We start from the raw sequence: 288358 nt of genomic DNA on the forward strand, positions 1-288358 counted from the left end.
AGGAAAGGCGATGCCCCGTTCTCGAAATGCGCAGCCGGTACTGCAGGGGTTCTGTCAAATCGGGCACGCACCGTTTCCCCCATGGCTCTCAACACCAGTAACCTCTGCTTTGAGGCAATCAGCTCTCGATACTTTACAGATTGTGGGCACTTCTGGTGGAAAAGAAAAAAAACCACAAAACTAGGAGACCGACACGTATTGGGGCATTTGCCAAAAACCCACTAAACCTTCTGCCATCGTGAAGTCAGGGCCATTTAATCCGAGATGGTCATAGACCCGCCGGCCCGAAGCAAGCAGTCGGTCAAGTATCGAAGGGACAAGACACACGGAGGTCCATTATCCAGGCTCTCTGTCTCCCCTGGGGATTTCTCCTGGACATTGCTGCAATGATAGCCGCCGGGACAGTTACATCACCTCACATCTTCTTCCCTTTCATGGAGATGACGTGTCCGGGGCTGTCGGTTAAAGCTTCAAGGTGTTTACTTCGATTTGCAAAACCTATTTGATTTGTGCCATTGGTGGAATTGTGCAAACAGAAATCCAAGGAGATCGGTTCACCAAGTCGGAATTTTTCTCACATCATCAGCGAACGCTCGAATCAATTCAAACGGACCATTGGTTTCGCAGCAGAGCACCCTGCGAAGACCTTCCCATCGGAGAAACGGTCACCATTTTCCCTTCGACATCTTACCAACAGCACATCGATTGCATCCTTCATTGCGAAGAACGTACCACAAATAATAAGGGAATAAGCCTTGACTCAGGAAACATCTGAAACGATATCGAGCACAGCAGATGTGGCCGGAGGCCCGGCTATGATATGGTGGTTCATCTCATTGTCCTTTGAAGCGTATTCTTAGAAGTCTCATGCGGAGACACAGCCGGTGGAGATTCACGACACAAGCTGATAAATCGTACGGAATGAGGTCCATTCAATTAATCTTGTTCTTCCCCCCTCTTGGGTCATTTACCCAGAGGTGATGCAGGGAGGCCACAAATGGCTAGTCCAGAAGAGCCCATCGACTTTGAAACTCTTACGGCACCAAATCCCTCATGTTGATGCAACAAAGTAACTCGATGTTGGCCGTGTGACCGAGACCAATGGTCAAAAAACATTCGAATTACAAAAATTTGCCCGAAGTCTCAAAAGCAGCCGATCTTGACGCGAGGTGATGGAAGCCTTTCGAAAGTCCCTTCTGCCTTGAGAAGCGTCCAACTTATGAATGAAAGATTCGCCTGGATCATTCGGAGACGTTGCTGGAAGAAAACGAATTAAGATGCATGAAGCAAGAATCTCAAGACAATCGAAAGAGCACAACCAGTGGAGGTAACAGACCTATGGGTATATGCTTCAACTCCACCACCGAAGCAGCTCTTCTTATGGTGATGTGCTCCACATGATGGAGCTGGGAAACACACAATATTGTCAATCACATGTTTCAAGACCGAAAGACATCCAGTTAAATGGCTTCGACTAAACCAGGCAAGTCTGACACGAGGACGCAGTAGAAAGACTTCAGATAATTTTAAGGGAAAGGGGCGAGCGATGGCAGGGAGGGGTGAAATCAGGGTCATTCTCGTACGTAATACGGAGATCGCGCGTCCAACTGAAATCGTAACCCGGCTATCGAGAAAGGGTCCAGCAGGGAAACACTTCCCACGTACTTGTGAATCTATTTAAAGGAAAATGGTGTTTATGTGAGCATTGTCATGAAACAATTGCGTTTCCAGTTGTTTCTCGCAGCTGCCAAAGTCGGTTACGAAACGTGTCCGCGGGTTACCAATTGCACCGCGGACTCGGTGAAGGAAAGCTCAGCTCGTGGAAATGGCGCGAATAACGTGTTAGTGGGTTTAGGCTACTCTTGCTGCGGAACCCAGCGCTCACAGTGGTGTCTATCTCTGGGGGCGGAAATATCGGCTCTGGGACCCGGCTCGGGGACCCGGCTCTGGGGACGAGCTCTGGGACCCGGCTCTGGGGACGAGCTCTGGGGACCGGCTCTGGGACCCGGCTCGGGGACGAGCTCTGGGGACCGGCTCTGGGACCCGGCTCGGGGACGAGCTCTGGGACCCGGCTCTGGGACCCGGCTCTGGGACGAGCTCTGGGGACGAGCTCTGGGACCCGGCTCGGGGACGAGCTCTAGGGACGAGCTCTGGGACCCGGCTCTGGGGACGAGCTCTGGGGACCGGCTCGAGGACGAGCTCTGGGACCCGGCTCTGGGACCCGGCTCTGGGGACGAGCTCTGGGGACGAGCTCTGGGGACCGGCTCTGGGACCCGGCTCTGGGGACGAGCTCTGGGGACCGGCTCGGGGACGAGCTCTGGGACCCGGCTCGGGGACGAGCTCTGGGGACGAGCTCTGGGACCCGGCTCGGGGACGAGCTCTGGGACCCGGCTCTGGGGACCGGCTCTGGGACCCGGCTCTGGGGACGAGCTCTGGGGACCGGCTCTGGGACCCGGCTCGGGGACGAGCTCTGGGACCCGGCTCTGGGGACCGGCTCTGGGACCCGGCTCTGGGGACGAGCTCTGGGGACCGGCTCTGGGGACCGGCTCTGGGCCATGGCCCAATTATATCGCGAGGGGGACCGAGTTTCCCGCTCGAGATGCGTTCATCTTCAACCCGCTTTTTGTGAAAAGATACGGAACAAAGACTGCAACATCCTTGGGTTTAATGACCAGGTAACAAATACTGCACATACATCATATACAAACAGCCTCGTGGTGTCCCACTGCTCTCCTACCCCTCCGCTCCCCCGGTAAAATTAAAGTTAGACCATCAAGGAACCCGTCCTTAATACGGATGGCTTAATTTCCCCACTTCTATTAAGCCCCTACTTATTCCACAGGAGGGGACTAAGGGTTTGTTTGCTCTCTGTCCATCCAACCCACCTGTGGTTTCACAGACTTTTTCCCCATACCCTATAAAATATCCCATACCCTATAAAATATCCCATACCCTATAAAACATCCCATACCCTATAAAATATCCCATACCCTATAAAATATGCAACTGAAATTTGTTATTTATGACTTGTAAAGGTACATAATCGGATAGATGAATAAGTTAATGTAGCGCTGATTATGTCCCAGGCATGATGAGCACATGCACTCCTCATGCGTCAAAGACAGGTAGAATTGATACATACATATTGAAGAGATGGGTAGACGGAGAGGGGAGGGGGGAGGGGGGAGGTGGGTAAGGAGGGTGGGGGAATGGGGGGGGGGAGGGAAGAGGGGAGGGGGGAAGGAGCAGGGGTGGGGGGAGGGTGTTGGAGGTGGGGGTGGAGGGGGGAGGGAGGAAGCGATTGGTGTAGTGGGAGGAACAGGTGCACTAGGGAGAGAACAGGGAAGTGGGGAAGAGATGGGTGGACAGGGGGAGGGGGTTGGGGGTGGGGGTGGGGTGGGGAAGAGACGGGGGACAGGGAGGTGGGGGTGGGGAAGAGACGGGGGACAGGGAGGTGGGGCTGGGGAAGAGACGGGGGACAGGGAGGTGGGGGTGGGGAAGAGATGGGGGACAGGGAGGTGGGGGTGGGGCAGAGATGGGTGGACCATAGACCAGTAGGTGAGGGTGGGGAAAGGGAGGAGTGGACTGGTACGGTAGATTGAGATAGGGTAAGTTAAACACAGATAAACCGCTAGGAGGTGGTGGTGGGGGTTACAACTGTAAAGTACTGGTTAAGTACCGGCGTACCGTAATCAGACGGCCTGCAATACAATGCGCATCAAGCAAAAATGACCCTCATCTTAGCCACTCCCCACCTCTGACCGAAAACCTCAAGACCCCTCCCCAGACCCCGCATTTGTGGCTCAAGGAGTGAAAGAGCGCCGCTCGGGGTTCCAGCATTGACGAAGTGCGGGACGTACCGAGAATCCAGCCCAGAATGGGCACGAGTGGCGGATCCGTGCCGAGGTGGTGAGAGCGAGCGCCGCGAAGCTCACGGCCACGATGAGCGAACCCAACAGCATCTGCGTGATGCCCAAGAAGAGCATGAGCCGAGCCCGGGCTCGTTGTTCTCGCACGCACCCGATGCTCGCGGAGCCGGGGCGGGCTGCGAGCGGCGGGCACGGCGCGGCCTGGGGCATGCCGCGACCCCCGCTCGCTCTCAGTCCAGGGTCAGTCCACACCACCGACACTCGGCCGAGCGAAGGGTCCGCACATCGTGACGGGCTGTGACGCCCGGGGCGGCATCATGCGCTTCATCACCGGTACAGCCATCAAGCACCTCCCAGCTTCCTACAGGCCCCTCCCTCTAGCTCCCCCTCCGCCGTACAACCTTCCATCCAATCGCCGCGACACGACTCCCGATCTCCCCTCGACACCTCTCCCCTCCTGCACTCGCTGCGTCCGATCTACGCCTCGGAGCGAACAATCTCCACGACTTGAAAGATCGAGGCCAGCCCGACCGACTGCATCTGCGGAGGATTCCTTTAGACTTTGGAGGGTCCCTTTAACCCATCGTTACCATGACGCTTTGTTCGCAGTTGTAGGACTCGTGTGATAAACTTTGTTTGCATCACACTTCATTCGTAATGCAAACCTCCAAAAGTTAAATCCCCAAGCATAAAATAAACTTTTAAACTTCGTTTTTAATGATCCTCCCCTACTCTGGAACTGGAAGAGCTTTGACGGTCCCAGCACGAAACAATCTTACACTTCGCAAAAACTAAAGCATCCAAAAGTTAACTTGAAACGATTTTCCACCGACTTTAATCCAATAAAACGAATCTATAATAACTAGTTCGAATTGTATATATGAACCTTGTCCGCGTGTAACATGGTTACCTTTATCAACCAAAGCCATGTTGGTTCATTTAGCATGCGGAAGGTTTAGCAGAGGTGAAGTCATTTGGAAACAGTAATTGGCTATCACAGCTTATTAAAAATTAATTATTCTGTCCAAAGGTAAATGTGTTGAAATGTTATTTTACAGGATTGATTTTTTTAACAATCAAATACAGTACTGTACAGATAATTATCAGGTGCACCGGGGAGATTATTTATCAGGTGCACCAGGGAGATATCAGGTGCACCAGGGAGATATCAGGTGCACCAGGGAGATATCAGGTGCACCACCAATTATAATTGATCACAAATTCTCCCTTCACCCCATCACTAAACCAGGGTTAATTTGGATAGAGGACACCGAGCTTGTGCGATCGGTTTTTTTTTGTATACAAGATCGAGGCTCGTGTAAGAGCTAACGTTGATCACAAAAAGACAAACTGACACATAAAACATAAGATAAAGGGAGCGGGAGACAAGATGGAGAGCAGGGACATCGGGAGATCTGTGGGAGGGAGAGGGCTTGAAGGGAGGAGGCATGGGAAGGGGGGGGGGGGGGTTGGGAGAGGTTAAAAAACACATATATGAGGCATGGGAAGGGGGGGGGGTGGTGAGGGGGGAGCTTGGGAGGTAAAACAACACATATAGGAGGAGATGGCAGATGGTTATAGGAGATGGCAGGATCACAGGTGTTTAAATGAGCCTGTAGGTTGTCGAGGCTCAGTTTGAATCCGCCCCAGCTGGGAACCACCACCATGGAGATCCGCAGGCAGGATGATCGAGTATCAATATGTGCACCGTCCATCGGATGGACGTTGACCTAAAAGTCTGTTCGCTGGTGCACGTTATAGATGCCACGGCGTCTTTCGTGAAGAGTCGGCAAGTTATCGCCGGCACGCCGAACAAATCAATTCCTGCCCAAATCACCTCTGGTGGAGTATCCTGCGACCCTTCCAGTATTGGTTCTGGCATTGAAAAGATTTCCCAACTCTTCGTGATACACTCCGTAAAAAGTACGGGCCTCCGCGTAACTACCCAGTCAACTATAGAAAACCAAAGGGACCATTCACAGATAGTTGTTATGCAATCCTTTATTGAAATACTTGGTAAATAGCACAATGCTAAAAAAAAGAAAGAAAAAAAAAAGTCAAAAATATTAGCAAGAATTACTCTCATCTCTACCAAGGAAAGGTCATTAAGGAAGCACAAAACTTCTACAGTCGTTAGAGGTGTATAAAAATGTGGAATGGCATTTCAAAAAATTTCCGATTTTACCAAACTATACACTCTGCATCGTCGTACACCCAAAAAATCTCAAAAAATAGACGTGGGAAGTATTGCATAAAACGGCACTGGCAAACTTAATTCTCTTACGGTTACAAAAATTGTCAAGGACTGCAGTCTCCAATTTCCCCCAAAACAACCACAACACATGAGCCAGCACCCCGTTTGAAAAACGCAACAGACGATAACGAGACGGCAAAAAAAGAGAACAACAATGTGGTGTGCAAGGCACCGCGACGCACGACTACTCTCTATTCCCATTTGCTTGTAGGCCACGAGGCGAATCAGTGTTCTGCAGACCCAAATAATCACACGTCTATTGTATGTACACCGGTTCAGATCGAGCTTAAAAGAAAAGAAGAAGAACAGCGATGATCCTTTTATCACTTACAAGTTAAGGATACCGTGTCTCACTCCAACCCTGATCCCCTCCCCCCCCCCCCCCCTCCAAATCCTCTCCTCTGACCCCACCACCCCCTGCATTCACAGCAGTCCTAAATCTTCCACGTTTGAAATTCCTCACAATTAAGAGCGGCGCACCATCGCAGGATGTGCGACGTAAAGGCAGTTGGGTTGTGTGCAGAAAAACGAGTTCGCGTATGGCACCTTTGACACATGCGGAACACGCAACCCTTTTCAGAAACCCACGCGTACCGGTGGCCCCGCTCAAAAATGATCGATAAGCACCGACACGCAGTTCGATCCCTTGTGGTTTGGATCGCCGGCCTTCTGCCAGTTGCTGGGCTCACCTGCAGGAAGTTTCAAGGAACACGTTAAAAGTTTCCTTTGAAGCACAGAGCAATCCAAGACTTCCCAAACATCAACAGCTCCAAAGTTATCTATTTATTCCCATTTAACACGCAACAGAGACGTCACTTCCTCATACCGCTGCCACATCTAAAAAGAAGCAAACAATTGCACAAGTCAAACTCCATTGCTCTAATCTGAAATGCAAGGCCATGCTTTAGAGCGCAGACATCAACCAGGACACTCAAAATGAAGAGTATAGGGGAAGTTGGGGCATAATTGGACTACTCGTATTGTAAATATTCTTGGCAAATGAGAAGTGTCAACACATTGTCACTTGCGACATTACAATGCAAGTGCCGGGCAAGAGCTCTTTCCCCAAATGCACCACGTAACCCACGGCACCAGTTTCCTCGAATCGTATGGCTTGCTTCCACTTCCATGCTCTGATCGGGCTGACTGGGCAGGTTTAAAAGTTCAATCCAATGGAGTACCACGGCAGCCATTAAGCAATTCCTTGGTTATTGATCAGAGAATGCTTTTGCAAATCAACTGCATCAAGTGGCTCAGAGCAAGCCTTGACACAACGGGACAATGTGCTCGACATTCATCAATAACTCGATGTCTTCAACGTTCCTCTTGGAATTCAACTTGATGTGCCATTTACTCAAATGGACCACAAAGGCTCCTATGCAATTTTCACAAAAGCCAGCAAGCATCTTTAGTAAAGCACCATGGAGCAAATACAAGCTACATAAGTGATACAAACAAAACCTTAGCAAAGTCTCGAACCTCATTGCAAGAAAAATGTATAAAACAGGCCAATCGTGGGAGGTTCAACTGAAGAGTTCGTTATATCATTACATCGCGGCAGTAATCATTCTGTATCGTGGTTGGGGGCTTAAGAAGCAGCAATATGACAATATTTTTATTGTCGTATTTTGTGTTATGACAATATTTCCCTTTGGCCTAACAGAGTAGAATCTTGTTACAACGAAAAGATATTTCACGGACTGTTAGTTGTATCGATAATTATTTATACCCAGAAGCCCCCATCCCCTCCAACTCCCACACCACTCCTCCCACCATACAAAGAAAAATGTCACCCCCTACTGTTAAGGGGTGTGTGTAACCCAAAGGAATGAAATACATCTGCGTTCCACTTTGCATGCTTAGACTTTCATGTTTCTTTTCTTACAATTCATCCACTATGGCTCAAGCTCAAGGAAATTTCATAATTCTTACCTCGACATTATACGATGTGACGAACTATGAATAGCCAAAATGGAATTGTCACACAAAAACCTCTATTTGATACAAAGAAATGAGCGTTCCTCGTACAAGGACTCGGCATACTTCGAACGTTAATGCGATGCCGAGGTAACCAACGATATCGGCTACAATGGAACAGTTGGCTTGGGAAACATGTAAGCTTAGGTCCAACAGCGATTGTAAAAAGGTGCAGGAATGTTTTGTTTCACGGATCGAACCCCATCGAACCCCATTTCACGAATGCATACAGAGAAAAACCAACATGTATGAGGTACAGCTAGCAGGGCTTACAGTGTGGTAGACGTAGCTCCACAGGCTTCTGGAACTTCAAACCGTGTGGACCACACATGACCAACGGGCTCAGAAGAGTCTCACCTGCAACAAATGGGTCAGGGAACAAGTGAGTCAGGCCGAGAAATGGAATTTTCATGAAATAAGATTTTTTTTTTTAATCAGCAGACAAATTAGGTGTTTGTAATGCAAAGTGGTGTTAGGATATCTTTACCAGGTGTTGCATTTGGAACTTCAATAGGAACAGAAATAAATAAATAATCAGTTTAAAACTCACTTACTTATTCAAAATTATGAGATTGGATCAATTAATTTTAATGTGAATCATTTCATTCACAAACAGAATAGTAAAGTTGAAAGACTTCAAACTTTCTGCCTTAAAATGGCAATTCGTTCACCTTTTTCCTTGTCAAGCGGAGGCAAGATGCTGTTGTCCTTGCAAACCTTGAAGTATATCTCCTGCTCTGTCCCATCCGCTATGGCTCCTTTTGGAATGATTATGCTCACGCCGGTCTCCACAGAACTGAGGACTCCACCGTGACTATCGAACATACCCCTCGCCGTGGCCAACACCGTGTGGCTCTCATCTTCCAGCACACTTGAGCTGGATAAAAGCAGTATCGCCAATGGGAGAATACACCATCAGTGGTCTCGTCTCGAGAACATGACATTTATAAAGGCCGCACGGCCATTGTCATTCAGACGTGCACAACTTTCTCAAATCACAATCAGTGGCAATTTCACGTCGCGGTGCAGTAAAGCAATTTCGCAACACCAACAGTCGGTCAGCGAGGAGCAATTTGCTGGATCAGTCCAAGATGGGCATAGTACCTCTTACGCTCAATCTGTATGCCGCCTGCAAACACCGACCCAAAAAAGATTACTTTGAGTGCCGCCGATAAGATTTACAAAATGGACGCAAAGGAATATGCATGCAATTCGCATTCAGAAGTGTGTGCGAAAGGATAAATCATAAAACACACATGGAAATCCATGGACAATGAAAGCTTTTGTCCACAGATTTCCCCAGTTGTATTTTTTTTAAAGATGAAGATTATTGTTTTTCGTCAAACAAAATTAGCGTTTTTATCCTTGGATTTCCCATGGGTTTCTCAGATACATTTCATTGGGTGGCCATTTTTCCCCCGTGTATTCCCTATATATGGAGTACTACTGTACTCGGTGATAACGATACTTTGGAGCTTTGGTTGCAGGCCTCCAGGTTACAGGTTTACCACAACAACAGAGTGGACCAAAGACATTTACAGGACAAGAGAGTGGAGTGGACATCACACCTTCCAGTACTTACCCTTCTCTGGCAAAGTGTGTAGGGCCTAAACAGGACAAGAACCTAAACTGCTCAAATATCTTTTAATCTTTCACATGAGAACACAGAGGATATATATTTTAAAATATTGTGGAACCCTGACATTCACGGATTCAATATTCGCAGACACTGCATATTTGAGGATTATAAAGTGTGACCTTCGATGTGAAAGTGCGGGTTTTTTAAAAAAATTAAATTTAACCTCGAAGATCCAAAAGACCCCGAAGACCCTTAAATACCCCAAAAATTTAAGATTCAGAAGACCCACGCGTTTGCAAGGGTGAATATATATATATATATATATACAGGGTGAATCAAAAGTAGCGCCCGCGCCCGATTTCTGTTTTTTCGGCTGTCAGATTTTTTTCTGGGATGTCATGTTGTTAATAATTATTGTCTTGCAGGTTATTAATTTTCTTAATTTATTTATTTTTGTTTTTGTTTTGCAGGTTATTGCTGAGAGTTTGGAAAGTTACTGAAGTTGCACCAAATTGAACCATGAATTACCTTTCAATGAATCAACGCATTGCGGCCGTGAAACATTACTACAAATGTAATGAACAACTAACGATGGCGGCACGCAGTTTGGCACAGGAATTCGATATTAACCCACCCCAGGGAAGAAACATACGATTGATTGTCGAGAAATTTGAAGCAACAGGGTCGGTAGCCACTGCAACGAAGTCCCGTCGTCCGAAAACGGCAACGAATGTAGCTTGTTTTTTTTTTTTTCTTTTGTATACAGTCGAGGCATGTGAAAGAGCTAACATTTATCAAACAAACAAATCAAACAAACAAGCAAACAAAGTATATAAAAAGGGGAGCGGTCGACAAGATGGGGAGAGAAGGGGAGAAAGCACACAAGCACAACATTTGAGAGCAGGGACATCGGGAGATGTGAGGGAGGGAGAGGGCCTGGGGGGAGGCAGGATAGGCATAAAATGCAAGGACACCAAGGACTTCCAGGAAAGAAGTCGGCACCTCAAAAAAGTGGATTTGGGGTGAAATTAGCAGGGGTAGAAGAGATCAAGGTTTTGGATTGGGGAAGATAAGAGATGGTGGTGAACAGCCGTTTTAAAGACCTGGAGGGAGGAGTGGGATTGAAGAGAGTGAGGGAGTTTGTTCCAGAGGTGGGAGAAAAGAGGAATGAAGGAGTGAAGGTGAGCAGAGAGTCTTGATTTTGGCAGTTTAACCATAAGAGGGTTGCAGGCAGATCTTGTGCGACCTGTAGGAATATTTGGGGGACAGAGCCCAGAGAGAGCTGGGGGAGCAAGGCCAGAGAGGAGTCGGTAGAAGATGGAAAGACCACCAACCGGCCTGTGGTGAGTAAGTGAAAGGCCCTCGGAGATAGCGTCATCGCGGGAGATTCCAATGATTCTGAACGCTTTGGTTTCAACAGCGTGAAGACGAGCGAGGTGTGAGGCAGGAGCACCAGCCCAAAGGGGAGAGCAGTACTCCATTGAGCTGCGGATGAAAGCCTTGTATGTGGTGAGGGGCTCAGGTGTGCCAAGGAAGGACTTCTCACGACGGAGGATGCCCAGTCGGTGACTGGCTTTGGAGGCCAGCTTGGAAATGTGGTTTTCCCAGGAAAGATCATGGCAGATAGTGACCCAAAAGCTTGAGTGACAGAACTTCTTGGAGAGGATTATTCAGAAAGTAGATGGGAGGGTTGTCCAGTCGGTCTTTTCGGAGAGACCGTAAGAGTGTGAGATTTGTCAGGATTGAAAGACATGTTCCACTTGTTTGCCCAGTCTGTGATTTTGTTCAGGTCTGGAGAGAGTGAAGAGGCTGCAGACTGCCGATCTGAGGGATGAGGAATGGAGCTGCAGAGAGGGGAGTCATCAGCAAAGAGATAGAGAGGATTTTCAAGAGAGTCAGAGAGATCATTGATGAAGACCAAAAGAAGCACAGGGCCCAGAACACTGCCTTGGGGAAGTCCAGCCTGAACAGGAAGAGGAGATGAGAGAAACCCATTCAGGGCCACACGTTGACTACGACTAGAGAGGAAGTCCGCCAGCCATGCGTGGAGATTTCCATGGATACCAAAGGAGGAGAGTTTGGTGAGCGGAGCGGGGTGCCAGACCGTATCGAAGGCACGTGATGTCGAGGGAGACAGCTCCGATTTCCTGTTTGGCATTGAGGACCTCCATCCATTGTTGAGACAGCAGAAGCAGCATGTCCAGAGTAGAGTGACCTGGTCTGAAACCAAATTGATGATCAGAGATCAAGCCATTGGAGAAGAGGAAAGATTTCATATCCAAAGCAATGATGGATTCCATGACTTTGCTGATAATTGGGAGAAGGCTGATTGGTCTGTAGTTGCCAGGATCTGTTTTTGCACCTTTTTTGTGTAAAGCGGTGATGTTGGCTGATTTCCAAGCAGATGGCAGTTGACCTTGAGCAAAAGAGAGGGGGGAAGAGAACAGAGAGAGGGAGTGAAAGAGCGGAAGAACAGGATTTTAGGACCCGTGGGCTGATGCCGTCAGGACCAGTTGCAGAATCAGAGTCGAGGGTTGATATAAACTTTTCCACCTTGTCAGGAGGAAAGGACACAGAGTCCAGGAGCAGCTGGGTACGACTGGGTACGGTGGGTACAGAGAGGGATGGGTTTGGGACACAAGATTTAGAGGCAAACACAGAGTTGAGGCATTCAGCTTTTTCACGTGCGGAGTCAGCTCTGTAGCCGTTTGAGGTAAGGGAGGGGGCGGAGGGGGAACAAACACCAGAAACAGATTTGACCAGACGCCACCAGGATTTGGAAGAGGGAGACAGATAAGAGAGTTCGGTCTTGAGAACGGAGAGATATTGTTTCCTGGCTCTCCTGCCAATGCTGAAGCTAAGGCTGAAGAAGCCATCAGGAGACTGGAACAAAGTCCGCAAAAGTCAACTCGCCGTTTATCTGCAGAGTTGGAAGTGAGCCAATCAAGTGTTATCCGTATCCTTCACCAGAAAAACTGGAAACCTTACATTCCACGCTTACTGCATGCCCTTCATGATGGAGATGACGACCGGCGTCTTCAATTTTGTGAAGAGTTCTTAGCTAAACTTGACGAAGAGGACACAATGCGAGACAACATCTGGTGGTCAGATGAGGCATGTTTTAAGCTTAACGGCACAATTAACAGACACAATTGTGTCTACTGGGCTGCGGAGAACCCAAGAGTGACAGTAGAGAAGGAGGTAAATTTAGCTGGCATGACAGTTTGGGAAAAAGTACTTACTTTTTCCACATGCGAAATTTGCATTTGTGTTTATTTGAATTATACAATGGATTACAAAATGTAAATGTTTCATGACATTTGTTATATTATGTCACCTTTATCTATCAATATTGTTGAAATGAAGATCAAATAGCTGTATGTTGAAATATGTTGAAAAAGTCAAAACTTTACATGGGGTGTACTTACTTTTTCACGTGACTATATATATATATACATTTTTTTAACACTTCAGGACTGATCTCCCATATCCATCACTGCTGATATTAATTCAGCCTGGGAATTCTTCCACAGAAACCTGCTCTCTCTTATGCACAGATTCATCCCATCTTGTCTTCAATTATCTTACCCATCCTTGGTACTCTGAATCCCATGGTGATGCAGTTGCTTTAAAGCAACTTGCATTCTCCTCCTGGAAGGGATATCCGACCTAAGGCAACCTCAGATAATTCCACAAAGCCTGCACCAAGTGTGTGCCTATTTTCAGGAGAGTCAGAAAACAACATCTGTCCAAACTCAAGAATGAGCTTTCATACTTCTTCTTAAAACCTGGTGACGCCTTGTTAAGGTGGCGTCTTGTCATCACTTGCACTCTCTGTCCTCTCCATGATTTATCCTCCCCAGATATCTGCAGGACGCATGCGGTCCAGCAGCAACCCCCTCCTAGTGAAACTGCCTAAATCCAGAACCACGGCTCACTCCACTCATTTATTCCTCTTTTTTCCCTGCCTACTCTCTTCAATCTCATTCTCCCCACCAGGTCTTCAAGACAGCTGTTCACCACCATCTCAAGTCATCCCCCATCCAAAATCATGATCTTTTCTACACCCGATAATCCACCCACAGCCCTCCAAAAATTTTGCTTATGTATCCATATCGTCCACTTTTTGTGTTCTCCCTTACACAAACAATCCCTTGTTTGTCCGTCTCTATTTACTTTCTCCCTCTACCGTGCTGTTAGCGTTTCCCCTTTCTCCTGCTGTTCCCTTTGTTACGTTGAGTCCTGATTTGCCCTGCCACAGCTCTTCCAAGAGCCTAGAACATGTAAAATAAATAAATAAATAAATAACCCCCTCCCCACCCCCATTTTAAAAATGCCACCAAAATGCGTGGATTCGATATTCGCATGATTTTTTCAGGAACGTATCACCCGCGAATGCTGGGGTCTTACAGTACACACACCACTCAGCCAACCAAAATGTCGCTTGAACAAATCTTGGGGTCATTGAAGGAATGTTACTCTCATGAAAGGTTTGCTCTGTTATGTTGCCTCAACTGGTGAAGCATTCTTCATTAAAGTCATTGCCTGAATGGCAAGTTGAACAAGAAAGAGCAATCAGAGATTGCAGACCCATGCCAGGACGTGTGGTTTTCTCCTTTGGGTCATCGGGGTCTTTTTTTAGTTCTAAAAGTTCTTAGAGTTTGAAAGGGTCTTTGGGGTCTCAAATGGTATTAGCATTGTAAAGGGCCATGGGGTTTTAGGGGTCCTCAGTTTGAAGTGTCTTAGGGTATTTGTGGGTCTTCATGGTGTTACTGATTCGTCACTTCCGTTGTTGTGGCTTTCACCCATTTGACATATTTCTGATATTATGTACTATTATTATCTTCAAAAGGTTTATTGTTCATGAACAGTTATCAAAAGTTAAAAAGGTTAACTTTAAATGATACAGGAAACCGAACCGGAAGACGGCGAGAGAGAGAGAGAGAGAGAGAGAGAGAAGAGGCGTGGCGAGCAAAGTCGGACAAGACGCGTGACGTCGAGCTCCGTAGCGAGCGTTGTCTAACGAAGGTCGCGAGGGAATTTTTGAGTTCCTTGAAAGGACATCCTGTGATGGGTATTATCGCTGGGATTGAGAAATCTGCGGAGTCAGGTTTGGGCTGAGATTCTGATAAATCCTTGCCTGGTCGCATCGACTCAAGTAAGAGCCGTCGGCCATTTTGGAACTTCGCGCTTCGTTCACCGACAAAGGTTTTGCTACGCGTCAGCTCTTCTCAGCATCTTATCGTCTGGCGGGGATGTGTGTGCGCAAACGCTGCGGTTGAAGATTACGCTGCGGTTCGCTGATTGAACTGTGAACGCGCACCTCGAGTTTGCCTTTGGTCGGACCACGTGGCTGGCTACGCTTTTTCTGCGCTACGCCCACGCCTCGTCCGCATCAACCGAGTGCGGGTCTCGATTCGATCTCGCTCCGACACTCGCTGGAGAGGATCACCTTTGAGTTATAGAGACATTGAGGAGTGTCCTTTGTTCACTCACTTGGAGTGCAGTGAGTTATCTGACTTTAACTGATGGTACCATCTTAAGATGTATTGAGTGCACTCTTGATGACTATTGGTTGTACCGTTATTCTTGTGTGTGACTTTTAATGCAACATTTGTTCGTTTATAATAATCATTGGTGTGGTTTCACTATTGATTTCTGACACAGAATAACATATTTTTCTGCCGTGGCTCCTCTCGGGGTTCAGAGGTACACCGGGACCAGGAGGTTGGGGAGGAACACGTAACAGAAATTGGGGGCTCGTCCAATTGACTCGTGGGCTCGAAATTGGGTCTTCGCCCGGGATAAAAAAAATTCCCTAATAACATCCGTTCGGGTTTGACCCAGATTGAAATTGGGGGTTCGTACGGGGGAGAAATTGGGGGCTCGGCTTTGCTGATTAAATTCCCTAAATATCGTACTGTGGATTAAATTCCCTAAATTCCATCCGGGAAAGAATTCCCTAACATTCCCAGAATTCCCAAATTTGGAACTTTTTCCAACATTCCCAAATTTTTCCAAAAACAAAAAAGAATTTTTTTGTTTTTTTGGAAATTTCGTGTGCGAAGGTTAACAGGTGTTAACTGATAGTCACCATGGTGTTTGATGCCGAAAAGTTTGCAGCGTCCCCTAGTGAGACAGTTTCAAGCGTTCAAAAAAATCAGAACTCTTGATATTGGCCAGACATTTTAGCTTGGAGGTCCGAGCTAATATGAAGAAAGCAGAGATGCAGAGATTGGTGATAGAATATCTGGTGGGACAAGGAACATGGAAAGAGGGAGCCTTGGATTGGTTACCCGAGGAACAAGAAAATGTGGAGCTCTGGAAACTGGAGATGCAATTTCAGAGCCAGGAAAGGTTAGAAGAGAAAAAAGCAGAGGAAAGGAGAGTTGAACTAGAACTCCAGGAAAGGTTAGAAGAGAAAAAAGCAGAGGAAAGGAGAGCTGCAAGAGAATTCGAAGAAAGAAGAGAAAAGGAAAGAGCAGAACAGGAACGAGAACTCGAGGAAAGAAGAGCAGCACAGGAAAGAGAACTCGAAGAGAGAAGAGAAAAGGGAAAAAGCAGAGGAGAGAAAAACCGAAAGGGAATTAAGGGAACGGGACTTGGCGCTTCAGCAGGAAATTAAACTCAAGGAGCTGGATTTAATGAAAGAACGGGAAGAGGCACCATCCATGCCGACTGGTTCGACACCGAGTCAGAACACCTGGGATGTTGGTAGACATGTGAGGCTGGTTCCACCCTTCAAGGAAAAGGAGGTAGCCAATTTTTTTTTTTTCACACTTTGAGAAAGTGGCTCAAATGTTAAATGGCCGGAGGAGTCCTGGACCATGTCAGTGCAAAGTGTTCTGGTAGGTAAAGCTCAAGATATTTATTTGGCTTTACCGATTAACCAATGTGCAGATTATGAGATAGTGAAGAAAACCATTCTCAAAGCCTACGAATTGGTCCCTGAAGCTTACCGGCAAAAATTCCGGAATGCCAGGAAGAGAGAGAGCGAGACCCATGTGGAGTTTGCCAGAATGAAAGAAACCATGTTTGATCGGTGGTGTGATTAAAAAGGGGTCGGGAAAGACTTCGAGCTATTGCGACAATTGATCCTGGTGGAGGAATTCCAACAGTGTGTCCACGAGGACATTAAAGTACATCTGGAGGAAATGAAAGTACCAAAGCTGTATGAGGCAGCAACCATGGCAGATGACTATGCCTTAACCCACAGGAAGGGTTTCCACAAACTGACCTTCTTGCCTAGACTTAACCAGGGGAGTTATGGTACATCCGGGGCGGAGAACGAAAATTCATGGGGGCGGCCTCGAGATGACTATGAGGACAACTCTGATACCGCGACTTTTAGGGATCAGAAGACAACAGTTCCAAGGCAGACTTATATTCCGGGGGGCTCGAGGCAGACCGCGAGTTTCTCCTCCGGACCTACTTGCGCCTTTTGCAACAAATGTGGACACGTGAGGTCCCAATGTTATGCCCTGGAAAGGAACAATCAGGAGCGGAGTCAGACTAGTACAACTCCGAATGCCATGGCAAATGTGAGAAATCGCCCTCAAAAGGGTTACCATCCATTTACTTCAGAGGAGTTTGTGTCACTGGATGGAGACTCGACCAACCAGACCTGTTAGGGTATTGAGGGACACAGGAGCACATCAATCTTTAATGCTCGAAGGCATTTTTCCATTGTCAGAGGAGACGGCAACTGGTGATAGTGTTCGTTTACAGGGGATTGGTGGCTGTGTTCGAGCTCCACTTCATGTCATCCATTTGGAGTCTGATTTGGTGTCAGGACCGGTCACCGCAGGTTTACAAGCCACTCTTCCTGTAGAGGGAGTATCTTTTGTTATCGGTAATGATTTGGCCGGTGGTCAAGTTTCTGGTAACCCGATGGTTGTTAAAAAGCCCAGTAGGGAAAATAACACCACACCAGTCAGGGATGGCGGCAAATTTGGCAAGCTATTTGTAGGTGGACTGAACTTCAAAACAAAGGAAGAAGTTATGACCTCTGTCTTCAGGAAATATGGACCGCTTTTGGAAGTGCGGCTGGTAAAAGACAGGGAAACGCAAAAGTCAAGAGGGTTTGGCTATGTCACGTTTGAAAACACAAAGGACGCCAAAGAAGCAGAGAAGGATTGGAATGGTAAGGATTTGGATGGTCGGACCATAGCCGTAGAGAAGGCAGGCCACAGGCGTCGAGGGGGCTACAGAAGAGGAAAACGTGGCGGTAGTTTTGGTGGTGGCCGCAGTCGATATTACTATGGAGGCTCCCCGAGTTACGGCAGCTCCCGAAGGAATGATATCAGGGTCGTGGCCGAGAAGGAGACCGCTATTCACGTGACTACAGTGACAAGCGGTCCAACCGTGATTATTACGAAAGTTAGAAAGAGTTGAAGCACTGAATGCTGCGGAGCAGCCGAGCCAAAATTCCTACACGGATTAACCGTGAACGACACCATTCCTAAAGGCGTCCATGTAGTGAACTTTCCTGCACGGACTAACCGTGAACTCCACGTTCCTAAAGGCGTCCATGTAGTGAATACTTCCAGGCCTCACCACCCAACCACCATGGAACCTGGCTTTCAGCTCGGCCTCCTGGGAAAAGTGCTATAGATTTGCTGGCCTTTGGGTTTTGATCACAACCCCTTGAACCTTCATTCAAAAGAAACAAAAAGTAAAATCAGAGGGTGATGATGGAGTTTAGCTTGGCAGGAGTCCAACTGGGAAATTGAACATGTAAAGGGCAGGGACACTGTCGTTGCTGATGCTCTGTCCAGAGTGAATTAACTTTGGAAATCTCTGGGGGTTGTGTGAAATTTTGTCGCTTTATTTTTGGGAGATTGATATATAATTGTTGCTCATGGGAATTGAGGATTTGGTTGTGAGTTTACTGTTGTTTGTTTAAAGGGTGTGCCTGCAAAGAAAGTTTTCGCTGTGTTCAAACTTTCTTTCTTGAGGGGGGGGGGGGGGGGAAGTGTTACGGATTCGTCACTTCTGTTGTTGTTGTTGTTGACATATTTCTGATATTATGTACGATTATTATCTTCCAAAGGTTTATTGTTCGTGAACAGTTATCAAAAGTTAAAAAGGTTAAGTTTAAATGATACAGGAAACCGAACCGGAAGACGATGAGAGAGAGGGAGAAGAAGCGTGGCGAGCAAAGTCGGACAATACGCGCGATGTCGAGCTCCGTGGCGAGCATTGTCTAACGAAGGTCATGAGGGAATTTTTGAGTTCCTTGAAAGGACATCCTGCAATAGGTATTATCGCTGGGATTGAGAAATCTGCGTAGTCAGGTTTGGGCTGAGAACCCGACGTATCCTTGCCTGGTCGCATCGACTCAAGTAAGGGCTGTCGGCCATTTTGGAACTTCGCGCTTCGTTCACCAACAAAGGTTTTGCTACGCGTCAGCTCTTCTCAGCATCCTATCATCTGGCGGGGATGTGTGTGCGCAAACGCTGCGGTTGAAGATTACGCTGCGGTTCGCTGATTGAACTGTGAACGCGCACCTCGAGTTTGCCTTTGGTCGGACCACGTGGCTGGCTACGCTTTTTCTCCGCTATGCCCACGCCTCGTCCGCATCAACCGAGTGCGGGTCTCGATTCGATCTCGCTCTGACACTCGCTGGAGAGGATCACCTTTGAGTTATAGAGACATTGAGGAGTGTCCTTTGTTCACTCACTTGGAGTGCAGTGAGTTATCTGACTTTAACTGATGGTACCATCTTAAGATGTATTGAGTGCACCCTTGATGACTATTGGTTGTACCGTTATTCTTGTGTGTGAATTTTAATACAACATTTGTTCGTTTATAATCATTGGTGTGGTTTCACTATTGATTTCTGACACAGAATAACATATTTTTCTGCCGTGGCTCCTCTCGGGGTTCGGAGGTATACCGGGACCAGGAGGTTGGGGAGGAACACGTAACAATGGTCCTTAGGGTATTTGTGGTCTTAATGGGCCTCCGGGTTGTAAAGGTTCGAAAGGGATTAGTGGTCATAAAGGGTCTTTGGGTTTCTAAAGGGTCTAACAGTGGTTCTTAACCTTTTTAAAGGCGCCGAAAACCTAACGAAACCAACCGAACACTCGCGGAACCCCTCAAATTTGACAAAAAAAATTAAGAAGAATTGCATCTTAATGCGTTTTCTGTTCTTCTTTTCGGGAGGCGATCTGGGAAATGCGTGGTTTTGTATTGGCAAGGGCCACCCTCAAATCATTTTCGCATGCAAGCCTGCTCCTTTTCTTTGTTTTAATGTCCACCAGTTTCGAAAACGCATGCTCGCAGAGATACGTTGTAACGAACGGCGTGAGGATCTCAAGGGCAATTTTAGCGATGTGAGGATACCCTTCCATTTGGCGGCACCAAAACGTTGAGAGCGTTGTTGTGCCGAAGAGTTGTTGTTGAGTCTGGCTCTGCTGAAGTTCGATGAGGTCGTCGAGGTATTGGTCATTGACATCTGCAGTTGCAACGTCGAAAGTAAACGGCTGCCTCACCGATGCTGGGTGTTTGCTCTTGGTCGGGGAAGTAGCCGTCGAATGACTTTCCCAGCTCATCAAAGTGCAGGGTAATCGCTTGCTTCAGCTCCCCCGGTACAGCAGTGCCTCCAACTTCAGACTCATCTTTGATTCCGCTCACGCACTCGTCCAGTAGCGAAAAGTTGGCGAAGTTGTCGTTCTCTGTTCGCTGCCTCCACAACGGTAACTTCTTTTGGAAAGCGCTCAGCTTTTCTTCAGATTCGATGACATTCACTCCACCGCCCTGCATCTGGCAAGTGAGATGATTGAGTCTGTCGAAGATGTCAGCCAAGTATGCCAAGGCAAGGATGAACTCTGACTCTTGGAAGTGCGTTGCATGGCAATGCTGGTGTTCTCGCAAAAACAGGGCTAATTCTACACGCTAGGCAAAAACACGGCTCACTACCTTCCCTCGTGACAACTATCGAACGTTAGAGTGGTAGAGAAGGACTTCGAATTCAGAGCCGATTTCATTGCACAGCTCTTTGAAGATGTGATGATTCAGAGCACGGCTTCGCACATAATTCCCAGTTTCAACGACGATTTTCAGAACATTGGCCAGTTTTGGAGGCAGGGTTTTTGATGCCAGCGCGTGTCTGTGCAGGACGCAGTGCGTGACGATGATGTGTGGTGCATCGGCCTTCACCAGCACTCCAAAACCAGAGTTACATCCCAGCATGGCTGGAGCTCGGTCAGAGCAAACTGCAGACACCATGTTCCACGAGAGGCCGTTGCTTCTGAAGAAGTCGTCCACAAGCTTCTTCACGTCAGCTGCCTTCGTCGTTGTTGTGAGAGGCTTGCAGAACAGAAAGTCTTCCTCGATCTCATCTCCTTTGACATAACGCACAAATAAGATGAGCTGGCTCAAATTCGAAACGTCAGTGGTCTCGTCGAGTTGAAGGCTGAATTTCATCAGGCTCGCGACTAAATCTGCAACTACCTGGGCGAGGATGTCGTCGCTCATGTCGTCGATTCGGCATCTGATGGTGTCATTTGAGAGTGGAACGAGAGACAACTTGTTTTCAGCAGCTTTTCCCAGCATGATGTTGGCCATCTTCAACGCGGCCAGTTTGATGAGTGTCTCGCCAACGGTGTGCGGTTTGCCCTGCTTTGTGATCAGGTACGCAACTTCATACGACGCGGTGAGGATCGGTTTGTCAATTGGAACGAAGCCGAGTTTGGGAAAGGTAGCACTTGCGTCAAATCGGACTCTCTTCAATTTGAATTCATCCAGCATTGTGTCTTTGTACTGCCCCTCGCCGTGCAGTTTTTTTGAAGTGTTCCCGTAGTTTTGCTGGTGCTAGCCTGGAGTTGCTCAACTTGACATTGCAAAGCATGCATTGAGGACGCTGACTTCCGTCCCGTTCCGTCAAACACGTGAACCCGTACCGCACGGAATCCTCCGACCACTTCCTTTTTTTTGCTCGACAGACTGCAAAAAAAAAAAAAAAAGGAACAAACTGATCTTAATTGAGTTCGGGCAAATAATTATATGACAAAAATTAAAAAAGGAACATGCTTAAATATAATCAGTACCCCTCTGAAAACAGAAATTTTAACGAAGAAAACATAACTTATAGTTACGATGACGGGATTTATTATCTACTCAACTCTACGTCACCTCAAATCCCATTATAATATTACATAGAAAACTGCGAATTGTTAGTTTTGAATTGCGACCAAAGGAGTTATATCACCTCCACCTAATTTTCTGAGTAATTCAATCATATTTTATAATCATCATCCACTTTTGACTTTAATATAACTCTGAACCCGCCCTGCATATCCACAAACATTTCCAACTTACTTTTCAATTAATCAGTAACTCCAAAGTAAGGCGCGACAAATGACGCATGGCACACGGCAAGCTAATCGAGGCTATTCACTGGAATTTCCGAAAACCTGCAAAGTCCAAAATCCAGTAAGTAAGTAAGCAAGTAAGCACCATCAACAGAATAATTAGCAAGTGTTACGGATTCGTCACTTCCGTTGTTGTGGTTTTCATCCACTGTAAACCTTTTTGATTCCATGTACTATTATTGTTGTCGTTTAAGGGAGTTAGAGGTTACTATTTTCAAAAGGTAAAAAGTCAATGTTTTAATTGAAACCGGAACCGGACGACGACGAAGAGGAAGAAGAGGAGGAGAAGGCGGAGCGAGTGAGTCGGGGAAGAAGCCTAGCTGCTTCGAGGTCTGGAGCAAACGTTGACGAACGGAGGTCACTAGCGAACTTCGGGTTTCCCGGGAAAGGGATTCTTGCGACAGAGTTGTTATCGCTGTGACAGATCAACCTGCATGTCAGGTTTTGGCGGTTGATTCCGAGGAGAATCATCGTCGTGCCGTTACGCCTCGAGAACGGGCCGTCGGCCATTTTGACTCGTGCGCTTTGCGCACCACGCAAGGTTTTTCGCTTCGCTTCAACCATTTTCACCGCATCCAGACGTTTATCTGGTGTGTGTGTGTGTGTGTAACGTGGATTTTGAAGGTAAATCTGCGGTTCGCCGGTTTGGAGCCGTGAAACGTCCATACCCGAGGGTGTGATTTCCCAGTCGCCTGGAGGGCGCCTTTCGATTTCCCTGTCGCCTTGAGGGCACCTTTGCGCAGCTTTGGCCACGTGACTGTGACTGTCATCTGAACGGGATTCTGGTCTCGATTGGACATCGTTCTGACGATCGCTGGAGCGGATCGACTTGGGCTTGATGCCGAAATAGAGACATTGGGGAATGTTCTTCTTTTCGCTCACTTGGAGCACAGTGAGTTATATTGTACGAACCTGATGGTACCATCATAGGAAATATATATTGGTTGTACAATTGATTACTATTGTTGTTGTACTGTTATTCTTGTGTGATCTTAATACAATATTTGTTTGTTGGTAACAATTGGTGTGGCTTCACCATTGATCTTTGACATACAGCATAACACATTTTTCTGCCGCGACTCCTCTCAGGGCTCGGAGGTACACCGTGACCAGGGGGTTTGGGGAGGAGCACGTAACACAAGTTGCTCATTGATTCAATGATTCAACTTACGACAGTCAGTGTGAAACAACTTATCTTAAACACAGACCAGAGAAACCATGAATGGCATGGGAATGCAATTACAAATAACATTTCCATTCGTTCGTAACATACATAGCAAAATAATAACAATATTAATAATAAGCGAAGCGTAATTACACATAGATTCAAAATTGAAACAAAACTAAAAACTAAAAAAAAACAAATTGCAATGCGTTTCGGAAGACCTCCGCCAAACCACCGAGACTGGCTCACTGAACCCCTGGGGTTCGGTCGAACCCAGGTGAAGAACCACGGGTCTAATGTAATTAATACACATACTCACGTTTGGTGTGGACAAACAAACAAAAGGTCTGCTTTGCACAAAAAAGGTGCAAAAACAGATCCTAGCAACTACAGACCAATCAGCCTTCTCCCAATTATCAGCAAAGTCATGGAATCCATCATTGCTTCGGATATGAAATCTTTCCTCTTCTCCAATGGCTTGATCTCTGATCACCAATTTGGTTTCAGACCTGGTCACTCTACTCTGGACATGCTGCTTCTGCTTTCTCAACAATGGATGGAGGTCCTCAATGCCAAACAGGAAATTAGAGCCGTCTCCCTTGACGTGCCTTCGATACGGTCTGGCACCCCGCTCTGCTCACCAAACTCTCCTCCTTCGGTATCCATGGAAATCTCCCCGCATGGCTGGTGGACTTCCTCTTTAGTCGTAGTCAATGTGTGGCCCTGAATGGGTTTCTCTCATCTCCTCTTCCTGTTCCTGTTCAGGCTGGAGTTCCCCAAGGCAGTGTTGTGGGCCCTGTGCTTTTTCTGGTCTTCATCAATTATCTCTCTGACTCTCTTGAAAATCCTCTCTATCTCTTTGCTGATGACTCTACTCTCTGTCGCTCCATTCCTCATCCCTCAGATCGGCAGTCTGCAGCCTCCTCACTCTCTGCAGACCTGGACAAAATCACAGACTGGGCAAACAAGTGGAACATGTCTTTCAATCCTGACAAATCTCACACTCTTACGATGTCTCTCCAAAAGACCGACTGGACAACCCTCCCATCCACTTTCTGAATAAACCTCTCCAAGAAGTTCTGTCACTCAAGCTTTTGGGTCTCACTATCTGCCATGACCTTTCCTGGGAAAACCACATTTCAAATCTGGCCTCCAAAGCCAGTTGCCGACTGGGCATCCTCCGTCGTACGAAGTCCTTCCTTGGCACACCTGAGCTCCTCACCACATACAAGGCTTTCATCCGCAGCTCAATGGAATACTGCTCTCCCCTCTGGGCTGGTGCTCCTGCCTCACACCTAGCTCGTCTTCACGCTGTTGAAACCAAAGTGTTCAGAATCATTGGAATCTCCCGCATTGAAGCTAATTCCAAGGGCCTTTCACTCACTCACCCGCAGGCAGGTTGGTGGTCTTTCCGTCTTCTACCGACTCCTCTCCGGCCTTGCCCCCCCCCCCCCCAGCTCTCTCTGGGCTCTGTCCCCCTAAATATTCCTACAGGTTGCACAAGATCTGCCTGCAACCCTCTTATGGTTAAACTGCCAAAATACAGACTCTCTGCTCACCTTCACTCCTTCATTCCTCTTTTCTCCCACCTCTGGAACAAACTCCCTCACTCTCTTCAATCCCACTCTCTCCAGGTCTTTAAAACAGCTGTTCACCACCATCTCTTATCTTCCCCCAACCAAAACCTTGATCTTTTCTACCCCCGCTAATTTCACCCCAAATCCACTTTTTTGAAATACCGACTTCTGTCCTGGAAGTCCTTGGTGGCCTTGTGTTTTATACTTCTCCCCACCCCCCCCCCTTCCCACGCCTCCTCCCCCCAAGCCCTCTCCCTCCCACACATCTCCCGATGTCCCTGCTCTCAAATGTGTGTTTGTGTGCTTCCCCTTCTCTCCCCATCTTGTCTACCGCTCCCTCTTTTTATATATTTTGTTTGTCTGTTTGATTTGTTTGTGAAATAAATGTTTGCTCTTTCACGAGCCTCGGTTCTGTATGCAAAAAAAACAAAAAAAAAACCAAACAAAAAACAAAAAAAACCAAACAGGCAAACAAATGACAAATCAGTCAGAGACCGAGGACTTGCTGGAATGTACTTCTGTATATCGGCCATTTTGGATCAAAATAATAATACATAAGGACATGGTTGAATCCCTGCTTGAGAGAATGCCAACCCACTCCCCGCCATCACGGTCGTCTCTCCAACTCACAATCCCACGACATATGCGGAAGGGACGACCCAAAACCAATCATCTTCTTTTTGATTCGTATATAAACATCATTAAAAGTAAATAATGACCTCTGCCAAAGTTCAAACGACGTGGGTTTCATCTCTACATGAGAGAATTCCACATAGCTATTTGGGCGGTGTATAAGCTAACAGTTCACTGTCTCCATCGATCTTGCCAAGGCCGTAACACCTATCTGCTCAAAATCCTTTTAACTGTTGACTTGGTAGTTTTTACAATGAAGGAAACACGTATCGGGAGTACATACGACATAGCGATTGTGAATGTGACAGCTCTGAGGCGTCTTTCGCTTCGCAGTGACGGCAAGCACCAACATGGCGGCTGGAGGAATAAAATCTGGCTTCAAGCCCCCTCACCACCCAAAATCTATTCCGGCGAATTTATTCCGGCAAGTAACAAACCAACCAACCTACATACTTGCCGGAATCTATTCCGGCAAGTAACCAACCAACCAATATACTTGCAGGAATCTATTCCGGCAAGTAACCAACCAACCAACATACTTGCCAGAATCTATTCCGGCAAGTAACAAACGGACAAACAGACAGGGGTAAAAACATAACCTCCATCCACCTTTGGTGGCGGAGGTAATGAAATCAGGATGAAGGTCCCAATGAAAATACGCCTCATTGCACAAACGCCTCATTTAAACCGTCGAATCCTTCCGCTGTATCACTCCTCCTTGCCCCGGCTTTACGCTGCTGTCACGATTTTCACGTTTTGGGTGACCTTGAGCTTGACCTTGGGCCGAGAGTTAAACATTGGGCACAGTCTATTCCAGGGCAAGGCAAATATGTGTGTAAAGTATGGCGATGCTATGTGCAATGATGTAGACGTAGTACTGTGCACAAACAGACAAACAAACGAACCAACATACTTGCCGGAATCTATTCCGGCAAGTAACAAACGGACCCAAATGCAATACCCTCTCATCTGGCGAGGGTAATAACAGTGTTTGAAATAATTATGGAACTCGAGGGTGGGGAGAGGTGAGGGGGGTGGGGGGGAAAGACAAATACTAAATTAATGCCACTTCTATCATATGGACTATGCTGAATCATAATCACCTGTTGATAGCTTGCATCATGATAACTCATCCACCCAATCAGAAAGTGACACTAGCAGTGACACACTGACACGAGCAGTGACACACTGACACACTAAAAGGCTTTGAGTAGTACAGTAAGTCATGGCATGAAACTCGTTTTGGCTCCAAAAGAAACGATGGATGTCGAAACGTGGAAACTTTCCAACTGTGATGTCGAGTATCTCAGGGTGTGCCGCTTTGGTAAAACATTGGTGTAAATACTCATACAGGTGCAAATGGTCTCAGAAAGACCAAGACATGTGCAAGTAAAAAGTGGCCTCTATGGATGTGGAGTTTTTAAATCACTGCAGGGAAAAGGTAATGAAACAAAAAACGTTGACATGAGCATCGGAACACAAACTGTGGGTTCAACGAAGGTGGGGAGAAGTTTTTTTTATAGATTAATCCGTGTTTGAATTGTCCAGCAACAACAGTTTGTTTGAAGGCCTCAGAAAAGAACAGTGTCACATGGATGGAGCACATGTGTGAATCGGTACATGTTTGGGGCTGTACATCAGCCAAAGGTGTCAGTGATGTCCACAAATGTGATGGCATCCTGACTGCAAACAAGTAAAGACATATTTTCATCCATCAAACGATTCCCTCAATAACATGATCTACTGGGCAGACATTCATCTTCTAGATCGAACGATATTGATCCCAAGGTAACAGCAAATGGGTGCAATGGCACCTTGATGGTGGAGGCCAATGGACCATTTTAAATGCACAACAATGGCTTTGCTTGCACGAAGCTCAGATATGAACATTACTGAGGGATCACAAGGAACCGAGAGGGTAAAACCTCCTCAGTTTCTTTAAAAGCCCACACTGGGCTGACCTGAGTGGAGTTCCTCCTCTGAGCCTCCTAGACCATTTTTTTTTTTTTTGTATACAAGATCGAGGCTCGTGTAAGAGCGAACATTAATCACAAAAAAAACAAAAAAAAACAGACACACAAAACATTCAATAAAAGGAGCGGGAGACAAGATGGGGAGAGAGAGGGAACCACACAAGTACAACAGCAGAGAACAAGGACATCGGGAGATCTGTCGGAGGGAGGGGTTTGGGCAGGGGAATGGGAAGGGGGAGGGGGTGGGAGAGGTATAAAACACCTGGACACTGCTATGACTTCCAGGAAAGAGGTCGGAATTTCAAAAAGGTGGATCTGGGGTGAATTAACGGGAGTAGAAAAGATCAAGGTTTTGGATGGGGGAAGATAAGAGATGGTGGTGAACAGTTGTTTTAAAGACCTGGAGGGAGGAGTAGGATTGAAGAGAGTAAGGGAGTTTGTTCCAGAGGCGGGATTGAAGAGGAATAAAAGAGTGAAGGTGAGCAGAGAGTCTTGATTTTGGCAATTTCACCTGAAGAGGGTTGCTGGCAGATCTTGTGCGACCTGGAGGAATATTTGGGGGACATAGCACAGATAGAGCTGGGAGAGCTTGGGCGGATAGGAGTCGGAAGAAGACAGAAAAACCACCTACCTGCCTGCGGTGAGTGCGTGAAAGGCCCTCACAATTAGCTTCATTGCGGGAGATTCCAGTGATTCTGAAAGCTTTGGTTTCAACAGCGTGAAGCCGAGCTTGGTATGAGGAAGGAGCACCAGCCCAGAGGGAAGAACAGTATTCCATTGAGCTGCGGATGAAAGCCTTGTATGTGGTGAGGAGATCAGAGGTGCCAAGGAAGGACTTCGCATGACGGAGGGTGCCCAGTCAGCGACTGGATTTGGAGGCCAGCTTGGAAATGTGATTTTCCCAGGAAAGATCATGGCAGATAGTGAGATCCAAACCAACACCAAAAGGAACAAACACCAGAAAGTGAGATCCAAAAGCTTGATTGCTGGGATTCTCAATATTGCATCGATTCATTTATAGTTTTCTGATATCCTTGTAATTAAAGAAAAAGTACATCGATATGTCCTTGTTCCACATCTGATAGATGTACAAGCTCATCTGTGAGTCTTCAATTACTTGGTCATCTCGGGATATCACATCTGTGAAACTGTGATCAGGTAACTTGGTCATCTCGGGATATGCTCCGCAGGTTGGTCGAAGCGATGAAGAGAAGGACAAGTTCTGGTGTGCGATAGAGAAGCTGATGGAAAACGTGAAAGATGAGGAAATTGTTGTGGTAGGAGGAGACCTAAATGGACATGTGGGAAGGAGTATGGATGGTTTTGACGGAGTTCATGGGGGTTACGGATATGGTGTGAGAAATGGAGAAGGTGAAAGGATTTTGGAGTTTGCTGATGGAGCTGATTTGTTGATTTGCAATACTCGGTTCCAGAAAGAGGATAATAAGCTCGTTACATACACGTCAGGTGGGTCGACGACAACCGTTGACGACCTGATGGTGCGTAGGCGAGATAGGGGGCACCTCCGGGACACAAAGGTGATCCCAGGGGAGGAGGCTGTTTCACAGCACCACTTGGTTGTCTGTGACGTAAGGGTGAAAGGTGCGAGGAGAGCTCGGCGGGTGAAGTACCAACCGAGAATGAAGGTGTGGAGGTTGAAAGAGGTGACAGTAAGGGAGGCATTAAAAGAGAGGGTGAGTAGGGTCGAGGATGATGTGGTTGAGCTTGAAAGTGGTTGGATGTCAATGAAAGCTAGTCTGTTGGGAGCCGTTGGTGAGGTATGTGGATGGACAAAAGGACCACCGAGGCACTCGGAAACATGGTGGTGGGATGATGAAGTTGGAAAGAGGATTGACGAGAAGAGGAAGAAGTTCAAGGAGTGGCAGAAGGCGAAGGGTACGGGAGCAGAAACAGCAGAGCATGAAAGTTATAAGGCAGCCAGGAAGGCTGCAAAGAAAGAGGTAGCAAAGGCGCAGGAGGCATGGAGGAAAATGTTCGGAGAACGCTTGGATTCGGAAGAGGGTCAGAAAGCAGTATTCAGGATTGCAAAGCAGATAGCGAAAGAGGTGTGATGTGATGGGGGTGAGTTGCTTGATGGATGAAGTGGGACAAATCGTTGTCGACCCAGATGGAATTAAAGGAAGATGGAAAAGATATATGGAAATGCTGTTGAATACAGAGAATGAATGGGATGGCAACATAGAGAGTAACCCAGTTTTAGGACCGGCAGAGAAGATAACTGAGAAGGAAGTTGAGGAAGCGATAAAAGCAATGAAGGGTAGAAAAGCGGGAGGGCCGACGGGAGTTGTGGGAGATATGTTGAAGGCAGCAGGAAGTAGGGGTGTGAAGAGAATGACAGAGATCTGTAATCTGGTGGTGAGAGAAGGCCACATTCCAGTGGATTGGGAACTGAGTACCCTCGTCCCTCTATACAAGGGGAAAGGTGACCCTCTGGAGTGTGGCTCGTACCGAGCGATAAAGTTATTGGAGCATGGAATGAAGGTATTGGAAAGGGTGTTGGAGAGGAGGATAAGGAAGAAAGTGAAGATCGACGAAATGCAGTTTGGCTTCATGCCAGGAAGAGGAACGACAGACGCGCTTTTTATTGTGAGGCAGTTGCAGGAGAAGTACATGGAGAAGAGGAAGAAGTTGTTTCTTGGGTTTGTTGATCTGGAGAAAGCATTCGATCGGGTTCCACGCAAAGTATTGACATGGGCATTGAGGAAGTTAGGAGTGGAGGAATGGTTGATCAGAGTAGTGATGGCAATGTACAAAAGAGCGCGCACAGCTGTAAGGACGAAGGACGGGAACAGTGGTGAGTTTGAGGTGAAGGTGGGAGTGCATCAGGGGTCGGTACTAAGTCCACTACTATTTGTAGCTGTGATGGAGGTGCTGGCTCAGAACGGAAAGGAGGGTTTACCATGGGAGTTGTTGTATGCAGATGATCTGGTGTTGATTGCGGAAAGTATGGATGGACTGAAGGAAAAGATGAACACATGGAAGGAATGTATGGAGACAAAAGGTCTGAAGGTGAATATCGGAAAGACGAAGGTGATGGCAAGTGGTAAAGCATGTGGTGAGGTGGAAAGAACTGGGAAGTGGCCCTGTGCTGTGTGTAGGAAGGGTGTCGGAGTGAACTCCATTCAGTGTACAATGTGCGCTGAGTGGGTTCATCAAAAATGTAGTGGTCTGAGAGGGTCATTAACCAGTGTGGCAGCTACATTCAAATGTAAGGTGTGCACAGAGGGAGCTGCAGATGGAGGAAATGTTGAGTTGGATCTTGGAGACGGCGTGAAGCTGGAAGGTGTGAAAACATTTTGCTACATCGGAGACATGCTGAATGGAGAAGGTGGATCAGACTCGGCAACGGTTGCTCGAGTGAGATGTGCATGGAATAAGTTTCGGGAATTGAGTGGCGTGCTGATGATGAGGGGAGTGTCGTTGAAGCTGAAGGGAAAGGTGTATGCTGCATGTGTGAGAAGTGTTATGATTTATGGGAGCGAGACATGGGTAATGAACGTAGAGCAGCAACAAAGGTTGGAAAGGGTGGAAATGCGAATGGTTCGACGGATGTGCGGAGTATCGTTGAGAGAGAGGAAGACAAATGATGAATTGCGAAAGATGATGGGAATAGAGCCTGTGATTGATGCTGTGAAGAGGGAGATGGTTTGGTCATGTGTTGAGGAAGGATGAAAGTGACTGGTTGAGAAGAGTGATGGAAATGAATGTAGAAGGAAGTAGAAGACGGGGAAGACGGGGAAGACCGAGAAAGACTTGGCTAAAGATGGTGGAAGAAGAAATGCGGGCAAGGGGGTTAACAAGGAGAGATGCAGAAAATAGGGCAAAATGGAGAAGATTGTCATGGGGACCGCAAGGCTAACCCCCGCTCTGGCAGGGAAAATGGCTTTTAAAATGCATGTTGTTGTGTTGTTGTTGATCAAGTAACTTGGTCGAATTGGAAGAAACAGTAGATTTTGGAAGATTATTATACAAGTGGACATTAATCTGCCATGTACAAAATATTCCTGCATCATGCAATTCATATACTGTACTGTACAAATAATGCCTTTGGTCATGAGTATTTATATGTTTCGTATCACATTTTCGTATATGTTTCGTATCCCCATCACATCACACCTCTCTTTCGCTGTGCTTTGCAATCCTGAATACTGCTTTCTGACCCTCTTCCGAATCCAAGCGTTCTCCAAACATTTTCCTGCATGCCTCCTGCGCCTTTGCTACCCCTTTCTTTGCAGCCTTCCTGGCTGCCTTATAACTTTCATGCTCTGCTGTTTCTGCTCCCGTACCCTTCGCCTTCTGCCACTCCTTGAACTTCTTCCTCTTCTCGTAAATCCTCTTTCCAACTTCATCATCCCACTACCATGTTTCCGAGTGCCTCGGTGGTCCTTTTGTCCATCCACATACCTCACCAATGGCTCCCAAAAGACGAGCTTTCATTGACATGCAACCACTTTCAAGCTCAACCACATCATCCTCTACCCTACTCAGCCTCTCTTTTAATGCCTCCCTTACTGTCACCTCTTTCAACCTCCACACCTTCATTCTTGGTTGGTACTTCACCCGCCGAGCTCTCCTCGCACCTTTCACCCTTATGTCGCAGACAACCAAGTGGTGCTGTGAAACAGCCTCCTCCCCCGGGATCACCTTTGTGTCCCGGAGGTGCCCCCTATCTCGCCTACGCACCATCAGGTAGTCAACGGTTGTCTTCGACCCACCTGACGTGTATGTAAACAAGCTTATTATCCTCTTTCTGGAACTGAGTATTACAAATCAACAAATCAGCTCCATCAGCAAACTCCAAAATCCTTTCACCTTCTCCATTTCTCACACCATATCCGTAACCCCCATGAACTCCCTCAAAACCATCCATACTCCTTCCCACATGTCCATTCAGGTCTCCTCCCACCACAACAACTTCCTCATCTTTCACGTTTTCCATCAGCTTCTCTATCGCACACCAGAACTTGTCCTTCTCTTCATTGCTTCGACCAACCTGCGGAGCATATCCCGAGATGACGTTCACCAAGAGGTTTCCAATCATCATTTTCACCATCATCAACCTATCACTCACTCTAGTCACACTCACCACACTGTCTACAAACTCCTCAGAAAACAGGACACCAACACCATTCACGCCCTCCGGGCACCCTTGCCACACAAACTTGTATTTCTGTCCCTGCCTACCCTTCACCATTCTCACACCACTTCCCTTCCATCTCGTCTCTTGCACACAACATATGTCCACTCTTCTTCTGACCAATACTTCCACCACTTCTCCTGATCTCCCTGTCATTGTCCCTACATTCCATGTCCCAAACCTCAGAAACCGATCTCCACTTCGGGCTGCACCCTGCCCATATGTAGTTGTAATTGTCATTGTTCTCTTTTTGAGGCAATGTTTTTATGGCCGGATGCCCTTCCTGACGCCAACCCTCTGTCGTCTCTTACGACACGCAGGGATACGGTGTACCTATTCTGACCAGGGTACACACTGGGAAACGTTTAAAACATGGAAATTCGGGGGGGGGAGGGGGGGGGCGGCGTCAGCATCACGGCTGCGGTTTAAACATATTCCAACAATATCCAAACAGAACCATGAAAACCATGAAAAACAATCTGGGAAAAGTCTCCAAGCGAGAACGTGGATTTGAGAAAGAAGGAGCAGAGGCGGAAGAAAAACGAGATACAGGGGGCGGGGCACAAGTCGAGATGAGGAGGAGAGCGAACAAACGTGTCCGGGAGGAGAGAAAGAATCAATATAGAATTATTTGTCTATGGAGGTGAGGTGAGGGAGAAAATAAAATAAAAGAAACAAGCAATACAGTGAAGGAAAGAACCCAAATCGACAAAACACCGACCGGGGGAGGGAAGCCCCAAGTTACCAGGCCGCGCACGAGGTACGACCCAGAAAACGATTAACTACACACAAGTTTGTACGAATTACAAACCAATACCAACCAGAAACACACAATAACACGTACACAGCAAAATAACCAGTGGAAATTTGACAAAGACAAGAATGGGAAAACACTTAAGCTTCGATGCCGTGGAGAGCTCGAAGTACGCTTCACTCGCCCGAGGAACCGGAAGTCCCAACCTGGGTCATGAATATCAATGAGCTGTTTTATGCATATTATTTGAATTACTTTGTGGGACGACCTTTCAGATAAATTAGGAATGAAAATACTTTTTCAACACGTTTGTTATCATATCGAGGTACAGTATTTAAAACAAGCTACAGAATCATCGCCAGGACTGGCTCACCGCACTTTACATTTTGGCGCAGTTCATCACTCTTTACTAAATGAACATCAGACACAATGTAATGCAAGCACTTGATGTTTGTCCACTTAGCTTTGCAGCCACAATCAGCCTTCTTGGTTTTCTTGGTAGTCCATAACATATCCTTCGCTTTATGCCAGTTCCCACAGCACATTTCTTGCTGACACCTGATTTCCTGTGCGCAGCTATATTCCTGCCATTTCCTCAGCTATCTTAACAACTTCCAATGTAAAAACTGCAGTGTTTGAATTTCGTGACTTTACGGGAGGCATTTTGAGACAACGTAGCAAGGATGGATGCATAGGATTATGATTGAAAGGGATTGTTGAGTGGGTTCTCGTTATTAATTGGATAATATCATATGCATCAATGAGCGGGTTAACGTTTAGTGGCTCACCCAATTGGCAAACGTTCCAGACAATGATTTCTGTACAGTAGTGTACAACATTTTAAAGGACTCTTTTCTTCTCGACACAAAATTCGTCTTTGTACAAATATTCGTATCCTCAGTGCTCTGATTGCACAAATCCCTCAGTACCTTGGTAATGACTTCTCTGCTCCGGATTCGCCACACGGTCCGTTCAATTGGAGATTTTTCAATTCCAAATTCTGTGCGTAACTCACATGAAAGTCTGATCGGGATTAGCCCCCTTTTTCCACCTCAGCCCACAAATTATATTGGAGCAGTCCATCCGAGACACAAAAGCTTGTCTCGCCATCTCTCTGTAGTGCATCCACTCCACTCCCACACCTCTCCCGTCCCGGAAACCAATATCGGCCCTACATTTTAGTGACTACACCTGTAACTGTTCATTTAATTTGCCATTTGCAGGTTCCATTTGTGTTCTTTATTGAATTATTTAATGTTTGTCATCATTATGTAGTTTGGTGAGGTTAAAGTTGTATTAGAGTGATCAAAATGTGCCCTGGGAAGCCATCCCTCCCTCAATCCCTCATTATAACACGTCCATGGGAATACCTCATCTGCTTAATTTAATTTTGCATAATGTCACACTAAGAATGCATCCACAACATTGTGGAAACGTGTTGTAGTGCGTTTTAAATGAGTAATTACACAATATATTTTAGAAAGCATGAAAAAAAAATCATTTATGCAATGTAAATGTCTTAAACCATGGGTATGCCGATTGTGAGGACAAGTTTAGGTCTGGACTTTTGGGATAAAAAGCATCGACCTATATGCCAAAAAATACGGTAGTGACATTTACTTGTAAGAGACAGACACCTGTGACTATCTCTTGTGCACTTCTGTAATTTTTTCCCAATACTGAACACCTATTTAAAAAAAAAACAATCAAAATTCACTGCAAATATCTCGAGGTGCTTTGAGCATCAGGACCATCAAAGACTAACCTGACAGGAATGGCTTTCGGTGCGACCGTTAGATTGTCAGTTTGATAACTAGACCGGGTGAGCTCTTGTTGCCGTGGATGAGTCATGTTGCCTGTGGATGAGTCATTTACAGGATCCAGGGAAAAGGTGTGGATGGTACTCGGCTCCTTGCCATTTCCATCTTCCGGAAGGTTGTGGTTGAACTTGGGACTGTCGAATTTCTTCTGGAAAGGCTTTGCACCCGTTGTTAATCTGCAGGAAACAGGTATTTAATGGATGATCCTTTTCAGGAGCATAAGGCTGCCAAGGCAATTCCATTGGCTAGAGGGCACGACCATGGACGGGTCGCCACTCTGACACAGGATTACTTAACTGGCACACTTTTTCAAGCAAACTGGTCCTCATTTTGCCAACATGAGTCAAACCACCCGGTGTTATTCTGGCGTGGCTGGGCTTGAACTCAGGACCTTAATATCCGAAGCCAACCACCATAACCGTTAAGCCACCACCAAGCACAATTAACAGGAATTACAAACAACATTTATTAAAACCTCTTGAACAAAGAGGTTAATAACTGATGGACGGACGGGCACACACACACACACACACACACACACACACACACACACACACACACACACACACACACACACACACACACACACACACACACACACACACACACACACACACACACACACACACACACACACACACACACACACACACACACACATTCAAAGACATTGTAACTACATCAAACAGAGTAAAAACCACATTAAGCTACTACTTTGGATCCAAATTACCACATCATATAAACAACCCTCATTGTACCCAATAATGAGCCAGGGTAAATCGAGGTAGTTATCGTCCAAATAGCAATTTCTTTTTCTCCTGCAACAACACCGTGGATGACAAAGGGTATGGCCGGAGAAAATAAATTTCCTAAAGACTGGTAAACAAAACCTTTCTTCAACAACAGAAAATATCTCCACCAATTACTGTAGAGGATTTCCATCCCTATTCATTAAAATTTAAAAAATGACAATGGCACAGGAACATAATCCAAATGATCCAATTTGGTGAAACAGGTCATGTTGAAGAGTCACAATAAATGTAAAACTAAGAAGGTACAAGCCTTTAAAACAATTGACAAACCTGCTGCCAAAAGGTGTGGGGTTAGGCTTGTAGGCCAAAGGACCTGCTCCGTTGATGGGTGGTTGAGCGGGCCTGGTGATATCGTCCCTAACCCCACTCCGTAGTGAAGAAGGCTTATTTGCCGCTACATGGAGCTCTGGTTTAGGCTGTAAGGGTGGTGGTGGTGCTGGGAAAGAAGGATAAACAACTACATTGGGAACAAAACTTTACCCACCCACAAAGCTAATAAATAAAGTATCTCTAAACACTAATGATTAATTATGTGCAGTTATCACTACACTTCAGTGAAAAAATTAATTTAATGTGAATTCATAAGGATGTGGGCCACCTTAATTCATAAGGGGAAGTGGTAGGAAGAGGGAAAGAAAAACCCAGAGGCAGTTCTGCATAATTGTAAACCATAATTCACTTCAGAAATCATGGAAACAATAATTATTTAATGCTTAAAATAGCAAAAGCACAACCACATGACGTTGATGTTAATTAAATGAGACTTGGCAAAAAAATAGGTACACATGGAAAGAAAAATAAGAAATGGCACTCCTAACACAGAATATTAAATGTAATGTTTGATAGTGACAGTCGACTTAACGACAACCGGCACTGCTTCTTTGCCACAAGCATGCCAGGCGGTGTCATGTGTTTCAGGTACCCGAGAGGGCTGGCTTTTGCAAGATGGCCGGTTTCGGGTAAGTGGGAGGCCCATAGCGGTTATGAGGGACAGTCAAAGGCTCGGTTTGCTTTTCGGGCAGCCGTGACGATCTTGCATCAAGGTCATCTTCCTCTGCACTTCTCGGCCTAGACAAGTATTACAAGGTAAATTACAAATTGGCATACGAGTTACACAAACCAACAACAGATGGGCATCACATTCAAGAGGAAAACACATGCAAAGGGGCAGAAAAGTTCCACGAGTGGGACTTTGAGTTTCAGGGCAAGAAAGATTGAAGTTTTAGTTTATCTCTCATCTCGGAATTAGAAATTTTCTCCTGGCAATCCTAACTTCCAAAAGTAATGGCAAACTCGGTTTTCATAAAATGTTTATAGGGAATGCAACTTGCAGGCCTAGTATTTCATTGGGTAACATATTGACCAATCATCTAAACAAGATGTTTAGAGTTCCTTCGTTCACTTAGGAAGATTGGAAATATTGCCCGAACGTCAAGAAAACGAGTGAATGAGCATGTGTGCAAACCTTGGTAACATCACTACACGCAAATTAAAATGGCCAGCTTGAACTATTCAACTCAGAGACATGAGATAGTGCGGATGAAAACTGCCCGCAGCCCATGCAATTTGGGACTCGGATACATTTTGCAAACAGCATGTCTTCAGCATCCCAATGACACGCATTCACAAAACACTATGCCATTTCTTATACTTGCACCAATATAGCTCCCAAAAATAAGAAAGCTTTCCCAGCAAACAAAATCCATGGCAGGTAGCAGGATAAAAAGGAACATTGTTTTTGGAACTTTCGAACTTTTATTTTTTAAATCCCATAAAAACCAGAAGGTACTGTTACGGATTCGTCACTTCCGCTTTTGTTGTTATTTATATACTTGTAGGATTTTTAGTTTCAGGTAATATTGTTGTTAAGATTGTGTGAAATTGAGATGACTTTTGTAAAAGGTAAAACGAAATGTTTGTGGAGGAAAAAGGAAAACGCGGAAAAGAACCGGAAAGAGGAGGAGGAGGAGGAGAACGGCCATGATAGAGACAGCCGTGAATCGCGTCAAGGCTGTGAGCGGACTTGTTTCTTTTTTATATTGGTCGCGAATGAGGTTAGGCCTCCCGGGAAAGGGATTGTCTGCGACATCGTCATATATTGCGAGTACAATTAAACCTGCGTCTCAGGTTTTATCACCACGTGTGAGTTATCGTTGGAGAGAAATCAAGCACCATTACAGGCCGAGACGCCATTTTGTCCTCGAAGAAGAAGAGGCTGTCCGCTTGGTGCATCTTGTTTTGCCGTTGGAATTTCCATATCGACCTCATCGTGTTGATTGCCGTTGGTTTATCTATCGGCTCAATTCCCATATCGACCTCTCACCTCATAACTCATCCACAGCCGCGCCAATACCTGCCTAATGATTTGCCATTCTGCACGACCTCGACCTTCACCCTGCGTGGAGATCCATGCATGGATTTTGGGGAATGTTACATCCCACTCACGTTTGGCGTATCGTGAGTTTATTGCTTTGAGACATTGGGGATTGATGGTACCATCATATGTATTATTCATTTGATGCAAGTGACATTTTCATTGTACGTTCTTTAAAAGTGTTATTATTGTGTATGTGAGTGCATTGGTGTGAATACAATTACTTGTTTTGTTATACAAGTGCATTTGTGTTGTTTTACCATGGTTTATTAGAACACTCCAAAATACAAATCTTTCTGCCGTGTTCCCGCTCCAGACTCTGAGGTGCTCCGTAACCGGGGTTTGGGGAGGTAATACGTAACAGTACACACACAATATATTCCCTTTGCGATACAATGTGCAAATGCATTGAAATGGCAAAAAACTATAGGTACAAAAATAGAGATAAAAAAGGAAGTACAAACTCAAGTTAACATTACTTAACATTAACAGATGTCAAACATACTCATAACCACACGGTGCTTACCAATAAAATGTTCTCCTTGGAAAAGCACTTGCAGCATAAGAACCCAGGCATGGCATGCAAGGACAGTGAAAGTAGAGAGATTAAAACAGACTTCAAAGTGAGCACGAGATGCACGAAACACGACGTGAAGTGAAGTCCAACAGTGCAACAAGCCCAGAAGACCGGAATGCAGGAATTATGAGCATGTTATAACTGCAAGTTTAGCAATCGCCCATACTCGCATTACACAACAGAGTGGGGCTGCAAGGACAGCATTCAAAATTAGCTGTCGTGATGGCCGATTTTAACTGCTGTGCATTTTTGAGGAAAGATGGCAAAAAGCTACAAGTTGCAAAATCTCACTCACGCATCATATTGGCACCCCCTCTCCCCCCTTCAAAAAGTCCAAATTTCACACCAATTTAAAAGAAAGATTGAGGACAGAGTTACGGAATCTGAGCACACAAGTTGGTAGTAATAGCGAGTGTGTTTACGCCGATTTGATGAAATGCACCATGGGGTGGCCAAACCTGAAGTTAGCCGAATACTTTAGCTCTTTCACGAGCCTCGATTCAGTATAAAAAATACAGAGCAAATGGCTGGAACATTGTCATCCAATTTCCTTTTATTGGTGTAAAGAACGAATGAATCGTCTATCAATGATCACGAGAACCTGACAAATACGGGAATGGAAGACCAACAAAGCTGTCCAACAAGGATGAGTTTGTTGATCCGAGGACCTAAAAGTAAATACCAAGTAGTACACTTTGTATGGCTGAGTGACTGAGTGACACACATCGACAACATTGAAATAGACAACAAGGCAGTAATGCTCACATATGACCTAATGATCCCATCAAGCGTGAAGATAGAAAATGAAGCACTGCGACCGGATATAGTACTGGGGTACAAAAGAGAAAAGAAGGCATTGCTAATTGAGGTGTCAGTCCCCAACGAGTTTGGCCTAAGCAAAACAGAAATCAAGAAAATGACCAAATACTAAGCCCTCAAAAATGAAGTGAAGAGATCCTTGAAGCTGAAGAGCACCAAAATTGTACCAGTGATTATTGGAGCAATGGGAATGATATAAAAGCACCTCACAGAGATCTTTAAAACCATCCCTGTGAATATTAGGACAAACGAACTGCAGTTGGAAGCTGTCCGAGGCTCAGTGATGATTCTCAAAAGAGCCTTCGGAACCAAATTTCACAAACTGAAACCTGCATTTGGAGATAACAACCAACGACACACACACACACACACACACACACACACACACACACACACACACACACACACACACACACACACACACACACACACACACACACACACACACACACACACACACACACACACACACACACACACACACACACGAAAAAGTAAGTACACCCCATGTAAGGTTTTGACTTTTTCAACATACAGCTATTTGATCTTCATTTCAACAATATTGATAGACAAAGGTGATATAATACAACAAATATCATGAAACATTTACATGTTGTAGTCCATTGTATAATTTAAATAACATAAATGCAAATTTCGCATGTGGAAAAAGTAAGTACACCCTTGGCTCTAATAGGTGGTATTGCCCCCTTTGGCAGAAACAACCTCAAGTAGGCGTTTCTTATAACTGTCTACCAGTCTCTGACATCGACTGGGAGAAATGTTTGCCCACTCCTCCATGCAGAATTCTTTCAGCTGTGCGATGATTGAGGGGTTTCTTGCATGCGCAGCTCGTTTCAAATCCCCCCCACAACATCTCGATGGGATTTAAATCCGGGCTTTGAATTGGCCATTCCAGAACCCTCCATTTCTTTCTTTTCAGCCATTCCTTGGTGGATTTACTGGTATGTTTAGGGTCATTGTCATGTTGCAAGGTCCACCTTCGGTTGAGTTTCAACTTTCCGACAGATGGCCTCACTCACATTAGCCTCAAGCACCCTCTGGTACAATGAAGAATTCATAGTGGATTCTATGATGGTGAGCTGCCCAGGCCGTGATGAAGCAAAGCTGCCCCAAACCATAATATTTCCACCACCATGCTTTACAGTTGGTATCAGGTTCTTGTGGTCAAATGCTGTCTTTGGTTTTTGCCAAACATGTCTTCTGGTACTGTGGCCAAATAGCTCTACCTTTGACTCATCTGTCCAAAGCACATTGTTCCAGAAGTGCTCGTCTTTGCCTCGGTGTTCATTGGCAAACTTTAGTCTTGCCCTGATGTTCTTTCTGGACAGCAAAGGTTTCCTCCTGGCACACCTCCCATGTAGATCAAATTTGTGCAGCCTCCTTCTCATGGTAGACTCGTGCACTTTGACATCAACAGTGACAAGAGCTACCTGTAGGTCCCGTGATGACATACTGGGGTTCTTAGAGACTTCTTTCAGAATCTTGTGGTCTGCTCTCGGGCTGAACTTGCTGGGGTGGCCCGGCCTGAACAAGTTGGCAGTTTTTTGGAATCTTCTCCACTTGTAGATGATCTTCCGGACAGTCGAATGATTGATTTCAAATTGTTTGGAGATCTTTTTAAATCCCTTCCCAGACTCGTAGGCATCCATAACCTTCTTTCTGAAGGCCTCAGAGAGCTCTTTTGATCTAGGCATGGTGACGCCGCACACTTCAACAACAAAGAGCAAACCAAACTAAATGTCTGAGGTTTAAATAAGACAGGTTCCTCCAAGATCCTCTCTAACGATGTTCTAATCATTTGCACCTGAGCTGGTGCACCTGATTCTAATTTTAGGTATTTGAAGTAGTGATAAATGTAGGGGTGTACTTACTTTTTCCACATGCGAAATTTGCATTTATGTTTATTTAAATTATACAATGGACTACAAAATGTAAATGTTTCATGATATTCGTTATATTATATCACCTTTATCTATCAATATTGTTGAAATGAAGATCAAATAGCTGTATGTTGAAATATGTTGAAAAAGTCAAAACTTTACATGGGGTGCACTTACTTTTTCATGTGACTGTACACACACACACACACACACACACACACACACACACACACACACACACACACACACACACACACACACACACACACACACACACACACACACACACACACACACACACACACACACAGAATCAATTCATCCTTGTCACACACCCAACCTGCCCACCAAGTCTTGTCCGAATCCATCCATGACTTTTTGAGATATCCTGCTCACAGGGAAACAAACAAACAGAGAAACAAACTAGAAATCAGTCCAATACCAAGGACGTGCCGGAATATACTTTTTTAATTGGCCATTTTGGATCAAATTTTTCGGTTTTTCCAAGATGGCGGGCGAACCACGTGACCAATAACGGCATCATTATTTGTTTTCTGAACTAATTTATTCCTAGATTATGCTCAAGAAATTTCATCTTGATCGGATGATGTTTTGTACTTGTCGAATTATGACGTCATAATGGAGGCACCTATGACATCATCATTAACATATTTTATTCCCCATGGAGAGTTCTTTACAATGAGCCATGTCTCAATTCTTTCTATTCAGCACTTTCGGAGATATAGAGGTGCAAAGTTTTTCGGTTTTTCCAAGATGGCGGCCGAACCACATGACCGATGAAGTCATCAATTGGGCACAGTCTATTCCAGGGCAAGACAAATATGTGTGTTAAGGTTGGCGATTCTACGTGCAATGGTGTAGACGTAGTGCTGCGCACAAACAGACAAACAGACAGACAGACAGACAGACCAACCATCAACATACTTGCCGGAATTTTTTCCGGCAAGTAATAAACAGACAGGCAAACATACAAACAGTGGTGAAGACAATCTCCATTCACTTTCGCTGGCAGAGGTAATAAAGAATCTCCCTCACCAACGGTGTGCTTGTAATGTGAGGCTTGATTACAATCAGCAAAAGGAAACAACCAAAACACGATTTAGGATGGCACTTTCAATCCCGGCAAGTATTCCGCAAAGAGGGCTCTGGGATTGCAGGTCCAAATCCCATGTGGTGGTGATCTGTCCCATTGTTTGCCTATATCTATCTATAATTCCAGTAATCTCTGTGTGTTTGTTTGTACGTTTGTACGTTTGTACGTTTGTTTGTTTGTCTGTGACCGCTGTTTCTCGACAACCACGGGTCCGATATACTTTAAACTTGCCAGGTATATTGCTGGGGACCCGAGGATGTGCCTTTTCAAGGTTTCATATTAATCGGACAATTACTTACCGAGCTATGTCCAAAAAACGATTCAACCAATCAGAGAGCAGCGAGCTATCGCGTGTGCCGAACGTGGCGGACACACTCTGCCTCGGATGGCACATTTGAGAGCGTATTCATTTATTTCACGTTTGCAAACTATGTTGGCGCTATGTTGGCGTTAAACTATGTTTTAAAACTAATTAAAACCCCGGGGGGATTGTCACTGTACTCGCAAGCCGTTCGCCGTTCGCTTTGGCGTTGCGAATGAACCAAAACATTTCATGCACCAAACCATTTCATGTAAAGCGTTCGCCGTTCGCTTTGGCGTTGCGAATGGACCAAAACATTTCATGAACCAAACCATTTCATGTAAATAGAGGGGGGGATATAATTTTAGATATAGATATAGTACGGGCATGCCCTAGTACTTACAATTGATGTAAAAGTACTACGCTCGTGTCTTGGAAAGTTCTCCTCCTCGGTGTGAAGTGTGTGAGCGAACCTTTTTGCAGGCACTTTATCATAAGCGTTTAAAACAAATAAATATCCACGCAGGTGGAAGCATCAAAAAGGTGACAACAATCGGGCCCATATTCAACTAGATGGTATTTATAGAACTAGGGTATAAACTAGTATAAACTAGTATAAATTAGGTATAAACTAGGGTATAAACTAGGGTATAAACTATAATATAACTAGGTTATAGAATAAAGTGCTACGCACGGGTGGGAGGGCCAGAAGCAAACAGTGGTGAAGGCAATCTCCATTCACTTTCGCTGGCAGAGTTAATAAAGAATCTCCCTCACCATGTCGTCATTCACTTGAACTCGATATCTCTTTTTTCATTCCAAACAACATAACTCCAATTAATCACAAAATAAACTTTTAACAACATTGTTAATGTTTCCTTCATTGCAAAAACTACCAAATCAACAGTTAAAAGGATTTTGAGCCGATAGCTGTTACGGCCTTGGCAAGATCGATGGAGACAGCGATCTGTTAGCGTATTCACCGCCCAAATAGCAATGTGGAATTCTCTCATGTAGAGATTAAATGTCGTTTGAACTTTGGCCGAGGTCATTATTTAATTTTAATGATGTTTATATAGGAATGTTTAATGATGTTTATATTGGTTTTGGGTCGTCCTTTCCGCATGTGTCATGGGATTGTAAGTTGGAGAGACGGCCGTGATGGCGGGGAGCGAGGGGGTTGGAATTCTCTCAAGCAGGGATTCAACCCGTGTCCATATAAAAGGTCTATATATATAAAGGGCCTTATAAAAGGCCTCATCCGAGGTCACCCAGTTCAATCGGTGCAGCCGTGCAGCGATCGGTGCAGGCGTTTGTGCGGCACCCTGGAAAACAACATAGTCACAATGAAAACATCGTCACAATGAACGTTATGCGAATGCGAATGTTATGCGGGAGTCCAAACCTGAGAATGCTTGAGACCAAAGCTGAAATTGGGAAAACTAAATAGCCTATTTTACTCCTGGAGATCCCAGGATTACCCACCCAAAATATCGTTGCGATCGGTTCAGCAGTTTTTACGGTACCTTCGAACAGACAGAGACGGACGGACATTTGGTGAATTATAGAAAGATACTTCCCCTGCACAGTCAACTAGGTGCGAGCCAACTCTTCTGTTTTTGAAGGGTTTTTTTTCTTTCATCCAATATGGCTGCCAGACCACATGAGCTCTGATATAATCGTTGCATAGATCATGCTCAGGAAATTTCAAACTGATCAGACCAAGCGTTGTGTCCCTGTCGAATTGTGACGTCATAATTAAGGCACCAATGACGTTGTCGTTAACACTTATGTGGAGCCACCAAAGGTGGATGGAGGTTATGTTTTCACCCCTGTCTGTCTGTTTGTTTGTCTGTCTGTGAACAAAATATCTCAAGAAGTTGTAGACGGATTCGGACAAAATTTGGCAGAGTTGTAGCGTATGCGACAAGGATGAAATGATTGGGTTTTGGTGAAGATCGGGATTCGGATCCGGCTACTAGAATTTTAAAAGCGATTCTTCACCATTGGAAGATCGGGCCAAAAACGATATATAGCAGGATATCTCAAAAAGTTGTTGACTGATTTGGACGAAACTTGGTGGAGAGGTTGGATGTCTGACAAGGACGATTCCATTTGATTTTGGTGAAGATCTGAATATGGATTCGGATATGAGAATATTTTTTTTAAAGTGATTTTTCACCATTGGGAGAAAGAGCCAAAAACGATACATAGCAGGATATCTCAAAAATTTATGGATGGATTTGGACAAAACTTGGACAGGTTTTGTGTGCGACAAGGAAGAATCAATTCAATTTTGGTGAAGATCCGGATCCGGATCCAGCTAGTACAATTTTTTAAGTGATTCTTCACCATTGAGTAATATGGCCAACCAGGTGGAAGTATGCTCTCTACTGAGTGCCGTTCTAGTTTCCGAAGCGGAGTTCTTTAGAATGACCATTTCCATTTTTTTAAATTCTTTTTTCCCATCGAGCGGTTTCGGAGATGCAACGTTTTTCAATTTTTTCAATGGTGCCTATGCCAAGTGACCTATGACATCATAATCATTAAAATATTCCACAGGAGTTGGTGCTCCTATGGTGAAAAGTGTCCATCAGACCAACAGTTGCAGAGAAGAAAAATTCATACTGAATGGATGAAGCATTGTAGTTGTCTAATTAGGACGTCATAATGAAGGTATCGATGACATCATTAACATATCTTATTTCCCATTGGGAGTACTTGACAATGCACCACGTTTCAATTTTTATCCATGGAGCAGTTTCAAAGATAGAGGTGCAGCGTTTTTGGATTTTTCAAAGATGGCGCCTGTACCACGTGACATATGACGTCATAATTATCATAAAAAATTTATACAGGAAGAGGTGCTCCTACAGTCAATTTTTTGTGTCCATCAGACTAACAGCTGCAGATAATTTTTTTTTTTCATACTCATCAAATCAAGCATTGGACTTGTCGAATATGACGTCATAATGAAGGGGCACCGATGACATCGTTAACATATCTTATTCCCCAGGTGGACGACTTGACAATGAGCCTTGTTTCAATTTTTTCCCATTGAGCGGTTTTGGAGCTCTGGAGGTGTAACGTTTTTCCAAGATGGTGTCCGTACCATGTGACCTATTGCATCATAATTGTGAATAAAAAATTCTACAGGCAGCTGCTATGGTAAAATTTTGTGTCAATTGGACCAATGGTTGCTGAGAAAATGAATTTTAAAAATGCAGACACGCTCGCCACATGTACGCACGTACGCAACCGAATGCCTAACACGAGCCTCGATTCTGTATACAAAAAAAAACAACCCTGCTTTTCGCTTCACGAGTGCAGGGTAATAAACAGGGCACTATGGCATAAACCCATGAGCCACGAATCCCATAAAAGTTTAGTTCCCTCATGATCTCTTACGAGGCCATGTTTGTACAAATTTACAATTTACACCACAAATGACTGCTTGGCAAACAGAGAACAGAATAATTTTACTCACAGCGGTTCCCGCTTTCACTTTTAGATGGTCTGACAGACAAATTCCCATAGCAGTACAGTATCAGCAGAGTATGAGCAGCAACAGTGAAAAAAAGTTTATTTTACAAAATCTTTTTTCCCATTCACTCAGATATTCACTCCTTTAATTGATAAGTCAACAATGAACCAACCATAAACCTCTTCAATCCAGCATCTTTGCAGTCATGACAAAGGGATTTCAGTGTTACGATTATACTTACTATATTATTATTAACGTTATTATTATTACTAGGGCATGCCCGTACTATATCTATATCTAAAATTATATTCCCCCCCTCTATTTACATGAAATGGTTTGGTCCAAAGCGAACGGCTTGCGAGTACGGTGACAATCCCCCCCCTCTATTTACATGAAATGGTTTGGTCCAAAGCGAACGGCTTCCGGAGTTTGGTAAAGAAATCGCCATAGCGTGCACCAACGCGCAGGAAAGCGAAAGAATCGCAAATTAGTTTTAATTAGTTTTAAAACATAGTTTAACGCCAACATAGCGGCAACACAGTTTGCCAACGTGAAATAAATGAATACGCTCTCAAATGTGCCGTCCGAGGCAGAGTGTGTTCGCCACGTTCGGCACACGCGATAGCTCGCTGCTCTCTGATTGGTTGAATCGTTTTTTGGACATAGCTCGGTAAGTACTTGTCCGATTAATATGAAACCTTGAAAAGGCACATCCTTGGGTCCCCAGCAATATACCTGGCAAGTTTAAAGTATATCGGACCGGTAGTTGTCGAGAAACAGCGGTCGCATACACACACACAGAGATTACTGGCATTATAGATAGATTATTATTACAAAAACGATGTTACTGTTTTAAGAAACTGAGGCCAATTCCTTACTCCCACGATAATTAGTACACCACTTCCCATATACTTTCTCAACAATCCTCTCGAAGAAGTTCTGTCACTCAAGCTTTTGGGTCTCACTATCTGCCATGATCTTTCCTGGAAAAAACACATTTCCAAGCTGGCCTCCAAGGCCAGTGGCCGTCTGGGCATCCTCCTTCGTGTGAAGTTCTTCGTTGGCACATCTGTGCTCCTTACAACATACAGACTTGGCATTTAATATGGAATATATATTTTTTCTTGACTTGGGTTTACTTTCTTAACTCAGTATATCAATCTGGTGAGTTTTTCACACTTTGGTGATTTATTTGTTAAAAGAACCATGTCACTGATTGTCTGTCGCAGCAAGAAGTCAACAACAGGATTATATCACAGGTGGCATGGCAAAATGTACGGACAGGTGCATTTGATGATTGGCTTCACAGTCGGGTATATAAGGGTTGTTGCGTTCTGTATTAGTGGAAAACAACGTCTCCAAATGTTATTACCGCTTCCTCTGGAGATGGTCCGTCAACTCGACAATGCTGTTTGTCATGGAGTGGTGGCTTTACGAAATTACGGCATGAAACAGCGTGCTATTGCACGGCAGTATGGCATCACTCATGGTCAGGTGTCAAAGATCCTGAAACGAAATGCTCAGAGGGGTGTCCCTACTCCAATACTGAGGCCAGGACGTCCCCGCAGAACCACAAGGAGGGATGATCGCCAGCTGCACCGGTTAGTCCGCAATGGCCGTACCAAGTCAGCTAATCGGCTTAGGGCTGAGTGGCAGCAACTGACAAATGTGCCTGTATCCAGAAGGCTAGTCAACCAACGACTGGTTCAAGCAGGCTATCGTGCCAGGCATCCCCTGAGAAAGCCATGCCTGATCAGACAACACCACCAGCGCCGATTGCAGTGGGCCAGAGAGCACCGTCAATGGCAGCCAGGACACTGGAATCACGTGATCTTCAGTGACGAGTCTAGATTTCTGGTCTATCGTCAAGATGGCCATGTCCGAGTGTGCAGAGAAGTGCATGAAGCCTACAACAAAGATTGTATAGTGCCAAGAGTCCAAGCTGGAGGTGGTGGGGTGACCATTTGGGCTGCTTTTCATGCAGGGGGAAAAACTGACCTGGTTGTTCTGAATGGAAACCTGAACCAGTTCAAGTACAGGGTCATTCTGGAAGAAACATTGCTTCCATTTGCTCATGCAGCCTTTCGAGGAAACTTTGTCTTCCAAGATGACAATGCACGGCCTCATCGTGCTCGCATGATCCAACACTTTCTTGCTGACCGTGGTGTAGAGCATATGGAGTGGCCTGCCATGTCCCCGGATATGAATCCGATAGAGAACTTGTGGGCAGAATTAACGCGTCAAATCGACCACTTGGACCAGCAGCCGACCTCTGTGCGTGAATTGCAGCAGGCTATTGTCACTGCATGGCAAGCGATTCCTGTCCAAACCTTGGCAAATCTCGTGAACAGCATACCTCAACGTGTACGTGCTCTCCTGAATGCTCGTGGGGGTTACACGAAGTACTGAACTGTAATTTTACTGTCCGTAATCCCAGTCGTAATTTAACTTTTGTTTTTGTGAAAAAAAATTTGGGCTAATGTGCAAAATAAAGAGATACTTCTGGAAAACGTACAGAAGTTTAACACAGTACTGTCCATGAATTGAGTTCGATATCAGTTTACATCACTTTCAAGGATCAATTTATTTGTTTCGAAATGTCAAATGTGGTTTTTATTTCTTTTAAAGGTCACATTAACAAAATCTAGAATAATTTCAACATAATTCCAATGAACTTTTGGTTCTAAGACATCTTGAAAAGTAAGTTCACCCCCACAAAAAAAATATTCCATATTAAATGCCAAGTCTGTACAAAGCTTTCATCCGCAGCTTGATGGAATACTGTTCTTTCCTTTGGGCTGGTGCACCTGCTTCATACCTAGCTCGGCTTCACGCTGTAGAAACCAAAGCTTTTAGAATCATTGGAATCTCCTGTGATGAAGCTGATTCTGAGGCCCTTTTTCTCTCTCGGTTGGTGGTCTTTCTGTCTTCTACCAACTCCTCTCCGGCCTAGCTCCCCCAGCTCTGTCTGTGCTCTGCACCCCCCCAAATATTCCTGCAGGACACACAAGATCTGCCAGCAACCCTCTTCTGGTAAAACTGCCAAAATCAAGACTCTGTTCACCTTCACTCTTTCATTCCTCTTTTTTCCTGCCTATGGAACAAACTCCCACACTCTCTTCAATCCAACTCCTCCCTCCAAGTTTTTAAAACAGCTGTTCACCAACACCTCTTACCGCGTCCCCCATTCAAAACCTGGATCTTTTCTATCCCCGTTAATACACCCCAAATCCACCTCTTTCAATCCCCAACTTCATTTGTTTTATACCATGTACCCCACCCCCCACCCCCACACCGTCTCCCTTCCACAGATATACTAATGTCCCTGTTCTCTACTGTTGTTGTACTTGTATGCTTTCCTCCCCCTCCCCCTCTTGTCTCCCGCTCCCTGTATTGTATGCGTTATGTGTCCATGCAAGTTTTCATGTTTAATGTGTTACCTCTTACAGGAGCCTCGACGCTGTATACAAAAAATTTAAAAAATAGAGCAACTTTGCAGTCACGACAAAATGATTGCAGAGTTACGCTCATATTTACTATATTATTATTATAATCAACGTTATTAACATTATTATAATGAAGACGATGCTACTGTATTAATACACCGAGGCTAATTCCTTACTCCCGCGATTAGTACAGCGCTTCTCATCGAGTCATCAATGAAACATACACCGCTTCAATCCAGTCACTTTGCAGTCACAACAAAGTGATTGCAGTGTTACCATTATATTTACTGTGTCATTATTATTAATATTATCACTATGATGAAAACGATACTACTGTATTAAGATACCTGGGCTAATTTGCCCGAAGCGGCCTGGGGGCATGAAGCCTAAGGCCTATACGTACTGTGTCGTTGGAAGACCCGTAGTGCCTATGCTTTCAATATTTGATGGTCAATTTAACAATCTGTTTGTTTGTGTTTCACACTGAATGAAAAACGTAAAGGTAGAGCATGCAGATTGTGATATATGACAGGTTCAACAATATGTTCAGCCTGAACAGCATATAAATCAAAATGGTGGCGTGTGGAGTCAGCCGTCGTACACTGTAATGACATCACAGACATAATCACATCACATCACATCACATCATGCCTGACCTGTGACCAGATACTCAGCTCTGATTTGTGTACGTTTGTGAAGGACATACATACATACATACATACATACATACATACATACATACATACGGATAGACAAACACTGTTCTGGATGGCTTTTCCCCACGAGCTACGCAGTAAAAAATTGTTGTCCAGAATTTGAAAAAGTCTGCCATCAACTTTAGCTGTGGTTTATTATTCTACTTTGACCGATAAATACTCCATTCCCCATCAGTGCTTCTCAGAATAATCATGGATTAAATACCTGCGGACCGTCAAACCATTAATGATGCAATGAGGGATTTGGTCACACAGTCCAAGCCCGTCTCTCTCATGGACGTACGAGACAAGAAAGAAGCCTCCAATCATAATTCTGCCAGTATGCACCCTTAAGGTTGCAATTTGTGGCAGAAATGCTGCACCAGCAGCAAACTATCTCACCAAATATGCAAGATTGCTCAAAACGTCCCACCTTTGTTTATTTCATCCAATGTTTTTAGTTGTCAACCCCCTCCCCACCCCCTCCCCCCAAAATTAGAACTTACATGATAGACATGCAGTGCATCCTCATCAGGAACAAAATAAGCATCAAACACAAAGCCAAGCACTAAAGATAACCTTCCTCACCCAAACCCCTCCATCCTTTTATATGCAACCAGAAAAGTAGACCACAACTCACCTGCTATAAAGTTGGTTTGACGTCAAGCCATGAGCCGAGTCAGCTAACTGATCCAGGCGACCTGAGGGAGGCCCAGTTGATGGCATCACTCCTCGATCCTGCTCAGATCGAGGGTAGTATGACTGCTGCTGCCGGTAAGGCTCAGGCCTGGGTTCCTCCTCTTGCTCATAACGGTTAGCAGGCCGTAACGCCTCCAATGTCCTGCAGTGTGCACACAGCATGGTTGACCTCGGGACTTTTAAAACAAACTATGTAAATATTTCAAAACAACAAGAAGAAAAATCTTGATACTTTTTGGCAAAAAAGAGGAAAAGCAATGAAAAATCAGTGCCCTTTCTCCCCTTGGTGTTCCAATAATATCACAATCGCTGGGTATTTCAAATTCTCCTCATGACTTTTGTCTCAGCAATTGCATACATTTTGATACCACTTACTTCCAAATCGGACTTACCGTTCAGGTGTCACATGACCATTAGGAGTCACATGTCCTAAAAAAACTGCATAATAAGTAGTCTGGTGGCAAGAGTGGTCAACCAGACACTGTCTGCTATTAAAGGTTGTTTTATATGGTTGGATTCCTTAGACCCCCAGCAACAACTTCCAGGTGGACAACCTTTCCAACAGGCTACTGTAACTGCGCAATTCAAGATGGCGTCCAAGATGGTCACCATATTTTTAAATCTCCATATTGTCAATTGTTATCTTATTTTCATGTGTAATTGTTTGTTTCTCTGGTTTTCAAGGTCAGGGAATCTATACACAAAGAATTAAGTTAAGCACCCCCCCCGTTTTTTTACAACCTCACACATTACAAGTTTGTTGTCGTCAAAACAGTGTAATATACCCATGATATTGCTATATTTTCTGGAGAAGTGATATTATGGTCACATAAAAACATAACAATCATGCCGTTTTCAATATTTTATTCTGAATAATTTAAGGTGAAATTTTTTGGGAATTTTAGGCATATTTTCACCTCAATTTAAGTATGGAGCTATAGGTCCATCACGGACAGTGTGGATGACGTTTATGTTTTCTAACGTACAGTCATTGTTCTGAGAAGACCTCTAGCGATCTTTGCGTCAATAACGTGTGTAGGACCCACGTGATCGGATCACTGACTCAACCCTACGTCTCATAGACCCTGTAAGCCGTCGTATGCGTTGCTGTGGCAGGTTGTTCCATTCCCGATGTAATGCACGTTCCAATTCATCCAGATTGGCTATTAGAGGGACCATCTTCGCAATTTGTCATCCCAACATGTCCCAAACGTGCTCGAGGGGGTTCAGGTTCAGGACAGGATTAGGGGGTGCTTAACTTAATTCTTTGTGTAGGGGTGCTTAACTTAATTCTTTGTGTATATTTATGATGGTTTCAGAGTGATATGATGTGTTTTATGCCATTTGTCTCATAAAAATCATGTGGGCAGAAATGTCCAAAACTGTGTGATCTGTAGTGGTGTGGCCATTGTGTAGTGTGCCACTATCCCAAATCCCTAGACCACTATCCCACAGCTATATTCTGGTCCAATTTCCTGGATATGGTTGACATTCTGCACCGATTCATCTACCATCAACGAGAAGGCAACTGGATGGGCCACCTGTGTGAGTCAGCAAGGATGCTCCCCTATCTCACTGCAGCAGGCCACTTCAAGTATGGTCAACAGTCTCTGCCTCTGTATTTGTCAGAGATGAAGAAGCTGCCCATCACTGCTCCTGAAGTTCACACGGCACTGATGCAAGGAGCATTTGTTGGAAGGAGAACTACTGGCATCCACAATGCTGTATCTCCTGACATGCTCCTCGAGCAGACCTACAATGCAGATGCCAAGGAACAGAGTGGGCTGGATGGAATAACACTCAATGAGGCTGCCCGGACCAAATGGGTCCACACCAAACCTGTCACGGCTGCGATCTCTGCTGAACTGAAGTCAATGCTGCATCTCACAACTTCAAACCCACATCATGAGTCTGGTCCAACCCGAGTGGCAAGGGATGCAGATATGGTCCAAAAAGTGATAGCAGCCATTGGGACCAATCCTTTCTCAGCAACAATGACAGCTCTGGTGAACATATCAACAGGGCAGCATGCAGATGCTGCAGTGCAGGAACATCTCACAGGTGTGAAGGAACTTGGTCTGAAAGCACTGTCCAGTTCCACATCTGGTTATCAGAAGAAAACAACCATTGTGAAACTGAAAACATTCCACACCCAAAATGCAAAGCCAAAAAAGTCGACAGGGAAGAGTGCAACAGGCAAGAGTGATGAAGTCACTGCCCTTCTTCGCATAACACAGATCAATGCCAGTGGTGGAGACGTCGATGTCGTCAACTTTATTGGCAAACACGAGTGCAGTAAAGTACCCCCATCTTTATTCAATGAAGATGGAACCATGAGGGCGGCAGGTACAAAGGCTAGTCTAGTGAAAACACTGAAGGAGGAGACTCAAGTGACCAGTGCTGATATTCTGCCACAAGGAGACTGGAAGACGACAGTAGTGGTTGATGCAATGCATGCCATACGCCATTGGTCCTTCAAGAAAAATGAGACATTTGGAAACATTGCTAATCGCTACAAGGAGCAGCTGCTGAAAGATGTGCCTGCTGGCACAGAGATCATACATTTCTGCTGCGACCGATACAGTGAACAAAGCCTCAAATCAGCTGAACAGCAACACAGGTATGGCCAATCCAGGCAAGCAAAGGTGTTTGAGGTCAGTGAGCAGTACAAAGCCCCTGACCCACAGGAATTCTTCTCTGTGTCAGCTAACAAAGCAGCCCTTCTGAGTTTCTTGTGTGAGACATGGAGCAAGAGTGAACAGCTAAATCCAGCACTGGGCTCAACTCGCCTTTACGTAGGTGAAGGCTTCAATGAAGAAACCAAGAGCATGCTGGTCACTGAGGGGTCAGCCACCGACATCACTGCCTTGGAGTCTACACAGCAGGAGGCTGATACCAGAGTAATGCTTCATGCTATTAATAGTGTCCAGAATGAAGGTGTTGATAGGGTGGTCATTCATGGCAATGACACAGATATAATCATCATTTGTATCTACTATGCTGCCAGCATTCTGGAATATCTTCCTGAACTGTGGGTAAGAACTGCTGCAGAGACATATCTGCCCATACACCAAATGGCTAGGTCACTAGGACGTTCGAAATGTCGTGCACTTCCCTTCATCCACAGCCTGAGTGGAAGGGATACGACCAGCTACCCATTCTTCACTGGCAAAAAGACCTGGTTGAACCGTAGCTATACCACAGACATAACTGAGCTCGAACACTTTGGTGAGCAACGTCAGAACCGCAACCAGATCACATCAGACCTCATCAACCAGGCACGCAAACTTGTCATTGCTGTGTACACTAACAGATCTGATGACTTTGAGGACTGCGATCTTGGAAAGCTTAGAGCCTATAAATTCCTGATCAACAGGTCAACCATGCTGAAACTACTCCCACCAACAGAACATACATTCCTTCTACATCTACAGCGTGCAGCTCTTGCAACTATTATAGATAAGACTGCACATGTGGCCAAGCCTCAGCTTCCCCCATTTGTGGATTATGGTTGGGCTCTGGAGGATGGGAAACTAGTTCCAGTCCCGTCAACTCAATCAGCCTGGCCACAGACAATTACCAAAGGCTGTTGCATGTGGATGCACCAAAGGCTGCAACAGGAACTGTTCCTGTGCCAGGAAGAACGTGGCCTGTTACATTGTATGTCGTTGCCAGGGATCAGCCACCAAGTGCAGCCGAGTGAAATACATTGCAGCATTTGACAGCAGTGACAGCAGTGACAGCAGTGACAGCAGTGACAGTAGTGACAGCAGTGACTCAAACAGTGACAATTCACTGTATACCATCAGCTGTTCACATGGACACTTGTATTGCAGCATTATATTGAGTGGTAGACCTGTTCATAGGATGCAACATTGTGGCGTGTATCACTGACATGAATTTTACAAATATTTGCCTCAGCCATTTGGCTTGCATTCCAAACTGTGAAGCACATGCAGTAGTTCATTTCTCATGTAATCTGTTCTTGGTAACTAGTACCTTTCTGTACCATTATTGTTCTTACAACAACAGTAAACTACTGTGTATTGTTCTTGTAGATTTTCTGTCATGGTCGCCTTAAAATAATATATTAACATGTAATAAATATTAGGCTTAGTACATGGTATAAAACACATCATATCACTCTGAAACCATCATAAATAGATTCCCTGACCTTCAAAACCAGAGAAACAAAGTATTACACATGAAAATAAGATAACAATTGACAATATGGAGATTTAAAAATATGGCGACCATCTTGGACGCCATCTTGAATTGCACAGTTACAGTAGCCTGTTGGAAAGGTTGTCCACCTGGAAGTTGTTGCTGGGGGTCTAAGGAATCCAACCATATTCAAGAACCTTTTATAGCAGACTGTGTCTGTTTTCACCAAAAATGGGGGGTTTGCCCCCTGGGTAAAGGGTTACATAGTTTGGGACACTGGTGGTGTAAATTAATTGGCCTGTAATTTCTGCTGAGTGTTTCAGCATGTTGTCTCAGATATACTGAATAATTATAGAACAATAGAATTAGGCACTAATTAGACAGATCAACATGTTTTACCATCATGTTCATTGCGTGATGATCGATGCATGTGCAAATTTTAAATTTCATCCAACCAGATCAGTCAGGGAAAGCTCAAAATCACCCAGTTCAGTTAGGGTTAGGGATGAAAATCCTCACCAACCACCCACATGAGCAATAAACTCATCGCCAATGGCGATTGCAAAACTCAGTGATCAGAAAAAAAGGCAGAACTAAAAAAAACCAAAAAAAAAACAACAACATCCAGATAAAACAAAACGAACCACTACATGTTCGGATCATCACCCCACATCTAAAATAAAAATAATATAAAATAGGAGTTCCCTCACAAGGAACGTTGACACAGGAGACGACCATTAGGCCCATCCAAAAACAGGGTAAACATAAACCTGAACAATGGTTGCCAACCTATGGTTGTTTGCCCATGCTCCATCATTTTAAAATGCTGAGCATCAAGCAAGGAAGCTGCTCATACCATTTTTAGTCTTTGGTAGGACTCGACCCGGGTTCGTACCCCCGACCTCCCAGACTCAGAGTGGATGATCTAACCCATTACACCACACATATTGTTTAATGCTGTGGGAAAGCGAGGTGAGGTTGACGTTTCAAGTTTTAGTTTAGCTCTTTATAACGACACTGAATCTGGTTTACTGCAGAAATACATCCTCACAATAACAGCACTTCAGGTAATGTGTTTATCAATACACATTGCATGGAATCTGAAAAGGAACAAAGTCTGAAACGCCAAATAAAAAGCTTGTTATACATAGTTCAACAAATGAAAAACATAAAATCTCAAAGTCACCCTTAAAAGTAATATAGAAAGATCATCAACTTGGTGCCACACCTGGAGGCCTGCACTTGCGGTTCTTTAACAGATGCTGGTTGCAAGTCGATGACACCAACTTGACTGATGGGAACCTCACCCTGATTTTGAAAACGACAATAAGAAAAAAGGCAAAGAAAGCTATCTGTTGGAAATAAATTACATCAACAAAACAGTCTATGGGAGCAGAAACTGTACAAACACAAGTAAATGGCAACATGCTCACACCACCACGCACTTCAAGAACAACCAATTCAACGAATCAGCTAACAGCCCACATAAAGAAGAAGAAATAACTCACCTTGGGCCGCTGTGCCTCAAACATCTTCACCCTGCCAATTACTGATTTGGGGATGACGTGTTCGCTGTCGGAATCATCACCAGATGCGCTGCTTGTGTGCTGTTTTAATGGCCATTGTGACACCTGAGCTTTGGGAATGTGACACTGTGGCTCGGTCATGCGTACACCAGTTGAGACATTTGCAGGAGGTTGTATGGGTCCAGGTGGTATTTTAACATCGACCTCACAGCTTCGCAATGGTGCATTGTATGAACTGTGGGGTGGAACTTCAGGACTAGGCCTCCGTTGATAGTTGTAAGAGCCATCCAAGCGTTGCAATCCTGAAGGCTGCTCAGCCTGATAATGGTCGTACTGCCTGGGCTTCCAGGACTCGTGTTCACCATCTGAAAACTTTCGGTCATTCCTCTCTGGTATAAACTGGTCATCATATACTTGAGGCAGTGAGGCTGCATTTTTAAGTGCCCGTTCGCTGTAGTTCTGTGAACGATCAGAGTATGCCTGACGAGGCCTCTCCACATAATTTTGTGGTAGATGGTCACCATACTGTGGAGGCCGATCTCTAGAGCTATTGGGGGAAGTTTCACCATAAACACGGACGTTTCGTTCCTCATACGTTGGCAGACCTCGGTCATTATACATTTGGCTTTGTGCCTCCGGGTAGGCTCGAGCTGAAATCTCCCTGTAGCTCTCACCAGGTTTGTCATTGTATCCAAGTCTGTAATCTGGCCCAGTTCTTTCAGACGGTTGGCCTTGAAGTGCATATTCACGGGTCAGGTTCGATGGGCGCCGGGGGTCCTCCTGGTTTTCATAAGCATTACGTGGTGACGCATCTGTGGTGACCCTGCTGGAATGAGTAGCAAACGACATTTCTCGAGAGTACCCATGATCCGGGGAATGCTGACTGGCATGGCGATCCTGTGAGAATTTAGTGGCAATGGATGAGGTAAAAATCAGAATCAAGGTAAGAAAATTTGTAGACCTGACATGCTACAAAACTACCAATCAAATACACACACAGGTTCACACGCTTGCATAAAGAACTAGAAAAGCACTCGGTAGAGCGCATACCTCTGCCAAACTGCACAGTATAAATTTTGTATCCTACTGATAAGCTCGATCTGGATCCGGATCTGAACCAAAATCGAATTGGCTTTTTGTTGTCACCTACCCAATTCATCCACCAAGTTTTGTCATAACTCACCCACAAAGTTTTGAAATATCAGGTTAAATATCATTTTTGGCCCCATCTCTCAATGGTGAAGAATCACTTAAATTCTCAGATCTGGATTCAGATCTTCACCAAAATCTAAACAATTCGTACGTGTCATACACCCAATCTCTCGACCAAATTTCGTCTGAGTCCGTCCACAACTCTTCGAGATATCCTGTTCACAGACAGACAGACAAACAGTCAGACACAGAAGGGTGAAAACATAACCTCCGTCCACCTTCGGTGGTGTAGGTAAAGGCCAAGCAGCAAAACAGAAGCGTTGTTGATTCCCACGATTAAATAATGCACATGTATGAGGTTTCTGCTAACTCAATGAGTAGTATATATAGTAACGGATCACCAGGACCTTTATTCCAGTCATAAAAGGAACAAAATCAAAAGTCTAACAGCGGCGTAGCCGGGCTTGTTTTATACTTTAGTTGAAGATAGACGTAATGACATAGGACGACACAAAACTGCCGCTACTTTAATATAAAGAAGATATATTTTAACCTCTAGTAACTTTGCAGTCACTATGAAGGGATTAGTGTTACGATTACATTTATTATAATATTAACGTTACGTTATCATTACTACGAAAATGATATTACTATTTTAAAAACCGAGGCTAATTCCTTACTTCTGCGGTTACACCGCTTATCATAGATTCATGAACCATACACCGCTTCAATCCATAAACTTTCTATTATTATTATTATTATTATTACGAAAACGATACGGCTGAAACAATACACTACTGTATTAAGAAACTTGGGCCTAATTTGTCCGAAGCGGTCCAAAGGTGAGGCATGAAGCCTAAGGCCTATACGTACCGTATTGTTGAAACACCCGTAACGCCAATGCTTTCGATATTTGATGGTCATTTTAACAATCGGTTTGTTTGCGTTTCACACTGAATGAAAAACATAAAGGTAGAGCATGGCGATTGTTATATATGACAGGTTCGACGATATGTTCAGCCTGAACGAAATTGGAATTAAAATGGTGGTGTGCGGAGTCAGCCGCCGTAATCACATCAGACGTAATCACATCACCCTGTCATGTGACCAGATCCTCAGCTCTGATTGGTATACGTTTGAGGGGACATACGGATGGACAAACACTGTTCTAGACGGCTTTGCCTTATGGGCTACGCCATTAAAAAAAAAAGGGCTTTCCACTTTCAAACTGTTTCCAGCTGCAATTGTTGGATACAGTGCAGTTTGCCAAGGTAGACGAGGCTTTGCGAAAATCTCAGATTTAGAAATCCTAATCAACATGAACAGCTTTTTCTAAACACGAATTTTAAAATCCTAATCCAACAAACGAACATCTATGATCCATTCCTCAATATTTATTCCCCACCTTACTTTTTGTCTTTCAATTAAAATTATATAAAGACGTGAGACTAGGAGCAGGAAGGCCAACTTGATACATCAGCATCTTTAGCAGCAGAAAGATGGGGGCATTCAATACGAAAGATGGGGGCACTGCCTACTCCAAAAAAAAAAAAAAAACGCTTGGGCAGCAATAATTGCTGTGACATTACCAAACCATCTTCGTTAGCTAAACCACCTCTCCAATATATTCTGGAATGTCCCAGTTCATTTTCTGGTCTATATAGACATGTATGCTCATGGAGGGGTTAAACAACACAGGCCTGAAGGCTTCACAGATTGACAGGGGATCAAAGGAGAACAGGGAGACAAAGACATCAGACATGAGTGGATGGATGAGTGACAGAGGAAAGGGACAGGAGAGGGTAAGTGAGAGTGCAAAAGAGCAGGAGTGGCAATGAGAGAAATCATGAGGTGACGATGGGCAGCACTCTTGAAAGACTGGAGGGAGGAGAACAAGTCAACAGATGTAGGGAGTCAGATACACGAATGAGATGATAAAAGGGATGAAGGGATGGAGGAACAAATTCAGAATATACTTTGGGTGGGTAACGAGGTGTGGGGGTCTTGAAAAGAAAACATGTGCGACTTGAGGGGGGTGGGAGAAGGTAGAAGAAAGGTGGTGGGAGGAATTGGGTGATGGGAAAGGAAGTCCACCTCCTGCCTGCGGTGGGCAAGAAGCAGACCTCTTGAGACTCGGCGTCCTAGCGAGAGATGGTGGTAACACAGAGACAGAGCCTTGGACTTGATTGCCTCCAGGCAGGCAAGATGGGAAGCAGCTACACCAGCCCGGACGGAGTGGGACACATACTTTAGGGCACTTCCAACGAAAGCCATGTACACTATAATTAGCTCTACGGCTCGAATTGACTTGGCTTTGTGGAGAATACCAAGGTATCGGCCATCCTTAGAGGTGAGTTTGGAGATGTAGATCACCGAAGACAGGTTGTGGCAGATTGTGAGGCCTAGGAGCTCCAGGAACTGTACCTCCTCCAGGGAGAACAGAGTAAACTCGTCTTCAAAAACCGATCCTCAAGAACAGAGAGAGTAAAAGCGAGTTTCCTTCATTGAAAGGCATGTTTGAGGTAGCTGAAAAATGTTATTTTTCCAGCATATCTTCAAAGATGGACGCTGCAGCAGCCTCCCTCTCAGAGGTGTGGGGCACTGTTGTGCACAATGTGGTAATCAACAAAACCACCATTTTCAAAAGCATTGTAGTCGATTGCTTTTCTAACCTTCTGATCCGTTTTGGTCGTTTTGCTGACAGTGCCCGACTGGAAGAGCCGCTGGGAAACCTCCCTCACAGAATGCTGGCAAATCACAAAACGCTTTACTAAGCTGCAATGTGCTCATCACATGATGTGTGAATGCTGTGTGACCGACCTAACCATGCATAGTTACATAGTCTCATGCATAGTACACAGTCTCATAAGACCCTGTTATTATGAACCGATTCAACATAAGCTTCTCATTAGTTGAAAAAGCACAACGTACTGCCTTCTATATCTACTGTAGCAAGACGTCAGGAAGGACAGGTGGCATCGAGCTACCATTGTCACACCGATGGACAATTACACGCGTGCTTCAAAATGATGCAATAATGCCAAAAGTTGACCATCGTGCCTATAGTCTCGACCCAGCTTTAATCTGCAAAATATGGGAAGAGTGCACTTCACCTTCATTACTCTCTCTCCTAAAACACCTTCGAGCCCATTTCTCAGCAATACACACCACACTCAATGAAACATTTCATGGAAAACAGCAAGTTGGGGAAAGCTACAATTTTCAAATTATATTTGTATGATAATAAACCCTAGCCACAAAAGTTAATGCTGACAAACTTGTGATAAATGAGAAAGTGTGCAAACACAAAAGGTCACTCCAGGTGGAAATCCATAGGTGAGACGAGAACAACTGGGAATGGAATGTGCAAACAGAAGACTTCCATTTTGAAACAAGATGATGCTATATCGGATTTCTAAGAAGAAAACCTGCATTCCCATTAATTTTCCAGTTGTTCATTCATGCACTCACTTCATTCATTCAAACACAACCCTTGCTGCTCCCAATATTGAACCACGAAGTAATACTTGCAACTCAAAACGCAAGAACCTGAGCAATTAAAATTTCAGGAGAATGGTATTAGAAAAAATAATTTAGAAAAGGATTATAATGTTAGATACCTTTTTTATTAATATATATATATATTTATTTACGTATTTTCTTTTTCGAGCAAAGTCAATTCCATCTGAAGCAGGATATGCAGTAACTTCCAAAAATATTCACACCCCATTGACTGTTTTCAGATTTTGTTGTGTTACAGCCTAAATTTTAAATGGATATATTTGAGATTTTTTTTTGTCACCGATCTACACATGACCTGTTCCAACAGGATAATGACCCCAAGCATACAGCCAACAATGGAATGCATCATGTCAAAGTAGAATTATTTTTATATTTTTTTACAATGTTTTACAAACTGATTAAAAATGAAAAGCTGAAATGTCTCGAGTCAATAGGTATTCATCCCCTTTGCTACGACGCTCCAAAGTGAGCTCCGGTGTATCCAATTTCCTTCAATCATCCTTGAGATGTCTCTACATCTTGAATGGAGTAGCCAATTCAATTTTTTGGACATGATTTAGAAAGAAACACTTTTCTATATAAGGTCCCACAGTTGATGGTGCATGTCAAAACAGAAACTCTACCATGAAGTCCAAGGAATGCCGAGATAGAATTGTGAGGAGGAATAGATCTGGGGAAGGGAATAAAACAATTTCTAGAGTGTTGAAAGTCCCCGAGAGCACAGTGAGTGAGCTCCATCATTACGAAATGGAAAGAATATGGAACTACCCAGACTCTTCCTAGAGCTGGTCGTCCGACCAAATTGAGCAACCGGACAAGAAGGACCTTGGTCACTGGTCAGGGAGGTGATCAAGAACTCAATGAGCACTTTGACAGAACTACCAAATTCCTTGGCTGAAATGGGAGAGCCTGCTGAAAGGACAACAGTCTCTGCAGCACTTCACAAATCTAGGCTTTATGGGAGAGCAGCCAGACATAAGTCACTCTTGAGAAAAAGGCACATGACAGCACGCCTGGAGTTTGCAAAAACGCAAGTGAAAGACTCAGAGCACGCAGCAAATGATTCTGTGGTCTGACGAGACGAAAAATGAACTCTTTAACCTGAATGCAAAGCGCTACATCTAGTGGAAAACGAGCACAGCTCATCAACCATCTAACACCCTCCCTATCATTAAGGATAGAAGTGGCATCATCCACTGAAAAGCAACCTCATGCTCTGGGGATGCTTTTCAGCAGCAGGGACTGGGAGACTTGCAAGGATAGAGGGAACAATGAATGGGGCCAAATACAGGCAAATCCTTGAGGAGAACCTGCTTCAGAGTGCAAAAGACCTTAGACTGTGGTGAAGATTTATGTTCCAACAGGACAATTACCACAAGCATACAGCCAAAGCAACACTGGAATGGCTTCAGAACAAGAACGTGAAAGTCCTCTAGTGGCCCAGCCAAAGCCCAGACTTGAATCCCATTGAGAATCTGTGGGAAAACTTGAAGAATGCTGTTCACTAATACTCTCAATCCAACTTGAGAGCTTGAGCAAATCTGCAAGAAAGAATGGGAGAAACCTCCCAAATCTAGATGTGCAAAGCTGATACCACCATACCCAAGAAGATTTGAAGCTGTAATCACTGCCAAAGACACTTCTACAAAGTATTGACTTAGGGGGCTGAATACTTCGGTAAATAATTCTGCATTTCATTTTTAATAAATTTGTAAAAATTTCAAAAAACACGTTTTCAATGTCATTGTAGTGTCATGTACGGCCGAGTGAAGACACTGTGGGCAAGGCAGAGTGAGGCCTGTGTTGCCACTGCCTGGAATAAAGATGGTGCTTGATCCTCTCTGCGTGTCCGCCGCACCTTTGTAACAAAGACATTACAATTGGCGACGAGGATTTTTTTCGGACCATGGCTACGTCGCATGGAGAGGTATGCTGGGGACAACTTTGAACTTTTTGCACAGCAGCTCAGCTTTTCTTTCATCGCTAACGACATTGTCGAGGTGGGGAAGCAGAAAGCGATTCTTCTATCGTACATCTAGGCAGAGGTTTTCCATTTGCTGTGTGATTGGATTTCCAAGGTGAGGACATCGGATGATGCTGTTACCTACGAGTCCATAGTGAAGATGTTGCACGCCGACAATAAACCAGGTAAGTCACCACAGTTATCGCGGTATGAGTTTCACAACCTGGTTCGGTTTCTCGATGAGAGGGTAGCTGATTTCGTGGCCAGGCTCAAGCATCTGGCGGGGGGTTGTCGTTTTGGTGACTATGAATGATCACAAAGATTGAAGGATCGTTTTATCGCGGGGTTGAGAAGATGGGCGCGTCAATTTTACGAATAACATTTGAAGAGATTACATTTGCTAAAGCGGTTGAAACTGCGGCTGTTGTGGAACAGGCTAGAAATGACGTTCGCGCTATTGTTGGGGAGGACTCTGCGGTTAATGCCATAGCTGCTGGAGGGTCATGTGCTTGCAATTCTCCAACTGGGTCGGCAGATCATGGTTCTTCTTCTCCTTCTATTTCTTCCCGGGTCTATGCAAGCAGTGCGTTACAGGGACAACTACCACAGCAGCCTTGTCAGGGATGTGGTGGTTCACATTCTTGTGGGAGCTGTCCATTTCGGAAAGCGGTACGTTACCGGTGTGGTAAGACGGGCCATGTGTGGAGGGGGTCTGTCGGGGCCGGGCACCGTCATCAGTTGATGTGGTCAGGGCTGGCAGTGAGTTTGATCAACAGGGGGTTTTTCTGATGACGTCAGCTGCGAATCACCCCTTTGTGGTGGCTGTCAGTGTGAATGGCAGGCCAGTCAACTTCACAGTGGATACTGGGGCATCAGTCAATCCTGTGAGTAAACGGATCCGGCATCAGTTTGGTTGTCCGGGGTTGGCTTGGACACACACTACCCTTCGTACTTACACAGGGGGCGGGGAGGAGGAGGTGATAAAGCCATTAGGCTTGATGGATGTGTTGGTTCATTATCGGAACAAGCAAGCGGTGTTGCCCCTGCATGTGGTTGATGGATCTGGACCATTTCTACTTGGTAGTGATTGGTTGCACACCATTCGTCTGGATTGGGCAAACATTTACAGTGTGCATACGTCATTTCCGTCTCCTTCGTGCTTGGAGGGGATCTTGGAAAAACACCAGGTTTTATTCGGGCCTGAACTTGGGAAGCTCAAAGGTGCTCAAGATCACCTGCACCTGAAGGAGGGTGTCAGTCCGCGATTCTGTAAGCCTCGACCGGTGCCATATGCCCTTCGTGATCGGGTCAAAGTGGAGCTCGATCGATTGGAAAAGATTGGAGTCATTGAACCGGTGGAACACTCGGAGTGGGCGACGCCTGTGCTCACAGTGCTTAAGCGGCTTTGGAGGTATTCACCTGCGTGGTGATTTTAAAGCGACTGTTAACCCCAACCTCTGTGTGGAGCAGTATCCACTGCCACCCATTTACGAGATATATTCAAAGTCGTCAGGGAGTCGGTACTTCAAGAAGTACCTTCATCTCGAGATCGCGACGGAGGACTGTCACATTACCGTCAATACGTGTCAGGGTATGTACCAGTATACCAGTCTTTGTTTAGGGATCGCTTCAGATCTGGTAATGTGGCAGAAGGTGATGGATCATCTTTGCACCGACTTACCTGCACAATGCTACTTTGACGACATCTTCATTGTGGGCGCCACGGCCGAACAACATCTTGAGAATATTGACAAGGCGATGTCTAAATTAGCTGCTCATGGCCTTCGCTTGACCAAGGACAAATGCTTATTCTTTCAGAAGTGAGTGGAGTACCTGGAGCATGTCATCACCCCAGAGGGGCTGTCAAAACCCTTCAGAAAGTTGATGCGACAGCCGACATACCCAGCCCAAGGGATAAAGTTCAGCTTCATTCCTTCATTGAGCTTGCTCAGTATTACCAGAGGTATGTCAGCAACCTAAACACTGAGCTTGCTCTGCTGACTCGCATGCTGCGTCGAGATGTTCGTTGGAGGTGGAGTTCGACGGAACAAGCAGCATTCTCGAACAAGTCAAAGCTCGCCTTACTGCAAACACGGTACTCGCACATTACAAACCTTCACGTCCTCTCATTCTGGCGTGTGACAGGTCGTCGTACGGCATCGGTCCCATCTGGTCTCAGGTAATGAGTGATGGTGCTGAGCGTCCGGTGTGTTTTGCGTCACGTGCTCTGACAGGCGCAGAGCGGAACTATGCTCAGATTGAGCGTGGAGCGCTGAGTTTGGTATGGGGCGTTGAAATTTTGTCAGTACTTGATAGGTCGGCATTTTCCCCTACAAACTGATCATCAGCTGCTTCAGTTCTTGTTTAATCCTCAGAAAGGCATTCCAGTCACTGCCGCTGCTCGGATACAGAGATGGTGTCTTGTCCTCAGTGCGTACAACTATGAAATCAAATGTCGTGCTTCCGAACGGCACGCTAACTGGGACCGCCCGTCTCGATTGCCGTCTACAAAGGTCGGTGCCAAACCTGCAGATGAGACCGAGGTGTTCTTGTTGGAACAGATTGAATCTGGTTGTTTTGTCAGATTCTTGGCACGAGTTTCCCTCGACGTCAGAATATGCTCCATATGTGTCAAGTGCAGTCAAGCTGTCTTTAGCTCAAGGTTGTGTCATGTGGGGCATGAGGGGTGGTCATTCCTGCTGCTTTATGTCAGCGCTGTCTCAATGAGTTGCGTGAGGGTCATTTGGGTATGGTCAAAACAAAGTTTAGCCTGGAGTTTGTTGTGGTGGCCCGGGCTTGATGCAGACATCGTGCGGACAGTAAAAACATTTGATACGTGTGAAACTGATGCTGATAATCCCTCACGTGTGTGGTTGTTATGTCCACCTGCTGATAGAACGTGGCAGCGCGTTCATGTAAATGTTGCAGGGCCAGTCATGTGCCGCATGTTTCTGGTGGTGATCGGCGCTTACTCAAAGTAGCCAGAAGGAGCTATAATGCAGTCCACCTCGGCAGAAAACACGGTGGAGCATCTGGGAGTATTTTTGTGAACAAGGGGGTTCCGGAGATTTTAGTTTCAGATAATGGTTCCCAGTTTGTATCTGAGGTGTTTGCTGTGGTCATGCGTGCTAATGGTATCAAACACCTGATGCCGGCACCTTACCACCCTGCTGCAAATGGCCAGGCTGAGTCATTTTACAAAGCGTTGAAACATGCATTGCGTAGAGGCCAAGCGGTTCGATCTGTGCAGAGTAGGGTTGATGTGATTTTGCATGCCTATCGTAATGCAGTGCATTCTACTACACAGGAAATGCCTGCATTCCGCATATATGGCCGACAGTTGCGGTTGCGCCTGGATTTGCTTGGACCTGGTGCACCTGAAGTTGTTATGGCGACCAATGTTCGTTCATTCACGGTGGACCAGCCAGTTTTGGCACGGGACTATGTACACCGACAGAATTGGGTGCCGGTTGTTGTGGTCCAAGTTTTCTGTCCGGCTAACTACCTTGTTCGTACTTTGGCTGGGCTTATCTGGAAACGTCATGTGAATCAATTGTTGGCTAGCAGTTCCGGTCTTTCACACACAACCAATTCTGTTCTGCTGTGCGATGCGTCCTCATCCATTGAGGTGCCCGTGACCGAATTTCGGCCAGCTGCCCATACATCTGTGGAGTCGGAGGATGTTCATAGTGTGGATGTTCCTCTGGTTTAGGTTGAGCCTAATTTGGTGTCTGGTGGGGAGCCGTCATCTGTTTCCAATGCCTCACAGTCGCCGGTCGAGGTCGTGTCCACGGCTCAATACCCGCGTGTTTCTTCTAGACGCATTGTGCAACCAGCATATTTGAAAGACTATGTGACCTAAGGGGGGCGGGGGGGGAGTGTAGTGCCGTGTACGGACGAGTGAGGCCGCTGTGGGTGGGGCCGAGTGAGGGCTGTGTTGCCGCTGCCTGGAATAAATATGGTGCTTGATCCTCTGTGTGTCCGCACCTTTGTAACAAAGACATTACAGTAATTGTCGTGTATTTTGTGTAGATTAGTGACATTTTTTTTTTAATTTAATCGATTTTTAATTCACGCTGTAACACAACAAAATGTGAGAAAGTCAAGGGGTGTGAATACTTTCTGAGGGAATCGTATGATGTTATCTGAATATTTTAACATTGTTGACCAGATTGCAGTTTTAAATGACGTCAAGTATTTAAAATACAATGTTCTCAAAGTGGATTTAACTGTGAGCAAAATAATAAGTACAATGGATGAAATCAACAAAACATTGATTGAGGTATGCTAACCTCCATGGGAAGCAAGGAAAGCTGACATTTCAGGTGTTTTTTTTTTTTTCAGGACGCCTATGCCCCATAGGAGTACAAGAGGTAAATTGGGGTGTTCCAAAGCTCCTTTTTTGCTCCAAGGAAGAGTTAATGTCCGAAACTTCAGTTTCTCCAAGGTTTAGTATACCTCAATCAAAATGTTGTTTATTTCATTAATTGTGCTACCTGTCTGCCAACAAAGATCAACACTGGACTTCACCAGCGAGACTAGTTTGTCATTATACAAAAAAGCAAGTAGTTTGGAGTAGTAAAATACCTGGGCAGGTAGTCTAGGTACCTCAGACTGCTTGACTGACGGTGGGAGCTCTGCGAGCATCTCACGGCTATTGCTGCGTGGAAGGCGTGGCTTTGGGGCAGCCATTTCTGGACTCCATTGGCGAGGTGGTAAACCCTGTGGGTCAGGGCTGGTCCTGTGCTCTTCAAAAGAGTCCATTTGAACGCGAGGGAGTGGCACGGGTTCACCCTGTCCCCAGCGCGGGTCGGTCATTACACCAGCTGGCACTCGCACACCCATCTGTGAGGAGCACAAGGAAGAAAGTACAATAAATTATGTGAAGAAGAAAAAGGAAATTCACACGATGTTATTATAATCGAGCAAACGTGTAATAGTATATGGTTATGTCATTATGTCATTATATCGGTATGTAGGTTTGCATGTATGTTTATATGCGACCAAAAAGTCTTCTTCTCCTTCAAAGAAAATGAACACCCTCTTAATTAGGTTTAGACTGCTGAGACCCCTCAGACCTTTGACGACCACCAAGACCTGTGAAGACCCAAAGCACCCCGAAGACCCAAAACACCCCGAAGACCCAAAAAACCCCGAAACACCCCGAAAACCCAAAACACCCCGAAGACCCAAAACACCCCGAAGACGCAAAACACCCCGAAGACGCAAAACACCCCGAAGACCCAAAACACCCCGAAGACCCAAAACACCCCGAAGACCCAAAACACCCCAAAACACCCCGAAGACCCAAAACACCCCGAAGACCCAAAACACCCCGAAGACCCAAAACACCCCGAAGACGCAAAACACCCCGAAGACGCAAAACACCCCGAAGACCCAAAACACCCCGAAGACCCAAAACACCCCGAAGACCCAAAACACCCCGAAGACGCAAAACACCCCGAAGACGCAAAACACCCCGAAGACCCAAAACACCCCGAAGACCCAAAACACCCCGAAGACCCAAAACACCCCGAAGACCCAAAACACCCCGAAGACCCAAAACACCCCGAAGACCCAAAACACCCCGAAGACGCAAAACACCCCGAAGACGCAAAACACCCCGAAGACCCAAAACACCCCGAAGACCCAAAACACCCCGAAGACCCAAAACACCCCGAAGACCCAAAACACCCCGAAGACCCAAAACACCCCGAAGACCCAAAACACCCCGAAGACCCAAAGCACCCCGAAGACCCAAAACACCCCGAAGACCCAAAACACCCCGAAACACCCCGAAAACCCAAAACACCCCGAAGACCCAAAACACCCCGAAGACGCAAAACACCCCGAAGACGCAAAACACCCCGAAGACCCAAAACACCCCGAAGACCCAAAACACCCCGAAACACCCCGAAAACCCAAAACACCCCGAAGACCCAAAACACCCCGAAGACGCAAAACACCCCGAAGACGCAAAACACCCCGAAGACCCAAAACACCCCGAAGACCCAAAACACCCCGAAGACCCAAAACACCCCAAAACACCCCGAAGACCCAAAACACCCCGAAGACCCAAAACACCCCGAAGACCCAAAACACCCCGAAGACGCAAAACACCCCGAAGACCCAAAACACCCCGAAGACCCAAAACACCCCGAAGACCCAAAACACCCCGAAGACGCAAAACACCCCGAAGACGCAAAACACCCCGAAGACCCAAAACACCCCGAAGACCCAAAACACCCCGAAGACCCAAAACACCCCGAAGACCCAAAACACCCCGAAGACCCAAAACACCCCGAAGACCCAAAACACCCCGAAGACCCAAAACACCCCGAAGACGCAAAACACCCCGAAGACGCAAAACACCCCGAAGACCCAAAACACCCCGAAGACCCAAAACACCCCGAAGACCCAAAACACCCCGAAGACCCAAAACACCCCGAAGACCCAAAACACCCCGAAGACCCAAAACACCCCGAAGACCCAAAACACCCCGAAGACGCAAAACACCCCGAAGACGCAAAACACCCCGAAGACCCAAAACACCCCGAAGACCCAAAACACCCCGAAGACCCAAAACACCCCGAAGACCCAAAACACCCCGAAGACGCAAAACACCCCGAAGACGCAAAACACCCCGAAGACGCAAAACACCCCGAAGACGCAAAACACCCCGAAGACCCAAAACACCCCGAAGACCCAAAACACCCCGAAGACCCAAAACACCCCGAAGACCCAAAACACCCCGAAGACCCAAAACACCCCGAAGACGCAAAACACCCCGAAGACGCAAAACACCCCGAAGACGCAAAACACCCCGAAGACCCAAAACACCCCGAAGACGCAAAACACCCCGAAGACCCAAAACACCCCGAAGACCCAAAACACCCCGAAGACCCAAAACACCCCGAAGACCCAAAACACCCCGAAGACCCAAAACACCCCGAAGACGCAAAACACCCCGAAGACGCAAAACACCCCGAAGACCCAAAACACCCCGAAGACCCAAAACACCCCGAAGACCCAAAACACCCCGAAGACCCAAAACACCCCGAAGACCCAAAACACCCCGAAGACCCAAAACACCCCGAAGACCCAAAACACCCCGAAGACCCAAAACACCCCGAAGACCCAAAACAAACACCCCGAAGACCCAAAACACCCCGAAGACCCAAAACACCCCGAAGACCCAAAACACCCCGAAGACCCAAAACACCCCGAAGACCCAAAACACCCCGAAGACCCAAAACACCCCGAAGACCCAAAACACCCCGAAGACCCAAAACACCCCGAAGACGCAAAACACCCCGAAGACCCAAAACACCCCGAAGACCCAAAACACCCCGAAGACCCAAAACACCCCGAAGACCCAAAACACCCCGAAGACCCAAAACACCCCGAAGACGCAAAACACCCCGAAGACGCAAAACACCCCGAAGACGCAAAACACCCCGAAGACCCAAAACACCCCGAAGACGCAAAACACCCCGAAGACCCAAAACACCCCGAAGACCCAAAACACCCCGAAGACCCAAAACACCCCGAAGACCCAAAACACCCCGAAGACCCAAAACACCCCGAAGACGCAAAACACCCCGAAGACGCAAAACACCCCGAAGACCCAAAACACCCCGAAGACCCAAAACACCCCGAAGACCCAAAACACCCCGAAGACCCAAAACACCCCGAAGACCCAAAACACCCCGAAGACCCAAAAGACCCCGAAGACCCAAAACACCCCGAAGACCCAAAACGCCCCGAAGACCCAAAACGCCCCGAAGACCCAAAACGCCCCGAAGACCCAAAACGCCCCGAAGACCCAAAACGCCCCGAAGACCCAAAACGCCCCGAAGACCCAAAACGCCCCGAAGACCCAAAACGCCCCGAAGACCCAAAACGCCCCGAAGACCCAAAACGCCCCGAAGACCCAAAACGCCCCGAAGACGCAAAACGCCCCGAAGACCCAAAACGCCCCGAAGACGCAAAACGCCCCGAAGACGCAAAACGCCCCGAAGACCCAAAACGCCCCGAAGACCCAAAACGCCCCGAAGACCCAAAACGCCCCGAAGACCCAAAACGCCCCGAAGACCCAAAACGCCCCGAAGACCCAAAACGCCCCGAAGACCCAAAACGCCCCGAAGACCCAAAACGCCCCGAAGACCCAAAACGCCCCGAAGACCCAAAACGCCCCGAAGACCCAAAACGCCCCGAAGACCCAAAACACCCCGAAGACCCAAAACACCCCGAAGACCCAAAACACCCCGAAGACCCAAAACACCCCGAAGACCCAAAACACCCCGAAGACCCAAAACACCCCGAAGACCCAAAACACCCCGAAGACCCAAAACACCCCGAAGACCCAAAACACCCCGAAGACCCAAAACACCCCGAAGACCCAAAACACCCCGAAGACCCAAAACGCCCCGAAGACCCAAAACGCCCCGAAGACCCAAAACGCCCCGAAGACCCAAAACGCCCCGAAGACCCAAAACGCCCCGAAGACCCAAAACGCCCCGAAGACCCAAAACGCCCCGAAGACCCAAAACGCCCCGAAGACCCAAAACGCCCCGAAGACCCAAAACACCCCGAAGACCCAAAACACCCCGAAGACCCAAAACACCCCGAAGACCCAAAACACCCCGAAGACCCAAAACACCCCGAAGACCCAAAACACCCCGAAGACCCAAAACACCCCGAAGACCCAAAACACCCCGAAGACCCAAAACACCCCGAAGACCCAAAACACCCCGAAGACCCAAAACACCCCGAAGACCCAAAACACCCCGAAGACCCAAAACACCCCGAAGACCCAAAACACCCCGAAGACCCAAAACACCCCGAAGACCCAAAACACCCCGAAGACCCAAAACACCCCGAAGACCCAAAACACCCCGAAGACCCAAAACACCCCGAAGACCCAAAACACCCCGAAGACCCAAAACACCCCGAAGACCCAAAACACCCCGAAGACCCAAAACACCCCGAAGACCCAAAACACCCCGAAGACCCAAAACACCCCGAAGACCCAAAACACCCCGAAGACCCAAAACACCCCGAAGACCCAAAACACCCCGAAGACCCAAAACACCCCGAAGACCCAAAACACCCCGAAGACCCAAAACACCCCGAAGACCCAAAACACCCCGAAGACCCAAAACACCCCGAAGACCCAAAACACCCCGAAGACCCAAAACACCCCGAAGACCCAAAACACCCCGAAGACCCAAAACACCCCGAAGACCCAAAACACCCCGAAGACCCAAAACACCCCGAAGACCCAAAACACCCCGAAGACCCAAAACACCCCGAAGACCCAAAACACCCCGAAGACCCAAAACACCCCGAAGACCCAAAACACCCCGAAGACCCAAAACACCCCGAAGACCCAAAACACCCCGAAGACCCAAAACACCCCGAAGACCCAAAACACCCCGAAGACCCAAAACACCCCGAAGACCCAAAACACCCCGAAGACCCAAAACACCCCGAAGACCCAAAACACCCCGAAGACCCAAAACACCCCGAAGACCCAAAACACCCCGAAGACCCAAAACACCCCGAAGACCCAAAACACCCCGAAGACCCAAAACACCCCGAAGACGCAAAACACCCCGAAGACGCAAAACACCCCGAAGACCCAAAACACCCCGAAGACCCAAAACACCCCGAAGACGCAAAACACCCCGAAGACCCAAAACACCCCGAAGACCCAAAACACCCCGAAGACCCAAAACACGCCGAAGACCCAAAACACCCCGAAGACCCAAAACACCCCGAAGACCCAAAACACCCCGAAGACCCAAAACACCCCGAAGACCCAAAACACCCCGAAGACCCAAAACACCCCGAAGACCCAAAACACCCGAAGACCCAAAACACCCCGAAGACCCAAAACACCCCGAAGACCCAAACACCCCGAAGACCCAAAACACCCCGAAGACCCAAAACACCCCGAAGACCCAAAACACCCCGAAGACCCAAAACACCCCGAAGACCCAAAACACCCCGAAGACCCAAAACACCCCGAAGACCCAAAACACCCCGAAGACCCAAAACACCCCGAAGACCCAAAACACCCCGAAGACCCAAAACACCCCGAAGACCCAAAACACCCCGAAGACCCAAAACACCCCGAAGACCCAAAACACCCCGAAGACCCAAAACACCCCGAAGACCCAAAACACCCCGAAGACCCAAAACACCCCGAAGACCCAAAACACCCCGAAGACCCAAAACACCCCGAAGACCCAAAACACCCCGAAGACCCAAAACACCCGAAGACCCAAAACACCCCGAAGACCCAAAACACCCCGAAGACCCAAAACACCCCGAAGACCCAAAACACCCCGAAGACCCAAAACACCCCGAAGACCCAAAACACCCCGAAGACCCAAAACACCCCGAAGACCCAAAACACCCCGAAGACCCAAAACACCCCGAAGACCCAAAACACCCCGAAGACCCAAAACACCCCGAAGACCCAAAACACCCCGAAGACCCAAAACACCCCGAAGACCCAAAACACCCCGAAGACCCAAAACACCCCGAAGACCCAAAACACCCCGAAGACCCAAAACACCCCGAAGACCCAAAACACCCCGAAGACCCAAAACACCCCGAAGACCCAAAACACCCCGAAGACCCAAAACACCCCGAAGACCCAAAACACCCCGAAGACCCAAAACACCCCGAAGACCCAAAACACCCCGAAGACCCAAAACACCCCGAAGACCCAAAACACCCCGAAGACCCAAAACACCCCGAAGACCCAAAACACCCCGAAGACCCAAAACACCCCGAAGACCCAAAACACCCCGAAGACCCAAAACACCCGAAGACCCAAAACACCCCGAAGACCCAAAACACCCCGAAGACCCAAAACACCCCGAAGACCCAAAACACCCCGAAGACCCAAAACACCCCGAAGACCCAAAACACCCCGAAGACCCAAAACACCCCGAAGACCCAAAACACCCCGAAGACCCAAAACACCCCGAAGACCCAAAACACCCCGAAGACCCAAAACACCCCGAAGACCCAAAACACCCCGAAGACCCAAAACACCCCGAAGACCCAAAACACCCCGAAGACCCAAAACACCCCGAAGACCAAAACACCCCGAACACCCAAAACACCCCGAAGACCCAAAACACCCCGAACACCCAAAACACCCCGAACACCCAAAACACCCCGAACACCCAAAACACCCCGAACACCCAAAACACCCCGAACACCCAAAACACCCCGAACACCCAAAACACCCCGAAGACCCAAAACACCCCGAACACCCAAAACACCCCGAAGACCCAAAACACCCCGAAGACCCAAAACACCCTGAAGACCCCACAAAGACCCTTAAAGACCAGAGGAACCAAACAACCCTTAAGACCCAAAAGCCCCTGAAGACACTGAAGACTCTGAAGACCCAAAAGACACCTAATGGTCAAATTTGCCTGTCCCTCTGAAACGGTATAGTGAGGCGCGCAGAGCGTGCCGAGTCACGCTAGTTATTTCAACGATAAAGTTTTTTTTTTGAATCTCAGTAGGGTATTTATGTTCAATACACCAGTTGGTTTCTGACTACACTCATTCAAAACATTTAAATGAAGTTCAGTTAGTTGTAATCACAACTCTAGAAACACTGATGAATCTGAACATTTCTCAACCAAAGATTCTTTCAGGGTCAGGAACAGACGGTCCGTCCAAAGCAGCATTTCCCAACCTGGGGGAAACTTATTCCAAGGGAAATACAATATTAGCATTCGTGTAATATTGTGCTTTAGTGAATAAATCTCAAATCATTAAATTATTTTGTTCTTCGACTTTTTACTTAACATAAACATTTATAACATCGTCAGTAAATAAAAAATGTATATACAATAAAAAAAAAATTGTAAAATTTACATGTGTGTGTGTATGTGTTTGTGTGTGTGTATGTTTGTATGTATGTGTAGGAGTGTGTGGGTGTGTGTGTGTGTGTTGCTATATTTTTATGTTATTTATTATGTTATTTATGTTATTAAGCGAATAAATGTTGTGTTTTGGCTACTTTTTTCCTTGTTCATATAAGATCCACCACGCGGTAACCCGGGTTGCCCCGTGATTTAAAAAAAAAATCATTTTACATAATTAATTAATCTATTTTAGGGGGAGTGTAATCCAGGTTCGTGTGATAGGAAAATTCTTTGTGTCAGAAAAATCTTTGTGGATCATATATATATATATATTATATATATATATATATATATATATATATATATATATATATATAAGGGAGGGGGGGGGAGAGGTAGGGGAGGTGGGGTGGGGGGGAAATCCGGACGATTGAACTGGTTGAAGGGGGAAACGACAGAAAAACGGTTGGGAACCACTGGTCCAAAGGTTAACCGTTTCATATTTGTGAACTGTGAGTTCCCAGTATCACCCTGTTTATACACTACAAGAAATATATTGTAGCGGTTACCGCTGGATGCACACAATCGCCTTGCACCGGCCAGAACACGGCCAGACGCGCCTCTCCCGGGCATGCCCGGACTCACTGTTCCCGGGCACGCCCGAACCTCCCGGGCACGCCCGGTCTCGTCTTTCCCGGGCATGCCCGATCTCGCCTTTCCAGGGCTCGCCCAGAGCGTCCGGGCATGCCGCTATCGCCTTTTCAGGGCTCGCCCAGAGCGTCCGGGCATGCCCGCTATCGCCTTTCCAGGGCTCGCCCAGAGCGTCCGGGCATGCCCGCTATCGCCTTTCCAGGGCTCGCCCAGGGCGCTCGGGCACGCCCAGCCTCGACTTGCCAGGCCGCAGCCAAACACGCCCGGGCAGGTCCAGACTCGCCTTTCCAAGGTTCGCCCTTGACACCCGGGCATGCCCGGTATAGCTTTTGCCGGGCAAACTTCCCAACATAAATGTGTATATATATATTGCTTCCCGATAAACGGGCTTGTGAGAATACCTGAGCTGTTTTGTTTCAATAAAGCAACTCGGACGAATTCCGTCTTTGGTCGCGTCAATTCTTTCGACTCGCGTTGGAGCACAGTTCCTTCATTGGTGACCTACCGACATGGATACGGCAGTGACGCTTAAACTGCCTACCTTCTGGGAGGCTCACGCGGCTGTTTGGTTCGCCCAGGCGGACTCCCAGTTCGCCCTGCGAGGCATCACCGCGGACGACACCCGCTTCCACCATGTTGTGGCGGCGCTCGGTTCCGCCACCGCGGCCCGCGCCTTGAGCCTCCTCCAGCACCCGCCGGCTGCTGACAAATACGACGTGCTGAAGACGCTCCTCATCGGTGCTTTCGCCCTCTCACCGGCAGCACGCGCACGGCGCCTGCTTGACCTGCCCGAGCTCGGCGACACGCGCCCGTCCGAGCGCATGGACTATATGCTCTCGTTGCTCGGCGAGCACTCTCCGGCATTCCTGTTCCGGGAGCTGTTCCTCCGTCAGCTGCCTAACCCGGTATGCCTCGCCCTGGCTGGCACGTTGATCACGGATTCCCGCGCCCTCGCCAGGGAAGCCGATAAGATCTCCTCGGCGGGCCAGCACATCGGCGCGGTTACCTGGAGCCCGCCGCCGTCCGAGACAACGCCCACGACGCCCGAGCGCCCTGCGCGGTTGGAGGCCGAACTGCCGGTGCAACTGGCGGCCGCCACGCCGCACCGCCCGCTTCCGACACGACGGCCGGGGCCTCCACCTGACCGGGCGTGGTGTTATTACCACGCCAGGTTCGGACACAAGGCTCGGACGTGCCGGCCCCCGTGCACTTTCGGCAGGTCGGGAAACGGCCGGGCCGGCATTCATTCCCAGCCATGAGCGCCGGCCACTCGGGCAACTTGCTGTTTATTCGGGACAAAGCATCTGGGCGGCGTTTCCTGTGCGACACCGGCGCCCAACTGAGCGTCATACCCGCCTCCAAGCAGGACAGGCTCGACGCAGTTTGCGGCCCCTCTTTGGTCGCTGCTAATGGCTCGGCCATACGCACTTTCGGCCCACGCGTCGTCACCCTCTGCTTCGGCAGCCAGCGTTTTCAATGGACTTTTGTGACCGCCTGCGTCCCCATGGCTTTGCTGGGCGCCGACTTCCTCTGCGCGCACGGGCTGCTGGTCGACGTCAAACGTCGTCGCCTTGTCAACGCCGAGACCTTCAGCTCCCTGGCGTGCACGATGAGCAGCTCCGCGCCGACCGAACTGGCGTGCGCCCTCCCGGCAGCGAACGAGTTCGCTCGTCTGCTCGCGGAATTCACGGCCCTCACGCGGCCGACGTTTTCGGCCGTCGCGGTGCGGCACGGGATCGAGCACCACATACCCACTACGGGCCCGCCGGTCTACGCCAGGGCCCGCCGCCTCGACCCGGCCAAGCTCGCCGTGGCGAAGGCCGAGTTCGACGCGTTGGAGCACCTCGGCATCGTGCGGCGCTCCGATAGCGCGTGGGCCTCGCCACTGCACATCGTGCCAAAGCCGGGGGGTGGATGGCGCCCGTGTGGCGACTACCGCCGTCTCAACGACGCTACCACCCCCGACAGGTACCCGATCCCGCATATTCAGGACTTTTCCGCCCGTTTGGCGGGACGGGTCATCTTTTCGAAAATTGACCTGATACGGGGCTACCACCAGGTACCTGTCCGGGCGGCCGACGTCCCGAAGACGGCCGTCATCACGCCGTTCGGCCTGTTCGAATTTTTGCGGATGCCGTTTGGCCTCAAGAACGCGGCCCAGGCGTTCCAGCGCTTGATGGACGGCGTGCTGCGCGACCTGCCGTTTCTTTTCGTCTATCTGGACGATATCGTCGCCAGCACGTCCCGCGCCGAGCACCTCCTCCACCTCCGAACACTGTTCGGTCGCCTCAGCGAGCACGGCTTAATTGTCAACCCGGTCAAATGCCACTTCGGCGGGACGACCGTTGACTTTTTGGGCCACCGCATCACCAAGACCGGGGCCGTGCCGCTGCCGACCAAGGTCGAGGCCATCACCACGTTCCCGCGTCCCCGTTCCATCAAGGCCCTCCAAGAGTTCCTCGGCATGGTGAATTTTTATCACCGATTCGTGCCCCGCGCTGCTCAGCTCATGCGGCCCCTTTACGAGGCCCTCCGGGGCAAGCCGGCCAAGCATGACATTGTTTGGTCCGCGGCCATGGACGCGGCCTTCGCCAGCGCCAAACGGGCCCTCGCCGACGCAACGCTGCTGGCTCACCCGGTGCTCAACGTGCCCATTGCCATCACTACGGACGCCTCCAACTACGCGGTGGGCGCCGTCCATGAGCAATGGGTGGACGGGGTTTGGCAGCCACTTGCTTTTTTCAGCCGGCAACTCCGGCCGAACGAGTTAAACTACAGCACGTTCGACCGCGAGCTGCTCGGGCTATTCCTGGCCGTTCGCCATTTCCGACACCTCCTGGAGGGCCGCCCGTTCACGGCTTTCGTCGACCACAAGCCGTTGGTCTACGCAATGGCTAAGGTCACGGAGCCGTGGTCGGCCCGCCAGCAGCGCCACCTCTCCGACGTGTCGGAGTTCACCACGGACATCCAGCACGTCGCCGGCAAAGACAACGCCGTGGCCGACTGTCTTTCTCGGGCCAGCGCGAACGCGGTCCACCTCGGCGTGGACTTCGCGCTCATGGCGGCCGAGCAGACCACCGACGCCTCGGTGCAGGCACTCCGTGCGGCGGACACGGGCCTCCGCCTGGCCGACATTCCCTTCGCGGGCACCGTCCTGCTCTGCGACGTCTCCCAGGGCCAGCCTCGCCCCATCGTGCCCGTTTCCTGGCAGCGCCGCATCTTCGCCTCCATCCACGGCCTTTCTCACCTGGGCCGGAAAGCTTCTCAGAAGCTGGTGTCGGCGCGTTTCGTCTGGCACGGCCTTCGACGAAACATCCGCGACTGGGCCAACGCCTGCACGGCCTGCCAGCGGGTCAAGGTCCACCGCCACACCCAGGCACCGCTGGCACCTTTCGCTGTGCCTCAACGGCGTTTCGACCACGTCCACGTGGACCTGGTGGGTCCCCTGCCCCCCTCGCGGGGGTTCACCCACCTGCTCACCATGGTGGACAGGACCACCAGGTGGCCGGAGGCTGTGCCCCTCGCCTCCACCACCACCGCCGACGTGGCGCAGGCGTTCATCGCCACCTGGGTCGCGCGCTTCGGTGCACCAGCGGACATCTCGTCCGACCGCGGCCCACAGTTCACGTCTGAGCTTTGGGGCGCGGTCGCCCTTTCGTTGGGGGTCACGCTGCACCGCACCACGGCCTACCACCCCCAAGCCAACGGGTTGTGCGAGCGGTTTCACCGCTCCATGAAGGCCGCACTCATGGCCGGCCTTCAGGACGGTTGGGCCGACCGGCTGCCATGGGTCCTTTTGGGCCTTCGCACGGCCCCCAAGGAAGACCTCCAGGCGTCCGCCGCCGAGCTCGTCTACGGCCAGCCGCTACGCGTCCCGGGCGAATTCGTGCCCGACGCTACCAGTCCCTGGTCCGCCGCTCGCCAGCGCTCGGACCTCCAGGAGGCCGCCCGACGATTTGCCCCCGTGCCGACGTCCCGCCACGGTGGCCCCCAGTCCTACGTCCCCCCGGCGCTTCGCACAGCGGAGTACGTCTTTGTGGGTCATGACGCGCACCGGGGCCACTCCGGCCGCCGTACGACGGGCCCTTCCGGGTCCTGCGACGGGGCGACAAGTCTTTCATCGTCGACTTCGGCGGCCGGCCGGACCGGATTTCTGTGGACCGCCTCAAACCGGCGCACATGGACGTCGACCGACCACCACGGTTGGTCCTTCCTCCGCGGCGAGGCCGCCCCCCGTCCACAGTTCCCCCCGCTCAACCACCCACCACCACGTCGGACCCCTCCCCACGACCCTCCAGGGGTCGCTTCGGCCGGGTCATCCGGACCCCCCTTAAATTGACCCTGCCGGTGCAGGTCGATTCTGGAGGGGCGTGTGTAGCGGTTACCGCTGGATGCACACAATCGCCTTGCACCGGCCAGAACACGGCCAGACGCGCCTCTCACGGGCATGCCCGGACTCACTGTTCCCGGGCACGCGCGAACCTCCCGGGCACGCCCGGTCTCGTCTTTCCCGGGCATGCCCGATCTCGCCTTTCCAGGGCTCGCCCAGAGCGTCCGGGCATGCCCGCTATCGCCTTTTCAGGGCTCGCCCAGAGCGTCCGGGCATGCCCGCTATCGCCTTTCCAGGGCTCGCCCAGAGCGCTCGGGCACGCCCAGCCTCGACTTGCCAGGCCCCAGCCAAACACGCCCGGGCAGGTCCAGACTCGCCTTTCCAAGGTTCGCCCTTGACACCCGGGCATGCCCGGTATAGCTTTTGCCGGGCAAACTTCCCGACATAAATGTGTATATATATTGCTTCCCGATAAACGGGCTTGTGAGAATACCTGAGCTGTTTTGTTTCAATAAAGCAACTCGGACGAATTCCGTCTTTGGTCGCGTCAATTCTTTCGACTCGCGTTGGAGCGCAGTTCCTTCAATATAATGTATAAGCAGGGTGACACTTTTGGGCTGGAAAGACATCTTAGGGGTATGCGCACTTGCCTTTGAGCTATCTAGCATGGGTTCGACATAAAAACTGTTCACAAAGACGGACATAAAAAGGTGGAGGAAATGATTCAAGCTGTTAAAGAAGAAGGGTGCCACCAATCAATACCCAGCTTCAGTTCATCACATCATTAAAGCAACTTACCAGTTTGACAAAAAACAACAATGCACACCAACTATATTCTTGTGAGGCATGTAGGTAATTAAAATTGTTGAACTCGATAAGCATCACAGAGCAATGTGACAGTGGAGTGACCTGATAAATTAATCAGCAAGACGAGCTGGGCGATCTTCACCAACCCTGCCTAGGATGCTTTTATTTCTCCATGAACATTGTGACACTTGCTCTTACCAATACCTTTATGACAGAGTACAGAAAAATGATAGCTGCAGAAAAGCAAGCCAGCAAGTTTAAAGATGACGGAGGGTGAATAAAAACACATTTGCCCGTGGTGCAAGAGAAAGGTGCCTTTTTGACGCTGCCGCTCTTCTATATTTAACTCGTCGTGACGGTTCACTTCCTAAAGTCAAAAGTTACAACGTTTTGAGAGGGTTGCATTGTTGCAATTTTGAATTGCTGGTAAACATTTACTTGTGGGGGTGGAGGTGGGGGGAAGGGGAAGGTAAAAAATGCAAACCTTTCACAATGCAGCCTCAAGCACATTTTGAAAAAATAAAAATGAATAACCAACAAAAACAACAATAAAACAGCAGAAATTTCAATACAAGTGGTTTGTTTTTCTTCAATTGCATTCTACAAGCGAGTTGGCAATGTTCGGATGATAACGGCTGAAACATCGGAAACGTCGCCCAACTTGCTCCAGCCATGCTCATGAGCAATTCCACCCAATAATCTTCTTTGCAATACCCGCTGTATCCCACCGCTGTTTGTACTACGTTTACAAAATAAATATTCCGTCAATCTCTTACGAGTAATTATTTTGTTTGAATGGATAATTCTATGATCTGTTGATATATTTTTTTAAACCTCAGGAGTTTAAATGATCCTCACAACAGAAAACAACTTCTGTGTAGTAGACGCTTGCGTCATTGTCATTATAATAACGCCACTAACAACGTCCCTAATGCTGCCTTCATGAAGGAAAGGAATATAGGAGACCAGTCCTGCAATGTCGGTCTGTGAGATAATTTTCACTGTTAAAAGGAATATCAATATGTGATTTAACTCCGAAATTCACTTTTTAAAGGATAAAGAATAATCAGGACTTCAGGCAACCGCCACCATTTTACATCATCCCCCTGTCCCGATCCATGTTTTTTTTTCTACCCCCTGGTGTTGGCTTAGCGGTTAGGGTGCCGGCTTGGGATCCTGGGTTCGAATCCCGGTCGATCGCTGAATTAACGCCCGGGGGGGGGTTGACTCAGCCTGCCATCCTTCCGAGAGGTCGGCAAATTGAGTACCAGCTCACTGGTAATTCCCTGTGTGTCGCAAGAGGCGACCAACAAGGTTGGTGGCAGGAAGGGCATCCGGCCAAAAAACATTGCTTCAGAAAGGGGACCACGGTGCCCGAAAAAGGCCAACCCCTGCTCTGTGGGGAAAAATGGCCTCTAAAAGGTGGGTTTTCTTTTTTTTCCCCCCCCACCTAACCCTACCCACTTACTTACTTGCAGGTTGCTGTGCTACCTCCCATCCTCCATCTCTCCTCTCACTGTTCGTTCCTTGTCCTTGCTTATCTCGCTCTTCCAAGAGCCTCGATCTTGCATAGAGAACGATACAAAGATAAACTATGCAAGAGTTGATTGGTAAATTTATCAACAAATTTGGTGGGCATTAACTCCCTATGCTGCAAATTTAGAGTTTCGGACATTTATACATTTGTAAATTTAAACAAAGCCAGTTTCCTTCATCATTTGAACTTTTTAGGGATGCATTAAAATTGATTAAATGCTCCAAGCACAGGCTCACAACGGCCCTTTTCAACTGTTGCACCAACTATCAAAACGTTTGTGCAGGGATTGCATTCCCCATCGGTTATATGTTACAGGTTGCACATCACGGCCATGTCTGGAGGTTTTGCTTTTCATTTTTATCACAATTTCAATCAGCTTATCAGGGCAAACAAAAGCTTTTGGATCCCAATTCAATCGCTCCGCCATGCATACCACATTGTGACTGCATACCACATACGTATCGAGCAGACCAGATGGAGCAGGTAGATTATCACATCCCTGAGGTCATTAGCAAGCCTAATGAGTTTTTAATCAATTCAAGAGCAACATGGCATTTCTCTTCTTTTTTTTGAGATTGTCTCATGTTCCAGAAGCTTACAATTGAAATCCTTTATACTGCAACCTTTAATCCTTTGTTTTCACTGACGTCACAGTTACCCATCTCGCATTGCGCGGCGGCCATTTTGATACCCAAGCTAATCTGTCCGTATGCGCTGATATTGATTTGTTGCGTTGGTTTATGGTGAATGCGGATCGCAAAAAGTCTGTTTTATAAAGTAATTTTGTTTGTTTTGTCACGTTCATGTGGAGTGTGGTGCCATCTAGTTTATATTACGTATTGTTGCCCAACAAACACAGAACATTCGGTTTAAGTTTGCCGTGGACCAGTGAACTGGTGAACACCTGGGCAGTGGGTCAACCTGCAACCAACTACCTGTAGAACAGACTTGGAGTGTACGTAAGGATACGGTAGATCCAGGCTTGAGTATGGCTAGCAGTGCGAGTGCCAACCTTGGCTACCAAGAGACGCTCCCCCCGGACGTTCTTGTTCGTTACAAAGAGAAGATTTCTGTCATTGGGTGTGACCCTTATGGTCTATCAAATGATCAATTTGAGAAGAATGTGAGCAAGTGGCCTCAGGTGACCCACATCGACGTGATCAACTACCTGTTGTTCAGCAAATCGGCCTATACCAAAGATGAGTTGAAGAAGTATAAATCCCTCGAGGCATACAGGTTGTACCAAGATGGATGGGTGCGACAAATCCTACACAAAGAACTGAATGACGTCCACTTGATTCGATCCAAGGTATTAATATATTAAACAAACATGTATTTTTTAAAGCTGCTTGTGTTAATGTTATGGACCTGATTGATTAAGTGCCCTCCATTTGTTCAAAAACCACTGCAGTTTTAAGCTGTGCATGCATGTGTGCATACTTTGTAGACATGTGACGCACAGTGCGAAGTGAGTGCCGCCATGTGTGCTTTGTGCGTATGGCCATGGCATAAGTCATCACCTATATTTATCATGTAAGCAACGAATACATAGCACGTTCTTCACATGATAAAATCGAGATTCATTTTGACCGAGTTGATAAGAGTACATAACTTTAGAAAGTTTATTGGACAGTTTTAAATTCAATACTTTTATGTTCCAGGTTTCGCATTCCATGAAACATGTTCTTACTTACTGTTAACAAAATGCTCGGAGCAGACAGGTGTGCGATCCCACTGTGATTCTGTTTGGATGTCACTGCGATTGATGGCAGCCTTCCACAAACGCCGCCTCTCTTCACTTAAATTTCTTGTTTCCTCACCCTGATTCAGTAGAAGTTTGGGCGTTTTGTAAAACTTAACTCCTGGCCTAACGCCTGGCCTGTTTGAACAACGAAATACGCCGCAAATTGGCATGACTGGTCGTGAACAAAAACTATTTAATGTGAATCCGCTGACGACGTTGTTCGAGAGGGTATCAAAATGGCCGAGGTGTCCCAGGGTGCCCTGCGCGCGTGCTCCGATGACGTCACAAGAAAACAAGCAATTCAATTTAAATGCACGACCTCAGGGATGCTTGCGCAGTGTCCTCATCATGCTGCCATGGTATCCACATGTCAGTCTTGTGACATCGCAAATACATCCCAACACTGTCAGTTTTGGATACCCAAACACAAAACACCAGGATAGGTAAATTGCATTTGCAATTTAACAATTCAAACAAAAGTATCTCAGAGACATGACCTCAGAAGAAAGGGAGCTATCAGTAATGCCCAACCTACCTATATTCCAACATCTCATGCCAGTTCGGATGTGGGAAAATAAATTCCCATTGTCGATTGTCATCGGCACTGGCTCAAAGGAATTGATACAAAATCCGTTTACCTCCTGTGGAGAGGAACTGTGTCGCAGGACAGGTGATTCCCTCTTGGCCTCCACTCGCTGGTTCAGAAATTGGTGCGTGTTGTATGCTGGGACTTGCTGGGAATGAGCACCGACTGGTGCAACAGGCTGTAATGAGAGTTTTAAAATTGCAATGTGTCCATACAATTAAAATGCAAGAATGGAATGTTGTTTTTTTCAAAAATTATTTTTCCAACTATACAACTGAATTTGCTTTGGGGAAAAAAGACTTTCATGCAAAAGGTGAAAGTACAATTCACATGATTACATGGGTGGGGGAAGGGCTTGGAAATAGGCTAGGCTTTGTTTTTTTTCGTTTTTTTGTATACAAAGTCTCGGCTTGTAGGTAAGCGAGATCATATGATGGATCAGGACGCAACAGAGCAAAAGGAACAGTAGAAATAGAGGAGGTAAGGGGAGACACAGCAACATCAGGGTTGAGGAACAAAAGAGAGGGAGACTTGGACACACAAGGGACGTGGGGACGAATAAGGGGAAAAGGAGGATGCATGGGGTGGACAAACTCTCAGGAAGGAAAAACTGGAAACTTGGAAAGAGATGGGCTTGGGGAAGGTCAACAGGATTAAAAAGATCATGGTTTTGGATGAGGGATGATCTGAGATGGTGGTGAACAGCTGTCTTGAAAACCTGGATGAAAGAACAAGATTGAAGAGAATGTGGAAGTTTATTACACACGTAGAAAAAAAGGAACGGAAGAGTGGAGATGAGCAGTGAACCTGGATTTTGAGAGTTTCACCAGAAGGAGGTTGCAGGTGGACCGCCTGTGCCTCACAGAAACCTGTGGGGCATGGTGGGAGTGGGGAAAAGGCACGGAAAGAGCAGAGGTTGCAAGATCAGAAAGGAGATGGTAGAAGACAGAGATCACAGACTTGGCTGTGTTGTGAATGACAGGCCAAAAGACTTGGCTTCATCGTCGGATATTCTAAAAGGAGGTTGGGAGGCCTTGGTTTTCACGGCATCAAGCTGAACAAGATGTAAAGCAGCAATGCCAGCCTAGAGGGGAGAGCAGTACTCCATGAAGCTGCTGATGAATGTCTTGTAGATGGATAAGAGTTCAGGTGTGCCAAGGAAGGACTTTGCATGATGGAGGATTCCTAGTCGGCGACTGGCTTTGGAGCCCAACCTAGAAATGTGGTTTGCCCAAGAAAGATCATGGCTGACCCAAAGGTTTGAGGGACTGATCTTCAAGAGAATTGTTAAGAAAGTAGATGGGAGGGATTGCCCAATGGTCCTTTCGGAAAGATGGTGAGTGTGAGATTTGTCAGGAATGAAAGAAGTATTCCAAGTGTTTGTTCAGCTTGTGATTCTATCAAGGTCTAAAGAGAAGGAAGAGGCTGCAGCCTGACTGTCCGAAGGGTGAGGGATGGCAGAAGGTAGAGTCATCAGCAAATAGCAAAAGAGGATTTTCCAGAGTGAGAGATCATTGATGAAGAACAGAAATAGGAGTGGGCCCAGAACACTACCTTGTTGGCTACAAGAGTAGAGGAAGTCAGTAAACCATGTGTGGAGTTGTCCTTGGATGTCATTTGCAGAAAGTTTTGGGAGCAAAGCAGGGTTCCAGACTATTGAAAGCTTGAGATATGTCCTGAGAGAAGGCCCTGATCTCATCTGACATCAAGGGTCTCGATCAATCCATGAGTGGAGGCAGCTTGTCCAAGGTAGAGTGACCTGGTCCAAATCCAATTTGAGCATTTGAGATTAGGCCGTTAGAGAAAAGGAAGGATTTCTTACCAACTGTGATGATGGATTCCATGACCTTGCTGATGATTTGTTGTAAGCTGATAGGTCTGTAGTTAAGGTGATCGGTTATTACCCTCTCTGGAGGAGAGGCTATTGCATTTGGGTGCACACAGCGCAAGTATGTCTATTAATTACATACTATTGAAATGATAAAATAATAATAATACTGATATTAATAATGAAAATGTTGATAATGATATTAATGTAAATATGACAATAATGATAACGATGATAATAATGATAATAATAATGATGATAATAATAGTACGTGGAAATAGTACTTGAGTACGTCCATCAATAACGTATTATTGGACCGTGATTGTCTATCAAGAACGCTCATTAATTACGTACAAATAGAACCTTTTAGACCTTTTAGACCTTTTAGACCAAGGGGTTCACAAGGACACAACATTTGGAAGCAAATACAAAATTGAAGCATTGATTGGCCTTCTCACGAGCAGAGTCGGCTGTGGTGCTATTTGAAGAGAGAGAAGGGATGGAGGGAAAGCATACTCCAGAGACCGACTTGACAAGGTGCCATCAGGATTTAAAGGAGGGAGTGAGTTTGAAGGTTCAATCCTGCGGCTGAAAAAATGTCATTTCCAGCTCTCATGAGAGTGGACACACACTTGTTGTGGGCTTTGTGGAACGACTTGAGATTGTCTTCGGTCGGGTTTGCCTCACAGCCAGAGAAGGCAAGTTGTTTCAAAGCAACTTCCTCCTTACCACAGGATTCAGTGTACCATGGGCAGGAAGAAGGGTAGGATAACTGAAGATGACACGGGATGGATCTGTGCATAAGAGAGAGCAGGTTGATGTGGAAGCATTTCCAGGCTGAGTTAATATTAGGGGCGGTAGATATATGAGACCAGTCCTGAAGTGTGATGGCTGCTTGCAGTCCCTGCCAGTTTACAGTCCGAGAAGTACCAACACCTTGCCAATTTACATGGTGAGAATTGAAATCACCACACGTGAGGAAGAGCGAGCTGGGATAAGTGGTTAAAAGTTGGTCCATGTTGTCTGCGAGAGAGATGTATATGGAGTCGTCACTGTTTGGAGGAGAGCACAACATACAGACAAATAAAGAGGTGGAAGCATAGGGAAAGTCACGGCCAAGGATACTCCAGGCCACCTGGGTGTTTGAAGGTGCAAGATCAATACAAGGACAGTAAAACTGGAAGTGTGTGATGTGGGAGAGAGTTGGGAGTGTGTAATGTGGGAGAGAGCTGGGAGTGTGTGATGTGGGAGAGAGCTGGGAGTGTGTGATGTGGGAGGGAGCTGGGAGTGTGTGATGTGGGAGGGAGCTGGGAGTGCGTGATGTGGGAGGGAGCTGGAAGTGTGTGATGTGGGAGGGAGCTGGAAGTGTGTGATGTGGGAGGGAGCTGGGAGTGTGTGATGTGGGAGGGAGCTGGGAGTGTGTGATGTGGGAGGGAGCTGGGAGTGTGTGATGTGGGAGGGAGCTGGGAGTGTGTGATGTGGGAGGGAGCTGGGAGTGTGTGATGTGGGAGGGAGCTGGGAGTGTGTGATGTGGTAGGGAGCTGGGAGTGTGTGATGTGGGAGGGAGCTGGGAGTGTGTGATATGGGGGGAGGGGTTGGGGGAAGCTGGGAGGGTGTGGGACAAGGGAACATGAGAGAGGTGGGGTGAGTGGGAAGATGAGAGGGGTGGGGTGAGGGGAGATGAGAGAGGTGGGGTGAGGGGAGATGGGAGAGGTGGGGTGAGTGGGAAGATGAGAGGGGTGGGGTGAGGAGAGATGAGAGAGGTGGGGTGAGGGGAGATGAGAGAGGTGGGGTGAGGGGAGATGAGAGAGGTGGGGTGAGTGGGAAGATGAGAGGGGTGGGGTGAGTGGGAAGATGAGAGGGGTGAGGTGAGGGGAGATGAGAGAGATGGGGTGAGTGGGAAGATGAGAGGGGTGGGGTGAGTGGGAAGATGAGAGGGGTGGGTGAGGGGAGATGAGAGAGGTGGGGTGAGTGGGAAGATGAGAGGGGTGGGGTGAGGGGGAAGCTTTGAGGGTCAGGGTGAAAGGGAAAAGCTTCGAATGGGTGGGTTGAAAGGGGATGCAGAATACGGGTCATAAAGTGGGGGGATGCTGAAGAAGAGGATACATAGAAGGGGTTAGGTGGAAGGATGCGGGCATGTAGATGTAGGGAGAGTACTGAAACGGAGGGGTGTGACACCGTTAAAGGATGTGAAGAGGAATCGATTGTCATGTGCAGACAACCTTTGCAAAGTGGACTTCTCATGACTAGCAATCTGGCTATATGGAGACAGACATCATGGGAGGGTGGAAAGAATGATTGTTGAAGGTACGGAGTAAAGTGGTGCGGCGGAGGGTAGGTACAGGAGGGCTGACATACCAACCATTTAGAGGAGCGAGACAAGTTTGGAAAATAATCCTTGTTAAAAAGAATACGAAGGAAAATATCATGATGAATGAGAATACCACGTCGAGTGATCCTGATGGAGATATGAGAAAAGTGAAGCATTTTAAAATGTATTTAAAAGCTTTCACGGAAGAAGCGTTTCATCCAATGATGATTCAAAAGGTTTTTACCTCATTTAAAGTGCTGTAATCCGAAGATCATCAGGGACTCTTTCAGGAAAATGGTTTCTCTTTTTTTCCATACATTTTATAATCGACCACTATGTCAAGCAACATTAAAAAGCTGAGATGTCAACCTACCAGACGAGAATGAAGAGAAACTCCACGGGTTATGTCCAGACTTTCAGGAGGTGCTACCCACTAAGGAAAGAAGGTCTTACAGGTTTACAATGGAGTCTGTCAATATTTGTTCACGATAATGACGGTGTCACCATCTGAATAAGAATATGAAGTCCCATTATCAGTGACAAACGTGTAGAGAGTGTGAGAATATCAATTTGAGCAGTTCAGACAACGTAAAGCTGGCAAATTACCCCAGACACCAAGGCAATTTATTGCATTGGATAGGGATTATGAATAGCAAGGATGATTGTGGGGCTGGGAGGATGGGAGGGGGTTTGGAGGATAATAGTGGCGTAATGGTTAGAGAGTCCGCTGTGAGTCTGGGAGGTCGGCAGTTTGAACCCAACCCCAGACAGGTCATACCAAAGACTTTCAGAAATGGACCTAATTGCCTCTTGCGTTGTCGTTAATTAACATGAGTTCTCTTGTAAGGATTATTAGCATTCTTAATATTAATGAGGAGCAGCAATGAAGGGCAAAAAAAGACCAGGAACAAAGAAATAGATAAATTTAAAAAGCATAACAAAATGAGTCAGGTTCACAAAGGATAACCACCATGTGTGGAAAAACTATCATGTCAGACAACAACGTTACTTGGACAACAACACAAATGTAGAGTCAGCCATGAATGAACATACCAGCCAATTAATCTACAGGACTCGAGACAGGAAATGTAGAAAAATAAAAATAAAAATGGGGATAATTCCATCTTTGGACAAAACCTCTGGGACGACGTGGAGAGGTTCCGCAAACACCGGGGAGCCACGCGCGTGTTGTAATGGGAGGTTATGAAAAGTTCATATACATTGGAAGGACTCTGCTGGGTTTGAGTTTGTTGCCAAATTTAAATGGTTACAATTACATGCATGAGTGGGGGAGGGAGGGAGGAGGTGGAGGGGAGTGGTGTTCTACATGCGAAACACATTCCTAATAAATTCCAAGGTGGTTAATGACTGCGCACAGAATATCATGTCCTACACGAGTCGGCAAGTTTACTGTCGTACGAAAAGGCCAAGAATTGCTCACACAAGAACAAAGCCAAGTCTTATCTGCATGCCTGAGACATACAGGATGTTGCTAAATTATCTTTCGTAAATCGATTGTAAATAATAAAACTAGAACGGCACTCAGTGGAGAGCATACCTCCGCCTGGTTGGCCATATCACTCTATGCTGAAGAATCACTTAAAAAATCATACTAGCTGGATCTGGATCTTCACCAAAATTGAATTGATTCTTCCTTGTCACACATCCAACAAGTTTCATCCAAATCCATTCATAACTTTTTGAGATATCCTGCTATGTATCGTTTTTGGCCCTATCTCCCAATTGTGAAGAATCACTTACATAATTAAATATTTATCATATCTGAATCCACAGTCAGCTATTCACCAAAATCGAAACGAATCGCCCTTGTCAGACACTCAACCGGTCCACCAAGTTTCGTGCAAAACTGTCCACAACTTTTTGAGATATCCTGCTATGTATCGTTTTTGGCCCCATCTCTCAATGGTGAAGAATCACTGAAAAAATTATAGTAGCCGAATCCGAATCAGGATCAGGATCTTCACCAAAATCTAATCATTTCGTCCTTGTCACATATGATACAGCTCTACCAAATTTCGTCCGAATCCTTCCACACCCTTTTGAGATATCTTGTTCACAAACGGACAGACAGACAGACAAATGGGCAGACAGACAGGGGTAAAAACATATCCTCCATCCACCTTTGGTGGCGGAGGTAAATATATAATGAACATACAAGTAAATAATATAATGAACATACATGTCTTTCAATCCTGACAAATCTCACACTCTTACTATGTCTCTCCGAAAATATCAACTGGACAACCCTCCCATATACTTTCTCAACAATCCTCTCCAAGAAGTTCTGTCGCTCAGGCTTTTGGGTCTATCTGCCATGATCTTTCTTGGGAAAACCACATTTCCAAGCTGGCCTCCAAAGCCAGTCGCCGACTGGGCATCCTCCGTCGTGCGAAGTCCTTCCTCGGCACACCTGAGATCCTCACCACATACAAGGCTTTCATCCGCAGCTCAAGGGAATACTGTTCTCCCCTATGGGCCGGTGCTCCTGCCTCACACCTAGCTCGCCTTCGCGCTGTTGAAACCAAAGCTTTCAGAATCATTGGAATCTCCCGTGATGAAGCTATCTCCGAGGGCCTTTCACTCACTCACCGCAGGCAGGAAGGTAGGTGGTCTTTCTGTCTCCTACCGACTCCTCTCCGGCCTTGCTCCCCCAGCTCTCTCTGTGCTTTGTCCCCCAAATATTCCTACAGGTCGCACAAGATCTGCCAGCAACCCTCTGATGGTTAAACTGCCGAAATCTCGGCTCTCTGCTCACCTTCACTCTTTCATTCCTCTTTTCTCCCGCCTCTGGAACAAACTTCCACACTCCCTTCAATCCCACTCCTCCCTCCAGGTCTTTAAAACAGCTGTTCACCACCATCTCTTATCTTCCCCCATCCAAAACCTTGATCTTTTCTACCCCCACTAATTCACCCCAGATCCACCTTGTTTGAAATTCCAACTTCTTTCCTGGAAGTCCTGGCAGTGTCCATATGTTTTATACCTCTCCCACCCCCCCTTCCCATGCCTCCCCCCACCCCCCAAAGCCCTCTCCCTCCCACAGATCTCTCGATGTCCCTGCTCTCAGATGTTGTGTTTATGTTCCTCCCCCTCTTGCCCCATCTTGTCTACCGCTCCCCATGCTATATGTTTTATGTGTCGGTTTGTCTTTCTGTGTGATTAATGTTAGCTCTTTCACGAGCCTCGATCTTGTATACAAAAAAAAAAAAAAAAAGTATGCAGTTTGCACCATCTTGTAGCCCAACTCTGAAAAACCCGAAATAACGGGTAAGATAGTTTCGATTAACCCTGAAAAATGTTGCGACTTGTGCAAAATGTCCAAAAGACATGTGGACGTTGCGGCGAACGTGGATCAAAATAGAATATCGGACATTTTGAGAGCAACTTATGGTGCACATGTGGAAGTCCATTGACGTGTCAAGAAAAAATCAAAATAGGAAAGAATTTAGGAACACCCTGATCCTGAAATGACTATTAACACAATCATCGAGTATAATCGCCATTTCAAGTTCATCAGTACAAGATATGTCGAAAGACCACTCCAAACTTCAGCTTGGAATTAAAACAACTGTACTTGGTTGGTGACTCGGTGATGCAAAAACAACCTAAACGAAACTAATCCTATTTACGCATAAATACAAACGATAATGGGTAACTTGAAATGTGTAGAGACGGATTAGTATAGAAACTGCTCAGGTTCATTCTCGCAGGACACGTTCCACCACGAGCCAATTACTATTAGAGAATGCTGATCAGAAAGCTAAAACTCCATACCCACCTAAGAGCTGACATATACGCGTGCATATAGTGTGTGAGTGTGTGAGACCCGGTGTAGTCCTTTGGAAATGATGGACCCTTTTGTATATTCATTTCCATTCTGCGCACAGAAAATAAATATTTAAATGCAATCGGTTGTTTTCCCGACAGAGCATCCAAATATCTTTTGAAATGACTGAATTGATCTTGGAATTACTTTTAAAAATTTGACATGATGTTGAAGGTGACAAACTTGAGCACAGCATATAATCAAACTTGGGCAAAATATCCCATTGTGAATGTAAGGAAGATATTTGCATCACTGCCTCTTACTTGGAAGAAATATAGCATGCATAGGTGGAGGAAATGTGAGCTTTGTAGATCACCATGGACGTGTACAAAGCTCGTCATATGAGGGTGAATATACAACAAGAGAGCAGAGGCAGCTCTTTCACAGCATGAAAACAACAATTAAAATAAGTCAACTGGTGGCACTCATGTGCCTGAAGGGAGAGCAGTCATGAAGTATTGACAGAACTAAACATATTTGAAGGAGGATATTGAGGGGCATATGAACGGAGTCTGAACTCACATGTTCAGGTCGATAACCATAAGGCAGCTCTTCATCCACAGGCTCCGAAGAGCGGCTCACCGCCGAGCGAACCGGCAGAACCTCAGTTTCCCGCTCGTTCACGCTTTCGTCCAGCTCCTGGTCCGTGTACGTCCCGCCTTCAGTGTCTGTGTCCTCGAAGTCGCTCGTGTGCCGGCTGTCACTGTACAGCGAGAGCTCGCTCAATGGTGCTGAAAGGTGCGATATGCGATCATCTTGAAGGTCCAAGTCCTCTGCGTCAATGTCCGCCTGTGGGTGCAAACATTTGTTAGGATATCTGTAAAGGTCATTGTTCAAAAATTAAGATTCATCTACCCAGAGTTTAATATAAAGCAAGCCTGGTGTTGGCTTAGCGGTTAGGGTGCCGGCTTGGGATCTTAGGGTCCTGGGTTCGAATCCCAGTCGATCGCTGAATTAACGCCAGGGGGGTTGACTCAGCCTGTCATCCTTCCGAGGTCGGCAAATTGAGTACCAGCTTGCTGGGATGAATGATCACGGTGAGTACCCGGATTTAGAATAGGTACACCGTATCCCTGCGCATCGTAAGAGGCGACTAAGGGTTGGCGTCAGGAAGGGCATCCGGCCATAAAAACATTGCCTCAAACAGGGAACCATGATTGTCATGGGGCCCGCAAGGCTAACCCCCGCTCTAGCGGGGAAAATGGCCTTAAAACGATCATTCATTCATATATATTCATTCAAACTGTCACGAGCTCCTCAATAATTAAATAAAAATACTTTTAAAGTAACCAGTCGTGAAGTTCCAGCGCCCCCCAGCGTTTGGGCCACATCATCCAAAATATTCCAATGCACTCGGTTGACATGATATTACTGGTGGTTTTATTTCTTCCTCAAGTGCAGACGTCACCTTCCCATAAGGAAAACCAGTCAGGCGGAATTGTACTTTCCTCAGGCGACCCATGCAATTTGGACATTTTGCTCGCAATTAATTTCCTTCACACCGACATTAATCTCGTTCGCCAAACTAACAATTAGAAGCCGACGACGTGCGCACTGATAACAATGTGCTGCCCTTGGAGGCAAAGCAAATACAGCTGTTTAAAAGGCCGTGCAGGATATGCATAATTACAGCTGTGCCACACGCAGGGCCTGGCAGTCAACAATCAATCTGAATGCAGTTTGCGTGGCCTAATGAGTGGCCTCTTCCAAAGAGAATGCACCATTTGCGTTGAAACAACCGGATTTTGGTTTTGCGTGCTGAACTGTATTTCAAACAACATCCCGACTGATGCTCATCCAATTACAGAGACAGGTAGAAAAAAATCGCTTCAGGTCGACCTTGAGAATGAGGGGTCGAGGAAGGCTCTCCAATCTCAAACACAAGAATAAAATGATTAGAGCTATCCACTGTAAAGAATAGGAATGGAGCCAGGGGTTGCTATAGAGTGGGTGCCGCCACCTATGACCTCACCGTTGACGTGCTACAGGTGGGCAATATAACTATTGGGCAGGTGTGAGCATCACGATTCACGTCTTGGTTGAAGGAAAAAAGAGGCTCATGACGCTCACACCTCGGCCCAACAGATATTCCTCACCTGTAGGATGTCAATGGTGAGGTCATTGTTGACGTCACCTACCCTATATCAATTCCTGCCCATTACTCTCTATCTCGAAGACCCAAAACGTCAGCACCTTGTGAACCTTTGCAGCAGATAACTAACCACGTTTTTTTTAAATCTTGTGCCACCAATACCAACTGCTAGTTATGTGCTGGAATTAGCAGCTACATTTTTAACATCGATCTTAAAGCAAGCTAAAAATGATGACTTCCTTCATTCTTCATGATTGTTTTGCTGTAGTCTTTCAGGAAGATCTATTCAAATGTAAAATGATATCAGCAAATACTTTCAAAAAAACGTTTCAAAAAAAAAAAAAGAAGCAAATACTTTTAAGAACATACAAAGATCCAAACATCGCAGCAACAACAACAAATAGAACGGCACTGGGGAGAGTGCGTACACCACCAGGATGAACAGTTTACCTTCTGTATCCCACGGGTAGGCCACATCTGGATTCAGACCCGAACCAAAATCGAATCTGCTTGTTCTCGTCATCTAACCAACTCATTCACCAAGTTTTGTTGTAACTCGTCCACAACTTTTTGAAAAGTCATGCTATGCATAGCTTTTGGGCCTATCTCTTAATGGTGAAGAATCACTTTAAAACAATTTTAAAAAACTCTCGTATCCAGATTTGGACTTCACCAAAATCGAATCAATTTGTGCTCGTCACACACCCAACCTGTCGACCAGGTTTTGTCCAAATCCGTCCATAAATTTTTAGCTTTGAGATATCATGTCATATATTGTTTTTAGCCCCATCACTCAATGGTGAAGAATCACATTTAAAAAATTATAGTATCCAAATCCGAATCCGTCGCCAACTTTTTGATATATCTTGCTCACAGACAAACAGACAGACAGGCGGAGGTGGAAACATAATCTCCCTCCACCTTTGGCGGTGGACGTATCAAGTAGAAAAAACAGTACTTGTAAAAGGAAGTGATGGTTAGGAAAAAAAGGCAAAGGTATAGATTGGTGAAAGTACTCACCCGGCCTTCAGACACCCACACCAGCTGGTTTTGTTGTTCTGTTACCACGTCCTTCAAGGCTCCGTACCAACCCTCATTCATAGAGTTAAGATTCACGACAGCTGTGCGACAGGTGATTGGTTTAAAACACAATGTAGGCCTCAGCCATACAGAACAGCGCGTGCGACAGATCGATCGATTTATCAAAATATTATTCTTTCGAGCTCATTATTTGCAATGCCGCAGCAATCTTTCAAAAGGATGCTATTTGTCCAAGTCATTCAAATCAGGAATTCAACGAATAAAGACAACCCAAATTGTAGCTGAGATCTCAGGATTCAGGAAACTTGTGATTCAGTTTAACAAAATAAAAGTTGACAAAGTGAAGATATTCACTTACTGGCAGCAGCCTTGGGATTTATGAAAGTACATGTTGTCCGCACGTTAACCAAATATCTTTGCGGGTGGAGCAGATTTTTTTCGGCGAAGGGGGCTTAACTTCCAACTAAACAATTTCAAGGCAACCTGCCACTCAATCCAAGATGGCAACCATTTTTTTATTTGGACTAACAAATTATCACTTGTAAAATTTCTTATCATTGTCACCATCACCTTCTTGCACCAACACTTCCAAAATGAAGGGATTGGTGCTCCAGCTTTCAGCATGATCAAATCCAGGTCGCGGAGGTGCACAGTCATCAAGGTATCACATTGCATGTGTTTTCTGGGTATTCACACACAAAATCATTCAGTATCTCTGGAGTGGATACACCTTGGATAATCTCTTTGGATTGTTTCCTGTTCTCAAAGGAGCCTCTCAAAGGAGACCAAAATGATTGGGGTCTAATGGATTCTGGAAGGAAGGATGAATCCACTTCCAACCAACAAGCTGGTGGATCATGCTGTACAGGTACAGACAAAAAATTATCTTTTGTCAGGAGATTATTTCAAATAATCTGCCAATTTACAATTTTGGTCATCTTGCATTTGAGAGCATTTATAGAATCAAGTTTGTATACTGGATGCAACTAACCGACAAGACTTATACACATAGATTTGCCCTCATTAGGCATTTGCCCTTATACACATAGATTTGCCCTCATCATATATGATCAGCCTGTCGAGTCAGAAGTCAAAAGGCAGTAGCTTAATTCTCTACGGCCATAAAAATGAACTTACTCAAGTCACGTCGTCCAGTCAGGTCGTATATAGAAAGGATCACTGCCAGCTGACTGGGGATAAGAAGCTGTGTTGTTAGGAATGCATCGCTTCAGTGAAGCATGCTTCCCTTTGTGGCCTGTTCCAAAGCTGATTTTCCTTGCAAGAATGGCAGCACAAGGATGATGGAGTAGAACCAACACATCTGTGTCTGGACTCTTAATAGCCAAAGACTGTGCACTGTTCTTTGCAGCGAACGTGGCATGTGACACGATTTTGGTGTGAGCCTCTTCGTGGTTTGATCTGGGTTCTGAACATTTCCATTCCTCCACTTCGTCCTCAGGTTGATTTATTGAAGAGTACACCATGACCCACATTTCCGTGGCCTCCACCGAGATATATACACTCACCTCGTCCAGGTTTGCCTCCTGCCTTCAAGATGAGATACTCCAAGTAACACTGTGCAAGTGTCGTTTTGTTTTTGCCTCGCCGAAGGAACAGCATACAATCCTTTTGTACCGCAGCATCAGTTAACACACACTAGAATCGTGTTACATGCTATATTTGCTGAAAATAATAGTGCACAGTCTATGGTTATTCAAATTTCAGACAGAGGGGTTAGTTCTACTCTATCACTGTGCTGTCATTCATGACAGAGAGACATCTCCTTTGCAACAGGACAAACAAGTATGGTTCACTGAAGTGATACATTCCAACCCACACAGCTTCTTCCCACAGTCTGCTGGCAGTGATGCGATCAATATTCTGCCTCAATGGGGCTGGCAGGATGGCCTAGACATGGCAGGATACGCACACTCGCTTCTAAGCTTGGTGTAGGTATAACGGTTAAGGTGGTTGGCTTGAGATCTTAGGGTCCTGAATTTGAACCACCGTCAGCCGTTTAATTAACACCAGGTGGGTTGACTCAGCCTGTCATCCTTCCGAGGTCGGCATAATTGGTTGCATAATTTTCTGGAAGCAAGGCTAATGATGGAGTACCGTTGATGCAGTGGCCCGGTTACCAGTAAGCTAGTACTCATTTTTCCGACCTCGGAAGGATGACAAGCTGAGTCAACCAACCTGGTGTTTTTACAATGGTATGACCGAGGCTCAAACTCAAGACCCTAAGAACTTAAGCCAGCCACCTTAACCGTTAAGCCAACACCAGGCTTCCTCAGCCAATGATGCTACCCCACAGCCTTGTGCTGCATAAGAAGAAGAACAAAACTACTTCATTAAATGTCCCTGTCAGTTCATTTTATGGGAAAGCCATCACTAATTGCGACTTGATAAAGCAGGCTGATCGGATTCGAGCTATGGAGGACATGGGCACAATACCTGGTGTCCAATTGGGAGAAATCTGTGTATATGAGGTTGTCGGCACAACGTAGAATCCATGAGAATGTCAACACATCAGTGCAATCGCTTTAATATTCTCAGAAACAAGATGGCCGAAGTAAAAACCGGTGCGTTGTAGGAAAGAAGCTGTTTGATACAATATCACAACGTTTATCTACACAGTAAAACAATGGATTATTTGGAAGCAGGCATATCCTGCATTCCATTCCAGAATCTACTCAGTTTGCTTACAAGAAACTCACAGAATATGTGACAACCCAAAATGATGATCCAAGGTGTGATGACCCTAGCACTACGGATTTTGTGTGAATGCACAGAAAATGCATGTACAGCAAATGTGACATCTCAATGTGCAGTCATGTCAACGATAAGTGAATGCCAAAAACTCGATCTGTTTTGTCAGGAACGCATTTGATGTTTTTGGCTCCCTTTAATACATCAAGTCAATGGGATGTTGCAACAGTGTGGTGAGGCGCGTTGCTCTCCTCCCCTTCCTCACTCCCACCCATCACCCCTCCTCACCCCCATCCTCTCTCTCCCCTCCCCCCCCCCCCCCCCCCAATCTCTCTCTCCCTTTCTCCCTCTCCCATCCCCTATCTCACCCCCTTCTCTCTCCCCCCCTTTTCCCCCCCTCTCCTCTCTTAGTATTCCCATTAGCGAAGCTACGGATGGTATTTGCTATTCTAAAATATTGATAACAACAACCATGACAACAACAAGAACAACAACAAGAACAACAACAAGAACAACCACAAGAAGTAAGGACAAGACCAGCAGTTGTATCGACCCAAGTCAATGTATAATCCCAACACAGCCAATGGTCCATAGAAGGCTCAGGTTTTCCTCCTCACAGGAACGAGCTGTTATGACCAGCATATGTTTCAAGGGAAACACCTAAAGATTTTGAAGTAGGACATTAAAACGAAAAGAAAAAAAGGCCTGCAAACATCACACGCTGCCTTCATAAGGTCACCACTGGCGGATACATCAAAGGCGAGCTTTAAAACCGCAGGGAAACCGAAGAACGTTTAAGTTTCCATACCAATAACTCAGGTTCGGTTCCCCATGTTTTACGCCATTGAACACACACTCGGCTTTACATGCTCACCCCCACAATGGCACACGATCAGATTACACGACATCAGTCATTGGGCTGAAAATGCCATTTCCAGAAGAGTGCAAGAAACGGTGGCTGGATGATGCTCAACTCGAAATAGAGTAAAGTTTTGACACACGTTCGAATGCTGTCTGCAAGATCGGCTTCAACCATATGATGTTATGGAAAAGGCAAACTAATGATCCACTTCGTTTGATTTGGAAGGCTAACCTGACTGGAGCAATTAAACGATAGAGTGTTGCCAAGTTGAGGCTCTGCATAAATGGAGCATCATCTCTTGGTGAGGATGTTTAGCCGGCGTTTCCACCTGCACATATTATACAATAACGCACGCGATACCTTGTTGAGAGTACTAATGCACCACCAATCTCTGAGTACACAAAACAAAAGTTGTGCCCACAGAAGGACGACACCGACACACACACACACCGACACACACACACCGACACACACACACCGACACACACACACACACATCTATATGTTATTCAAGACCAAGGCAAACCAGCTCAAAGTAATGGCCATGTTTTGGGAATCTCAAAATTCCAGTTTCATTTCAGTTGCCAATACAACACCAACAATTTGCCTGGTTTAAAGTAAATGACGAAGTTGCTACACAGTTGCAGAATAAAAAAAATAAAAAAACCACCTTTAGAGGCCATTTTTCCCCGCAAAGCGGGGGTTGGCCTTTTTCGGGGACCGTGGTTGTTGTTGTTTTTCGGTCCCCTTTTTGAAGCAATGTTTTACGGCCGGATGCCCTTCCTGCCGCCAACCCTTTTTGTCGCCTTTTTACGACAAACAGGGAATTACCAGTGAACTGGTACTCAATTTGCCGACCTCAGAAGGATGACAGGCTGAGTCAACCCCCCTGGCGTTAATTCAACTTGCAGAATGATGACCATAAATGCTATGATCACGTAATGATGACTGCATTAAAAAAACAAAGCATTTCCACACGCTGACTTGTAACTATGGGCAAGTCATGTGACATAGGCCAAATTGGAAAAACCTGCATTCCTTTTAAAGCTCCATACTAACATACAGCAATGAAAAATGGTATTTCCCAGCACAGGTGATCCTACCCACTATACTTCCATGCCTCTCACCCGTGAACAAGTGCCAGTTGTTCTTGCGCAGTTTGACTGCACGTTCGTGGAGTTTGCGCGCACTCTTGTGTGACTCAGGTGTGAGGCGCTGCCGCATAGTCTTTACACCAGACTTGTTATCCGGGTTCAGGAACACCACTATCGGATACCACTGTGCATAGTTGAGACGGTCCACGGCTCCAGGAGTGATGTCCAGCAGGGCATGTTTGTCCTACGTAGTGGAGAAAGGAGCCAGCCTTAAAGTAGAAGGAACGTGCATTTCCAACCAACGGAGCACCATTCATAAGGTTTTTCTTTCTTAATACGAATAACTAAAATCAGTCTGTTTAAAGAACAATGACTTGCATTACTCACAATTATAACCAACCTTATCAATTATCTCTTTGATTGTGTGCAACCGAATAACGCCTGCGCTTTTTTGATCCATTCCCGCATCCCTGGGTTCACAACCTGCAAATAAAAACAGTTTACAACATGGACACTCCAAACTCGAATAAAAGTTAAGTCCCTCCAAATAAGTCCTTCAAAGCAGTGATAACAGTTTCAGGCACTGAGATGCACATGGACGGTCATGCAGGTAAGATTACGTGCAATCTCGTAGAGATCAGGCTGCTCCCTGGAAAGCTTCTCTCTGGCAACGTCAGCAATTGGGCCCAAGACGACGACGGGTCTCAAGAAACCGGCTGCGTAAAAATGTGAGAAACATGGGCTTGCGGTTATTTTCCCAAAACCAGTCTACAGTGGCCTTTCTGAGTGCTATAGGAAAAAGCGCCCACCTTCACGAAGAACGACGCGTTCATATGCTGGAAACTTGGTAGGCACAGGCTGCACCGAGAGATCTTCACGGCTCTTGCGTAGGTTTTTTTTGCCAGCACGTAGTCCACGAATGCGCCAGAAGTCTGCTCGGTCACTCGTGCTCATTTTGGATGTGTTCTGCACTGTGGCCAGCTGCTCAGCCCTGAATTGTATGAGGCATTAGAAGGAGCACAGTTAAATTCAACAGGACTACATCTGCACTCCAAAGACTTTCTATTGTAATGAAAACCACGATAGGTATAAAAGGTAGCAAAACAGATCTGTCATATGGACGGGGTGGGTGGGTTGTGAGTTACTATACCTTTTGAAACATAGTGCATACACCCGTACAGATCAAGCATAGCTGTCCAATCTATATTCCTATGTCACCTTTTTTTTGTTTGTTTCCAAAGAGTAGACCAGGTATAAGAGAAAAAGGGCAAGTAGCCATCTTAAATTACCAATTGTGGCCAATGTGAAACAGTCAAGCAAACAGTGAATTCCTATCAACATTGAGCAAGTCAGGATCAAAGGGCTTATTTTCTGAAACGTAACTGCAAGATGCTCTTATACATTGATACGATAGCTTTGGTGCCACAAATCCATCTAAAAACGAAAATGCTGTGCGGTTACATCACATGACCCGAAGAAAAAGCTTTATATAAAAAGTGCTGATGTGTTCATATCACAAGAAAAGCAAAAACTTAATCACTAAATAACATACGATGTCAAAAAGGTTACCAAAACCGCAAAAATAAATTCAAAATAACCCAGCAAGGCGGGTGTGCAAAAGTCAGCACTTAGTGTATTCAGAAAGTATTCAGACCCCATCACTTTTTTCACATTTTGTTATGTTGCAGCTTTATGCTGAAATCGTTTTAATTCATTTTTTCCCCTCATTGTATGAAAGAATGTTTCTCGCAGTCTGAGAGTCCTTTAGGTGCTTTTTTGCAAACTCCAAGCGGGCTTTCATGTGTCTTTCACTGAAGAGAGGGCTTCCGTCTGGCCACTCTGCAATAAAGCCCAGATCAGTGGAGTGTTGCAGTGATGGTTGTCCTTCTGGACGTTTCTCCCATCTCCACACATGATCTCTGGAGCTCAACCAGAGCGACCATCGGGTCCTTGGTCACCTCTCTTACCAAGGCCCTTCTCCCCCGATTGCTCAGTTTGGCCAGGCGGCCAGCTCTAAGAAGAGTCCTGGTTGTTCCAAACTTCTTCCATTTAATAATTAGGGAGGCCACTGTGCTCTTGGGAACCTTCAATGCAGCAGAGATTTTTTTGTAGGCTTCTCCAAATCTGTGCCTCGACACCATCCTGTCTCTGAGCTCTGCAGGCAGATCCTTCGACCTCATGGCTTGGTGTTTGCTCTGATATGCATTGCCAGCTGTGAAACCTTATATAGACAGGTGTGTGCCTTTCCAAATCATATCCAATCAATTGAATTTACCACAGGTGGACTCCAATCAAGGTGTAGAAACACCTCAAAGATGATCAAGAGAAATGGGAGGCACCTGAGCTAAATTTCAAGTGTCATAGCAAAGGGTCTGAATACTTATGTCAATGTGATATTTCAGTTTTTTCTTTTTAATAAATTTGCAAAACTTTCTAAAATCCTGTTTTCTCTTTTATTTGTCATTATGGGGTATGGAGTGTAGATTGATGAGGGAAAAAAATGAATTTAAACGATTTCAACATAAGGCTGCAACATAACAAAATGTGAAAAAAGTGAAGGGGTCTGAATACTTTCTGAATGCACTGTATAAACATGTTCTTGACTACACCAAGAACCTCAACATTCTTCCACAATTAATCCATTCACAGCACTCTACTGTGATTCGTGACCAATCTGTAAAAGGCTCCAGAGACTAATGATCTTTCTTTTTACAATGATCGAAAGCTCATTGAGGAGTTTTCACTCATTTAGAGGACAAAGGCATCTGTAAACGAGAACGGCACTCACTAGAGAACATACTTCCACCTGGTTGGCCATATCACTCAATGGTGAAGAATCACAAAAAATTGTACTAGCTGGATCCAGATCCAGATCTTCACCAAAATTGAATCATTTCTTCATTGTCACGCTCATACAACCTGTCCACCAAGTTTACTCCAAATCCATCAATAACATTTTGAGATATCCTGCTATGTATCATTTTTGGCCCTATCTCCCAATGGTGAAGAATCACTTAATAATTTCTAGTAGGCAGATCTTCACCAAAATCTAATCATTTCGTCGTTGTCACATACATTACATCTCTGCCAAATTTCGTTCCAAATCCTTTCACAACTATTTGAGATATTTTGTTCACAAATGGACAGACAAACGGACAGACAGGGTTGAAAACAACCTCCATCCACCTTTGGTGGCGGAGGTAACAAGAAAGAGCAGAGATTGCAGACCCTCACCAGGACGTGTTTTTAGTGATTTTTAAGGCTTTTGTGTTAAAATTAACATGGCGGCTGAACCACGTGACCGATGACGTCATCTTTTTTGTTTGCTCCACCAATCTATCCCCTGAGCCTGGTGTTGGCTTAGCGGTTAGGGTGCCGGCTTGGGATCCTAGGATCCTGGGTTCGAATCCCGGTCGATCGCTAAATTAACACCAGGGGGGTTGACTCAGCCTGTCATCCTTCCGAGGTCGGCAAATTGAGTACCAGCTTGCTGGGATGAATGATCCTGGTGTGTACCCCGGTTTAGAATAGGTACACCGTATCCCTGCGCATCGTAAGAGGCGACTAAGGGTTGGCGTCAGGAAGGGCATCCGGCCGTAAAAACATTGCCTCAAACAGGGAACCATGATTGTCATGGGGCCCGCAAGGCTAACCCCCGCTCTAGCGGGGAAAATGGCCTTAAAACGATCATTCAATCTATCCCTAGATGACGCTCAAGAAATTTCATCTTGCTCGGATGAAGGTTTGTACTTGTCGAATTCTGGCGTCATAATGGAGGCATCCATGACATCATTAACATTGTTACGGATCCTTCACTTCCGCCTTTGTTGTTATTATATACTTGTAGAATATTTTTAGTTTCAGGTAATAGTTAAAATTTTTGTGTGAAATGGAGATGACTTCAGTATAAGGTAAAAATAAATGTTTGTGAAGGAAAAACGAAAAATGCGGCAGAGAAACTGGAAGGGAGAAGAGGATAGAGGAGGAAACAGCCGTGAGAGGGAGACAGCTGTGAGTCGCATAGAGGCTGCGAGCGGACTTTTTTGATATTGGTCGCGAATGAGTTGAGGCTTCTCAGGAAAGGGATTGCCCAAGACATCGTCACATATTGTGATTGCAATTAAACCTGCGTCTCAGGTTTTATCACCAAGTGTGAGCTATTGTTGGAGGGAAAACAAGAGCCTCCATTACAGGCCGATCTGCCATTTTGTCCTCAAAGAGGCTGTCCGCCTGGTGCATCATGTTTGTCAATGGGATTTCCATATCGACCTCCGTGTTGATTGCCGTTGGTTTCCATAGCGGCTCAATTCCCATATCAACCTCTCACCTCACAACTTCTCATCCACAGCCGCGCCAATACCGGCCTATTGTTTTGCCGTTCTGCACGACTTCCACCTTCACCCCGCATGGGGATTTGTGCACAGACTTTGGGGAGTGTTACATTCCACTCACGTTTGGCGTATCGTGAGTTTATTGCTTTGAGAGCATTGGGGAATGATGTTACCATCATATGTATTGTTCCTTTGATGCAAGTGATATTTTCATTGTACTTTCTTCAAGAGTGTTATTATTGTGTATGTGAGCTCTTAATACAATTACTTGTTTTGTTCTTCACAATTGCATTGGTGTTGTTTTACCATGGTTTATTAGAACACTCAAAATAACAAATCTTTCTGCCGCGTTCCCCCTCGAGACTCTGAAGTGCAACGTAATCGGGGTTTGGGGAGGTAACACGTAATATATTTATATATGTTATTCCCCATGGAGAGTTCTTTACAATGAGCCATGTCTCAAATTTTTTTTTCCATGCAGTGCTTTTGGAGATAAAAAAAAAAAGTGCAAAATTTTTCAGTTTTTCTGAAACTGAAACCTATGGTGCGCACCTTTGGTGAAAATTTCCTGTCAATTCGACCAACGGTTGAAGAGAAAATCATATTTATTCTGTGTGGACAGATAGACAAACAAACAGACAGACAGACTCAAATGCAACACCCTCTCCTCTGGCAAGGGTAACAAGCTCATAAACATCAGTGTACTTCAAAAGGTATGGCAAGGAATGAATGAATATGAATGAATGAATGAATGAATGAACAAGTGCATATGGTTTGCGGATGTCAACCTGAGCCGTCACCTCAGGGGAATATTAAACAGGTAAACCCGATCTGGCTCACCATCAAGAATGTCAAAAAAAAAACTAGGTTAATCCAAACAATGAAATTATCCATCTAATAATCTATCTATAATTCCAGCAATCTCTGTGTGTCTGTGTGTCTGTGTGTCTGTGTGTCTGTGTGTCTGTGTGTCTGTGACCGCTGTTTCTCGACAACCACGGGTCCGATATACTTGAAACTTGCCAGGTATATTGCTGGGGACCCGAGGATGTGCCTTTTCAAGGTTTGTAATTAATCGGACAAGTACTTACCGAGCTATGTCCAAAAAACGCTTCAACCAATCAGAGAGCAGCGAGCTATCACGTGTGCCGAACGTGGCGATCAGACTCTGCCTCGGACGGCACATTTGACAGCGTATTCATTTATTTCACGTTGGAAAACTATGTTGCCGTTAAACTATGTTTTAAAACGAATTCAAACTGCGATTAAATTAAAACGATTCATCGGAACTGCGATTTGCGAACTTCCGGACTGACGACTTCACTTCCGGCAGCCAATCACAGAACGCTTTGTTGCGTAGGCGTGGCCGATGTGAGACGAGCGGAGCTGAGCGCGTTACGAGCTGACCGCCATTACGGTTCGTAATTCGTTTTCTTATGCGCATTATTTTTCCCAATTCAGTCAGAGCGAAGGGCGGAAGCGAAGAGCGTTGTTTTTTTTGTTTACGGGCGTACGGGCGGGGTAGAGCGTACGGGTAGCGTTTTTTTTTTTTTTTGGCAAGGAACGGGCACCCACGTACGGGCAATGCCCTAGTGATAATAATAATAATAAAAATGGTAATAATAAAAAAAACTTCTCAAATTATTAAATAGTCAGAGGTACAATGTACAATGCAGATCTTTGGGTTGGCACAAGATTTTCGGTCAAACCTCAAAGGTGAATGCTGAGGAATGATAGCGAGCCGGCACAAGACAAATGCTCTCTGTAGAATGCAAGCAACTCCTCTCCGCCAAAGCTTTTCCAACTAGTACAATCAAACACTGGCGCCCAATGTGCCGACAGCCCACCAGTGTGCAAATAAATAAATACAATTTGGCTTGCTGCGGCTCTGCGACACTAAATCAAAAACACATGCTTGATTCAAAAAAGGCAATGCATTATGAATGCCACCTGGGCAGAGGAGCCAAAATAGACTGTATTGGCAAGCGTTTCACATAAATAGACCATGCGAGGCACTCAATATCAGCTAGATCAAGCAGTCCGTTCAAATGTCTCCAAATAATGGGTATTCCTACTTAGAGGGTTGTCCCTTAAATAGGTTCCCATTTTTTATTCATCGAATAAAGTTTTGCTCAGTACTCAACTACCCACCTTCAATGCACGTCTGGAGATGTTGAACGAAATTGTCCATAACGTTTGCACAAATGGCACGGGATATGCCCCGAATAGCATTAGTGAATGTGATCTCATAGCTACTTCAAGGACCGTGTGCACATGGCATAAACTATGTCCTTGATGAAACCACAAAAAAAAAAAAATCACAAGGAGTCAAGTCTGCCAATCTTGGCAAGAGGGGGTGGGGGGGTGGGGGAGGTAGTGGGGCAAGCAATGGGCCCTACCACAACCAATCCGTTTGTTGGGAAATGTTGAATCAAGTAATTCATGAGCAGCTCATTCATTAAAAAAGAAAAAGAAAATGAACATGAATCGAAAGAGAAGGTGGACATGTTGAGTACTAAAAACTTCAAACATTCCTTTAACTGTTCCATATACAGCTTTCAACTGGAAAGTTGTGTATACTTGTTGTATATAATAAATAAAACATGGATAACTATTCAAAGGACACAATGTATATTACTCGGTCAAATTACCCAAGTTGTGGTTAGTCCAAGAAGGTCAGGAGAAAGTGTTCCTTTATGATTCTATACAACGACCAGGCAACTCGAGCACAAAGTTAAGTCAATACACTGATCGATGAGATTAACATGACGTTGATAGAGCACATGCATGCATGATAGGCCAAATAGCCTCCTCTGTCCAAGTACATTCTTGCATATTCTTGTACCATAAGAGGGTGAATTTTACACAGTGGGATTTTTCTGCAGTAATCTCAGAATATAGCTCGTTATCATGAGCAGATACAAATCCTGCAAATTTAACAAGCAAAGCACATTCATCCGTTATCTGGACATGCACAATAAGCAATTAACACTTAAGGTGCAAAACATCCTCTCCAAAATCGGACCAGAATTAGCATTCCACAATTCTTTTTCAATTGTGGAAATATGAACTTAATACCTTTGGCAGGTAATTTGCAATTGGTACTGCTTTGGGGCAAAGGTGAATGAACACAACTGCAGGAAATTGTATTGTTATTAAAAGAACTAGCAGTATTAAAAGACCTACTCAATTAGGAGGCCCAAATGAAAAGGCAAAATATCAGAAATTGAAGGCTTTTTTTTATTTTAAACGATTCATATAAACATCCGTTGAATCATATCACATGCAAATCATCAAAATCTAAACAGTACATGGCGCCCATTTTGAAAAAAGATTGAATTCTGCAAAACGGAAGCGACCGCTACACGTCTTTCTCAGTCGCACGTTTATGTGTGAAGAGTGTGCGCCGAATCTGTAACACGGAAGCGGCCGCTACACCTGTTTCTCAGTCGCTTTGCATACGCTGCCATGTTACTTCGGAGCCGCACGTTTATATAGGAAGAGTTCGTCAGGAATCTATCTACTCTGTCCTGGTACGTAGAATAAACAGTATTTGTAGAATTTCAACAAAAGCCACATCACTGTTCATAATCGGTAAATATTATTCCATCATGTTTGGAAAAAGTGAAAAATTGGAAAACTTGGAAAAATAATATAGCCTATTTTACTCCCAGGGGTCCCAGGAATACCCACCCAAAATATCGTTGCGATCAGTTGAGCCGTTTTTGTGGTACCTTCGAATGGATAGACAGACATTTGGTGAATTATAGTAAGATGATAAGACTTGGCAGATACAAACTGAACAGAGAAAGAGACTTGTCAAAGTTTTGTGCACACCATCATTACACTTCAATGTGAGCTCAGTTTGTCGCGCGCAGGACATCAAGGCGGTACCACGAGTTATTGCCACGTTTGGCTCAGCATGTTTGTGTCTACCAGTACGAATGCAGCTGTGATCCGAGAATGAAGATCCTGCAGGTTTGCCACCTTGGTGTTGTAGACATCTTTGACAAACTCCCACAAAAAAATATAAAGTGGGGTTATGTCTGCTAATTGTGGGGGCCAGGTGGTTGGTCTGTCTCGGCCAATCCAGCGACCTGGAAATTTTTCATGCACGACGGCTCAAACTAAAGCCCAATGAGGGCGGCACTTGAGGCGGTGCCATTCTGTTGAAAAATTCTATTGGGATGGAGGTCTTCAATCTGTGGGAAGGCGAATCCTTACAACATATTCTTGTAAATTGTTGAGGTCACAATCATCCGCAAAGAAAAACGGACCTACAGAGAAGGCCACACCACACATTGACCTTTGGATTGTCGCGGATGTGTCCTTTGGACTATTGACATTTGGACTGTCTCAATGACCACGTGGGGGTTTTCAGAGCCCCAGATCCTCACGTTGTGCTGGTTGTTGGCCTTCCCCGATAGATGAAAGCAAGCTTCGTCTGTGGGCATGAACTTTTTCAGGTAATCTTCGTCATCCTCTATGCAACTGAGCATGTCCAAGGCAAACACCTTGCGTTTGGGTCCATCATTTGGTTTGAGTTCCTGCAGCATCTGCACCTTATTGGCATAAAGTTTGTCTTTTATGTAAAATCCTGCGTACATTACATTGGTGGTTGGTAGTCCCAGTTCTCTGGATGCGTGTCTGATTTTCTGGGAAATTGTTGAAATGATTAATGAACTCGTTCAACATCTGCTGCACCTGTGGCTTGGTCGACCAGTATTTTTCTGTTTCTGACAACTTCCGGTCTCCTTAAACCTCCAGTACCACTTTTTAATACTAGTCCGCAATGGCGGATTCCTTCCATACATTGTACGGAAATTACATTGAACTTGTGTCTCGTATCTCGTTTCGATTAACTATTCAACGCACTGAGCTCTCCTGTCGAGTCGCCATTTTCTTTTACATTAAACCACCAGACCTAAAAATAAAGAAAACTGAGCTTCTGTATCATATAAAAGAAAGGGTATCGTTGCACCATTTGTGGTACTAAATATATTAACAACCAAAGTTGTCCAGGTCTTTTTGGAACACCCTGTATTCATATTTATGTCCGTCTCAAAAGATCTTTGGCCTTCCATATCTTCTGAAGTCTGCCAAATGCCAAAGTGGCCAAACCAATTCTTCTTTCTATAAATTCTACATGATTCTCCTAAACCACAAACCTTTTCATCATGTAACCATTTCTAAATTAGTGCAACACTTTCATTTTACACACTCACCTTCATAGAGATCAAAACAAGACCCAAGTTACCCTAGATAGGGACCAGGAAACACTCGTAAAAGGTTTCTAGAATTGCTATATGAAATTGTTACCATTTCTGTTAAACAGCTTTCAACCGACAAAGTTAGCTATCTGACTCGAACAGAAAATGAAACCAGATGATAAAAAACTCCAAGACAAATACAACCCTTCGTTTGACCATTCAAGACATTTCCTCATGGGGTGAGGTTTGTGGAACTCGCTCAAGACCAGGACCTTTTTGTGGGCCCCAGAGGAAAGTTACATCACGCTTGCGAAGAGGATCTGGGGGCCCCGGGCAGGTTCCTAAATAAGCTTACTCTCCAAAAAAAACATGGACTCCCATTGCATGAGAAGCAATGACTGGTTTCTGCGACAAGGATTCATCAATGGATAGCATTTGACCTGACGTCAGGTTGTTAAAGTTATACCTCCCATCCAAGGTCAAATACCATCCTTCCAACTATACAAAAGGAAGGAACACACAACAGAGACACGTATCCTCCCCACAATAAAGTACCTGTTCTTGTTGGGAATGATGCCACGCTCCACCTCCTGGTTGTTCTTGCCAATACGAATGGCAAGCCATGACCCCAGCTTCCCATTGTACAACGTGTCCACCACACGGAATACCTCACCGCGTGAAAACGTCAGGCCGTATGGAGACTCCTTCTCATAGTCAAAGTGTGTGCGAATGTAGAAGGAATCGCCCACGTCGGATTCTACAATACGCTGATACACTGCAAAACAAACAAACAAAGGACATCAAGGCCAAAGCAGCACGTCACATTGGGATCATGACCATCGACGTCGGAGTGCACCAAGTCGTTTTACACAATAGTAATGGCATCACAGGCCCTCAACTCACAGTCACACAATATACTTCATAAAACCATACAGCATTGGCCAGTGCATTGCCTTTGGTGGACAAAATCCGTTGCCATACGACGAGCGCAAGTTGAGAAACCAATATGGAAAACTATAATTGACATATTGTGGCGGACACGAAAGCCCACTGGCATGGTGACATCATTCTGCGCACCAAGCGGGCGGCGGCCACGCCCTAGGGGTAGGCGTGGCCTCAGGATATACACCAGGCGCGCAGCCCGGAGCGCGCCAGTGCTACAGTGACCTCTTTGGAATAAAGAACTATAAACTGAGCTTCTGTATCATATAAAAGAAAGGGCCACATCGAGGGGTAGGCGTGGCCTCAGGATATACACCAGGCGCGCAGCCCGGAGTGCGCCAGGGCTACAGTGACCTCTTTGGAATAAAGAACTATAAACTTAACGCGTTGTCCGCTTCCTCCTTGGTAGCAAGTCACGCGCATAGCACCGCGTGCTAAATTGGTGACTCCGACATTCGAGTCAGCCGTCGCTGACTCCCCGAAACCGCCGCAACAATGGCTACAAACGCGGTCTCCATCAAGCTCCCTGACTTCTGGGAGTCACAAGCCGAAGTTTGGTTCCTGCAGGCAGAAGCCCAGTTCCGACTTCGAGGCATCATGGTGGACGACACCATGTACTGCCACGTGGTCTCCGCCCTCGGGCCCGGCACGGCCACCCGCGTCGTATCGGTCCTAAGGGATCCACCTGCCGACGGCAAGTATGAGGCGGTCAAGCGTCTCCTCACCACGTTCGGCCTTACGGTGGACGCACGGGCCGATCGCCTCTTGGACCTCCCCGAGATCGGGGACACGCGACCGTCGGTCCGTATGGACCATATGCTGGCGCTCATGGGCGACGAAACCCCGAACGCTCTATTCCGCATGTTGTTTCGACGCCAGCTGCCAGCACGAGTCCGCATCGCTTTTGCTGGTTCCGCGTTAACGGAACCCCGTGCGCTCGCTGCTGAGGCCGACAAATACTACGCGGCTTTGGACACGCAGGCGAGTCTTGGCGCGGTTGCCGCTCCTGAGGCTCCCGAAGCTTTCCCCGATGCACCGCACCTCGTGTCCGCCATCACGCCCCACCCACCACCACCACCACCACCACCGCCGCGAAGAAAACCACGGCCTCCGATGCCGCAACTGTCCGCCTGGTGTTTCTTCCACGCCAGGTTCGGCCACGAGGCTCGGCAGTGTCGCCCGCCATGCTCATTCAGCAGGTCGGGAAACGGGCGAGCCGGCGCTCGGTGGCAACGGTGAGCGTCGGCAATTCCAACAGCCTGCTGTACATAACGGACACCTTGTCCGGGCGCCGTTACCTGTGCGATACGGGAGCACAGGTGAGTGTCGTTCCTGCCGGTACGTCCAACAAGCACACCGCGGGCCGAGGTCCCGCGCTGCTTGCGGCCAATGGTACGTCTATACGCACGTATGGAAAACGCTGTCTCTCCCTGCGGTTCGGAGGTCAGGTTTTCCGTTAGTCGTTCATTTTGGCCGACGTGCCCATGGCACTGCTCGGCGCGGACTTCTTATGTGCTAATGGATTACTGGTGGATGTAAAGCGCAGAAGGCTTGTCCAGGCTGAGACGTTCAGCTCGCTCGCGTGTGCGCTGCCCGGCTCGTTGAGCAGCTCACAGAGCGGCTCATCGAGCGGCTCGCTGAGCGGTTCCGTTCCGGCCAGGTTCATCTGTACGCTTCCGACAGCGGACGAATTCGCCCGCCTCCTCGCGGGTTTTCCGGCCCTCACACGGCCGACCTTCTCGGCGGGGACCGTCAAGCACGGGGTGGAACACCACATCCCCACCGCCTGGCCACCGGTCTACGCCCGGGCACGCCGCCTCGAGCCGACGAAGCTCGCCGTAGCTAAAGCGGAGTTCGCTACGCTGAAGCGGCTCGGCATCGTGCGGCGCTCCCAGAGCGCGTGGGCGTCCCCGCTCCACATCGTGCCCAAGCCCGGCGGGGGATGGCGACCGTGCGGGGACTACCGACGCCTCAACGACGCCACCACCCCCGACCGCTACCCCATCCCCCACATTCAGGACTTTTCCGCCCGCTTGGCGAATATGTCCTCATTTTCAAAGGTGGACCTCATACGCGGCTACCATCAGGTCCCTGTCAGGCCGGAGGACATCCCGAAGACGGCTGTCATCACGCCATTCGGGCTTTTCGAATTTCTTCGGATGCCCTTCGGTTTGAAAAATGCGGCTCAGGCGTTCCAGCGCCTCATGGACAGCGTCTTGCGCGGCTTGGATTTTTTGTACGTCTACCTGGACGACATCCTCGTCACCAGCGCGTCCCGCGAAGAGCACTTTCACCATCTCCGCACGCTCTTCGAACGTCTGGGCCAGCATGGCCTGATCGTGAACCCTGCCAAGTGCCGGTTCGGTGTCGCTGAAATCGACTTTTTGGGGCACCGCGTCACCAGGCACGGGGCCGTCCCCCTACCGGCCAAGGTGGAGGTGGTGAAGGGGTTTCCACGCCCCCGCACAAAGGGCTCCAGGAGTTCCTGGGCATGGTAAACTTTTACCATCGGTTCCTGCCCCGCATCGCCCAGCTCCTGCGCCCCTTACACGAGGCCCTTCGAGGGAAGCCGGGCAAAGGTGACGTTACCTGGACCGAGCAGATGGACGCGGCGTTCTCGGGCGCGAAGCTCACCTTGGCCAACGCCACCATGCTCGCGCACCCGGCGCTCGATGCACCGATCGCCCTCACCTCCGACTACGCGGTGGGCGCAGTGTACGAGCAATGGGTGCATGGAGCTTGGCAACCGCTGGCGTTCTTCAGCCGGCAGCTTCGCCCGCCCGAACGCCGTTACAGCACCTTCGACCGCGAGTTGCTTGGGCTTCACCTGGCGGTCAGGCACTTCCGCCATCTGCTCGAGGGCCGTGCGTTCACGGCCTTCGTCGACCACAAGCCGCTGGTTTTCGCGATGGGCAAGGTTGCGGAGCTGTGGTCGGCCCGGCAACAGCGTCACCTCACGGCCGTGTCCGAGGACACGACGGACATCCGGCACGTCGCGGGAAAGGACAACCCGGTGGCCGATTGCCTTTCCCGGGCCGTCGCCCACGCAGTCCACCTTGGCATCGACTATGCCCGGATGGCAGCGGACCAGGCTGCCGAACCTGGGGTCCAGGCCCTGCGGACCGCCGTCACGGGCCTCTGCGTCACCAAGGTGCCCTTCGACGGCGCGGGCACAGCCCTCGTTTGCGACGTCTCCCTCGGGCGGCCTCGCCCCATCGTGCCAGCAGGCTGGCAGCGCCAGGTTTTTGACGCCATCCACGGCCTGTCCAACCCGGGCACGAGGGCCTCCCAGCGGTTGGTCGCCGACAAGTTTGTCTGGCATGGCCTCCGGAAGGCCGTCCGTGGCTGGACCAGGACGTGCCTCGCGTGCCAGCGCGCAAAGGTGCACCGACACACCCAGGCCCCCTTGGCACCGTTTACGGTGCCGGAACGTCGGTTCGACCACGTTCACATGGACCTGGTGGGACCTCTGCCCCCCTCGCGGGGTTTCACCCATGTCCTCACCATGGTGGACCGCACCACCCGGTGGCCGGAGGCCGTGCCTTTGGCGGCGACGATGGCGGCAGACGTCGCGCAGGCGTTCATCGCCACCTGGGTCGCCCGGTTCGGCGCCCCCTCGGACATCTCGTCCGACCGCGGCCCCCAGTTCACCTCGGAGCTCTGGGCCGCGGTCGCGCGGGGGCTCGGGGTCCAGCTGCACCGAACCACGCCCTACCACCCCCAGGCCAACGGCCTGTGTGAGCGATTCCACCGCTCGTTGAAGGCCGCGCTCCGGGCCACCCTCCGCGACGGCGGCTGGGTCGACAGGCTCCCCTGGGTCCTGCTGGGCCTCCGGACGGCGCCCAAGGAGGACCTGCGCGCATCCGCGGCGGAGTTGGTCTTTGGACAACCGCTGTGGGTGCCGGGCGAGTTCCTCCCCGACCCCAAGGAACCTTGGTCCGCGGCGCAGGAGCGTTCTGCGCTGCAGGAGACCGCCCGGAGGTTCACCCCGGTGCCGACGGCGCACCACGGGCACCACGGGCACCCTCCGACACACGTAGCCCCGGAGCTTCGCACCACGGAGTACGTCTTCGTCCGGCACGACGCCCACCGGACACCACTGCGGCCCCCGTACGACGGGCCTTTCCGCGTGCTGGAGACCGGGGTGAAACATTTCACCCTGGACATCGGCGGCACTCCTGACCGGGTCTCCATAGACCGCCTCAAGCCGGCGCACCTCGACGTGGACCACCCACCGCCGGTGGCTCGGCCCCCTCGTCGGGGCCGCCCCCCTGCGGGCGGACCCCCGGCACCGCCCAGCACCGCAGGCATGCCCGCCCCCCGGTCCGGCACCCATCCCGGGTACAGCCGGGGGCATCCCACCTGGCATCCCTGCACCCCGGACGCCGCCGGTCGCCAGAGGGCGCTTCGGCCGGGTCATCCGTTTGCCCCGCAAACTGGCCCTCCAGGTGCGCGGGAATTCTGGGGGGGGGGCGCGTGTGGCGGACACGAAAGCCCACTGGCGTGGTGACATCATTCCGCGCACCAAGTGGGCGGCGGCCACGCCCGAGGGGTAGGCGTGGCCTCAGGATATACACCGGGCGCGCATCCCGGAGCGCGCCAGTGCTACAGTGACCTCTTTGGAATAAAGAACTATAAACTTACCGAGTTGTCCGCTTCCTCCTTGGTAGCAAGTCACGCGCGTAGCACCGCGTGCTAAAATATTATACAAGTATCCCACTGTACTTGACCAAAGGCAGACGGGTCTTTTAAACAGATACTCTTCTTCTTCTTCTTATTTCGTATGCAGCACATGGCTTTGGGTAGCATCATTTCCTGGGGGTGCGGCAGTGCTGCTGATGCAGTTCCCCCTGTTAATACCAGAAATTTGTAATTTGTTCAGAAAACCAGCGATAACTCGCCTACTCTTAATGAAGGACACCGTGGAATGTTTATGCCACCAACTAATGCTATGAGAATATGAGTGCTAAGAAATAGGAAGTGATCAAATAACAGATTAATCGAAGCTGATCGAAATTGTAAACCCAATGCTTTTTATACAATCGATGAAAACACTTTTGTGTAATACAACTCTTTTGAACAAATCGAATGATGTATTTTAATGCAGTAGTTTTATTTGCCAGAAAAAGGTCGCACGTCAACGTTTTACGGGAGCATGACAGGAAATAGTGGAAACCGAAGCTTGTTGAAAGCATAACTGAAAGCTTTTTCTTCCCCTAATAAGGCCTCTTCCCAACCCCCAACCACCCCCCCCCCCCCCATCCCAAAATTAAGCGAGGTTTCTTTGTGTCAAACAGGAAGAGGGACAGACTACTGTGCTGTGCTACTGTGCGCTGAAAGATGGGAGAACCTGCAATTGTTAACACTCACAGATCAACACAATGCAATGTGTCCCAAACTGGCAAAAATGGAGGCATTTCACACAGACAGACAGAGAGCACTCACTATATGCAAACAGATTTAAAAAAATAAATCAATGTTTAAATTATGTAATCCTACTATTTTAAATGATGTTCTGATTATACCATCATCAGCATGTTTTATTCTTTCGAGTGACGAACAATGAAAATAGAGTACATTAAATCTGAATATCAGGATAAGCATCAATTCAAAGGAAATGTTTTCGTTCTAAGATCCTTGTTTGTAGTCTGACTACAACAACAAAACAACAACATGCATTTTAAGGCCATTTTCCCTGCTAGAGCGGGGGTTAGCCTTGCGGTCCCCATGACAATCTTCTCCATCTTGCCCTATTTTCTGCATCTCTCCTTGTTAACCCCCTTGCCCGCATTTCTTCTTCCACCATCTTTAGCCAAGTCTTTCTCGGTCTTCCCCGTCCTCTACTTCCTTCTACATTCATTTCCATCACTCTTCTCAACCAGTCACTTTCATCCTTCCTCAACACATGACCAAACCATCTCAACCTGTTCCTCTTCACAGCATCAATCACAGGCTCTATTCCCATCATTTTTCGCAATTCATCATTTGTCTTCCTCTCTCTCAACGATACTCCGCACATCCATCGAACCATTCGCATTTCCACCCTTTCCAACCTTCGTTGCTGCTCTACGTTCATTACCCATGTCTTGCTCCCATAAATCACAACACTTCTCACACATGCAGCATACACCTTTCCCTTCAGCTTCAAAGACACTCCCCTCCTCATCAGCACGCCACTCAGTTCCCGAAACGTCTTCCATGCACATCTCACTCTAGCAACCGTTGCCGAGTCTGATCCACCTTCTCCATTCAGCATGTCTCTGAGGTAGCAAAATGTTTTCACACCTTCCAACTTCACGCCGTCTCCAAGATCCAACTCAACATTCCCTCCATGTGCAGCTTCCTCTGTGCACAGCTTACATTTGAATGTAGCTGCCACACTGGTTAATGACCCTCTCAGACCACTACATTTTTGATGAACCCACTCAGCGCACATTGTACATTGAATGGAGTTCACTCCTGCCTGCACACAGCACAGGGCCACTTCCCAGTTCTTTCCACCTCACCACATGCTTTACCATTTGCCATCACCTTCGTCTTTCCGATATTCACCTTCAGACCTTTTGTCTCCATACATTCCTTCCACGTGTTCATCTTTTCCTTCAGTCCATCCATACTTTCCGCAATCAACACCAGATCATCTGCATACAACAACTCCCACAGTAAACCCTCCTTTACGTTCTGAGCCAGCACCTCCATCACAGCTACAAATAGTAGTGGACTTAGTACCGACCCCTGATGCACTCCCACCTTCACCTCAAACTCACCACTGTTCCCGTCCTTAGTCCTTACAGCTGTGCGCGCTCTTTTGTACATTGCCATCACTACTCTGATCAACCATTCCTCCACTCCTAACTTCCTCATTGCCCATGTCAATACTTTGCGTGGAACCCTATCGAATGCTTTCTCCAGATCAACAAACCCAAGAAACAACTTCTTCCTGTTCTCCATGTACTTCTCCTGCAACTGCCTCACAATAAAAAGCGTGTCTGTCGTTCCTCTTCCTGGCATAAATCCAAACTGCATTTCGTCGATCTTCACTTTCTTCCTTATCCTTCTCTCCAACACCCTTTCCAATACCTTCATTCCATGCTCCAATAACTTTATCGCTCGGTACGAGCCACACTCCAGAGTGTCACCTTTCCCCTTGTATAGAGGGACGAGGGTACTCAGTTCCCAATCCACTGGAATGCGGCCTTCTTTCACCACTAGATTACAGATCTCTGTCATTCTCTTCACACCCCAACTTCCTGCTGCCTTCAACATATCTCCCACAACTCCCGTTGGTCCTCCCGCTTTTCTACTCTTCATTGCTTTTATCGCTTCCTCAACTTCCTTCTCAGTTATCTTCTCTGCCGGTCCTAAAACTGGGTTACTCTCTATGTTGCCATCTCATTCATTCTCTGTATTCAACAGCATTTCCATATATCTTTTCCATCTTCCTTTAATTCCATCTGGGTCCACAACGATTTGTCCCACTTCATCCTTCAAGCAACTCACCCCCAGAGGTGTGATGTGATGGGGGTGAGTTGCTTGAAGTCTGACTATTATAATAATTTTCATTCAATCCTTGAAAAAAATAAAAAAGACCCACAATAAACACATTTTGTTACCATGCTGCACGAGCTATCCCAGAACACACTAAGCATTGATGTGAAGGAAATACGGTGATAGTGTTCCTCCTTCGCCAAACACTCCTAATACATCAATTCAATCCTACTTTTGAGCACATTAGAGAAAGAGTATCTATAGGCGTGCATACTGACCATCCCTCTTGCGCTGTGCATGCACTGTAACCTCCTCTCCCTTGGGCAGATCCAGCAGAAACAGCACAGCCTCCTCACGGACTATGTTCCTGAAGTCCACATTATTAACCTGTTACATGCAATGGAGATATCAGCACCATGCCAAAGCTCACAGAGAGTACTTCCTGGTCGAAGGGAATCATTTTAAATAAAATAAGGCATAATTTCCACTGCAACCTAATATTTTCATGACAAATACGCCTACCCCTCTCCCCCACGTCCCCTCCACCTTTGACCCAACTCTCCCTATTTTATTCCATTTCCAAAAGAGGAGATAATTCAACTCCCTCACCTCCCCCAACCCATTTTCCTTTCCACAGTGGAAGCAAACTCACCCCAAGGATTTGATCACCCTCTTGTAGACCCTGTTCGGCAGCTGGGCTACCCATGGTCACCCCAGCCACAAAGATGCCCACATCATTGCCACCTGCAAGGCGCAAGCCAACACTGTCCCCCTTACAGAACCGGACGAGCTTAACTGTGGGGCTGATGGGAGAGTGAGGCACAATAGCATTAGCAAAACTCGAATTATAAAAGAACAGATTTGTACATCATTTCACTTGGAGAACCTATAGTTAGTATGTGTATACATTACTCGTAACACACTGTGTGACAAATGGAATCACACCTTCGCGACAAGGTAGATTCTTCAAGCTGCCTCCCCCACTTCTCTGACTAGGCAAAAGTTGCTCACCTGAACATCTGTTCATCGTCTTGGGGCTGGTACCCTTCAGTAGGGCTCACTGGAAGGTCCACGTCTGGCTGTCCACTCTGGGCAAACACTGGCTTTGGGTCTGAAAAAAAGCACAGTAGAGAAAACTATATGGCAGACAAATGGCCATATCAATCAGTAATGCACATGGCAGCATCGAGGAGCAAGACTGGGATGCATTTCAGCCTGAAAACATCGTAGATTTTCAGAGGTTTGTTGTACAATCACCTTCAAATATGTACACGAATAATTAATTATCTAAAATTCAACACTCAAGTATTTTCATTTTTAGCCACAGATGACATCAAAATCTTCAGAGCAATAATTATCCTTGATCAAGCACATCAGCTTAAGTTAGGACCACTTGATCGAAATGAGGAAATGCATTACAAACCAAAGATTTGTGCCACAATAGCCTTTTTAAAGTGCTTTGTTTTTAAATTTTGTTAAATCATTCTCCAATTCCCCCAATGCCAATTGTTATGTACTATAATGTTAATGCCTCCCTGAAGAGCCTTCAAAGCAGAAACATAATCGAAATAACTATGCTAACACACAAACACTCAACCACAATCTCCCCCCCCCCCCCCCCCACCCCGTCCCCCTAGTAAGCGGCACCAAAGCAACCCTGACACAGACCAGGAGGTGGAGTGGCTTTATCTTCCACACGTGTAGCTCTGGACTCTTCTACAACCTTGGCATTGGGTACCCAATCCTGCTCAGTGACAAAGGGTGTGGGAATGGCACCGATCTTCAGCATTTTGTGCCCAGCATTGTTTTTTCGCCTATATGCACGCAAAAAAACAATCACAGAAAATTGTCATTTCCAAGGCAGTTTTAATCGTTATATTGCATTCAAGATGAGGTCGAAATGAAAGTTCAAGACTGAAGCTTTGTTTAACATTTGGGAGATCATTGTAGTTTTAATCATCAGAGAACGTGCAACTTTCGGTGACAAAATGGCCAACTTTGAGTCTGTACAATAACCAATCATGGCATAAACCACAATTAACGTGCTCTGTTCAACCAATAAGGGACCCACAAAACTAAGACGTGACTGCTACCACAGAAACTACAGGTAAATTCACACAAGTTACATTTACTGCTTACCTGTGCCATCCCACCCTTCAACAAATACGACACATAATAATCATCAGTTTTTGAAGTTCAGGTTTATTTCCTATTTAGCTGATATTTAGGCCTAAACTCTTGCATACACAGTGGATCTTATTACCAACTACAAATAAACTCACTTTAAGCTTCTTTATTCGAATAATTACACTTCGTCCCTAACTCTCTCCGGCAATGTTAAGTTAAGTTAAGTTAAGTTAATGTTAAGTTAAGTTCTGTCGCTCAAGCTTTTGGGTCTCACTATCTGCCATGATCTTTCTTGGGAAAACCACATTTCCAAGCTGGCCTCCAAAGCCAGTCGCCGACTGGGCATCCTCCGTCGTGCGAAGTCCTTCCTTGGCACACCTGAGCTCCTCACCACATACAAGGCTTTCATCCGCAGCTCAATGGAATACTGTTCCCCCCTCTGGGCTGGTGCTCCTGCCTCACACCTTGCTCGGCTTCACGCTGTTGAGGCCAAAGCTTTCAGAATCATTGGAATCTCCTGCGATGTAGTCAACTCCGAGGGCCTTTCACTCACTCACCGCAGGCAGGTTGGTGGTCTTTCTGTCTTCTACCGACTCCTCTCTGGCCTTGCTCCCCCAGCTCTCTCTGTGCTCTGTCCCCCAAATATTCCTTCAGGTCGCACAAGATCTGCCTGCAACCCTCTTATGGTTAAACTGCCAAAGTCTAGGCTCTCTGCTCACCTTCACTCTTTCATTCCCCTTTTCTCCCGCCTCTGGAACAAACTCCCCCACTCCATTCAATCCCACTCCTCCCTCCAGGTCTTTAAAACAGCTGTTCACCACCATCTCTTATCTTCCCCCATCGAAAACCTTGATCTTTTCTACCCCCGGTAATTCACCCCAGAGTCCTTGCAGCGTTCATATGTTTTATTCCTCTCCCACTTCCCCCCAAGTCCTCCCGATGTCCCTGCTCTCAAATGTTGTGTTTGTGTCCTTCCCCCTCTCTCCCCATCTTGTCTGCCGCTCCCCTTGTTTTTTTGTGTTTTGTGTGTCGGTTTGTCTTTTTTGTGATTATTGTTAGCTCTTTCACGAGCCTCGATCTTGTATACAAAAAAAAAAAAAAAAAAAAAAAAAAAAAAAAAATGACTTTCCCATTATCAACTGTCTATTAGATGTTTAACACAAATTTTCACTCCATGTTGTGTACCAGAGTAACTTGTTGCTGGCTCCTCTTGTGATATGAAAGTGAAAATTAATCTGAGTAAAGCCAGCAAATGTGCTTCTACCCTCTCCCCAGTAACCCTCCTCCTCGCCCTCCAATCCCTCATATCCCTCCAAACAGAATCACGTCTTTGCTTGCCAACCCATCAATACAAACGCACACCCCTTGCATATGTGCTACCCCGTCCTGCCTGCCTGGCTTCTATCCACCCATCAAACTTTCTCTAGATGAAATGCACTGAACCTGAGAAATCACATTTTCAGCAAACGTTCATTAATCAACGAATCACAGATAAAACTCAACTGGGCCTTCATATTGCTCAAGATCATATGACATGGCTAAATTTTGCAATCACATGACACGTACTTGTGAAAGGAAAGGGGCAGATTATTCACAAAAGTATTGTACAATAACCAATCAGGGTGGCAAAACACAAGAGCCACACCACACACCACATTGAAAACTGAAAACTCTGGAAATTGAGGCCTATGTAACCAGAATTTTTTTGGAGAGGGTGTGGGGTTCCACATGACCTCATTTTCATAAATAACCACCTATACTGAAGCTGGAAAGCAAAAAGCCACAAGACTCAATTGTCTTCGACAGACATGTTGACAACAAACATGTTGTGAACAAGTAAGATGTCAAAACCAGAGAGTTCATGGAACGCCTTACCCCACGCAGTGTTCAAGTTTATAATTCAACTGAAATAAAACGATGACTTTAAGGGTTGTATAAAAAAGAGGATTAGCACTGTTGTTGCAGTGTCTTATACACCACCTTATTGAATATGTCCAAGTTCTGCAAAATTGGAGGTTTTTGGAAGTAATAAGAAGTCGATTTGTGTTTGAGAGTGTTCAAGTATAAAATGAAATTTAAATAAAATAAAGATTTTAAAGGTTGTGTAAAAATATTATTTCTGGAAGTTCACCACTGTTGACACAGTGGCTATAACACCACATTATTTACCACGACGTTACATTAGTTATTAATGCCTGTTGAAAGTGTCCTTTACAACTCAGTTAAAACAGAAAGTTTCCTGTTTGGAATGATTTTCAATCCTCTGACTTCCAGACAGGCAGAGTAAGAAAATTATTTCGCTCCTCTCTGCGCATGTGCGATTGGGATGAATTATAGTCCACCAATGTACTACTGGTGTTGGGTGTTTGATGGTGTTTCAGGGTGTCGATCCCTGGTGTTGGGCTAGCGGCTAGGGTGCCGGCTTAGGATCCTAGGATCCTGGGTTCGAATCTCGGTCGATCGCCGAATTAATGCCAGGGGGGTTGACTCAGCCTGTCATCCTTCCGAGGTCGGCTAATTGAGTACCAGTTCACTGGTAATTCCGTTTGTCGTTGAAGGCAGCAAAAAGGGTTGGCGTCAGGAAGGGCATCCGGCCGTAAAACATTGCTTCAAAAAGGGGACCAAAAAACAACAACTACCACGGTCCCCGAAAAGGCCAACCCCCGCTTTGCGGGGAAAAATGGCCTCTAAACGGTGTTTTTTTTTTTAATGTACTACTAAACTGCAGGTTCGTTTTCCGATCAATGTTCAAAATACAATATTCAATTGAAATTAAGTTGTTACTCAATCATAAACTGATGTTTGTGGATAGACGGACAGACGGACAGACAGTGAACCAATTGCTCAACTGCACTTTTTGCTTCACATGTGCAGGGTAATTAAATTTGAAGCCAAGGTAAAAACCAGCAAAGTTTGAGAACGTCCATTCCTAACAGTCACGTCAAGACCATTTGATATCGGCTGCATCTGAAAACGCACATCATGCTTCCTGAGAAATAATCATTGCTGGCAATAGCCACAGGAAACCCTGGCAACTATTTAATTATTTTGCCATTGTTTGGCAAACCTCCTTTCTCCCTACCAATGCACTCACAAAAAAATCCTTCTTGAAGAGAAAAACATTGCAAATCAAAACAAAACCAACTGGACCACGTCCGCTCGCATACCAAAAAGAATAATACAAAAAAACTCCCTCATCAAGTGCCTGGCATTCTTCACATGCACAAGCCTGTTCAGATCCACAGTCAAACTACAGAGAAGCCAACACGGTATACACAAACATGTTATGTGAACAACTCGGGCTGGGCAATTAACTAAGGCTCTGTTTACATGCCACAGCATATCAAAACATCCCATGCAGTGAACATGGCATCAAAAATACCATAATAAAATCTCAAAAACTGTCACATGCAGGTAAGGAATATACATTCCCTTAGCCACTTTATTTTGTCAAAATATACCTCTAAAGGATGATTGGTAGAGGAAAAAATACCACTAGATTTGTTAACAAACTGGCATGGTCATATAATGCACAAGCCAGGAGCATTCACAAGCCAGGTGTCTTGCCTATGATGTTCATACGCACAGTGTGTGTATGATTATTTGCCTATGATGTTCAATGTACATGATACATGTACATTAAAAAAGTAACTGACCTCCGCCCCCAACAATCTCAATCCCATCCTCACCCAAACAGAAAAAAGAAAAAAGAAAAAAGATACTCACGTGTCATCTGGCTGATCACCTGCCTTGTCCGAGAGGCCAGACCCATGGCCAGCACTGTGCGGAGACCGAGAATGATTATTTCCCAGTGGCTGCTCCTGGTTTGAATGGTCCGAGTGCAGAGAGTGGATGTCGGAAATGTCTACACAAGGAGGCACATACCATCTCATATGTTGTAAGTGTAGCCAAGCGGCACAGTTTTGAAGCCCAAACAAATACGACCGAAGGGCACCAATGGTATGCGAATAAAAGTTCATGGCACATGGCTCCACAATACTGTGCACAGGTGCAAATACAAACCTCCTTCACAGATTCAAAACAAGTAATTTTTCAAACTTCTCATTTAATGGGTAAAGATAACTACAACTACGACAACAACAACTATAATTGTGCCAATAACAAGAAGACCAATTGTACATCACTATCCCTTTATAGTCCAGGACTTTATGCAAAAATATAGGGTCAACCTCAAAGAAACTGCAACAGAATGTTTCTCAGCTGTTTTATACTCAGTTAAGTTCCCTCTGACATATTAAAAGTTTAAGTTGTTGTTGTTGTTGTTGTTGTAGTAGTATAGCCCTGGACAGTTCTCTTGAACAAGCTTGCAGCATGGAGACAGCCGCTCAATCTCCCAGGAACGACCCAGAGATCCCCACATCCAAGATGGTGTACCCTACCTTCGCGAAGTCAGGGCCACGACAGAGTTATAGAAAGAGAGCAAGAGAGAGGGAGAGAGAGAGGGGGGAGAGGGAGAGGGAGAGGAAGAGGGAGAGGGAGAGGAAGAGGGAGGGAGAGAGGGAGAAGGAGGGGGAGAGAGAGAGAGAGAGAGAGGAAGAGAGAGAGAGGAATAGAGAGACAGAAACAAGAGGGAAAAGGCCGGCCCATGGGGAGCGATCGGCACTATGGCGGCAGCAGCAGAAAAGAATGGGGAAGATTTGACCCTCGGCTTATGGTCATGATACCTTCCATGGTATGGGGATGATTGGTGCCATAACCCTTATAACCAAAACCAGCAACCCGATTCTCAGGGTAAAGGTCACACCCAGTGACTTATCTATGGTGGGATGAGTTAAGATTCAGTATCACAGAGAAGTTACGGGATGACTTTTGTCACAATATATTAAAAGGTGTCCAGATGTGAAGGCCTATGACCCTGTAATGCATCTCCGTATTCTCTGGATGCCTTGCATCATGTTAGGATCACCAAGGCCAGCATGGTTTGGATTGATGCAATTTGTGCATCACTGACGACCGTGGTAAATCATCTGTGACGTTTCTATGTTTCTTCTGATGATCAACATGCATTCCAGTGATGCAACATGCATTAACTCAACACTGAAGTTTATCTGTGCATGACCGAAGGTGGTGTCTTTGAGAATCTGATGGGTGACTCAATGTCTACAGATCAAGTTTGGCGGGCGAATGTGTTGGCCAGAATCAATGACTTACTTGAGAGCAAAACCGAATCCTTGAAGTCTTCGAGGACTGCTAGACTCTGGTTGCAATACATAGCTATGGTGGATATGGTGGTACAAGGAAAGGAGCTTCCCTAAAAAAAGTCAGAGCAACTGTGAGCAAGTCAAGGTGTTTGATTTAGTCAGCTTCCACCCAAGGTGTTTTTCAATACTCCCCCCTTTGTCAGATTACTTAAGACTTTAAATATGATTACTTAAGAGGACACTTTCCTGATTATGAAACAGTTGAGAGAGTTCCTGTTGCAATTAGTTTGAGGTCAATCTGTATAATGCTTGGACTATTAGCAATGTCCACAATATCCAAGAAAGAAAAAAAAACGACACCAAAGACAATGTTTTTGATTTTTCATCAACTTGGAAGTGGGAGTGAGCACACCACCACAGAGGAGTCACTGAAGAACGACTTAACAACTGAGTGAACAAATATTAAAGCATGTGAGCTCGAGCCATTTTAATTAATCTCATATCGCCTGAACTTGGAAGCCAAACACAAGAGGAAAAAAGAATTTAAACAAATTAACAAAAAGGGGGGAAATAATAAAATAAGTGCAAATGGTTCAAAGTGCACGTGTAAACTAGTGTTTATGTAACATGAGATTGTGTCAAGATTAGCGAACACAACAAGCACTGTAATGAACCAAACTTTTCATCACCATTTTGACTGTGCAACATAAGGAGCTCAAGAAGAAGACGAAGAAAAAAAACCAAAAAAAAAAAACCAATAATATATATATATATATATATATATACACATACACAGTGCATTCAGAATATTCAGACCCTTTCACTTTTTTCACATTTTGTTATGATGCAACCTTATGCTGAAATCGTTTAAATTCCTTTTTTCCCTCATCAATCTACACTCAATACCCCATAATGACAAAGAGAAAACAGGATTTCAAAATTTTTTGCAAATTTATTTAAAAAAAACAACTGAAATATCACATTTACACAAGTATTCAGACCCTTTGCTATGACACTTGAAATTTAACTCAGGTGCCTCAGATTTCTCTTGATCATCTTTGAGATGTTTCTACACCTTGATTGGAGTCCACCTGTGGTAAATTCAATTGATTGGACATGATTTGGAAAGGCACACACCTGTCTATATAAGGTCTCACAGCTGACAATGCATATCAGAGCAAAAACCAAGCCATGAGGTCGAAGGAACTGCCTACAGAGCTCAAACAGGATTGTGTCGAGGCACAGATTTGGGGAAACCAACAAAAAAAATTCTGCTGCATTGAAGGTTCCCAAGAGCACAGTGGCCTCCATCTATCTATCTATAATTCCAGTAATCTCTGTGTGTGTGTGTGTGTGTGTGTGTGTGTGTGTGTGTGTGTGTGTGTGTGTGTGTGTGTGTGTGTGTGTGTGTGTGTGTGTTTGTCTGTGACCGCTGTTTCTCGACGACCACGGGTCCGATATACTTGAAACTTGCCAGGTATATTGCTGGGGACCCGAGGATGTGCCTTTTCAACGTTTCATATTAATCGGACAAGTAGTTATCGAGCTATGTCCAAAAAACGATTCAACCAATCAGAGAGCAGCGAGTTATCACGTGTGCCGAACGTGGCGAACAGACTCTGCCTCGGACGGCACATTTGAGAGCGTATTCATTTATTTCACGTTGGCAAACTATGTTGCCGCTATGTTGGCGTTAAACTATGTTTTAAAACTAATCTATCTATAATTCCAGTAATGTGTGTGTGTGTGTGTGTGTGTGTGTGTGTGTGTGTGTGTGTGTGTGTGTATGTGTGTATGTCTGTGTGTCTGTGTGTCTGTGTGTCTGTGTGTTTGTCTGTGAACGCTGTTTCTCGACGACCACGGGTCCGATATACTTGAAACTTGCCAGGTATATTGCTGGGGACCCGAGGATGTGCCTTTTCAACGTTTCATATTAATCGGACAAGTAGTTACCGAGCTATGTCCAAAAAACGATTCAACCAATCAGAGAGCAGCGAGTTATCACGTGTGCCGAACGTGGCGAACAGACTCTGCCTCGGACGGCACATTTGAGAGCGTATTCATTTATTTCACGTTGGCAAACTATGTTGCCGCTATGTTGGCGTTAAACTATACACAAAGAATTAAGTTAAGCACCCCCCCCCCCCCCCCCCCGTTTTTTTACAACCTCGCACATTACAAGTTTGTTGTCGTCAAAACAGTGTAATATACCCATGATATTGCTATATTTTCTGGAGAAGTGATATTATGGTCACATAAAAACATAACAATCATGCCGTTTTCAATATTTTATTCTGAATAATTTAAGGTGAAATTTTTTGGGAATTTTAGGCATATTTTCACCTCAATTTAAGTATGGAGCTATAGGTCCATCACGGACAGTGTGGATGACGTTTATGTTTTCTAACGTACAGTCATTGTTCTGAGAGGACCTCTAGCGATCTTTGCGTCAATAACGTGTGTAGGACCCACGTGATCGGATCACTGACTCAACCCTACGTCTCATAGACCCTGTAAGCCGTCGTATGCGTTGCTGTGGCAGGTTGTTCCATTCCCAATCATTATTTGATCTCACATACCTTAGAATATATGCCAATGTATACATATACACAAAGAATATATATTAGGGGGTGCTTACCTTAATTCGTTGTGTAGGGGTGCTTAACTTAATTCTTTGTGTATATGTTTTAAAACTAATTAAAACTAATTTGCGATTCTTTCGCTTTCCTGCGCGTTTGTGCACGCTATGGCGATTTCTTTACCAAACTCCGCAAGCCGTTCGCTTTGGACCAAACCATTTCATGTAAATAGAGGGGGGGGGGGGATTGTCACCGTACTCGCAAGCCGTTCGCTTTGGACCAAACCATTTCATGTAAATAGAGGGGGGGGATATAATTTTAGATATAGATATAGTACGGGCATGCCCTAGTAATTCTTAAATGGAAGAAGTTTGGAACAACCAGGACTCTTCCCAGAGCTGGCCGCCCGGCCAAACTGAGCAATCGGGGGAGAAGGGCCTTGGTAATAGAGGTGACCAAGAACCCGATGGTCACTCTGGCTGAGCTCCAGAGATCCTGTGTGCAGATGGGAGAAACTTCCAGAAGGACAACCATCACTGCAACACTCCACCGATCTGGGCTTTATGGCAGAGTGGCCAGACGGAAGCCTCTCCTCAGTGAAAGACACATGAAAGCCCGCTTGGAGTTTGCAAAAAAGCACCTAAAGGACTCTCAGACTGTGAGAAACAAGATTCTGTGGGTCGGTTAAGTAACGTTTTACATCGGTAGGTTAAGCAGTTTCTGAGATATAATTATTTAATATTTTCCTTCAATCCAATTGGCTGCCACACCTTATGACCAATGACATTTTCGTAATCAACTTTTAATCGCCATGCCTAGTCGAGGATACACGTAAAGTTTCGAGTCGATAGCTTTGGTGATTTGTGAGAAGATGTTTTTTTCAGGTTTTAGGTTAAATCCAATATGGCTGCCAAACCATGTGACCTACGATGTCATAACTTTCATATTTCAAGACAAATGGGTCATGATCATGTGCATGCAATTTCTGATTTTTAGGTTAAGGCATTCAATTAAAACATTTATGGCTGGTATACCACTTCACCGATGGTCATTATCATGCTTTTGTTCCCCTTTGGGAGTACTTGATAATTTTTTTTGTTCGTTTTGTTTTTTTTGTATACTAATCGAGGCTCGTGAAAGAGCTAACATTTACTTCACAAACAAATCAACCAGACAAACAAAATATATAAAAAGAGGGAGCGGAAAAACAAGATGGGGAGAGAAGGGGAAGCACACAAACACAACATTTGAGAGCAGGGAGATGTGTGGAAGGGAGAGGGCTTGGGGGGCGGAGGCATGGGAAGGGAGGGGGGGGGAGGGAAAAGTATAAAACACAAGGACACCAAGAACTTCCAGGACAGAAGTTGGTATTTCAAAAAAGTGGAATTGGGGTGAAATTAGCGGGGGTAGAAAAGATCAAGGTTTTGGATGGGGGAAGATAAGAGATGGTGGTGAACAGCTGTTTTAAAGACCTGGAGGGTGGAGTGGGATTGAAGAGAGTGAGGGAGTTTGTTCCAGAGGCGGGAGAAAAGAGGCATGAAGGAGTGAAGGTGAGCAGAGAGTCTTGATTTTGGCAGTTTGACCATAAGAGGGTTGCAGGCAGATCTTGTGCGACCTTTTGGAATATTTGCGGGACAGAGCCCAGAGAGAGCTGGGGGGGCAAGGCCAGAGAGGAGTCGGTAGAAGACGTAAAGACCACCAACCTGCCTGCGGTGAGTGAGTGAGAGGCCCTCGGAGGTAGCTTCATCGCGGGAGATTCCAATGATTCTGAACGGTTTGGTTTCAACAGCGTGAAGACGAGCTAGGTGAGGCAGGAGCACCAGCCCAGAGGGGAGAGCAGTATTCCATTGAGCTGCGGATGAAAGCCTTGTATGTGGTGAGGAGCTCAGGTGTGCCAAGGAAGGACTTCGCACGACGGAGGATGCCCAGTCGGCGACTGGCTTTGGAGGCCAGATTTGAAATGTGGTTTTCCCAGGAAAGATCATGGCAGATAGTGAGCCCCAAAAGCTTGAGTGACAGAACTTCTTGGAGAGGATTATTCAGAAAGTGGATGGGAGGGTTGTCCAGTCGGTCTTTTCGGAGAGACATCGTAAGAGTGTGAGATTTGTCAGGATTGAAAGACATGTTCCACTTGTTTGCCCAGTCTGTGATTTTGTCCAGGTCTGCAGAGAGTGAGGAGGCTGCAGACTGCCGATCTGAGGGATGAAGAATGGAGCGACAGAGAGTAAAGTCATCAGCAAAGAGATACAGAGGATTTTCAAGAGAGTCAGAGAGATCATTGATGAAGACCAGAAAAAGCACAGGGCCCAGAACACTGCCTTGTGGAACTCCAGCCTGAACAGGAAGAGGAGATGAGAGAAACCCATTCAGGGCCACACGTTGACTACGACTAGAGAGGAAGTCCGCCAGCCATGCGTGGAGATTTCCATGGATACCAAAAGAGGAGAGTTTGGTGAGCAGAGCGGGGTGCCAGACCGTATCGAAGGCACGTGATATGTCAAGGGAGACTGCTCTAATTTCCTGTTTGGCATTGAGGACCTCCATCCATTGTTGAGAAAGCAGAAGTAGCATGTCCAGAGTAGAGTTTCCTGGTCTGAAACCAAATTGATGATCAGAGATCAAGCCATTGGAGAAGAGGAAAGATTTCATATCTGAAGCAATGATGGATTCCATGACTTTGCTGATAATTGGGAGAAGGCTGATTGGTCTGTAGTTGCTGGGATCTGTTTTTGCACCTTTTTTGTGCAAAGCGGTGATGTTGGCAGATTTCCAAGCAGATGGAAGATGACCTTGAGCAAAAGAGAGGGTGAAGAGAACAGAGAGAGGGAGTGAAAGAGCGGAAGAACAGGATTTTAGGACCCGTGGGCTGATGCCGTCAGGTCCAGTTGCAGAATCCGAGTCGAGGGTTGACAGAAACTTTTCCACCTTGTCAGGAGGAAAGGACACAGAGTCCAGGAGCAGCTGGGTACGACTGGGTACGGTGGGTACAGAGAGGGATGGGTTTGGGACACAAGATTTAGAGGCAAACACAGAGTTGAGGCATTCAGCTTTTTCACGTGCGGAGTCAGCCGTGTGGCCATTTGAGGTGAGGGAGGGGATGGAGGGGGAACAAACACCAGAAACAGATTTGACCAGACGCCACCAGGATTTGGAAGAGGGAGACAGATAAGAGAGTTCGGTCCTGAGAACGGAGAGATATTGTTTCCTGGCTCTCCTGAGGGTGGACACACACTTGTTTCGGGCTTTGTGAAAGGAAATGAGATTTCCTTCCGTTGGATTTGCTTTCCAGGAGACTAAAGCAAGTTGTTTCTGGGCAATAGCCTCACCACAAGATTCCGTGTACCATGGACGGGAGGAAGGGTATGACAACAGAAGATGAGATGGGATAAATCTGTGCATGAGAGAGAGAGCAGTTTGCTTTGGAAGAATTCCCAGGAAGAATTTATGTCAGAGGCAGTAGAGATGGGAGACCAGTCCAGATGATTGATGGCTGCTTGAAAACCGTGCCAGTTGGCCTGAGTGAAATGCCAGACTCGTCGACGCTGAGGAGGCTCTCTGAGACTGGTCAGAGAGATTAGCTAAGTTTAAAAAATTTCCATTCAGCAGTTTCCAAGAAATATTTTTTAAATTATTTGCATTTAATCCAAGATGGCTGCCATACCACATGACCTACGACATCACATTTATCATAAAACTTGGGTGTCACTCCTACCCTGAACGTTTTGTCTCAATCAGACATATGGTTGCTGAGAAAAACGGTGTTTAGCCCGTACAGATGGACGTACGTATGGACAACCAGAAAACATAATGCCTCCACCCCCGAAGGTGCTGCCATAAAAATGAAGATGTTTGTACCCCTCCCTCCTCCTTCCCTTCCCCCAAACCACTCAAAATACTGAAAGGAAATGAGAAATGATGACGATGATGATGATGATGCTTTATGACAAAAATCGATGCGAAGTGAAAAGCACAGTCTTCTTACCATCACGATCAGAGTCCTCCGACGAAGGAAGGCTGTCATCAAGCTCTGGCATATTGGTGAGGGTCTTTCGCTCATCCCTCTGCACCACCAAGCGCAGCTTCCCCTTGGACTTCTCAATGAGTTTGCGTGCATCTGCCAGTGACATATTTTCAGTCACCGTACCATTGATCTGCAAAATACACCAGTGCATGTAACGGAAGGAATGAGTTAGAGCTTAAAATAAGGCATCCAACAGTGTTGGTAAGGAAAATAGACAGATAAAGAGACTACCTTGAACGGTTCGCCCAAAGGAGATTCAAAATAAGGGTCTTCTACATGAAAGCATGAGTAGATGGGAATAGGAAGTAGGGTTTCACAATCAAACATGTAGTATATGCCCAGGAGCCAGAATTAAACTCGTGCCTGTTGTTGTGCGAGGGTACATCAAAGCAAGACTGTCTATTTTTTTTTATCATTGATTCCTGTCATTACTACTGCCTAGAAAAATCAAATCCTCTGACAGTGCAAAATTGTAGGGTATCTGCGCACGCAGGCACACACGCGCGCACACACACACACACACACACACACACACACACACACACACACACACACACACACACACACACACACACACACACACACACACACACACACACACACACACACACACACACACACACACGAAAAAGTAAGTACACCCCATGTAAAGTTTTGACTTTTTCAACATATTTCAACATACAGCTATTTGATCTTCATTTCAACAATATTGATAGATAAAGGTGATATAATATAACAAATATCATGAAACATTTACATTTTGTAGTCCACTGTATAATTTAAACATAAAAGCAAATTTCTCAAGTGGAAAAAGTAAGTACACCCCTACATTTATCACTACTTCAAATACCTAAAATTAGAATCAGGTGCACCAGCTCAGGTGCAAATGATTAGAACATCGTTAGAGAGGATCTTGGAGGAACTTGTCTTATTTAAACCTCAGACATTTCGTTTTGTTTGCTCTTTGTTGTTGAAGTGTGTGGTGTCACCATGCCTAGAACAAAAGAGCTCTGAGGCCTTCAGAAAGAAGGTTATAGATGCCTATGAGTCTGGGAAGGGATTTAAAAAGATCTCCAAACAATTTGAAATCAATCATTCGACTGTCCGGAAGATAATCTACAAGTGGAGAAGATTCCAAACAACTGCCCACATGTTCAGGCCAGGCCACCCCAGCAAGTTCAGCCCGAGAGCAGACCGCAAGATGCTGAAAGAAGTCTCTAAGAACCCCAGAATGTCATCACGGGACCTACAGGTAGCTCTTGCCACTGTTGATGTCAAAGTGCACGAGTCTACCATTAGAAAGAGGGTGCACAAATTTGATCTACATGGGAGGTGTGCCAGGAGGAAACCATTGCTGTCCAGAAAGAACATCAGGGCAAGACTAAAGTTTGCCAATGAACACCGAGGCAAAGACCAGCACTTCTGGAACAATGTGCTCTGGACAGACGAGTCAAAGGTAGAGCTATTTGGCCACAGTACCAGAAGACATGTTTGGAGAAAACCAAAGACAGCATTTCCCCACAAGAACCTGATACCAACTGTAAAGCATGGTGGTGGAAATATTATGGTTTGGGGCAGCTGTGCTGCATCAGGGCCTGGGCAGCTCACCATCATATAATCCACGATGAATTCTTCATTGTACCAGAGTGTGTTTGAGGATAATGTGAGGCCATCTGTCGGAAAGTTGAAGCTCAACTGAAGGTGGACCTTGCAACATGACAATGACCCTAAACATACAAGTAAATCCACCAAGGAATGGCTGAAAAGAAAGAAATGGAGGGTTCTGGAATGGCCAAGTCAAAGCCCGGATCTAAATCCCATCGAGATGTTGTGGGGGGATTTGAAACGAGCTGTGCATGCAAGAAACCCCTCAAACATCGCACAGCTCAAATAATTCTGCATGGAGGAGTGGGCAAAAATTTCTCCCAGTCGATGTCAGAGACTGGTAGACAGTTATAAGAAACGCCTACTTGAGGTTGTTTCTGCCAAAGGGGGCAATACCACCTATTTGAGCCAAGGGTGTACTTACTTTTTCCACATGCGAAATTTGCATTTATGTTTATTTAAATTATACAATGGACTACAAAATGTAAATGTTTCATGATATTTGTTATATTATATCACCTTTATCTATCAATATTGTTGAAATGAAGATCAAATAGCTGTATGTTGAAATATGTTGAAAAAGTCAAAACTTTACATGGGGTGTACTTACTTTTTCACGTGACTGTAAATGTGCCAATAGACAGCTGTCCTGGTTTTTGATAGAGAGAGACAGAGAGAAAGACAGAGAGAGAGAGAGACAGAGAGAGACAGACACAAAGACAGAGAGACAGAGAGAGAGACAGAGAGCAATCAGCAAAGCCAGAATAAATTACACATTTATGGGTGTTGTATTTCAAGAAGCACCTTTAAAACGATGTCACCCTCCTGGATGCTGCCATCTCGGGCAGCAAGCCCATCGCTGCCGATGTCCTTAACATAAATGTGACTGCCGAGACGCAATCCGTAGCCTGATTGTGAGTGAAAACACAGAAGGTTCAGACTCTGGATATCACTTTCACACGAGTGGGTCACACATTCAACTGCAAACACATAAAAATGCCTGCCACACTGACGGCCTGTGAAATATGACACGAGGATGGTGTAGGGCAGTGATGTTCCTTGCCTTCTGTTGGCTTGCTTTTCACCAGCATGACCTTGAGAGGCCTGGGAGGGCGATATGGCGAGACAGAGCGGAGAGAGCCAAGTGACGCACTGCGCCCACGACTTCGGCTACGACTTGGGGACCCTCTACTCCTCTCTCTCCTCCGTCCCATACCACCCTCACGTCGCTCACCGCCTCCATCATCCCTTCGTCTCGGTCTTCGGCCATCTCGACCAGAACGTCTGCAAAGCATTACAAGTGCGACAGAAGGTCCCAAAAATATGTATAACACTCAATGTATCCAATCAGACATACATGATTGGGAGTGAATATGTTCATCTGACAGAAATTACTTTCAGTGGCAAAAATGTGCGACACTGGCTGGAGAGCATATAAAAAAGGGAACTGTCATATCAAGTTTCACTTATTGGTCATACGGGAAAAAATCTCAATCCCGCTTTTAATTGCGGTACTTAATTGTGCAGAATAGGCTTCCAAGACAATAATTTGAAAATGTCATTTAACAATGCAACTGCAAAGTACTGGAAAAAAGAATCATGAACAGAGGAAGATGTCATTTTTTCCAGCACATACACGTCACAAAAATATTTCGATTTATGGAGTCAGATATTCCAAGGACAGCTGTCCCCAACCCACCACGTCACCTTTTTATTCAGTGTAAATTATGCATCATGAACAGAGCACCCAGGCTATGCAGAAAGGCTAGGTTCACTGTCATAGTAACAAAAGCATGTTCCTAGGCAACCACAAAGTAGCAGGCACTACAATGACATTTGTTATGTGTGGAGATAAAAGCAATTCATAGACGAGGTATTCAGTAGAGCACGCACCCAGCACTACGATCGCTGTAATTACTGCGCCTATCAAAGTCTTCGTCTTCACCGTATCCCATGCTGTACTCTTCATCTTCCATCCCACGGCGTCTCAGTGGTGGGGACTGTTGTCTCCCCAGGGGCAATTGAACCAATCGTTTGCGTCGCACTGTCTGCACAACACACATGCAATTCATGATTGACAAACAAGCATATGCATAATAGCAGAACCAGATTGGTAATCCAAACCAAAGTAAAAGCTACCAATGCTGCTCTGATTAGGATTCATACGCAGCAAGCACTGTGACCATTCAAAATGCAGATTTTGTGATGTGGTCCACAACACAAATGCAATCTTCCTTAAGCACTTGCACAATTTTGGCAAAGGTGATATAAAAGATCATGGTTTTGGATGGGGGAAGATAAGAGATGGTGGTGAACAGCTGTTTTAAAGACCTGGAGGAAGGAGTGGGATTGAAGAGTGAGGGAGGTTTTTTTTTTTTTTTTGTGATACAGAATCGAGGCTCGTGAAAGAGCTAACATTTATCAAACAAACAAATCAAACAAACAAGCAAACAAAGTATATAAAAAGGGGAGCGGTAGACAAGATGGGAAGAGAAGGGGAGGAAGCACACAAACACCACATTTGAGAGCAGGGACATCGGGAGATGTGTGGGAGGGAGAGGGCTAGGGGGGAGGCAGGATAGGTATAAAACGCAAGGACACCAAGGACTTCCAGGAAAGAAGTTGGTATTTCAAAAAAGTGGATTTGGGGTGAAATTAGCGGGGGTAGAAAAGATCTAGGTTTTGGATTGGGGAAGATAAGATGGTGGTGAACAGCTGTTTTAAAGACCTGGAGGGAGGAGTGGGATTGAAGAGAGTGAGGGAGTTTGTTCCAGAGGCGGGAGAAAAGAGGAATGAAGGAGGGAAGGTGAGCAGAGTCTTGATTTTGGCAGTTTAACCATAAGAGGGTTGCAGGCAGATCTTGTGTGACCTGTAGGAATATTTGGGGGACAGAGCCCAGAGAAAGCTGGGGGAGAAAGGCCGGAGAGGAGTCGGTAGAAGACGGAAAGACCACCAACCTGCCTGCGGTGAGTAAGTGAAAGGCCCTCGGAGATAGCGTCATCGCGGGAGATTCCAATGATTCTGAACGCTTTGGTTTCAACAGCGTGAAGACGAGCTAGGTGTGAGGCAGGAGGACCAGCCCAGAGGGGAGAGCAGTACTCCATTGAGCTGCGGATGATAGCCTTGTATGTGATGAGGAGCTCAGGTGTGCCAAGGAAGGACTTCGCACGACGGAGGATGCCCAGTCGGCGACTGGCTTTGGAGGCCAGCTTGGAAATGTGGTTTTCCCAGGAAAAATCATGGCAGATAGTGAGACCCAAAAGCTTGAGTGACAGAACTTCTTGGAGAGGATTATTCAGAAAGTAGATGGGAGGGTTGTCCAGTCGGTCTTTTCAGAGAGACATCGTAAGAGTGGGATTTGTCAGGATTGAATGACATGTTCCACTCGTTTGCCCAGTCTGTGATTTTGTCCAGGTCTGCAGAGAGTGAGGAGGCTGCAGACTGCCGATCTGAGGGATGAGGAATGGAGCGGCAGAGAGTCGAGTCATCAGCAAAGAGATAGAGAGGATTTTCAAGAGAGTCAGAGAGATCATTGATGAAGACCAGAAAAAGCACAGGGCCCAGAACACTGCCTTCGGGAACTCCAGCCTGAACAGGAAGAGGAGATGAGAGAAACCCATTCAGGGCCACACGTTGACTACGACTAGAGATAAAGTCCGCCAGCCATGCGTGGAGATTTCCATTGATACCAAAGGAGGAGAGTTTGGTGAGCAGAGTGGGGTGCCAGACAGTATCGAAGGCACGTGATATGTCGAGGGAGACAGCTCTAAATTCCTGTTTGGCATTGAGGACCTCCATCCATTGTTGAGACAGCAGAAGCAGCATGTCCAGAGTTTGTTCCAGATGCAGGAAAAAAGAAGAGCAATGAAGGAGTGAAGGTGAGCAGAGACTCTTGATTTTGGCAATTTCAACAGAAGAGGGTTACTGGCAGATCTTGTGCGACCAGTAGGAATATTTGGGGGACAGAGCACAGATAAAGCTGGGGGAGATAGGCCAGATAGGAGGTGGTAGAAGACAAAGACCACACCTACCTGTCTGCGGTGAGTGAGTGAAAGGCCCTCGGAGTTAGCTTCATCGCGGGAGATTGCAATGATTCTGAAAGCTTTGGTTTCAACAGCGTGAAGACGAGCTAGGTGTGAGGCAAGAGCACCAGACCAGAGGGGAGAACAGTATTCCATTGAGCTGCGGATGAAAGCCTTGCATGTGGTGTCTGTGGTGAGGAGTTCAGGTGTGCCAAGGAAGGACCTCGCACGACGGAGAATGCCCAGTCGGCGACTGGCTTTTGAGGCCAGCTTGGAAATGTGGTTTTCCCAAGAAAGATCACGGCAGATTGTGAGTCCCAAAAGATTGAGTGACAGAACTTCTTGGAGAGGATTGTTGAGAAAGTAGATGGGAGGGTTGTCTTGTTGGTCTTTTCGGAGAGACCTAGTAAGAGGATTGAAAGACATGTTCCACTTGCTTGACCAGTCTGTGATTTTGTCCAGGTCTGCAGAGAGTGAGGAGGCTGCAGCCTGCCGATCTGAGGGATGAGCAATGGAGCGGCAGAGAGTGGAGTCATCAGCAAAAAGATAGAGGATTTTCAAGAGAGTCAGAGAGATCATTCATGAAGACCAGAAAAAGCACAGGGCCCAGAACACTGCCTTGAGGAACTCCAGCCTGAACAGGAAGGGGAGATGAGAGAAACCCAGTCAGGGCCACACGTTGACTACGACCAGAGGAATTCCGCAAGCCATGCGTGGAGATTTCCATGGATACCATAGGAGGAGAGTTTGGTGAGCAGAGCGGGATGCCAGAACGTATTGAAGGCACGTGATATGTCAAAGGAGACAGCTCTAATTTCCTGTTTGGCATTGAGGACCTCCATCCATTGTTGAGATAGCAGAAGCAACATGTGCAGAGTCGAGGGATCGGGTCTGAATCCAAATTGATGATCAAAGATCAAGCCATTTGAGAAGAGGAAAGATTTGATATCCGAAGCAATGATGGATTCCATGACTTTGCTGATAATTGGGAGAAGGCTGATTGGTCTGTAGTTGCAAGGATCTGTTTTTGCACCTTTTTTGTGTAAAGCGGTAATGTTGGCTGATTTCCAAGCTGATGGCAGATGACCTTGAGCAAAAGAGAGGGTGAAGAGAACAGAGAGAGGGTGAGATAGTGCGGCAGAGCAGGATTTTAGTACCCGTGGGCTGATGCCGTCTGGTCCAGTTGCAGAATCATAGTCGAGGATTGAGAGAAACTTCTCCACCTTGTCATAAGAGGAGGACACAGAGTCTAGGAACAGCTGGGTATGACTGGGTACGGATGGTACAGAAAGGGACGGGTTTGGGACACAGGATTTTGAGGCAAACACAGAGTTGAGGCATTCAGCTTTTTCACGTGCGGAGTCAGCTGTGTAGCCGTTTGAGGTAAGGGAGGGGATGGAAGGGGAACAAACACCAGAAACAGATTTGACAGACGCCACCAAGATTTGGAGGAGGGAGACAGGTTTGAGAGTTTAGTCTTCAGTGTGGAGAGACTGTTTCCTGGCTCTCCTGAGGGTAGACACACACTTGTTCCGAGCTTTGTAAAAGGAACTGAGATTTCCCTCAGTTGGATTTGCCTTCCATGAGGTGAAGGCAAGTTGCAGCAGACATTTGCAGGGAAGTTAGTCATAACCAAGTCGAGAAGAGAAGATACTCCATTGACTGAGATCCGGGTCGGGAAATTGACAGATTGTGTCAGTCCCAGTGAGTCGCAGAAGTCCTTTGCTGAGGTGCCATGGCTGGTGTGAGAGGAACCCACACCCAGCCAGCTGGCATGATGACAGTTGAAGTCACCACATATGAGGAAGAGAGAGTTGGGATGAGTGGATAGAAGTTGGTCCATGTTGTCAGAAAGGGAGATGTAAATGGAGTCATCACTCTTTGGAGGACGGTACAGAACACATATGAACAAAAGGTGGGAGCGGAGAGGAAGCCGTAGCCAGAGGTACTCCTGGCTGTGGGGTGGAGAGAGGGCAGTGCAAGGAGAGTGAGGAAGAGAGTTTTTGATAAAGATAGCAACCCCACCACCAGGACGAGGCTCAGGTCTATCATACCGGAGGGGGGAGTAACCAGGAAGACATAAAGAATCAGAGATGTCTTGAAGGAGGAATGTTTCTGTTAAGCAGATTACGTCTGGTTTGTCAGAAGCAACCTGTATGGAGAGATCAGTCAGGTTTGAGTGAAGGCCCCGGATGTTTGACGGCCATACCGTTAAGGAAGAGGGAGGGGGAGCATCGGGTACATGACAGGGGAGTGGAGGGGAGGGGTAGGGTAAGATGAGGGGTGAGAGGATGAGGTAGGGAGAGCTGTTGATAGTGTGTCGGACATTACAGAAGAGTTCGGAGAAAAGGAAGGATGAGGAGGACAAAAGGTTTGATGGTGATTGGAAGAGGCACAGTGAGGTGTTGTTTGAGAGGGGGCAGAGCATAGTCAAAGGTGGAAGTATGTGATGGAAGGGAGAGGAAGTGGGGAGGAAGCAGGCTTGAGGAGGACGTGGTAGGGGGGAGATTTGGAGAGAGATTGTAGGGGGGGAGATTAGAAGAGGAGAGGTAAGGGGGGAGTTTTGAAGGGGAGGGGTGAAGGGTGAGTTTTGAAGGGGAGGTGGTGGGGGTGGGGGGTGGAGCTGGTAGGGGGGAGATTTGGAGAGAGATTGTAGGAGGTGAGATTAGAAGAGGAGGGGTGAGGGGAGAGATTAGGAGAGAGGTGAGAGGGGGAGGGGGGGTTAGAAAGAGGACGATTTATGAAAAACGGACATTTATTGCCACTTGGGTTCATTGTGATTTTCAAATCAGAGATCTGTTTGAGAACGATAGAGGAGAGGTGGAATGAAGGTGAGTTTAGAGAATGTAGGGAGGAATGACTAAGAGATTGAATTTTTTTTGTGAAGTGGAATGATTTGAAGAGGAAATTGAAAAAAGCTTTTTAAATAGGAAGAAAAACAGCATGTTGTAATAAACCATTCAATAAAATACTGCAGGGGAAAGTATAAACATATTTAAACAAAACTGTGAAAAACGATCTGGGAAAAGTCCCTGAAGTGAGGGCGTGGATCAGAGGAAGGAGAAAGGGTTAAATAAGATGAAGGAAACTAGGAATTGGAAGGGTGAGTTACGGCTGGAGATGGAAGGAAGAGGTGGAAGAGGAGATAAAGGGGGCAGGGTGAGGAGAGAAGGAAATATTATTTTTCTGTTTGTTGTTGTTTTTTTGTTGTTTTTTTTGTATATGGAACGTTAAACAAAGGATAGATGTTCGGGGAAGTTAGGGGGAGAAAAGGAAATCTAAGAAATAAGCAATACAGCGAAAGAAAGAACTTAAATATACAGAACACCGCCTGGGTGAGAGGGTCCTAAATTTACCAGGCCGCACACGCGGTGCGAGCCGAAAACTATTTAACTGTACACAAGTTTGTGAATTGCAAACCAAGATTAACTCGAAAACACACAGAACACATACAACAATGAAATAACGAGCGGAAATTTGACAAAGACACAAATTGGAAAAATACTTAAAACTTTGAAGCCGTGCAGACGTCGAAGTCGCTTCCTTGCTCGAGGGACCGGAAACGGAAGCTGCTAGAGGCCGACTAACATCGGCCTCTAGCAGCTCACATGAAATTTAAAATGTGATAACAAAACATGCAAATCATGCTTTTAAATATGAACATCATGTTCAGGTCATGAAAATCAAATGCAATTACACAGAATTAGTCTACTATGTGGCACAAAATGTCCTACTGGGTAAAGTGCTGCAAAGTCTGCAGATGTCTGTTAAACTTTTATGCAAATAACAATTAAAGTGGATAAAGGAAGTGCTGAACAAGACAGATAAACAACAATCAAAAACATTAAATTCCACAATAAATATAATGTTGAATTCCATGGTTGGGCAGGCCATATTCAAAATGCAAAATGGCAAATTCCAAGGTACCGCACTGTAATATTATAAACAATGATTTTGTAACAATCTAGAAATATATAGAATAATACAAAAAATGATGAAAATAAAGCAAATTGCTGATTCGATGAGACAACTGACAATAAAAAGCAATGTTGAGGACAAAGGAAAAGCTTGCTCAGAGTTTACAAAAAGAAGCATCAACAACAGAATACGTAAATAAATCACAGTCTGATGAGAAATCAATTTTAAACATTATCAAGGGCATAACAGTACAAGTATAGCAATCAAGGCCACTTGCTGCAAATAAGCAAGGTTTTGGGAGATCGGCCTCTAGCAGACACGTACAGGCTAGAATGGCGCTTACACGGACTCTGCTTCCCACCACACAATCCCAGGAAATCCCACAGCCGGCCGGCCAGACTCCATGCGGAACACAACAACAATTTCTCATAATCGTCACTCCTCAGTCGACACTCACCAGCTGTACTGATTTGCCGCTTTTCCTCAGCTGCTGTACGGCAAATGCGTGTTCCACGTTGTCCATGGCCACACCGTTAACCATCATGACTCGGTCGTTTTCTCTGGCAGGGAGGGAGAGGCGTTAATTCGGCACACAAACACAGCTGTTATAATGTTATCATTGCCAACTATATGATGAATGATGTTTCTCAATACGTATGGAAGAAAGGGGTTGATGTGCTGTTTTTATTGATAAAACACGTCTTCAGAAATCTAGTCAATTATCCACTTTCAGATCCTTATACAGATTAATTTATGTGAAAATTTTCAGGAAAGGGTTTTTAATCAAGCTGATTTGAGGCTCATGTAGGAATCTGTCCAAGAGGCTGGGTTGATTTGTCCATCGTCTGTCAATACCCTTATCCTACGAATCACGTGCAAGACAAAGGCATTAGCGGACAGTGGGCAAATCCACAGCGTCTGGGATTTGAACCTGAGATGCCTGAAACGTGGGCCGTGTCCTGAACAGAGAACAAAACAGGCAGTCTTTGAATGACAGCAATTCCAAACTTAAAGCCAGAAGTGTGTTCATATCAATACTAACATGCACAAATTACCATGTTAAATACTAACCAACATGCAGACATACTTGAACATCTTCAACACAAAATTACATATCAAATGTAAGTCACATTGTTCCACCCATTATGAATAAATGATAAAAAGGTGATATGCCTTATTAAATGTGGTGCAAATCAAATGCAAAGTGATAAATTTGAAAACAATTTTGGATCAATTAAGTGGAGTGAGAGTTTTATTATGGTAATAAACAATGCTGTTAAAAATCGCAATAAACTTGCCTGTTGCCAATAAAAAGGACTTTGGAGAAAATGTATTTCCAGAGATACAACAAATCCAACAACATTCTTATCTTCACATTTGAAGCATCAAAAACATTAAATTTTAAACATAAAGCAACAGTGGTATTAAAACAGCAAAAAACAATTTAATTACATTTGAAATCAGTAATTTCAAGGCACCAGCATGGGTGCTACATTTTTAAAACATATGGCTCATGGGGAAGGATGCACATATACACAAAGAATTAAGTTAAGCACCCCCCCGTTTTTTTACAACCTCGCACATTACAAGTTTGTTGTCGTCAAAACAGTGTAATATACCCATGATATTGCTATATTTTCTGGAGAAGTGATATTATGGTCACATAAAAACATAACAATCATGCCGTTTTCAATATTTTATTCTGAATAATTTAAGGTGAAATTTTTTGGGAATTTTAGGCATATTTTCACCTCAATTTAAGTATGGAGCTATAGGTCCATCACGGACAGTGTGGATGACGTTTATGTTTTCTAACGTACAGTCATTGTTCTGAGAAGACCTCTAGCGATCTTTGCGTCAATAACGTGTGTAGGACCCACGTGATCGGATGGAGCAAGGTGCTGTGACAACCATCCCCTGGCCTGCGTACAGTCCTGACCTGAACCCCCTCGAGCACGTTTGGGACATGTTGGGACGACAAATTGCGAAGATGGTCCCTCCAATAGCCAATCTGGATGAATTGGAACGTGCATTACATCGGGAATGGAACAACCTGCCACAGCAACGCATACGACGGCTTACAGGGTCTATGAGACGTAGGGTTGAGTCAGTGATCCGATCACGTGGGTCCTACACACGTTATTGACGCAAAGATCGCTAGAGGTCTTCTCAGAACAATGACTGTACGTTACAAAACATAAACGTCATCCACACTGTCCGTGATGGACCTATAGCTCCATACTTAAATTGAGGTGAAAATATGCCTAAAATTCCCAAAAAATTTCACCTTAAATTATTCAGAATAAAATATTGAAAACGGCATGATTGTTATGTTTTTATGTGACCATAATATCACTTCTCCAGAAAATATAGCAATATCATGGGTATATTACACTGTTTTGACGACAACAAACTTGTAATGTGCGAGGTTGTAAAAAAACGGGGGGGTGCTTAACTTAATTCTTTGTGTATACATTAAGAGCAGGACAAGGACATTGAGAAACATCAGTCTAAAGGAACATTTGAGACAGTTAATAGATCAACAGTCGGATATTAATATGGGACCTCCCCAACATCGTTTGCAAAGAGTTCAGAAGGGAAAGTCAATCGGGCCAATCCTTTCTGGTAGAGCGTTCACCGACAATGGCAAAGCACTTTTAAACACGTGTATGACACATATGACATCAACATCGAGAATGGGACACATGCTCAAAGCAGTTCCACCAGGGTGCGGACCTGGGCAGGGCCAGGTCCCAATCCCTATCAGCAAGTAAGGTACGGCCTGAGCCGTAGGCTGAGCTAACGCAGCAAGCCATTCATAACTCGACAACCTTTAATCATGGACCGTGTAATGATGTTCGCGCCAAGAACCGCGACGGCTTTGCTGAACAGCGGGAAGGCCGTGCCGCCGTGGAGGTGACACGTGTCGCAATTTTGAAAAGGCAAACGCAACACTTACCGACTCTGTTGTAGTTGTGAACACAATTTTAATGATGGTGGTTCTAACAGAAAAATTGTTATTCTCTCATTGAATAAGCAGATGACAAAGACATGACTGAAAAGTCAGAGGACAGTACAATTTAGAATTTGAGGTATTAGGAGAATTTCAACAGGATGAGGCAGGGAAATGGTGCACAACCACAGATGCATTAGGTGGTTGAAGGAAGTAATGGTGGTTGAGGGAGTCGGGCAAGGGAGGGGTGGGGTGACTCACTCAAGTAGGCCATCTGCCGGGCTCCCCTGCAGAACGTCTGAGATAACGATGGATGTCTCACCACTCTGAAAGTGAGGGTTGTCTCTGCCACCTGATACAGCAACACCAAATCCAATATTGGGAGCCTGTAGAAAGATGAACCCTTGGTATGACGGGGAATGTTTTGGAGACAGCATAGTACCTCTTCATCACATGGGGTAATAACCCCATTATTGCCACAACCTGTTTGGCAACTTTAAACAAGAGCAGAAGAACATAGCACTCAAACAGATGTCATGATAAACATCTCACAATTCCAACAAACGACTTCCTGGAGAATGATAACAGATGCCATGTGCATGCCGCTTCGGAGCCCGGCTTCGAGCAATTTTGCGTCGGACAGGCTGCTCCTTGCTTTCCTGAGTCCCAACAACGAATTGACCGATAAGTATTCACCCATTGTGCAGCGCATTTGCAATGTCAGAAGCACAACTTGTTTGCAACAACTCCAGGCCAAAAAGTTACTTGCAAGCAGCTCTAATGCATTACTAACTTTCCATCCAAATTGGGCTTGGACAAAAACTAACTCGGCATTCACTTTTTGAAGAAATAATTTCTTTCATTTAATCAACTGCAGAAGAGAAACTTCATCTAAACATTTGCAAAGTTAAGCGAGAAAAGCGCTGCAGCAAGCCTGCTCGCAATATAGGAAGCACATTTGAACATCTATTAACAGTTTACATTATATCATGAAAATGCAGTTTGGTGATAATTTGAAATTCAAAACTCCAAACAAAGAACATACATACCCGATGCAAGTTCACCGTGTGCTGTTCCCAAATCACCGTTTCCTCCATTGTTGAGGACTGCACAACAGTGAAGAAACGAGGAGTTATTAAATATCACTCAAACGGAAGGAAATCAGGACTGTCATGCAAATAATCGAACAGTAACCTGTATTACATACAGGAAGTTAGGAAATCACGACGATCCTTCCTCGAATTTGTCAGCAGAAAGAAAAGTGACCTTCAATTTGGACGACTGATCATGTACAACAAGAACAAATTCAAGGTTTATCTTCGTCTTCTTGGCTGTCTAAATCGAGCGTTCGCATCACTAAAGGCTACACTACGAGCAGCAAAGGCACACGTCAAAAAAAACAAAAACCAATGCGCAAGAAAAAATAAAGTCGCCATTTTTCTTAACATTGCACGGCAACAGAGATGATGGATTAATTCATCGCATTCTCAGGAAACTCAAAACCACCAATGACGGCCAAACAAACCAAGCAATGAAGCTGCACTTCAAACCAAAAGGTCCTGGCACTCTTTCAAGGTGGTTGCGGATCCTGTGGAGCATTCACAGATCATGCACAGCATTCATTCCAAAATAAAGGATCAATGGTTTGAAAACTTTCTACTTAAATGAAACTTTATAGCTGTAAAGCATGTAATGAGACACCGCGAGTATAATGGTCATCATTCCATCAAAATACCAAGACTCTATTGAACAATGTTCTAACTGTTACAAATGTACCAGGCCCCATGACACAGAGGGCACCAACACACCGAGGAGAAACCATGGGGAACCTCTTCGCAATGAATTGTGGGTAATTTCATCTACACAGGAGTTACGAAGAAAGAGCATCACTTCAGAAGAGGGCCTATCAAGAATGGGATACATGTGGCAAAGGGTATTTTTTACCTAGAAAAGACTAGTGGTATCCTGGTAAAGTGAAGAGCAAGGGGAGGGGAGGGGCCGTGAGTTCTAGTTGCAACAGGCCCACGACACCTTATCTGGATCTGGAAATACCCATTATTCTTTGAAGTTCACAAAGCACCATGTTAGGTTAACCCTGCCCTTGGCTCCATAGGCACCGATCCAACTAATTCCGAAGGGACTGGACTCCAACTCAAAACACTGTCATACAGGTGAGCACTGCAGAGCACACAAGCCTGTTTCACATGTTGACCCCACTAACCTTGTTGTTATTGCATTTTATTTCCCGTTTATTTTTAACATCCGGATGTGCAATCTCACTCCATAGGCAGTGGGCTGTTAATAAAACCTAACCTTAGGAAGAACCTTTGGTACGACAGGATAAGAATTGCTAACTTTGGATTGACGGCAAACTAAGTAAACCCACAACTGCTCAACTCGAAAGGCAGGACAATCACACAAAATTTTATCATACTATAAACAGGTCTTAAAACCAGAATACAACGACGAGGACGACCACCACAACTACCACCAACAATCATACATAAACAGAATGGCTGAAATGGCAGCAAAATATTGGACGCAAGGTCTCGTTCTTCATAAATTATATAATCTGTTGGTTCAAAGCCAGCCTCATTGTGGACAGCACTTCGATAGGTCAGCAGTTTCCTGTGTTGGGTTTTAGTTATCACTAGTGTGTGGCACATAACAGCAAGTGACTATAAAAAAGAGAAACAGTGTGAGGATGTAACCTTGGAGTACACCTGCCAGAATCTGGAATGCCTCCTTTCAGCAGCTCACAACTACTGAGGACTTTTCACAAATGATTTTGAATTGCAGTAATTATGGGCAGACCCTAAAATCCATGAGCATGTCAAACAAGCACTCATAATTGATTGAATCAGAGGCCTTGGGGATGTATATCAAGACCATTGCCAGAATAAAATAAAATAAATTTTTCATCATTTCATACACTCAAGGATTATTCTTCATTTTGCAAAAACCAGGGAAGTTGGTCAGATCTTCTTCCTGGATCCATTTTTGGTTCCACTGAAGGAAGGGAAGTGACGTGTGCATGGATCCTGTTCAGCAGACTCCTTCAGTAAAGTTATGCAGTAATGCTGGTAGGACTGATGTAAAGGCAGTTGGGAAAGATCATGAGATCTTTACATTCGTTGGCAGTAGAATCATACCACTGACACACAACTGTTTGGCCTTCTCTTCATTCGAAAGAACATTATTTTAAGTCCAGTAGACAAGATCAAAAATACTGTGACTTCGATAACTCAAAGGGAATCTTGCGAGAGGGTCAAATGGTGCAATGTAATTTTACAGAGAATAGAGAGACCTCAGATGGGCAGTGTCCCTTTGAAGACAGGGGTGATGGTAAAGACTCTCGGAGATTAAAGACAACTTGTTCAGAAGGTTCGTGGAAATGTTGTGGCTCCTTGCTCTTCATTTCCTCTCGTGTTCCTGAGAGCTTTGAAGACTTGGATTATTTCCAGTCACTATTGTCACTGATGACGAATCCCATCATCTGTGCTTGTTAAAGAAGGAAACTTGCTGGATCTGCTCAAACCTTTTCTACAATAAGTTTTTCTTCAGTGATGTGGGGTTCTTTCAATTAGTGTCATTCGGGTCATCGGGATGTGTTGCTTCCCTCTTCTGACAAAGTCGAGCTATTTCCTAGCTTATTGCAATCTGGAAGATTGCGAAATGTCCTTCCAGGTCCTCAATTTATTTGTGAGGTCGATTTTCACCGCTTCAAGACTAAGGAGTCTGGATAATATTGCTTCTGTGTTGGAAGGGATTTGGAACATTTCAGATGGTGGTCAAATAATTGAACAGCTGGGAGTCAAGGCAGCCACCGTTTTTATGGAAATCACCCCAAACAGGGTATACAGCCACTCTAGGTAAGAGGCTAAGGGAAGGTTAGATAAAGATAAGGATAAAGAAAAACAAAAAAAAAGAAAGAAAGAAAAAATAATAAAAGAAAGAAAACATCCAAGACACAGGAAGTATCAGAAGTCAGGTAAAATGCAATGAAACCTCAGATGTTGGAAGTAGGAATTGACATTCCTCTTTCAGCTAAGTAGATCATAGGATAATGGGAAGCATGTTACAGGTAGTGAATGCCAGAGACAGCACGAGGGATAAAACTATCTGCATCGCCTTTCGTTCTGCACTTTGGATCAGCTATAGTGTATGGGTGTGCAGAGATGGCAAACCGAGTATTGGGTCCAAACACTCGTACGGGAGAAACCAAGTTAGAAATTCCAGCAGAACATTCGCCATGAAAATATCTGAAGAACAAACCAAGAGTGGCAATTGACCTACGGTGAGAGAGTGGTTGAAGAGTTGAACACATCTTCACCCCAACCAGGTTGACTGTGCGTTTCTCGAGCGTATCAAGTAAAGATAAGTGGCAGGCTGGTGCTCCATCCCAAATGTGGCAATAGTACTCAATGAGGGGACGTATAGTTGACTTGTACAGGTACAAAACAACCTCAGGAGGTAAATACCTCTGCAATAGATAAAGACAACCAACTCGCTAGGAAGCACTCTTATCAATACCAGAAATGTACTTATCCCAAGGGAGGTAAGAGGAGATTTCCAGACCAAGAAGTTGAAGCTAAGATGATTCTGTTAAGGTTGAAGATCCCACGTGCACAGAAGGGAAAGACCCGTTTCTAGAGTGAGTTTTCAATTTGGAGAACAATTTCGTTTTCTTTGCATTGAAGGTTACCAGCCAGTCATGTCTCCCACTTCATCACATTCTCTAAATCATTGTCCAGTGAAACCCCAACCTCATTAAGGTGTAGCATTGAGTGAATCAGCAGATGTACAGTAGAGTGAGGAATCATCAGCATACATGGCTAGCTGAGACAGAACATTATCAGGAAGATCATTGATATAAACAAGGAACAGAGTGGGACCAAGGACAGAGCCCTGTGGGACACCAGAATTGATGGAGAAAGTCAGAGAAGATTGACTCTCAAGTACCACCTTCATCTTACGATTTGTAAGGAAATCGAAATGATTGAATGCGCCACTCCAGATACACCATATGACTGAAGCTTGTGGAGCAGACCCTTGTGCCACACTTTAGAGGTTTTTGAGATATCCAAAACAACTAATCGAGCTTCATCCTAGTGTCAATGCTCTGTTGAGATGATCCGTAATCAAGGATAGCAGATCACCAGTAGAGTGAGAATAGCGAAAGCCAAACTGGTAGTCGGTGAGGTTCATTGTCCGCCAGAAGGCAGAAAAGTTGTTCATTGATGAAGCATTCAAATACTTTACTTATTACAGGAAGCAGGCTGATGGGGCGATAGTTACTTGGTTCAGAATGCTCACCGGCACCCTTGAAAACAGGGACAACAGAAGCCATTTTCCACGACGAAGGGAACACCGAGGAAGACGAGCACATGTTGAATAGCTTGGCAAGAATCGGTGACAATTGGGGAAAACACATCTTCAATACAATCACAGGGATTCCATCGGGAATCCTCAATTCCAATCATTCCTCAATCACTTTTGAGGCATCTAGGGTACACATAATTCTGGCAACCTTCTTAAGCATGATAAATGGAACAGGAATATCAAAGTCTGTACAAGATGGAAAATCAGGAAGAGGATGTCCATGATCAGAGGGTAGAATTAAAAACAAACCAATTTGAAAAGAGGTTAGCCTGATCCAGAGGTGAAGTGACAACTTTAGGTCCATGAAAGAGAGGACACCTAAAGCTCAAGTTTTCAAACAAGGGTTCGCACCTCAGTTGGAGTCTTTACGATACCAGATGAGGAAAAATCCATAAAACCCGGGAAAACCCCCCCCCCCCCCCCCCGAGATATCTTGTAAAAGAAAACGCTTGAAGCTACCAGTTCAAATTCTGTTGATGGGATTGATGTGGAAAGAATCATCATGTATCATTGGTCAAATTGTGCTCAGAAAATTGCCTTGGCAAACAGGAACCACATTGTGGGTTGTGACATCTCAGAGTATTCCAATAGATCTATTTTAAAACAAAATGAAATTCTTTTCGTATTTATGAAACAACCATTTACTTTGTGCTGGGGTGAAGAGGTCTGTTTGAGATGACACAGACACTAAATTGATGAAATTGCTCTTCGGTACTGAATTCAATTAAATGGTACTCCATAAATCCAAATACAACTGGAATGGCGCTCGGCAGAGCGCACATCTCCGCCAGGCTGAATAGTTTACATTTTGTATCCCACCGATAGGCCGGATATCAATCCAGGCCTGAACCAAAATCAAATCGGATCGTTCTTGTCACCTACCCAACTCAACCACCTACTTTTGTTAAAACTCGTCCACAACTTTGAGATATCGTGCTATGTATCGTTTTTGGCCCTATCTCTCAATGGTGAAGAATCACTTTAAATATTAAATAATTCTCATATCCAAATCCATATTCAGATCTTCACCAAAATTGAATCAATTCTTTCTCGTCACACATCCAACGGGTCCACCAAGTTTCGCCCAAATTCGTGCACAACTTTTTGAGATATCATGCTCTATATCATTTTTGGCCACATCTCTCAATGGTGAAGAATCACTCAAATAAAAAATGAAAACATTCTCGTATCCGGATTCGGATCTTCACCAAAATAAAATCCAACCTGTCTACCAAGTTGCTTCCGAATCCATCTATAACTTTGAGATATCGTGCTATATTTCATTTTTGGCACTACTTCTCAATGGTGATGAGCTTAAATCACTAAAAATTATAGTATCCGGATCTTCACCAAAATCGAATCAATTCGTCCTCATCACACAACCAACCTGTCAACCAAATTTCGTCCATATCTGTCCACAATTTTGAGATATCCTGTCCACAGACAAACAGAAAGACAGTGGTGAAAAGATGACCACCGGGCACCTTAGTGGTGGCAGAAGTAAAAATGAGAAATTTGTCCCGAAATACAAAGCTATTTCTTTTTTAACACCACAGGTGCACCGATATCACATATCATATAACATATCATATAACATATCATATGTTATATATCATATAACACCACACCGATATCACAACTTAGCCTCAAAATAAATTCCCTAAAGTGCTTTTCCTTGTATTCGAACTTCAATCCAACAAATCAAACAGTTTATCTAAACGTTCCTCCAATTAGAAATGCTTAAAATAAATTGAAATGAGTACATTCGTTTAACTACCGATTAAGTACTCAGCTTACCCAATTTTTTTTGATTACACAAGTTAATTGCTTTGAGCCGCAACGCACCCTGTACTCTCAGCTCTCAACTTGCTCTCCCCCTTGCTCAGCAAAACAAGTACATTTCAGAACCATGTCCTCATAAATTAATAGCACACGCCTTAGCAATTAGTCAGTCAAAATATTTTTATACTGAGCACATTAGGGACAATGTATTAATTATATGTGAAAATACAACACACTGTATGTAAGGTGCATACCTCCACCAGGCTAAACAGTATGTTTAATATCCCAATGATTGGCAGGATCCGGAACTGACCAGACCTGAACCAAAATGTAATCGGCTTGTTTGTGTCATTTACCCAACTCGTCCACCAAGTTTTGTCATAATGGATCCACAACTTTTTGAGGCATCCTGCTATGTATCGTTTTGGCCCCATCTCTCAATGTTGAAGAATTGCTTAAAAAATTCTCATACCTGGATCTAGATTCGTATCTTCAAAAAAAATCTAATAGATTCATCCTCGTCACACACCAAACCTATCCACCAAGTTTCATCTGAATCAGTCCACAACCTTTTGAGATATCCTGTTCACAGAGACAGACAAACAAACAGAGTGGTGAAAACATAACCTCCGTCCACCTTTGGTGACAGGGGTAGGGTCATTTCTAACAAATTCCCACACCCAATCGCACCCACCCCCTCCTACCTTCATAACAACCTCTCCATCCCCTCATGCATGCTTCATTGATGGTCCTTCCCTTCTCATAATCGTATGTCCTCCTTAACTCGACCCAATCCTTCAACACTCTTCTACCCCCTTTCCCCACCCTGTTAGCGTTAGTTGATGGACTTTAAAGATTCTACAATGTCCTTTGCAAAGAGTAGGCAAGCTATCGCCGGCACTCCAAAAAAATTGCAAAATCCTGCAGGAAGCACTGTGTCAGCGGTACAGTTGCACCCCCAGCAAGTAATGCTACCCGTAGCCATGTACTGCATAAGAAAAAGAAGAAGACCGACACCCAACCCCAAAACTTATTCAGGGAATAAACATACATAATAAATATAGTCCCTTTGGTTATAGATAGAGAACACATGATCAGTAGAACTTGTACCCCTTGTTTCAGGCCATTTTCCCTGCTAGGGCAGGTGTTAGCCTTGCGGGCACCATGACAATCATCATGGTTCCCTTTTTGAGGCAATGTTTTAATGGCCGGATGCCCTTCCTGATGTTGCGATCGTATTCAGTGACCCGACGCCATGATCCTGCCAAATCTCACTGACGCTTTATTGAATCTCACGAGAGTAGGAAAAGAGTACAACAACAATTACAACAACAGGAAGCTGGCCCCAGGATCATGACATATGATCCGGTATCAACACACCTGACACCAACCCTTTAGTCGCCTCTTATGACACGCAGGGATACGGTGTACCTATTCTAAACCGAGGCACACACCAGCAAGTAGAACTTTTATGGCTGCATAATTTTGAATCAATATGTTGTACTGTACTTTGTACAAGTGCATAAGTACTCGTCTCACAATCTAAATCACTGCTTGAACATGGAATGATGTGACCAGGGCTGGATTTACCCAAGGGCAACCAGGGCACAAGCCCTGGCCCTCCACCACCCAACACGTGACCAAGGGCCTCCAACCAATGTTGTGTCCCTTAAAGTTCTGCATACTTTTGTGGAGTCCAAGCGCGACAGTTTCTAGGATTGAAAAGCTGGCGGTGTAAAATGCGGCAATTCAGTGTGCTGAGGTTCAGAAACGTGTATGCCGACGCAACGCTATTCTGAATGACCGAGGAACTACTACACAGCCGGTCGTTGGACAACCTGATCAGAGCTCTGCTGTTAGACGTTTAAAAACACCTCATTTTTGCCAGTTATTGATAGCATATCGACCGTTACAACAGCGAATAGTAAGCAAATGACGAGACCTTCAGATCGTTTGGTTTCTTCAGAAAGCTGCGCTCGCTGAGCTCCATGGAAATTCTAAACTCGGAGGAAATTATGCATTTTATCCAATAATTTAACTCGTGGAGCCTGCAATGCTTTAAGGCAACTATACAAATAGACAATTGAACAAGAAGACGTCATGCAGAGCACGATACTTGCAAAATCCACCCCACCCCCCCACCCCCCACCCCCCAAAAGGTTGCCATTGATCCATTTCATCAAGATTAAAATTGACGATCATGATCAAAGCTCGGGTTAATAGGATGAAAAGTGATGCTTTTTCAGATGAAAATTTATGATTTTGGAAGTTTGACCTTGAGTTGACCTTTGACCTAAAAATAGTGGGTTTTCCAATTTAGTGACAATATACAAATGCTGTTCAATTTCCAAGTCAATCGGATTAAAAAAGGCGATTTTAGAAATGTGACCTCCAGATGACCTTTGACCTCAAAATCAATAGGCTTCTCAATTGGGACGACCTCTACAACTTGGTGAAGTTTCGTGACGATCAGTTTAGAATTGTGACCTGTAGGCCAGTGACAAACAAAACCACAAACGCAACCGACCAATATACTTGAAAAATATTCGATTTTGCAGGTAATAAGGGTGCCACAGAATAAGAGTTTCGGGTGCCATCAGTGGAAAAGGTTGAAAACCACCGCTTTACTTAATCGTTGGTGGCAGAAAGGACCACAACTACCATGTGTGCCCCGGGGCCTCCACCACCATGAATATGGTGCTGGAGGTGATAAAAATGCAACTTGTAGAACAAGGATCATTTTCTTGCCAAGGCCTCAACTTGCTACATAGTTCTCATTTACTTCAGAAAAGATGTTTCCAAAATCAACTCGTTTTTCCATAAGCACAGTAGCTACAAGCTTACAATAGCACACTTGATCAAAAGTGACCAAGTCATTCAAGCTTGGAATTTTGATCATAATCACCCACGAATCATTCCATTCCATGCTATTTATTTCACCTATCACCATATTATACACAAGGATAAACAAGGAACGTTGGTGCAGTAGGAGGCCATTCGGCCCATCGATATCCCCATACACCTGTCTCCAATGTATCCAAGGACCTATTTTATTCCCATTTAAAACTAAACCCCCTCTCCACTGCCACTATCCTTCCCTGCATTAACTCCGACTGAAACACCTCTCCCCCTCCCTATCCCTCCCATTTTAAACCGTACTCATTCTCATCTTCTTTGCCCTCAAGCTATGACCCTTGGCCCTAACACTTGTTCAATGTTCATTCTGCAGAAACAACTGCACTACACCCATCGTGTCCATGCCTTTCATTACATGAAACATCTCATTCAGATCTCACATGTAATCACCTCCTTTCCAATGTATAAAGTCTTGTCTCCTTCAACCATACTTCATAGCTTGATCGAGGTAACCCTGGAATCAATCGAGTAGCTCGATGCTTTACCCTCTCAATGGCAACTACATCCTTCATCAGATGGGGTGACCAAAACTGTACACAGTATTACCTCCAATCTTTGTGTCATCTGCAAATTTAGAAAGGTGAGCATTAACTATCAACATAACTTCAAAATAAAAAACATTATATATATATATATATATATATATATATATATATATTATATTATACATATATATATATATATACAGTCGTGACCAAAAATATTGGCACCCTTGCACATTTTTCAAATAACTATTTTCTCGAAAAATAAGTTGAAATTGAGTATGTGGTCTCCACAGTTCTTTATTTCACTGTTGCTATTACAGAACCTTTGTTTTTGATTCAGAACTTAATATATAACCTTTTAAATCAGAAAATAAAAAGAAATGGCATTGACAAAATTATCCACACCCTCGATTTAATATTTGGTAGCACATCTTTTGGATAAAATAACTGCAGTCAGGCATTTCCTATAGCCATGAATGAGCTTCCTAAACCTCTCGACTAGCAGTTTGGCCCACTCTTGTGCAAACTGCTTCAGTTCTCCCAGATTTAGAATGTGCAATGGTCCACAAAGTGGTTTTTTTTATTTTAACTCGGTATGCATCGATATCCTCACAAATTTAAAGCTGCCACTTCCTGATTCTTTAAAGATGCCAATATATTGTCGTACGACTCCGGTTAACACCAGAGACCGCGGTGCAAACTGCTTCAGTTCTCCCAGATTTAGAATGTGCAATGGTCCACAAAGTGGTTTTTTTATTTTAACTCGGTATGCATCGATATCCTCACAAATTTAAAGCTGCCACTTCCTGATTCTTTAAAGATGCCAATATATTGTCGTACGACTCCGGTTAACACCAGAGACCGTGGATAGTCCTAAACGGTTTTAATGGAGGCGACGACCAAACACGGATTGTGCTATAATAAGTGTGGGAGGAAGAAGGAAAATGGAAGGCTGCGCAAGCACTAACCTTCAACGAACCCACGGCAGCTTCAATCCTGCAGGGAAATTAATTCAACCGGGCACAGGTTTAACAGGGGATGGAAAATAATACAAGGGTTTATTACAAACAAAAGCAAGGACAGTAAAATATGTGCCGGTAATAAAATGTCATAAATCGGGATCCCGCACACCAGACTCAACAACAGACACAGGAATGAATGGATTGAAGACTCTGTCCCTAGTCTTCAATCTCCGGCGTGGAGGAATCCTCCGCCCGCCTCGCATGCATCACGAGGCCCGTTCACAGCACCGAGCCTCGCTCCCGCACAAGCACCGCTCCAAGCACCACAAGGTCGATCTTTACACATGATCGACAAGCCAACTCTCAAGCCAACTCAACCAGGGCCAAGACTGCGAGCCAACGTAACCAGGGACAGGACTCTCTCCACTCGAGATCGCACTGGGACTGCCAGGGCCAGGAATCTCTCCACTCGGGTCTGGAATCTGCGTGGAGTTCCGCGCGCTCTTTTTATAACCTCTGGCGGTGACGTCAGCCTCTGCGCGGCACCCAACCAGAGCCTCGTAACTTCCCGCCCTCCGCATCCATTCGCGCCAACCGATCACAGCCCTCCTGGGCGTGGTATAGCACGTAGCGTGTAGCATGATCATAGCTCGTAGGTGCAGTTGGCCGCGGTCCATGCGGCGGCGCCCAGAGCTGCCCCCCCCCCCCCCCCCTTGCCTGTCCGTCTTCCAAAGTCATGTCAGGGAAGGGATTTATTTAATGTTGCGCTAGGGACCTAACTACGTGTCTACAGGTGTGCATTGCCATAAGGGACAAAGGTTTGGCTACCAGGTGTGGACACACAGGGGCGCTACTCTTTAATCCCTACTCTACTTATCACTCGAACATCCTGGTATGTCCACAGGTATACATCTTAACCGACAAATCGCCTAAACACAGAAATTACAGGTCAGATTCCTTATAGCGACAGACGAATACCTACCTACACAGATCTATCTGGCTCTACATATTGCTACACCACCGACATATTTTTTATATATATATATATATATATATATATATATATATATATATATATATATATATATATATATATATATGTATATATATTGTTACGGAACCCAACGTCCGCCTCTGTTCCCCTTATCGAGGGGGGATTAATCCCCTCGTTTATGACTGACCGACGTGGTCCCTGACGCTGCCCAGCTACCTCCGGAAAGGCAGGTGCACAGCCCCGTTCGTACCGCGGACAGATGTTAATTGCCGAGCGGTTTTAGCAACCGCGGCATGAACTATTAACAAGGACTAGACCCAATCCTTGAACGTTGGCCAAATCGTGCCACAGGTTTTCAATGGGGAAAAGACAGACGAACGGATGTGAAGAAGAGGAAGACAGCAGTAGGAAATACGAATATGATTTATTTGCTATTATTATGTACACCCAAAAAAAACCGAGGAGGAAAGATAAGAAAATAAAGACAGAAAGAATGGAAGGAGACAGTGCAAATATTAACTTAGCTAAACAGGCTTACTTAACCCCAAGGACAAGACAAAGACAGACTACGAGCACACTTACACAGGGGATGATGGCAGGAACGAATGCTGGAGGTGGCTAGCTGGAGGGAGAGGAAGGTCCACGGGAACTGGGTCACGGTCGGGCCGGGAGCGGCAGCTCCGTTCCTCCGCGGCCACGGTCGGCACCGCCGTCAACGCCCAAGCTGCGGTCGTGCGAGCTGCCGCGGTACGAGCTCCGCCGGTTCAAGCTGTTGCTGTTGTTCGAGCTCCGCTGGTGGAGTCAAAGCTGCTTGGTGGAGTCAAAGCTGCGTGGTACTGCTCGTGGTACTGCCTCTGGCCTCATCTGCCGCGTCTCTCTCTCTCTCTCACTCTCTCTCTCTCTCTCTCTACCGCAGCACTTGACCGCCTGGATACTCTCTCTCCGACTCTGAGGCTTCCGCACGCGCTTTTATAGCGCGCCTCGAGATCAATCCGCGGGCTCCCAGGGCACGCCTACCGGGTCGCTCACTGCAGTGCCGGTTGGCTGGCACGGGCTCTTTCGCTCCACCTTTGATGACGATCAGCGGCCAACGCCCTGGATTCGGCCGCTCCTCCCCCTTCTTCTCCGATCTGACCGCGTGTTCAATGGTGGTGTTTTGCGGCGAAAACCACAAAGCAGCAGCGGCGAATGCAGAAAACCGCACGCGGAAAACCGCCCAATGCAGTTGGCAATTGATGCCAAAAGGGGAATGCGTTTGGAAGTGGAGGCTTTGGGGAATTTGAAAAGGGATTCTACCTTGTTCCAATTTGGTGCAATGCAGTGTTAACTAGTGGGAAGACAGAACCTTAACCTAATACACATAATAAGGAGATAACTACTGAACAAAGGAAATCTATGATTGGCTACGTGATTGTATATGGAATAACTACGGGAACGACCTTTGACCTTTATACACAACAAATGGAGGAAGGAGGGTGATATTTACAACAATTTCATTACACAATTCTCATATCCACAACAATATATATATGTATATATATATATAAAGTTTTAACTAAAATGTAGCGAGTTGCAGGTTGTGTGCCAGGTATTGGTGATATCGTTATCACTGTACAAGGTTCACAACTTCGTGTACACAGCAAGTCATGCCAAAGTATCGCACATATGGCAGTGCAAACAAAAACACACCATTGTGTAATCTGTCATTGTGTTGACAGATTGTCAACAACATCACGACATCAACCTTGAGATTGGTTCCTTCTGCCAGTGGGGGACTAGGATCCAGAAATGATCAGCATCTCAATAAATGATATACATGGCTTTAGTTGGCCTGGGTGGTTCTCACAGCAAGAGAAACTGTGTTGATTTCATTGTTCACATAGTATTTTTCAAAGTAGGGGCAAGAAAGCTGTTCGGCAAGGGAAGATGAAAATTTGAATTGGTTCTCAAAAATACAAGCATATAAAGTATTACTGTATTTGCATTACAATATTACATCATTATTATTGGAGAAGTAAAATTTTCTATTTACTATTTTCTGTTTAAGTGTAAAACCAGAAGAAAGAGCAATGGGCAACCTCAAATTATTACAACAAACCGAAGGGAAGAACGAAATTATATCTGCCAAACACAGCTACTCAAAAACGTCATCACAATTCCAGCACCCTCACACTCTCTATGCCAAGCAAAACAAAGAACATGGAAAACACCACAGAAACCGGTCTCACCATATCCTCCACATTCATAAGCCAGGCAATGATCAAAATCTCAAAAAGTCGTGCAACAACCGCAAAAATCACAAAGAATGGCAAGTATCAGATTTCCAAATGATGCTGCGAGCAGCACCATGAATGCAAGAGCTCAAAAGGGAGGAATCTGATTGAGGTCATGCTGGGTGTTTGCAAGATAAAGCCCTTCCTCTATTTTACATAAATATGCACACCTAAAGTGGATAAAAAGAAAAGCAAACCGTACTACACTCAAGCAAAGCATCTCCATTTCTCAAGACGAGCATCCAGAACGCAGCGTCCTCACAAATTGTGCCTTATTACTCTGAGCCATAATGTCACAAACAGGGATGATGAACGTCAGGTCCGCAAATAAGTTTCATTTTCCAAGGAGTTTGATATTCCCCCAACCGAGTACTGCCCAAAAAATGCATCCGAACAGACGACCTTTCTGAACATTCGAGTTGCATTTATCCAATTGTGGAATGAACAGTCAAACCGGTTTTTGGAATTTGAGAACAGCTCTTCGATGCATGGAAAATAATACGTATTCACAACTAGGGTTGCATAAAACTGTTTCTACTGCTAGTATCAAAGAAAAAAAAAAGAATTTTTTAATGCATCTTGAAGTATTTTGTTTAGCCATGTGAAAATGGTTTCAAAATTGCACAAAAATGGGGAAATTTCTAACATTCACAGAGAACCGTGAAACACCGAAACTCTGTTCCACCCACATTGTGCAGATGGCTCTGCAGAACACAGATTGTCACCTTACCTAGGCAACCAGGAACAGCTCGTCTGGATAGCCGCCATGACAAAAAATTATGTTTGTTCGAGCAGAGGAGTTTAAAGGCAACGTTAAGCGTTCCGGTTGTATTACCTAAACATGGTCAAACAACCATCAAAAAAAATCTCAATACTCAAGGTGTCCTTTAAAGAAAAGCAAATCGATACATCTTTGGAAAAGTAAAATCACTCAGTACTGGTCTCACTGTGCAAGTCACAGCTTGACCATGGAATGATGCGATTATAAAAATGCAAATTGTAGAACAAGGACAATTTTTGTCAAAATACAGTGCCTTCAGAAAGTATTCACACCTGTTGCCTTCTTTCATATGTTACAGCCTGAATTAAAAATTGATTAAATTGAGAATTTTGTCATTGATCAACACATAATACCCCATTAATGTCAAAGTGGAATTATTTATTTTAGAAATGTTTAAAAAATAATTAAAAATAAAATACAGAAATATTGAATTTACAGCATTCAAATACAGAAATTCAAAGGATTCAACCCCTCGAGTCAATACTTCGTAGAAGCGCCTTTGGCAGCAATTACAGCTTCGAGTCTTCTTGAGTATCTCTATCAGCTTTGCACATCTGGATTTGGGGAGTTTCTCCCATTCTTCCTTGGAGATTTGCTCAAGCTCTTGTCACGTAGGATGGGTAGCATAGGTGAACAACAATCTTAATATCTTTCCACAGATTCTCAATGGGATTCAAGTCTGGGCTTTGGCTGGGCCACTCAAGGACTTTCACGTTCTTGATCCAAAGCAATTTCAGTGTTACTTTGGATGTATGGGGTCATTGGCCTGTTTGAACATAAATCGTAGCCGCAGCCTAAGGTCTTTTGCACTCTGAAGCAGGTTATACTCATAGATTTGCCTGTATTTGGCTCCACTCATTGTTCCCTCTATCCTTACATGTTTTCCAGTCCCATAGTATGATGCTGCCACCACCATGCTTCACAGTAGGGATGGTGTTAAAGGGTGATGAGCTGTTCTCAGTTTCTGCCAGACGTAACACTTTGCGCATTTAGGTCAAATAGTTCAATTTCCATCTAAGACCACAGAATCTTTTGCCTCATGCTCTCAGTCTTTCATGTGCCTTTTTGCAAACTCCAGGCGTGCTCTCATGTGCATTTTTCCCCAGGAGTGGCTTCCGTCTGGACACTCTCCCATAAAGACCAGATTTGTGAAGTGGTGTAGAGACCGATATCCTTCTGGCAGGTTCTCCCATCTCAGCCAAGGCACTCTAGTTCTGCCAGAGTAGTCATTGGGTTCTTGGCCTGGTTGTTCAGTTTAGTCGGACGGCCAGCTACAGGAAGAGTCTGGGTCGTTCCATATTCTTTCTATTTCCTAAATTATGGAGCTCACTGTGCTCTTGGGAACTTTCAACGCTATAAATTGTTTTATACCCTTCCCCAGATCTATGACTCCTCACAATTGTCTCAGAATTCTACTGACAGTTGCTTGGACTTCATGGTAGAGTTTCTGATCTGACTTGCACTGTCAACTGTGGGACCATATATAGAGAGGTGTGTTTTTTTGTACATTATGTCCATTCAATTTAATTGGCCACAGGTGGACTTCAATCAAGTTGTAGAGACATCTCATGGATGATCAAAGGAAATTGGATGCACCTGACCTCAATTTGGAGTGTCATAGTAAAGGGGTTGAATAGTTAATGATGACATTTCAGTTTTTGATGAGACAATGATGACATTTCAAGAAAGGAGCCCAGTAAATTTTTTAAACATTTTTTGCCATAACTATTTTACCACGCATTTAAAAAACCACCAAAACACCAGAACATGCAGAAATAACTGTACAAATCACTGTGGAATAGCTTGTCTCTTACTTTCTTTAAATAATCCAGTCTGTTGGTCAAACTCTCACAAAGCTTCTTGCACTGAGAAATGTCAATATTGTTCCATTCATGTTTGACAGCTTCCCTTTCTTTGACCTATCTTTGCACTACATATGCACTAAAGTCTAAAGTCAAAAATCATGACAACAGCCTAAAATGCATTGCAGATCCTTTAAAAGCATACTTCAAACAGTAAAAAGAAAATTGACAGAACATCTCAAACCAATCTTAGCTTCCTTTTTTATGTGTAAAAGTTTGATCCATTTTGTTTTACCTGGGATATTTGCCTCTAAATATGAAGCAAAAATACAGAAATATTGTAATTTGGTTTTTTTGAGAACAAAAAACCTCTTAAAACACAAATTTTTTCATACAAATTGCTGTAAACCACGCAGAGGGCTTTTAGCTATTGTAACATGAGTAATCATTTTTAAACTGGAATATGTACTGCGCGTCTATGGTACCAAATTTGAAAAAAAAAAACAGCTTGGTTCTTTTTTGCCCCAGAGTGTGTATACAAGGTCTGCAAATTTTCTATCAAAGGTAATCATGAAATGGAGGGAGCCACCAAATGAAATGTCTCACTGTGCAAGCTGAGCTGACATCTTAACTCGGAAGAATACACTTTTAATATCAAACTAGCCGAAACCCGTGGAACATCCACGGAAGGGAGGATGTGGTGTATGGATAGAGTGTACCATTATGGATGGCATAGGGGATTTGCTTGTCCGAGTAAGAGTTAGGAAGAAAGATGAGAATGAAGAATGCGTATATGAACAACGATCGCCGACACCGGCACAAATACATGCTCTGGATTGTCCACTCAGTGGACGGCTTGCTTTCGCCTTCGCCTGTCCAATCAGCGGACAGCTTGCTTCGCCTTCGCCCAGCAGACGCCAATACGATGGCGTCGTAAGATGGCGTCGTATCGGCAGTTAATCGGATGATTTTGGGCCCCAACGTCGGCTAATTCAGATTTTTCGAGTATGTCTGTACGTGATAAACAAAGAGCGCGGTTCGTAGATCGTAAATCCATTAGTGCCGTGGGCATCGGGTCACTGGGTGCGGCGTAAAAGGGATAACAAAGTCGAGTCCTTACGCTATTATTATATAGATTCCTAGAAAACCAGAGCCTAGCCAGGATATTTGGCTAGTAGTCCAAGCCATTTAGCATTTGACGGGGAAAAAACTGCAACACTACCGATCTCATTAGTATTGATTACCCTCAAGGTACCTTTATAACATACTAAAAGTATAAAGGTCTAAAAATATGGGGTGACTCTCAAATAATGCAATCAAGTTTTCTCCATTTAGCCCCATGTTAAAAGACGTACATATGCCGCATGCTATGATTATTGTCGCTCTCTGAACTTCTATTGCTTATTTTATACACTGGACCTAATCACTAGCACGATATAATAAATAAAGGATATCATACTGTACAATATTGTATATATAAGTGAAGTTTTTACTGTTTTAGTGTCTTATTTAACCACACCCCGTTTTACAAAGACTGCTCACTCCACAGCAAGCGACGGTACATCATTATTTGTTTGTGAACCATATATATCTTAGTTTTTAATCCCATCAATGACATGTATTTAGTATGTTTAGGTCTATTGGCAATAACATACAGTAATAGTATATTCAACTTTTCTATATTTGCAGGTAATCCAACCCTGAAGAATGGCGGCCAATTCGTGTGTGTTCTGCAATGAATCCACCAACAACGATAATCCAGTAGTGACACTTCATGAAAAGGGAAGTCGGACTATTAATGTTGTTAGTGACCAGCGCAGTGACCCAATACAGACTGTTCCAGGTCAAGTTGTTCATCAAGAATGCCGACGTGTATACTGCAATCCAATAAAGGTAGCACAGAGTATCAGAGATACACACAGACCAGGCCCAAGTGTATCGCTCCGATCAGCAGAGGAAGCCTTCAACTTCAAAGCAGATTGCCTCTTCTGTGGTACAAAGGTGAACTTTGATAACAGGAAACAACAAGGAAATGTCCACTCTATCACATTTACAGAATGTAAAGATAGTCTTCTGCAAAAGTGCTCAACAAGGAACGATGCATGGGCCGATACTGTTCGGGCTCGACTGCTCATTGTGTGTGACCTTCCAGCGGCAGATGCCGTGTATCACCAGGTATGCAGTTCAAATTTCTGGACAGGGAAACTGATCCTTCTGAATTTTGTACATAATGAAACAGTACAGAAGAAACAGAAATTGGGTAGACGATACAAATCACCACACGAAGGCGGTCGTCCTGCTCTGGATGACAGATGTCAGGCATTTATAAAGGTGACTGAATTCCTTGAGGAAAATGACGACGAACAAAACACAATCTCTGATCTGGTGGACAAAATGGCCGAGTATCTTGCTGACTCAAATGCCGAGTCCTATTCTCAAAGATATATGAAAGACAGACTGATTGAACACTTTGGCAACAGAGTCATTGTCACAACAGTTAATGGCAAATCGAATGTTGCAACGATGAGGCAAACAGCTGACAGTGTACTTTTGGAGTTTCATGCAAACCAGTCTAAGGATCCTATGATTCAGAAGAAAATAATCCTGGAAGCTGCCGCTAAATTCATACTGGATGACAAAGCAAGTGGAAACAGGGAATGAAACATACCCAACATCGGAAGACTTTGAGTTCAAAGACGCCAGCCTCAACTTTCTTCCTGATACTCTGAAGATTTTTCTTGGAAAGATCTTGAAGGCAAAAGATGTAGAGCTGAAGATAGCTTCAATTGGTCAGGCTATAATGCAAGCTGCACGACCACGTGTCCTGATTGCTCCACTGCAAATTGCACTAGGGGTGCAGCTGCAGCACCATTTCGCCTCTCGTTTCCTTATTGATTCACTGCATGCACATGGGTACTGCAGCTCATACAAGGAAGTCACACGTTTCAACCAAAATGCAGCTGTATACCAGGGTACGGACATACCCAACCACAAGGGAGAATTTGTTCATTATGCAGCTGACAACGTCGACCACAACATTAGAACCTTAGACGGACACAACACCTTCCATGGCATGGGGATAATAGCCATGATTACCCCTGGAACAACACAAGGACATCCGATTCCTAGAGCTCAGGTCACTGCCAGCGACATAGAAACAACTGGAAGAATCCAGATACAGTACCATAGAGCTGACGACCAGGCACTTGCAACCTTGACTTATGGGAGCGTGCCTATCATGAGAGCCCATGCTTGTGGTCAGTGCCGTGGATCTGGCTGCACCAACTCCGTCCTGGACAGTTTCAGCGACGACGATGACGAGGAAAATGATGATTAGGTAGTGGACTGTTGTTATAGACTGTTACATGCAGCTGAATTAGTTAATTGTGGACATTTTTTTTACTTTTAAGCGAATCCTTGACTTCCGACAGTATTTTATGAGTCAGTATTATTAGTTTCTCTATATGTGATTTTATTATGAGTTTGTGATTTTAATCAACAAAATGTGCCATAATTCTGAAACAGTCATGACAAGTGATTCATGTATTTGCATATCAGTGATCAGTATTTAGCTATTGGGAATTTTGTTTACGTGCTTATTTTTTTGTTCCGTACGGGCCGTACTGGGGCTGTAACATGCTGTAATTCCTGATATTAAAAGTATAATTATATACCATGTGCTCGGAATGTATCGCAAAATGTGAACAAATCGTACCGCAAAAGGATGAAAAGGGGGGTCCATGTACCAGTGATTTTGACAGACACCCCATATTTTTAGAGCTTTAGACTTTTGATATGTTATCTGGTATATATTACTGCATACAATTTCGCACTGATATGTAGTGTTGCAGTTTTTTCCTATCTGGCCCCATATTTGGGCTAAATGGCTTGGACTATAGGTGACCTATTTCATACACCAGGTGTACTACATTAAAGTCGATACACACACACATAGACAAACGGACATAGTAGCTTCTCTTATCCCTTCAGGACTGTGAGAGACTAATAATAGGGACCATCTACCATCTACATGATGTTGGCTGCTCTCATGGCCACTCTAATGATGTGTACCAATGCCTTCGCTCTGTAGTTCCTCCCTCGATTTCCAGCCAGGGTTTTCACTTGGTTTATCGACTACAATTTTGGTCCACCCCCCGCCCCCTCCTTCTCCCACCTTGCTCCTTCCCCAAACTCCCAATATCTACTTACATTGCAGAATTTTACTCCACCTGGACAATTAAATGCACTTAAAACCACACACAAACTTCCACATTTACACCACAGTTTGCACAACCTCGATGGGTTTTGTGTTACTTCCATGACACAGCAGAGAGGAATCAACACATGCTTACTGTGAAGTTAGTTTACACACAAATCTAAAAAACTAAACCCTGTCTCTCCTAATCTCAGCAGATACGTCAAAATAATCAGAGTTCAACTGATGGGAATTTAAAATCTCACCCACCATTAATTGCTACAGGAAGAGCGACTTGCTTCAACTACCGGTTGTGAACTTCAGTCCATGGATGTAAATAGTTTTAAAAAACAAACATTTGCAAAAGACAATAGCCACTGCATTCCCAGGATGTCAACATCTCATTTGGGATGACATCGGAGAAGGGTTTCCACCTATTCCATATATGTCTTCATGGTGTAAAATAAAGTTTTAATCAGCCAACTCCCATTATTGCTTGTACATCTCTCGGAAAATTGAGTCAAACTTGTGCAAAAACAAATTATTCTTTGGATCAGAACCGTTCAGTTCTTTGTGATAAATGTCTATTTTGCTATTGCTATTTCAGTTTCTCCCTGCATTCAACCACCAATTTATTTATTCCTAGCAAGTTCCATTCTTGTGACATCCTGAAAGACAAATTTTGTCGGCTTGATCATAAGTTAAGTTCCAAGGACTCGACAGACAAACAACTATGATTTGAAAAAACAAAAAACAAGGCCGATACAGACGATGACTCCAGAAATCTCCTTGGCCTAATATCTTCCTGGGATCGAGGCAAATGTGATGTCGAGTGCCTTCACACTTACCCCCTTAAGTCTTACGGAGCCACCACTTAGCCTCAGCCTTGCAAATGGATCATAGTTCTCCTCAGGTTGGCCACTTGTGAGGGCTTAAACCCCATGTAAATACCATTGAGTAGCCTACCAGTCAGGAACAATTCACCTTATGAAAACAGCATAAACATGCCTCGAATGGGGACAGGGAGAAACAGCGGAGCGAGCCAATGGGACAGCGGAGCGAGCCAATGGGACAGCGGAGCGAGCCAATGGGACAGCGGAGCGAGCCAATGGGACAGCGGAGCGAGCCAATGGGACAGCAGAGCGAGCCAATGGGACAGCGGAGCAAGCCAATGGGACAGCGGAGCAAGCCAATGGGACAGCGGAGCAAGCCAATGGGACAGCGGAGCAAGCCAATGGGACAGCGGAGCAAGCCAATGGGACAGCGGAGCAAGCCAATGGGACAGCGGAGCAAGCCAATGGGACAGCGGAGCAAGCCAATGGGACAGCGGAGCAAGCCAATGGGACAGCGGAGCAAGCCAATGGGACAGCGGAGCAAGCCAATGGGACAGCGGAGCAAGCCAATGGGACAGCGGATCAAGCCAATGGGACAGCGGATCAAGCCAATGGGACAGCGGATCAAGCCAATGGGACAGCGGATCAAGCCAATGGGACAGCGGAACAAGCCAATGGGACAGCGGAGCAAGCCAATGGGACAGCGGAGCAAGCCAATGCAAGCCAATGGGACAGCGGAGCAAGCCAATGGGACAGCGGAGTAAGCCAATGGGACAGTGGACAGCTAAAGAGGCTCAGCATGGTGTGGGGTTTACTCTGTATTCATACAGAGCTCAATCTTATGGCTCAAGTCACAAAGAGACAAACAATGTGATTTAACAAGCAGAAAACAAATACTTCAATAATTTTAAACAAACACTTCAATAATTTTAAACAAACTTCATAAAGTACAAGAAAATGAATGCAAAGCTTTGAAGCAATTGGCAACAGAACCCAGGGCAGCGGATTTCCCATTTAACATGATGATAATATTTCACGTGTAAGGTAAAGGAAATCCACTTTTAAAACGAGAACTCGAGGGTAAATTAAACAGATAAACTCATTCAGCATCTCGGTCCCAGGTGCTCGAGGAGTTTTTGCAGCTGTCACACCTGTTGATTCACAGAAAATAGAATAATAACGCCATTACCCCTTGCCTTCTTGTTCATAAATGAAAGAAAAATGGATTGGCAGAAAAAATAAATAAGTGAAAAAATGGAAATAGAAAAGGTCATAACATTACTTAGAACATGTCCTTCATCCTGGCCTTTCCTTCCTCAAATCCCCCTCCCTCCTCCTCCAACCCTCCCAAAAACACACCTTTCTGGTGGCTCAGTTGTATGCCAGATTACTGTCCCGATCTGCTTGTTTATCATTCTCACAAAGAAAGGTTTTCATGATCACTTCAACACAAGATAAACCAGAAAGCTCGTTCGTGAGATGAAACATTGGCCTGTTCTCATTCCGATATGAACCGACAGATAGCTCATCATGCCCGGTTAAAATTCCATAGCACAGTGATGGTTTGTCTGCAGTCTAATATCCATGTCTATGCAATACAGGTATAGGCCAGGTGTTGGCTTAATGGTTAGGGCGGCTGGCTTGGGATCCGAGGGTCCCGAGTTTGAATCCCGGTTGGCTGTTGAAGTAACACCAAGTGGGGTTGACTAAGCCTGTCATCCTTCTGAGGTCAGAGAGATGAGTACCAGTGTACTGTTAATAGAGGGCAGCAATAATAAATAATAAAGGGCATCAGCATCATGCATGTTAATAATCATGCATCAGCATCAGCATCAGCATGTTAATAGAGGGCATCAGCAGTACATCCACACCCCCAGAAAAGGATTGCAAACCAGCAACCAAAATGGCCACACAGTGCACATGATAGCTAGCTAGCTATACAATACAGGTGATTATACATACTTTGTGCTAGCTCCACCATCAACCTAAGATCACTGAAGGAACACTGAAAAAAGTAGTATGTCCATTGTAAGGAAGTCCCAATTTTCAGCATTTATGCACATCCAGGCCTAGAGGTAACGCACACTAACCTCCAAGCTGTCCAGCCTGGGTTTGAATCTCGACCCAGCTATAAACTGTCATCTCGTCATTTCACAGGCAGGGTAAGCCTGGTGTTGGCCTAACATCTTTGGGTCTCGAGTTTGAGTCCCTGCGTGCCATTGAAATAACACCAGGTGGGTTGATTCAACCTGTCACCCTTCCAAGGTTGGCAAAATGCGTATCGGCTTACTGGTAAACAGGGGCACTGCATCACTTGTACAGCTTCCAGAAATAATGCAACCAGCAACAAACAGGCTGCATACAAAACAACAACAACAACAGGGAGGGTAATTCATAAATGTGTGCCGCCCCTCGGATGGACGCCAAACTGGGCCTCTCATCTGCTGGCATTATTTGGTGGATGCTAAAGATTCCACTGGACCCTTCATGAAGAGTAGACGAGCTATCGCCGGGCACCATGGCCAAATTCCAAAACCCTGCCCCAACCTAAGTCAAACTTCAGGCCTGGTCAGCCAGTTTGTGAAAGATATGGACGAAGCTTCTCTCAGCCAACCCCACAAGAACATGGGAAAATTGGACGTTGACAAATAATAATAATAATAAGAATATACACATTCAGATGGGTAAAAAAAATTATCAAGTAAGAGGGCATAAAATAAAACTTAACTCAACATGCTCATTTAATTCAGATCATTAAACTCACAAAAGCAGATAATGTGTGTGGCATGAAATCATTGAAGCATCAATGCAAACATCTGCAGAAATAAAAATAAATAATATAAATCCACGGCACTCTGTTTGACAAGCTCGGTCCTGGTGCAGAGAGGCCCATATCTCTGTGATAGGGTCGCCATGGAGAGGCCTCCACATGTGCATTCCTGGCATTCCTGGCATTCCATCCATTGGCAAGCAATTTGCAGGAGCTTGTAGGATTAACGTACAAAGGAATGACTCCGTTACAGCTCATTTCTTATTCATTACTTGCTTACCCACAACTCAAACACAAACTTAGTACGTACCGTACCACCTCTTAAGGTCAGGTGAAGAATATAGCACATTATTGATATTTAAAAAGTTGCAAATTACTCCAATGCAGACGCAAGAGTAGGCCAGTTCATTTATGTTTAAGATCTGTTGGTTATCGATTCCAAAATGTGCACCTGTTTCATTCGACGCCGAGGAAAACGAGTTCAGGTAAATCGCAGCAGTTATCTCCAAAGGTGTCTTCATAATCTGTTCCCAAACCCCCCCAAAAAATTGCATTTCTAACAAGAATGAGAATTTATCAATGCAGAGCATCACCCAAGTACATACGTAGATTGCAGTAGATCTGAGACTGAAAGATAGTGGGCCACCTACTGTAGGGTATATCAAAGTAGACCGTCGTGTGAACATGTGCATTGTGCACACACATTACAATATCCTCTCCCGTCCCTTCGAGGACATATTCGGTCTCGTGATAAAATGCACAAATCTCAAAGGTTCAACACATCGTGACGTTTCCAGTTGAGGCATGAACCTTATGTGTGGTGGACGATGCCCTGTAGAGAACCCTCCCTTGTCAATTAACATAAAACAATCACAGACACCATGAAACATAACATCACATAAAACATAAAACAATCACAGTTGCGCTTCACTCCTGCTGCAGAGTTGTCCTCAGACCCTCAGCCTTACTAATGAGGGTTTAAAGTCCAGTCCCAAAAAAAGAAAATAAAGAATGCAGGCTGGATAATCAAGATTGCAGCCTTCGCAGGGAGCAAAGCCGAATTACAAGCAGCCTGCACAAAACCCGATTAGCAAGATCATTGAAACAAAACATTCATTGTACCAGCAAGTAGTACACCTCTCCTCACTGAGGCCCAACATGGAGTCCGACATAGTTTGACTCACAGGTAGAACATGTCATGGCCTACTGACTGGAAACCATCTTTAATGTGGTGAAAAGTCCAATGTAGCTCAAAGCCCGTTTTACAAAATATCATTGGACCAAAGATGTAAAGTGGTCCTCCATCACTTGCAAGTTTTAGCTTGAGCGCACACAGTGCCATTGCCTAGAGAGGAAAATGGTGGCCAAGGTTCAGGATGTTATCAAGGAGATGTTCATTTTTGTTTTCATTTCAATCACGTGCAACACCTGGCTGCTGCTCAACATTTCTGTGAGTGTGGGTGTGCCACGGATGCAACGCTCCCTGTACGTTAGAGCAGGAATTTGGAATTTGTTCAGTGCTGGAAACAATCGCCTCCTTATTCATGTGTCAAAAGACAACATGGGATCCTTTGAGGTCCCCAGTTAGGCAATGCTGATAGATGGGTCCCCAGCTCAACATCCCATCCGACAACAAACGAAGCAACCAGCAGCTTGTGAAACACCAGGGTGACAGTTTATAGTCAGGCCAGGAGACACGTGCTACCCTGTGAGCAATCCCATTAACGACGTCTCATGAGCAGCTCAAGTACTGCCGTCTTAGGTAGTACAGCTATCAGGATCTATGGACACCAGGGTGGTCCTTAAAAATGAAAGTTGGAAAAGTCATGCTCCTAACACTTAAATGTTTTTGTATGTATGAAAAAACCCTTGTGGTGAAATTTTAAGCCATTTGGACTAAATTTAGGGGTTGCACACGGAGTTTGTAATTTCACATATTTGGCTCGCATAAATGTTTGGAGTTGATTATTTATTCTCCACTGTTATACTTATGATTTTGACCATTACAGTTGACCTATGACCTTGCTATGTACTGCACATTTTGAAGTTGTTTTTAAGTTAATTGAATACAGTACAGTTGCACTCTGGTGTACGCAGTTGCTCTCATTGAAGAGTACAATCGTCTCCTGACAAGGGATGAACAGGAAACCCAGTATCTGCTTCAAGTTGTGACAGAACATCGCAAGAGGTTTCCCGATTGCAGGAATTCAACGCTTATCGGGCACAAACATTGAGTGTCTGGCGACCATGAGTCACTGTGCAAACCCTAAAACTTGATGTATTCAAAAAATATTTCAGAAGCAGAAGTTCTGGCTCAATACCAAAAAGATTAAAGGCTCGGAGTAAAACAATTCAATTTTTTTTTTTTTTTGCCTTTTGACCACCCGAATGGACACGAACACCAATGATGCAATGTGACCTCATTTAAGAAACAGCAGAGGTGATTTGGACCAGACACACCCCATCTGTACAAGCGTTCATTGGCAAACCCGGCATGACGAACAATTAATGTACAGAGGTCACATAGAGGCCATCATGGACTACGATTCAATACAGGTAGAGGGAATCATAGACACAGATAGATCTTTGGGATTAATCACACAATGCAATTCAACAACCGGTGTGCTTACGACAGGTGAATATGATTAAAAATCCAACTGCGCAAAATACTCAATAATGAATTTACAACTCATTGAAAGGTCAAAACATTTACATTTGCAAATTCTTGTTTTATTGTTTTCTTAAGATGATGTAAAAGTAACGGGTAAATCATCAAAGCATCTGTTATAATGAACATACCTCTGAGAGGCTGTCGTTGCTCACAAATGCCTCCGGGGGTGGAGGAGAGAAAAACTGCCATAACTTTGTGACAAATTTCTTCGGAACGAAGCTCCGCAGCGAGCAAACCACACACATCTCTCCTTCACTCGAGCACCTTGCTCGTGCAAGGTAGGGCAGTCCCAAGGAGCGCCCGACGCAGGAGTGACAGGGCCTGCGCCTGCAGGAGCGCTACGGCCTAGCTCCAAAGATGCTATTGGCCGCTCCAAACATGCGACAACATTTTCAATATCGAGGATCCATTATTCATGATCTCCCTTAACCAGACTCTGCGCAGGCCGAGCAGGGAGCGAGGACGCATGGGAGGCTTGGGGCCTGCTTGACCGTGCCGCAATGATACGCTGACAGCACCCGCACAGTACAGGTTAATATATATATATATATATATATATATATATATATATATATATATATATATATATATATATATATATATATATATATATATATATATATTATGCCAACTACATGTTGCAATCATCAGCACAGCATTACAGAATTGTACATCGATTCACACTGCCAAGACATTCACATCTTTTCAAAATACAATCATGCATTATATTATTAAACCACAGGAAACACTGTACTTTGGTCAACACCAGTTGCCTTAATAATCGCACATACAGCAAAATGCTGTTGATCCTCGACCTTTGCGATCCTTGTCCCACATGTAGCGAGTCAACTATATATATATATATATATATATATATATATATATATATATATATATATATATATATATATATATATATATATATATATATAATGTATTGTAATGTGAGCAACCGTGGAATTGCCCAACATCATGTACTTAGACCCTAAAACAAACAACCATCGCAAAAAGCACCCCCTCTTCGCAACCCCCCCACCCCCACCCCCACACAGACACATCAGCAATTCACTCCACCCCTCCTCCCCCCCAAACATCAGCAATCCACTCCACCCCTCCCCCCCCCCACCCCAACCATCGGCAACCCACCCCACGCCCCCTCCCAACCATCGCCAATCCACCCCACGCCCCCTCCCAACCATCGGCAATCCACCCCACGCCCCCTCCCAACCATCGGCAATCCACCCCACGCCCCCTCCCAAACATCGGCAATCCACCCCACGCCCCCTCCAAACCATCGGCAATCCACCCCACGCCCCTCCCAAGCATCGGCAATCCACCCCACGCCCCCTCCCAACCATCGGCAATCCACCCCATGCCCCCTCCCAACCATCGGCAATCCACCCCACGCCCCCTCCCAACCATCGGCAATCCACACCTCCCCCCCCCCCCCCCAAGCCATCGGCAATCCACCCCACGCCCCCTCCCAACAATCAGCAATCCATCCCTCCCCCCCCCCCCCCCCCCAACCATCAGCAATCAACCCCACGCCCCCTCCCAATCAGCAATCCACTCCACCCTCCCCCCAACCAACGGAAACCGCTCCCTCCCTAACCACAAGCAAACACCCACAACAGAGGCAGGCGCAGCACTACCCAAGGCGCTTGAAATGTTTTGGGGAAAGTGCATCAGGTCAGACACTTCAAAAACAGTTGTGCAATTTGTAACCTGGCTCAGGTTCTGCCGTACCACTCCGTAAATTTGGCTAAGGGCAGAATATGAATGATAATCATAATAATGATAATAATAATAATAATAATAATAATAATAATAATAGTAGTAATAGTGCAGTTTTGAAAACAATACCAATCATGAAGGAATTGTCCAGATAGTCCCAAAATTACAGTAGAGTTCAGAAATTACACTCAACCAGAGTGGTTCCACCACACAAATATTATTGACATGCAGCAAACTCCATAGACAGCAGACATTCAACCACTGTACCAATTGTAGGTGAGAGATGTCGTTATGGTCTTGCAGACATCAATGCAACTGAACTGCGAAACAGTTTAGCCGTCAATGGTTGGGATTTCCAGGGTGCAACTACATAGAAGCTGAACACGTCATGAAATTTCATAAGACTGGAATGCTTGTCGCAAGATATTCCAAGATAACGTGCTGCCGATGTGTGCAAAAGAACTCACGTGGGCAATTGGCATCGTTTGCACAAGCGCTGCAGGTGGCAAAAGTGGCACGGAGGAAATGCCAGCAATGTCAGGAGCGTCGGAATGGCACAAAAAGAGATACAAAAATCTACCTTTAAGTAAAGGGTACAAAATCAGCAGCGAGGTCCAAAGACCGTTCTATCCTCACGACCAATTCCCTTGGTTTGCCTCCAATGCCTCCTGCCTGGACTTTGTAGGTCTTCTTGGATATACCTGGTAGCAAGTGTTCTGGTCTTCTTGGATATACCTGGTAGCAAGTGTTCTGGTCTTCTTGGATATACCTGGTAGCAAGTGTTCTGGTCTTCTTGGATATACCTGGTAGCAAGTGCTCTGGTCTTCTTGGATACACCTGGTAGCAAGTGCTCTGGTCTTCTTGGATATACCTGGTAGCAAGTGCTCTGGTCTTCTTGGATATACCTTCACACCAGGTTACGTCACTCGAGTCCACCAATCCAGCTAACAGGGAAACCAACATGAAACTAACACTTAATCACGGTTGAAATAAAACACAACACCGTTTTCATCAGTGGGATTCAAAAGGGAGCAGGGCGAGGGGTTGGGGGGGGGGGGGGGGACTTTGGAAAATAAACTACAAAACAAGAAAAGTGAAGCCACTTTTCACAGAATTAAATAATTCGGATGGTTTTTATTGCACTACAAAGCAGACTATATTCTCACAGGTGCCTCCTATTAATGAAAAGCTTACCTGGAGATAATAACCTGAGGTCACAATTTGTAATTTAAATTCAACGAAAAGTAATTGATGGGTGGTGTGCAGCTCACGAGCTTCACTTAGAGGGTCTTACACCATCTTTTGTCCCTTTTCAGCCACGTGAGACGACATAGGCACATGGCTGAGCTACACCGTAACCACAAAAACACCACTTGAGTAATGAGATCACAAAGGCACCGAGTACGACATGCGAGGAATGAGGTGGATGGTGTAAGTGGGAAGCAAAGAAGAATCTCGCCGATGTAATTATGTGCTGCAGGAGAAGCATGAATATCTGTCAAATATGACATGGATGGGACCACCAATGGACTATCTGTCAAATATGACATGGATGGGACCACCAATGGACTATCTGTCAAATATGACATGGATGGGACCACCAATGGACCATCTGTCAAATATGACATGGATGGGACCACCAATGGACCATCTGTCAAATATGACATGGATGGGACCACCAATGGACCATCTGTCAAATATGACATGGATGGGACCACTAATGGACCATCCGTCAAATATGACATGGATGGGACCACCAATGGACCAACGCCATTGTGATACAGAGAGCTGCTTTACAGTTGGGTTTCAGAATGGGCCTATTCATGTTCCCATCTGAACTTTTGGTGTAGGGTGGGAACCCAGGTTCAAATTCCATATTGGGCTGGCATGATAGCCTGGAGGTATGCGTCCGTATTCACCTTCTCGGTACCCATCCTGGGTTCATATCTCCAGTCAGGTATAAAGTTTCATCCAGGTGTTACACATGCAGAACGAAGCATCAATAGGTGTGCCGTCCATGGGAAGGACGTTAAGCCGTGCTCAGATCAGACCCGTGTGCTCAGATTAGTTGGTGGGAGGTAAGTACCCCCACAATGTCCTTTGTGACGAGTAGGCGAGTTATCGCCGGTACCTTCAATATATTTTATGCCTCCGCCGACAAAGTCGCCGGAGGCATTATGTTTTCGGGTTGTCCGTCCTTCAGTCCGTCCGTATGGGATAAACCTCGTTTTTCTCAGCAACCACATATCCGATTGAAACGAAACTTTCAGGGAAGGAGTGACACCTACGCAGAATGTTTTTATGATAATTGTGACGGCTGCCATACCATGTGACCTATGACTTCTTGGATTGAAAGCAAATAATTAAAAAACTATTTCTCGGAAACTGCTGAATGGAAAAATTTGAAAATCACATTGTCAAGTACTCCCAATGGGGAACAAAAGCATGATAATGATGACATCATAGGTGAAGTGGTATACCAGCCAAAAATGTTAATTGAATTCCTTATCCTAAAAATCTGAAATCGCATGCACATGATCTATGACCCATTTGTATTGAAATATTACATTTATGACATCATAGGTCACATGGTTTGGCAGCCATATTGGCTTGAAGGAAAATATTAAATAATTCTATCTCTGAAACCACCCACCCTATCGATGCGAAATTTTACAAATATCATCTAACAGCACTGTCGCATATAGTTTGAAAATGATGTCATAGGTCACGTGGTTTGGCAGCCATCTTGGATAGAAAAAACGAACCTTACCCGATCAACACGAAACTTCACAAACGTGATCCCCTACCCATACATATGCAGAGTGATGGCATCTACCCGTTGTGGGACTATGCGGAGGCATATTGGCGACAGTCGCATTGTTCCAGTTTTTATTTTTATTTTTTTACAAATGCCTGGCCTAACCCACAGGAGGTACTGCATCGGCGGCATATCGATGCTCCCAGCAATAATGCAAACCAGCAGCCTGAAGATGATAATGATTATGATGATGATGATGATGATGATGATGATATAGGTGTTTGCCAATTGCCTACTATTGTCCTTGCGATTAAAACAAAGATAAATTAATTCCACTGGTGTGTTTGCCCTGCCCTCGATTCGAGTACAAGCTCCTCCTCATTTACATCAATGTATCAAATAAAAACTTGACAGGAATGTGTGTTATCTCCACTTCTTCAAACAGTGAAGAAATGAAACAAACTGTTCCAATACAAGGTTACAAGTGATAAATAAATAGACAAAGTGAATTATCAAAGCTGAAAAACCGAGCACAATTGAAGACCTGAGTGGAAGAAGTACGCAAGTCATAATTGTGGGCAAAGCGAGCGAGAACCAGAAACTCCAACTCCAGTAGTATGACAACAATCCATGTCTAATGAGTTTGCATAGTGTCATTTTGTGACTTGAGCACTTGTCTGTGTGGAATAAAAACCATCAGACAATTCACCGAATTACTGTGTGTGTGTGTGTGTGTGTGTGTGTGTGTGTGTGTGTGTGTGTGTGTGTGTGTGTGTGTGTGTGTGTGTGTGTCATCCTGAGACAGAAGCAATCTCAGGAAATATTTTTGTGCCATAGCCTCAAAAGCCCGAAGACGAAGGTTCAAAGGGAAGAATTCATGGGGAGTGAGGGGGGGCACCAGGGAAGGAGTCAGCATTTTCAAATGGTGCAAAGGAGGGGGGGGGGGGGGGGGGGTGAGGGTGGTCATCCGAGATATCAAGGTAGGTTAACCGGGCAGACACAATATTACTCCAACAAGGTAAACAGAAGATAAATCACCGAATTTTTGCATTTTGACAATTAATTTCCTGCCATGCGACAGAGTTGGAGGAGGAGGAGGAGGAGGAGGGGGGAGGGGTCTGAACACCCATCATCCTTTCACCCCCCCCGCCACCCTATGCTATGCTCAGGTATATGTCTGGAACCCACCACAACTATGAACATGGTTAAGCTGAGAACACTAGATCTGGGTATGCCAGGAGCACCCCACGGCTACACCTAGTGGTATGCCAGGAGCACCCGAAGGCTACACCTAGTGGTATGCCAGGAGCACCCCACGGCTACACCTAGTGGTATGCCAGGAGCACCCGAAGGCTACACCTAGTGGTATGCCAGGAGCACCCCACGGCTACACCTAGTGGTATGCCAGGAGCACCCCACGGCTACACCTAGTGGTATGCCAGGAGCACCCCACGGCTACACCTAGTGGTATGCCAGGAGCACCCCACGGCTACACCTAGTGGTATGCCAGGAGCACCCGAAGACTACACCTAGTGGTATGCCAGGAGCACCCGAAGGCTACACCTAGTGGTATGCCAGGAGCACCCGAAGGCTACACCTAGTGGTATGCCAGGAGCACCCGAAGGCTACACCTAGTGGTATGCCAGGAGCACCCGAAGGCTACACCTAGTGGTATGCCAGGAGCACCCGAAGGCTACACCTAGTGGTATGCCAGGAGCACCCGAAGGCTACACCTAGTGGTATGCCAGGAGCACCCGAAGGCTACGCCCAGGGTTATGCCAGGAGCACCCCAAGGCTACACCTAGTGGTATGCCAGGAGCACCCCAAGGCTACGCCCAGGGATATGCCAGGAGCACCCCACTCAAGGTAAGCTGTACTGGGAGCACACCATGACCATGTTGACACATACGGGCTTTATGGTTGGGGTGGAGGGGTGAGGGTTGGGAGGGTGTCCAATACTAGACGCTCGGCAAGACTGTGTCCACTCTACAGGTGGTGTCCAGTAACAACTTTCTCTATCCCCGTACACACAATCACCCTGCTCCCACCTCCCCCGCCATCCCTCACGTATCCGTCCATACCTTTTTAAAGGCAACTCCTCCGTAAGACATGGTGCACGGCCCTCCAATGTGCCGCACACCGCGAATAGCGGCTCTCGTTGTGTCAGATCTTGCTTTCTCACTCTTACGCACAACCTGCCCCCTCCCTCTTCCATTCTATAGTCCTCTCCGCCAGTCAAAGGTCTTCCCCGCCCAGAAGCTGCCCAATGGGCCAGCCAGCAGAGCGTGCCATTCCAGGGCACCATGACAACGGACCATACCATCGTCTTCATCAATTCGAAAGGGGTGGGTGGGAGAGGCAAAACCCTTTGGAATAGATTCACCATGAGTCGAACCAGACTCACGTCGTCGCTTACTCACGAACTTGTACAAATAACTTATGTAATGCGTACGTGTATTTTTTTTTTACCATTCCAGTACAAAAGAACATCAGTTTTACGAGCTATGCGTCATATTTAACCCTCGAATTCCTGGATTCTCCATAAAGAAACAAATGACGCACAACAGAGTCCTTTAGTGATATAACAGGAACTGATCATTTGAAATAGAACTACCAAAATTGCAATACACCTCGTTTATGACAAAGATAATGAACACAAGTTAATCGGAAAGTAGATAAAATAAAGTCATAGAATTAAAAAAAAAAACTTAAGTTTCATTTCCCTCCGTTTAACACCATTTCCAGCACCGATATCAATGATATTGATAACTGACGGTTGCCACACAATGATAAATTCTTCAAAAGCCTCGTCATGGCTGTAAAGATTTTTGTTATAATTAACAAATTGGGCAACCCAATCAAGTTTGGGTTATTTCGATTTTAGACTTTAGCAAAACCTCAAGATTGATGTTTAAAGCTGGAGCAAAAAACTAACCCTGAAGGAGTGCAACAAGGGCATCCAAATCAAATGGCCAAATGACCTCATTTCCATGTCCGAGGTCGTACATGATGGTGCGATGACCACTTGCACTTTGTTTAGTCCCGGGATGACTGTGGACCCTCTCGGCATATATCAATTCATCTTCACCATACAAAATATGTTATGTGCTTAAACGTAAGAACAGAATTCAGTACCCATGATGCAGTGCTCGGGCACCATATTAATTAGTTGGTAGGCTCAATAAACGAGTTTAGTTTTACATTAATAAAGTTCGTGTGTGTGTGTGTGTGTGTGTGTGTGTGTGTGTGTGTGTGTGTGTGTGTGTGTGTGTGTGTGTGTGTGTGTGTGTGTGTGTGTGTGTGTGTGTGTGTGTGTGTGTGTGTGTGTGTGTGTGTGTGTGTGTATATATATATTTCTGTGGGAATAATCTTTAGGGGTTAATAAAACCGTTTAGTAGAACGATAGTTATTTCTTAGCATTTGTTTAGAGAAGCCTGACTTACCATTTTGGCAACAGATATGAGTACATATTGTTATGAATTTTGGGGTAGTGATATATAGATTCAGGTAGATCTGCATAGGTAGGTGCTCCGATGATCGTGGGTAGAAAGAACCACTTCGATGTACATACAGTGCATTCAGAAAGTATTCAGACCCCCTTCACTTTTTTCACATTTTGTTATGTTGCAGCCTTATGCTGAAATCGTTTAAATTCATTTTTCCCTCATCAATCTACACTCAATACCCCATAATGACAGAGAAAACAGGATTTTAGAAAGTTTTGCAAATTTATTAAAAAGAAAAAACTGAAATATCACATTGACATAAGTATTCATACCCTTTGCTATGACACTTGAAATTTAACTCAGGTGCCTCAGATTTCTCTTGATCATCTGAGATGTTTCTACACCTTGGAGTCCACCTGTGGTAAATTCAATTGATTGGACATGATTTGGAAAGGCACACACCTGTCTATATAAGGTCTCGAAGCTGACAATGCATATCAGAGCAAAAACCAAGCCATGAGGTCGAAGGAACTGCCTGCAGAGGTCAGAGACAGGATTGTGTCGAGGCACAGATCTGGGGAAGCCTACAAAAAAAATTCTGCTGCATTGAAGGTTCCCAAGAGCACAGCGGCCTCCATAATTCTTAAATGGAAGAAGTTTGGAACAACCAGGACTCTTCCTTGAGCTGGCGGCCCGGCCAAACTGAGCAATCGGGGGAGAAGGGCCTTGGTAAGAGGTGACCAAGAACCCGATGGTCACTGGCTGAGCTCCAGAGATCCTGTGTGGAGATGGGAGAAACTTCCAGAAGGACAACTATCACTGCAACACTCCACCGATCTGGGCTTTATGGCAGAATGGCCAGACGGAAGCCTCTCCTCAGTGAAAGACACATGAAAGCCCGCTTGGAGTTTGCAAAAAAGCACCTAAAGGACTCTCAGACTGTGAGAAACAAGATTCGGTGGTCTAATGAAACCAAGATTGAACTGTTTGGCTTCCATGTGGCCACTCTGATTACTTGACAGACGCTGTCATGTTTTTCTGTGTACAGCTGTTCCGACATGAGTTTTTAACATCCCGGAAGGAGGTGACTGGTACTTTGTTTCTACTCCACAAAACCGGCATTTGTCCGATTGGCTCAATCCTGCCATTTTGTTAAAGCCATGAGTATAGTCCCTGGTCTTGGGGATTTATGACGACTCGTTCTTCATCCCAATTAATTTGACCTCCTTAGCCATTCCAATGAGCCTTCCTTGTAGATCCCTGTTCTTGTCAAGCTCTTCTTTTTTTTCTTTTCTTTTTTTATATCTTCCTGCTCTTTTGTCATTCTCCCATTTGTCATCGTATATCTGCTGTTATTTATTTTTGTAGTTTTCCTTTTTCTTCTTTGTCATCATTGGGGCTGTATATGTTTCTGTTGTATATGTAGTTGTACATTGGGGCTGTATATATAGTATCCTGCACTTGCACCTGTTTTTGTAAGTTTATTGCTAAATGGATTGAGGATACCTTTTCTGATTTGTTGTTTTCTTGCTCATGCACAAATCTCATTTGATAGTCTGTTGAGCTTTTCACATGCTCTGCTAGTCCTACACACACTGTTCTGTGCACTTTCTTCAGCTCCATCGGACCGCCTTCTCACCTTGGACCACCTTCTTGCCTCGGCAAGTAAAATATCGGAATGCATTCGTTTTGTGGAATAAAGTATGAATAGTTACAAGTTTCCTTGTTTTGGTGTCTAAGTTGTTTATCTCCAATTGTGGCCAGTTTATAATTGCACAGCTATACTAGAATACTGGTACTGCATGTTGGTTTATAGCTTTGATTTTGTTCATTGGTGAGAGGACTGATTTCAGATTAGTCTTATTCTGCGTAGGTACTCTTTGCTGATTATTTCACACATTTTTTGTGTTGTATTCCAAGGTATTTGTAGGATGCTTCATTTTCTAGTTCCTGTATTGTTACCTTCGCAAAAGCGGAAGGTTATGTTTTGATCGCTGTGTATTTATTTGTATGTCTGTGTGTGTGTGTGTGTGTGTGTGTGTATGTTATTCGCATAACTCAAAAAGTATTCAACCGAATTGCATGAAATTTGGTGGGATGATTGGTTATTATACGGGACACATTTGATTAGATTTTGGGAGCAATCGGGTCAAAGGTCAAGGTCACAAAAAGGTCAAAATCGTATTTTTGTTGTTCTGTTCCCTACACTCCCATGCCAAGTACAGAACAGTAGCTGCGGCGAAGGTATGCGCTCTACCGAGTGCCCGTTCTAGTTGTACTTTCATCGATCGAGATATTGTGTTATTTTTGTTTTACCAGATAGAAATGTGCATTTGGCACATTTGTCAAGGCCAAATTCCATTTGAATGTCCTCAGAGTAGCGCTTTACTAGTTTGAGTTGATTTGCCAATTTATCATTCGGAGCATACAGTTTAAGATCATCCACGTACAGTAGATTTGTCACCTTTCTAGGATATTTGGCCATTTTCTGTTGCAAGTTAGATTGTATCCATGTCCTTGTTCATTGATGAGGTTACTCAGTGGGTCCAGAGCCAGACAAAACAGGCCTGGGGAAAGGCTGTCACCTTGTAAGATACCATGTCATATCTTTACCCCTGGGATTTCAATTTTTCCTTCCAAGTGAGGTAGAATCAGTGTTGTATTCCAGAGCATCATTGCTTTCTCTATCAGTGTAACTATTTGGGGGTTAACTTTGTAAACTTGCATGCATTTTATAATCCATGAATGTGGGACACTAGCAAAGGTTTTTTGTAATCTATCCAGGCTGTGGATAAGTTGGTTTGGCGAAGCTTGCAATTTTCGAGTATGGTCTTGTTTAATAACAAATGGTCTATCGTTCCATTACACCATCTCTTACATCCTTTCTGTTCTGTCTCTAAAGCTCCTTGTTGAGTGAGGTGTTTGTAAATTTCATCAGTAATTAATCCTGTTAAAAGTTCGTATGTTGTTGGTAAACATGTTATTGGTCTATACTTGTGGGGTAGATGGGTTTCATTAGATTTTGGGATGAGAAGTGTTGCCTTCTGTGAACCATTGATCCATTGGCTGTTCCCCTTTGACGATTTCATTAAATGCTCGAGCGTAGTGAGGGTGGAGCATACCGTTGCTTTAACCAAAAGTTTGGTATCCCATCTAGGTCGGGGCTTTTGAAGTTTGCAATCTTTGCAAGTTGTCTTATCTTATCTGCATAAATTTACTGGGGAAATTTCCTCAAGATGTTTCTTCTCTTCCGTGTGTATTGTGCAGTTGATTCCCTGTACTGTATTCTGAAATAACTTCACCTGTTAATGATGGTTAAGCAATCTGCATCACATGAATTTGGGGGAATACCATTTGTTGTTTATTGTGTGTTTTATAGTGACGATTTCATGTTGTCTTTATCTTAACTAGGGCATGCCCGTACGTGGGTGCAATGCCCGTACGTGGGTACGTGGGTACGTGGGTACGTGGGTACGTGGGTGCGAGTACGGTGACAATCCCCCCCCCCCCCTCTATTTACATGAAATGGTTTGGTCCATGAAATGTTTTGGTCCATTCGCAACGACCACAGAACCCCCCCCTCTATTTACATGAAATGGTTTGGTCCATTCACAATGCCAAAGCGAACGGCGAACGGCTAAATCGCCATAGCTCGGTAACTACTTGTCCGATTAATTTCAAACCTTGAAAAGGCACATCCTCGGGTCCCCAGCAATATACCTGGCAAGTTTCAAGTATATCGGACCCGTGGTTGTCGAGAAACAGCGGTCACAGACAAACATACACACATACAGAGATTAGTGGAATTATAGATAGATAACAATCCATGAACTGTTACTCCTGCGTGGCCTCCATTCTTGCGATACAAGCGGTTGAGTTTTCACGATCAGTGACCTTAAGGTGCATAATTTGGTAAAAGCGATCAGTGCTTAAAGAAACATTACGTAACGTACAGTACATCAGAACCAGTCGCCATGTTATACATTTGACTGCCGCACCGTGCGAGCATGTAACCATCGGTTGGCTGTGTGCCCTTTGACGAGGTATCGGGATTTAAGGTCTGGAATCCAGCTGGTGGCTGCGATTCGGTCACTCCCAGACCAGTGGCTATAACAACTGTTTTCTCTACATTTTCCAAGACTAATGGAATATCTGTCACACACAAACACAAATCACACACTGACATTCAGGTAGAGACAGCAGACAAGACAGGACTTGACATCAGAAGAGTGGTTGAGTTTCAGACGACAAACAAAGACATTGACCCTGGGCGAGGTTACATACCAGAACACATTCGGTGCCAGCAGCATCACAGTGTGGCGGTACTTTTCTCTCCGCATTTAAAGGGTTACTTTTCAGGAGAAATCTCCCTCCCCACAACATGGCAACCCACAGAATTTGTACATGATCCATCCTCTAAATGCTGAGTGTACTGCGACGAAACAATATGCAGCATTTTTGAAATCTTTGATACGACTTGACCAGGGTAGGAATTGAACTGTCAACCTCCCAGAATCTGAGTAGATGCCCTAACCACGACACTACTGAATCTAGTGCAATAATCAAGAGATACAGTCTCTGGACTGCTTGTTATAATTAAATATTCTGCATAAATATGACAACACAACTCCAACAAAATACATAATATAAATAGCAATGATTTTTAAAAGGTCCCACGTCCTCCTTTCCCCGGGTTCAAGGTGTGCAAGCACAACAAAAGAAAATACCCAAAGAAAACAATAACGACATTACTTCACCTTTACACAGTATCATCTGCATGTCCCACTTAGCTATAAAAGTGCTCAACACACTGGCCAAAGAGTTTTACTAAGTGGATAATACTGTATACATATACACACAAAATGAAAATCTACATCTATGTTTATAGAGCAGAAATTTAAAACACAGGATTATCCACCAAAAGCACCAACATCCCTGGTAACAGGAAGGCCTACCATAGTTAAAATAAAATAAGAAATACATTAATCGTGACATGACATTGTGCTTTGACATGACATCGTTGGACAATTACCAATATTATTCAACCAATTAGCATTGATAAAGGATGGCTTGTTGGCCTGGAAAAAAAAGGCTACAATGGCCAAAGGAAAAGTGAGCAAAATTAAACAAACATGAACAGGATATGTGGCTGGAAATTGAGGAGGGGGAGTATATCTGCTTTGGAAGGACAAAAGATGAAAGTCCACATGAAGAAGAATGACAAAGTAACTATTTAACCATGTATTTTGGGAAATGAGTCAAAATGAATAAGCTAATCCTTCCCATTCAATGCAAAAACATTGCGTGCAACAAATGCAATGGCAGCATTAGGGATAATTAAACTGCTGAAAAATAGTGTCTAGAAAGTCTACACCCCCTTTCAAATTTTTCACCTTTTGTTGCTCTTACAGCCTGGAATTAAAATGCATTAAATCAGACTTTTCCACCTTTTTTTATACATCGTAACCAACAACCTCCAAGTGAAAAACAAATTCTACAAATTTCAGAAACTTAATATAAAATACAAAACTATAATATCTTTGTTGGATAAGTGCATCTTACTTGATACACGTATACACGATAAGTGTATTCCCCCTTCCCCCCCTCCCCCCAACCTAATACTTGGTGGAAGCACCTTTGACAGCAATTACAGGTGTAAGTCTGTTGGGATAGGTATCCACCAATTTTACACACCTTGATTGAGCAATATTTCCCCATTCCTCTGTACAGAACTGTTCAAGCTCAGTCAAGTTTTGTGGGGAGCGTTGATGGACAGCAATGTTCAAGTCATGCCACAAATTTTCGATTGGATTTAGGTCGGGGCTCTGAATGGGCAATTCAAGGACATATTTTATCTTTTTATTCCTTAGCCACTCCAGTGTAGCTTTGGCCATGTACTTCGGGTCGTTGTCATGCTGAAAGGTGAATTCCGTCCCAATTTCAGCTTTTTTGCAGAGAGCAGCAGGTTTTCCTCTAGAATTTCTTTATTTTGCTTCATCAATTTTCCCTTCTATCCTGACAAGTGACCCAGTCCCTGCTGATGAGAAACATCCACATAACATGATGCTGCCACCACCACACTTCACAATATGGATGGTGCTCTAAGGGTAATGTGCTGTTTTTGGCCAAAAAATTCCATCTTGATTTTGTCAAACCACAAAACTTTGTCAGATAGCTTCAGAATCTGTGCTTTTTTGCATACATCAAACGGGACTCAAGATGGGCTTTTTGAGTAATGGCTTGCCCTTCTTGCCACCCTATCATACAGGTCAGACTTTTGGAGTACTTGGCATATTGTTGTCACTTGCACACAGTGACCAGTCATTGCCATAAAGGCCTGTAGCTCTTTCAAAGTTGCCAATGGCCTCTTGGTGGCCTCTCTGATCAGTCTTCTCCTTGCTTGGTTATTCAGTTTGGAGGGACGGCCTGATCTAGGCATGGTCATGGTGGTAGCATACGCCTTCCACTTCTTAATGATTGTCTTGACTGTGCTCCAAGGAATAGTCAAGTGCTTTGAAATATTTATTATACCCATCCCCTGATCTGTGCCTTTCCACAACTTCTAAAAGAGGTCTTTTGAAAGCCCCTTGGTGCTCATGGTTGAGTCTTTGTTGTGAAATGCACTACCCAGAAGAGGAAACTTATAGGTACAGCTTATTTTGTTCTGAAATAATCAGAATCACTACAACTTAACACAGGTGGATGCCAATTAACTTGGTGTATGATTTTGAAGGTGATTGGTTACACTTGAGTTCGCCTACAATTGCTATTATTAGGGGGGAGGGGGGTTGACAATTGTCTAACCAAGATATTCTAGTTTGTATTTTTAACTGATTTTCTAAAATTTGTAGAATTTGTTTTTCACTTGGAGGTTGTGGGTTACGATGTGTAAATAAAGGTGGAAAAGTGTTTTAATGCATTTTTATTTCAGGCTACAAGGCAACAAAAGGTGAAAAATTTGAAAGAGAGTGTAGACTTTCTATCGGCACTGTATGTGGTCCATGTGAACGCAATAATCACCAACAAAAGGTAACGTGTATCAAGTAACACAAAGGGGAATCCACTATAAAAACCTCCTTTACATTCCTCACGAGAATCTCATCATATTGCCATGAACAATTTCTATTTTTATGAGGGTTGGCAGGCAACCAAATCGATTTGAAGGTCCATCTGTTCGTTCCCCACAATCTCTGTCGATGTGCTAACAGGTGACATAGAATTTCATGTCTTTTATGTGGACTCTACATTCTAAGCTATGTTTGACAATGTTCCACATTCTTATCAGAGTTAAAACAATTTGAGTACAATGAAACTGGTCTCAAACTAGGCGGATCCAGTGACCACGCAAGGATTCCTTTACATTACGGAGATGGTCGTTTGTCCATGTCATCAGGACAGTGGTGCAGAAATGTTTTGTTAGAGGGAAAAAATAAACTAAATTATCGTTGCTATGCATGCGTTAGATATAACATTTCAATGTCAATAATAGTCTACCCATAAAGCAACCTTAAAATCAAACATGAGTACAAAGAGCATCAATGTAATAAGTCATTAGGCCAATAAAGCCCACGCAATAGTTGCCAAGATATGTTTCTTTGTTCATAATGATGAGTGGCAAACAAGGAAGTAGCACGTACCATTTTAAAGTCTATGTTATGACTCGGCCCGTATTCAAACCGCTGACCTCTCGGACTCACAGAAGATGCTCTGACAAGTACACCTCCAAGCCTCGATCTCCTTAATTGAGAATAATATTATATTGTTCAAGAATGACATACCAGCATCATTAGGATTTTAAGATGTCCTCGACATAAGAATGTAAGACAGTCAATTAAGTAGAGAGCCCCTTCAGATATAAAAAGGAAGCCGAATATAAATTATGCTGTTCAGATATTCAAGACAGTGTAAAAGAGAGCTCATAATAATAATAATAATGCATTTATTTTATATAGCGCTTTTCAGGAAGCCCAAAGACGCTTTGACAGAGTGCAAAACATAACGCATAGCAAAACATAAAGACAATTGCAAAAAAAAGAAGAATCAATAGGGAAATATTCAAAGCACAAAGGAGGGAGAAGGAGAGGAGATAGTCAGGGGTTAGATGCTGTGGGTTAAATGTTGAATGCAGTGTTGAACAGGTGGGTCTTGAGTGATGTTTTGAATGTGGTGAGTGAGGAGGAGTCTCTGATGGTGTGAGGTAGCGAGTTCCAGAGGGTGGGAGCAGCGATGGAGAAGGCCCTGTCCCCCCAGGATCTAAATTTGGTCCGGATGGGGGGGGTCAGGAGGTTGGTACCAGCAGAGCGGAGGTTGCGGGTGGGAGTGTGTCTGGAGAGGAGGTCAGCCAGGTAGGATGGGGCCAGGTTATGGAGGGCTTTGTAGGTCAAGAGGAGGATTTTGTACTGGATTCTCTGGGAGATGGGGAGCCAGTGAAGCTTGTAAAGGACGGGGGTGATGTGGTCACGGGTCCGGGAATGGGTGAGTAGACGGGCAGCGGAGTTCTGAATGTATTGGAGTTTATTGGTGATTGTTGAGGGTGAACCATAAAGGAGGCTATTGCAGTAGTCCAGACGGGAAGTGATGAAGGCGTGGATGAGGGTTTCTGCAGCCACAGAGGAGAGGGATGGACGGAGACGGGCGATGTTTTTCAGGTGGAAGAAGGCTGTCTTTGTGATCTGTTTAGTGTATTTGTCGAAGGAGAGGGTTTGGTCAAAGATGATGCCAAGATTCCGGATGTGAGGGGAGGTGGACACTGGGAAACCGTCGATGTTGAGGGCAAAGTTATGGGTGGACTTGGTGAGCGTTTTTGGGCCAATGATGATTATTTCAGATTTATCACAGTTAAGTTTGAGGAAGTTGATTTGAAGCCAGGATTTTATTTCAGTGATGCAGTTTGTCAGGATAGAGTGGGTGGCGGTGGAGATGGACTTGGTGGAGATGAAAAGCTGGATGTCATCGGCGAAGCAGTGGAATTGGAGACCATGACGGCGGATTAAGTGACCGAGGGGGGACAGGTAAAGGATAAAGAGGAGGGGGCCAAGAACTGAACCTTGGGGGACACCTTGGGGGAGGGGAGCAGTGGGGGATTTGCAGTTATTGATGGAGATGAACTGACGTCTGTCAGAGAGGTATGATTTAATCCAAGAGAGGGCAGTGCCGGTAATGTTAAAGGTGGTTTCAAGTCGGGTGAGGAGGATGGTGTGATCGATGGTGTCAAAGGCAGCGCTGAGGTCGAGGAGGATGAGAATGTTGAGGTTGCCAGCATCAGAGGAGAGGAGAAGGTCGTTGGTGATTTTGAGGAGAGCAGTTTCAGTACTGTGGTTGGACCGGAATCCGGATTGGAATGTTTCATACAGGTTATTGGCAGAGAGGTGATGCTTGAGTTGAGTGGCTACAGCGCGTTCCAAAACCTTTGACAGAAAGGGTAGGTTGGAGATGGGTCTGAAGTTATTTAGGGTGTCAGGGTTTAGTCCAGGTTTTTTCAGAATGGGGGTAACAGCAGCAATTTTGAGGGATGGTGGGACGATGCCTGTAGACAGGGAGGAGTTTATTGTTGCAATGATAAGTGGAGAAAGAGCAGGAAGGGAGGCCTTGACAAAGCTGGAGGGGATGGGGTCAAGAGTGCAGGTGGCAGTTTTCATTCCGATGAGGAGTTCAGAGAGGTCAGTAGGGGAGACTGGGGAGAATTGAGACAGGGGATGGCAGGATAAGGGGGGGCAGGTGGTTTGAGGGGGAGCGGGTGCGGCGGTGGTCAAGCTGTTGTAGATGTTTTCAATTTTGCGTTGGAAGAATGAAAGGAAGGAGATGCAGTTGTCTATTGTGAATGACTGGGTGGTGGTGTTCAGGGGGCTGAGGAGTTTGTTTATTGTAGAGAAGAGTGCTTTTGGGTTTCCGGAGCCAGAGTGGATAATTTGAGAGTAGTAGGCGGAGCGGGCGCGGGAGAGGGCATCTTTATAGTGTTGTATGTGGTCCTTGTAGGCCTGGGAGTGAACTGTGAGACCTGTTTTATTGCGGAGTCTTTCAAGTTGGCGAGCACGAGTTTTCATTAGGCGGAGCTCAGGGGTAAACCAGGGAGCAGAATGGGTGAAAGAAACTGTTTTGGTTTTTATAGGCGCAATTTGGTCAAGGCAGGAAGAGAGAGTGTGGTTGTAGTAGTCAGTGAGGTCAGAAGGGGTGTGGAGGTCAACGAAGGGAGAAGTGGACATTTTTTCAGAGAGGGTCGATGAGAATGAGGCAGGTGAAAAAGCGTTTAGCTTACGGAAGTTGATAGTGCGATAATGCCTTGGTGCTGGGGTGGGGATGTTGATGGTCAGAGTGATGGCTAGGTGGTCAGAGAGAGTGAGGTCGGAGCCAGAGAGATGGTGCAAAATTAGTCCAGTAGAGCAGACAAGGTCCAAAATGTGACCACGGTTATGGGTAGGAAAGTTGACATGTTGAGTGAGGTTAAAGCAGGTGAGTAAATCAGTGAAGTCAGTGGTTAGCGTGGAGTCAGTGGAGTCCATGTGGATATTGAAATCACCAAGGAGGAGGATTGAGGGGGAGAGGGAACATAGCTGGGTCAGAAAGTAGGAGAAGTCAGACAGGAATGATGGGTGTGGTTTGGGAGGGCGGTAGACAACAGCCATGACTGACTGTGTGTGACCAGAGAGTTTAAAAGCCAGGTGTTCAAATGATGGAGCAGATGAGATGGAGATGAGGTTGGTCTTGATGTCTTGTCGGTGAATAACGGCAATTCCACCACCTCGGCCCTCCGAGCGTGGTTTATTGATGTAAGAATATCCATTGGGTGTGGTGAGGTTGAGCGTGTAGTAGTCCAGTGGTTGTTGCCAGGTCTCAGTGAGACAGAGAAAGTCCAGTTTATTTTCCAGGATGTAGTCGTTCAGGATGAGGCATTTGTTGTTGAGGGACCGGGTATTGAACAGGGTGAGCTTGATGTTGTTTTGTACGGCGGGTATGAATCCAGGTGATTTGGCCAGGGTTCGCAGACAGGAGGTGCGATTTTGTGCGTTGTTGTGACCAGGTGTGTTGGGACGATGAGTGGGAGTGCGCTGAGCCGACCAGAGGATGGGGATGGAGTGACCTGATTGTAAATAAACAAACTTACGACCGGAGCCACGGTGAATGTACCTGGGTCGACGCAGGAGTCCATTCGATCTGATTGCAGAGATGCATGATGGGGTGGAGCGTGTTTTAAGCAGGAGAAGCCTTGCGGCAGAGTACCGCAGAGCCATGCCAGCAGGAGCGAAGGCAAAGCGAGCACGCGGCCAAGGGTGAGGAGGCGAAACAATCGACACAACCAACGGGAGTGGGCCCGAGGAAACAGCGATGGAGCCGAGCAGGTGAAGCCCGGAGCAGCAGAGCAGAGCCGGGACCGCGCAGAGGAAGACTCAATGGCCATAAATCCGCCACGACCACCAGGAAAGCAAGACACGGACAATGGTCCAGTCAGAGAAGCGGCGAGCAAACGACGCCAGCGTCCTCTCACGACCGGACCGGAAAACGGAAGTGATATATCATTGTACAACATTTCTCATTAATAACTTGATAACTCCTTAACCCGGGTACGAGTACGGACGGACACGTTACCTCTCCTGCTGATGAAGTTTCAAACCGCGTAAGCACTTCCGCGAACTGCCACAGTACCCTATGCTCATAGGTCTACATTTGGTCTTTTCGGCAATTTAAAGTGCGAGCAACATCTACAAGTTTGAGTAGCATTTGTCATGAACATGCATCTCGAAAAATTGGGCTATTTCCATGATGTAGAAAGCAAACATGGACAAAATTCCATCAATATCCCAAAAGTGCAGGGGAATACGCAAGCACACACAAGGAATCAGACACCTTGTAATCGCCTCCTTTCCAATGTATAAATTCCTGTCTCCCTCAACTGTTCCACATAGCTTAGTCCAGCTAGCCTTGGAATCAATCTAGTAGCTCGCCACAGTACCCTATGCTATATCCTTCCTTTGATATAGCTGCTTCTAGATGATGTGCCTATTCTAGATGTACATTGCACACAAAATTATAGACGATGCCTCCGATTAAAGCAACCTTAAAGCATTTGGGTCTTTGTTATTATAGAGGCCGGTGTGTGTGTGTATGTGTATGTGTATGTGTATGTGTATGTGTATGTGTATGTGTATGTGTATGTGTATGTGTGTGTGTGTGTGTGTGTGTGTGTGTGTGTGTGTGTGTGTGTGTGTGTGCCCCGGTTTAGAATAGGTACACCGTATCCCTGCGTTTCGTAAGAGGCGACTAAAGGGTTGGTGTCAGGAAGGGCATCCGGCCATAAAAACCTTGCCTCACAAAGGGAACCATGATGATCGTCATGGGGCCCGCAAGGCTAACCCCCGCTCTAGCAGGGAAAAATGGCCTTAAAAAGGGCTGTTCAAGAAGGTTTCTCAGGCTCTCATTAGATCCACCCCACCCCCAAAAACCCTCTCCAAAGTTCCTCAGGCCCCGATTGATGGAGTTTGTCACCCTGCCCCCAAACTCTCCAAGGGACTTTTACCTGGTGCATAACCCAATGGTCTTTGGTGCATTTGAAAAGTTCCTTGTCCACAAAATGTTGTTGCTGGCATCCACCCTTGAGGCCTTTGGCCTGTCTCCTGTCCTTCAAGACTTTGAATCAATATCTGTGGATGCAATCTTTGTGCATCTGCCTGGCTTCCCCTTATGATTGGAGGGCCGCGCTTCCCATCTCCAATGCATAACGACATACTAACCCATATAAAAGGAAGGGACTAAGATAATGTTCTGCAATGAAATAACTATTCTAAGGGACCTGGTTGCCATTTCTCCGAAGCGGTATCCCAAACCCGCAATAGTATCTATGCTTTGATTTATCTTAAAACTATGTATTTAATGTATGTATACTACTCTCTTTCCCCAGGAGTACCATGATACAGTTACGGATTCGTCACTTCCGTTGTTGTGGTTTTCATCCACTGTAAACATTTTTGATTCCATGTATTATTATTATTATTATTGTTTAATTAATATTGTCAAAAGGTAAAAAGGTTAATGTTTTAAATGAAACAGGAACCGGACGGCGACGAAGAGGAAGAGGAGAAAAAGAAGGCGGAGCGAGTGGAGTTGGACAAGAAGCATAGTTGCTTTGCGGTCTGGAGCGAACATTGGTGAACGACAGTCACGAGTGAACGTTGGGTTTCCCAGGAAAGGGATTCCTGCGACAGAGTTGTTATCGCTGTGACAGATCAACCTGCGTGTCAGGTTTTGCGATCGATTCCGAAGAGAATCATCGAAGGGCCGTTACGTCTCGAGAACGGGCCGTCGGCCATTTTGACTCGCGCGCTTTGCGCGTCGAGCAAGGTTTCTTTGCTTTGTCAGCCGTTTTCACCGGATTCAGACGTATCTTCGTAGGAACGTTCGTAGGTAGGTTCGTAGGAACGGTGTGTGTGTGTGCAACGCGGATTTTGAAGGTAAATCTGAGGTTCACCGACTGTGAGCCATGACACGTCCATACCCGAGGGTGTGATTTCCCAGTCGCCTGGAGGGCGCCTTTGGATTTCCCAGTCGCCTTGAGGGCGCCTTGGTGCAGCTTTGGCCACGTGACTGTGACTGTCATCCAAACGGGATTTTGGTCTCGATTAGACATCGTTCTGACAATCGCTGGAGCAGATCAACTTTGGCTTGAAGCCGGAATCAACAACTTTGGGTTTGAAGCCGGGAAAGAGACATTGGGAATGTTCTTGGTTCACTCACTTGGAGCACAGTGAATTATATGTTACGAAACTGATGGTACCATCATAGGATATATTGATTGTACTTTTGATTACTATTATTGTTGTACTGTTGTTCTTGTGTGATGTTAATACAATATTTGTTTGTTGGTAACAATTGGTGGCTTCACCATTGATCTTTGACATACAGAATAACACATTTCCTGCCGTGACTCCTCTCGGGGCTCGGAGGTATACCGTGACAAGGGGGTCGGGGAGGAGCACGTAACAATATTGATAAGGCCTATGCAATGCCTATATTGCATTCTTTAAATACACACAAACAAATGGTATGCTAGGTGCACCACAAACGTGCTTTGGCAAAAAAAGAACGGCAAGCACGGACATCAAAGCATGTTCAAATTGGTGAGGACAGGGTGTAAAATAGAAGAAAGGAACATACATTTCTCTATTTATCCCAATTAGAGTGTAAACTGATAGCATGAGAGTCCTGGGTTCAAGAGACCTGTATCATAGCAACGCAGCCTAGACACAGGCATAGTTTCACCTGTACGAAAAATAGGCATGTTCGGAATGATTGTTTTGAACATCTATGGAAGACGCCACATGTACACAAATTGCATCTTTACAACCTGTTATTCAGGGTGGGGATAATAATACTGCCAATGTATAAAGTACTATTTCCTTCAACCACCAATCCTCAGCTTAGTCTAGCTAACCCTGGCATCAACCAAATCAAAGAAAAAAAAAAAAAGGTTTCGTGGGATGTTATAATGGACACAAACAACAAGCACGAATAACTAATGTAACAGGTTAAATAAGGTGGTGTCAAAGACGCTGCATCAACGGTTGTACACTTCAGGAAATAATTTGTTGTGTTTTTTATCCAACAGCCTTTAAAACCTTTATTTTATTTTATTTCAATTGAATTATATACTTGAACACTGTTGTACACAAAAAAACCTCCCTTTTAGCAGTTCTTGGACAAAATATTCATGTTGCCTCATGCCCTGAAGGCAGAATAACTGAAATGCAGCATTCAGACAAATGTGGCGACGCCTAGCTGTTTGTTTAGCGCAAAACACACAGGAAAAACTGAAAAGACACTTCCCATGTACTTTTTTATACATGTAGCGTGGAGGTGTGGTATCCATGCTTGCATGTATACACTATGCAAAAGTGAACAAAACACAAAGGTGGGTAAACGTCAAATTGCTTAATTGACGATCTTCAAACCGTTTTGAGCAGCGTATGCATGGCGGCTACTACAACAACCACTACGACGACTACTACATCCCCAATCAACCCCACCTCTTGGGGCATGAACTCAAAAGGAAGGGTTTGACCCGAGTCTTTCACAAAGAGGTTGATCAGGCCTGATGTTCGACTGAAGGTGACTTGGGCAGGAATTCGCAATTAGCTCACAGTGCCGGCGATAGCTCGCCTTCACAAAGCACTCCATACGTCCACCTATTAAGGCTAGGAGACAAGACACACTTCGTGATGCAACATCAAGCCTGCGAAGTACCAATCCGACTGTTTATAGTCGGGTCGGGAATCGAACCTGCTCGAAAGGTAAATCTGTTACCTCCATACAGTACCTTGCTGTCAGAACTGGTGCAAAGCCCTTTGCAATCCAACAAGTCACCTGCCTTCCACCTTGGCTCGTGTGAGGTGCAGGCAGAATAACTGCGAATGATAAATGCACAGCTCAGCTCGTAAGTCATCCCTTTTTATGAATACCAAGCAGGTGTGAAAAATCCAAGGATAAGCACCATTAGGTCTGTTAGCTCAAGAGTCTCTGTGCAAATTGCCTTTAAAGAGGCTTCTTGTGTACATTTGGGGAAGTTCCGATGGGAACACCCTAAACATAGCCGGAGTTAGACTGCTTAGTCGGATCATTAATGCTCACGGGCCTTTGTTGAGACGGAACGACAAATGCTCAAAATAGAATGACGCAACTGCTGTTAAACAAAGCATTTAGTGGAGGTAACACAAGGTAGATACAAAAAGGTGAGTCACTACACATATATTGAGAATTCAAAGAGCACGCACAATCTGAAACCACAATGTTCCTTGCTCACGTTTACCTCTTCATCAGACGAAGGTCGTCAGCTGAACTTTAGCCAAGGATTACTTCGGAGGATGGTATCCAAAGCAGAAAGAAAATGAGAACCATCCCAGGTGAGCAAGAGGATTTCCGACGTTGGTTCAACGTTGGTGCAATGGACACAAAATTCCATTAACCCAACATTAGTGTGTTAGCTCGGATGCAGTCTCGGTCCAAATAAATGACCATTTGTATCAAGATGCCCATGTGCAATGCGCATGCGTTATTACCCACGCCACCAAAGGTGGATGGAGGTTATGTTTTCACCTCTGTCCGTTTGTGAGCAAAACATCTCAAAAAGTTGCGATCGTTGACCGAAAAAAAAGTTGAAGTTGAAGTTGTGAAAAAAAAGTTGGATTCGGACGAAATTTGGCAGAGATGTAGCGTATGTGACGAGGACGAAACGATTCCATTTTGGTGAAGATCCGGATCCGGCTATGAGAACTTCTAGAGCACGATATCTCAAAAGGTTATGGACGGATTTGGACGAAACTTGGTTGTGTGTGACAAAGAAGAATCGATGCAATTTTCGTGAAGATCCGGATCCAGGTACAGTAATTTTTTATACATGATTCTTCACAATTGAGAGATGGGACAAAACACTACATATAGCAGGATATCTCACAGTTGAGGACTGGTTCGGACGAAACTTGCTGGACGAGTTGGCTGGACGACAAGAACAAGCCGATTACATTCTTACATTCAATCGGCCAAATCCAGATCCGACCTATCAGTGGATACAAAATAAGCCGTTCAGCCTGGTTGATGTATGAGCTCTGAGTGCTGTTCTAGTTCTACTGTAGATGGATTTTGTATCACTTTACAAATGACGGTCGACTTGGCGGAGTTAGTCAGTGAAGTTAATAGCTCAAGCCTTTCGTTATCCAGGCACTTTACAAAAAACCAAGACCGAAAGTCTAACGTAGCCGGGCTTGTAAAATATTATAAACCACAAACACACATTATTAGCTTTTTAAACAGTCGCTAATGCCATTTATAACACTAGGGCATGCCCGTACTATATATAAGGTAGGACGTGCCCGTACGTGGGTGCCCGTTCCTTGCCAAAAAAAAAAAAAAAAAAAAAATAAATTTGTGTAGGGGTGTGTGTGTGTAAACATCCTAGGGCGTGCCCGTACGTGGGTGCAAAAAAACATGCGTGCAAACAACAACAACAAAAAAAAAAACTTTGAAACCACGTGGCAGTAACGACCACAGAACCCCCCCCCCCCTCTATTTACATGAATGGTTTGGTCCATTCGCAACGACCACAGAACCCCCCCCCTCTATTTACATGCAATGGTTTGGTCCAAAGCGAACGGCTTGCGGTGTTTGGTAAAGAAATCGCCATAGCTCGGTAAGTAATTGTCCGATTAATATGAAACCTTGAAAAGGCACATCCTCGGGTCCCCAGCAATATACCTGGCAAGTTTAAAGTATATCGGACCCGTGGTTGTCGAGAAACAGCGGTCACAGACAAACAAACGTACAAACGTACAAACAAACACACAGAGATTACTGGAATTATAGATAGATTAAACAAATTTGGAGGAATCCCGACATCCGTGAGGTAAGTTTTACATCCAGAACTGAGTGAAGATCTACTGTAATCTAGATTATACCCCAGAAGGGTTGGGTACGTACCGTTTAGTTGGAAGAGACGTAACGCCGATGCTTTCGATATTTCATGGTCATTTTAACAATCGGTTTGCTTGTGTTTCACACTGAATGAAAAACGTAAAGGTGGAGCATGGCGATTGTGATATACGACAGGTACGACGATATGTTCAGCATGAACGGCATGTGAATCAAAATGGCGGAGTGTGGACAGTCAGTCACGTACCGCCGTAATGACATCAGACGTAATCGCATCACCGTCATGTGACCAGATCCTCAGCTCTGATTGGTATACGTTTGAAGGGACATACAGACGGACAAACTGTTCTAGACGGCTTTGCCGTAAAAAAAAAAAAAAAAGAAGAAGAAGAAAAAGACCATTTTAAAATTCTACTTCATCAAAAGCTTACATGGAAAGCAGTCATTTATTCGGTAGAAACTTCAGCAGGCAGGAGGTTTACAAAATGATCCCTCGATCTCTAAGATCAATCATATTTTAAGTTTTTGTTGTTTCCAGGGGAGGGTGGTGCAGGGGGGGGGGGGGGGGGGGAAGTTTACAAAATGATCCCTCGATGTCTAAGATCAATCATATTTTAAGTTTTTGTTGTTTCCAGGGGAGGGTGGTGGAGGGGGGGGGGGGGGGGGAAGTTTACAAAATGATCCCTCGATCTCTAAGACCAATCATATTTTAAGTTTTTGTTGTTTCCAGGGGAGGGTGGTGGAGGGGGGGGGGGGGGGGGGAAGTTTACAAAATGATCCCCTCGATGTCTAAGATCAATCATATTTTAAGTTTTTGTTGTTTCCAGGGGAGGGTGGTGGAGGGGGGGGGGGGGGAAGTTTACAAAATGATCCCTCGATCTCTAAGACCAATCATATTTTAAGTTTTTGTTGTTTCCAGGGGAGGGTGGTGCAGGGGGGGGGGGGGGGGGGGAGAAGTTTACCAAATGATCCCTCGATCTCTAAGATCAATCATATTTTAAGTTTTTGTTGTTTCCAGGGGAGGGTGGTGGGGGGGGGGGGGGGGAGAAGTTTACAAAATGATCCCTCGATCTCTAAGATCAATCATATTTTAAGTTTTTGTTGTTTCCAGGGGAGGGTGGTGCAGGGGGGGGGGGGGGGGGGAAGTTTACAAAATGATCCCTCGATCTCTAAGACCAATCATATTTTAAGTTTTTGTTGTTTCCAGGGGAGGGTGGTGGGGGGGGGGGGAGAGAAGTTTACAAAATGATCCCTCGATCTCTAAGACCAATCATATTTTAAGTTTTTGTTGTTTCCAGGGGAGGGTGGTGCAGGGGGGGGGGGGGGGGGGAGAAGTTTACAAAATGATCCCTCGATCTCTAAGATCAATCATATTTTAAGTTTTTGTTGTTTCCAGGGGAGGGTGGTGCAGGGGGGGGGGGGGGGGGGGGGAGAAGTTTACAAAATGATCCCTCGATCTCTAAGATCAATCATATTTTAAGTTTTTGTTGTTTCCAGGGGAGGGTGGTGCAGGGGGGGGGGGGGGGGAGAAGTTTACAAAATGATCCCTCGATCTCTAAGATCAATCATATTTTAAGTTTTTGTTGTTTCCAGAGGAGGGTGGTGGAGGGGGGGGGGGGGGGGGGAGAGAAGTTTACAAAATGATCCTCGATCTCTAAGACTTAAGTCAATGTATTTTAAGTTTTTGTTGTTTCCCAGGGGAGGGTGGTGCAGGGGGGGGGGGGGGGGAGAAGTTTGTTACAAAATGATCCCTCGATCTCTAAGACCAATCATATTTTAAGTTTTTGTTGTTTCCAGGGGAGGGTGGTGCAGGGGGGGGGGGGGGGAGAGAAGTTTACAAAATGATCCCTCGATCTCTAAGACCAATCATATTTTAAGTTTTTGTTGTTTCCAGAGGAGGGTGTGGTGGAGGGGGGGGGGGGAGAGAAGTTTACAAAATGATCCCTCGATCTCTAAGATCAATCATATTTTAAGTTTTTGTTGTTTCCAGGGGAGGGTGGTGCAGGGGGGGGGGGGGAGAAGTTACAAAATGATCCCTCGATCTCTAAGACCAATCATATTTTAGTTTTTGTTGTTTCCAGGGGAGGGTGGTGCAGGGGGGGGGGGGGGGAGAAGTTTACAAATTGATCCTCGATCTCTAAGATCAATCATATTTAAGTTTTTGTTGTTTCCAGGGGAGGGGTGGAGGGGAGGGGATGGGGGGGGGGGGGGAGAAGTAGTTTTAATATGATAAATTTTGACACTTTTTGGGGGAAAAAAGGTTGAAGATGGTGTGGTTGTTGGGTAGTACTTTATGTTTCTTCAAATTGGTATACTGCTACTGCTACGTGCCCGAGTCCAAAGCACCCGTTTCATAATTTTCAATGAAAACCTAACCGAGTTGATATATTAGTCATCCAACTGCAAAGGGGATTTCAATACAGAAAGGTAGGAATATAGTTGCTCAGTGGTTATAGAGTGTGCGTGGGAGTGAAGATAAAAACTATATTGATATTGATCGTGACTTTCAGTGCGTTTGGGTAGCTTAAAAGTTCATAAACAGGACAACTTTGACAAGACGATAAGAATGCTTACATTGTGTACTACAACAGAGAAGAGACGAGCCATTACCACCCGTCCTTTAAAGGCCTCGATTATTCCCCGCTTGTGGGGTAGGCCCGGGAAGGTTTATGCACCAAGTCTTTCATGAACCAGCTGGCCAGGCCTACCATTCAAACAGAGCAGGAAGCTGCAAGTTGTTCAGGGTGCCGATGTTAACTCGCCTACTCTTGGCACATTCTGCATCGACCAACTAATGATGGCAGACGGGACGCGTCCGGCTTAACGTCTGTCTTTACGGGTCTGGAATCAAACTCAGTCAGATGTGATACAACTGGACGATCTTGTCAGTCTCGGAGATACCACCAGTCATCTTGGTGCAAACTATTGCAAGAGACCAAAGCAGTTTCCCTAAGGCTCAATACTGGATCTGAACTTAATACAATCAAATGGAAAAGCAAATACTGCATCGGAGTCATCAGAAGGAACCCGAATAAGTAAAGAGCAAAGATGGAGTCATCAGGTGGAGCCTGGATAGGATTCGGGTTTCAGCCGCTACTCCACAACCCTCAAACCCATTCAAATGCAGCCAAGTGAACCTTACATAAAAAATCTCTGCAAAAATTCACTTATCCCTAGACAAATAAAGAAAGAGAAATAGAGTAAAACAAGAATTAGAATGAATAAAGAGAAATGTGAAAAAGTAGAAAAGTGTAAAAGGAACAAAGTACAAAGATGTTGAGAAGAACCCACAGAGATAGATTTCAGCAGTTACTCCCCAGGCTCAAACACAGCAACAGGTACAATCCACGAGAGGTCTGTCAGCACGAGCAGCACGAGCAGCACGAGAGGTCCGTCGCGTCAGCACGAGAGGTCCGTCAGCACGAGAGGTCCGTCAGCACGAGAGGTCCGTCAGCACGAGAGGTCCGTCAGCACGAGAGGTCCGTCAGCACGAGGAGGTCCGTCAGCACGAGAGGTCCGCAGCACGAGAGGTCCGCCAGCACGAGGTCCGCCAGCACGAGAGGTCCGCCAGCACGAGAGGTCCGCCAGCACGAGAGGTCCGCCACCACGAGAGGTCCGCCAGCACGAGAGGTCCGCCAGCACGAGAGGTCCGCCAGCACGAGAGGTCCGTCCGTCAGTGGGGCTTCTTTCAGAATATAAAGTTACATCACATACAAATGCCATGTTTAAGTACTGGTAATAGAAAAAGATGACTGCCAATCTCCGGATGTGAACACTTTTCTACGATTGCTGAAATTCTTTCAAACGAGTTTTTTTAGGAAACAAGTTTGTTTGTTTTTGTTCGTAGTTGAAGGCATTGACAATAACACAATAAAACATCGCTCGCTGATGGGATGTAGCATCACAGGGGCAAAGTTAGCCATTTAGGTAACAAACGCACACACATACCAAAGTAGTGACAACCACCAGAATCAAGTTGTACAATCTCTGAATGGATGAAAAAGCAGAAGGACATCTAGTTTATCATGTACTTGGCTCGAAGCTGCAGTTTGTGCAAATGAATGTCGAGCAAATTGCTTAATTAGGCAGTTGTGAAGGTCTTGCCTTTCTCATGTGCGTTTTTGCCTCCATATGCACAAACTGTTTGTGTTCTGAAAAGCATTTAATCAGTACTTGCACAAAGCAGAACTGATAGGGTGTCGATTCCAATATTTGATGCACTCGATAGCTGCTACGTTTTTGAACGATTACATCACTTGGAAATATCCACCATCACGTGATGCAATAATTCTGATAACAGGTCATCTATGGGTTGGAATAGGGCTGGAGAGAGGAGTGAGAGTTGTGGTCATTCTTTTAACAGTAAAAAAAATAAATAATTATAAATAACATGCGACTCCACCAGACCTAGGGTTCCGAAAAACTGTACGAGGAGCAACGACAACTTGCAATTAGCAGCCATTTTGTATCCATAAAGACTGTGTGGTGCAACCTTCGGCCATTTACTAGGCATTATGTACCATGACCTCGAACAAATTGCAACAAAAGCTCTCGACATGTATCATATCACTATGGAAGGCGTCCTCTATGATATATATCTCTATTAAGGAAATCCTGAGTAGGTGGCATGTACCACGCATGACGTATTGGAAAAGTTCCAGCAAGAGTGATTATAATATAGATGTACCAATGGCCAGCACCCTGAACAAATTCAAAATTCCTGCTCTAACCTACAGGGGACACTGCATCAGCAGCACAGCCACACCCTCAGCCAATGATGCCACTGTGCCTCGGAGTCCTGTCCTCCATACCAAAGAAGAAGACCACATTGGTGTTCAAATCAACAGCAAATAAAGAAAGCAATGTACTCTGGAAAAACTGGTTGTTGTTGTCCTGAAGGTCCATGTGAACAGTCCCTTCCATGAAGACCACCTGAGGGTTGAAACGTCAGACCTGAGCCAAGCCGACTGGGTAGCGCTCCATTCATTGCTGGGGCACTTTTCAATGCCATGTCCTCTGTATCGCAAAGTACAGAGGACCTCTCGTGCTGACATCCTCCCGCCCCACCCCACCCCCAACATCCTCCCACCCCACCCCACCCCACCCCCAGTAAGTGTAAAGTAGATTTCCCAAGTCAACGATTATGATGGATTCGTTCAAACAAAGTCCGAAATAACTTGGTAAGATCATTGCCAACGATAAATATTTTTACTTTTACTCATAAATCACTTATGACAGAAAAGGTGTGGGATACTGTAGTTTATTGTAGTAAAATAATAACATTTTTCAGAATTTCTCTTCTGCAAAGCAGACAAATCACCCAATTAATGCAAACATGATACTAGTGTAAATACAAGTACAGTGAGTGAGTTTGTGTTACACTCATTGGGGAATCTAACTAAAGGAATCATCGAATTGATGTGTAAACAAATATGGAGGAATTCGAAACCCGCCTCCATCCACCCATCCTCTGACCCCTCCCACCCATCCAAGATCTCAACCTTCTCCCACCCCCTCCTCCCCAACCCAACACCAACACACACTCCCCCTACCCACCCCACCATCAACACCCTCCCACATCCTCCCCCCCATGCCCACCTATAACACCCTCCCACCCCCAAAAAAACCCCACCTCCCCTCTACTCCCTCCAATGCCCACCCCAAACCAACACCCTCCCACCCCACCTACCCTCTACTCTACTCTACTCCCCCCAATGCCCACCCCCCCCCCCAACACCCTCCCACCCCACTACTCCCCCCAACACCCTCCCTGCTACTCCCCCCAATGCCCACCCCTCCCACCCATCCAACACCCTCCCACCCATCCAACCCCACATCCCCTCTACTCCCCCCAAAGCCCACCCCCCCCCCCAACACCCTCCCACCCCACCTCCCCACTACTCCCCCCAATGCCCACCCCTCCAACACCCTCCCACCCCACCTCCCCTCTACTCCCCCCAATGCCCACCCCTCCCACCCATCAAACACCCTCCCACCCCACCTCCCCTCAATGCCCACCCCTCCCAACCATCCAACACCCTCGCGCCCCACCCCACCCCCAACATCCTCCCGCCCCACCCCACCCCCAACATCCTCCCACCCCCAACATCCTCCCACCTCACCCCACCCCCAACATCCTCCCACCTCACCCCACCCCCAACATCCTCCCACCTCACCCCACCCCAACATCCTCCCACCTCACCCCACCCCCAACATCCTCCCACCTCACCCCACCCCCAACATCCTCCCACCTCACCCCACCCCCAACATCCTCCCACCTCACCCCACCCCCAACATCCTCCCACCCCAACATCCTCCCACCCTACCCCCACGATCCTCCCACCCTACTCCACCCCCAACATCCTCCCACCCTACCCCACCCCCAACATCCTCCCCCCCCCCACCCCACCCACATCCTCCCGCCCTACCCCACCCCCAACATCCTCCCGCCCTACCCCACCCCCAACATCCTCCCGCCCTACCCCACCCCCAACATCCTCCCGCCCTACCCCACCCCCAACATCCTCCCGCCCCACCCCACCCCCAACATCCTCCCGCCCCACCCCACCCCCAACATACTCCCACCCCACCCCACCCCACCCCCAACACCCTCCCGCCCCACCCCCAACACCCTCTCCCCGACAACCACCCAACTCGTTTTATCCTCCCTCTTTTATAAATTTAGATCCACCCCTTGCGAGTATATAACAACTAGATACTCCCAACGGCATTTTGCTCAGATTATACAGAAAGAGAGAACGCAAAGACATTGGCAAGTCAGACGAACTCTACACCTGGCGGACACCTGCACACACCTCGATACCCCCCTTGCCCCACCCACAGTAGTTCTCGTCCATTTCAGACACACACAGTGGTGTTGCAAACATGTCACTCACACCTGCCTGTTAAAGTAGCCATGTTCTACCGCCTCTCGTTTCCTAATTACATGCAACATGAGTCACGGGAAAATTAATGCGATGTACAAGTTACTCGTTTGTTAAACACTCCATGCAATGTCGCAGACAAGACCTTCTGTACCGTATAAACTCAGACAGCAACATCCATTCGGCCCTGTAAGCTTGAGCCACGTCTTAGCAGACAAATAGATGGACGATGTTTGAATCATAGGGGGATAGCGTCTATCTATTATGTACGCACGGATGGGGAAGGGTCAGACATAATAAACAATTGCGTACCCGGTACGTATTAAATAGATAGCCGTGAACGGTAAACAGGCTCAGAAGTCAACTTCGACAAGGAGGCCCGAAAATGAAAAACAATTAAGCACAACTTACCTACAAACGAATCCTTTTCGATTGTCCAATCAAAGCGATCAATCCCAAAGGTAAGCTCAGATTAAGCAGGTTTTCCTCACGCAACTTCAATCCAAAGAATGGATGATCGAAAACTGTAATGTAATAACGTGAAACGATCCCAATTAGAGCAACCTCGGCACGAGCCTGGAACGTGCAGGTATGAGGAAGTCACCCCAGAAGGTTCCTGCACGCCTAGGTGAACGTGAGCCAATCACTGCGACGCTACCTGTACGGGGTTTTCCACGCCCTTCACTTCATTTGACCAGCCGATTTAGTCCACCACAGGACGAGACCTCCCTCAACATTGTCCATTATGGTCTATTCGATACCATTGCACTCCATTAAAATTGTCAATTTAATCTCCATCTGATTTTTGGTCTACCTGTGCTGCTTCCAATAAACCTTCTCCCGGTTGCCAGTTTGTAATTGCTGTTCACCAGCACTACTACCACTACCATGACTGCTGATTATTTCCACGCTCACATGGGGGAGAACCAATCACGGAGACGCCACCTGCAGGTCGTTTCCACGCCCATCTGGAGGAAAACCAATCACGATGACGCCACCTGCAGGTCGTTTCCACGCCCATCTGGAGGGAAACCAATCACGGAGACGCCACCTGCAGGTCGTTTCCACGCCCATCTGGAGGAAAACCAATCACGGAGGCGCCACCTGCAGGTCATTTCCACGCCCATCTGGAGGAAAACCAATCACGATGACGCCATCTGCAGGTCGCTCGAGAGCGGACAGACGAAAGATTCACATCTACCTTGAGGAATTCAACCTTGGAAAATCATTGATTCGGTTTTTTTATTTATTTAAGTTAATAAAGATTTGTACCTTGGCTTAAATTCATGGCACCCACTCTTCCATGCAGGATGCTCACTCAGGTCTTCTCGGTTTCTTTCCTTTTATTGAATCTTGACCGGTAAAACATGTATCGCTGTAATCGGCGTCAGAGAGCTTCCATTCATTCAACCAATCACGTGACCGGATTCTGTGCAGTTTTTTTGTCGATATTTTATGACGTCATGGACGGTTGCTCCTGATACAGATGAGCTTCAGGACCCGTGGTCCTCTTTGTGTTAATGACTCCACATTATGTAGAACAGTAACTGTACTGTACCCCCCATCCCACTGATAGTAGGTAACAGATACGTTGATATGGAATCGACTCGATGTAGGAATATGTCTGATAAATACAACGCGTCCTTCTATCCCGGAAAATGACAGTCCTACAAGCACGACAAGGAATAATATTTATTTGTCATAACATTAATACTAGTACCCGACTGCAAAGCTGCAATGAGCCGGCGAAGCCAAAGCCGCAATGAGCCGGCGAAGCCAAAGCCGCAATGAGCCGGCGAAGCCAAAGCCGCAATGAGCCGGCGAAGCCAAAGCCGCAATGAGCCGGCGAAGCCAAAGCCGCAATGAGCCGGCGAAGCCAAAGCCGCAATGAGCCGGCGAAGCCAAAGCCGCAATGAGCCGGCGAAGCCAAAGCCGCAATGAGCCGGCGAAGCCAAAGCCGCAATGAGCCGGCGAAGCCAAAGCCGCAATGAGCCGGCGAAGCCAAAGCCGCAATGAGCCGGCGAAGCCAAAGCCGCAATGAGTCGGCGAAGCCAAAGCCGCAATGAGCCGGCGAAGCCAAAGCCGCAATGAGCCGGCGAAGCCAAAGCCGCAATGAGCCGGCGAAGCCAAAGCCGCAACGAGCCGGTGAAGCCAAAGCCGCAATGGGCCGGTGAAGCCAAAGCCGCAATGGGCCGGTGAAGCCAAAGCCGCAATGGGCCGGTGAAGCCAAAGCCGCAATGAGCCGGTGAAGCCAAAGCCGCAATGAGCCGGTGAAGCCAAAGCCTCTCGCCACTATTTTACCCATCACGATGGCATCAGTAGGTTAGGAAGTTGGTAGTAGGTAGGTGTAGTAGGTACCGTACCTAGTTCAAAATGACACCATTTGCATTCTGGATGAGATTAAAATTTATTAAATTTTCATTTTCATTAATTCGGTGAATTCCGTCTCAATTTCGGATATTTCCGGCTGTGAAAAACTATCCCCTACGGCCGCGAGATTTCTAAAAAAATAATTCTTCGTCAATTTTAGAATATTTGACGCCGTGTTCACCCTCGGAAACGCGTAATAAGCTTTTTTGAAATATTTTTTCAAATGCTCGAATCTCATTGGTTCCAGTGTTTGGTGACGATTTTCGTTGAAGATAACCAGGGCCCATGCGGGCCCGGGGAACGAGGTTGGTCTTAAAGTATTTTAATTATAAATTATAGGTGCATTAGATTGTGAATCAAACAAAGACGGGTGAAACAAACTCCGATTGAACTTTTTTCAATTTGTTATGCATACTTCCGCATCCGCAAGATGGCGGCCTCCATTGGGCGATTTGTTGCGTCAAAGCTTCGAAATTCTCAAGGGATCCAGCAAAATCTGGCTTTTCAACATAATACGTACGCGTTCATTGACAACACCGGCTTCGCCGGCTATTATGCTACTAGTACCCTACTGCAAAGCCGCAACGAGCCGGCGAAGCCAAAGCCTCTTGCCACTATTTTACCCATCACTATGGCATAAGTAGGTTAGGTAGTTGTTTCAGACGCTCGTATAAAAGGACACGGAGCCGTTAGTAGTTAGTAAAAGGACACATCCCTTGAGAATTTCGAAGCTTTGACGCACCAAATCGCCCAATGGAGGCCGCCATCTTGCGGATGTGGAAGTATGCATAACAAATTGAAAAAAGTTCAATAGGAGTTTGTTTCACCCGTCTTTTTTTGATTCACAATCTTATGCACCTCTAATTTGTAATTAAAATACTTTAAGACCGACCTCGGCCCGCACGGGCCTGGTTATCTTCAACGAAAATCGTCACCAAACACCGGAACCAATGAGATTCGAGCATTTGAAAAAATATTTCAAAAACCAAATCACTCAATGGAGGCCGCCATCTTCCGGATGCGGAAATAAGCATTAAAAAATTGCGAAAAAGTTCAATAGGAGTTTGTTTCACCCGTCTTTGTTTGATTCACAATCTTATGCACCTCTAATTTGTAATTAAAATACTTTAAGACCAACCTCGTTCCCCGGGCCCTGGTTGTCTTCAACGAAAATCGTCACCAAACACCGGAACCAATGAGATTCGAGCATTTGAAAAAATATTTCAAAAAAGTTTATTACCGCGTTTCGGAGGCTGAAAACGGCGTCAAATATTCTAAAATTGACGAAGAATTATTTTTTAGAAATGTCGCGGCCGTAGGGGATAGTTTTTCACAGCCGGAAATATCCGAAATTGAGACGGAATTCACCGAATTAATGAAGATGAAAATTTAATAAATTTTAATCTCATCCAGAATGCAAATGGTGTCATTTTGAACTAGGTACGGTACCTACTACCAACTACCTAACCTACTGATGCCAGAGTGATGGGTAAAATAGTGGCAAGAGGCTTTGGCTTCGCCGGCTCATTGCAGCTTTGCAGTCGGGTACTAGTAGGGGGGTTTGAGCATAGCGATGGAACTTCCCCCGCCGTAGGGACGGCCTTGATACCCGAGCAGCCATGGGATCGATTAATTAGGAAGACTGAGGGAATGGAGGAGAAAATGAATAACAACATGAGGGAAATAAATAGCAAAATGGATGCTCAGAGTGAGCGATTAAATAGCAAAATGGATGCTCAGAGTGAGCAATTGAATAGCAAAATGGATGCTCAGAGTGAGCAATTGAATAGCAAAATGGATTCTCAGAGTGAGCGATTAGAAAAAATGGACTCCCGAAGGAATGAATTAAGGGGGATAATAAGGGGATGTGGTGAAAGATTGGATTGGATGCGCAGATTAAGGAAACGGAAACCCCATGTGAGCAAACGAATGAGATAAAGAAAGAACAAAAGAATGATTCACAAGGGGCTCAGGAGCCGGGAATGGCAATTGAAATAGTTGGAGAAGTTAGGGAAGGAAATTTGGAAGGGAATGGGGAAGGTAGAAATTTAATTAGAAAATGTTTGTTACATGCTGGCCTGGAGGTTTATCGGGCCGGGTGGATGTCAACATCCCAACCGGGGGATGAATTCGGAATGGTGCAGCACCAGGGCGGTGGTTCAGAGCAAGAGGGGATAACAATAGTGGGGTCCGAGTAATGGAGCTGGACCATGTATTTATTGGGGAAGAAGGCCTGATGGGGCCAGAAATGATTGATAATGATGGGGATGTAAATGATGTGAAACAGCGGCTGGGGACCTGGCACAGTCCCATGGAGGTAGAGTTTGTTCAGGCCCAAAGGAGTCTGGGTGATGAGGTGAGCCGGTCCGAGGAGGTGGTTGAAGTGACCGAGGGGACCCTCACCATACACTGCAATTTGGCAACGGAGGCTCCGAAATTGAATACCCAGTTGGGGGAGTGTGTTGGCTCCAGGCTGGATTCGGACAGAGAGGGATCAGGAGATCGAGCCTCAGGAAATTTGGTCCCCGTAGGGAATTTGTAACAGTTGCAGGGAGGAGCAGAACAACCTGAGGGGGTTGTTACCTGCAGCTGCGGTTTGGCACAAATGGGGATAAAAAATTTTAAAAGGAAAAATAAATTTAGATTTAAATGGGAGTTGGATTTGGAACAGCCATGGTCATTTGGTTCTTGGTTACGTCCCTGACGAAGGTCCTTCTTGCCCAGTTGCTCAGTTCAGTTGGATCACCAGCTCAAGCAAGAGTCTGGGTAGTTCCATATTCTAGCAGTTCAGTATGCACACTGCACCCTTCCTCATCGGGCTCAGTCAGCTGCAAAGACAGGATCCAACCTTTCATGGTATCCTTTTGTTTGCTTTTCTCTAAATCCTGTCATAGATTGTCCTGTGGAGCACTTGGCAAAACCATGCTTTAAGCTGGAGTGCAACAGGACTTATTTGTTGTGCCTTCAAAATTCTGCCACATTATGCTGCAAGCTCTGATGAGAAGAGAAGAGAAGAGAAGAGAAGAGACGATGAGAGAAGAGCAGAGAAGAGAACTTTCCTGACTTTTTGTCCCCGAGTGATGACATATTGTGAAAGACAATATTGTCTGTTTCTAAAAAAACCCAATATTTGTTTCTGAAAATGGAGCACAGAAAAATAACATTCCTTTTGTTTTATGATATCATTGAGGTGTTTATTGTTCCCCGTCGCACCGCGGAGCGAAAGGGGGACTATGGTTTTGCAGGCATGCGTACACCCGTGCATGCGTACATGCGTAAGCGAAGGACCGCATTCGAATTTGGTGTGTGGGTGCAACCCACGTCAAAATCCAAGATGGCCGCCGCCATGTATGTCTGATGCCATGTATGTCTGAACCTTGTGAGTGGAATATCTTGAAAAATAAGCGAAGTACCAACTTCTAATCTGGTGTGTGGGTGTATCTTGGCATAAGGAAGAACGCTATTGAAAATTGGGTCGCCACGTCAAAATCCAAGATGGCTGCCACCATATATATATCTGAACCTTGTGAGAGAAATATCTTGAAAAATAAACGAACTACTAACTTCTAATCTGGTGTGTGGGTGTATCTACGCATAAGGAAGACCGATATTGAAAATTGGGTCGCCACGTCAAAATCCAAGATGGCCGCCTCCATGTATGTCTGAACTTTGTGAGCGAAATATCATATCATAGCATGTTTTCTGCGTCTTCCACTTTGTCAACTCACATCACTTCCCCGACGGGGGACCTAGGCGTAACGCTTGTTTTAATTGGAATTGATTGATGTCTGTCATATTTAGCTGTCATGTCATGCCCCTCTGGATTGCATAACAGCCTTCAGGATATATATATATATATTTATATTTATATATATATCTATATATATATATATATCTATATATATATATATATATATATATATATATACATATATATATATATATATATATATATATATATATATATATATATATATGTATATATATATGTATTTATATATATATATATATTGTTACAGATCGCGGTTTAGATGTTACGATGGGCCGAGCGGATGGTCCAACCGTGACCTAACAGGATCCCCAATTGGCCCGACTCCCCCAACGTTGACCAGATCGCCCCACAGATATTCAATCGGGAAACCTCTAAAGCGACCGAAAGAGAAGGAAAAGAGAAGAAGACAGAGTACGGAGGAAGAACAGATTTATTATACACACACAAGCAAAAAGAAAGAGCGACCAAAATTATTTACAGCAATGGATGGAAGAAGCAGTCACACAGTGCATCGTTAGCTTAAACTATTCAATTTACTTAACCCCAGGACAACGATTAGGACAGACGACGTTCACACTTACACGGGGGATATTGCAGGCAGGTATGGATTGAGGTGGATTGCTGGAGAGGGAGGCAGGGTCGGAGGCAGCAGCTCTCAATTCCTTGCGTTTTTGGCGGGAAAACCCTCCGTCGCGTATCCGCTGCCGATGCTGTAGACGTCACGCGCCGGCTCGGGCACACCTGCTCCTCTCCTTCTGGTGGAGCCGTCTCCCTCCTTTCAGCGCGTCTCTCCAAAGCTGGTTTCCTCTCCGAGTACCTCTCCTCTTTGGCTTGGAGCGTCTCGCATCTCACTGCTTACCGCTCCTCTCGTATGTCACTTCTTCGCTCATCTGCTGAAGCAGTCCCTTCCAGTCGCTTTTATCACTCGGGGCGGAATCAAGCCGCCGGCTGCGAGGGCACGCCTACCGGGTCGCTCACCGCGGTGCTGATTGGCTGTTAGGGCTGTCCGATTTCCCCCTTCGATCATGACGACGTGCCACGCCTGTGAGTTGGCGGCTCCTACCCCCCCCCCCCTCTTCTCCGAGATGAGCACATGGGCAATGGCGGCTTGCGGGATTGAACACCACTCGCACCGCTTTTGAAAGGAACTTTGGGAGAGCGGAGATGACTGGGGAAATTGAAAGGGCCTACGCTTATTTCGTTTGATACAATGCAGAGTCAATCTAGTGGGAAACACATATTTAACCTACATAGAATAAGGAAATAAACTATTTAAAAAGATATATCGTGGCCTGTGTGTAAGTTTCATGGAATTAACTAGGAGGACGGCTGCGACCATTATTTACATTACGAGGGTGTTACACATAACAAAACCATACTTTTCACATTCGTTACACTTCCTCCAAAATTGTTACACTTCTCAAAAATCGTTACACTTCTCAAATTCGTTACACTTCTCAAAACCGTTACAATATATATATATATATATATACTGTATATATATATATATATATATATATATATATATATAATGTTACAGACGCGGGTTTTAGATGTTATATTGACCGAGCGGTGGTGTATTTAACCGCGTCCGAACAGTTACTCCCCGATTAAAACCCGATTTCACCCGACGTTGACCAGATCACCCCACAGATATTCAATCGGGAAATCTCTAAAGCGACCGAAAGAGAAAGAAAAGAAGAAGAAGAAGAATACGGAGGAAGAACAGATTTTATTATACACACACAAGCAATGGATGGAAGAAGCAGTAACACAGCGAATCGTTAACTTACACTATTCATTTTTACTTAGCCCCAAGACAACGAGCAGGACAGGACGTTCACACTTACACAGGGGATAATGCAGGCAGGTAAGGCTTGAGGTGGATTGCTTGAGAGGGAGGCAAAGTCGGGAGGCCGCAGTTCGCAATTCCTCGCGGTTTTGGCGGGAAACCCTCCGTCGTGTATCCACTGCGGTAGACGTCACGCGCTGGTTCGGCACACCTGCTCCTCTTCTTGGGGTGGAGCCGTCTCCCTCCTTTCAGCGCGTCTCTCCAAAGCTGGTTTCCTTGCCGAGTACCTCTCCTCTTTGGCTTGGAGCGTTTCGCATCTCACCTCTTGGTGCAGCCTCTTTGCTCATCTCCCAAGGCCTCTCCAAGTCATCTCTCAAAGCAGTCCCTTACAGTCGCTTTTATCACCTCGGGCGAAATCAAGCCGCCGGCTCCGAGGGCACGCCTACCGGGTCGCTCACCGCGGTGTTGATTGGCTGTTAGGGCTGGTTCACTCCTTCCCTCTTATGACGAGGTGGAGACACGCCTTTCTTCCCCAAACCTACCTCGTGGCCAATGGTGGTTTGAAGAAAACCGCCCAAAATGCGGAAGGCAATTGGAAGGGAGGTTTTGGGGAAATTGGAAGGGCCTACGCTTATTTTGTTTGATACAATGCAAAGTCAATCTAGTGGGAAAACACATATTTAGCCTACATGGAATAAGGAAATACACTATTTAAAAGATATATCGTGACCTGCGTGTAAGTTTCATGGAATTAACTAGGACGCCGACTGCGACCATTATTTACATTAACAGGGTGTTACCGTACTTTTGTAACGTTCACATTGTAACGTTTCCACATTCGTTACAGGGCACCCTCCTTTCTTCAGGCCCGTGCTCGGGCCTATTAAACTTTAACTTAGTGTGACACGTAGGTGTAATTCCCTCTACAATTAACCTGACCCTGAGTGTGACAATCTTAAAACACAAATAAGTATGTCCCCCTATTGCATTGCATCCTGTCTAACAGACTCAAGCCCACAGCTAACCGAATTACGGAATTATTCTCAAACTATACATTTACGGTGGGGAGCATTATTTACAACTAGGACGTGCCCGTACGTGGGTGCCCGTACGTGCGTGCAAAAAAGCATGCGTGCAAACAACAACAACAAAAAAAAACTTTGAAACCACGTGGCAGTAACGACCACAGAACCCCCCCCCCTCTATTTACATGAAATGGTTTGGTCCATTCGCAACGACCACAGAACCCCCCCCCCTCTATTTACATGAAATGGTTTGGTTCATTCGCAAAGCCAAAGCGAACGGCGAACGGCTAAATCGCCATAGCTCGGTAACTACTTCTCCGATTAATATGAAACCTTGAAAAGGCACATCCTCGGGTCCCCAGCAATATACCTGGCAAGTTTAAAGTATATCGGACCCGTGGTTGTCGAGAAACAGCGGTCACAGACAAACGACAAACACACAGACATACACACAGACATACAGAGATTACTGGAATTATAGATAGACTAGGGCATGCCCGTACGTGGGTGCCCGTTCCTTGCCAAAAAAAAAAAAAAACGCTACCCGTACGCTCTACCCCGCCCGTACGCCCGTACGCCCGTAAACAAAAAAAACAACGCTCTTCGCTTCCGCCCTTCGCTCTGACTGAATTGGGAGAAATAATGCGCATAAGAAATCGAGAAATTATTATTTTCTCCGGAAGAAATCGAATTACGAACCGTAATGGCGCACGCGCTCGGCTCGGCTCGCTCTCACATCGGCCACGCCTACGCAACAAAGCGTTCTGTGATTGGCTGCCGGAAGTGAAGTCTTCACTGTCCGGAAGGTCGCAAATCGCAGTTGCGATGAATCGCAAATTAGTTTTAATTAGTTTTAAAACATAGTTTAACGGCAACATAGTTTTCCAACGTGAAATAAATGAATACGCTCTCAAATGTGCCGTCCGAGGCAGAGTCTGTTCGCCACGTTCGGCACACGTGATAGCTCGCTGCTCTCTGATTGGTTGAATCGTTTTTTGGACATAGCTCGGTAACTACTTCTCCGATTAATATGAAACCTTGAAAAGGCACATCCTCGCGTCCCCAGCAATATACCTGGCAAGTTTAAAGTATATCGGACTGGTAGTTGGCGAGAAACAGCGGTCACAGACAAACATACATACATACATACATACATACAAACATACAAACATACAAACATACAAGCATACACACAGAGATTACTGGAATTATAGATAGATGACGTGATTTCTTATTTACAACGCAACCCAGGACCTGTGTTTTTTTTTCTTTTTTTTTCTTTTTAGGGAACAAGAGAAAGAAATTCCTGTTGGGAGGGAGGAGACAGCACGCATTGCATCGATGCACCAGTACCAATACCACCAAAGCACCCAAAAGCACCAAAGCACCACAAAGCACCAAAAACACCACTCGGTGCGCAGTCACCATGGTTCATAATAAACACAACAAAACAACTGGTGGTGGTCTTCTCTTTCTCTGCTGGGCCGATGTTCTTCCCGACGTCTTCTGGCTTCATGCGGCCTAGTTGGAAATAATAAAAAGCACAACTTGTGTCCATTTTTATTTAGGGCCTCAGGGGCCAACTAAGGGTGGTCCACCTGTTTGGCATAGGTGCCACCTTACCGAGGTCCGCAAGCAAGATTCCCTGGCCACTATGGCCGGTCTCCAACAGAGGTGCCCTGCCCCAGAACCTGGGGTCCATCCAGTGGTACTTGGCCGCAGAACAGCGGTCCATACAGTGGTACATCAACGCAATGCATGCTGGTTCTGGGAATCTCGGGCGCACAATGGCCACCTCACGCACGCCCCCATCGGCACCCAATGGCGCACAGGTCATGTGGGAGACAAAAGAAAGACAATTGAGTGAGGGGTAAGGTCACAAGGGTACACGTCAATAAGGCAATGCAAGGCAAAATGCGTACGGAGGGCGAAGTGAGAAAGCTCGTCCCTACCGTACGTCACCCCCCTGTCACCTACCCTACCCTTACCCCATATGTACAAAAATCTACCCATTTACAAATTCATCACTACTGTCACGTCTTCCCCATATTTCCCCTATACCAAATTCGTCTCCACAATCCCTTTACTTCAAAATTTGCCATCACCAATTCATCATCAATCCTCATAAGGAGGGAGAGATGGAATTACGCACAATGTCACACCCACGTCATGATGCGTCTCACAATCCAAACATTTGCATCATAAAAAATAATCAAAACATGGCATGGTGTGGAGTACCTGTCACCTCAGGTGAGTGGATGCAGATGGTGCGAGGAGATCCTTCATCCTAACTATCCTCTAAATGACTTTAACACACTTACACTACCCGGGGTCTCTCCCTGCCAATCCATTGGCCAACTTACCCTATGGGTTCTAAAAACCAATTCCCATTGACCAAACTGTGGTGCCTCTCATTTGGGGTCTCACTCCCCCGATTCATCTCACGGTGCTCCCGCACAATTTCGGGGCTGCGACGTCTAGCTCTCCCAACAGGTCTACCCACCTGCACACCTCCACCACTGTAGTTGCCACCCGAGCTTACCTAGCTCCTCACCCTAACCTAACTAACTGGGGACAGCCCCTCTCCTGGCTCTGTCACCCCATGGTGCCCTCTGGCACTGGGCTACCCGGGTCCGTCCTCCGGATCCTCGGGCCCCATCCACAACAACTACTACCGGCTCCCAGAGCCCACCTGCGGCCTCACCTGGCCGACATCCTCACAGTGGTGGAGTGCCCAAACCAACTACACACACTAACAGGCTACACGCCCAGCCATTTCCACAACACTAATGCACCCATCCAAATACCATTCTGTCACCCGCACCACAGATGCCAATATCCAACCACAATTTACCTGTACCCTCTACCTAACACTTACACTACCCGCCCCGGGTATCCGTGATGGGGGTCCACTCTTCCCCCATTCACACCTTCGCACCATCCACTCCACTCCACAATTTCCACCATTCTCACTCCACGACCATCCATTCCAATACTCCAGATATTCCACACTACCATTTATTCCACACAGCCACATACACCTGTTGTTGCACACCTGTGCCCTCACACCTGGTGCCACCTGCACCCTCCTTTCTTCCTCGACCATTTGGTCAACACAACATGCAATCACCACTACTCCCTCATACACGGCTCCACACACCTGTTCAGTTGCACACCTGTGCAATCACACCTGTTCCATTCTCACCTGTTCAATCCTCACACACACGGCATCATCTCAGCTAACTACTCCCCTCTGAAACTTGCGCTTCCCAGTCGTCCCTTTAAACTATTGCGCTCCCACGTCATTATAATCCACACTAATCTACCTGCGTCCCCACTACAGGTATCAGTCACTAACTAAACTTAACGTTACCTAATGTCATCTTCGCTAGGGCCCTATCAATATCCTAACCCACCCGGGCTAGTTTTCACTGCCATACACCCCATAGACTATAGCTCCTTTGCCCCACGTCTGTGAGGGATGGTGGATTTGCCATCCCACCACATCGGGGGTCTCGCACTATCAATTTTGTTCGTCCAGATTCCAACCAATTCAAAAATTTTCCATTTACTGCCAATTCTACCCACCTTTCGAAATTTCGTATCAATTCACTATCACTATCACCATCACCCGTCTACTTATTACATCCTCTCGGTGCGCCAATTCACATCTACAGCCCGGCTTCGTACAGCCGAGCAATGAACGCGGATTCTTTTGTGCCGGCGGCTGGATGCGTCCCGCATTCGGGGCAGGGGCAGGGGCTTACCCGGGCCGAGATCCCACGCACCACCTCGGCGTGGAGCCATCCAATGTCCCGATCTCGACCTGCCGGCACGTCTCAACAAAACGTGGTCGCCATGACTACCCTTCCTATCCAGCTGCCCGCTCCGCCTAGTGGAGCCCGGACGCGGCTGTTCCAAGCGAGGCACAGCGTGGATCGCGTACGGCGGTTCTTTCGAAACCGCCGTGGTCCGGATCCCCGCTGGTCCTCGCGGCACGCGAAGCTGCCCGACGCGCACCGAGGGCCCGATTCGGCTATAAGTCGTTCTAACCTCTAACCTGGTTACCGTCGACGCTTCACCTGGATTCTTACAAGCATACGCTACCCCTTTCTTGCTCATACATGCAGCTGTTCCCATTCTCCTCGTACCTTTCCTTACACACCTCGGTACACTCATTCCGCTCGCCGACTTGGTCACACACCTGACCACCGAACACTTTGGCACACATTCGTTGGTCGCACACCTCACCAACACACCTCTTCGCGCCCCCTCCTCGGTCACTTCCTCTGTGACAATCACAGGTGTGCTCTCATTCGCACACCCAACCACGTGCCTCACTACCAACTCAAATGTGCCTTCCCACACACGCTCTACCATTCCAGGTGTGCATCCTTCCATTCCAGGTGTACATCCTCGCTCACCTGTCACAACCAACTCACGCTCTACCATTCCAGGTGTGCATCCTTCCATTCCAGGTGTACATCCTCGCTCACCTGTCACAACCAACTCACGCTCCGTTTCACTCTCACTACTCTCACCTCCACTCTTGACAACGCACTCACCCTTCCTCTCGACAGCGCACTCTTTCCTCATGCCCCCGTCCGTTACACACCTTTCTCGCGCACACCCTCCCGTTACATCCTCTGTAACACTCACCACAGGCGTACACTTCCTCGTTACATCCTCTGTAACACTCACCACAGGTGTACACTCTCTCGTTACATCCTCTGTAACACTCACCACAGGTGTACACTCTCTCGTTACTTCCTCCGTAACACTCACCACACCGCGCTTCCATGTACCCCCTCGCACACGCGCTTCGACCAACTCACTCTTGACGGCACACTCACTCCTCGGCGTGCACTTTTTCCTCACACACCCCATGGTCGGACATTCTCGCACACCTCTTTTTTCGCACACCTGACCTGTCACACACTTCACCAACGGCCTTTCACGAACACCCGGATCCAAACCAATCCCCAAGCCGACTGAAGCTTTCCTCACATCATATACATTGCCACTCACCTCCGTACTTCGTCTCCGCACCTCCTTTGCCACCTGCAAACTCTTTATTTGGTCAGTGAGCATCACATTATGAGTTGAGCACCGACCTTGCACATATTCCGCTATCTCCTCCTTTATTTCTCTCTTAGTTTCTGTCCGTCTCTTCTTAATTTCACTCACCTCTTCTTCCACTTCCTCTAATTTTTGTTTAACCTCTTTTATTTCTCGGTGCGTCTCCTCAAGTTCGTCCTCTAAGGCTACCTTAACCGTTTCGATGTGCGTCCTCACCTCTCGGTCCTTTGTCTCCATTATCTCTGTCACCTCGTCCACCCGCATTGTCAGTTCCTCACGTACCATCTGACATTGCCTCTGTGTCGCTATTAATTCGTTTTTAATTTCTTTTTGTGTCGCCTTTAACCCTCCTAGTACCGCAGTGTTCTTTTGAACCTGCTCCACTAGTTCTTTTTGTCCCTCCGTCAGCTGTTCCACCTCCTCCGTCAGATCTTCTATTCCCCCTTGTAACTTAGCCGTATTATTCCTCACTTCTTTCTCCATACGCTTCTCACCTCGCTTTACCTCCTCGCGCAGCCCCGAAACCTCCTCACTTACCCCTCGTCGTATTTCCTCCATCTCTTTTGTAGATGCCACCCTCATCTGTCCCAATTCATCCCTCTGAGCATCCAGTTTGGTTTCTACCCCGATTTTCACCTCCTCTATCTGCTCTCCCATTTGTTTAATTTCTCGGGCGGATTGCTCCCCTATCTCCCGTAATTTGTCCTCCATCCTATTTTCTAACCCCATTAAACCATTTTTCACCCCCTCTAACTGATTCTCCTGGGCAGCCATTCTGTTTTCCACCCCCGTTAACCCATTCTTTACCTCTTTTATCCCGTTGTCTAACCCCTCAAAATTATTGTCTAACTTCCCAAATTTCTTGTCTAACTCCTCAAAATTATTGTCGAACTTCCCAAGTTTCTTGTCTAACTCCTCACCGGTACCCCTCGCTTCATCCCTCATTACCCCCATTTGGTTTCCCATTATCCCCATTTGGCCCTCCAATCGCTCACCCTGAGCATCCATCCGGTTCCCCATTACCCCCATTTGCCCCATAAGGGCCCCCATCATTCTGCTTTCCATTTGTTCCATACTGTCGTTTTTTTTCTGCATTTCCACCATGAATTGGGCCATGAAGGCTTGTATTTGGGCCGCGCTCATTGGTTCCGCGACCGCCTCAACCACGTGCGCGAGAGCGCCATTTTGTGCGTCTGAAACCTCCGCAACCACATTGCCATTTTTCTTCTCCTCCCTATCCTCCACATACATTTCCCCGAGGTCCTGGGTCGATTCCACCCTGTCTATCTCTCCCACCGACATCCGATCGCCTTGATTGTCCATGGCGTGATCTCAAAATTCGGGTTTTGCTTTATAAAACAAAATAAATTTCGGCAGCTTGTAATTTTGAGCGCGTTAAGCGCGCTTCGGGTTCGATTTCGGGTCCGATCTCCCTCCTCGACACCAATTGTTACTCTAATAGTACAATTGGTGTTCCAAAATTTGGGCCTAACAAATTTAGTCCCAGGTCCGAATCCAACTCCTCGACACCAATTGTTACCGACGCGGGTTTTAGATGTTATATTGACCGAGCGGTGGTGTATTTAACCGCGTCCGAACAGTTACTCCCCGATTAAAACCCGATTTCACCCGACGTTGACCAGATCGCCCCACAGATATTCAATCGGGAAATCTCTAAAGCGACCGAAAGAGAAAGAAAAGAAGAAGAAGAATACGGAGGAAGAACAGATTTTATTATACACACACAAGCAATGGATGGAAGAAGCAGTAACACAGCGAATCGTTAACTTACACTATTCATTTTTACTTAGCCCCAAGACAACGAGCAGGACAGGACGTTCACACTTACACAGGGGATAATGCAGGCAGGTAAGGCTTGAGGTGGATTGCTTGAGAGGGAGGCAAAGTCGGGAGGCCGCAGTTCGCAATTCCTCGCGGTTTTGGTGGGAAACCCTCCGTCGTGTATCCACTGCGGTAGACGTCACGCGCTGGTTCGGCACACCTGCTCCTCTTCTTGGGGTGGAGCCGTCTCCCTCCTTTCAGCGCGTCTCTCCAAAGCTGGTTTCCTTGCCGAGTACCTCTCCTCTTTGGCTTGGAGCGTTTTGCATCTCACCTCTTGGTGCAGCCTCTTTGCTCATCTCCCAAGGCCTCTCCAAGTCATCTCTCAAAGCAGTCCCTTACAGTCGCTTTTATCACCTCGGGCGAAATCAAGCCGCCGGCTCCGAGGGCACGCCTACCAGGTCGCTCACCGCGGTGTTGATTGGCTGTTAGGGCTGGTTCACTCCTTCCCTCTTATGACGAGGTGGAGACACGCCTTTCTTCCCCAAACCTACCTCGTGGCCAATAGTGGTTTGAAGAAAACCGCCCAAAATGCGGAAGGCAATTGGAAGGGAGGTTTTGGGGAAATTGGAAGGGCCTATGCTTATTTTGTTTGATACAATGCAAAGTCAATCTAGTGGGAAAACACATACTTAGCCTACATGGAATAAGGAAATACACTATTTAAAAGATATATCGTGACCTGCGTGTAAGTTTCATGGAATTAACTAGGACGCCGACTGCGACCATTATTTACATTAACAGGGTGTTACCGTACTTTTGTAACGTTCACATTGTAACGTTTCCACATTCGTTACAATATATATATATATATATATATATATATATATATATATATATATATACATATCTGCACTATTCCAGAGTGTCTCAGCTTCCAAACGGTTGAACAGGGTGTTAAGGGACAAGCACCTCGACCTATCTTTGTTCACAGACTAATTGGGCACGATCAAGACTCGGTCAAGCACATTGCGTGACAACAACTTGAAGCTCCATGAGCAAGTCTTGGTGCCTCTGTTTGAGAATCTAAAATTGATTGGTAAATGCCCTTTGATCATCACCTGGGAAATAATGAACTCTGCTGAGGTTTTGTGAATGGAATATATTTTTCAAAAGTTATTGACGGCGTGTGATGTATCATTGTTATGGTGTCTGGAGGTGGTGACATTTGAATGCTCGTTCGTTAAAAATGATGTTTGTAATTGATTTCTCTGCTGTTTTTCCTTATTTATTTATTTTCAGTTTTATTTCAACGTCACAAAGGACAAACTGGGAAGAAGTTGAACACTTGTTCGTTGTGTCGTGAGGATTTTGCACACTCGTCCACATTGAGACAAAATTGGTGAATAAAATCAGCACAAGCGTTGTGAGGATTTTGTGTTTATCAAGTCAAAAGGATCAAATGGAGGTGGATACATCAAGTAGTGGGAGTGCCCCGTTGCACCTGCTGAAATCTGCGAATGAAGATAACAACCAACGGGGGAAGTCGCACAAGTGTTCTCAGGTTTTTAATCAGTTATCAAATTTTAATACACACACTCATTCACACAGGGGAGAAACCGTACAAGTGTTCTGTGTGTTCGAAGGTTTTCCATCATTCATCAACCTTAAATACACACACTCATTCACACGGGGGGAGAAACCGTACAAGTGTTCTGTGTGTTCGAAGGTTTTTAATCAGTTATCAAATTTAAATAAACACAAACTGATTCACATGGGGGAGAAACCGTACAAGTGTTCTGTGTGTTCGAAGGTTTTTAATCAGTTATCAAATTTAAATCGACACAAACTGATTCACATGGGGGAGAAACCGTACAAGTGTTCTGTGTTCGAAGGTTTTTAATCAGTTATCAAATTTAAATAAACACAAACTGATTCACACGGGGGAGAAACCGTACAAGTGTTCTGTTTGTTCGAAGGTTTTTAATCAGTTATCAAATTTAAATAAACACAAACTGATTCACATGGGGGAGAAACCGTACAAGTGTTCTGTGTGTTCGAAGGTTTTTAATCAGTTATCAAATTTAAATCGACACAAACTGATTCACATGGGGGAGAAACCGTACAAGTGTTCTGTGTTCGAAGGTTTTTAATCAGTTATCAAATTTAAATAAACACAAACTGATTCACACGGGGGAGAGACCGTACAAGTGTTCTGTGTGTTCGAAGGTTTTAAATCAGTTATCAAATTTAAATCGACACAAACTGATTCACACGGGGGAGAAACCGTACAAGTGTTCTGTGTGTTCGAAGGTTTTAAATCAGTTATCAAATTTAAATAAACACAAACTGATTCACATGGGGGAGAAACCGTACAAGTGTTCTGTGTGTTCGAAGGTTTTAAATCAGTTATCAAATTTAAATCGACACAAACTGATTCACATGGGGGAGAAACCGTACAAGTGTTCTGTGTTCGAAGGTTTTTAATCAGTTATCAAATTTAAATAAACACAAACTGATTCAGATGGGGGAGAAACCGTTCAAGTGTTCTCTGTGTTCGAAGGTTTTTAATCAGTTATCAAATTTAAATAAACACAAACTGATTCAGATGGGGGAGAAACCGTTCAAGTGTTCTCTGTGTTCGAAGGTTTTTAATCAGTCATCAAATTTAAATCGACACAAACTGATTCACATGGGGGAGAAACCGTCCAAGTGTTCTGTGTGTTTGAAGGTTTTTAATCAGTTATCAAATTTAAATAAACACAAACTGATTCACACGGGGGAGAAACCGTTCAAGTGTTCTGTGTGTTCGAAGGTTTTTAATCAGTTATCAAATTTAAATCGACACAAACTGATTCACACGGGGGAGAAACCATACAAGTGTTCTGTGTGTTTGAAGGTTTTTAATCAGTTATCAAATTTAAATAAACACAAACTGATTCACACGGGGGAGGAACCGTACAAGTGTTCTGTGTGTTTGAAGGTTTTTAATCAGTTATCAAATTTAAATCGACACAAACTGATTCACACGGGGGAGAAACCGTTCAAGTGTTCTGTGTGTTTGAAGGTTTTTAATCAGTTATCAAATTTAAATAAACACAAACTGATTACCACGGGGGAGAAACCGTACAAGTGTTCTGTGTGTTCGAAGGTTTTTAATCAGTTATCAAATTTAAATCGACACAAACTCATTCACACAGGGGAGAAACCGTACAAGTGTTCTGTGTGTTCGAAGGTTTTTAATCAGTTATCAACATTAAATAAACACAAACTGATTCACATGGGGGAGAAACCGTACAAGTGTTCTGTGTGTTCGAAGGTTTTTAATCAGTTGTCAAATTTAAATCGACACAAACTGATTCACATGGGGGAGAAACCATACAAGTGTTCTGTGTGTTTGAAGGTTTTTAATCAGTTATCAAATTTAAATAGACACAAACTCATTCACACAGGGGAGAAACCGTACAAGTGTTCTGTTTGTTCAAAGGTTTTTAATCAGTTATCAAATTTAAATAAACACAAACTGATTCACACAGGGGAGAAACCGTACAAGTGTTCTGTTTGTTCGAAGGTTTTTAATCAGTTATCAAATTTAAATAGACACAAACTCATTCACACAGGGGAGAAACCGTACAAGTGTTCTGTGTGTTCGAAGGTTTTCCGTCATTCATCAAATTTAAATAGACACAAACCGATTCACACGGGGGAGAAACCTTACAAGTGTTCTGTGTGTTCGAAGGTTTTTAATCAGTTATCAAATTTAAATAAACACAAACCGATTCACACGGGGAGAAACCGTACAAGTGTTCTGTGTGTTCGAAGGTTTTTAATCAGTTATCAAATTTAAATCGACACAAACTGATTCACACGGGGGAGAAACCGTACAAGTGTTCTGTGTGTTCGAAGGTTTTTAATCAGTTATCAAATTTAAATCGACACAAACTGATTCACACGGGGGAGAAACCGTACAAGTGTTCTGTGTGTTCGAAGGTTTTTAATCAGTTATCAAATTTAAATAAACACAAACTGATTACCACGGGGGAGCAACCTTACAAGTGTTCTGTGTGTTTGAAGGTTTTTAATCAGTTATCAAATTTAAATAGACACAAACTCATTCACACAGGGGAGAAACCGTACAAGTGTTCTGTGTGTTCGAAGGTTTTTAATCAGTTATCAACATTAAATAAACACAAACTGATTCACACGGGGGAGAAACCGTACAAGTGTTCTGTGTGTTCGAAGGTTTTTAATCAGTTATCAACATTAAATAAACACAAACTGATTCACATGGGGGAGAAACCGTACAAGTGTTCTGTGTGTTCGAAGGTTTTTAATCAGTTATCAAATTTAAATAGACACAAACTCATTCACACAGGGGAGAAACCGTACAAGTGTTCTGTGTGTTCGAAGGTTTTTAATCAGTTATCAAATTTAAATAGACACAAACTCATTCACACGGGGGAGAAACCGTACAAGTGTTCTGTGTGTTCGAAGGTTTTTAATCAGTTATCAAATTTAAATAGACACAAACTGATTCACACGGGGGAGAAACCGTACAAGTGTTCTGTGTGTTCGAAGGTTTTTAATCAGTTATCAAATTTAAATAAACACAAAGTGATTCACACGGGGGAGAAACCGTACAAGTGTTCTGTGTGTTCGAAGGTTTTTAATCAGTTATCAAATTTAAATAGACACAAACTGATTCACACGGGGGAGAAACCTTTCAAGTGTTCTGTGTGTTCGAAGGTTTTTAATCAGTTATCAAATCTAAATAAACACAAACTGATTCACATGGGGGAGAAACCGTACAAGTGTTCTGTGTGTTTGAAGGTTTTTAATCAGTTATCAAATTTAAATAAACACAAACTGATTCACACGGGGGAGAAACCGTACAAGTGTTCTGTGTGTTCGAAGGTTTTTAATCAGTTATCAAATTTAAATAAACACAAACTGATTCACACGGGGGAGAAACCTTACAAGTGTTCTGTGTGTTTGAAGGTTTTTAATCAGTTATCAAATTTAAATAAACACAAACTGATTCACACGGGGGAGAAACCTTACAAGTGTTCTGTGTGTTTGAAGGTTTTTAATCAGTTATCAAATTTAAATAAACACAAACTGATTCACACGGGGGAGAAACCGTACAAGTGTTCTGTGTGTTTGAAGGTTTTTAATCAGTTGTCAAATTTAAATCGACACAAACTGATTCACATGGGGGAGAAACCGTTCAAGTGTTCTGTGTGTTTGAAGGTTTTTAATCAGTTGTCAAATTTAAATCGACACAAACTGATTCACATGGGGGAGAAACCGTTCAAGTGTTCTGTGTGTTTGAAGGTTTTTAATCAGTTATCAAATTTAAATAAACACAAACTGATTACCACGGGGGAGAAACCATACAAGTGTTCTGTGTGTTTGAAGGTTTTTAATCAGTTATCAAATTTAAATAAACACAAACTGATTCACACGGGGGAGAAACCGTACAAGTGTTCTGTGTGTTTGAAGGTTTTTAATCAGTTATCAAATTTAAATAAACACAAACTGATTCACACGGGGGAGAAACTGTACAAGTGTTCTGTGTGTTCGAAGGTTTTTAATCAGTTATCAAATTAAAATCGACACAAACTGATTCACACAGGGGAGAAACCGTTCAAGTGTTCTGTGTGTTCGAAGGTTTTTAATCAGTTATCAAATTTAAGTAAACACAAACCGATTCACACGGGGGAGAAACCGTACAAGTGTTCTGTGTGTTCGAAGGTTTTTAATCAGTTATCAAATTTAAATCGACACAAACTGATTCACACGGGGGAGAAACCGTACAAGTGTTCTGTGTGTTCGAAGGTTTTTAATCAGTTATCAAATTTAAATAGACACAAACTGATTCACACGGGGGAGAAACCGTACAAGTGTTCTGTGTGTTTGAAGGTTTTTAATCAGTTGTCAAATTTAAATCGACACAAACTGATTCACATGGGGGAGAAACCGTACAAGTGTTCTGTGTGTTTGAAGGTTTTTAATCAGTTATCAAATTTAAATAAACACAAACTGATTACCACGGGGGAGAAACCTTACAAGTGTTCTGTGTGTTTGAAGGTTTTTAATCAGTTATCAAATTTAAATAGACACAAACTCATTCACACAGGGGAGAAACCGTACAAGTGTTCTGTGTGTTCGAAGGTTTTTAATCAGTTATCAACATAAAATAAACACAAACTGATTCACACGGGGGAGAAACCGTACAAGTGTTCTGTGTGTTCGAAGGTTTTTAATCAGTTATCAACATTAAATAAACACAAACTGATTCACATGGGGGAGAAACCGTACAAGTGTTCTGTGTGTTCGAAGGTTTTTAATCAGTTATCAAATTTAAATAGACACAAACTCATTCACACGGGGGAGAAACCGTACAAGTGTTCTGTGTGTTCGAAGGTTTTTAATCAGTTATCAAATTTAAATAGACACAAACTGATTCACACGGGGGAGAAACCGTACAAGTGTTCTGTGTGTTCGAAGGTTTTTAATCAGTTATCAAATTTAAATAAACACAAACTGATTCACACGGGGGAGAAACCGTACAAGTGTTCTGTGTGTTCGAAGGTTTTTAATCAGTTATCAAATTTAAATAGACACAAACTGATTCACACGGGGGAGAAACCTTTCAAGTGTTCTGTGTGTTCGAAGGTTTTTAATCAGTTATCAAATCTAAATAAACACAAACTGATTCACATGGGGGAGAACCCGTACAAGTGTTCTGTGTGTTTGAAGGTTTTTAATCAGTTATCAAATTTAAATAAACACAAACTGATTCACACGGGGGAGAAACCGTACAAGTGTTCTGTGTGTTCGAAGGTTTTTAATCAGTTATCAAATTTAAATCGACACAAACTGATTCACACAGGGGAGAAACCGTTCAAGTTTTCTGTGTGTTCGAAGGTTTTTAATCAGTTATCAAATTTAAATCGACACAAACTGATTCACACGGGGGAGAAACCGTACAAGTGTTCGGTGTGTTCGAAGGTTTTTAATCAGTTATCAAATTTAAATATACACAAACCGATTCACATGGGGGAGAAACCGTACAAGTGTTCGGTGTGTTCGAAGGTTTTTAATCAGTTATCAAATTTAAATATACACAAACCGATTCACACGGGGGAGAAACCGTACAAGTGTTCTGTGTGTTCGAAGGTTTTTAATCAGTTATCAAATTTAAATAAACACAAACTTATTCACACGGGGGAGAAACCGTTCAAGTGTTCTGTGTGTTCGAAGGTTTTTAATCAGTTATCAAATTTAAATCGACACAAACTGATTCACACGGGGGAGAAACCGTACAAGTGTTGTGTGTGTTCGAAGGTTTTTAATCAGTTATCAAATTTAAATAAACACAAACTTATTCACACAGGGGAGAAACCGTTCAAGTGTTCTGTGTGTTCGAAGGTTTTTAATCAGTTATCAAATTTAAATAAACACAAACCGATTCACACGGGGGAGAAACTGTACAGGTGTTCTGTGTGTTCGAAGGTTTTTAATCAGTTATAAAATTTAAATCGACACAAACTGATTCACACTGGGGAGAAGACAGGGCACAGCGGCAATAGTCAATGGAGGAAGCACTAGTTTAGAAACTTGGCAAAACATTCGCTTTTTTAAAGGTGATGGGATTAGTATTTTTATTTTTATTTTACATGTGCACACACATACACACACAACGGATGTGTATACTTTGAGACCTGGTAGGTCTCTGTCTCATCTCCTGAAACTCACCCACGTGTGCAGATAGCAGCGAACACAACAAACATACACACCCATACATGCATAGATGGACGCACACGCAAACACACTCACACACATACGTGGATACTTTGAAAACTGGGATGGCTCTGTTCCCCCTTCTGAAACGGTGAGACTTCTTCCACATTATATATTTTTAGGGTTTTGTACATTTTTCCACATTAAATATGCAAAACATTCTGTTGAGAAGCCAATTCATGTGTTTCTGAAGAGTAGTCAATGTTTCTTGCAAGGGTTGCTGTGGTTACATCTTGTGCAGGTGATTAATATGCAGGTGTTGTGCAAATCTTGTGCAGGTGATGAATTGTTTTGTTTTTGTTTTGAATTTTTGAGTGGCATTGTGACGATTTTATTGTGTATTTAACCAGATTATTTGCTTTGATATTTTTATTACGAGTTGATCTTTATTCTCTGAATCGCTGTGAAGAAAAAATAAAGGTGGATTTAACCGGATTATTTGCTTTGATGTCTATATTTTTCTTACAAGTTCATCTTTATTCTCTTTGAAATTACTGGGGAAAAAGTGAAAATCCTCAAATATCTTCTGATTGCGTCATCTTTTTTTGTGAGCAATACTTTTTACTCGACAGATGAGAAGGTATAGCATTTGGGTCTGTTTGTCGGTTTCTTTGCACAGAATGTGAGTAGTTGCATTAATTACATTAGACCCCCATCGACCCCTTTATAACCCCACAACCTCACCCCCATTAGACATTTCAGATAAGGATATTGTTACGGACCGCGGATAAGATGTTGTTTTGCCGAGCGGATGGCGCCGCGGCCCTAACAGTTACCCCGACTAACCCGATTCCTGAACGTTGGCCAAAATCGCGCCACAGATATTCAATGGGGAAAAGACTAAAGCGAAGGATGTGAAGAAGAAGAAAGACAAAGGGTAAGGAATACAAATATAATTTATTTACTATACACAAAGAATTAAGTTAAGCACCCCTACACAACGAATTAAGGTAAGCACCCCCTAATATATATTCTTTGTGTATATGTATACATTGGCATATATTCTAAGGTATGTGAGATCAAATAATGATTGGTATGACATTAGCAATTATCCATTGATGAAATGCAGATGAGTGCACTCATCTGTGACGCCCATCGCTCGTGCAGCACGTGTTATCATCCACGTGGTCGTGATTTTCTGTAAATGCACTATCATCACGGGTTATTGCAAGTCACGCCTGAGCTCGTGTGGGGGTTACATGGTCATTTTCTCGTAATGGTGGCTCGTAGACGGTTGTCGGACGGAGAACGATGGCGGATAATAGGCATGATCGAGTCCGGAATGTCCAGAAAAGCTGTAGCTCGAACGTTTGGTTACCACCATTCGGTGATCAGTCGGTTGGTGCAGAAACACCAGGAAACGGATGCGGTGAAGGACCGCCCAAGGTCTGGAAGACCTCGCGTGACAACAGTCCGCCAAGATAGAGCGCTTTTGAGACTGGTGCGACGATATCCCTTCGCCTCGAGCCATTTCCTGAAGGACAACTGGCTGCCCAACAGAAGGCTATGTCACCGTACCGTGAGGAACCGCCTGAAATCGGCCGGTTTAAGGTCAAGACGAGTGATCAAGCGTCCAAGGCTACTCGAACGACATCAGAGGGAGCGTTTGGCATGGTGCCTAGCGCGACGTGGATGGAACATCCAGTCTTGGAGGCGAGTTCATTGGTCGGATGAAAGCCGGTTCTTGCTGTACGTGACAGATGGGCGTGTTCGGGTGTGGCGCCACAAAAACACCGCGTATGCACCTAAAAACATTCAACCAACGGTACCCTTTGGTGGTGGCTCGATTATGGTCTGGGGATGCTTCTCCCATGACTGTAAGTTGGACCTGATAACTGTGCGAGGTAACCTCAACGGAGAGCGATATGCCGAGGAAATCCTGAATACCACCGTAATCCCGCACTTCGATGACCACACCCTCGCCAGCAGACCCATCTTCATGGATGACAACGCCAGGCCTCACCGTGCGAGACGCGTCCGAGCCTTGCTGGAGCAAGGTGCTGTGACAACCATCCCCTGGCCTGCGTACAGTCCTGACCTGAACCCCCTCGAGCACGTTTGGGACATGTTGGGACGACAAATTGCGAAGATGGTCCCTCCAATAGCCAATCTGGATGAATTGGAACGTGCATTACATCGGGAATGGAACAACCTGCCACAGCAACGCATACGACGGCTTACAGGGTCTATGAGACGTAGGGTTGAGTCAGTGATCCGATCACGTGGGTCCTACACACGTTATTGACGCAAAGATCGCTAGAGGTCTTCTCAGAACAATGACTGTACGTTAGAAAACATAAACGTCAACCACACTGTCCGTGATGGACCTATAGCTCCATACTTAAATTGAGGTGAAAATATGCCTAAAATTCCCAAAAAATTTCACCTTAAATTATTCAGAATAAAATATTGAAAACGGCATGATTGTTATGTTTTTATGTGACCATAATATCACTTCTCCAGAAAATATAGCAATATCATGGGTATATTACACTGTTTTGACGACAACAAACTTGTAATGTGCGAGGTTGTAAAAAAACGGGGGGGGGGGGGGGTGCTTAACTTAATTCTTTGTGTATATTTACAACCAAAAGAAACCAAGGAGAAGGAAGGATAATAAAATAAAGACAGAAGGAATCAAGGAGACACAGTGCAAATATTAACTTATACAAGCTTACTTATACCCAGTGACAAGACAAAAGACAGACTACAAGCACACTTACATGGGGGATGATGACAGGAATGGCAGGAGGTGGATGGCTGGAGGGAGCGGAAGGTTCAGCTGGAACCGCAGCACGGTCGGGTCGGGGATGAGCAGCCGCCGCCCTTTCTCGATCGGCGCATTTAGCAGCCGCCGTTCCTTCGCGGCCCCGCTTGAAACTGCCGTCAAGGCCCCGAAGCTGCTGTGGCTGAAGCTGCTGTGGCTGAAGCTGCTGTGGCTGAAGCTGCTGTGGCTGAAGCTGCTGCGTGCCGCTGCTCTTTCAGGGATTCCTCCGCCTCATGCGCCGCGTGCTCTCCACCGGTTCATCTGCCTTCTCTCTCGTATCTCGTGGGGGCCTTGCGTGACGCGTTCTCTCCCTGACGCACCTGCTCTTGGGGATCCCTTACTCAACTGGCTAAGCAGTCCCTCACTCCTTCTTTTATTGCCCTCCCCGGAATCAAGCCGCGGGCTACGAGGGCACGCCTACCGGTTCGCTCACCGCGGTGCTGATTGGTGGTTAAGGGCTCTCTGACTCCAACTTTTGATGACGATGAGGTGCCACACCTTTCTTCCCCGAACAGAGCACATGCTTAATGGTGGCAATTGCAGACAACAGCCAAATGCAGTTGGCAATTGACGAAAGGGGGGTTGGAAGGGAATCTACCTTATTTCACTTGGTGCAATGGAGTATTTCAATTAATGGAAGACACAGCCTTACACTAATACACATAATAAGGATATAACTGTCAACAAGGGGGAAAATCTATGATTGGCTAACGTGTGGTGTTTATGAACTAATTACGGGACGCACTTTGACCTTTATACATAACTGGAGCAAGGAGGGCGATATTTTACAACAATTTACACAACACCAACAACAACAAAAAACATTCTCATTTCCACAACACTGCACCCTCCTCCTCTTAGGCACGTCCCGGGCCTCTTACCTTAACTTTTAGTGTGGCACGTAGGTGTAGTTCCCTCTACATTTAACCTGACCCTGAGTGCGACAGTTTTAAAACATAAATAAATATGTCCCGCTGCTCCATTGCACCCTGCCTAACAGATACAAGCCCACAGCTAACCGAATTGCGGAATGGTCTTCAAACTATACATTTACGGTGGGGGCACATTATTTACAATTACTCTACTTTTATTTACAATACGCAACCCAGGACCTGTGATTGTTCTTTTGGGGGGGAGACAGTCTGCTCTGCATCGACGCACCAGAAAGCACCAAAGCACCCTCAAGCACCAATCGGTGCACAGTCACCACAGTTCTCAATAAAAATAACCAAACAACCCCTAACCCTGCTGGTGGTCTCTTGCTCTTCGGCTCCCTCTGCTGGCTATTTGCTTTCTTCCAGATGTTGTCATCTTCTTTGCTGGCGGCCTATTTGTAATAATAAAATGCACCCAACGTGTCCATTTCTTTTATTTATGGCCCACAGGGGGCCGACTATGTATGGTTCACCTGTGGGGCATCGGTGCCCTGTGGCCAAGGTCCGCCAGCAAGATCTCGGGCCTTCATGGCCGGTTCCAGCAGAGGGGCCATGCCCCAACCCATGGGGTCCATAAGTGGTGCTCAGCCACAGACATGTGGTCCATAATGTGGTGCATCGATGCAGACAGCTGGTTCTGGGAGTTTCGGGCGCACAATGGCGGACCCACGCACGCCCCCTCGGCGCCCAGTGGCGCCCAGGTCCTCATGTGGGAGACACAAGGGGGGAAAAGATAGATGAGCGAGGGGTAAGGTCTCAAGGGTACACATCAAACAAGGCAATGCAAGGCGAAGTGCGTACGGAGAGCGAAGTGAGAAAAGCTCGTCCCTACCGTACGTCACCCCCCCCCCCCTTGTCACCTACTCTACCCTTGCCCTTACCCCATATTTACAAAATCTACACCTTTACAAATTTGTCGCTACTGTCATGTCTCCCCATATCTCTCCTATACCAAATTCGTCTCCACAATCCCTCTAACCAAAATTTGCCATCACCCAATTCATCATCAATCCTCATAAGGAGGGAGAGATGGAACATCAAAGCACAATGTCACACCCACGTCATGATGCGTCTCACATTCCAAACAATTGCATCAATAAAAATAATAAAACATGGCATGGTGTGGAGTTACGTCACATCAGGTGAGTGGATGTAGATGGTGCGAGGAGATTTCAAACCTAACTATCTTCTAAATGACATTAACACACTTTACACTACCCGGGGTCTTTCCCTGCCAATCCATTGGCCAACTTACACTATGGGTTCCAAAAACCAATTCCCATTGACCAAACTGTGGTGCTTCTCAATTTGGGGTCTCACTCCCCCGATGCAACTCCCTCTGCCATTGCACAATTTCCGGGCTGGGTCGTGCAGCTCTCCCAGCAGGTCTACCCACCTGCACACCTCCACCACTGTAGTTGCCACCCGAGCTTACCTAGCTCCTCACCCTAACCTATCTAACTGGGGAAGGCCCCTCCTGGCTCTGTCACCCCTCGGTGCCCTCTGGCACTGGGCTACCCGGGTCCGTCCTCCAGATCCTCGGGCCCCATCCACAACAACGCTACCGGCTCCCAGAGCCCACCTGCGGCCTCACCTGGCCGACATCCTCACAGTGGTGGAGTGCCCAAACCAACTACACACACTAACAGGCTACACGCCCAACCATTTCCACAACACTAATGCACCCATCACTACACTCCTGTGCAACTACCCGCTCCACAGATGCCAATATCCAACCACAATTTACCTGTACCCTCTACCTAACACTTACACTACCCTCCCCGGGTATTCGTGATGGGGGTCCATCCTTCCCCCATTCACACCTTCGCACCATCCACTCCACTCCACAGTTTCCACCATACTCACTCCATGACCATCCATTCCAATACTCCATATACTCCAAACCATTTATTCCATACACCATATATTCCACACAACCATTCTTCATACACCTGTTGTTGCACACCTGTGCAATCACCTGGTGCCACCTGCACCCTCCTTCCTTCCTGGACCATTTGGTCAGCACAATACACATCACCATCACTCACTCAAACACTGCTCCATACACCTGTCCAGTTGCACACCTGTGCAATCATAATACAACTCACAATCACAATCATTTACTCATACCCTGCTCAATACACTTTCGATCCTCACACACACGGCATCATCTCATCTACCTGTTGCCCTGCTAACTTAGTGCTCCCCTTCTTCCCTTTAAACTAAGCACATACCACGTCATTATCATCCACACTAATCTACCTGCGTCCCCACTTCAGGTATCATTGTCACTACCTAATCTTAACGTTACCTATTGTCATCTTCTAGATCCCTATCATTATATCCTAACCCTCCCGGGCTAGTTTTCACTGCCAAACCCCATAAGTCTAGTGTTCCTTTGGCCCCGGTGGTGAGAGATGGCAGAGTTGCCATCCCGTCACATCGGGTGTCTTCCACTACCAATTTGGCTCATCCAATTGCAACCAATCAAAAATTTTGCCAATCATCTGCCAATCACTCTACCATTACCAATCATCGCTCTGCCAATCCTTTGCCAATCATCAAATTTTGTTTTTTTTTATTTCGGGGCCAAAATACTATCCTCATCATCACAGTCTACTCACTAGTGCCTCTCGGTGCGCCAATTCATCTCCAAAGCCCGGCTTCGTAAAGCCGAGCAATGAATGCGGGTTGCTTGGTGCCGGCGGTTGGATACGTCCGGCATTCGGTGCAGGGAAGGACGTTTACCCGGGCCGAGATCCCACGCACCATCTCGGCACAGAGCCGTCCAATGGCCCAATCTCGACCTGCCGGAACGCCTCAACAAAAAGGGGTCGCCATGACGACCCTTCCTATCGGGCTGCCCGCTCCACCTAGTGGAGCACGGACGCGGCCGTTCAAAGCGCGGCCCGGCGTGGATCTCGCACGGCGGTTCTTTGGAAACCGCCGCGGATCCCCGCGGCTCGCAAAGCTGCCCGGCGCGCACCGAAGGCCCGATTCGGCTATACGTCGTTCTAACCGCTAACCCGGTTAGCGTCGATGCTCCATTCGCATGCTCACACCCCGCAGCCCGTTCCTTGCTCATACATCCAGCCGTCTCCATGCTCTTTGTCATTGCACCTCCCCTGGCACACCCAGGTACACTCATTCCGCTTACCGACTTTGTCACACACCTGACCACCGCACACCTTTGTACACACTCGTCGTTCGCACACCTCACCAACACACCTCTTCGCACCCCCTCCTCGGTCACCTCCTCTGTGACAACCACAGGTGTGCTCTCACTTGCACACCCAATCACGTGCTTCACTACCAATTCCAGTGTGCATACCCATACGCGCTCTACCATTCCAGGTGTGCATCCTCTCTCACCTGCCACAACCAACTCACGCTCCGTGTCACTCTCACTACTTTTACCACCACACTCGGTCGCGCACTCACCCTTAGTCTCGCCAGCGCACTCTTTCCTCATGCACCCGTCCGTTACACACCTTTCTCGCGCATCCTCTTGCGCACACTCTCCCGTTACATCCTCTGTAACACTCACCACAGGTGTGCATTCTCCCTTACTTTTGACAGCGCACTCTTTCCTCATGCACCCGTTCGTTACACACCTTTCTCGCGCATCCTGTTGCGCACACTCTCCCGTTACTCTCCGTAACACTCACCACAGGTGTGCATTCTCCCTTACTTTTGACAGCGCACTCTTTCCTCATGCACCCGTTCGTTACACACCTTTCTCACGCATCCTCTTGCACACACTCTCACGTTACTTCCTCCGTAACACTCACCACAGGCGTGCATGCTTCCGTTAATACGCCTGTAACACTCCCTACGACGCACTTCCATGTGCCCCCCCGCACACGCGCTATGACCAACTCACTCTCGACAGCACACTCACTCCTCGGCGCGCACATTTTCCTCACACACCCCAGAGTCGGACATTCTCGCAGACCTCTTCCTTCGCACTCCGTACCTGTCGCACACTTCACCAACGGCCTCTCACGAACACCCGGATCCAAATCAACCCCCAAGCCGACTGAAGCTCCCCTCACATCATATAAATTTCCGAATATATCGCCACTCACCTTGGCACCTCGTCTCCGCACCTCCTTCACCACCTGTAAACTCTTTATTTGGTCAGTGAGCACATCATCATGATTTGAACACAGACCTTGCACATACTCCATCACTTCCTCCCTTATCTCCTTTCATAGTTTCCCTCCGTCTCTTCTTAATTTCACTCACCCCCTCTTCCACCTCCTCTAATTTTTCCTTTACCTCCTTCATTTCCCAGTGCGCCCCCTCTATTTCTTCCTCTAACGCCACCTTAACTGTTTCTATGTGCGTCCTCACCTCTCGGTCCTTCGTCTCCATTACTTCTGTCACCTCTTCCAACCTCTTCGTCAACCCCTCATGTACCATCTGACATTCCTTCTGTGTCGCTATTAATTCGTTCTTGATGTCTTTTTGTGTCGCTTTTAACCCCCCGATTATTGCAGTGTTCTTTTCCACTTGGTCCACGAGTTCCTTTTGTCCCACTGTCAGCTGTTCTACTCCCTTCGTCAGACCCTCTATTCCCCCCTGTAACCTAGCCGTATTATTCCTCACCTCTTTCTCCAATCGCTTCTCACCTCGCTTTACCTCCTCGCGTACCCCCGAGACCTCCTCGCTTCCACCTCGTCGTATTTCCTCCCCCATCTCCATCTCTTTAGTAGATGCCGCCCTCATCTGTCCCAATTCATCCCTCTGAGCATCCAGTTTACCTTCCAACCCGATTTTCACCTCCTCTATCTGGTTCCCCATCCGTTTGATTTCCCGGGCGGATTGCTCCCCAACTTCCCGCAATTTGTCGTCCATTGTATTTTCCAACCCCATTAACCCATTCTTCACCTCTTTTATCCCGTTGTCTAACCCTTCAAATTTATTGTCCAACCCCTTTAAATTATTGTCTAACCCCTCAAATTTACCTTCAAATTTATTTCCCATATTGTTTAACCCGTCTCTTAATTGCTCACTAGTACCCCTTGCTTCATCCCTCATTCTATCCATCTTTGCATCCATTTGGGTCAGGAATAACCTAAAATCAAACCCGACTGGCACAGCGGCTCCAGCCGCCGCTGCGGGCTCGACCCCCGCGGCGCCGCCATCTTGTTCCTCTGCAAACACGTGCGCGTGGGCGCCATTTTGCGCGCCTGAAACCTCCTCAACCACCTCCTCATTGTTCTCCTCCCTCTGATCCTGGGTTACCCCTAACCCCTCTTCTAGTTCCCCCACCGGCATCCCTTCGCCTTGACTAGCCATGGCGCGATTTCAAATTTTGGATATTTTTTTTAAAACAAAACAAATTTCGGCAGCTCGTAATTTTGAGCGCGTTAAGCACGCTTCGGGTCCAATCTCGCTCCCGACACCAATTTTTACGGACCGTGGATAAGATGTTGTTTTGCCGAGCGGATGGCGCCGCGGCCCTAACAGTTACCCCGACTAACCCGATTCCTGAACGTTGGCCAAAATCGCGCCACAGATATTCAATGGGGAAAAGACTAAAGCGAAGGATGTGAAGAAGAAGATAGACAAAGGGTAAGGAATACAAATATAATTTATTTACTATTTACAACCAAAAGAAACCAAGGAGAAGGAAGGATAATAAAATAAAGACAGAAGGAATCAAGGAGACACAGTGCAAATATTAACTTATACAAGCTTACTTATACCCAGGGACAAGACAAAAGACAGACTACAAGCACACTTACACGGGGGATGATGACAGGAATGGCAGGAGGTGGATGGCTGGAGGGAGCGGAAGGTTCAGCTGGAACCGCAGCACGGTCGGGTCGGGGATGAGCAGCCGCCGCCCTTTCTCGATCGGCGCGTTTAGCAGCCGCCGTTCCTTCGCGGCCCCGCTCGAAACTGCCGTCAAGGCCCCGAAGCTGCTGTGGCTGAAGCTGCTGTGGCTGAAGCTGCTGCGTGCCGCTGCTCTTTCAGGGATTCCTCCGCCTCATGCGCCGCGTGCTCTCCACCGGTTCATCTGCCTTCTCTCTCGTATCTCGTGGGGGCCTTGCGTGACGGGTTCTCTCCCTGACGCACCTGCTCTTGGGGATCCCTTACTCAACTGGCTAAGCAGTCCCTCACTCCTTCTTTTATTGCCCTCCCCGGAATCAAGCCGCGGGCTACGAGGGCACGCCTACCGGTTCGCTCACCGCGGTGCTGATTGGTGGTTAAGGGCTCTCTGACTCCAACTTTTGATGACGATGAGGTGCCACGCCTTTCTTCCCTGAACAGAGCACATGCTTAATGGTGGCAATTGCAGACAACAGCCAAATGCAGTTGGCAATTGACGAAAGGGGGGTTGGAAGGGAATCTACCTTATTTCACTTGGTGAAGACACAGCCTTACACTAATACACATAATATGGATATAACTGTCAACAAGGGGGGAAATCTATGATTGGCTAACGTGTGGTGTTTATGAACTAATTACGGGACGCACTTTGACCTTTATACATAACTGGAGCAAGGAGGGCGATATTTTACAACAATTTACACAACAACAACAACAAAAAAAAAACATTCTCATATCCACAACAATATCTTTGTCATCATGCAAGTATAATTATTTAGTCATTTACTTGTCATTACAATCCAAAACATGTAAAACACCTGTTCGGCTGCAATTAGAAAATGTATCAACCAAATTTGTTGTGCACAATATTCAATAACGTAAAACACTTGATGAATCAAGTTTTTCAAATTATCAAATTGCTTTTTCAATGGCAGCTATTGTTTATTTGGATTTTGCAAGTGTTTGCTGTGACATCTTTCTCGTTTGAAGATTATTTATTACTTCTGGTGGCAAAGTTCGGTTTGAGGTTGTGTGGTTTATTGGGTTGAAGAGTATATGGTCAAAGTGAGGGATGCAGGTTCAAATTCTGTCTTTCTAACTCACTGTGATGGATGTGACCCAAATCACTTTAAGGCCGCTGTGTATATAAAAAGACTATGACGCCATCTACAACACTCACCAATTTGCCAAATATTCATGCCCAGGGTTGGTTTACCGTACCTGTGAATTGAATGAAGCAGCTGGGGAACTGTGCCAGCGGCTGCGCAAAGTTTGTTACTTGGCCGAGCGAACCAGCATTGTGTCCCACACCCAACTGTCTCAGAGCAATTACCCCAAAGAGCACTATCTCTGATGAAACTCGAACAGTACAAGTCAAGACACAATCCTTTATACCATATAGGATTGAGCAAGCAAGGCGAGAAATGGCGGGAAAACGAGCAATGATAATTCCACAGGGAATTAAGGGAAAAGCGAGCACAAGCAACAGTTCAGTATTGTGGGTATTGATCCACTGTGGCAACCTCTTTGTATGGATTTGATTATCGTGGGGTTTAATGCTGAGCTGTGATGGTTACCTTGCACCGCGAGGCTTTCACACTGCAAATAATGAAATGGGACCAAAACAACAGACAAAAGTGATTATTTAAATTATATTTATTTGCAAGTTTACAAAACTGAAGAACAATTTACAAAAGAAACATCACCTATGACGGAATACAAAGGAAAACTGAGACTAATAGGGGAGGAATGATGAGGGCGATGGGGCAAGTTCAATCGCTTCTGAATGTTTAATCTGTGTCAACCACCAACGAATGCCGACAGACGCAGGGATTGACTTTGGCCACGATTCCGCGATATTCTCGCATAAAGTTGGAAAATATCGCATACAATTTTGGCTAGAGTGATAAAAAAATCGCATAGAGCATGTCAGTAGTCGCGGTATAGTTTTCAGGCGAAACGGTTTCAAATCGTGTACTTACCACTGCTTTTGTCAGGTCTGGAAGTTGTCAAAGACGAAGCTATTCTGAACTGTAAACAGACCGTAGCCATTTTAATTTCGCTTTCACGCTTTATGGTAGCCGTGACAATGTTTTGCGGCATTAAACGACGGCTTTTCGGCAAGCACGTGTTCGCTGTCTGCAGTAGTTTCTGGATTACGCTTTTTCCGAAAATGCTGCCGAAAAAGAGACCTCTGCAACCACAGCCTGATGGGCAAAGTATAAAACGATTCTTTATAGGTACCAGCAGTAGTTCTAACACTGAGGCCAACCAGGATGATCCAGCTGGTGACCGTATGCAGGGCGAAAGCGGGACAGTGGCCAGCGCCGCCACAGTGCAGACAGCTACTTCCGGCAAAACTTTAATAACGTTTCAAGACAGCTGGGTCCTTAAATTCGGAGACTGGCTGAGATATGATGCCGATCAGAACAAAATGTATTGTTCACTGTGTAGATCGGAGAAGTTAGTCAACAGTCTAAGTCAAGGTACAAATAATTTCAAAACGACTACAATAACCCGACATATCGTCATCTGATCACCAACGAGCGATTGCAGCACCACTGGCGAGAAGAAATCTTGAACTCACTGTTGAGGGGGCTAAATCAAAAGAAGAGGAAAGTATTTTGACGTGTCTGAAAGTGGTGAATTGGATGTCGAAGGAAGAAATTCCCCTGTCTAAGTATAACAACTTGCTGACCTTGTTGTCAGAGCTTAATACCCCAAATCTGGAGAATTTAAAAGTGAACAAATATGTGCCATATGCGAGTTATAAATCAGCCTGTGCTTTTCTGGATGCCATTTCCACAACAATTGACAAATCCGTCAGCGAGAAGCTCCACAAGTCATCTGCCATTACAATTATGACAGACGAGAGTACAGACATTGCTGTACATCACAAGCTGTGTGTAACAGCCAGAATTTTGGATCCGAAAACTATGACGCCCTCCACTCTATTTTTGACGGATCTGCATATCACCTCGACAACAGGAAGTGGCATATTTAAAGCCATCCAACAACATCTGTCAGAGAGGAAGATTACCATGGCCCAAGTATCAGGTAAAAACTTTAAACTTTTTTTTCCTTTCGATTATCAGTTAAATGGTTTCAATGTTCGCGCATAATCAGAGACAATCTTTTCTGTCAAAAGTAATTACTGTTTAGAAAACAAAAAATGAATATTTACTATTTTGTAAAGAAAACGTGCTGACTGTTAGTGTTTAGTGTTAAAAACTAAACACTGATAGTGATATACTCTAAAAGTCAATGTGTTACCGTTTCATATATACACCAGCCAATTCATGTTAAGTATATGCATGGGTTTCCCTTTTGATTTTGATATTGCGTTGGGTACTGATGGAGCTTCTGTGATGACTGGAAGGAAGGAAGGTCTAACTGGTCAGTTCCTGAGGCACAATCCACATCTGATCAACACACACTGCTCGGCTCACCGAGTTGCCCTATGTTCAGAGCAGGCAGCTGAGAAAGTCCCAGGTAAGAAATAAATAAAATCTATTTTTGTTGTTTTGTTTAAATTTCTCAAAAACTCAAATGTAACTTGAATTGCTTTTGTCTTGCATACTTTACTAGAACTCAATATAAAAGTCAGTAGATGTTGGAAAAAATGTTTTGTTTCTGATAAAATTTATGAATGTAAAAAAGTAATTGTATTATGTACAGTTAGTATTGATATTTCCAACACATGCTTCTATTTCAACTGTTACAGGTATAAAGTATTACCAAGGTGTATTAGAATCCCTGTTCGACTACAAGAAGTCTCCAAAGAGAAATGACAGCTTGATAGAAGTTCAGAAACTTTTGGAAGAACCCACACTGAAGTGTAGGGAAGTTCACCAAGTGAGGTGGCTCAGTTTCTATCAAGCTATGGAGACAATCCATCGGACCCTGGACTCACTTTTGACCTTGTTTAGCAGTAACAGCGCTTCGGACACAAAGGCTAAAGGATTGAAAAAGAAACTTGGTGAAGACTTCTTGGTGAAGACTATACATGACATATGCCTTAATTCACATCTTGAAACCTGTCATGAAGATGAGCGTCTTCTTTTAGAGGAAAGACATTGACATCGGAAGTGTTCAGGTATTGCTCTGATCAAAATGTGTTCAGTAATAAAAAGTAACATAATACTAAATAGTTACAGGTAATAAAATAAATATGCAAGCTTCATTGAAAATTGGATTCAATGGAACTTTCTTGTGAAGCAACAGTAATAGCTGTGTAGGATGCAAAAGCAGCAATATATATATATATATATATGATTTTTATAATTATTATTGAATACATGTGGTAGTAATTATGATTTGTGTGAAATAATGAACCAGCATTAAATTCACATGCCCAGTTGATAATAATTTATATGTAACGTTTACTTCACTGTTCAGACAGTTGTTGATTCATGTATCGGTGAACTGAGAGAACTCTTGGACGAACATGATGACAAGCAACTGAAGGCAGATCTGAAAGACGGTATATTCAAGGGGAACCATGCGATCACCAAGTCTTGCTGCAGCTTTGAAAAGGCCAGGGTCGATTTTATCACAGCTCTCATAGAAAATGTGAGCAAGAGGTAATGAAACAGTTCAGTTTAGAATGAGCTTATTTATATTATTATATTCAATTTATGGTGCTAGTAACCATCTCCATAGGTGAATTTACTCACCTGTGACCAGATTACCAATGGCAAAAAAACAACCAATCAATCCAATAAATTAATCAACCCAATAAATAAATGAATGAGTCAAATCAATCTTACTCTGCCGCTCACAGCACAATCAACACCAGATGGTTACAGGTACATCGGAGTCAGGTACCAACATATTCATAAGATATATTAATTTATTACAGAAATGATAAATCCTTCATATTGTTTAATGTTTTGTTTTCCTTCAGATTTCCAGACAAGCAACTGATGACAAGTATGTGCATTTTTGGTATGAGACCAGTCTCTCTCCTGCCAGAGGAGGAGCTGAGGGTGTGGGGTGACCAGTCCCTCTCTGTGATTCTGGACCACTTTTCTGTTCCACAGAATCATACCTACAGAGATACATCTTCAGGGGAACAGAAGACCTCTACAAGTGATACTATTGTTAACTGGGAGGAAACCATAGAAGAGTGGAAGCAGTTGAAGCAGGTTGTTAGGACTCAAGGTTACCCCAGAAATTCAACAGCAGCCCTATGGTCTCTAATACATGAGTACCATGCAACCCAGTTTCCCAAACTGCTAAAACCAGCAGGGTTTATCCTGACCCATCCCGTTCATACATCAGACTGTGAGAGGGCCTTCTCTTCTCAAAATCGGGTCACCACTCCATTGAGGAACAGACTCTCTGCTGAGCACTGTGACCAACTGATGCGAGTCATGCTGCAGGGTCCTGTACGACAGCAGTTCGACTTTGTCTCTGTCCTACAGGAGTCGAGGAGGGCAAAGCAGAGAGCAATATTTATTCAGAACTGAACATTCTTGGTTTTGATAACACCATCACCAAGGACATTGTGATTGACATGATTTTTCAGCAAAGCTGATGATTTACTGTCTAAGGTTAAGAACATTGTTTCTTGTCTTATGATAATCTATCTTCAGGGAGGCGGACATTGTCATGTGATCAAACAACATGACTTTTGATGTTTTCAATCAGTATTATTAAATGTGATCAATTGTGCTAATTCATGGCAACTTATGTGTTAAACTTATGTGTGGCATGGTTCATCATTTACGCTATAGGTTCTCATAGTGGTCCCTACCGCCCCCCAGTGGGCGCTGGGAACTTTCAGGGGGGTGCTCGAGAGTCCATGGGCGGTAGGGGGGCGCTGGCAATGATTTGGGGGGGCACTGGCGATTTAGAGGAGCAGCGGCGATTTGGAGCGCTCATTGGGCTTCCTGCAGTCTGAACAGGTTACCCAGCACCATTCGGCAAATTGGCCATCCAATCAACGACCAGATTCTTTCCCCCTTCGCATGGTTTTTATGATCACATATTCGCTGATGTCGTGTAGGTATTTTGTTGTCCATACATGCTCATGCAACAAACATGATAGTGTATGAAACCAGCAAAATACTATTGGCCGCCAATGCGGCCAATATTACAACACTAATTTTTGTCACGTGGTGCCATTTCAACCAATCGGCTTGAAAGAATCTTTTTATGTGGGATATAATACACTCTATTCGTGCTGGACTATTCAACGTGCCTGGTTCAACTTTACAGCCTGGCCTTGCCAGCACAGACATTGGGCAAGGTATGAACAGTCAGTGTTAGCGCTGGTGTTAGTCTTTCGACATTTTGGCGTGTTGATTTCGTTATTCAAAAAAGCTTCACGTCCGGTCGGCTTCAAGATGTCGGCCTCAAAGAAAAAGTGTCGTCAGTATTCCGTTGAATACATCAAGTATGGATTCATTCCATCTCCGACGAACAAACAGTTACCGATGTGTTTCTGGTGGGGTATCACGCTGTCCAATGAAGCAATGAAACCATCTCGACTGAGCGAGCACCTGAGTAAAAAGCACAGTGATAACGCTCGCGCAGAGGTCAGCTATTTCCAATCGCTGAAAGAGAAATTTGAGAAGCGATCCATTGTAACGACGATGTTCAAAGCCAGCCAAAAGCTTGTGGATAAAGGACTGGAAGCGTCGTATAAGCTGTCATTACTCATCCCCAGATCTGGAAAACCGTATTCAATCGGTGAACAGTTGATCAAACCAGCTGTTGGGGAAGTGATAAAAACCGTTATGGGCCAGGATCCGAATCCAGTTCTCTCGTCGATTGCGCTCAGCAATGATTCCGTGGCCAGGCGGATTGATGAAATGTCATCAGATGTAGAAGATAAGCTGTGTAGTGAGCTGAGAAGCACACACTTCGCCATCCAGCTGGATGAGTCCACTTTGCGTGACAGTGAAGCTCTGTTACTCTGCTACGTTCGCTTCATCCGTGATCACGAAATGGTGGAAGAAATGTTGTTTGCCCGCTCTCTCCAGACCGATACGAAGGGTTCTTCCATCTTCCAAACATTGGAGAAGTACTTTACTGATAAGAACATACCGATGGAGAACATTCTCGCTTGCGCGACGGACGGGGCACCAGTGATGGTTGGCCGCCAGCGTGGTTTTATTGCGCTTCTGAAGAGCCAGGTACCGTCCGTGTTCGCCATTCACTGTGTCGTGTACCGCCAGCATCTTGTAGAAAAAGCTCTCAGCACCAGACTTCATACATCACTCCAAACAGTAATCAAAGCAGTGAATAAAATCAAGGTGTCATCTCTGCATGATCGGCTGTTTCGTCAGCTTTGCCAGGAGAACGATGAGGCATTCGAGCGGCTCCTCTTGCACACCGAAGTTCGATGGTTGTCCAAAGGCACTTGTTTGACCCGTTTCCTCAACAGTGGTCGAGTTTCTGTCGGAAATTGATACGGAGCTATCGGAGAAAGTGAATGCGATTGAGCATGATGTGGCTTACCTCACGGACATATTCAGTATCCTGAATGATGTCAACAAACAACTCCAGGGTGACCATATGACACTGATTAAAGCAAAGAAAGTGATCGGCGCATTCCTAACCAAGGCGACTCTGCACAGGGAAACCCTCGGCCGCAGAGATATGCACCACTTTCCCCAGTTGGCAAAGGAAACTGCTGTTTCTGATGAAGAGCTGCTCGTTTATTGCAATCACCTTGAGAAGATTCGTGGAGATATGGAGCAGCGTTTCAGAGACATGCTAGAACTGTCGGTGCCAGCATGGATGATCAACCCATTCAAATGTGACATTCAAGATGTGAAGCGCGAATTACAGTACGAAATTATCAACCTCCACAATGATGAAGAGGCGAAGGCAAGATTGTCGCAGCATGAATACGGCAAATTCTGGATTCTGGAGCGGGGCGAATACCCCGCAATGTGGACAGAGGCAGAACTTTAACTGATGGCGGTCCCCACATCATACCTCGTTGAAAGAGGGTTCAGCGCCGTGAAGGTGCTGCTGACCAAGTATCGAAACCGCCTTGACATTACCAAGAGGGGTGATCTGCGTCTCTACCTCACTGAGATGGAGCCAGACGTTCGTAATCTCGCAGCGAGTCACCAGGGTAATCTTCACACTAACGGTATTTGGGCCTGTGATAACAGATTCCCAGTTTGCCTCACCTGGGCCTGTTCTGCTGAAACATTGGAGGTCGTGCAAAATAAAATAAAAAGTAAAGTAAAATAAAGTAAAATATTATTCAGAAAATATTTGGCTTCTGTTATTTTTGCTTCCTATCTACATACATTCTGGGTGTCCGACCACGAACGATAGGACAATGGGGTCATTGGGCCGGTCCAAGAGGGCAGAAGGGGGCGGTAGTCCAAAAAAGTTTGAGAACCACTGATTTACGCAATAAAAGCCACAGGGAGTGAGATAGTCGATTTGAATACAGAAAGAAACACACGTCTTTGTTTTCTTGACCATATTTATTTTTAATTAATACCCCGAGAATAATGATTTGACGAGCAAGAGTAAAATTTTATCTCAAAACAATTTTGTATAATCCCATCGTGTTTGGAAAAAATCTCATTGTTTTGTACACAGCATTTTTGTTTGTACATTGTTTTGAACATTTTTTTTTCTCCCATTGCCAAAATGCTCCAGGATAATCCCTGCAGATGGGACTCCCGTTCGACGTCCATCCAAGGGATATACACACAAGGATGCTTTGCCCTGCCTGCGAGACACCAGGATGACAGTTTATAGCTGGGCTGAGATTCAAATCCAGGCTAGATGGCTTAGAGGTGGGTGTGCTTACCTCCAGTTCATCTTGTCAGGCCGAATATATGTGCACCCCTCATCTGTTATTTATTTGTTTATTTGAAATTGTTATATCATTGCCAGATGAATAAAAACACGTGAAGTGGTGACAATGAAGCTCTTCCAACTCCAACTTATCATTCTTCACCCTCTCCCATACAGGTTTTCTTTGTGTCTGTCCGTTCTGGAGGAAGCAGTCAGGTGTACTTCATGACCCTCAACCGCCACTCCATCATGAATTGGTGACTCTTTAGCTGCCCTGGATACGTGTGGAGAATAGGAGAAGGCTGCTGGAAGAACTTTGAGGAGTTTCGAACCGTTAGCATTTGTCTTGGTTCAAATCTCTTCGGTTGTGACTTGTCCCCACATCTCACGGCTGCGGCTTTTCTGAGTTACATTTCATCTTATTTCCTGAGCACAAGGCACGTGATGGTATTTTAAATCTTCATATTCGCGTATCTTGACAGCTGCTTTTGACTTCTCATTATATGTTGGTTTTTTTCATTATTATATATGTAATTAGCTCATAAACTTGCATACACAAGTGGGGAATTTTTTTAAGGTTGCTTTTTGCAGCTGTCTGCAGAAGTTTCTCTTGCAGGTCTCATTGACACGAGACCATAGTTTTCAAGCTTTGTAATTTTATTCGGCACGCATACAACAACAACAACAACAACAACAACATGCATTTTAAAGGCCATTTTCCCTGCTAGAGCGGGGGTTAGCCTTGCGGTCCCCATGACAATCTTCTCCATTTTGCCCTATTTTCTGCATCTCTCCGTGTTAACCCCCTTGCCCGCATTTCTTCTTCCACCATCTTTAGCCAAGTCTTTCTCGGTCTTCCCCGTCTTCTACTTCCTTCTACATTCATTTCCATCACTCTTCTCAACCAGTCACTTTCATCCTTCCTCAACACATGACCAAACCATCTCAACCTGTTCCTCTTCACAGCATCAATCACAGGCTCTATTCCCATCATCTTCCGCAATTCATCATTTGTCTTCCTCTCTCTCAACGATACTCCACACATCCACCGAACCATTCGCATTTCCACCCTTTCCAGCCTTCGTTGCTGCTCTTCGTTCATTACCCATGTCTCGCTCCCATAAATCATAACACTTCTCACACATGCAGCATACACCTTTCCCTTCAGCTTCAACGACACTCCCCTCCTCGTCAGCACGCCACTCAGTTCCTGAAACTTCTTCCATGCACATCTCACTCTAGCAACCGTTGCCGAGTCTGATCCACCTTCTCCATCCAGCATGTCTCCGAGGTAGCAAAATGTTTTCACACCTTCCAGCTTCACGCCGTCTCCAAGATCCAACTCAACATTTCCTCCATCAGCAGCTCCCTCTGTGCACACCTTACATTTGAATGTAACTGCCACACTGGTTAATGACCCTCTCAGACCACTACATTTTTGATGAACCCACTCAGCGCACATTGTACATTGAGGACTTTACCATATGAAGCATGTCCAGAAAAATATCTCGATTTCCAAACATTCGGAATTTGTTTAAAGATAAATCTTGCAAACAGTATTTAGCTGAAACACTTAAAACTGGGAAAGCTTAAAGGGGGCACGTAAGACTGAAGATGAAACAGATTTATGTTGAATTTCAACAATAAAGTTATGAAGGGCTTTCAAAACTTCACGACATAGTCACAATAGTCCAAGAAACTATGTTTTTAATCTTTCAATAAATAAGTGTATAAATTAGTGAGGATTTTTTTTTTTTAACTAATTATATGTACAGTACTTGTCGGGTATATTGAAAGATAAAATTAAAAGGCGTTTCTTCAACTATCGTGAGTATCACGTTCCAATAACGTTTTGAACGCCAATTATCCAGTGGATAATATTTTCATTTCCAATTTCATCCCGAAACCTGGCAGTTGGCGGTGACTTAGGAGATGAAGGCCTCTCCCTCCCTCTTTGGTACATCATGGGTTTGGTACATCTTTGGTACAAACTTTGGTACATCATGGGTGATGAAGGTTGCGGTCAAGTTACATCGAAATAGTGTGTGTAATTTCAGAGAAAAAAAGCAAATTCCTATTTTGGGGGGCCAACCTCCCTCCCCCCACTCCAACTCACCTCTGTACATACCCTTCGACCCCAATTTTTCTGATGTGAACAAATGTCGATACATCACGGGTGATGAACAGAACGTTGTTGTCAAGTTTCATCGGTAAGTGCAGGTAACCATACAAGGTAAGTGCAGTTTCTGAGAATAAAGCAAATACCTATTTTTGGGGGCAATGCCTCGTGGACTCTTCGACCTCGATTTTCTTAATGCCATGAAAAAACTTTGGTACATCACAGGTGATGAAAGTTGTGATCAAGTTTAATCGGAAATGTATGTGTAGTTTCAGAGGAAAAGGCTAATTCCAAATTTTTTGGGGAGGGTGAGGGGGGGGGGGGGGGGGGATCAAAACTTGACTCCTGGGTCAAAACTTGAGGTGCGACATACCAAATATTATACAACAAACTTTCCACCAATCAACACGCAGTGCGCCAAGTTTGGTCACAATCTCAACAGCAGTTTCGGAGAAGTTGCTGCAAATGTTTACGGATGGACTGACAACGCGCCGTCGCACAAGCTCCCCGGAATTATGTTCCAGGTGAGCTAAAAAAAATTGTAAACCACAAACAGTCAAACACACCAATATGATTACCTTTTGAAACAGTCAATACTGCTGTTTAACACGAAATAGAAAAGGAGGAAACTCAAGGTGTGTTCATTTACCAAGCACGCCAGCTCGCGCTTGGCAAGCCAGCCGTTGCTTATCAACGGTTTTGATGGTGTGCTTGTTGAATGCTTGGCTACTGGTCGAGCAATCTACAAGAAACCTGGTAACTGAACACACCCAGAATGTTCTTGAGGCCCAACCCTACTGTAATGTATATATCCCAGAGAGAAATGACCCTTGCTGCCACTCCCATAGGGAACGGGTGTACCAGTACAAACAAATATACATACGTTTTATTGTCACCCTCGCCAGAGTCGAGGGTATTGCATTGGGGTCCATTTGTCTGTCTGTCTGTTTGTCCGCACAGAATAAATATGATTTTCTCTACAACCGTTGGTCCGATTGACAGGAAAATTTCACCATAGGTGCATCTCCACCTGTAGAATTTTTATGATAATTATGACGTCATAGGTCACGTGGTTCGGCCGCCATCTTGGAAAAAACGAAAAACTTAGCACCTCCATATCTCCAAAAGTGCTGAATAGAAAAAATTGGGACATGGCTCATTGTAAAAAAACTCTCCATGGGGAATAAAATATGTTAATGATGTCATAGGTGCCTCCATTATGACGTCATAATTTGATGAGTACAAAACATCATCCGATCAAGATGAAATTTATTGAGCATAATCTAGGAATAAATTAGTGGAGAAAAAAAAATAATGCTGACGTCATCGATCACGTGGTTCGGGCGCCATATTTGTTTTAACACAAAAGCTTCAAAAACCACTGAAAATACATCCTGGCAAGGGTTTGCAATCTCGGATCCCTTGACATATCACATGCCTTCAATACGGTCTGGCACCCAGCTCTGCTCACCAAACTCTTCTCCTATGGTATCCATGGAAATCTCCACGCATGGCTTGCGGACGTCTTCTCTGGTCGTAGTCAACGTGTGGCCCTGAATGGATTTCTCTCATCTCCTCTTCCTGTTCAGGCTGGAGTTCCCCAAGGTAGTGTTCTGGGCCCTGTGCTTTTTCTGGTCTTCATCAATGATCTCTCTGACTCTCTTGAAAATCCTCTGTATCTCTTTGCTGATGACTCTACTCTCTGTCGTTCCATTCTTCATCCCTCAGATCGGCAGTCTGCAGCCTCCTCACTCTCTGCAGACCTGGACAAAATCACAGACTGGTCAAACAAGTGGAACATGTCTTTCAATCCTGACAAATCTCACACTCTTACGATGTCTCTCCAAAAAGACCGACTGGACAACCCTCCCATCCACTTTCTGAATAATCCTCTCCAAGAAGTTCTGTCACTCAAGCTTTTGGGGCTCACTATCTGCCATGATCTTTCCTGGGAAAACCACATTTCAAATCTGGCCTCCAAAGCCAGTTGCCGACTGGGCATCCTCCGTCGTACGAAGTCCTTCCTTGGCCGGCGTTCATTACCAGCCATGAGCGCCGGCCACACGGGCAACTTACTGTTCATCACGGATAAAGCGTCCGGACGGCACTTCCTGTGCGACACCGGCGCCCAACTGAGCGTCATACCCGCCTCTGACCAGGACAGGCAATCCGCGGTTTGCGGCCCCTCCTTGGTTGCGGCCAACGGATCGACCATCCGCACCTTCGGCCCACGCAACGTCACCCTCTGCTTCGGCGGCCAACGCTTTGCTTGGACGTTTGTAACCGCAAACGTGCCCATGGCTCTGCTAGGCGCCGACTTCCTCTGCGCACACGGACTGCTGGTGGACGTCCAACGGCGTCGTTTAATCAACGCCGAAACCTTCAGCTCCCTGGTATGCACATTGAGCAGCTCCGCGCCAACCGAGCTGGCATGCGCCGTCCCGGCGGCGAACGAGTTTGCTCGCCTGCTCACGGAGTTCCCGGCCCTCACGCGGCCGACGTTTTCGGCCGTCGCAGTACGGCATGGGATCGAGCACCACATACCAACCACGGGCCCGCTGGTCTACGCCAGGGCCCGCCGCCTCGACCCAGCCAAGCTCGCCGTGGCGAAGGCCGAATTCGACGCGTTGGAGCACCTCGGCATCGTGCGGCGCTCCGATAGTGCGTGGGCCTCGCCACTGCACATCGTGCCAAAGCCGGGGGGTGGATGGCGCCCGTGTGGCGACTACCGCCGTCTCAATGACGCTACCACCCCCGACAGGTACCCGATCCCGCATATCCAAGACTTCTCCGCCCGTCTGGCGGGACGGGTCATTTTTTCGAAAATTGATCTCATACGGGGATATCACCAGGTACCTGTCAGGGCGGCCGACGTCCCTAAAACGGCAGTCATCACGCCGTTCGGCTTATTCGAATTCTTGCGGATGCCGTTTGGTCTCAAGAACACGGCTCAGGCGTTCCAGCGCTTGATGGACGGCGTGCTGCGTGACCTGCCGTTCCTTTTCGTTTACCTGGACGACATCCTCGTCGCCAGCACGTCCTGGGTCGAGCACCTCCTCCACCTCCGAACACTGTTCGGGCGCCTCAGCGAGCACGGCCTCATCGTCAACCCGGCCAAATGCCACTTCGGCACGACGGCCGTTGATTTTTTGGGCCACCACATCACCAAGAACGGGGCCGTGCCGCTGCCAACCAAGGTCGAGGCCATCACCACGTTCCCGCGTCCCCGCACCATAAAGGCCCTGCAGGAATTCCTGGGAATGGTGAATTTTTATCACCGCTTCGTGCCCCGCGCTGCTCAACTCATGCGGCCCCTCTACGAAGCCCTCCGGGGCAAGCCGGCCAAGCACGACATCGCCTGGTCCGCAGCAATGGATGCGGCCTTCCAAAGCTCAAAGCGGGCCCTCGCCGACGCAACACTGCTCGCTCACCCGGTGCTCAACGCTCCCATCGCCCTCACCACGGATGCCTCCGACTACGCGGTGGGCGCCGTACATGAGCAATGGGTGAACGGGGTTTGGCAGCCACTCGTATTTTCAGCCGGCAGCTCCGGCCGAACAAGCTCAAATACAGCACGTTTGACCGGGAGCTCCTCGGTCTACACCTGGCCGTCCGCCATTTCCGCCACCTCCTCGAGGGCCGACCTTTCACGGCGTTCGTCGACCACAAGCCGTTGGTTTACGCCATGGCCAAGGTCACGGAGCCGTGGTCGGCCCGCCAACAGCGCCACCTCTCCGCCGTGTCGGAGTTTACCACGGACATCCGGCACGTCGCCGGCAAAAACAACGCCGTGGCCGACTGTCTTTCCCGGGCCAGCGCGAACGCGGTCCACCTGGGCGTGGACTTTGCGCTTATGGCGGCGGACCAAACCACCGACGCCACGGTGCAAGCCCTCCGGGCGGCGGACACGGGCCTCCGCCTGGCCGACATCCCCTTCGCGGACACTGTCCTGCTCTGCGACGTCTCCCAAGGCCAGCCTCGCCCCATCGTGCCCGTCACCTGGCAACGCCGCATCTTCGCCTCCCTCCACGGCCTTTCCCACCCGGGCCGGAAAGCTTCCCAGAAGCTGGTGTCGGCGCGATTCGTCTGGCACGGCCTTCGTCGGGACGTCCGCGATTGGACCAGCACCTGCACGGCCTGCCAACGGGCCAAGGTCCACCGACACACCCAAGCCCCGCTGGCACCTTTCACCGTGCCCGAACGACGTTTCGACCATGTCAACGTGGATCTGGTGGGCCCCCTCCCCCCGTCACGGGGGTTCACACACCTGCTCACCATGGTGGACAGGACCACCAGGTGGCCGGAGGCCGTTCCCCTCGTCTCCACCACCACCGCCGACGTGGCGCAGGCTTTCATCGCCACCTGGGTCGCCCGCTTCGGCGCACCGGTGGACATCTCGTCAGACCGCGGACCACAGTTCACCTCCGAGCTGTGGGGCGCGGTCGCCCGCAACCTGGGGGTCAAGCTCCACCGTACTACAGCCTACCACCCCCAAGCAAATGGGTTGTGCGAGCGATTCCACCGCTCCATGAAGGCCGCGCTCATGGCCGGCCTTCAAGACGGCGGTTGGGCCGACCGGCTGCCGTGGGTCCTTTTGGGCCTCCGCACGGCCCCCAAGGAGGACCTCCAGGCATCCACCACCGAGCTTGTCTATGGCCAGGCGCTACGCGTCCCGGGCGAATTCGTGCCCGACGCTACCAGTCCCTGGTCCGCAGCTCACCAGCGCTCGGACCTCCAGGAGGCCGCCCGACGGTTTGCCCCCGTGCCAACATCCCACCACGGTGACCCCCAGTCCTACATCCCCCCAGCACTTCGCACAGCGGAGTATGTTTTTGTGTGTCACGACGCACATCAGGGGCCACTCCGGCCGCCGTACGACGGGCCCTTCCGGGTGCTGCGACGGGACGACAAGTCGTTCGTCATCGACATCGGCGGCAGGTCAGACCGGATTGCGGTGGACCGCCTCAAGCCGGCGCACGTGGACGTCGACCACCCACCACGGGTGGCCCTTCCGCCGCGGCGAGGCCGCCCCCCGTCCACGGTGCCCCCCACTCGACCGCCCACCACCACACCGGACCCCCTCCCACGACCCGCCAGGGGTCGCTTCGGCCGGGTCATCAGGACCCCCCTCAAATTGACCTTGCCGGTGCAAGTCGATTCTGGGGGGACGTGTGTAGCGGCTACCGCTGGGTTTTCACAATCGCCTTGCACCTATCAAGGACGCGGAGCGATCACCATGCCGGGCTCGTCCAGGACGCCCGGGCAGGCCCGCGCTCAACTTGCCAGGCCTCGGTCGGGACGCCCGGGCATGCCCGGGCATGCCCGGGCAGACTCGCCCTCAACTTGCCAGGCCGCAGCCAGGACGCTGGGCCACGCCCCCTCTCGCCTTTCCTGGGCAAACGCTCCGGGATAATATGTATATATATTGCTGCCCGATAAACGGGCTTTTCAGAGTGCCTGAGTGTTTGGTTTGATTAAAGCAACTCGGATGAATTCCAGCTTTTTGTCGCGTCCATTCTTCCGATCGACGTGGGAGCCCCAGCTCCTTCAGTATTCTATTTTTTAAAGTCCCTTCTGAAGAGGAAACATTTATGTCAACACAAAATACCAACAATAAACATAATAATACAGCATTACTTACATGAAATGACAACTCAATTGCCACATTGTGCAACAAAATTATGATGTCACTTCAAAATACACTCTGATGGTTTAGTTTTGGCAGAATAAAGTACACTGCGCCAAATTAAAGCATATAAACGGGGAGGAACAACAGATAATAATCACAAAAGTCGAACGATAGTGGCCTCAAAGTGAATGTCACTGGTTAGATCTCTACCTTTAGGGTGACCATCCTCACTAAGTCGACCATCTCCACCAGAGCAACATAGACAACTTCCATGCAGACATCACCGTGCTATTTAACCCTCCGGGGATCTTTGCCTGGCCGAGGGTTAACCATGACCATCACCGCCGCGCCTCGGCACAATGTACCATTTCCTGTGTGTTTTATATTTTACGGCGATGGCCCCACTTCACACAGGAGGGACAAAGGCTTCATTGGCTAAATGTGGGTGGGGAAGAAAGAGGGGGTGGGGGCTGGGAGAGAGAGAGAGAGAGAGAAAGGGAGAGTGTGAGAGAGAGAGAGAAAGAAAGAGAGAGAGAGAAAGGGAAAGAGGGAGAGAGAGAAAGGGAGAGAGAGAAAGGGAGAGAGAGAAAGGGAGAGAGAGAAAGGGAGAGAGAGAGAGAGAGAGAAAGGGAGAGAGAGAGAGAGAGAGAAAGGGAGAGAGAGAGAGAGAGAGAAAGGGAGAGAGAGAGAGAGAGAAAGGGAAAGAGAGAAAGGGAGAGAGAGAGAGAGAGAAAGAGAGGGAGGGAGAAAGAGAGGGAGGGAGAAAGAGAGGGAGGGAGAAAGAGAGGGAGGGAGAAAGAGAGGGAGGGAGAAAGAGAGGGAGGGAGAAAGAGAGGGAGGGAGAAAGAGAGGGAGGGAGAAAGAGAGGGAGGGAGAAAGAGAGGGAGGGAGAAAGAGAGGGAGGGAGAAAGAGAGGGAGGGAGAAAGAGAGGGAGGGAGAAAGAGAGGGAGGGAGAAAGAGAGGGAGGGAGAAAGAGAGGGAGGGAGAAAGAGAGGGAGGGAGAAAGAGAGGGAGGGAGAAAGAGAGGGAGGGAGAAAGAGAGGGAGGGAGAAAGAGAAAGAGAGAGAGAGAGAGAGAGAGAGAGAGAGAGAGAGAGAGAGAGAGAGAGAGAGAGAGAGAGAGAAAAGAGGGAAAGAGGGAAAGAGGGAAAGAGGGAAAGGAAAAGAGAGAGACATAGAGGATGGGGAGAGAGAGAGGGAGGGAGGGAGAGGAAGGGAGAGAGAGAGGAAGGGAGGAAGAGAGGGAGAGAGAAGGAAGAGAGGGAGGGAGAGAGGGAGATGTGGGGCATAGAGAGAGGGAGAGAGACTGGTGGGCAGGAGAGAGAGTGGAGGGAGGGAGAGAGAGGGGTGGGGGAGGGAGGGAGAGAGAGGGGTGGGTGAGAGAGAGAGAGAGAGAGAGAGAGAGAGAGAGAGAGAGAGAGAGAGAGGTTTCATGATGAATTATTGTGAATTGCTAAGTGCAACACATGAGTTAAACATATGCATCAAAGGGAAGCAAGAAAAACAGAAAAGAACAACTCTCTCAAATTATCGGTTGACAAAATAAATAAGATACATTTGTTTGCAAAAAACTTGCAAACAAAGTGTGGTCCAACCGTCCAAGTCACAACAGGTGTACCTGTTGGGAGAAAGAGAGGAATCTACTGAATCTATTGTATATGGTCTAATGGACCACCAGAATAAAAATGGCGCTTTTGTCAAGCCGTTCCCCATTTTCGATAAATATGCTGCTAAGCTGCCTGACTATTGTGTGCTTACCCCTCTCTCCCCATCTTCTCTCCCGCTCCCTTTATTTCGTCTTGTGTCCGTTTGTTTTTTGTTTGTTTTTGTCATTAATGTTAGCTCTCACATGAGCCTCGATCTTGTATACAAAAAAAAAAAAAAAAAAAAAAAAAAAAACAACAACCTGTAAATCACTGCAGGTGAGGTTCTATTTAACTTGATTGTTCACGTTATGGTTACGCAAGTCATTTCAGTCGTTTCACCACAGCTCGCACGGCCATGCTTTTACTTCCCTGTTTACCACCTGACGTTGATTTGTTGAGCAAACTCTCCACTGTTTTCTGTTGGCTCCGACAATGCAGCAGTTCATTTTTCCAGGTATAAAAAAAAAGGATCATTTTTCCTCAGATTTACACCAATTTCATTCGGAAAACCTGGAGGGACACCAACAAATGCAAACACACATCAAATATACCTTACAAATGATCAATTTCCCAAGGACACAGGTCTGAATGCCACCCATCTATTTAGTTGTTTTGAATGCTATTTTCAATTTTTTATGTATTTTTCAGATTTTTTCAGGATTTGTTTTAGTTGAGGCTTAAACTATGTCAGCGACAGTCAAAATGATGATAATAATAATAACGATAATAATAATAATTAAAACTGCGGGCAGTGATGATCCAGCTCAATCCCGATTGGACAAGTGCGCACCAGAGTCGTTGACAATGGCAGCCCAGATCCGATCGTTTAAAGTTTGAATTGAATCGATCGAAAAATGGAGGAGATGCATTTTTAAGGTTTTCAATATAGCTTCCAGGTCACATGACCCATGACATCATCCTTAGGACATACATCAACACAAGTGGTATTCTATAAGTGGTCAAAGTTTCAACTCCGATCGAAAAATGAAGGCAGGGATGCACTTTAAAGGTTTGCATTAAATCCAATATGGCTGCCAGGTCACATGACCTACGATGTCATCGTTTTGATATGCATCCAATCAAGTGCCATACTATAAGTGGTCAAAGTTTCAACTCAATCAATCAAAAAATGAAGGCAAGGATGCATTTTAAAGGTTTGCATTAAATCCAATATGGCCACCATGTCACGTGACATATGACATCATAATTAGTATATGCATCCCATCAAGTGATATACTACAAGTGGTCAAAGTTTCAACTCAATCAATCGAAAAACGAAGGCAGGGATGCATTTTAAAGGTTTGCATTAAATCCAATATGGCCGCCAGGACACATGACCTATGATGTCATAGTTATGATATGCATCCAATCAAGTACCACACTATAAGTGGTCAAAGTTTCAACTCAATCGATCGAAAAATGAAGGCAGGGAGGCATTTTAAACGTTTGCATTAAATCCAATATGGCCGCCAGGTCACATGACCTATGTCAGTTATGATATGCATCCCATCAAGTGATATACTATTAGTGGTGAAAGTTTCAGCTCAATCGATCGAAAAATGAAGGCAGAGATGCATTTTAAATGTTTTCATAAAATCCAATACGGCCGCCATGTCACGTGACCTATGACGTCATAATTACGATATGCATCCCATCAAGTGATATTGTTATGGATTCATCACTTCCGTCTTTGTGGTTTTCATCCACTGGAAGCATTTTTAGTTTCATATACTATTATTGTTAGTTTCAGTGTGACATGGAGATAACTGTCTTCAAAGGTAAAAATTAGTGTTTCAAAAGAAAAACGAAATGGATCGGGAGAAACAGGAAGAAGAAGAGGCTGGAGTGGATCGAGAGATCGGAAAAGGAAGGCCGATCTGCTTTGAGGTGTAGAGCGGACGCTGGGGGGCATTGGTCATGAGCGAATATTGGTTTCCCCGGGAAAGGGATTCCTGTGACAGTGTCGCTATTGCCGTGGCAGATAAACCTGCGTGACGCGTTTTGCTTTTGGTTCCGAAAGTGAATCATTGCTGAAGAGCAGGCACGCCTCCATTACGGGCCCATCCGCCATTTCACCTCGCACCAGCCGTTAGCCTGGTTTTCGTATGTGTCGTGGATTTTGCTTGGGAATTCGCGGTTCTCCTCTTGGGAACTGCTGCTCGTTCATGTCAGCGTCATTGTTTGGTGAACCGAAGGTGTGAATTCCCAGTCGCCTTTTGGGTGAACTTTTGCCTGACCGACGTCGGCCCGACACCTCACCAAGTGGCTCTTCTGCAGCGTCGACTGTCGGCCATCCTGGGTTCAGGTCTCGGTGCGACCTTTTTTCTTGTGATCCCCGGAGCGTGGATCAACTTTGGCCTGGTGTCGTGACAGTGACTTTTGGGGTGTTGCAGTTCGCTCACGTGGAGTACCGTGAGTTATTGAATGAAGAAACTGGTGGTACCATCATCGGAATTATATGGTGCTTGCTGTGCAATTGAGGTTTTCTTGTACTTGCGCCAGTTGTTATTATTGTGCGATATTAATACAATACTTGGGTTTTGTAACGATTGATTGGTGTGGTTTCACCATTGGTCATTGGCACACATAATAGCACATCTTTCTGCTGTGACTCCTTTCAGGGCTTGGAGGTACACCGTGACCGGGGTTTGGGGAGGAGCACGTAACAATACACTATTAGTGGTGAAAGTTTCAACGCGATCGATCGAAAAATGAAGGCAGGGATGAATTTTAAAGTTTTGCATTCAATCCAATATGGCTGCCAGGTCACATGACCTATGATGTCATAGTTTTGATATACATCCAATTCAGTGCCGTACTATAAGTGGTCAAAGTTTCAACTCAATCGATCAAAAAATAAAGACATGCATTTTAAAGGTTTGCATGAAATCCAATATGGCCACCATGTCAAGTGACCTATGACGTCATGTTTATGATATGGATCCAATCAAGTGCCATACTATAAGTGGTCAAAGTTTCAACTCAATTGATAGAAAAATGAGGGCAGGGATGCATTTTAAAAGTTTGCATAAAATCCAATATGGCCGCCATGTCACGTGACCTATGATGTCATCGTTATGATATGCATCAAATCAAGTGCCATACTATAATTGGTCAAGGCATCAAGTTCACCTGACTAACAGTTTGGCCTGTAGGTCGATACAAAGTTCATGGCATCACAATATTTATATTTTATAAAAATGCCGAGTCAGCACTTTTTTAATTGGCGCGCCATCGACCAATTAACCAAAAAATTAAAATCGGAGAAAAGAGCGTTCTTCGCCTTGGGGTGTGCTATATGTATGCCAAGTTTCAACTCAATAGGTCGAAAAATGAAGGAGATAGATTTTTAAGATTTTCACTAAATCCAATATGGCCGCCACATCACGTGACCTATGGCGTCATACTTATGATATGCATCAAGTCATATGGTATACCATACATGGTAAAAGTTTCAAATTCCTACGATGAAGGGTTTGACCTGTAGGTCGCCAACAAATTTCATGGAAACAGAATAATAATAATCTGAGCGATTTCAAAAGGGTACCTCCCGGTCACCCAATAATAATTATCTTACGAGAATTCACCAAATGTCTGTCTATCTGTCCATTCCCAGGTACCACAAAAACGGCTGAACGGATCGCAACGATATTTTGGGTGGGTAATCCTGGGATCCCTGGAGTAAAATAGGCTATATTGTTTTTCCATTATTCTTTTTTACCAATTTTTCCAATTTCCAATTTTCCAGTTTTTCCAAACACGATGGAATAATATTTACCGATGTGAACAGTGATGTGGTTTTTTAAATTGAAATTCTAAAAATACTGTTTAGATTTTGATGATTTGAGTGTGATATGATTTAACGGATGTTTATATAAATTGTTTAGAATTTTAAAAAAGCCTTCAATTTCTGATATTTTGCCTTTTCATTTGGGCCTCCCAATTGAAGCCCCGCCCTTAGGGCGGGTACCATTACTAGTAATAATAATAGCAAACATCGGGGCAATACCCCGATGACGATTTTGACGATATTGACATCGATATTGATATTGATATTGATGACGATATTGGTGACGATTTTCGTTGAAGATAACCAGGGCCCATGCGGGCCCAGGGAACGAGCTTTAACCACGACGTCTCATGCATGCGGTGAACAGAAAATGCAGCTGTCGAGTGGCCATACTTGTCCAAGGGCCTGACTGAATCGCTGGTGTGGTGCTGACCGGGCCGACGTGGTGTGGTGCTGACCGGGCCGACGTGGAGTGGTGCCGACAGGGCCCCCACAGCCGTGATGCTGATGCCCCCCCCCCTCCCCCCCCCCCCCGAATTTCCATGTTTTAAACGTTTTCCCAGTGTGTACCCTGGATTAGAATAGGTACACCGTATCCCTGCGTGTCGTAAAATGCGACTAAGAGGGTTGGCGTCAGGAAGGCGCATCCGGCCATAAAAACATTGCCTCAAAAAGAGAGCCATGACAATTACAATTACATATGGGCAGCGTACAGCCTGAAGTGGAGATCGGTTTCTGAGGTTTGGGACATGGAATGTAGGGACAATGACAGGGAGATCAGGAGAAGTGGTGGAAGTATTGGTCAGAAGAAGAGTGGACATATGTTGTGTGCAAGAGACGAGATGGAAGGGAAGTGGTGCGAGAATGGTGAAGGGCAGGCAGGGACAGAAATACAAGTTTGTGTGGCAAGGGTGCCTGGAGGGCGTGAATGGTGTTGGTGTCCTGTTTTCTGAGGAGTTTGTAGACAGTGTGGTGAGTGTGACTAGAGTGAGTGATAGGTTGATGATGGTGAAAATGATGATTGGAAAGCTCTTGGTGAAAGTCATCTCGGGATATGCTCCGCAGGTTGGTCGGAGCGATGAAGAGAAGGACAAGTTCTGGTGTGCGATAGGGAAGCTGATGGAAAACGTGAACGATGAGGAAGTTGTTGTGGTAGGAGGAGACCTAAATGGACATGTTGGAAGGAGTATGGATGGTTTTGAGGGAGTTCATGGGGGTTACGGATATGGTGTGAGAAATAAAGTTATTGGAGCATGGAATGAAGGTATTGGAAAGGGTGTTGGAGAGGAGGATAAGGAAGAAAGTGAAGATCGACGAAATGCAGATTGGATTTATGCCAGGAAGAGGAACGACAGATGCGCTTTTCATTGTGAGGCAGTTGCAGGAGAAGTACATGGAGAAGAGGAAGAAGTTGTTTCTTGGGTTTGTTGATCTGGAGAAAGCATTCGATAGGGTTCCACGCAAAGTATTGACATGGGCATTGAGGAAGTTAGGAGTGGAGGAATGGTTTATCAGAGTCGTGATGGCAATGTACAAAAGAGCGTGCACAGCTGTAAGGACGAAGGACGGGAACAGTGGTGAGTTTGAGGTGAAGGTGGGATTGCATCAGGGGTCGGTACTAAGTCCACTACTATTTGTAGCTGTGATGGAGGTGCTGGCTCAGAACGTAAAGGAGGGTTTACCATGGGAGTTGTTGTATGCAGATGATCTGGTGTTGATTGCGGAAAGTATGGATGGACTGAAGGAAAAGATGAACAAGTGGAAGGAATGTATGGAGACAAAAGGTCTGAAGGTGAATATCGGAAAGACGAAGGTGATGGCAAGTGGTAAAGCATGTGGTGAGGTGGAAAGAACTGGGAAGTGGTCCTGTGCTGTGTGCAGGAAGGGTGTCAGAGTTCAATGTGCAATGTGCACTGAGTGGGTTCATCAAAAATGTAGTGGTCTGAGAGGGTCATTAACCAGTGTGGCAGCTACATTCAAATGTAAGGTGTGCACAGAGGGAGCTGCAGATGGAGGAAATGCTGAGTTGGATCTTGGAGACGGCGTGAAGCTGGAAGGTGTGAAAACATTTTGCTACCTCGGAGACATGTTGAATGGAGAAGGTGGATCAGACTCGGCAACGGTTGCAGGAGTGAGATGTGCATGGAAGAAGTTTCGGGAACTGAGTGGCGTGCTGATGATGAGGGGAGTGTCGTTGAAGCTGAAGGGAAAGGTGTATGCTGCATGTGTGAGATGTGTTACGATTTATTGGAGCGAAACATGGGTAATGAACGTAGAGCAGCAACGGAGGCTGGAAAGGGTGGAAATGCGAATGGTTCGATGGATGTGCGGAGTATCGTTGAGAGAGAGGAAGACAAATGATGAATTGCGAAAGATGATGGGAATAGAGCCTGTGATTGATGCTGTGAAGAGGAACAGGTTGAGATGGTTTGGTCATGTGTTGAGGAAGGATGAAAGTGACTGGTTGAGAAGAGTGATGGAAATGAATGTAGAAGGAAGTAGAGGACGGGGAAGACCGAGAAAGACTTGGCTAAAAATGGTGGAAGAACAAATGCGGGCAAGGGGGTTAACAAGGAGAGATGCAGAAAATATGGCAAAATGGAGAAGATCGTCATGGGGACTGCAAGGCTAACCCCCGCTCCAGCAGGGAAAATGGCCTTAAAATGCATGTTGTTGTTGTTTGTTGTTGGGGCAATACCCCTGGTGCTCATCTGGTAGAATAAACAGTATACCACACTGAATAAAGGTATTTTAAACCAATTTCAATGGTTGCGAGAATTTCAGGTCAGCAATCCCAGCATGCGTGAACATTCTTGTTCATGCAAATAAAATACTGCAGTTGAAAACTGTATCAATCTCTCACCGTCATCGTGAGCCTCTCCATTGGATCCTTCCGAAGCATCGCAGTCAGGGGGGAAACCCACATTTCGCAAAGATCACAAATAGAGGGATCATGTCCCACAATATCGTCAGTGGTTCCATGCGATTTCTGCAAAGAAGCAAAATAAATGTATTTGTGACCGAATCCTAAACAATCGTCTCAATCGAATACTTACATTTGCATACTAAGCATATTCCAAACAAGCACTCACTGATGCAACAACCAAGGTTTGACTCAAAACGGATAAAATACATTTTCGTTCATCAAATAAGTTATGGTGTACCACACAAACGTTTTTTCTTAGCTGAAAAAGAAACCCTCTCAACTCAATAATTGGATATCAAGTGCAGTATATGTCGGGCTATTCGGCCTGGGGTGAGCGAAGCGATGACAAGGCTGCTTATTCCTGATACAGTGCCTTCAGAAAATAGTCACAACCCTTGACTTTTTTCTAATATTTTGTTGTGTTACAGGCTTAATTTAAAATGGATGACATAGACATTTACTTTGTCACTGATTGACACATAATACTGTATTTTCCAGTGTATTAATCACGCTTTTTTATCCGCAAAAAAATTTCAAACTTGGGGGTGCGGTTAATGCACAAATAGAGAAAAAAAGTCTCAAAAACAATCAATGCTGAATTTCAATTATATTCCAATTGTCATACATATACCAGCAAATCGACATTCTACATAATCGGGAAACGTTTAGAGGTCCAGGGCCGGGTTTACAATGGCTCCGATGGCGCCTCGGTGCCCCAAATCAGAAGGGGCCCATAATGACCAAGATAGATTTTTAAAAGTTTTTTTTAACAATGTGCACACATTGTGATATGTTAAAATTAAGATTGTGTGTAAAATATAATGCTACTTTTTAAAAATAGGGGCAATACCCCTGAGCGCTCACCTGGTTAACAGGTGTTAATGGATAGTCACCATGGTGTTTGACGCAGGAAAGTTTGCGGCGTCCCCTAGTGAGGCACAGTTCCAAGCATTAAAAAAAATTGGACCTCTTGTTATTGGCCAGACATTTTAGCTTGGAGGTCCGAGCGAATATGAGGAAAGCAGAGATGCAGAGATTGGTGATAGAATCTCTGGTAGGACGAGGAACATGGGAAGAGGTAGCCTTGGATTGGTTACCTGAGGAACAAGAAAATGTGGAGCTCCGGAAACTGGAGATGCATTTGCAGAGCCAGGAAAGGTTAGAAGAGAAAAAAAGCAGAGGAAAGGAGAGTTGAAAGGGAAGAAGAGAGAAGAGAACAGGAAAGAACAGAGGAAAGGAGAGCTGCAAGGGAACTCGAAGCAGAGGAGAGAAAAGCCGAAAGGGAGTTAAAGGAACGTGAAATGGCGCTTCAGCAGGAAATTAAACTCAAGGAGCTGGATTTAATGAAAATACGGGGAGAGGTACCATCCATGCCGACTGGTTCGACGCCTAGTCAGAACACCTGGGATGTTGGCAGACATGTGAGGCTGGTTCCACCCTTCAAAGAAAAGGAGGTAGCCAATTTTTTTTCACACTTTGAGAAAGTGGCTCAACTGCTAAAATGGCCTGAGGAGTCCTGGACCATGTTAGTGCAAAGTGTTCTGGTGGGTAAAGCTCAAGATATTTATTCGGCTTTACCGATTGACCAATGTGCAGATTATGAGATAGTGAAGAAAACCAATCTCAAAGCCTATGAATTGGTCCCTGAAGCTTACTGGCAAAAATTCCGGAATGCAAGGAAGGGGGACAGTGAGACCCATGTGGAGTTTGCCAGAGTGAAAGAAACCATGTTTGATCGGTGGTGTGATTCAAAAGGGGTTGGGAAAGACTTCGAACTATTGCGACAATTGATCCTGATGGAGGAATTCCAACAGTGTGTCCACGAGGACATTAATGTACATCTGGAGGAAAGGAAAGTACCAAAGTTGTATGAGGCAGCAACCATGGCAGATGACTATGCCTTAACCCACAGGACGGGGTTCCACAAACCTAACTTCTCGCCTATACTGAAACAGGGGAGCTATGGTACATCCGGTGCGGAGAACGAAAATTCATGGGTGCGGCCTCGAGATGACTATGAGGACAACTCTGAAACAACAACAACTTTTAGAAATCGGAAGACTACGGTTCCAAGACAGACCTATCTTCCGGGGTGCTCGAGGCAGACCACGAGGTTCTTCTCCGGGCCTACTTGCGCTTTTTGCCATAAACCTGGACACTTAATGTCCCACTGTTATGCTCTGGAAAAGGAAAATCAGGAGCGGAGTCCGACTAGTACAACTCCGAATGCAATGGCAAATGTGAGAAATTCCCCTCAAAAGGGTTACCAACCATTTATTTCAAAGGGGTTTGTGTCACTGGATGGAGACTCGACTAACCAGAGACCTGTTAGGGTATTGAGGGACACCGGAGCACATCAATCTTTAATGCTTGAAGGCATTTTGCCATTGTCAGAGGAGACGGCAACTGGTGATAGTGTTCGTTTACAGGGGATTGCTGGCTGTGTTAGAGCTCCACTTCATGTCATCTATTTGGAGTCTGATTTGGTGTCAGGACCGGTCGCCGTAGGTTTACAAGCCACTCTTCCTGTAGAGGGAGTATCTCTTGTTATCGGTAATGATTTGGCCGGTGGTCAAGTTTCTAGTAACCCGATGGTTGTTAAAAACCCCAGTAGGGAAAATAACACCACACCCGTCGGGGATGGCGGCAAATTTGGCAAGCTATTTGTAGGTGGACTGAACTTCAAAACAAAGGACGAAGTTCTGACCTCTGTCTTCAGCAAATATGGACCGCTTTTGGAAGTGCGGCTGGTAAAAGACAGGGAAACGCAAAAGTCAAGAGGGTTTGGCTTTGTCACGTTTGAAAACACAAAGGACGCCAAAGAGGCAGAGAAGGATTGGAATGGCAAGGATTTGGATGGTCGGACCATAGCCGTAGAGAAGGCAGGCCGTAGGCATCGAGGGGGCTACAGAAGAGGAAAACGTGGCGGTAGTTTTGGTGGTGGCCGCAGTCAATATTACTATGGAGGCTCCCAGAGTTACGGCAGCTCCCGAAGGAATGATTTTCAGGGTAGTGGCCGAGAAGGAAACCGCTATTCACGTGACTACAGTGACAAGCGGTCCAACCGTGATTATTACGAAAGTTAGAAAGAGTTGAAGCACTGAATGCTGCGGAGCAGCCGAGCCAAAATTCCTACACGGATTGACCGTGAACACCACGTTCCTAAAGGCGTCCACGTAGTGAACTTTCCTACGCGGATTAACCGTGAACTCCACGTTCCTAAAGGTGTCCATGTAGTGAATACTTCCAGGCCTCACCACCCAACCACCATTTTTTTTTTTTTTTTTTTTTGTATACTGAATCGAGGCTTGTGAAAGAGCTAACATTTATTTCACAAACAAACAAACAAAACAAACCAGACAAACAAAATATACAAAAAGAGGGAGCGGAGGACAAGATGGGGAGAGAAGGGGAAGCACACAACCACAACATTTGAGAGCAGGGAGAAGTGTGGGAGGGAGAGGGCTTGGGGGCAGCAGGCGTGGGAGGGGGAGGGGGGGGGGGGAGAGGTATAAAACACAAGGGGACCGAAATTAGCGGGGGTAGAAAAGATCAAGGTTTTGGATGGGGGAGGATAAGAGATGGTGGTGAACAGCTGTTTTAAAGACCTGGAGGGTGGAGTGGGATTGAAGAGAGTGAGGGAGTTTGTTCTAGAGGCGGGAGAAAAGAGGAATGAAGGAGTGAAGGTGAGCAGAAAGTCTTGATTTTGGCAGTTTAACCATAAGAGGGTTGCAGGCAGATCTTGTGCGACCTGTAGGAATATTTGGGGGACAGAGCCCAGAGAGGGCTGGGGGGGCAAGGCCAGAGAGGAGACGGTAGAAGACGGAAAGACCACCAACCTGCCTGCGGTGAGTGAGTGAAAGGCCCTTGGAGTTAGCTTCATCGTGGGAGATTCCAATGATTCTGAACGCTTTGGTTTCAACAGCGTGAAGACGGGCTAGGTGTGAGGCAGGAGCACCAGACCAGAGGGGAGAGCAGTATTCCATAGAGCTGCGGATGAAAGCCTTGTATGTGATGAGGAGCTCAGGTGTGCCAAGGAAGGACTTCGCACGACGGAGGATGCCCAGTCGGCGACTGGCTTTGGAGGCCAGATTTGAAATGTGGTTTTCCCAGGAAAGATCATGGCAAATAGTGAGACCCAAAAGCTTGAGTGACAGAACTTCTTGGAGAGGATTATTCAGAAAGTGGATGGGAGGGTTTTCCAGTCGGTCTTTTCGGAGAGACATCGTAAGAGTGTGAGATTTATCAGGATTGAAAGACATGTTCCATTTGTTTGCCCAGTCTGTGATTTTGTCCAGGTCTGCAGAGAGTGAGGAGGCTGCAGACTGCCGATCTGAGGGATGAGGAATGGAGCGACAGAGAGTAGAGTCGTCAGCAAAGAGATAGAGAGGATTTTCAAGAGAGTCAGAGAGATCATTGATGAAGACCAGAAAAAGCACAGAGCCCAGAACACTACCTTGGGTGTTCTACCTTGGAACACTACCACTACACTACCTTGGAACACGAACACTACCATGGAACATGGCTTTCAGCTCGGCCTCCCGGGGAAAGTGCTAGAGATTTGCTGGCCTTTGGGTTTTTGATTACAACCCCTTAACCGTCAATCAAAAGAAACGAAAAGTAAAATCAGAGGGGGATGAGATGGAGTTTGGCTTTGCAGGAGTCCAACTGGGAAATTGAACATGTAAAGGGCAGGGCCAATGTCGTGGCTGACGCTTTGTCCAGAGTCAATTAACTTTGGAAATCTCTGTGGGTTGTTCAAAGTTTTGTTGCTTTATTTTTGGGAAATATTGATTATTGTTGTTCACGGGAATTGATGATTTGGGTTGTGAGTATACTTTTGTTTGTTTAAAGAGTTTGCCTGCAAAGTTTTCGCTGTGTTCAAACTTTCTTTCTTGAGGGGGGGAAGTGTTACGGATACGGCCCTTCCGTGGTTGTGGTTTTCATCCACTTGAGACATTTCTAGTTCTAGGTATTATGGTTATTGTTGTTTAAGGGAAATGGCTATTGTGGTTAAAAGGTTAAAAGCGCTCATGGTAAAAAAGGGACAGGAAGCCGGATCGAGAACCGGAAGACGACGATAGAGAAGAAGAAGAAGAGGCGTGAGAAGAAAAAGTCGGACAAGACGCGTGTCCTGAAGCTCCGTAGCAAGCGTGATCGAGCGAACGTCGCGAGTCAACTTTGAGTCCTTGAAAGGAATTTCCTGCGATCGGTGCTATCGCTGTAGAATTGAGAAACCTGCGTAGTCAGGTATAGGCATTGAGGTTTTGAAGAATTCCCCGCCAGGTCGCTTCGACTCACGTAAGAGCCGTCGGCCATCTTGAACCTCGCGCGTCGTTCACTGAAAAAGGTTTTGCCGCGCCAGCTTGTCTCACCCTCCGGTCGTTGGCCGGGGATGTGTGTGTGCAAAAGCGGCATTTGAAGATTACGTTGCGGTTCGCTGATTGAACTGTGAACGTGCACGTCTGGATCGCGCCTTTGGGATTTCCTTTTTCGCCGCCAGTTTGCTGTGGGTTTGGACCACGGGACTGTCCACGCTTTGCCTACACCCCATTACTCGCCTCATCGCCGGGATCACCTTTGAGTTATAGGGACATTGAGGAGTGTTCTTTTTCATGCACTGGGAGCGCAGTGAGTTATCTTACCTTAGTGGATGGTACCATCTTAAGATGTGTTGATTGTATTGTTGATTGCTACCATTGTTGTATCGTTATTCCTGTGTGATTTTTAATACATTATTTGTCTGTTGATAACCATTGGTGTGGTTTCAATATTGATTTTGACACGGAATAACATATTTTTCTGCCGTGGCTCCTCTCGGGTTTCGGAGGTCGGGGAGTAACACGTAACAGTAGTTTCAGAGGAAAAAGCAAATTCCTATTTTGGAGGGGTCAAACGTGGATCCACTTTGACTCCCGGTAGACTGCCTTCGACCCATATTTTTTTCATGCCCTGGACAAACTTTAGTCACAACATAACAAATATCATTTGTGCCAAATTTGGTCACACTCCCTTCAGCTGTTTCACAGAAGAAATTGCAAGTGCCGACGAACGGACGGACTGACGACAAGCCATCGCATAAGCTCCCCGGAACTTCCTTCCAGGTGAGCTAAAAATTTGCTTGTAAAATCAAAGGTCAAATGGAAGAGAAAGGTGATAGAGGGCCACAGTTGGACACAAGTAGGGGAAAGAATGAACAGGAAGAGGGGAGGGAGATAGAGACAGAGAGGGGGGTGGGGGGTGGGGTAAACACAGGACATTGGAAGTGGAGGGTATAATGAAAAGAGGGTTCATGGGGAAAGAAAAATTGCTGAGGAAAGGGTGGAGGGTGACATGAGATTGGTGGTGCATCACCTGTATTTTTTTTTTGTATACAGAATCGAAGCTCGTGCAAGAGCTGACACATGACACACTAAAACATGCACGGATACATAAAGCATACAATAAAGGGAGCGGGAGACAAGAGGGGGAGAGAGAGGAAAGCACACAAGAACAACAAAGGTAGAGAACAGGGACGTCAGTAGATCTGTGGAAGGGAGGGGGCTGGGGGAGGTGGGAAGGGGTACATGGTATAAAACAAGTGGACACTACTAGGAATTTCAGGAATGAAGTCGGAGATTGAAAAAGGTGGATTTGGGGTGTATTAATGGGGGTAGCAAAGATGAAGGTTTTGGATGGGGGAAGATGAGAGATGGTGGTGAAAAGCTGTTTAAAATACCTGGAGGGGCGAGACGGATTGAAGAGAGAGTGTGGGTTTGTTCCAGAGGCGGGAGAAAAGAAGAACGAAAGAGTGAAGGTGAGCAGAGTCTTGATTTTGGCAGTTTCACCAGAAGAGGGCTGCTGACAGATCTTGTGCGAACTGCAGGAATATTTTGGGGACAGAGCAGGGAGAGCTAGGCCGGAGAGGAGTCGGTAGTAGACAGAATGACCACCAACCTGCCTGCTGTGAGCGAGTGAAAGGCCCTCAGAATCAGCTTCATCGCAGGAGATAGCAATGATTCTGAATGCTTTGGTTTCAAATGTGTGATGCCGGGCTAGATGGGAGGCAGAACCAGAAGCACCAGGCCAGAGGGGAGAGAAGTATTCTATTGATCTGCGGATGAAAGCTTTGTATGTGGTGAAGAGCTCAGAAGTGTCCAGGAAGGAATTCGCACGACGGAGGATGCCCAGTCGGCGACTGACTTTGGAGGCCAGCTTGGAAATGTGGTTTTCGAAGGAAAGATCATGGCAGACAGGTAGTCCAAAAAGCTTGAGTGACAGAACTTCTTTGAGAGGATTGCTGAGAAAGTAAATGGGAGGGTTGTCCAGATGATCTTTTCAGAGACACATCGTGAGAGTGTTAGATTTGTAAAGGATTGAAAGACATTTTCCACTTGTTTGACCAGTTTGTGATTTTATCCAGGTCTGCAGAGAATGAAGAGACTGCAGCCTGCCGATCTGAGGGTTGAGATATGGAGCCGCAGAGAGTTGAGTCATCAGCAAGTAGATAGAGAGGATTTTCCAGAGAGTCGGAGAGATCATTAATGAAGACCAGAAAGAGCACAGGTGCCAGGACACTGCCTTGGGGAACTCCAGCCTGAACAAGAAAGGGAGATTAGTGTTAGGGAGAATTCCATTCAGGGCCACACATTGACTTCGACCAGAGAGGAAGTTGGCAAGCCATGTGTGGAGGTTTCCATAGATACCACAGGAGGAGAGTTGGGTGAGCAGGGCGGGGTGCCAGACTGTATCAAACGCACAAGATACGTCAAGGGAGACAGCTCTGATTTCTTGTTGCGCATTGAGGACCTCCATCCATTGTTGAGACAGCAGAGGCAGCATGTCCAGAGTAGAGTGAGCTGGTCTGAATCCAAATTGATGATCCGAGATCAAGCCATTGGAGAAAAGTAAGGATTTTATATCAGAAGCAATGATGGATTCCATGACCTTGCTGATGATTGGGAGCAAGCTGATGGGTCTATAGTTGCAAGGATCTGTTTTTGCACCTTTTTTGTGTAAAGCCGTAATGTTGGCCATTTTCCAAGGAGATGGCAAATGACATGGAGCAAAACAGAAGGTGAAGAGAGCAGAGAGAAGGTGAGATAGAGCAGCTGAACAGGATTTTAGAACCCGTGGGCTGATGCCGTCTGGTCGAGTCGAGGCTTGATAGAAACTTCTCCACCTTGTCAGGAGAGAAGGACACAGAGTCAAGGAGCAGCTGGGTTTGACTGGGTAAGGTGGGTACAGAGAGAGATGGGTTTGGGACACAAGCCTTTGAGGCAAACACAGTTGAGACATTTGGATTTTTCACGTGCAGTGTCAACTGTGTAGCCGTTTGAGATAAGGGAGGGGATGGAGGGGGAACAAACACCAGAAACAGATTTGACCAGACACCACCAGGATTTGGAGGAGGGAGGCAGGTTTGAGATTTCATTCTTGAGAGTGGAGAGATATTGTTTCCTGGCTCTCCTGTCGGTAGACACACACTTGTTCCGAGCTTTGTGAAAGGAAGGGAGATTGGCTTCAGTTAGATTAGCCTTCCAAGAGGCATAGGCAAGTTGTTTCAGGACAACTGCCTCACCACAAAATTCTGTGTACTCTGGACAGTAGGAAGGGTATGACAACTGAAGAGGAGATGGGATAAATCTGTGCATGAGAGAGAGCAATTTACTTTGGAAGAATTCCCAGGAAGAGTTGATGTCAGAGGCAGTAGAGATGGGAGACCAGTCCAGATGATTGATGGCTGCTTGAAGACCGTGCCAGTCGGTCTGAGTGAAATGCCAGACTCGTCGACGCTGAGTCGGCTCTCTGAGAAAGGCCAGAGAGATTTTCTTTGATTTTTTTTTTGTATACAAGATCGAGGCTTGTGAAAGAGCGAACATCAATCACACAGAAAGACAAACCGACACATAAAACATATAACATCGGGAGCGGTAGACAAGATAGAGAGAGAGGGGGAAGGACACAAACACAACATTTGAGAGCAGGGACCGAGAGACATGGAGACATCCAGAGATCTGTGGGAGGGAGAGGGCTTTTGGGGGGAGGCATGGGGAGGGGGGGTGGGAGAGGTATAAAACATATGGACACTGCCAGGACTTCCAGAAAGAAGTTGGAATTTCAAACAAGGTGGATCTGGGGAGAATTAGCGGGGGTAGAAAAGATCAAGGTTTTGGATGGGAGAAGATAAGAGATGGTGAACAGCTGTTTAAAAGACCTGGAGGGAGGAGTGGGATTGAAGGGAGTGTGGGAGTTTGTTCCAGAGGCGGGAGAAAAGAGGAATGAAAGAGTGAAGGTGAGCAGAGAGCCGAGATTTCAGCAGTTTAACCATCAGAGGGTTGCTGGCAGATCTTGTGTGACCTGTAGGAATATTTGGGGGACAGAGCACAGAGAGAGCTGGGGGAGCAAGGCCGGAGAGGAGTCGGTAGAAGACAGAAAGACCACCTACCTGCCTGCGGTGAGTGAGTGAAAGGCCCTCAGAGATAGCTTCATCGCGGGAGATTCCAATGATTCTGAAAGCTTTGGTTTCAACAGTGTGAAGCCGAGCTAGGTGTGAGGCAGGAGCACCGGCCCATAGGGGAGAACAGTATTCCATTGAGCTGCGGATGAAAGCCTTGTATGTGGTGAGGAGCTCAGGTGTGCCAAGGAAGGACTTCGCACGACGGAGGATGCCCAGTCGGTGACTGGCTTTGGAGGCCAGCTTGGAAATGTGGTTTTCCCAAGAAAGATCATGGCAGATAGTGAGACCCAAAAGCTTGAGCGACAGAAAATTTGGAGAGGATTGTTGAGAAAGTAGATGGGAGGGTTGTCCAGTCGATCTTTTCGGAGAGACATAGTAAGAGTGTGAGATTTGTCAGGATTGAAAGACATGTTCCACTTGTTTGACCAGTCTGTGATTTTGTCCAGGTCTTCAGAGAGTGAGGAGGCTGCAGACTGCCGATCTGAGGGAAGAGGATGGAACGGCAGAGAGTGGAGTCATCAGCAAAGAGATAGAGAGGATTTTCCAGAGAGTCGGAGAGATAATTGAAAAAGACCAGAAAAAGCACAGGGCCCAGAACACTGCCTTGGGGAACTCCAGCCTGAACATGAAGGGGAGATTAGAGAAATCCATTCAGGGCCACACGTTGACTACAACCAGAGAGGAAGTCCGCAAGCCATGCATGGAGATTTCCATGGATACCGTAGGAGGAGAGTTTGGTGAGCAGAGCTGGGTGCCAGACCGTATCGAAGGCACGTGATATGTCAAGGGAGACAGCTCTGATTTCCTGTTTGGCATTAAGGACCTCCATCCATTGTTGAGACAGCAGAAGCAGCATGTCCAGAGTAGAGTGACCTGGTCTGAAACCAAATTGATGATCAGAGATCAAGCCATTGGAGAAGAGGAAAGATTTCATATCCGAAGCAATGATGGATTCCATGACTTTGCTGATAATTGGGAGCAGGCTGATTGGTCTGTAGTTGCAAGGATCTGTTTTTGCACCTTTTTTGGTAATGTAATTTTTGGTAACGGTAATGTTTGCTGATTTCCAGGATGCTCGCAGATGACCTTGAGCAAAAGAGAGGGTGAAAAGAACAGAGAGAGGGTGAGATAGAGCGGCAGAGCATGATTTTAGGCCCGGTGGGCTGATGCCGTCTGGTCCAGTTGCAGAATCAGAGTCGAGGTCAGACAAAAACTCCTCCACCTTGTCAGGAGAGAAGGACACAGTCCAGGAACAGTTGGGTTCTACTGGGAAAGGTGGGAACAGAGAGAGATGGGATTGGGACTAAAGATTTTGAGGCAAACACAGAGTTGAGGCATTCGGCTTTGTCACGTGCGATGTCAACTGTGTGGCCATTTGAAGTAAGGGAGGGGATGGAGGGGGAACAAACACCAGAAACGGATTTGACCATATGCCACCAGGATTTTCAGGAAGGAGACAGGTGTGAGAGTTCATTCTTGAGTGTGGAGAGATAGTGCTTCCTGGCACTCCTGAGGGTAGACACACACTTGTTCCGAGCTTTGTGGAAGGAACTGAGATTGCCTTCAGTTGGATTAGCCTTCCAAGAGGCAAAGGCAAGTTGTTTCAGGGCAACTGCCTCACCACAAGATTCAGTGTACCATGGACGGGAGGAAGGGTAAGACAACTGAAGATGAGATGGGATAAATCTGTGCATGAGAGAGAGCAGTTTGCTTTGGAAGAATTCCCAGGAAGAATTGATGTCAGAGGCAGTGGAGATGGGAGATCAATCCAGACGATTGAGGGCTGCTTGAAGACCGTCCCAGTCGGCCTGAGTGAAATGCCAGACTCGTCGACGCTGAGGAGGCTCTCTGAGAATGGCTAGAGAGATGTCCACTTTGACAAGCACATGACCAGAAGAACCGATTGGAGCAGAAGAAGAGCAGCGATTAGCAGGGAAGTTAGTCATAACCAAGTCTAGAAGAGAAGATGCTACGTTGACTGAGATCCAGGTCAGGAAATTCACAGATTGTGTTCGTCTCAATGAGTCACAGAAGGCCTTTGCTGAGGTGCATGACTGCTGTGAGATGTACCAACACCCAGCCAGCTGGCATGATGACAGTTGAAGACGCTGAGTCGGCTCTCTGAGAAAGGCCAGAGAGATGTCCACTTTAACAAGCAAATGATCTGATGAATCAATTGGAGCCGATGAAGAACAGCAGACATTTGCAGGGAAGTTAGTCATAACCAAGTCTAGAAGAGAAGATGCTACGTTGACTGAGATCCAGGTCAGGAAATTCACAGATTGTGTTCGTCCCAATGAGTCACAGAAGGCTTTTGCTGAGGTGCCATGACTGCTGTGAGATGTACCCACACCCAGCCAGCTGGCATGATGACAGTTGAAGTCGCCACATATGAGGAAGCGAGAGTTGGGATGAGTGGATAGAAATTGGTTCATGCTGTCAGACAGCGAGATGTAAATGGAGTCATCACTGTTTGGTGGACGGTACACATATGAACAAAAGGTGGGAGCGGAGGGAAAGCCATAGCCAGAGGTACCCCTGGGGGTGAGGTGGAGAGAGGGCAGTGCAAGGAGAATAAGGAAGACCGTTTTTGATGAAGATAGCAATCCCACCACCAGGACGAGGCTCAGGTCTATCATACTGGAGGAGGGAGTAACCAGGGAGAGATACAAAGGAATCAGAGACATCTTGAAGGAGGAAAGTTTCGAGTAAGCAGATTAAGTCTGCTTTTTCAGAAGCAACCTGCATGGATAGATCAGTCAGGTTTGAGCGAAGGCCCCGGATGTTTGAGGTCCATACCGTTAAGGAAGAGGGAGGGGGAGCATCGGATACAGGACAGGGGAGGGGAGGGGTAGGGTAAGACGAGGAAGTGGAGGAAGTAAGGAGAGCTGTTGATAGTGTGTCAGAGATTGCAGAAGACATAGGAGAAAGGGAAGGATGAGGAGGACAAAAGGTTTGATGATGGTGGGATGAGGCACAGTGAGGCATTGTTTGAGGGGGGAGGGAGCAGTGTGAGGTAGAAGGTTGGAGGAGGTGGACGTATGAGTTGGAAGGGTGAGGGAGCGGGGAGGAGGGCAGCTTTGAGGAGGGGTGAGATGGAAGAATTGTAGAAAAAAGGAGGGTGGGGAGATTTGAAGGGGAGGAGGGAGGGTGCGTTTTGAAGAGGAGGGGGAAGGGGGAGATTTGAAGAAGAGGGGTGAGGTGGGAGTTCAGTAGGTGGGAGTTTAGGGTGGGAGAGGTTCGGGGGGAGTTTCAGAGGGGAGAGGTGAGTTGGGATTTTAGAAAGTGTTGGACGATTAATGGAAAACGAACATTTATTGCAAAATGAGTTTCTTGTGATTTTCAAGTCAGAGATCCGTTTGAAAACATAAGGGGAGGGGTGGGTGGAATGCAGCAGAGTTTCGAGAATGTCAAAAGGAAAAACTGTAATAGATTGAATTTTGTTTTGAAAAGGAGAGATTTGATGAGCAAATTGAAGAAAGCCTTTTGAAGAGGAAGAAGAAAATAACATACAACATTGTTAAAACATACAACAGAGTAAAACACTGCAGGGGAAAGTTTAAACATTTTAAAACAAAACGTGAAAACTATCTGGGAAATTCCCTGAAGTGAGGGCATGGAGGCTAAGGGGGATGAAGAATTCCAGAACACGTTCAGAACGAGGAACAGAATAGGAGATTTATAGCCAGGTGAGCAGAGAACGAAGGAACAGGAAGGTGTATCAGCAATTGTGTTAGTACGGGAGGAGGGATCTACTTCTTAAATTCTTCGTTAATATATATATTTTTTGAAGGTGAGGTGAAAGTGGATCTGAGGAAGAAGGATAAAGGTTGAAGAAGTATGGTGAAAACTAGAATTAGAAAGGTATTGGCCAGAGAGGATTGAGATAAGAAGGAGAGAAAGATGGGCAGGGGGAGACAACATGTGGTTGCGGTCGGGGGCAGAGGAGCCACGAGGAGAGAAGGGAATTATTATTAGGTTTATTTTTTTTTTTGTATAAAACCTTTAAACAAAGGGTAAGATGTTCGGGGGAAGTATGTGGTGAAAAGAAAGACAGAAAAAAGGAATACAATGAAAGAACGAAAGTAAGTAGACAACAAACGACCACCAGGGAGAAAGGGAAGCCTCAAGTGACCAGGCCCCAAACGCGGCTCGAACAAAACGACGATTACACACAGGTATGCACGATTTACAAACCGAGATCTAACTAAAACCACACAGTGGACACGACACACACACAGTAAAATAAACGTAGACTCACCGCAGGCAGGCGGTGGTCTTTCACTCACTCACCGCAGGCAGGGAGGTGCTCTTTCTGTCTTCTACCGACTCCTCTCCGGCCTTGCTCCCCCAGCTCTCTCTGTGCTCTGTCCCCCAAATATTCCTACAGGTCGCACAAGATCTGCCAGCAACCCTCTGATGGTTAAACTGCCGAAATCCCGGCTCTCTGCTCACCTTCACTCTTTCATTCCTCTTTTCTCCCGCCTCTGGAACAAACTCCCACACTCCCTTCAATCCCACTCCTCCCTCCAGGTCTTTAAAACAGCTGTTCACCACCATCTCTTATCTTCCCCCATCCAAAACCTTGATCTTTTCTACCCCCACTAATTCACCCCAGATCCACCTTGCTTGAAATTCCAACTTCTTTCCTGGAAGTCCTGGCAGTGTCCATATGTTTTATACCTCTCCCACCCCCCCCCCCCCCCCCCCAAAGCCCTCTCCCTCCCACAGATCTCTCGATGTCTCCATGTCTCTCGGTCCCTGCTCTCAAATGTTGTGTTTGTGTCCTTCCCCCTCTCTCCCCATCTTGTCTACCGCTCCCGATGTTATTTGTTTTATGTGTCTGTTTGTCTTTCTGTGTGATTAATGTTCGCTCTTTCACGAGCCTCGATCGTGTATACAAAAAAACAAACAAAAAAAAAAACAACAGCAGAGATTTGACAAAATCACAAAAGGGAAAAAATACTTCACTGATGACGTGGAGAGCTACTCTGATGGCAGAACCGGGAGCAAAAGCCAACATTTGTTGAGGTAGATAAATATCCAAAAACAAGTTTAAAAAGTCAAGAGGAGGAAAATAAAATTATTTACTGCAGACGCTTCAACCAATAATTGGTTTTCTTTTTCTTGGATGATGAAGACTCGTTCCTCTTTGATTCCTTTGTTTTCTGGTTTCTTTCATTACGTTTCCTGCAAAATAACAGAACTCTTCATCCACAACTGAGTACAAATATGCTAAACCGGATATCATATGCATTCTCCATTTCAACAATTGACAAAATAATGTCCCCTCCACGAAACATCACGTAAAATGTAATAATGTGGGCAAAAGTGTACAAAATAATACATAAAAAACCCATGATTTGGTAAAGATGGGCGGACAGACGAGTGAATGTGCAATCGATATGTTTCAGATTTAGAAAAGACCCCACGGAGTTATGTCCCACACATAAAATAACCCAGGAGTTCAGATATTTCCACAGTGATTGCTTCGTTAGGTTACCCATCCTCGTACCAGGGGAAAGGGAGATAGCATTGTGATTGTGGTTCGAACCTTCCCCATTGTTCTCTTCCTCTTTCCCAAACCCTCTTTTTTCCTCTCCGTAATCGAACCTCATTTCCAAAGTCTAATGTACCGACACCTGCACTTCAACTGACCGCCATTTTGAAGCACCCATTCTTCAACCCTTATTTCCCGACACCCGGATTCGAACGCAACTTCTCAAATCACATCACCTCACCATTGTTTCCATCTCCTCACATCCAGGTAACGCAAAAGCTCCTCACATCCTCGTAACTCTTTTTCCCCCCTCACATCCTGGTAACGGAAAAGGCGCCACACACGGTGCTCCCCAAACTGCCAAGCAGAACAGGCAATGACCTCATCCCGGTAAGACTGACATCTTACATGCCTTTCGCACATGCACCATATAACCTTGCATTTTTCACCGCATACACCTCAGGGCTCACCTGTTGTGGAGCATCAATGAACGACACAAGAACTCCAACATTTCTTTTCAAAGCTAAACACCACACAATACAGTCCACGACAGCACACCTCTCACTTGTACCACACGTCCACCTGCATCGACATCTCGTTGAGCCCTATGGGTCCAAGCCTGTTTACATGAGGGTGAGGAAGGGGTCACCAACACGCCCGGACTTCTTCCTTTACAGTATGTATGTCCCCTTTTCTTTCTAATTACCCCGGATGAACGTGGTGCCTAACTGTATTTTGTTTAAAGCCGGTTGCACAAGGGGTTTCATTGAATGCTCGGGATAGGACTGTTTCTTATGTGACACTGCATTTCCTTGGAAATGCCTGTTTGCCAGTTTAATGCAATATTTGTTGTTTCCAAACCTGCTCGACTGTCTCTTTCCTTCATTGGTTAGACGTTGCATACTATACATAGAAGGGAGGATGTACCCCACTGATTCACTATGCTCGTCTAGCCGGCATCCCACCCACGGTTTCGCTCGTCCGTATGTAATAAAAAGATAAAGGTGGGAGCCGAGAGCATAATCCCTGTCTGACAACTAATTAATCACTGGGAAAGTAAAGTGAAAGTTAGCCGCAGGGACTCTGCCAGATTTTAATCACCTAAGATGGCACCGTGGTTGCTCAGCAACCCATCTGGTCGCGAAGTTGTCTGCGACTCGTCGGCTTCAGGGCCTTACGTCAGGAAGCAGTCCGAGAGAGGCCACCCGTTACCAGGCGATGTACCCGTAACAGATGTTTGTGCATCCCCTGGTGATGTTTCTACACCTCCTCCACAATGTTCTCATCTCCATACACTCCAACACCACCCCAACACCCAACAACTTCCCAGTGATAAGTACATGAACTGATTAATTTAATTAATGTGGTGTTCATTGGATGCAGGCATGATGGGAGAAATGGCCTCCTCAAAGTTCCTTGTATTAGTTGACAGAGTTGGTGGTTATTTTGATATAATATTGCACAAAGCAGTCATTGCATCCTTTGTTATGGATCAAATATTTGCAAATGGTGATGAATATTTTGATATGTCTGATTGAAGTGGTATTCTGTGTATCGCATCACATCTCTCTCCTCAGATCAGGTACCTCCTGACGCTTGTCATTTGCACTTATTGATGGGCATTCTTGCAACCTTACACTTCATCTTCTTCTTCAGCAAGCTTTGCCTTCTTTTGGGGTCTGGCAGTGGGAACAGTTGTGGCACAAGTTTTTCATGAATGGGTTGACCAATCGTTTTGTTGACTGGCAGGAATTTGTCATTTGTTCAGGGTACCGGCGATAATTTGTCAGCTCTTTACAAGAGACATGTCAACCCAGGTTAAACAACGAAGTGGAATCCCTCAGCCCTGAAACCTCCAAACAATGGCACAGAAAATATTTAAAGAGCAAAATGTGTTCGAGATATGACAGGGAGAGTTCGAATAATTTCCTGAAAGCAAACCATTTATATTTTTTAAAAAACCAACAAAAAAAAATATATATATATATTGTTGCGGATATGAGGATTGCATTTTTTTGATTGTGTTGTATTATATTGGAGATGGTGATGAACATTGTTGGATATGGCCCCTCCTGCCTCCGGAGTGATGTAAAGGTCAAAGGGCGTCCCATAATTAGTCCAAAAGCATACACGTCAGCCAATCATAGAATACCCCTGTTCGATAGTTATATCTTATTATGTGTCTTAGAGTAAGGCTGTGTCTCCCATTAACTTAAATACTCCATTGCACCAAGTGAAAGAGATAGATTCCCTTCATTCCCATTCCCAAAACCTCCATTCCCCCTTTCGTCGATTGGCAATTACCTCCCCTCCAATTGCCGCCATTGACCACGAGGCAGGGTCGGAGAAGAAAGGCGTGTCTCCACCTCGTCATAGAGGGGAGGAGTGAGCCAGCCCCACTCGACCAACCATGAGCCAGGGGTTTGGCTTGAGAGGGCGGAGGGAGAACGTTTGGGGGAGGTTCGAAAAGGTTGAGGGGCGGGGCCTATATAACCCGCCGGCGGGGCGTTCCCAAGAGCAGACGAGAGGGAGTCCAAGCAGTTGGGTCCAAGAGATGCGCTTTGAGTTGGGTCCAAGAGAGGCGCTTTGAGTTGAGTCCGAGAGAAGTCCAGAGTTGAGCAGCAGCTCGAGCCACCGAAACTGCAGCCACAGCAGCGTGGGCCTGGACGGCAGTTTGGAGCAGGGGCCGCGAAGGAACGGCGGCTGCCCAACGAGCCGATCGTGCTGCAGGACCAGTTGGACCTCCCTATCCCGCCAGCCATCCACCTGCCATCCCTATCATCATTCCCCGTGTAAGTGTGCTCGTAGTCTGTCTTTTGTCTTGTCCCTGGGAATAAGTTAAGCCTGTTAGATAAGCTAGTATTTTCCCTGTGTCTCTAAAAAGCTTCTGTATATTATTTTATTATCTTTCCTTCTCCTTGGTTATTTTGAGCCTGTAAATAGTAAATAAATTTAGAAGTATTTTCAACCCTTTTCTCGTCTTATTCCTTTTCCTCTTTGCATTCGGTCGCTTTAGAGTTTTCCCGATTGAATAGCGGTGGCGCGATCCGGCCAAAGTTTGGGGTAAATCGGGTTTTAGAGTCGGGGAATAATTGTTCGGTCGCGGAGCCTCCGCTCGGCAAATATAACATCTTTAACCGCGTACCGTAACAATATATATATATATATATATATATATATATATATATATATATACAAATGGTTTGCTTTATATTGCGAGCACGTTTCATGTCAGGTCATTCCGAAGGAATATTTTCTCTCACTTACACATCATGTGCAATGTCACCACGACACTTTTTCTTCTCATCATGCGTGGTAAAATTTTGCTTTGCTTGAAAATGCTTGAAAAGTCAGTTTCTTGTACATTTGTTGCGGTAGATATATCCAAAAACAACTTTAATAAGTCAAAAGGAGGAAAACAAAATTATTTTCTTCAGATGCTGAAGGCCACATGTTGACTGCAACCGGAGAGGAAGTCTGCAAGCCATGCGTGGAAGTTTCCATGGATACCATAGGAAGAGAGTTTGTTGAGCAGGGCAGGGTGCAAGACCGTATCGAAGGCACGTGATATGTCAAGGGAGACAGCTTTGATTTCCTGTTTGGCATTGAGGGACCTCCATCCACCGGTGATACAGCAGAAGCAGCACATCCAGAGAAGAATGACCTGGTCTGAATCCAAATTGATGATCAGAGATGAAGCCATTGGAGAAGAGGAAGGATTTGATACAGGAGCAATGATGGATTCCAAGAATTTGCTGATAATTTGGAGCAGGCTGATTGTCTGTAGTTGCAAAGATCTGTTTTTGCAACTTTTTTGTGTGAAGCAGTAATGTTAGCTGTTTTCCAGGAAGATGGAAGATGAACTTGAGCAAAAGAGAGGGTGAAGAGAACAGAGAGAGGGTGAGATCAAGCGGCAGAGAAGGATTTTAGGACTCGTGGGCTCGTGCCGCCTGGTCCAGGTGCAGAATCAGTCAAGGTTTCGCAGAAACTTCTCCAACTTGTCAGAAGAGAAGGCCACATAGTCCAGGAGCGGCTGCGTTCGGCTGGGTAAGGTAGGTACAGAGAGAGATGGGTTTGGGACACATGATTTGGATGCAAACACAGAGTTGAGGCATTCAGCTTTTTCACGTGCAGTGTCAGCTGTGTAGCCGTTTGAGGTAAGAACAAACATCAGAAACAGATTTGACCAGACACCACCAGGATTTGGAGGAGGGAGACAGGTTTGAGAGTCCAATCTGGAGAGTAGAGAGATATTGTTTCCTGGCTCTCCTGATGGTAGACACACACATTTTTCGAGCTTTGTGAAAGGAACTGAGATTACCTTCAGTTGGATTTGCCTTCGATGATGCGAAGGAAAGTTGTTTCAGGGCAACTGCCTCACCACGAGATTCAGTGTACCATGGATGGGAGGAAGGGTATGACAACTGAAGACGAGATGGGATAAATCTATGCATGAGAGAGAGTACTCTACTTTGGAAGAATTCCGAGGATGAGTTGATGTCAGAGGCAGTCCAGATGATTGATGGATGCTCTCTGGGAATGGCCAGAGACATGTCCACCTTAACAACCAAATGATCTGACGAACCGATTGGAGCAGAAGAAGAACAGCAGATATTTGCAGGGAAGTTAGTCATAACCAAGTCTCGAAGAGAAGATGCTCCGTTGAATGAGATCCGGGTCGGGAAATTGACAGATTGTGTTAGTCCCAATGAGTCACAGAAGTCCTTTGCTGAGGTGCCATTACTGGTGTGAGATGCACCTATACCCAGGCAGCTGGCATGATGACAGTTGAAGTCGCCACAAATGAGGAAGAGAGAGTTGGGGTGCGTGGATAGAAGTTGGTCCATGTTGTCAGGCAGCGAGATGATGTAAGTGGAGTCATCACAGATTGATGGTACAACACACATATGAACAAAAAGTGGGTACGGAGGGGAAGCCGTGGCCGGAGGTACTCCTGGGGGTGAGGTGGTGAGAGTGAAGTCCAGGGAAAGTGAGGAAGAGTGTTTTGATAAAGATAGCAACCCCACCACACAGACGAGACTCAGGTCTATCACACCTGAGGAGGGAATAACCAGGAAGATATATTAAGGAATTAGAGACATCTTGAAAGAGGCAAGTTTCTGTTAGCAGATTAAGTCTGGTTTGTCCTGTATGGAGACCTGAATCAGGTTTGAGTGAAGGCCCCGGATGTTTGAGGTCCATACCGTCAAGGAAGAGGGAGGGGGAGCATCAGATACAGGACAGGGGAGGGGTCGGGTAAGAGTAGGAATTGGAGTCTTTGCTGAGTCTTGCCTCGATGTCTTTCTTGGCTCCATTGTCTTTCCTGATGAGACTGCCGAGTTATGTAAACTCATCTCGTTTCTCGGGCTTCTCCATTTACAGTAACTAGTGAGGTACCCGTGCTGTGCACGGGTGGGAGGCCAGAAGCAAACAGACAATACAGAAACGGCGAATGCTAAAGCATGAAACCAATAAATTCCACATTCCTGGAGCACCTTCAGTCGCACGTTAGAAATGGACAGCAAGTTCGTGAAGGACTTCCATGAAAAACGTACCCATTGGCAAAAAAACGGGTACGTTTGTTCCATACCCAGTAGGGTGGCCCGAAAAATTAAATTTAAAAAATTGTCATTTTTTGTCATTAATTCATTCATACATTTCATTCATTCAGGTCATTGTCATTAAAGTTAACATTTAAAATGAATTCTATATCGCACATCCTCTCACTTGAGGTGGCTTGATGAAAATATAGCACATTAAAAATCTTAGGGCAATCCAACAAGAGTACGTGATCTCCCACAACCCTCTAAAAGTACTCTGTAAGACCGGATTCGTTGATATTTCTGGTGTCCATAACTTTTTTCTCTCTGGGCCAATTCTTTTCAAATCTACACCAGCCTCCATGTGGACCCAAATTTTAGCTTGATCTAACAAGTCCTTTCATATTAAAAAAACATATCATCCCCATTGACCCACAAATGGCCCCCAAAGTCCCCGATGAACAACATCATCGAGTCCAAAATCAAACACACTTTATTTAAATAATTGTGAATGTGAAACTGCATTCTTTTAACACAAATAAAAACAAAAACAGTGTTTAAAAACAAAATCTGTTTTGTAACAAAACAATGGTGCCAGGGCAGTCAGGCTATCAGTGTTACTTGGTGCTCTTGACCAGTTGATTTTTAGTGGCACTGGTTGGCAGACGCTTCCGGTGATACTCAACGACCTGGCAGAGGAGCTGGCGCTGCTGGTCATTCTTGGTAAGGACTTCATTAAAGTCAGTAGCCAATTTGACTGCACGTTCTGCACAATCGTTCACCACCTTCAGCGCACGAACAGTCTTGCACGCTGCAATGTAGTCATCACGCTCGAACCATGTGTCTACTGCAGCCGTCAGGAACTCCTGTGACAAATGAAGTGACTCAAAGAGGTTGACCGAACACTGTGTGACAAACTGTGCCACAGAAAGGTTCCGGAACTCAGGTATCTTGTTTGGAGCCATACGTCGAACATCTTCTGGGAATGGATCTCTCTGCAGAGCATTGACGATAGCCCCCTTATCTTCATCAGTGCTGTACTCGCTGAACAAGGGCAGTACTGCAAGGTCCTCACTGAAGTACCACAAGTGCAGCCGCATTATATTTTCTGCGACTCTGGCAATTTTGCTGTCAACTTGTTGGTAATCTTCGATCAGCTGCAGCATTAATAAGTCATTTGTAGGGGCAGCTGTCGCCAAAGGTGCTGCAAACCAGAAGCTTGCATAGATTGTACTAACAAACAAACAAATTTGTCACAATGAGTGCATCTCGTGCTTGCTCATGTGGAATTGATGGAGAAATCCAAAGATTTTAAGACAATAAATCCCTTTTGCCATCCATCTCGCGCGGTGATAAGCACCATGAGCACAAAATCCTGTACCAATGTCCTTATCCTCTACCAGGAGCCAAAGTGTGAGTCTCGCGAACTCTAGGTAGTCTTCACGAGGTTGGACAGTCTCCAGGTGTTGTTGAAGGTTATGGACAACAAGAGTAAGTCAAGATTCCAGCCATGCTTTCTCTGATGCACTCAAACTACCTGCACCAGCCTCGTCGCTATCAAGTGCATCAAACTTCGACTTGTCGATAACATCCCACTGTGACTTGAGTCGACGAAAAGGCTCAATTTCTGGTCCCTTTGAGGTAAACAAAGTATCGAACACAGCGGCTGCATATATCTCAAATATATGGTGATGAAGGAAAAGATGAACAAGTGGAAGGAATGTATGGAGACAAAAGGTCTGAAGGTGAATATAGGAAAGACGAAGGTGATGGCAAGTGGTAAAGCATGTGGTGAGGTGGAAAGAACTGGGAAGTGGCCATGTGCTGTGTGCAGGAAGGGTGTCGGAGTGAACTCCATTCAATGTACAATGTGCGCTGAGTGGGTTCATCAAAAATGTAGTGGTCTGAGAGGGTCATTAACCAGTGTGGCAGCTACATTCAAATGTAAGGTGTGCACAGAGGGAGCTGCAGATGGAGGAAATGTTGAGTTGGATTCTGGAGACGGCGTGAAGCTGGAAGGTGTGAAAACATTTTGCTACCTCGGAGACGTGCTGAATGGAGAAGGTGGATCAGACTCGGCAACGGTTGCTAGAGTGAGATGTGCATGGAAGAAGTCTTGTGAACTGAGTGGCGTGCTGACGAGGAGGGGAGTGTCGTTGAAGCTGAAGGGAAAGGTGTATGCTGCATGTGTGAGAAGTGTTATGATTTATGGGAGCGAGACATGGGTAATGAATGTAGAGCAGCAACGAAGGCTGGAAAGGGTGGAAATGCGAATGGTTCGGTGGATGTGTGGAGTATCGTTGAGAGAGAGGATGACAAATGATGAATTGCGAAAGATGATGGGAATAGAGCCTGTGATGAATGCTGTGAAGAGAAACAGGTTGAGATGGTTTGGTCATGTGTTGAGGAAGGATGAAAGTGACTGGTTGAGAAGAGTGATGGAAATGAATGGAGAAGGATTTAAAGGACGGGGAAGACCAAGAAAGACTTGGCTAAAGATGGTGGAAGAAGAAATGCGGGCAAGGGGGTTAACAAGGGGAGATGCAGAAAATAGGGCGAAATGGAGAAGATCGTCATGGGGACAGCAAGGCTAACCCCCGCTCTAGCAGGGAAAATGGCCTTAAAATGCATGTTGTTGTTGTTGTATATGGTGATGGCATGCAAGAAAGCAGCCGTCGATTGAACGAGTGCTGCACTCCAGTGACAGCTCCTGTATGAATTCCGGTGTTGCTTGCTGTCGTGTCAAAACAAAGGGCTGCCAGATGCTCCTCGACACCTGTCCACTCACACACAAACTCAACCACCTTTTGACCAATGAGAGCTCCAGTTCCAACTGACAGTATGGGGATGCCAAGTAGTTTCTCAACATCCATGCCAGATACAACAATTGCCAAAGAGTCATACTTGGTTCCATCCAGATGTGCCAGCAGTTTGCCATCAAAATGCACAACAAGTGGAACTGTTGGTTGGAAGTTCTGTCGTACTGTTGCTGCAAGTGTTTCGCGTGAGTCATTGCGAGGTTGCATGAGAGAGGTCCGTGACAGTGACAACCGATTGACATCAACTCCTGCTGCAGTAAGAGCAGGAGTGACAATCATCATTGCCTGACGAGTTGATGGATCCGGAAAAAGGATTTTGAGCCGATAGGTCTTACAGCCTTGGAAAGATCGATGGAGACAGCGATCTGTTAGTGTATACACCGCCCAATTGGAATTCGATGTGGAAAGTAAGATCTTGGTCCACATGGAGGCTGGTGTAAATTTGACAAGAATTATCTGAGAAGAAACAAAGTTATGGACACAAGAAATTTCACCTAATGCTGTCACACACAGTACTTTTAGAGGTTCTGGGAGACCGCTTAATCTTGTTGGATTGCTCTAAAATTTTTAATGCTTTATTTTGTCATCTAACCCCCTAAAATGTGACGGTGTACAACATAAAATAAAAAACAAATACGATATAAAAATTGGCCACCCCAATACCCAGTCAATGGTTAATCTGCATATGGCGATCCGCGAAATCACGTTCAGAAAGTCGAAACTGTCACGGCATTTCGTCATTCACTTGAACTTGATATCTCTTTTTTCATTCCAAACAGCATAACTCCAATCACAAATGAAACAGCATTAATATAAAAAATAAACTTCTAACAACATTCGTGACAAAAACAAACACTTAAATCCTGATGTGAAGTTCCATACGGTTGGGTGAACACAATTAATAATAATAATAATAATTCATTTATTTTGTATAGCGCTTTTCATGAAGCCCAAAGGCGCTTTGACAGAGTGCAAAACACAATGCATAACAAAACATGAAAACAACAAGTGCAAAAAGACACGAATCAATAGGGAAATATTTAAAGCAAAAGGAGGGAGAAGGAGAAGTGATAGTCAGGGGTTAAATGCTGTGGGTTGAATGTTGAATGCAGTGCTGAACAGGTGGGTCTTGAGTGATGTTTTGAATGTGGTGAGTGAGGAGGAGTCTCTGATGGTGTGAGGTAGTGAGTTCCAGAGGGTGGGAGCAGCGATGGAGAAGGCCCTGTCCCCCCAGGATCTGAATTTGGTCCGGATGGGGGGGGGGGGGGGGTCAGGAGGTTTGTACCAGCAGAGCGGAGGTTGCAGGTGGGAGTGTGTCTGGAGAGGAGGTCAGCCAGGTAGGATGGGGCCAGGTTATGGAGGGCTTTATAGGTCAAGAGGAGGATTTTGTACTGGATTCTCTGGGAGATGGGGAGCCAGTGAAGCTTGTAAAGGACGGGAGTGATGTGGTCACGGGTCCGGGAATGGGTGAGTAGACGGGCAGCGGAGTTCTGAATGTATTGGAGTTTATTGGTGATTGTTGAGGGTGAACCATAGAGGAGGCTATTGCA

At 45.8% G+C, this 288358-nt stretch overlaps 1 protein-coding gene and 1 long non-coding RNA gene across 5 annotated transcripts; one reads left to right on the forward strand and one right to left on the reverse strand.

The window, feature by feature from the left end:
• Window positions 1-5850: 5850 nt before the first annotated feature.
• LOC137422167 (tight junction protein 1) lies at window positions 5851-206353 on the reverse strand. Of its 4 annotated transcripts, none has more exons than XM_078772222.1 (31): window positions 205871-206353; window positions 146432-146488; window positions 145644-145768; window positions 142887-142989; window positions 136383-136537; window positions 135553-135773; window positions 135294-135397; window positions 132846-133014; window positions 124849-124987; window positions 120664-120809; window positions 120007-120106; window positions 119648-119798; window positions 119274-119382; window positions 111121-111340; window positions 101834-102015; window positions 101645-101740; window positions 101425-101507; window positions 101058-101268; window positions 96339-96439; window positions 93749-94015; window positions 85293-85418; window positions 68273-68530; window positions 57031-57945; window positions 56751-56830; window positions 51300-51500; window positions 36871-37016; window positions 36219-36384; window positions 35082-35312; window positions 8772-8977; window positions 8374-8457; window positions 5851-6812 (listed from the first exon to the last, which is right to left on the reverse strand). In XM_078772222.1, the coding sequence occupies exons 2-31, from the start codon at window positions 146477-146479 to the stop codon at window positions 6730-6732; spliced, it is 5226 nt and encodes a 1741-aa protein (XP_078628348.1). In that variant the 5' UTR covers window positions 146480-146488; window positions 205871-206353; the 3' UTR covers window positions 5851-6729. The 4 variants fall into 4 exon arrangements, with proteins under 4 accessions (XP_078628348.1, XP_078628347.1, XP_078628350.1 ...); XM_078772221.1 differs by lacking the exon at window positions 205871-206353 and adding an exon at window positions 179802-179926; XM_078772224.1 differs by lacking the exon at window positions 57031-57945.
• Window positions 206354-243116: 36763 nt separating this feature from the next.
• On the forward strand, window positions 243117-247959 carry LOC137417961 (uncharacterized). The gene is made up of 3 exons (XR_013622460.1): window positions 243117-243208; window positions 247260-247399; window positions 247578-247959. It is a non-coding gene; the product is annotated as an uncharacterized LOC137417961 (long non-coding RNA).
• Window positions 247960-288358: the final 40399 nt, after the last annotated feature.

This window comes from Myxine glutinosa, chromosome 2 (genome assembly GCF_964187855.1).
Source record: "Myxine glutinosa chromosome 2, kmMyxGlut1.1, whole genome shotgun sequence".
NCBI lineage: Eukaryota > Metazoa > Chordata > Myxini > Myxiniformes > Myxinidae > Myxine > Myxine glutinosa.

What these genes read in the sequence shown, in the direction of transcription:
- LOC137422167 (XM_078772221.1), bottom strand. Translation starts at nt 179,831, where the DNA reads ATGTCTTACGGAGGAGTTGCCTTTAAAAAG. An exon ending in TTGAGGCACAGCGGCCCAAG is followed by an intron (nt 56,831 to 57,030) that starts GTGAGTTATTTC and finishes TTTCAAAATCAG; the next exon opens with GGTGAGGTTCCCATCAGTCA. An exon ending in GCAAAAGCCAGCCCTCTCGG is followed by an intron (nt 36,385 to 36,870) that starts GTACCTGAAACA and finishes CTTCTTTCCCAG; the next exon opens with CACCACCACCACCCTTACAG.